The sequence below is a fragment of the Bufo gargarizans genome, chromosome 9 (genome assembly GCF_014858855.1).
Source record: "Bufo gargarizans isolate SCDJY-AF-19 chromosome 9, ASM1485885v1, whole genome shotgun sequence".
Classification (NCBI taxonomy): Eukaryota; Metazoa; Chordata; class Amphibia; order Anura; family Bufonidae; genus Bufo; species Bufo gargarizans.
Genome location: NC_058088.1, coordinates 41,999,437 through 42,287,794, shown reverse-complemented (window position 1 = coordinate 42,287,794; position 288,358 = coordinate 41,999,437). Strand labels below are relative to the sequence as shown.

At 45.9% G+C, this 288,358-nt stretch overlaps 3 protein-coding genes and 1 long non-coding RNA gene across 13 annotated transcripts; 2 read left to right on the top strand and 2 right to left on the bottom strand.

Moving 5' to 3' along the window:
* The first annotated feature begins 56,967 nt into the window (after nucleotides 1-56,967).
* On the top strand, nucleotides 56,968-177,540 carry MAP7D3 (MAP7 domain containing 3). 9 transcript variants are annotated; one of them, XM_044306212.1, is made up of 21 exons: nucleotides 56,968-57,063; nucleotides 81,270-81,368; nucleotides 81,450-81,530; nucleotides 81,725-81,888; nucleotides 84,744-84,849; nucleotides 113,484-113,579; nucleotides 119,025-119,120; nucleotides 121,208-121,306; nucleotides 124,679-124,777; nucleotides 128,539-128,664; nucleotides 130,751-130,875; nucleotides 142,360-142,487; nucleotides 143,206-143,465; nucleotides 148,651-148,786; nucleotides 150,335-150,515; nucleotides 152,112-152,216; nucleotides 153,368-153,421; nucleotides 156,211-156,268; nucleotides 162,894-163,092; nucleotides 171,970-172,250; nucleotides 175,368-177,540. In XM_044306212.1, the coding sequence occupies exons 1-20, from the start codon at nucleotides 57,018-57,020 to the stop codon at nucleotides 172,226-172,228; spliced, it is 2,517 nt and encodes an 838-aa protein (XP_044162147.1). In that variant the 5' UTR covers nucleotides 56,968-57,017; the 3' UTR covers nucleotides 172,229-172,250; nucleotides 175,368-177,540. The 9 variants fall into 9 exon arrangements, with proteins under 9 accessions (XP_044162147.1, XP_044162146.1, XP_044162148.1 ...); XM_044306211.1 differs by having other exon boundaries at nucleotides 130,727-130,875; XM_044306213.1 differs by lacking the exon at nucleotides 113,484-113,579 and having other exon boundaries at nucleotides 130,727-130,875.
* On the top strand, nucleotides 86,543-91,507 carry LOC122946519 (lamina-associated polypeptide 2-like). 2 transcript variants are annotated; one of them, XM_044306209.1, is made up of 2 exons: nucleotides 86,543-86,936; nucleotides 87,016-91,507. In XM_044306209.1, the coding sequence occupies exon 2, from the start codon at nucleotides 88,345-88,347 to the stop codon at nucleotides 91,207-91,209; it is 2,865 nt and encodes a 954-aa protein (XP_044162144.1). In that variant the 5' UTR covers nucleotides 86,543-86,936; nucleotides 87,016-88,344; the 3' UTR covers nucleotides 91,210-91,507. The 2 variants fall into 2 exon arrangements, with proteins under 2 accessions (XP_044162144.1, XP_044162145.1); XM_044306210.1 differs by having other exon boundaries at nucleotides 87,016-89,133.
* Nucleotides 177,541-181,426: 3,886 nt separating the features above from the next.
* Nucleotides 181,427-200,500, bottom strand: FHL1 (four and a half LIM domains 1). The gene is made up of 6 exons (XM_044305166.1): nucleotides 200,351-200,500; nucleotides 190,837-191,018; nucleotides 187,586-187,760; nucleotides 183,880-184,049; nucleotides 183,400-183,586; nucleotides 181,427-181,826 (listed from the first exon to the last, which is right to left on the bottom strand). The coding sequence occupies exons 1-6, from the start codon at nucleotides 200,370-200,372 to the stop codon at nucleotides 181,672-181,674; spliced, it is 891 nt and encodes a 296-aa protein (XP_044161101.1). The 5' UTR covers nucleotides 200,373-200,500; the 3' UTR covers nucleotides 181,427-181,671.
* A 49,367-nt stretch (nucleotides 200,501-249,867) lies between these two features.
* On the bottom strand, nucleotides 249,868-285,398 carry LOC122945942. The gene is made up of 4 exons (XR_006391188.1): nucleotides 285,220-285,398; nucleotides 262,730-262,831; nucleotides 258,042-258,246; nucleotides 249,868-250,295 (listed from the first exon to the last, which is right to left on the bottom strand). It is a non-coding gene; the product is annotated as an uncharacterized LOC122945942 (long non-coding RNA).
* Between the last annotated feature and the right edge of the window lie 2,960 nt (nucleotides 285,399-288,358).

The following is a 288,358-nucleotide window of genomic DNA, read 5'->3' as shown; positions in this document are numbered from 1 at the left end:
GTGAAGGGGCACATATCTGGTCATAGCTACTGTGAGGGGCGCATATCTGGTATAACTACTGTGAGGGGCACATATCTGGCATAGCTACTGTGAAGGGACACATATCTGGGCATAGCTACTGTGAAGGGACACATATCTGGGCATAACTACTGTGAGGGGCACATATCTGGTATAACTACTGTGAAGGGCACATATCTGGTATAACTACTGTGAGGGGCACATATCTGGCATAGCTACTGTGAAGGGACACATATCTGGGCATAGCTACTGTGAGGGGCACATATCTGGTATAACTACTGTGAGGGGCACATATCTGTGCATAACTACTGTGAAGGGGCACATATCTGACATAGCTACTGTGAGGGGCACATATCTGGTATAACTACTGTGAGGGGCACATATCTGGGCATAGCTACTGTGAGGGGCACATATCTGGGCATAGCTACTGTGAAAGGGGGCACATATCTGGGCATAGGTGCTGTGAAGGGGGCATAGTGTGGGCGTTACTACTATGTGCTGGCCTTGGGAGGAGTTAGAGGCGTGACCTAGTATGAAAAAAATATATTAGTATTTTTTATTTTGCACGTATATATTTATATCTGTGTGGGTATTTTTTTTTTTGGGGGGGGGGCCCAGGTACATACTTTGCACAGGGGTCCTCTGCTGTCTGTGTCCGCCCCTGATGCTGCACTTCGCTTTGTAGTCTGACTCTAAGTTTTGCCAGGGAACTTTCCTTCTGGCTCCTGAGGCTTCAAGCTTTGGCCTCCATGGCCAGCAGAGCTTAAGGTGCTCTGGCTGGCGTGGGCATGTCCAGCAGAGACGTGCCTCTGCACACCTTTCCCCTAGCTGGGGTAAACTAGACTAGCTCTAACTGGTCCCCAACCTTCCTGCAGAAAACAGGGCTGACCCACTCCCCTACAGAGGGGGGGTTAGAATGGAATGGTAAGTTCCAGGAGGACCTGGAAAGACATACATAAGATGACATTATATTAGCACATTAGAGGGAGTAGCAGGGTGCAGTAGTGGTAACACCACTCTGGGGTGTTACACATGCGCCGAAAATGTCACTGGGCTTGGCACATGCCCAATGAAACAGTTGAGGCTGTCTTTTTTCTAAAGTGAATAACCCTAATTTTCATAATCTATCTGGGTCCTGTACTCCACTCATTCCACTTCTTACTTTAGTTGTCTTTTTTTGAACCCTCTCTGGCTCTGCTATGTCTGTCTTGTTCACAGGAGTCCAGAATTGTACATGGTAGTCCATGTGTGGTCTGACTAGTGATGTAACGGGGTGCTGAAGGCGCACTCGGTCTCCCAGTAGCCGCCAGACCTGCTGCTTAGCTTCGGGAGCGAGGATCTGTGTTTGACCTCGTTCCCAGGGCGGCTTTGCTAGCTGGGAGGCTTCCTGCTCCTAGGTCTGCCTTGAGCGCCAAGCTGATCACTCGGTGCTCGACTGGTCGGTCTGTCGGTCATGTGACGCTGGCTACGTCACATGACCCTCACTCCCCACTATAAATACAGACAGCCTGCTGGCCACAGGTTGCCTGTTAATTTAGGTTCCTGGCAGTTGTTGGATACCTGTGTACTTACCTGATCCTGTTCCCTGACGATCCTTTGCCTGCTCCTCCTGTACTGCGCATCCTTCCTGGTATATTGACCTCGGCTTCCACCTGACTATTCTTTGCGGACTCCTTTGGTACTTCTCGACTCTCCTGGTATTTATGACCCCGGCTTCTCCTGACCTTTCTTTGCTTATCCCTCTGTACTGCGTTGTCCTCTTTGTTTTGACCCGGTCCGTTCACTATCCGTTATTTGTCTTGTCTGTCCTTCCCGCACGTATCCTAAGTTAGGGACTGCCGTCCAGTTGTCCCCTGTCATTAGGACTCGTGATGCAAGTAGGCAGGGCCAGGGGTGAGGGTGGAGCGCAGTGGTCACTATTCTCCCCCCTGTGTGTGTGTGTACGTGACCGTTACAAGTGATTTGTAAAGTGGCAGGACTATGTTATCTTTTTCCTGGCAGAAGCTTTTCCATGTCAGTGTTACCATTTAGTGTTTTACCATTTAGTATGTACTGGTGACTTGCATTATTCCTTCCCATGTGAATAACCTTACATCTGTCAGTGTTAAACCTCATCTGCTATTTCTCTGCCCAAGCCTCCAATCTATCTAGATCCCTCTGTAGCAGTATACTGCCCTCTATAGTGTGTGTGTGTGTATGTGTGTGTGTGTATTTTTTTTCATGACTATGAAAATTGTAGATTCACACTGAAGGCATCAAAACTATGAATTAACACATGTGGAATTATATACATAACAAAAAAGTGTGAAACAACTGAAAATATGTCATATTCTAGGTTCTTCAAAGTAGCCACCTTTTGCTTTGATTACTGCTTTGCACACTCTTGGCATTCTCTTGATGAGCTTCAATAGGTAGTCACCTGAAATGGTCTTCCAACAGTCTTGAAGGAGTTCCCAGAGATGCTTAGCACTTGTTGTCCCTTTTGCCTTCACTCTGCGGTCCAGCTCACCCCAAACCATCTCGATTGGGTTCAGGTCCGGTGACTGTGGAGGCCAGGTCATCTGGCGAAGCACCCCATCACTCTCCTTCATGGTCAAATAGCCCTTTCACATCCTGGAGGTGTGTTTGGGGTCATTGTCCTGTTGAAAAATAAATGATGGTCCAACTAAACGCAAACCGGATGGAATAGCATGCCGCTGCAAGATGCTGTGGTAGCCATGCTGGTTCAGTATGCCTTCAATTTTGAATAAATCTCCCCAACAGTGTCACCAGCAAAGCACCCCCACACCATCACACCTCCTCCTCCATGCTTCACGGTGGGAACCAGGCATGTAGAGTCCATCCGTTCAACTTTTCTGCGTCGCACAAAGACACGGTGGTTGGAACCAAAGATCTCAAATTTTGACTCATCAGACCAAAGCACAGATTTCCACTGGTCTAATGTCCATTCCTTGTGTTCTTTAGCCCAAACAAGTCTCTTCTGCTTGTTGCCTGTCCTTAGCAGTGGTTTCCTAGCAGATATTCTACCATGAAGGCCTGATTCAAACAGTCTCCTCTTAACAGTTGTTCTAGAGATGTGTCTGCTGCTAGAACTCTGTGTGGCATTGACCTGGTCTCTAATCTGAGCTGCTGTTAACCTGCGATTTCTGAGGCTGGAGACTCGGATGAACTTATCCTCTGCAGCAGAGGTGACTTTTGGTCTTCCTTTCTTGGAGCGGTCCGCATGTGAGCCAGTTTCTTTGTAGTGCTTGATGGTTTTTGTGACTGCACTTGGGGACACTTTCAAAGTTTTCCCATTTTTTCGGACTGACTGACCTTCATTTCTTAAAGTAATGATGGCCACTCGTTTTTCTTTACTTAGCTGCTTTTTTCTTGCCATAATACAAATTCTAACAGTATTAAGTAGGACTATCAGCTGTGTATTCACCTGACTTCTCCACAACGCAACTGATGGTCCCAACCCCATTTATAAGGCAAGAAATCCCACTTATTAAACCTGACAGGGCACACCTGTGAAGTGAAAACCATTTCAGGTGACTACCTCTTGAAGCTCATCAAGAGAATGCCAAGAGTGTGCAAAGCAGTAATCAAAGCAAAAGGTGGCTACTTTGAAGAACCTAGAATATTACATATTTTCAGTTGTTTCACTTTTTTTGTTATGTACAGGTCCTTCTAAAAAAATTAGCATATTGTGATAAAGTTAATTATTTTCTGTAATGTACTGATAAACATTAGACTTCCATATATTTTAGATTCATTACACACCAACTGAAGTAGTTCAAGCCTTTTATTGTTTTAATATTGATGATTTTGGCATACAGCTCATGAAAACCCAAATTTCCTATCTAAAAAAATTAGCATATTTCATCCGACCAATAAAAGAAAAGTGTTTTTAATACAAAAAAAAGTCAACCTTCAAATAATTATGTTCAGTTATGCACTCAATACTTGGTCGGGAATCCTTTTGCAGAAATGACTGCTTCACTGCGGCGTGGCATGGAGGCAATCAGCCTGTGGCACTGCTGAGGTGTTATGGAGGCCCAGGAGGCTTCGATAGCGGCCTTAAGCTCATCCAGAGTGTTGGGTCTTGCGTCTCTCAACTTTCTCTTCCCAATATCCCACAGATTCTCTATGGGGTTCAGGTCAGGAGAGTTGGCAGGCCAATTGAGCACAGTAATACCATGGTCAGTAAACCATTTACCAGTGGTTTTGGCACTGTGAGCAGGTGCCAGGTCGTGCTGAAAAATGAAATCTTCATCTCCATAAAGCTTTTCAGCAGATGGAAGCATGAAGTGCTCCCAAATCTCCTGATAGCTAGCTGCATTGACCCTGCCCTTGATAAAACACAGTGGACCAACACCAGCAGCTGACATGGCACCCCAGACCATCACTGACTGTGTGTACTTGACACTGGACTTCAGGCATTTTGGCATTTCCCTCTCCCCAGTCTTCCTCCAGACTCTGGCACCTTGATTTCTGAATGACATGCAAAATTTGCTTTCATCCGAAAAAAGTACTTTGGACCACTGAGCAACAGTCCAGTGCTGCTTCTCTGTAGCCCAGGTCAGGCGCTTCTGCTGCTGTTTCTGGTTCAAAAGTGGCTTGACCTGGGGAATGCGGCACCTGTAGCCCATTTCCTGCACACGCCTGTACACGGTGGCTCTGGATGTTTCTACTCCAGACTCAGTCTACTGCTTCCGCAGGTCCCCCAAGGTCTGGAATCGGTCCTTCTCCACAATCTTCCTCAGGGTCCGGTCACCTCTTCTCGTTGTGCAGCGTTTTCTGCCACACTTTTTCCTTCCCACAGACTTCCCACTGAGGTGCCTTGATACAGCACTCTGGGAACAGCCTATTCGTTCAGAAATTTCTTTCTGTGTCTTACCCTCTTGCTTGAGGGTGTCAATGATGGCCTTCTGGACAGCAGTCAGGTCGGCAGTCTTACCCATGATTGCGGTTTTGAGTAATGAACCACGCTGGGAGTTTTTAAAAGCCTCAGGAATCTTTTGCAGGTGTTTAGAGTTAATTAGTTGATTCAGATGATTAGGTTAATAGCTCGTTTAGAGAACCTTTTCATGATATGCTAATTTTTTGAGATAGGAATTTTGGGTTTTCATGAGCTGTATGCCAAAATCATCAATATTAAAACAATAAAAGGCTTGAACTACTTCAGTTGGTGTGTAATGAATCTAAAATATATGAAAGTCTAATGTTTATCAGTACATTGCAGAAAATAATGAACTTCATCACAATATGCTAATTTTTTGAGAAGGACCTGTATATAATTCCACATGTGTTAATTTATAGTTTTGATGCCTTCAGTGTGAATCTACAATTTTCATAGTCATGAAAATAAAGAAAACTCTTTGAATGAGAAGGTGTGTCCAAACTTTTGGTCTGTACTGTGTATATATATATATATATATATATATATATATATATATATATAAAAATATTACAGTATGCTGGCCTCTGTAGTATATATTGTGACAGAGAGGGGTTGTGTCTGGCAAGGCAGGTATTTTCCTCCCAGCATGTGCGGCTGGGCTGGTTTCCAGCCAGGTGAGGTCAAATACCGGACAGGCGTTTAAATGCCTGGCTGTCCTTAAATAGGCAACTGGGCTCAGCAGAGATGTCTCTATTTTTGGGATCTCAGGCTTGGTGCCGTGCTGGAGGGCTGTGAGCCGCATGCTATGGTCAAGAACTCTTTGAGGCAAAAGTGTCACATGGTGTGAATTACCACCAACACTGCAAGGTGACTGTTTGTTTGAATATGTCTGCTTGTTTTGTCACTTGTCTAAAGTGTGCATAAAAAACGGAACTGTTTGATCCAAAGAACTTGTTGTTGCCTCTATACTGCGTCCGCTAATCCTGTCTACAACAGCGAAACCCCACAATTGGTGGAGGATGCGGCAGGAGCAGTGAAGCTGGTGTGAATGGCAATATTTTTGGCTTCTGCATTTTTCAGGCACGGTTGTATGTCGTACATTAAACCAGCTGTATTACAACCAGTGACCCACGACAAAATGGAAGCTGTTGTGAAGGCCCTCTGCAGCAGCGAGAGACAAACCTGCAGCAACACGATGCTAATAAGCAGCAGCAAGAGACTAATCAGTTGCTGCTACAACACGTGATGGCTTTGCAGACAGCAGGAGCAACCCTGAGCGTCCACAATGCCCAGTAAGCAATCAGTCCTAAGATGACCCCCGCAGAGGACATCAAAACCTACCTGGCAATTTATGAGAAAGTGGCCATCAGAGAAAAGCTACCCTATGACCAGTGGGCTGAGGTCGTCGCTCCATTCCTGGCATTTGATTCCCGGCGGGTGTATTTTTACTTGCCGGACGATCAAGCGGCCGACTACCAGAAAGTCAAGGTGAGATTCTGGCAAGACTGGGGGTAAATGTGTTGGTCCGGGCCCAGCGGGTGCATCAGTGGGGCTTCAACCCGGCTGAGCCTGCAAGACCCCAGTATTATAACTTACTTCACCTCTTGCAAAAATAGCTGCAGCCTGACGTGCTGAGTCCCACTGCTATGCTCGATCGTATGTTAGCCGATATGTTCTGGAGGGCTTTTGTATACCCTCTCCAGCACTGGATAGGTCAGGTGTTTCCTGGTAATGCCCTTGAGATGGTGGAACAATATATAGAAATCCACAGCACTCGCCAGTTAGAAGAAAAAATCAGGTTACTTTATTTGTACCAGCAGCATATAGACAGCAACGTTTCGACCATCTCTTGTCTTTCTCAAGTAATGAAATCACACAACATACTGTGTCTTAAATAGTAAATTAGTGGGCATAGGCGTGCGCACAGGGTGTGCCGGGTGTGCCTGGGCACACCCTAATCACACCTCCGTGCTCCAGCCTCCTGCACTGCCGCCTGCCGCAGCTGCCTCTTGAGCTCCGGCAGCCCCACACAGCCACAATGACATCAGACTGCTCCCGTGCTCCGTGTCCCAGCGGCCGGCCGCATAACGTCACTCACTCCGTCACGCGCCTGCTCCGCCTGCTTCATTAATAAAGTGGGAGGAGCAGCCGTGTGCAGCGCGACGGAGTGAGTGACGTCACGTTACGCTGCCGCTGGCCTAGTTTGAATCTTTGAGAGCATGCCCAGTGCCCAGTGATTGTGGAATACTAGCTGAAGTCTCCCAGTAAGTAGTACAAGTTTACAACATTTTACATAAGACCCCGGCGGCCTCCACCCCCTGTTGGGGGTCACTGTCAGGGACACTGTTATGGGGGGGGAATATCTGTGGATGATGACACATATATAGCACAAGATGCTGCTATATATGTGTCATCCACAGATCCCCCCCCTCCGGCCCCACATAACAGTGTCATCCACAGATCCCCCGCCCCCCGCATCTGTGTCAGATTCCACACACATACCCCCATAACAGTGCCATCCACAGATATCCTCTTAATAGACTGTTAAGGGGATATCTGTGGTCTGTGGATAACACTGTTATGGGGGCATCGGTGTGGAATATGACACTGTTATGCTCCCATAACAGTGCGTCATCCACAGATGCCCCCATAACAGTGCGTCATCCACAGATGCCCCCATAACAGTGCGTCACCCACAGATGCCCCCATAACAGTGCGTCATCCACAGATGCCCCCATAACAGTGCGTCATCCACAGATGCCCCCATAACAGTGCGTCACCCACAGATGCCCCCATAACAGTGCGTCACCCACAGATGCCCCCATAACAGTGCGTCACCCACAAATGCCCCCATAACAGTGCGTCACCCACAGATGCCCCCATAACAGTGCGTCACCCACAGATGCCCCCATAACAGTGCGTCACCCACAGATGCCCCCATAACAGTGCGTCACCCACAGATGCCCCCATAACAGTGCGTCACCCACAGATGCCCCCATAACAGTGCGTCACCCACAGATGCCCCCATAACAGTGCGTCACCCACAGATGCCCCCATAACTGCGTCACCCACAGATGCCCCCATAACAGTGCGTCACCCACAGATGCCCCCATAACAGTGCGTCATCCACAGATGCCCCCATAACAGTGCGCCTGCGCACTGAGGAGAGACAGAAAGGAGGGTAAGAATCCACGGAAGCAAGCAGAGGATGGCACAGCAGACGACTAATTAGCTTCTTTTGTAAGTAAATTGTTTTATTATAAATGTAGTTTAATGTCTGTTTTTGTCTTTAATTATATTCTGGCTTTTGCTTAAAGGGACAGTAAAAAATGTTGTTGTTTTTCTTAGCTATGTATGATGCTTTTTGATAAATAAATGTAACTGTAGTGGTGCTGTAATGTGGACCCCAGGCCTCTCTGATGTCCTGCAGGCTAGGCTGGCACTGTGGAAGCATACAGTTGGCCAGGCAGCAGAAAGACTCTGGGGCTGTCATTGTGTGCTCTGGAACTTCTCCCTTCACAGCCACTGCTATCTCTCTCTCGTACAGTGCAGACTCTACAGGAGGCATTCCCTTTGCTCTCTGTCCTAATAGAAGTCTATGGGAATCAAAACGGATCCATCTGGTTCCTGTTATGCAAGACGGAAAGTGCTGCCGACAGGGGACCCAGACGGATCGGTTTCCGTTTTGCATTCCATCTGGCCATTCCGTTATATTCCGTTTGAAACGGAACCTATAACAGAATGGCATAACGCAGATGTGAACCCACACTTAGGCCCCTTGCAGACGAGCGTGTCCGGATAAGGTCCGGATGCGTTGCGGCAAACCCGTGCGAGTAGGTACCCAATTGCAGTCAGTTTGTATGTGGTACCCAGACCCGAACTTCTTCAAAGAAGTTCAGGTTTGGGTTCGGTGTTGTGTAGATTGTATTATTTCCCCTTATAACATGGCTTAATACATGGCTTAATACAAAATGCATAGTACAATAGGGCTGGAGGGGTTAAAAAAAAAAATTGGAACTCACCTTAATCAACTTGTTCGCGCAGCCGGCATCTCTTCTGTCTTCTTCTTTGAGGAATAGGACCTTTGATGACGTCACTGCGTTTATCACATGGTCCGTCACATGATCTTTTACCATGGTGATGGATCATGTGACAGACCATGTGATGAGCGATTTTCACACAGCCTCATTCACTTCTATGAGGCCTGCGTCGCGTGAAAAAGGCAGAATATAGAATATGCTGCGATTTTCACGCAACGCACAAGTGATACGTGATAATCACCGCTCCTGTGCACAGCCCCATAGAAATGAATGGGTCCGGATTCAGTGCGGGTTCACGTCACGCATTACACCCACGCGGAAAACCCGCTTGTGTGAAAGGGGCCTTAGGAATAGCTTGTTTCTGAATACTGAAGCGTACCGAGGAAGAAAGGAAAACTCTTGAAAGCTTGTCTTTTAAGTATTAGGTTAGTACAACTTATATTTATGAAGTGGATGTCCCGTGTGTAAAGATACAATTAATCTAGTGACACCATACTTATGTCTCCTATTTCTTTACATAATATAAAGGAGTGTACTTACTGGTAGGATGTTCACACCCCCTATAGTAGGGAGAGGTATATACACACCCACTAATTTACTATTTAAGGCACAGTATATTGTGTGATTTCATTGCTTGAGAAAGACCAGAGATGGTTGAAACATCGCTGTCTATATGCTGCTGTCTATATGCTGCTGGTGTACTTACTGGTAGGAGTCCATGTGAAATCCAGCGCTGTACTCGTGTCGAGTGCGCACCAAAAATCCGGCATACTGTATGTCCAACTGCGCGTGTGCCGAATCCCCCGCTCCCAGAGGGGAGGGATTCTACGGCAGCCAATTAAAAAAGGGGGTGCCTGTGATGTCCGGTCTTGCCGACGGGAGGAATAAGCAGACCCAAGTAAATGGGGAAAAGCCTCCCGCACCAATCTGGAGTACAGGCGCCGACGACGTCTATGCTTGTTGAGGAGGGGGGGTGATCCCAAAAGAACTTGGTAGAAGGGTCTCATGACAGTGTCCCCCCGACCACTTATTGTTCCAATGGCTGTCAGAGGGGTTGTGTCTCGTACCCTCAACATTCATCCTTATTGTATTCAGGCCAATATTGTAAAGAACTTACCCCTGTTGTTCGGGAGTAGCTGCTGGATATTTACAGTAGGAGTAATAGAGACCTTGGCTTAAACGGAGTCTGTGTAGGCGCAGTTGGAGGAGTCGTCGGGTGGAGGGAGAGTTAAAATCAATAATTTCACATGGAGTACCACCTGCAGTACAAAACGAAAAGAGAGACATTTGTGATATAGATAAAAACAACACAACAATAAGCTATTGTTGGGCATACTTGCCGGATTGGCGCCACAGCGTTAGTGGTCGCTGTGCAGCGCCGCGCCAATTTTAGAGTAGAACCCACTCGTAGAGGCAACCTTGGTGTGGTGAGTGGGCTCATGCCTTTTGATTAAAATGTACACTAATGCCTCATTCAGCATGTAGCACAGGAGGCAGTACACATGCGCTATTTATTTAGCACTGTTTTCTGCAAAAGTAGCAGGGATGAGATCAAAGCATAGCAGCTGGAAGTGCGATTTATTTTATTTTTTATAAATATACTATACTTATGTTACAATAATATGTAGCAAGGCCACATATAGGAGGCATAATGGACGCAACCGGGGAATAAGTCACTACAGAAAGATGCCTAAATTTAAGTTTCTATTGAGTCCTTTTGGTTCCAATGTGTCAAGTTTGTGGATCCATTTGAGTTCAAGTTTTTTAAGGAAAGTCTCTTGGTCCCCTCCCCTTCGAAGTTGCGGGATCCCATCAATTATTATTATTATTATTTATTAAAGCGCCATTCATTCCATAGCGCTGTACATACAAATGACCTGAAACCTCAGTTTGGAAAAATTTGGAAAAATGTTCCGGGACCAATAGTTCCAGAACGGATTAGCAAATTTTTGACTGGGTGAGTCATTTTGACTTCCTGTGTGGTCTCACCCACATATAGTAGTCTACAAGGGCATTGTAAGATGTAAATAACAAATGAGGAATTACATGTGTATAGTTGTTTAATGTGGTACCTAGTACCTGTCCGAGGGTGAACAAACGAATTGCCCTTTATCATGCTGTTACAGTGGCAACAACCCAAGCATGGGAAGCTGCCTGTTCTTTTACTCAGCGTGTGGTAAAGGAGTCTGCATGGACTAGCCTATCCCGTAGATTAGTACTCCTCTTATAGTGGGCGATTCTGAAACTCAGGAATTTTTGGATAAGCTTGGGTCAGTAATTTTCAATTTTTTTTAATGATCGTCGAAACCTTATTACTGAGGGGAGTGTATTTAGAGACAAATGGGATTTGTTCTTTACGTTTCTCTTTTCTAATGAGTAGGGTTGAGGGAACCCGAACTGTAAAGTTCAGGTTCGTAGCAAACTTTAGGATTTTTGGAACCCAAACTTTTCAGTTTGGGTTCAAGTTTGGTGTTCAGCGAGTTAATAGCGCTTTTTGAAAGGCTGCAGAGCAGCCAATCAACAAGCGTTTAACTCATGTGTCCTTAGAAGCCATTGTAACATCCCAGAGTTATGTTACGAAACTCTTTTACCCCGCTACAACCCGTTAAGTGTATTTATACGGTCATCTAATATGATTTTATCTAATATTCTCACAAATATGCATTCTAAGCCTTGTAAATGTAAATTGCTGTAATTTCTATGTTCACCAGCAGGTGGCAGCAATGCGTTAGCAGGGACTTAGACAGTTTAGTGTTTCTAGACTGGAATAGTTGATTGCAGTTTAGCTCCCCCTTCTTTGAGCAGAGTGGGCTCGCCCATGTCCTGCCTCATGGGTGGGGAAGGAAGTTAGTGTTAGTGTGCCAGCCACCCCTGATTGGGAAAGGCTGTACTTGTAGGAGCTCCCAGTTCTAGGGATACAAGCCAGTATCTTGTCTCGGCTGAGACAAAAGATCTTCATTCCCAGCCTTAGCCTTTCAGCCTCAGCTGGTAGAAGCAAGCAGCCATCTCCAGTATTCCAGAAAGAAGCATACCCTGTGAGTACCGTCCAGAGACCAGGAGAAACCAAATTCCTCCTCAGCTAGTCAGTCCCCAATACAGCAGAAGATAGTAAGCGCAGAAGATATAAATTCCTGCCACATTACAGAGTCACATGCAGATGTCCTTTTCCCGCAAAGAGCTCCAGGCACATGATAGAGCAGAAGCCAGATTCCTGCCACACATTGCCAATACCTGCTGGGACCCAAGACTATTGCTGTATCTCACTTGGATTAAAGTTGCAACAAGTAAAGACCAGTTTGAACTTTACCAAAGGTCTGGATCTCAATTATTGTTGCAAATCCCTCAATTACTCCTACTAGTAACACACTAATTTTATTGCAAGTGAGCCAGGATCCAGGAGTCCAGACGTACCAAGGTAGGAGACAATGTTGACTCCATTGCTATTACCACACAGAGACATTACACCACTCTGGCATTCCTAACCTGGTACATGAGTTACAACACCTTAAAGGGCCCTGCTACAGTACTCTGCGCACGCTGCATATGGCGTCACAAACAAAACTATAGACTTTTATATCCATATCCTGACCCACTGCATAATTTGGCATCTGTGTAACCGTACCATGGTCATGCTGATTGCATAAGTGGTGTCACGAAAAGGATACAAACTGAATTGTGTGCCTTAACAGGATCGAGCTTTGTGCCAACAGGATCGAGCTGTGCCAACAGGATCGAATTGTGTGCCAAAAGAACCGGATCCAATTGTGTGCTTAACTGGATCAAGTTGCCTGTGTCCCAGTACTGCAAGATTGTGCAAAAACCCTGAAAATTAACTATATTGCCTTGTTACTGTGCCAGAAAGTGCTAAAACGTGCGCTCCAGCACGTTTTAGCAAAATGGCCCTGCTTCATGCCCAGAAGCGGGAAAACTCAGGAATGCCCTCTCAAGAGCGCAAAAATGTCGAATACGCCCCCCTAGAAGCGGGAAATCTAAAGCCTGCCCACCAAGAACTTTGCATTGTGAGCCAAGGGAGTGAAGGTCTCCTCCCTCTGGGCTCCACCCTCACTTCCTGAAAGCCCCCCGACAGTGGAGCCAAGGAAGATGGCGCTCCCTTCACCAAGATGGAACCAGATGGTTATTGGAGGAGAGCCCGTATACGAAGATCACCCACCAGAGATTCAAGTCTCTCAGCTTGTAAAGAGAGCTGGCCCCTGTGCATTCAAAGTGTCCCCAGAGCCAGCGCATGCCGCAACCAGGGAAGATACAGCCGCCGCTGACCCAGCTGAGAAGAAGACGTGACTCCAGGCCAGGCCTCAGAGGCAGTGGATGCCTCCGCCGTTACTGCTGACAGCGTCGAAGACGAAACGTGCCCCCAAGACGGCCGCTGATGCTGAGCCTGCTCCCGCGGAGGACGCCATTGACGCAGCTGCCCAGGCTTTGGACCAGCCTGCACCGCGGACGGCACCTGAAGCTCCAGATGACCACCAGGAGGCACCGGAACTGGCCGCCCGGCCGCGACACCAGGTAGGAGCAGACGCGTTCCCTGATGCCCAGGCCCGGTTCGTCGCTGCCCCTGCACCGCTCCCTGTGGGTCCCGATACCCAAAATAGGCCCAGGCCTACTCCGCTAAGGACAACTACTGGTGCGGCGGAGGTGGCCAGAACTTCCACTCCGCCGCCCAGAACCAACACCGCCAGAGCGGGACGCTTGAACTCGGAGGATCATCATTCCCAGCCTGAGCCTTTCAGCCTCAGCTGGTAGAAGCAAGCAGCCACCTCCAGTATTCCAGGAAGAAGCATACCCTGTGAGCACAACTAAGAGTCCCGTCCAGAGACCAAGAGAAGCCAAATTCCTCCTCAGCTAGTCAGTCCCCAATACAGCAGAAGATAGTAAGCGCAGAAGATATAAATTCCTGCCACATTACAGAGCCACAAGCAGATGTCCTTTTCCTGCAACGAGCTCCAGGCACATGATAGAGCGGAAGCCAGATTCCTGCCACACATTGCCAATACCTGCTGGGACCCAAGACTATTGCTGTATCTCGCTTGGATTAAAGCTGCAACAAGTAAAGACCAGTTTGAACTTTACCAAAGGTCTGGATCTCAATTATTGTTGCAAATCCCTCAATTACTCCTACTAGTAACACTGATTTTATTGCAAGTGAGCCAGGATCCAGGAGTCCAGCCGTACCAAGGTAGGAGACAACATTGACACTATTGCTATTACCACACAGACATTACACCACTCTGGCATTCCTAATCTGGTACGTGAGTTACAACACCTTGAAGGGCCCTGCGACAGTACCCTGCGCACGCTGCATATGGCGTCACAAACAAAACTATAGACTTTTATACCCATATCCTGACCCACTGCATAATTTGGCATCCGTTTAACCGTACCATGGTCCTAGGTGGGCGTCGGCGGCCATTTTGTGCAAGTATATGTGCATTTGTGACAGTCAAATACAAGGTCTAAATACTGCAGTTATATTCTGGGTTTAAAAAAACACCCATTTTTTGCAAGACCCCATATCTGGGGCATTTGCTGCATTTCTGACAGTCCAATACAAGCGTTAGATACTGCTGTTATATTCTGGTTTTAAAAAAACACCCATTTTGGGCAAGATAATACATTTGCGGCCTTTGTTCCATTTGTGACAGTCAAATACAAACTTTAAATACTGCAGTTATATTCTGGTTTAAAATAAAAAATACAAATGTTTTGCAGGACCCTTTATCTGGGGCCTTTGCTGCATTTGTCACAGTCAAATACTAGCGTTAGATACTGCTGTTATATTCTGGTTTTAAAAAAAAACACCCATTTTGTGCAAGACACTACATTTGGGACCTTTGCTGCATTTGTCACAGTCAAATACAACCAGTCAATACTGCAGTTACATTGTTAACGTTAAAAAAAATTGTGACCGTGAAGTAATTGCAAAAAATTCGCCTGTCACACTGTAGTGTGACCTCAAGAAATGTTTCCTCTTTATGACACCAGCACTGCCTTACTCTCAGTGAACTTAATTGTTGACTATTGGCGGTTACATTGTAGCCTGACATAAACCATCTGTTAGTTTGGTGGGTGAACGCAAATAATGAGGAGAGCGTCAAATAAGGGACGTGCTGGTGGTGGAGCTCCTGTTGCAGGGAGAGGACGTGGTTGATCTGTGCCAGCTACACGCACAAGTGAAACACCTTCCTCAGGTGCAAATAGGCTACAGAACCTTCAGCGTTATTTAGTAGGGCCGAATGCAGCTCTACGAATGGTGAGGCCAGAACAAGTACAGGCGATAGAAGATTGGATAGCTGACAGTGCCTCCAGTTCCTTCACATTGTCTCCCACCCAGTCTCCTGCTAAAAGATCAGAGTTGGCACCTGCAGCCCATGTACAACAGTCCTTCACCTCACCCCCTTGCAAATCAGTCATGGAGCAGTCTCTTCTGCTTTTTGATGACTCTGCCCTGCCCCAGAAGTGGAAGAGATTGAGTGCACCGATGCCCAACCACTTATGTTTCAGGATGAGTACATGGGAGGACCACCGCAGCACGTCTTGGATGATGACGAAACACAGATGCCAACTGCTGTGGCTTTCTGCAGCGTGCAGACCGACAAGGAGGCCAGGGGTGAAGACTGGGTGGAAGATGATGTGGAGGACGATGAGGTCCTCGACCCCGCATGGAATCAAGGTCATGCGAGTGACCTGTCTAGTTTGACGGAAGAGGCGGTGGTCGCACAGAGGCACCAGCACAGCAAAAGATGGAGCAGGGTGCAAAAGTGTCTGTTACATTCTCAGGTGACATTTTACCATTTTTGCCGTATGCAAACCACTGCTCTGCATAGGTGACGGGGGACTTAATTTTTGTAAAATCGTCTGTTCAATTGGTAGGTGACATGAACACAGTTTTGCCGTGAATAAATCCCTGCTCTGCATAGGTGACAGGGACCGAAAATTTTTAAAAGTCGTCTGTACCATTGGTGGGTGACATTACCCCTTTTTGACTATGAAAAACCCCTGCTCTACATAGGTGACAGGGACTTAAATTTCTAAAATTCGTCTTTAATTGATGCGCGCCTCCTCCTTTAATTCGATCCTTCCGCTTTAACAACTTGTCCCACATTTCCGCTCGATCACATTTCATCCATTGACCTCCCTTGAATGTGATATTCTCGCGCTCCGGAGTGGAACCCTTATTCGCTGCTAACCATGATCAACATGGTAGGCGAAGAAAAGAACATCAAAAGTTGATGGAGAAGATATCCAATTGGATCGTGGACGATCAGGCAGAAGTTATCTAGAGTCAACAAAGCAGCAGCAGGGCCTCTCCTGTCTAACATTTCCAAATCCAAAATACCACAGTGACATTCCCTATAATTTTTTATTAATCATTCCAATAACAGGGCATCTTAAGAGTCCTGTATTATTTATTGTCACTACCTCCCCGAGTCGGGAGTGGGTAATTGCTGTGCGCCCCCTCCTTTTATTCGATCCTTCCGCTTTGATAACTTCTCCCACATTTCCGCTCGATCACATTTCCTCCATTGACATCCCTTGGATGTGGTCTCCCTTTCTCACGCTACCTCTCCGGCCTGGAACCCTGATTCCCCCGTTACCCGTGATCACCATGGTAGGCGCATAAAAGAACATCGAAAGTTGATAGATAAGATATCCAATTGGATAGTGGACATCACAGGGACGTGCGACATGGTGGAGCAGTATGTGTGCACACACCTACATGTACTGACTGATGGGTCTGCCCCCTTCAACTTCTGGGTCTCCAAATTGGGCACATGGCCTGAGTTTGCCCTTTACGCCTTGGAGGTGCTGGCCTGCCTGGCAGCCAGTGTATTGTTTGAACGTTTGTTTAACACGGCTGGAGGGGGTTATTACAGGTTATATTTCCCAATGTTTTGGGGTCTACCCAAATATAAACAAAAAAATAATAATGATAAAATAAAATTAAAAACAAAAACAATTATTGGTTACCTCCTCCTCCTCCACCGCCGCTTCTACCTACACCGCCTCCTCAACCTCCTACTCCATATGGACCTTGTCCTCCTAGATCAAGATTATCATTTTTTAATTTTACATATTTTATGTTATTTTAAGTCATTTCCCTATCCACATTTGTTTGCAGAGCACTTGCCATGCTCTTAACCACATTTTGCTGCCATTTGCAGCCCTCTAGCCCTTTTTTTTTTTAGAGCCATTTTAGTGCTCAAAAATTCGGGACCCTATTGACTTCAATAGGGTTCGGGGTCAAGTTCGGGTCCCGAACTCAAACTTTTTAGTGAAGTTCGGCCGAACCCGAACATCCAGGTGTCCGCTCAACTCTTCTAATGAGCCCTTGTTTGGTCATATTTTGAGCTTTATCCTCATGTCTTTTTACCAATTGTGGGGGATACCCTCTTTCCGTGAATATCTGGGTCATTTCTTCTAATCTAGTTTGAATATTTTGTTCTTCGCTTACTATCCTCCTAACTCATAGGAACTGACTGTAAGGTAGTGATTAGACCATCCCACGTGCATTTGCACTGTCAAATTGGAGGAAATTATTCCTATCTGTTGTTTTTCTGAATAGGTCAGTGTGCAGACAATTACCTTCCGTGTAGATCAACACATCCAAAAATTGTAGTTTATCAGTTGAGTAAACTTTGGTAAACTGAAGTTCCTGATGAATCCTATTGAGGTAGTCATTCAATTCCTGCAATTGTTGGACCGTTCCTGTCCAAATTAAAAAAAATATCATCTAAATATCTCATCCAGCCCCTCACAAATTGTAAGAAGCCGGATGGATATACATAAAGAACTTCAAACAATGCCATGTATATGTTTGCGTAGGCTGGGACCACATTGGAACCCATTGCAGTCCCTCTGCATTGGACATAGAACTCCTCTTTGAATAAAAAGTAGTTGCAGGTACGGTAAGTGCGACTTCCAGGAGTGACAAAATGACTTGTATCCTCTGTGGTGTGTAATGAGAGCTGTTTAGTCTATGGCTACTTTCACACTCGTGTTTGGTGCGGATCCGTCACGGATCTGCACAAACACATCCGTTCAGATAATACAACCGCATGTATCCGTTCAGAACGCATCCGTTTGTATTATCTTTAACATAGCCAAAACGGATCCGTCTTGAACACTATTGAAAGTCAATGGGGGACAGATCAGTTTTCTATTGTGCCATATTGTGTCAGTGAAAACGAATCCCTCCCCATTGACTTGCATTGTGTGCCAGGACGGATCCGTTTGGCTCGGTTTCGTCAGACGGACACCAAAATGCTGGAGGCAGAGCAGAGCCAAAATGAGCCAAACTGATGCATTTTGAGCAGATCCTTATCCATTCAGAATGCATTAAGGGCAAAACTGATCCACTTTGGACCGCTTGTGAGAGCCCTGAACGGATCTCACAAACGGAAACCAAAATGCCAGTGTGAAAGTAGCCTATGTTGTACCGCCTCTAAGCCCTTGTGGTGCTCTATACTGCTGTACAGGCTTACTACGTCAAACGAGACTAGTAGATTGCCATCTGTAAAGTCAAGTTCTTCCAGTTTGAGTAGAAAGTGGGAGGTATCCCTGACAAAAGAAGTGGCCGAGGTGGAAAATTCTTGCAGGATTTTATCAAGGAAGACAGCTATTGGGGAGAAGATGGAATTAATCCCTGATACATTAGGGCGTCCCAGCGGGTTATCCCTATTTTTGTGGATTTTTGGTAAGATGTAAAGGACTGGCGTGATAGGATTTGTCGCAATGAGGTAATCATGGAGGGAATTTTCTATGATGTCATCAGCATATGCGTCATCGAAAAGTAGTTTAATTCTACGTGTGATTCCAAATGTAGGATCATGGTCGACCTGGTGGTATACCGATGTATCATTAAGCTGTCGTATGACTTCCTGTTCATATTTGGCAGTATCCATAATTATGGCGCCCCCCCTTATCAGCCGGTTTTATGGTGATATCCTTCATGCAACTTAACTGTTCTAGGGTCTCCTTCAGGGGCGGACATACTGCCTGTGCAGCTGGTGCGGCTGCACAGGGGCCCAGAGCAGGAGGGGGCCCCTTCTTACCCACAGCAGGGGGAGATGAGCGCTTCCATTGTTGAAGCTCTCATCTCTATTCATCTGTATCAATGTCCTTAGGACAGCGATACGGATGGATGCTGCGGCGGGGCAGGGCAGAGTAGTCTCTCTTCCCCAGTCCTCTCATAGGTTGCAGGCCTAGTGCCTGTAGACTATCAGAGGATGGCGCAGGCGGCGCAATGAGGTTATCACGCCTCCTGAGCCGTACAGCGCAGGCCACAGTCCAGAAGGGGCCTGCATTGCATCGCTGAAAGCGGCAAGTAGGTGGGTATGTGAAATTATTATTTTCTATTTACATTTCACTAGGGGCCCTATCTGGCACTCATAGGGGAATCTACTGGGGGCCCTATCTTATGTACTGGCACACATGGGGGCACTATGGAGGAGGAGCACTATGAGGACCCTATTTTAAATACTGACACACATGGGGGACTATGGAGGGGGGGGAGTACTATTGGGGCCCTATTTTATATACTGGCACACACAGGCTTGGACTGGCCCACAGGGGTACAGGGGAATCCCCCGGTGGGCCCCTGAGCAAGGTGGGCCCCTAGTCTCCCACCCCCTGCACAAGTGGCACATAACACATTCGATTTACTGCACTACATACATATATTCAATGTACAGCTCCTCAACCAGCTTATGTTCATATAAAAAACATGTTAGATTATTTATTATATTTGAATGTATCCGTACGGTGGGCCCCAAAATAAATTTTACTGGTGGGCCCTAGGTACCCCAGTCTGACACTGGGCACACATGGGGGTCACTATATAGGGGGAGGAGCACTATAGGGGGCACTATTTTAAATACTGACACACATGGGGACACTATGGGGGGAGTACTATCGGGGCCCTATTTTATATACTGGCACATATGGGGGCACAATGGAGGGGGAGGAGCACTATGGGGACCTTATGTCATATACTGGCACACATGGGGGGCACTATGGAGAAGGGGGGAGAGGAGCACTATGGGGGCAGCTTCTGGGTCTCTATCTTATATATTGGCAGACATGGGGGCACTATGGAGGGAGGGTAGCACTATGGGGGACCTATGTTATATGCTAACACAAATGGGGGGCACTATGGAGAAGGGGGAGCACTATGGGGGCATCTACTGGTGACCCTATCTTATATACTGGCACACAGTATGGGGGCATTTTATACTAGCACATGGTCAGGCACCATGGGGCCAAGGGGAGGCGCACGATATAGGAGTATTTTATACTGGCACAAATTATAGGGCACTATGGGGACCTTGGCTCAACTGGGGGCACTAACAGTTTTTTGGGGCAAACAGTAGGGGGCATTGACACACATTATGAGGGTACTATCGGGACATTGACTCTGCAGGCACTAAGAGGAGGTATTTTTTATACTGCCACACAACAGGGCACTTTTATGTACTGGCGCACATTATAAGTGGGCATTTTTCTACTGTTACACATTATAAAGAGAATTATTACTACTGGGGGCATTATGGTGGGCTTTATTACAGTTGAGGGACTATGAGGAACTTGAATACTAGTATGAGCACTATGGGAGCATTATTACTTCTGGGACACAGTGGGGACATTACTACTGTAGGGGCACTATTACTACTACGTGTTGTCAGGTAGATAATTATTTCTATTGGTGGGATTTTGGGGAGCACTGTTACTTTGGTGGCCACCCTGGCACGGTATCAGCTTAGCACACTTATTTTTGGGGAACATTATGTTTACAGTCAGGGACACTGTTTCCTGAGCGCAGTTATTTTTTAGGACACCGTGTGCCAATAATTATTTAAGGGGAACTATCTGTGTGTAACTTGTGTAGAGAGCACAGCGGGCACAGTATTAGAGGGGTGTTGATTAGGTGGGAAGATGATGGATAACTAGGAAACTAAGATGTCTGTCTGTCAAACCCTTCAGAGAGAAGAGATGACTGAAAGAAATCATCATGGCGGTGTGGTCTGAAAGGAGAAGATGAGGACAGAGAACATCTACATCAAATAAGACATCCCTGGATGTAAGAGGTATGTGGACCTGTATTAGGCTACCTTCCCATCTGAGTTAGTGATTCTGGCAAGCTCTTCCAGCAGAGAACAGCCTGCCGGAATGCTCCAGCATTGCTGAATGCAGACAGAATGTCTGCCGGCCACATTAACTATAATGGGGTCTGGCAGAGATCGTCCACAATCTGGCCAAAATGCAGAGAATCAGCGGGACACAAACCGCTGCATGCCTGAGTTTGTGTCCGGCCAATTCCATGCATTCTCTGCCGGATCAGGTGGCCGGAGCGTAGTGCTACATGTGTGAAAGTAGTCTTACCCTGTATGTTTTGTATTGCTATAAGTAATGTTAGGACGGAATAGGTTATGTTGAGATTTTGGCTTGGGGGGGGGGGGGGGGGCAAGGCACATTCTTTGCACAGGGGCCCTCTGCTGTCTGTGTCCGCCCCTGCTCTCCCTCTCTATTTTTGTGAGATTTTGATCTAAATTTTAACTGTAGGGTTTGTTCCTTTAGTTTGTCAATGTCCTTCCGCACTATATACTGTACCTCACATATTACACTACTGTATATACTATATACCTGTACACACTACATAAATGATACTGCGTACCTCACATATCAGTACACTGCTGTATATACTATATACCTGTACACACTGCATATATTATACCCTGTACCTCACATATTACACTACTGTATATACTATATACCTGTACACATTGCATATATTATACCCTGTACCTCACATATCAGTACACTGCTGTATATACTATATACCTGTACACACTGCATATATTATACCCTGTACCTCACATATCAGTACACTGCTGTATATACTATATACCTGTACACACTGCATATATTATACCCTGTACCTCACATATTACACTACTGTATATACTATATACCTGTACACACTGCATCTATTATACCCTGTACCTCACATATCAGAACACTAGGGAATATACTATATACCTGTACACACTGCATATATTATACCGCGTACCTCACATAACTGTACACTGCTGTATACAGTATACTATACATCTGTACACACTGCATCTATTATAGCTCTTTTGTGTGCCAGGGCTGCTTTGGGATCCCAATCCGGCCTTGATGGCATAAATTATAAAACACAGCAGCAAGAATAGTTCATGGAACAATGGGGGAGGTCTGGAATGGGTAGTGGGAGGGGCTATAAAAGGGAAATGGGGGCCCAATTTAGATTCTTCCTATGGGGCCCAGTGATTGTTATGTACGCCCCTGGCTGCTGGTTCAAATAAAGTAACCAGATTTTTTCATCTAACTGACGAGTGCTGCGGATTTCTATATATTGCTCCTTGACGGGACCCCTAGCCAGGATCTCCATCCGCGGGCACCACCTATTCATCATTTTTCTTTTATTGGTACATATCCCCAAATTAGGACCTGGAGTGCTGCTTATCCTATATTGTTTTTCTATGTGGCTTATAAGCGGGCACACAGAGTAATGGACTATATTATTTCATTGAAATAACGTATTGAAAACATATTCTAAATGGTGGCAGCTGGTAGCTCTGTCTACACTTCCAGGCCTTGCTGCCAGAGATGCTGCATTCTGCTGTTGCGGACGCTGGCAGAGGAATTTCCACCCACAGAGAAACAGTTGCGAGTACCAATCCTACAGCGTATGCAAGAAGAGGGCGGTGTGAAGATGTGTTGGTCACTTCGGAGGAACCCCTTGACTACTGGGTGTGCAAAATTCATCAAAGGACCACGGCACTCTGTAAATATTTTAGTTGCTTATTTTATTTCATATCTTTCTTATATAAATATTTCTTTTGTATATCCATCCAAAAGTAATAGCCACTGGCCAACGTTTCGGTCTAAACATAGACCTTGTTCACGGCCTTAGTTCTGTGGAGTAGGGAGTAAAGTGGGTCAAGCCTGGGTGTGCAGGCTTGACCTGGGGCCAGAGCTGGCACAATTTGCCATAGAAGTCTTGGCTTGCCCCTTGTCGAGTGTCCTGTCCGAAAGGACGTTCAGCGCAGCAGGGGGGGATCGTGACCGATAAGCGCACTCGCCTAGCTCACGACAGTGTGGACTACCTCACATTTCTAAAAATTAATGAGGCATGGATCTCAGAGGATTTCAACACCTGTGACAACCTTGTTTAATTGAATTTCCTCATGACAGCCAACAAATATCCGCCACCACCCAGAACAAATAATGGTCCCTGTCTTAGGTAAATACAGCAGCATAAAAGGCCTTTTCTGTCCGGTAAATGGATGTTTGGGACCTCGGAGGAATTCAACACCTGTGATGACCACGTGTTATCGAATTTCAACTATTATCATTTTTTTTTTTTTCAAGAGGGGAGATTTTGCCATGTTTTTATCCCAATTTAATATTTTTTGTTCTTCTAAACATATGTATGTGACATCTATTTGTACTGGCCTGCAGTAAAAATTGATATCTAATGACCTTCTAATATACCTCCAGCCACTTAATTACTGGTTCTTTTCTGTCCGGTGAATGCCTAATGTTTGGGGCCTGTACTACACTGGCCTGCAGTCAAATTGATATTGAATGGCCGTCAAATATACCTCCAGCCTCGGAGGAATTCAACACCTGTTGACGACGACCACGTGTTATCGAATTTCAACTATTATCATTTGGTTTTATTTCAAGAGGGGGTATTTCGTTAGCCATGTTTTTAATCGAATTATAATTATATATTTTATGTTCTTTTAAACATATGTATTTGACATGTATTTGTACTGACCTGCAGTAAAATTGATATCCAATGACCGTCTAATATACCTCCAGCCACATAATCACTTGATGTTCTCTGTCATATGAATGCCTAATTTTTGGGGCCTGTACTCCCATGGCCTAAAATAAAAATTTTCTAGGCTCCAGCAGGCCACATTTTTGACAGTTTCTCTTTAAGATGCATAAAAATGGCCCCTGATTAAATTACATATATTTTTGGGGAATTTTTGCCATTGATCCCCCTCTGGTATGTCACTGTCCCTGTTGTGGGACGATTTGTGCACTTGTAAGTATTTGGTGGCTGCAATAATGACCTGAAGGTTTTTCAGGTTCGCTGGCCATTAAAGTGAATGGGGCCTGCCGCAAACTTGCGGTTCATGAACATTTGATCACGTTCGCGAATCGTCCCGGCCGATGTTCATCCATCACTAATACCAAGTTCATCTGTTACCAGGTAAGTAAGAGTGATTACACACACCGGTTGCACATGCATATAAAGGGTGGGTCATGACACCATGTCCTCCTTATTTGCATCTGCAAATAAGGTTTGCTCATAAGATGACAGATCACTGCTGAGATTCCCAAAAAGTGGAGACTGTAGGCAGGAAGGATCCAGACAATAATTTGTGAACAGAATACATTTTATTTTTGGTGAAGAAACACAATATAGAAGATGCTGTGTGACTGTTGTGTAGTATTAGTAATGGCCTCATCGTCCTGCTGTATATTGGGCTCCGGTGTCTTCACCATCATTTGTAGTTGATAAGGGTATTTGGATCCACAATGGACGGAGCTGTATACAGACATTGGGGGACAATGGGTTCATAGATTGCTGCTTTTAGGTTGCGACATGTGTTAGCGCTCTCAGCTACAAGTGACACCAAACTGGAGCAGATGATATAGCCGTAATATTATACTTATAGCAATCAGCTGTCTTGCCAAACTGTATTTATACCAAAGCAACAGAATTCATACATTTTCCACCTGCCTTCCCACCAATAGGTGTTAGTAACAAAGTGTCTCAGTGGGTAAATGCTGTATAAATAATGCAGACTTATGGAAGACAGTGCAGTGTTTTTCCAATATGCGACAATAATATGTAAAAATTCTTAATGTAAAGTATAAATGTGCCCCCAGCAGGAGAATGATGCCGTGTCAGGTAGAGAAGCAGCGAGATCATTGCTATGAAAGGGGCTGACGTACAAGTGTGGATGGTTCCTCATTTAGTATGGGTGTATAAAACAATCACCAGAAAGCTATATTTCGCTATGTCCACACGACATTGGAAATCAGATGGGGGGATTCTTTCTCTCTTCTGTATTAGCCCTTGGTCTTGGATGTAGCAGGATGGAGGAATGATACGCAGACTTATCTACCCCAGAGGCAGCGGCGTTCACATCCAGGGGCTCATCACTCCACAGTTCTGTTCTCCAGGACATCAGAAGGCTCTGACTGTGGTGGGATGTACGGTGTGTGGCTTCAGAGCTTCTTGGATACTTGTGGACCTGTGGACAGAGGAGCAGGTTACATGGAGGAGACATAGAGGGGATTTATCACACCCTGTACTCCAGAACTCTGGCTTCACATAGGCGTTCAGTGACTTTATGGGCTTACGTAGCATTTGTATACTACTCGCTCCAGTTTTGAAAAGTGGGTGGGAAAGTGTCAGGTAGGATAATGAGTTTCGCTACAGATTTATCACTATTCATCTTTTTTTAAATGTCACAAAATAAGCCACAAGATCACCCCAGTAGAGGGCTGGTGCAGAAAACCCAGAGTAGCATTTCTAGACAGAAGTGTTAGGTTTAAAGATGCACCAAATTTAACAAATAACATACACCGCATGATAAATTTAGTGCAAAGTACGCCACCGCAGACTCCAGCAAAACTGACTTCAAATATTCCCCTCATGATAAATTCCCCCATAGCGCTTATACAAAATCCTAGAAATGTTTTACAGGTTTTACGTTTCTGGAGTAATCACAAGAATTCACATAGATCCCTATAAATGTGTCTGTAAACATCACCATAAGGGTATATAGTTTTATATATTGTCAATGAGACATAAATGTATCCTAAGAGCTATGGGTTTGTTTCCGTATGTCCCATTCATAGCAATAAAGGGTAAAATCAAACATGCGGCCATTCTTCCCAATGAAATGGAGACTAGGACCTCATTAGTGTTTGGAATTATTAGGGAACTTCCTGCAGGAGCCGGGATGATCAGGTGCAGGTGAGTAGGTTTTTGTTTTTAATCACTATGCCTGACTGACCAGCCCCAGCTTTGTTTCAGGGTCTAGACAACCCCTTTAGAACATATAGCAGGTAGATGCCTGGACAAAGTGACCCACATGGGCTTTTCCAAGAATACAACTAGAACTACTAGAACTATTACAGTATATATATATTGGTGTAGTCAGACATAAATCCTTCCCAAATTCCTCATACCTTATCAGTTGGCTTCTCTGGCTACGATGCAGGATGCTGTAGGTAGTGTCCCATCTTCACAGTGCGTAATATTCCTCCTCCATGCAATTAGTTGGTAAATCTCTTCAACTGGAGCTTTAAGGCTTGTAAGTCTTTAGTTGGTAGATACTTAGTCAGCATTGCTTCCAGTCTGGGGTGTTCAGCTAACATGCCCAGGATATTCCTGCCATACATCCTGGCTTGTTGGCATCTATCCTGCACAGCTTTGGCTACAGCTGGTATTGCCCTATCTGTGATGCCCTTTCTTCCAGACAGGAAAAACTCTGGGCCCATTCTATCCACCAGACCTGCAAGATGTTTCACTGTGGTGGATCTCACCATGGTGTTCTTGTGGCAGAGTCCTCCTTCTATCAGGGCTGTGAGAGCGTGGCCAGGACTGACATTCTCCACCATTGATGTTAGAGAGCTGTTCACTGCCTCCCGGATAAAGGAGCTGGAATTCCCGGACTTGTGTAATAACACACTGACTGTCTGCTGGAGGTTGTAGTCCATGTGTGTCTGCACTGTAGAGAACATTGTATCCAAGCATTTAATAGCTGCAAGTGACACAGTTGATCTTAGGTTGGTCACTTCTTTTATTACAGCGATCCTCAGTTCTCGTATGGATGGTAGCGCAGCTTCAGTATGGCAGGATATCAGGGAGACGATGGTATCAATCCCTTGGATCTTTTTTTCCCAGTCCTCTTTTTCCAGCAGGCTCAGGGCCTCAGCAGCCACCGTATTGGGCTGGTGCAGTTCCTTTAGGTTTTTATTGGGGGTAGCTTTCTCGGTTTTTATTGCATGATGACTCGATGATGTTCTTATAGGTGGTAATGCTGATGTCTTTGTCTTGGGTGCAGGAGGTTTATCATGCTGGTCCCTTGGATGTAGCTGGGAATTCTTATACTGCACCGTATCCACAGATGTTATTTTTGGCAACGGTCTTGATGGATATGCCTGGCAAGAATTCTCCTCGTATATCTTTTTCTTGAGGGAGTCCAGGGTCTTTGTCGCTGCTGCCAAATAATTATGTATTTGGTCAAGGTCTTTAGTGACTTCTTTTGCGGTGGCTCCTTTTGGCCATCTAGGTGATTCCGATGTCATTGGAATCTTCCATCCTGATGTTCTTCCATAGTCACTAGATAATGGGTGTCTCTCAGGGTTTCTCAGTTGAGTATTACTGGTCAGTCTGGCCAGCACTCTCTGAGCCGCCATGTCCCTGTGTTCAGTGTAGTTGTCACCTAGGCGGTATTTAGATGGTAATGGCTTTGTGCCATTCCGGTTGGAAAATATTTCTAAGAGGTCAAACTCTGAGCTAGATGTTTCTGAGCTATAGTCAAATGAGTCTGACTCCCACATCTTCCAAAATGCCAAAAAATTCTCTAAAACACTCGATGCGCTCGCCAATATCACTGCTGCTCCCTAGAAAGAAAGTCAACAATCTACAGAACACTGAGTGAGCCAGGTTCTAACCCAATCTTCTCACAATGCCGCGGTTATGACATCAGCACCACGTGTAGAATGCTCAACTTAAAGGGCCACTGACTCCAAAATAGAGGAATATATTTAATATGGTTCACACAGAAATGCACATGACTCCCTGTGTGTTGGCTTAAAATGCTTGAAATTGTAATTTAATGTATTATGATTAAAGTCTCAATTTATTTGCACAAAGGCTATTGATAACTGTAATTAACCGTTTCAGATAGACAGAGGTCGAAATATCCTAATATTATTCTGTTATTGTTACTTTACTATTAAATATTCAGGGAACTAGGACACAATTATTGTATGATTATTTAGTTGGCTTTTAGTCTTTATATTGACCCCTGTAGGGATTATATATATATTAGAGAACAACATGCGATTTCCTAAATGTCAAAGTCCCTGCGTAGTTTTATTTCAAATTATGAAAACAGGAGTTGTATTTTAAAGGGAGCCTTTCACCTAAAATCACCATTATAGAACACTAACATCAGGATCTCCATTACATTCCCCATATTAGAATGCTACCTTCCATATTGCTGTCCATCGCAAATTTCCTCAGAAAAACACTTTTATTCAATATGTTAATTAGCTTCTATAAGTGCCATGGGGCGGCGTTCATGCAGCCGGTGCCCAGGCCCTCGGTGCTTTTCATACGAAACCCCTCCCCTTTCACCCCTTTCAAATCCAGCGCTAGTGCGGTTCAACAGATTTGCTGCGCCCGCGCACTTAATTTCCCATTATGGGCAGAGGCGCAAGAGCGTTTAATGCGCATGTGCCGGCCCGTACATCCGGATCTAGCCGGCCTTGTGCCTCTGCCCATAATGGGGAATGAAGTGCGCAGGCGCGGCAAATCTGTTGAACGTCGCTGGCGCTGGATTTCTCACTAAGAGGAGGACGTAATCAGAAGAACCTAGGGCGGGCCAGAGGGGTGAAAAGAGAGGGGTTTCGTATAAAAAGCAACAAGGGGCCTGGGCACCGGAAGCATGAACGCCACCCCCTGGGCATCTTGAGAAGCGAATTAACATTGAATAAAAGTGTTTTTCTGAGAAAATCTGCGATGGACAGCAATATGGAAGGTAGCATTCTAATATGGGGAATGTAATGGAGATCCTGATGTTAGTGTTCTATAATGGTGATTTTAGGTGAAAGACTCCCTTTATTTCATGAGTTACATATATTCTGAAAAATAACACTGATCAAAACAATTTCAGATACCTTCCAATTATGGGTGTTCATCTTGAACCTGGTGCTAATTTCCATAAAGGGAATCTGTCATCCGGATAATCCATATTGAATCAAACGTATGTCCTCACAGCACTGCAGACCTACTTTCCATAGGTTTTCTTTTTCCTTGGAGCTCGCTTTATATCTTCATAAAAATCTTTTATTCTTATGCTAATGAGGCATTAAGGTGCCCTGAGGGACATTATTTTCCTTCAAAGGTGCACAGGAACGCCCTCCATCGAATGCCCAGGTCTCCCCCCTACAGAGCCCAAGCACGCCTCTCTCTCCACTCATACACTACGCCCCCAGCTTTGCCATTGGCTTCACGCTCTCCCGGCTACATCGCTAGTAGCCGATAACCTTGGCCACCCTTTCCCTTCAGCATCACCAACAGGCGCAGTGCCAAACAGTTTCAGCACCTGCGCTCTTCCAGTTTAACTGAGGACATCAACCTCAACTGTTTCATTGGGCATGTGCAAGTGTAGGAAATGCCAAGTGGTATGTTGCGGCCTAAAATGTCTCTTTATGTGTGTCACAGTGCTGGACCCCAGGCTTTGACTCCCAAGCAATAAATAGAGGGAATAATTGAGCAATAAAAGAGTAACTTGAGTCCAGACCTTGAGATGAAGTTCAATGGCAGCTTTACTTGAATAAACGTTTCTCCAAAACGGTTTACAGGCTTTGTCTTGGTTCCAGCAGGCTTTAGCAATAAAACTGGCAGGCAAACTCCACTCTGCTTTATCTGTTTCTCTCTGACCCTGCTGTACTGACAGGCTGGCTGTATAACTCAGCTTATTCTGTATGCTGCACTTCGCTTTGTAGTATGACTCTAGGTTTTGCCAGGGTACTTTCCTTCTTGCTCCTGAAGCTTCAAGCTTTGGCCTCCATGCCAGCAGAGCTTAAAAGATAACGTCATATTTTATTTGATTTTTTTTCTAAAGTGTACGGCAAGTGATGAGTAACAATTTAGCAAAAGACTTTATTTAGCCAAAACGTTTATTTTTGGTAGAAAACTGGGACTGAAATGTCCCTTAGCAGCACTTTTCAAAAGAGCGTTGCTAAGGGCCATCCGTCTCCTATTAGAAAAGGGAAGACGGGCTGTGCAGACGCTGTGCTTCTGCCTCCTGTGCTTCCCTGGGAGATAGAAGGCTGGGCACAGGAGTCTTAGGAGTTAAAATTACATTTATATTCCCCATTTCTATTCAATCTAATGCTCCGTTACATTCACTGACCTGCTATCCCTGTGATAATAATTCATGAAGCAGCAGCCGGAAGTAGAAGCACTGTACTCGTATTTATGTTGGCGGGGATGTGGCAATAGAGGCACATTGTATCACATTTTATGGTCTTGTCCGAGGCTGCAAGATATTTGGAAGGCTACATTCTCTTTTGCCTCGGATCTACTGGGTTTTCAGCTCCCGCCATCCCCCTCACTGGCCCTTTTATGGATTGACTTGGCTGGGATACCATGCGAGAGGAGGGTGGTACTGGGACACCTTTTTCTTTCAACCAAATTGGCCATAGTTAAAAATTGGAAATCACAGTACGTTCCTTGCCTAACGGAGGTTATCCGAAGACTAAATTCTACTTATATATATGAGCGGGTGTTGGCGGGAGCTGACGACGCGGCTGTGAGATTCGAGAGGGAATGGAGCATGTGGAGAGCTTCACCGCTCTCTGCACCATCTCCTGTTTGATATACTTAAGTACAATTGATCTGTATAGTTAAGGCTCTGTATACGAGTCTATATTTGATAAAACTATGCCTACACAAATGTACCCCAACGACTGCACTGTATGTTTGTCTGTATTGTTACTTATTTCTGTTGTTTTGTACTTTAATGTAGTATGTATATTGGCTACTAGTGTTGCTAATGTGATTATGTATGGTGCTAACCATGTAGCCATCTGTGTTTTGTGTTGTGTTTTTTTTTTTTTCTTCTTAAGAACAACAATGTATGTCCTTTTTAAAATCAATAAAAAAGTATAAATTGTAGAAGCACTGTGCGCAGTGAGCCGGCGGCTGCTTCATGAATTATTATCACAGGGATCGCAGGTCAGTGAATGTAACTACTACTGTATATGTGGGTGAGACCACACAGGAGGTCAAAAAGAGACTCACCCAGCACAAGTCACAAATTCGCCAATCCATTCTGGAACTACCAGTCCTGGAACATTTTTCCAAATTTGGACACAATATCTCACAACTGAGGTTTCAGATCATTGATGGGATCCCGCAACTTCGAAGAGGAGGGGACCGAGAGACTCTCCTTAAAAAACTTGAACTCAAATGGATCCACAAACTGGACACATTGGAACCTAAAGGACTCAATAGAGACTTCAATTTAAGCATTTTTCTGTAGTGACTTATTCCCCGGTGGCGTCCATCATGCTTCCTATATGTTGCCTTGCTATGTAGTATTGTAACATAAGTATAGTGCCCAACAATAGCTTATTGTTGTGTTGTTTTTATCTATATTACAAATGTCTCTCTTTTCGTTTTGTACTGCAGGTGGTACTCCATGTGAAACCATTGATTTTAACTCTCCATCCACCAGACGACTCCTCCAACTGCGCCTACACAGGCTCCGTTTCAGCCAAGACCTCTATTACTCCTACTGTAAATATCCAGCAGCTACTCCGGAACAACAGGGGTAAGTTCTTTACAATATTGCCTGAATACAATAAGGATGAATGTATGACAGCCATTGGAACAATAAGTGGTCGGGGGACACTGTCATGAAACCCTTCTACCCCTTTACAATGTGAATTTGCTAAAGGAATTCTGCAGTTCGCACTGTTTATACATGGGGAATGTATGAATGGTGGCTTTGACCCCTTCTTTGGGGACTGATGGCCAACTGACCGTTGACCATGTCCCCGTAGGGGCCACAGCTTAGTATGGGGTTTCATTTGAGTACCCCTCCACATACTTAGGCCAGTTATCAAATTTAACCCCACACCCGTTTTTTGCTGCTGGATTCATCTAATGTCTGAGTTGCTGCGTAGGGGACGTGATCCAAGTTCTTTTGGGATCGCCTCTCCTCCTCACCAACAATAGATGTCATTGGCGCCTGTACTCCGGATTGGTGCTGCGGGCAGGAGGCTTTTCCCATTTTCTTGGGTCAGCTTCCTCCCCTCGGAAACACCGGACGTCACATGTGTTTTTTTTTTTTTTTTTATCGGCTGCCATAGGATCCCTCCCCTCTGGGAGCGGGGGATTCGGCACGCGCGCAGTTGGACATACAGTACGTCGGATTTTTGGCGCGCACTCAACGCACAAGTACAGCGCAGGATTTCACATGGACTCCTACCAGTAAGTACACCAGCAGCATATAGACAGCAGTATATAGACAGCGACATTTCAACCATCTCTGGTCTTTCTCAAGCAATGAAATCACACAACATACTGTGCCTTAAATAGTAAATTAGTGGGTGTGTATATACCTCTCCCTACTATAGGGGGTGTGAACATCCTACCAGTAAGTACACTCCTTTATATTATGTAAAGAAATAGGAGACACTAGATTAATTGTATCTTTACACAAGGGACATCCACTTCATATATAAGTATAAGTTATATATAAGTTATATGTGATGTTCACACCCCCTATAGTAGGGAGAGGTATATACACACCCACTAATTTACTATTTAAGACACAGTATGTTGTGTGATTTTATTGCTTGAGAAAGACAAGAGATGGTCGAAACTTCGCTGTCTACAGTATATGGTGCTGGTACAAATAAAGTAAGCACATTTTTTCATCTAACTGACGAGTGCTGCGGATTTCTATATATTGCTGCTTGACGGGACCCCTATCCAGGATCTCCATCCGCGGGCACCACCTATTCATGGTTTTTCTTTTATTGGTACATATCCCTAAATTGGGACCTGGAGTGCTGCTTATCCTATATTGTTTTGGATCTGGTGGAACGCTATGAAGCTACCAGGAATCTAAAGGAGGGCTCTGTCGGGAGGTGGGTCAGCATTCCCTGGAAATCTCCACCCCAGGCACGGAGATTTGAGCCGGTGAAACCCGCTCGGGATGTACCCACGGGGGACCTGGCTCCCATAGTCTGCTGGCGGTGTCAGGAGCCTGGCCATGTAAGGGTTGACTGTCCCCATTGGGTTGAGCCCATGAACACTAATTATGGCTACCGTCATTCGCTATATGCCAGGAGGCATATACAACAGGTACCCCAGAGTCTTTAGATCACTTGTGCCAGGTGGAAGTGGGAGACACTCCGGCAGAGGCTCTGCTGGACTCAGGGATTCTGGTGACCCTAGTAAGGGCTACCCTGGTGTGGTCCACTGTGTATACTGTCCGAAAAGTCGGGGTGATGTGCATCCACGGAGACTTAAAAGATTACCCCACTGTGCTGGTGTCTCTAACCACGGTGGCCGGTAGATGGACCCACGGGGTGGCTGTTGCCACAAATCTACTATACGAACTTCCCGGGCTTCCCAGCACTGTGGCCTGCTATGAGAGTGACTAATACCCATGACACAGGGGTAACCCTAGCAGAGTGGCCTGTCTCAGGGGGAGAACCCTGGGAATCTGAGACCAAAGGGCCAGCGGTAGGGGTGGCCGCCACTTCGGTGGAAGATGGGGAGACAACCCCGCTAAGTGTGATGGTGGGAGACGTGGAGGACTTGCCGCCGGGTCCTGAATTGGATAGAGGAGTACAGTGGGGAACAGGTGTTTCAGCGCTCAGAGTATTCGTATAGCGGCCTCCGGGGCTTGTGATGCTACTGCCTGTGTGTGTGGCATCAGTCTGAAGGAGTTGGCAGTCGGGTGGGTGCTGTCTTTCAATGGAACCAGGATAAAAATATATTATTTTACAGAAGATGACAAATCAGTATGGCAGAAGACAAACACAATGCAAGGAACGTTGTACTGAAGTAATAACAGTGAAGAGCATGAAAGTTGCTGCACTGCTTATAATTACTATGTGGAAAATGTCTCACAATTTTTCTGGCTCTCCAGGGATGGTGTGATTGTACATTCACATTGCCAGCTCTATTTTAACGTGCATCTGGTATTCTGATTACAAGTTATTATCTGGATATAATTCACTATAGTCCCTCACCAGGGGTGTACACAGATCTCATAGGACTCCGTAATAAGACTTAGTATGAGGCCCTCTGCCCCACCAGGTTTCCTAGCATGTGTGCATCAAATAATACCAGGCAATGCAGATTACAATGTCAAACGTTTCTGATGAATTTATGATTTTATTTTTATTAACCTCTTACGGACACAGGGCGTACCTGTACGCCCTGATGTCCAAGTCCTTAAGGACACAGGGCGTACAGGTATGCCCTGTGTATTTCCGATCACCGATGCGGGCGGTGATCGGAATGGTGTGCCTGCTGAAATCATTAAGGAGGCTCCCTGTGACAATGCCGATGGGGATCCTGTGACGGCGATCGCTGCTAACCGCAGGTCAATTCAGACCTGCAGTTTGCAGCGTTTCCGGGTTATTCGGGTCTCTGGTGACCCGGAATAGGAATAGGAGGGTGATCAGTGATGTAGATCCTGTGAGGTGGCAGTGACGGAGGGTGAGGATGAGGATAGTCTGTGATTGGCTGAAGGGACTGACCTGGAGATAACGTCCTGGAGCTCCGCTCTCCCCGCCCACAGACTTCTGTGTGAGCAAGGAGAGAGGAGCCCTGTGTCTGTCCCTCTGCATCCCACACGATCTGTCGCCATCCGTGGCCCCTGAGATCCCATAAAGTGCCATCTGGCATATAAACATTTAGGGAGAGCTTTAGGTTAGGCAGGGATAGTGACAGGGGCGTAGTTAGAAATGCATGGGGCCCATAGCAAAAAAATTTCAGCCCCCCCATTTCCCACTTCTACATATCTATCGGGCCTCCCACTACCCCTTCCAGAGCTCCCACCCGAACACCGTTCCTAGTTCTCCCACCGCCATGAGCTGCGCCGGAGCTCCGCCCCCATTCCCATTATAGTCAATGGGGACGGAGAAGCGGTCCAGCTGAGCAGCCTGCCGGATCCGTCCTGCCGCAAGTGTAAAAGTACCCTTATTCTGTCATATAAGAAGGGGGGGAGAAACCCCAGAACTAGAGTGTGCCCCCCAAAAGAAGGAAGGGGCGCCCTCCTTATCACTGCTGGCATCTCTTTTTAACTTCAGATCATCAGACTGTCACTTACTAATTACAGCACACACCCCTGTAGTGTCCACCATCAGACAGGGGAGGGAAGAAACCCCAGTTGGGGGGCACACTCTAGTTCTGGGGTTTCTTCCCTCCCCTGTCTGATGGTGGACACTACAGAGGTGTTTGTGCTGTAAATTTGTAATTAGTGAGAGTCTGATGATCTGAATTCTGAAGTTAAAAAGAGCTGCCTGCATACCTGCAATGATAAGGAGGGCGCGGGGGCACCTGCCCCCTTGCTTCTCTTGGGGGCCCCAAGAGAAGGAAGGGGGCAGGGGCCCCCACACCCTCCTTCACTTCAGGTCTGCAGGCAGCTCTTTTTAACTTCAGAATTCAGATCATTATCAAGTTCAACATCATCACGATACTGTACTGATCTTTATAATCTTCTGAACCTTAGTTCTAAGTTCTCACAATTTTTTTTACTTAATCACTTACTTTTAGACTGAGGCAGACTGGCACAGTCAGAACAGAAGCAGGGCAGCTGTCACAGCAGGCACTTGGCAGCCGCAGGCACAGAGGCAGGACTGGAGACAGTGGCGTGGAGACCACTGACCAGTTGAGGAGGAGGGAGCAGACTGGAGAAGGGTCAGACTCGGACCGGTCACCGGTCCCACCACAGCGCAGGCAGGCTATGCTGAGGCACAGGCTGGCAGCAGTGAGACTGACACTCTCAGTCAGTCTCAGACACTGCTGCGGCGGGAATCGAGGCCACTCCCTCCTAGACTCCAGGACCAGGTATAGTACACACCCCCGTGACCCCAGCCCAACCCCCTCCACCGCGGCCTCTCATCTGCTGCTCGGCCCCGTCGTGCCCTCACTGACTTGCTCTCTCCTGACTCCTTCTCCCCGTCCCCAGCCGGGCCGCCCACGGACGGGCCGGCAAGTGGATGTAAAAGAAAAATGTATCAACAGGCCCGGGCGGGCCCCGAGTGGCGTAGGGGCCCATAGCCACTGCTATGGTTGCTATGGCGATCCCTACGCCACTGGATAGTGAAAAAAAATGACAAAACCCTGTCCCCCCAGGGGTGCAGCAGCTTGCCCCCCCCCCCCCACACACATATTTTGGGGCACAAGCGCTTTTTTTTTTCTTTTTTTAGGTGCGCTGACTGTGGCCGGCACTCTTAGACGTAAAAGAGCGTCCGGCCACTGTTAGCGCATCGCCCACCCCACCGCTGATCAGCTTGGTACCGCTGATCAGTTAGTTTTTGGAGTGTGAGCAACTTTTTCTGTTAGGTTAGAGTAGGGTATACATAAAAACACACCATCCCCCCCCCACACACACACACACTAAATAAAGTTTTACACACACACGCACTCCCCTTTAGCGTTCTAAGATGGCCCGCCAGATGTTCTCGGCCGAGGAGGCATACGCCCAGCTGCTCTCCGACTCCGAGAGCCCCAGTAAGGACGAGGATGACCCCACTTTTCTGTTGTCATCCTCGTTCTTCTCATCATCTAGTGATGATGATAAGCCCCTAAGGCGGCGGAGACAGGAGCCTCCCATGCCAGGGACCCTGTGGCCCACACTAGGATGATCAGCCCTGGGGCTCGTACTAGTTTTCTGGCCCACCAGGCAAGTCCACCTGAGCCCCCTACCAGTGAACTTGCCTGGAGTACCCCAGAGGATTTTGAGCCCGTGATTCCTGACTTTGTTGGCCAACTAGAAATCCAGATTCGCACAGTGGGCTTCACTGAATATGACTTTTTTAGTTTTTTTTCTCATTGACCACTTTGTGAATCTGATGGCGGAGCAAACAAACTTGTTCGCCCAACAGTTTATTGCTCAACACCCGGGCTCCTTTTTGGCTAGGCCCGGTGGCTGGACTCCGGTCAGTGCAGCCGAGATGAGGACGTTTTGGGGCCTTGTGCTGCACATGGGCCTAGTCAAAAATCCCAGTGTCAGGCAGTACTGGAGTGGGGACGTCCTCTACCAGACCCCACTTTACTGTATGACCATGACACGTTGCCGTTTTGAGGCCATTCGGAAATGCCTGCATTATGAAGATAATGCAGCATGTCCCCCCCCCCCCCCCCCCCGAGGTGATCCTGCCTATGACCACCTGTACAATCAGGCCGGTCATCAATCACTTTGGGGCCAAATTTTGGGAGCCCTATGTACCTGGAAGGGAGGTCGCTGTTGACGAGCCTCTCATTGCTTCCAAGGGCAGACTCAGTTTCCGCCAGTACATTCCCACTAAGCGGGCGAGGTATGGCGTGAAGCTGTACAAACTTTGTGAGAGTACCTCAGGGTACACTTACAAGTTTCGCGTGTACGACGACTCTGGGTGTTAGCGGGAAACTTGTGTGGGACCTTATCCACCCACTGCTAGATAAGGGTTACCACCTGTACGTGGATAACTTTTATACTAGTATCCCCTTGTTCCACTCCCTCGCCGCCAGATCCACATCCGCTTGTGGGACCGTGCGGAAAAGTCAACGAGGCCTCCCTACCCAGCCCCTCCAGGTACCTATCCCCAGGGGTGAGACCCGTGCCCTTACCAGTGGAAACCTGTTGCTGGTCAGATATTAGGACAAGAGGGATGTCCTTGTACTGTCCACAATTCACAGTAACGGCATCACCCCTGTCCTTGTGCAAGGTACCGCGGCACCGGTCCTCAAGCACAATTGTATCGTGGACTACATTCGTTATATGGGAGGAGTTGATCTTTCTGATCAAGTCCTCAAGCCATATAACGCCATGCGCAAAACCTGGGCATGGTACAACAAAGTTGTGGTCTACTTGGTGCAGGTTGCCTTGTACAACTCTTTTGTGCTGTACAGGAGCGCTGGCAACACAGGGAAATTCCTCCAGTTCTATGAGGCAGTCCTCAAGGCCCTGATATTTTCTGACCGGGAATAAGCAGGCTGGAGTACCTCAGGAAATGGAGGCGTCCAGATCGTCCCTGGCCAACACTTTCCAGGTGTGGTCCCCCATACTGGAAAGAAGGGACAAACCCCAAAAAAGTGCAGAATGTGTAACAGGAGGGGGAAACGGAAGGACACCACCACTCAGTGTGACACGTGCCCCGATCATCCGGGCCTCTGCATTGACGGTCGCTTCAGGGAGTACCACACTTCCATGGAGTACTAAATTTATAATCTCCTTCCCCCATTTTAATTTATTTGTCCACAGTCTTCACAGGAATAGCTGCAAAGTGGAGGAGAAAATTCAAAATCTCCTTTTTTTACACTAACGTGTTCTTGTAGCCCCTTTTATTTCATTTTTACAAGGAGTAATAGGAGAAAAAGCAACCCAAAATTCATAGCCCAATTTCACCTCATATGTGGATGTAAAATGATCTGCAGGTGAACTACACGGCTCAGAAGAGAAGGCGCGGCATTGGGATTTTGGTTGTCCAAAATCCCAATGGCACTCCTTCTCTTCTGAGCCGTGTAGTTCACCCGCAGAGCACTTTATGTCCACATATGGGGTATTTCCTTACTCGGCAGAAATGTGGCTACAAATTTTGGTGCGCTTTTTCTCCTATTACCCCTTGTAAAAATGAAAAATTTGGGGTAACACCAGCAATTTAGTGTAAAAAAATCTAATTTTTCATTTAGACGTCCAACTCATTTTGACGTCCAACAACATTGCGCCAAACACCTGTGGGGTGTTGTGTACCTTGAGGGGTCTAGTTTCCTAAATGGTGTGCCATGTGGGGGTTTCTTGCTGTTTTGGCACCATGGGGGCTTCCTAAATGTGATATGCCCCCAAAAAACATTTCAGCAAAATTCCCTGTCCAAAACCCCAATGGCACTCATTCTCTTCTGAGCCGTGTAGTTCACCCGCAGATCACTCTACATCCACATATGAAGTATTTTCTGACTCGGGAGATATTGTGCTATGAGTTTTGTGGCGCTTTTTCTCCTATTACCCCTTTTAAAAATGAAATTTTCTCAAAAAAGTGTATTTTTAACTTTTTCTGGCAAAATTGTTAAAATATAATTACATTTCTATACAAGTTTGTGTCAGAATTTATTGTGCTACATGTCTTTGATAAAAAAAAGAATCCAATAAGTGTATATTTATTGGTTTGCGCAAAAGCTATAGCGTTTACAAACTATGGTACAAAAATGTGAATTTCCGCATTTTGAAGCAGCTCTGACATTCTGAGCACCTGTCATGGTTCTTGAGGTGCTAGAATGCCAGGATAATATAAATACCCCCCAAATGACCCCATTTTTGAAATAAGACACCCCAAAGTATTCGCGGAGGGGCATGGTGAGTTCATGTATGATTTAATTTTTTTCACAAGTTAGCGGAAGATGACACTTTCTTAGGAAAAAAAATGTTTCCATTTCTGCTAACTTCTGGCAAAAAAAATAAAAATCTCCCACGGACTTACTATGCCCCTCAGTGAATACCTTGGGGTGTCTACTTTCCGAAATGGGGTCATTTGTGGGGTGTGTTTACTGTTCTGGCATTTTGGGCGGGGCTAAATTGTGAGCAACCCTGTAAAGCCTAAAGGTACTCGTTGGACTTTCAGCCCCTTTACTATCTACGCTGCAAAAAAGTGTCACACATGTGGTATCGCCGTACTCAGAAGAAGTAGGGCAATGTGTTTTAGGGTGTATTTTTACATATACCCATGCTGGGTAAGAGAAATATCTCTGTAAATTGACCACTTTGTATAAAAAAATGAAAAAAGTTGTTATTTACAGAGATATTTCTCACACACAGTATGGGTATATGTAAAAATACACCCCAAAACACATTGCCCTACTTCTTCTGAGTACGGCGATACCACATGTGTGACACTTTTTTGCAGCCTAGGTGCGCAAAGGGGCCCAAATTCCAATGAGTACCTTTAGGATTTCACAGGGCATTTTTACGCATTTGGATTCCAAACTACTTCTCACGCTTTAGGGCCCCTAAAATGCCAGGGCAGTATAAATACCCCACAAGTGACCCCATTTTGGAAAAAAGACAACCCAAGGTATTCTGTGAGGGGCATGGCGAGTTCATAGAATTTTTTTTTTTTTGGCACAAGTTAGCGGAAAATGATTTTTTAATTATTATTTTTTTCTTACAAATTCTCATATTCCACTAACTTGTGACAAAAAATAAAATTTTACATGAACTCGCCATGCCCCTCACGGAATACCTTGGGGTGTCTTCTTTCCAAAATGGGGTCACATGTGGGGTATTTATACTGCCCTGGCATTTTAGGGGCCCTAAAGCTTGAGAAGAAGTCTTGAATCATTTACAGAGATATTTCTCTCACACCTAGCATGGGTATATGTAAAAATACACCCCAAAACACATTGCACTGCTTCTTCTGAGTATGGAGATACCACATGTGTGACATTTTTTTGCAGCCTAGGTGCGCAAAGGGGCCCAAATTCCAATAAGTACCTTTAGGATTTCACAGGGCATTTTTTACGCATTTGGATTCCAAACTACTTCTCACGCTTTAGGGCCCCTAAAATGCCAGGGCAGTATAAAAACCCCACAAGTGACCCCATTTTGGAAAGAAGACACCTCAAGGTATTTTGTGAGGGGCATGGCGAGTTCATGTAAAATTTTATTTTTTGTCACAAGTTAGTGGAATATGAGACCTTGTAAGAGAAAAAAAATAAAAAATAAACATTTTCCGCTAACTTCTGGCAAAAAAAATATATTCTAGGAACTCGCCATTCCCCTCATGGAATACCTTGGGGTGTCTTCTTTGCAAAATGGGGTAACTTGTAGGGTATTTATACTGCCCTGGCATTTTAGGGGCCCTAAAGCGTGAGAAGTAGTTTGGAATCCAAATGCGTAAAAAAGAATGCCCTGTGAAATCCTAAAGGTACTCATTGGAATTTGGGCCCCTTTGCGCACCTAGGCTGCAAAAAAGTGTCACACATGTGGTATCGCCGTACTCAGAAGAAGTAGGGCAATGTGTTTTGGGGTGTATTTTTACATATACCCATACGGTGTGTGAGAAATATCTCTGTAAATGACAACTTTAAAAAAAAATTATACAAAATTGTCAATTTACAGAGATATTTCTCTCACCCAGCATGGGTATATGTAAAAATACACCCCAAAACACATTGCCCTACTTCTCCTGAGTACGGTGATACCACATGTGTGACACTTTTTTTGCAGCCAAGATGCGCAAAGGGGCCCAAATTCCAATGAGTACCTTTAGGATTTCACAGGGCATTTTTACGCATTTGGATTCTGTGAGGGGTTTGGTGAGTTCATGTAAGATTTTATTTTTTGTCACAAGTTAGTGGAATATGAGACTTTGTAAGAAAAAAATAAATAATAATTTCCGCTAACATGTGCCAAAAAAAAAAAAAAATCTATGAACTCGCCATGCCCCTCAAAAGTGATCTTTATAGCGCCGCAGTGATTTTACGGTGTTTTTGCAGTGATCAGAAAAAAAAATTCGGTCACTGCGGTGGGGCGGACTGAACGCAAGTGTGCACACAAGATCAGGCCTGATCGGGCGAACACTGCGTTTTTTGTAGAGCCTATAGAACATGTCCTATTGGAAAGAAAAGGCATTTTCTATATAGTTCTGGCAATGTGCGGATCCGCAAAATGCGGAAAGCACATTGCCGGTGTCCGTGTTTTGCGGATCTGTGGATCGTGTGAATGGAGCCTTACAGGGGGATGATCAATGACAGGGGGGTGATCAGGGAGTCTATATGGGGTGATCAGGGGTTAAAGGGGACATTCCTCCATTTTCACCCAGGCAGCCCCCCTGACAGGAGCATCGGAGCAGTTCATGCTCCGATGCTCTCCTTTGCCCTGCGCTAAATTGCACAGGGCAAAGGCATTTTTCTGAGTTCCGGTGACGTACCGGGGCTCTCTATGGGGCTGACAGGAACCCCGGTGACGTCACCGGCACTGATGGGCGGGATTTGGCTCTGCCCTAGCCAGTAAAACGGCTAGGGCAGAGCTAAAGCCCGCCCCTCAGAGCCGGTGACGTCACCGAACACACTGCTGGGCGGAAGTTACCGCCCGGCAGTGTGTTATTGAAAACACAAGAGCCCGTGCCCTGCGCGATCTAGCGCAGGGCACTGGAGCGCATCGGAGCATGAGATGCTCCGATGCTAGGCTCAGGGGGGCTGCCGGGGTGAAAATAAGGGTATGTCCGGGTTCAGCTCTGAACCCGGACAACCCCTTTAATAAGGGGTTAATAAGTGACAGGGGGGTGTAGTGTAGTGGTGCTTGGTGCTACTTACAGAGCTGCCTGTGTCCTCTGGTGGTCGATCAAAGCCAAAGGGACCACCAGAGGACCAGGTAGCAGGTATATCAGACGCTGTTAACAAAACAGCGTCTAATATACCTTTTTTGAGTTAAAAAACTCAAAACGCATCTACAGCCTGCCAGCGAATGATCACTGCTGGCAGGCTGTAGATCAACTTCTCAGCTGCGCGTTGCTGTGAACACGCAGGCGCGAAATCTCGGCTCTCGCGAGATGACGCGTAGATGCGTGAAGGAGGAATAACCCGGCCGCCCGCAGGACGCATCCCTGGTTGGGAGGTGGTTAAGGTGAAAAGGAGTCTGGCCCTTAAGGGGTTAAGTGCAAGAAATTTTAAGTGCAAGTTTCCCCATACCTCACCGACTTTATCCAACTTCTATGTCAGAAAAAGTGGAACAGGTGCTTCATGTTTTTCAATTAATTTAACCAGACAACTTAAATGCACTTACAAAGCTGCTCCCAGTTTCACAGTATATTTTATAAAGCCACCACTAGGGGGCGCTCAGTGCATAGAAATAAATTCCGTTATCATTGACTTCAGTGGAAGCTGTAAATAATCTCTTTGCACTGAGGTCCTCCATTGTGCAGCTGATGAAAAATGTGCTGAACGGTGAAAGCAGATCAGAGCTGTGCTCCCCCCCCCGTCCGCCGTCCGCCGTCCGCCCCCAGGCCACATAAGAATTGCAAGGTCTGTCTATATGGTAGGTACTACACTGTGTCTCTCAGTACAACCCCTTTTCAAATTACAGCCAACTCAGCAATCAGCTGATCATTAAAGATAGTGGTGTATAACATTGTGCATTTCAGAAACATGCATAGGGAGTCTGCTGTGGTAGTGAAACAATACTGTGAGTCAGTATGACACGCAGATGACAGACGTCACTCTTAGAATCACTGCACACTTCTCTTATTTGGTCAGTTACGGGGCCCAAACTGCCCAAATAACTCGTGTGAACTCAGCCTTACAGGTCAATGTTAGCGTCAGCTGATTCCATGTTGATTTCTACAGAACCTGTCTGTTACACGCTGAAACAAGTAGAGCCCCCCTGACAGAGTGGAGAGGGTGTCAGCAGTAAGTTTTGACGTCATTGTTTATTTTGCCCTTCTCATTCGCCATAAGAACAACCCCAAAAAAATCGGATCCTGTCTTTGGAGCATCCCCCTTCAAACGGTCAGCATTTGCTCAGTAACCATCAGTATTGCTAAGGCCAAAAAAACAGGAGTGGATCCAAAACAGAGATGATACGTGAATGGAATGTTTGCATGTCTTTTGTGCTTTGTACCCACAGCATCACTACTTGCCCGCCTACCGGAGGAAGCAACGGATCCTCCAGATCTTGGCTGGGCAGTAGCTGCTGACTCTCCTCTAGAATCTCGTCCTCGCTGAAAAGTGGAGCCGAGCTGACGGCATACAATACTTCTCGAGCTTAGGGAACAGAAAATGACAGAGGAAGGTTGAGGACAGGTGGGGGCACAGAGCTTGTTCCCGGGCCATGCCAACTAAGGGTCATGTCAGACGAACCCACAACTCCTGGCTAGGGGGGGTGTGATGCCTGCTCCAGAAATATTTTGGCCACTGCCCGTTCCCTTAGAAGGGCCTGTCACCTGTCTGTCCGACATACTGTAAAAAACATTAATTAAAAGAAATTGCAAGGGAAAAAGAGCAATACTATCAGACTGTAATTTTACCCCGGAAGCAAGACTTATTGGGCATACTTTTATATATTTAAAATGACCACACCCCAAAACTGGTTGTATCAGACCGCACTTTCACCCCAAAAGCAAGGATTAATGGAAGTACTTTTATATATAAAATAAACACATCCCAAATTTGTTGTATGACTGAAAATTCACCCCAAAAGCAAGGATGAATGGCAGTACTTTTATATATTTAAAATGACCACACCCCAAAACTGGTTGCATCAGACAGCAACCTAAAATCTCTAGTAATAGATCACTTTTAGTAACCCCAATTAGTGCAGCAAGGTGTAATAGAATCGCTCCTATTACCCAGGCTTTACACTCTCATATCGGTCCCTGATTTCTCCCTACAGTGTGGATAATGCTGGAGACCGGGCATAAGAAGGGTTTTTATAGGGCATCACAGGGGCTGGCTATCTGCTGATTGGCTGTCTGCACGGCATTGTGGGTGATCCCTCATTCCCGGGCTTCTTACTTACACTTTGTAACATGTGCAGCTGCCAATGTAGAAAACATGTGATTTGTTACCACGAAGTGCGAGGAAATTCAACTTCAGGACGTTTCAACTTTTTCCTGAAATTCGGAACAAATTCCACTTCGCCAACTTCAATTCGCTCATCTCTACTGATTATCCCAATTTTTTACAAAAACACCCAGTGGTCAGCTATTCTCAAAGGCCATACAATGCCCTTGCAAACTCATTGCAGGGGAAACGTAGTAATAGAGTGCCTGTTTGACAGCAACTCTTAGCTCTGGCTGACACAGAAGGTAGGTCCTCAAGGATGGAACATCCTTCTACAGCAGTCATACACCCTGATAGGGCATTAGACATCCCTTCGTGGTTTTAATATACCGTATTTTTCACTTTATAAGACACACTTTTTACCCCCAAAAGTGGGATGAAAATTGCAATACGTCTCATAAAGCGAATGTTGCCATTTTTACTCTGGTGACGCTGATACATCGCCGGCCACTATGCTGTACAGCACAGCCTGCGATGTATCAGTGGGGAGGGAGGAGGGGCTGGAGGCCGGCAACGGGCCCCGCACAGCAATCTTCATATGTAAAGTGTAGTCATGTAATCCTAATTAAAGTAGAGCAATCCTCTGCAGAAGTACTTACTATCAAACTACTGTAGCAGACAGGCCGGTCGGCAGCGTAATGTCACTCGCTCCGTCACGCGCCTGCTCCTCCTGCTTCATTAATAAAGTGGAAGGAGTGAGTGACGTTACGCTGCCGGACGGACGGCCTGCTACAGTAGTTTGATAGTAAGTACTACAGAAGATTGCGATACTTTAACAAAGCTCCCATGACTACACTTTACATATAAAGACTGCTGTGAGCGGGACCCGGTGTAATAGAGTACAGTGACTGGACCAGGACCCGCCGTGAATCCAACAGCAGTTACCGGCCTCCATGCCCTGTATTGGGGGTCACTATTTACACAGGGACACTGTTATGGGGGGGATCTGTGGATGACACATATATAGCAGCGTCATCCACAGATCCCCCCCATAACAGAGTCATCCACAGATCCCCTCCATAACAGCGTCATCCACAGATCCCCCCATAACAGTGCCATCCACAGATCCCCCATAACAGTATCATCCACAGATCTCCCCCATAACAGAGTCATCCACAGATCCCCTCCATAACAGCGTCATCCACAGATCCCCTATAACAGTGTCATCCACAGATCCCCCTATAACAGTGTCATCCACAGATCCCCCTATAACAGTGTCATCCACAGATCCCCCTATAACAGTGTCATCCACAGATCCCCCATAACAGTCTTATCCACAGATCCCCCCATAACAGTGTCATCCACAGATCCCCATAACAGTGTGTCATCCACAGATCCCCATAACAGTGTGTCATCCACAGATCCCCTCCATAACAGTTTCATCCAGAGATCCCCCATAATAGTGTCATCCACAGACCACCATTAGTTCAAAACCCACCAAAAGCACTCCTTTTGGTTAAAAAAATTTTTTTCTTATTTTCCTCCTCAAAAACCTAGGTGCGTCTTATAAACCGATAAATATGGTATGTATCATGAAACAAATGCAACCTCTTGAAGATTGGCGCTGCAGAAGAACATGTTGGAGGCTCTAGAAATTCTTTAGGTTGTCCCTTCTTTAGAGATATCATGGCTCTTGTAGTGATCATAGGGCATTGAATAAGATGTGAAGAATATCCCCAGACGCTGTATTACTGGACGACCGGCACACCAGCCTCCACTGCAGACACGTCTTCTCCTGATCGCACTGATATTTTACAATAATACAGAGATAAGATGATGGCGCTCTCTCTATCTTTACCACAAACTGTGAATATGGCCTAAAGAAGAACTCCAGGCAGAGATCAGTGGGGGCCCCATATTGGAAATCCCTTCCTGTGCTCTGCCTGGATCACTGACTTCTGTGTTACTGTTTATAATAGGAAACTGCTGAGATTCCCAAAAAGTGGAGACTGTAGGCAGGAAGGATCCAGACAATAATTAGTGAACAGAAAATGTTTTATTTTTGGTGAAGAAACACAATATAACAAATGCTGTGTGACTGCTGTGTAGTATTAGCTATGGCCTCATTGTCCTGCTGTATATTGGGCTCCTGTGTCTTCACCATCAGTTCTAGGTGATAAGAGTATTAAGATCCTCAATTAACGGAGCTGTATACAGACATTGGGGGACAATGGGTTCCGAGATCGCTGCTTTGAAGATGTAGCATGTGTTAGTGTAATGACCCAGAGTGGGCATTACCACCTGCTTTGTAGCCGCACTATCCTGGTTGATGCATCCTGGGTCATCTCTGATATTTAAAGGGTTTCTGTCATCAGAAAAATCGTTATGTATCTGGCTGACATTAGCGATGTACTAATGCCAGCAGAACATAACTGTAGGATTTTTAACTCCCTGCTTGCCGCTGTTCTCTTAAAATAAAGACTTTTATAACATGCTAATGAGCTGCAGCAACGCCCCACTAGCACCTAGACGCCCATGTCCAGTTGGTTGACGTCCTAGTTCTCCTCTGTGCCCGTAAAATCCTGCGCCTGCACCGTCCCGTTTAGTATTCGGCACAGGCGCAGTGAATGAAGGACGCTCTCCTGCTGCCAGCTTCACTCACTGCACCTGCGCTGAATACTAAACGGGACTGCGCAGGCTCAGGATTTTACGGGCACAGAGGAGAACTAGGACATCAATCAACTGGACATGGGCGTGCCAAAGGGTGAGAATTTGGAGCCTCTAGGGGCTGCAGCAACGCCCCTCTAGCACCTAGAGGAACATTAGCATATTATAAAAGTATTTATTTTGAGGGAACGGCGGCAGGCAGGGAGTTAAAAATCCTACAGTTATGTTAGATACATAATGATTTTTCTGATAACAGAAACCCTTTGTCATTTCCTGCAATGTGTGTATATGGATTTCCTTATAAACCAAATGTTAACATGTAATGTGCCTGGTTCACCAGCAAGTGGCAGCAACATTGGCAGTGTGTTAGTTTCCCTGGAGAGGAACCTTCTAGTTCCCTTCCAGCCCTCGCTAGAGAGGAGGAAGTTAGTTAGTTAGTGTGCAGTCTAACCTACTCTCCTCAGGGAGAGGTTGTGTGTTGGTTAGCAGAGTGCTGCCTGCGCTGCTAGGCCCCGAGGCCCAGCCTCTGAAGTCTACATTGTTGCTTGTCACCTCCTGGGCTTGCATTGCCTTCATCCAAGCTGAAGCTAGAGCTTGAGGTACTCAAAGCCAGGACAAGAAGTTTCTACAGTCGTGGCCAAAAGTTTTGAGAATTACATAAATATTGGAAATTGGAAAAGTTGCTGCTTAAGTTTTTATAATAGCAATTTGCATATACTCCAGAATGTTATGAAGAGTGATCAGATGAATTGCATAGTCCTTCTTTGCCATGAAAATTAACTTAATCCCAAAAAAAACTTTCCACTGCATTTCATTGCTGTCATTAAAGGACCTGCTGAGATCATTTCAGTAATCGTCTTGTTAACTCAGGTGAGAATGTTGACACGCACAAGGCTGGAGATCATTATGTCAGGCTGATTGGGTTAAAATGGCAGACTTGACCTGTTAAAAGGAGGGTGATGCTTGAAATCATTGTTCTTCCATTGTTAACCATGGTGACCTGCAAAGAAACGCGTGCAGCCATCATTGCGTTGCATAAAAATGGCTTCACAGGCAAGGATATTGTGGCTACTAAGATTGCACCTCAATCAACAATTTATAGGATCATCAAGAACTTCAAGGAAAGAGGTTCAATTCTTGTTAAGACGGCTTCAGGGCGTCCAAGAAAGTCTAGCAAGCACCAGAATCGTCTCCTAAAGAGGATTCAGCTGCGGGATCGGAGTGCCACCAGTGCAGAGCTTGCTCAGGAATGGCAGCAGGCAGGTGTGAGCGCATCTGCACGCACAGTGAGGCGAAGACTTTTGGAAGATGGCCTGGTGTCAAGAGGGGCAGCAAAGAAGCCACTTCTCTCCAAAAAAAACATCAGGGACAGATTGATCTTCTGCAGAAAATATGGTGAATGGACTGCTGAGGACTGGGGCAAAGTCATATTCTCCGATGAAGCCTCTTTCCGATTGTTTGGGGCATCAGGAAAAAGGCTTGTCCGGAGAAGAAAAGGTGAGCGCTACCATCAGTCCTGTGTCATGCCAAGAGTAAAGCATCCTGAGACCATTCATGTGTGGGGTTGCTTCTCATACAAGGGAGTGGGCTTACTCACAATTTTGCCCAAAAACACAGCCATGAATAAAGAATGGCACCAAAACACCCTCCAACAGCAACTTCTTCCAACAATCCAACAACAGTTTGGTGAAGAACAATGCATTTTCCAGCACGATGGAGCACCGTGCCATAAGGCAAAAGTGATAACTAAGTGGCTCGGGGACCAAAACATTGACATTTTGGGTCCATGGCCTGGAAACTCCACAGATCTTAATCCCATTGAGAACTTGTAGTCAATCCTCAAGAGGCGGGTGGACAAACAAAAACCCACTAATTCTGACAAACTCCAAGAAGTGATTATGAAAGAATGGGTTGCTATCAGTCAGGAATTGGCCCAGAAGTTGATTGAGAGCATGCCCAGTCAAATTGCAGAGGACCTGAAAAAGAAGGGCCAACACTGCAAATACTGACTCTTTGCATAAATGTCATGTAATTGTCGATAAAAGCCTTTGTAACGTATGAAGTGCGTGTAATTATATTTCACTACATCACAGAAACAACTGAAACAAAGATCTAAAAGCAGTTTAGCAGCAAACTTTGTGAAAACTAATATTTGTGTCATTCTCAAAACTTTTTGCCATGACTGTAGGATTGCAGATAAAGATAAAGTAAGGCTAGTTTCACACTAACGGCAGGGGAGACCGGCAGGCTGTTCCGGCGGGTGAACAGCCTGTCGGATCCGTCCTGCCGCTAGTTCACGTGTGCCCCCGAACTGCTGCTCCGTCCCCCTTGACTATAATGGGAGCGGGGATGGAGTCCCGGTGGCAGCACGGCAGTGCACGCCGAGAGGCGGCCGGACTAAAAGTACTGCATGTCGTAGTTTTAGTCCGGCTGCCTCTCGCCGTGCTGCCACTAGTACTATTATAGTCAATGGGGACGAAGCTGCAGTCCAGGGGCACACGTGAACTAGCGGCAGGACGGATCCGACAGGCTATTTACCCGCCAGAACAGCCTGCCGGACTCCCCTGCCGCTAGTGTAAAAACTAGCCTAAGAAACAGACTACAGACAGCTAACCTAAGATCCAGCAGAAGAGGAAAAGTTCCTATTTACTCCAGCTAGCATAGCAGAGCTGAGATTGTTGTAGAGAAGTGTTTGCCTGCCATTTAAGCCAATACCTGCTGATGACCAAGATAAAGTTTGGAAAAATGTTTGGAGAACCGTTTATGCCAAGTAAAGCTGTGTTCAACGTTACTACAAGTCTGGACTCCATGTATTATACTTATTCATAATCCAAGTTCAACTACCCTTTTTGCACTGCTTTGGACCATTTCACGTCTGGGATCCAAGGCTATCCAGGTAGGAGCCCCGTGACACGTGCCACAACATCTGCAGAGACATTATAGGCCACTCTACACCACTCTGGCAATCCTACCCTGGGTACCAACTCTACCATCTACAAAGGGGACTCCATGTCCTCGTTGCTTAACTGCAACTGGCGTCACATTTACTTGCAACTGGTATATCACAACAGTAGAAATTATTTGTTCCAATAGCGTTTGTCACTCTGTGTAGATGCGGTAACGCAGCAAAATCGCAAACAAATGCTGCACTACCTAAATGCACTATATAGAAAGTATATTATTTGTATATATCACCCCTGCTTCAATCAATTTTTTTAGGGGGGCAACTAATAAATCACACAAGTCAGGGCCGGTTCTAGGTGAAATAGGGCCCTGGGGCGGAAAACAATAAGGCCCCCCCCCCCTCCACATGACACTTGCTGACCAGGGCTGGCTAGTACACTGGCACGGGTGAGATGGTGCCTGGGATGGATCCGATCCAGTTTAATCAACCAACCTACCAGACTGGGATGGATCCCGATCCAGTTTAATCAACCAACCAGTTACTGGTAGGTTGGTTGATTAAACTGGATCGGATCCATCCCAGGCACCATCTCACCCATCCCAGTGCCAGTATACTAGCCCGCCCTGGTTCTGTTTGGACAGTTGGACTGGAGAAATGTGCATTGGGGGGGGGGGGTGCCAGTTACTGGTAGGTTAGTTGATTAAACTGGGTCGGGTCCATCCCAGACACCATCTCACCCGTCCCAGTGCCAGTATACTAGCCCGCCCTGGTTCTGTTTGGACAGTTGGACTGGAGAAATGTGCATGGGGAGGGGGAGGGTGCCAGTTTCTGGTAGGTTGGTTGATTAAACTGGGTCGGATCCATCCCAGGCACCATCTTACCCGTCCCAGTGCCAGTATACTAGCCCCGCCCGCCCTGGTTCTGTTTGGACAGTTGGACTGGAGAAATGTGCATTTGGGGGGGGGGGGGGCAGTTACTGGTAGTACCAGTAACTGCCCCCCTTCCCCCCAAATGCACATTTCTCCAGTCCAACTGACTCCAAACACAAACAGAACCAGGGCCGCAGGGCGGGCTAGTAGTACACTGGGACGGAGCGGACGGGTGAAATGGTGCCTGGGACTAAGTAAGTCAGTGAGTGGGAAACTGGGAATGGATGGATGGATGGATCATGGATCCGATCCAGTTTAATTAACAACAAAACAATATAACCAATGAGCCTACCAGACAGAGACAGTAACTGTAACTGGTCTCTGATGACTGACTTCTGTAGACTGGACTTAGATTCTTGGAAGAAGTTGGAACTTCAGTGGAAGTTTGGAACTTGGCTGGGGGCTGGCTGCCTTCTGACTGTGGGCTGCGGGCCTTCCCTGGCACTGCTGGCAGAGTCAGACTGGGCTGTGGCTGGCTGGCTGCCAATGGCGCTTGCTTTGCTTGTTCCTTCAATCCAAGTTCTCTGCTCTGGACGTGCCTGCCTTGCCTGTGTCGTGCATGCCGCTGCTCTAGTCTTGAATCTCTTACAGAGACAAGGAGCGCAGCGCAGGCACAGCGGCTGCCGGCGCCCGGCGGGGGGCCCCTCCACTCAAAACTCCAGCCCCATTTTAATTACATTACAGCGGCGCGGTGCCGTCTCCAGACAGGACCGTGGGGCCACCCGGCGCCACACAGGCACACAATAGAATTATAGATATAGTAGTAGTTGCGGCCGGGCCGGCGCTGGGGGCCCCTAAGGAGTCGGGGGCCCGGGGGCAATTGCCCCACTTGCCTCTATGGTAGCGCCGTCCCTGACACCAGTAGAAATTATTTGTTCCAATAGCGTTTGTCACTCTGTGTAGATGAAGTAACGCATCAAAACCGCAAACAAATGCTGCACTATCCAAATGCACTATATAGAAAGTATATTATTGGTATATAAAACCCCTGCTACAATCAGTTATTTTTGGGGGCAACTGGTAAATCACACCAGTAGAAATTTGTTCTAATAGTGTTTGTCACTCTGTGTAGATGAAGTAACGCAGCAAAACCGCAAACAAATGCTGCACTACCTAAATGCACTATATAGAAAGTATATTATTGGTATATAACACCCCTGCTTCAATCAATTTTTTTGGGGGGCAACTGGTAAATCACACCAGTAGAAATTATTGGTTCCAATAGTGTTTGTCACTCTGTGTAGATGCTGTAACGCAGCAAAACCGCGAACAAATGCTGCACTTCCTAAATGCACTATATAGAAAGTATATTATTGGTATATAACACCCTGCTTCAATCACATTTTTTGGGGGGGCAACTGGTAAATCACACCAGTAGAAATTATTGGTTCCAATAGTGTTTGGCACTCTGTGTAGATGCGGTAAAACAGCAAAACCGCAAACAAATGCTGCACAATACAAATGCACTATATAGAAAGTATATTATTGGTATATAACACCCCTGCTACAATCACATTTTTTGGGGGGGCAACTGGTAAATCACACCAGTAGAAATTATTTGTTCCAATAGCATTTGGCACTCTGTGTAGATGCGGTAAAACAGTAAAACCGCAAACAAATGCTGCACTACCTAAATACACTAAATAAAAAGTATTTTATTGGTATATAACACCCCTGTTTCAATAAAAAATTTTGGGGGGGAACTGGTAAATCACACCAGTAGAAATTATTGGTTCCAATAGTGTTTGTCACTCTGTGTAGATAAAGTAACGCAGCAAAACCGCAAACAAATGCTGCACTACCCAAATGCACTATATAGAAAGTATATTATTGGTATATAACACCCCTGCTTGAATAAGTCTTTATTTTTTTTTTGGGGGGGGGGGGGCAACTGGTAAATCACACCAGTAGAAATTATTGGTTCCAATAGTGTTTGTCACTCTGTGTAGATGCGGTAACGCAGCAAAACCGCAAACATGCTGCACTACCTAAATGCACTATATAGAAAGTATATATATTTTTTTTAACAATTCTTTATTTATTTTAGACAGAGTAATTGGCATTTACACTGTACCATTAATAATTATGCATGGAAAAATTAATATCCAAAAATATCCAAAAATACATTGTCATCAATCTTATGAAAATGTTTTACACTTGGAGATTTTTCTTGTATACAAAATCCAATGCAAATGCACACTCACAGATTTTATATAGAAAGTATATTATTGGTATATATCACCCCTGCTTCAATCTGTTCTTTTTGGGGCAACTGGTAAATCACACCAGTAGAAATTATTGGTTCCAATAGCGTTTGTCACTCTGTGTAGATGCTGTAACGCAGTAAAAACCGCAGACAAATTCTGCACTTCCTAAATGCACTATATAGAAAGTATATTATTGGTATATAACACCCCTGCATCAATAAGTCTTTTTTGGGGGGAAGCTGGTAAATCACACCATAAGAAATGATTTGTTCCAATAGCGTTTGTCACTCTGTGTAGATGCGGTAACACAGCAAAACCGCAGACAAATGCTGCACTACCTAAATTCACTATATATAAAGTATATTATTGGTATATATCACCCCTGCTTCAATCAAATTTTTTTTGGGGGGGCAACTGGTAAATCACACCAGTAGAAATTATTGGTTCCAATAGCGTTTGTCACTCTGTGTAGATGCGGTAATGCAGCAAAACTGCAAACCAATGCTGAACTACCCAAATGCACTATATAGAATGTATATTATTGGTATATAACACCCCTGCTGCAATCAGTTATTTTTGGGGGCAACTGGTAAATCACACCAGTAGAAATGATTTGGTCCAATAGCGTTTGTCACTCTGTGTATATGCGGTAACGCAGCAGAACCGCACACAACTGCTGCACAATACAAATGCACTATAATATACTTTCTATGTTAGAAAGTATATTATAAGTATATCACAGCCCTCAGTATGTCACACCTATCGATAGCACTCCTATACCAGTCCATAAAAGGACTTTTGTGGCCCTTTTAGTTAGCGTTTGGTGTCCCTAACAGTCTGTCCCTGCTCCACACAGCAACCTCTTCCTACACTGGCAAAAGACTGAATGTAAAATGTCTGCCAGCTAGGTTTTTTTTTTAGTCGGTGGGGGTATGTCCATGTGCTGAAACGTCTCAATTGGCTGTTCTGTACCACCTGATGGATGTGTCATGGGTCAAAGTTCTTCATAATGTAAAATAATATGGCAGGTGCGAATATTGCCATATGTTCGGCGAATCGCGAACGCGCTGGGCGAACCACAAAGCCATCTCTAGTGTTTGTTAGGAGTAGATTTTAGTTTTTTTTATTGCATGAGATGACTTGATGATGTTCTTATAGGTGGAAATGCTGATGTCTTTGTCTTGTCTTATACTGCACCGTATTCACAGATGTTATTTTTGGCAACGGTTTTGATGGATATTCCTGGCAAGAATTCTCCTCGTAGATCTTTTTCTTGAGGGAGTCCAGGGTCTTTGTCGCTGCTGCCAAATAATTATGTATTTGGTCAAGGTCTTTCGTGACTTCTTTTGCGGTGGCTCCTTTTGGCCATCTAGGTGATTCCGATGTCATTGGAATATTCCATCCTGATGTTCTTCCATAGTCATTAGATGATGGGAGTCTCTCAGGGTTTCCCAGCTGAGTACTTCTGATCAGTCTGGCCAGCACTCTCTGAGCCGCCATGTCCCTGTGTTCAGTGTAGTTGTCACCTAGGCGGTATTTAGATGGTAATGTTGGCTTCATGCCATACTGATTGGAAAATATTTCTGAGAGGTCAGACTCTGAGCTAGATCTTTCTGAGCTATAGTTAAGTGAGTCTGACTCCCACATCTTTCAAAATGCCAAAAAATTCTCCTAATCACTCGATGCGATCGCCAATATCACTACTGCTCTCTAGAAAGAAAGTCCAGCAATCTACAGAACACTGAGTGAGCCAGGTTCTAACCCAATCTTCTCACAATGCCGCGGTTATGACATCAGCACCACGTGTGGAATATTCAACTTAAAGGGCCACTGACTCCAATATAGAGGAATATATTTAATATGGTTCCCTCAGAAATGCACATAACTCAATGTGTGTTGGCTTAAATGTTTCAGTTTTTAACTTAATGTCTTTACACAGTTTCACATTTTCACATTTTATTTGCACAAAGGCTATTGTTACCTGATATCAACCATTTCATATAGACAGAGGTTGAAATATCCTAATATTATCGTAATGTAATTACTTTACTATTTAATATTTAGCGAACTGGGGCACAATTATTGTATGATTACTTAGATGGGTGAATTTTTGGGAATGAACCTAAAATGTACTTTAACCTTTACAGGTGAACTTAATTAACACCTATCTTAAATGTGGGCCACAAACACCACTACTGGTAGCAGCCAGAGTCTTATAGACATTTATAATTGATGTTGCAGGCAACATTATTCACCTGAAGAAGGGGAAGTGGTCGCCGAAACGCATAGTGATTCTGCAATAAACATTTGAAGATTCTCCATTTGCACCTGGTTGGCTCTTTGCACCGAGGGATGTTTCTTCCTTTCACCATGTCCTCATAGATTGTAGGCTCTTGTGAACAGGGCCCTCACTCCTCTTGTGTCACCCCTGTCTCCTCATAGATTGTAAGCTCTTCTGAACAGGGCCCTCACTCCTCTTGTGTCACCTCTATCTCCTCATAGAATGTAAGCTCTTCTGAACAGGGCCCTCACTCCTCTTGTGTCACCTCTATCTCCTCATAGATTGTAAGCTCTTGTGGGCATGGCCCTCGCTCCTCTTGTGTCCCCTCTATTTCCTCATAGAATGTAAGCTCTTGTGAGAAGTCCCCTTACTCCTCTGGTGTCACCTCTGTCTCCTCATAGATTGTAAGCTCTTGTGAGCAGGACCATCACTCCTCTTGTGTCACCTCTGTCTCCTCATAGATTGTAAGCTCTTGTGAACAGGGCCCTCGCTCCTCTGGTGTCACCTCTGTCTCCTCATATATTGTAAGCTCTTGTGAGCAGGACCCTCACTCCTCTTGTGTCACCTCTACCTCCTCATAGATTGTAGGCTCTTGTGAACAGGGCCCTCGCTCCTCTGGTGTCACCTCTATCTAGTCATAGATTGTAAGCTCTTGTGGGCATGGCCCTTGCTCCTCTTGTGTCCCCTCTATCTCCTCATAGAATGTAAGCTCTTGTGAGAAGTCCCCTTACTCCTCTGGTGTCACCTCTGTCTCCTCATAGATTGTAAGCTCTTGTGAGCAGGACCATCACTCCTCTTGTGTCACCTCTGTCTCCTCATAGATTGTAAGCTCTTGTGAGCAGGGCCCTCACTCCTCTGGTGTCACCTCTGTCTCTTCCTTATAGTGTTTGGTGGCACTAGTTGCATTCCTGTGAACCTGAGGGAACTTGGTTCATATGACATTGACTACAGGCTACTCTGCTTACGACTACCTGTAGTTTCAGCCCGCCTAATGTATTGAACATGGATACTGACCAATATAAATAAGAAATATTTGAGATTTTTCTTAGAGTTGTCTCATATGATGTATTGGAGCAAGTATAACGTGCGGGGCAGATTTTCCATGCAGTTGGCATCACTATCAATGAAGTAGTGAATCTGTCATGAAAAATGTACAAAAAAAAAAAACAGGGGTGTAAGGCTGTCACCAAGCATGATGCCAGGACAGCAGAGAGCTTCTCTACATTACAGCTTCTTTGTATTAATAGCATTACAGTTTATTGCAATTGAGTTTTTTATGTAAATAAGCGGCTGACAGAGGAATAAGCCTTCAGCTATTTCTCTTATAAGAGCGGTTCTGTCACATCCTCCCAGGTAAAAGACTTCCTGGAACTTGTAGTCCCCCCAGACCGTAGCTGGGCTACTACAACCCAATCACAGACTTCTCCCTAGCAACAGCAGCAGCAACAACAGGCGCCGTGCGTGATACCCTGGGGCGCATGCGCAGCCCGGGGCGGACTGCAAGAGAGCGGCAACACCGGGGAAGGGGAAGATGGCGGACGGCAGCGGTAAACTGAAGGGGCTGCGGGATCAGATGGGTAAGAGACGGCAGCCCGTTACTGGAGGGCGTGTGGGGGCCTGTGTAGGGCGCCGGAGAGGGAGATAGGGCGGCAGGAGGAGAGGGGAGCCGCTTTGGTGGGCTGGAGTCTCAGGAAGGACGTGGCCTGTCATGGAGGGAGCGCTCAGGAGGGGCTGCCCTGGCCTGTTCCCCCGGGGGTCGTGTCCCACACACAGCCCCTTGCTCCTCTCTGTGCCCCGAGGCAGGAGAACTGATTGGAGCTGTGCAGCTGCTGTGAACTACAAGTCCCAGCATGCCCTGCACCAGCTGTGGAGCCCAGTGCCCATCTTCTGCTTTATCACGCCTGGTGCATTGTGGGACTGTACAGTGCTACTGCTCAATGCCAGGCTGATGTCCTACATAGAAAAGTAAGCCAAACTTTGAACCAATCATAAGTGCTGCTTCTGGATAGACACGCCCCTTTCACCAATCTACGCTGTACGTTTCGGACATCGTAATAATCCCTATTACGGATAGATATAACCCACATTGCCATACAGACCAAGACCAAGCCGTTCTGGCGATTTCCCCCCCCCCCCCCCAGCGTGGCTGGACCTACCGATGGAATCCTATATACCTGAATTTTGGCTCTTTTGCTCCCCCGCCATTGCTGCACGTCACTGGTCTCCCCACGTACTCATCCGGTTTGACATGAGACACGTGGCCGCAGCAGTGGCATGTCCCCCATGTGTCATGTGACGCATGGAGCACACGTGGCCACATGACCCGTGTCAACCTGGATGTTGACACAATGAGACCTGAGATCTTCAGAGGCGGCGGTGGAGCAAAAAAGCCGAAACCCAGTGGTAGGGATCAGCTAATCGCGACTCCCGCCGCAGGTCCAGCCAGGGTCTTTAGGTGGTTTTCTGGGAATATTTAACTATTAAATGGGTTCAGCAGTAGTAAAACATGGCTACTTTTTTCCAAAAACAGCGCCACCCCTGTCCTCGGGTACTTTGTGATATTGCAGCCCGGCCCCGTTCACGTCAATGGAGTTGAGCTCCAGTACCCGACACAAGCCGCGGACGGGAGTGGCGTTCATTCTGGAAGAAAGCAGCCATGTTTTTCTGATAATGGACAACCCCTTTAAGTGAAGCCCCTAGCCTGCATTGCCAAATGATATTCATACTTACCTGCCCCCTGTTCCCCCATTGTCCAGCCGGGGCATAGGTCACATGGGCTGCTTCAGCCAATGATTGGCTGACGTGTCCCTTAGCGCCATCTAGGAGCTGCCATAGATCCTGGCATTTTTACTGGCCTGCAATGGTCACACACCCTTCAAATTGCCTTCTTTTTAGGCCTCATGCACACGACCGTTCCGTTTTTTTGCCGTCTGCAAATTGCAGATCCGCAAAACACGGAAGCCGACTGTGTGCCTTCCGCAATTTGCGGGCCATTGTAGAAATGCATATTCTTGTCCGCAAAACGGACCAGAATAGGACATGTTATATATTTTTTGTAGGGCCACGGAACGGAGCAACGAATGCGGACAGCGCACGGAGTGCTGTCCGCATCTTTTCCGGCCCTATTGAAGTGAATGGGTCCACACCCGAGCCGCAAAAACTGCGGTTCGGATGCGGACCAGAACAACGGTCGTGTGCATGAGGCCTTACAAAGGGGATGATGTCTCTGTGCAAGAAGAGGCTTGTGCCAAAATGGGTGACTTTTTGCCGCCCCTTTTCCGGCGCAGGGGAGGTAGTAGTCTCTCCCCATTGACTGTATGTAACAGCGGGTTTAGAAGGGCATCACAATGGATAAAAGCAGTTAGTGGTGACAAATGTGCCTTTCAGACATCTAGAAAGTTGTCTCCTGTCATCCAGCTTTCCCAGGAGCAGATAGGGAAGAGCTGGTAAGTCAGGGGCCTTCCTGTTGTTTCTCCTGAGGCGCCTGATCTGTTTGCAGATCGTCAGCTCCGGGGCAGTCATATGAGCGCACACCAGGGACCCGACCGCTGACGTCTCTGCAGCTTCCTCCCATAGCTGGGAAGTACAGCTCTGCAGGCAGGCCGGCCGGCTTCCTGCCCATCACCCTGTGCAGCACAAATGTGACATTCATTACATTTCCGGGGCTTTTATGGGCTTCCTATGCCACGCATTACTGCTCCAGCACTTCCTCCGTGGGTGACAGCGTTTCCAGGCTCCATGTATATTAGTGAATGACCAGAGCTGCCGCTTAGACTCTGCGCACACTGGTCCTTCTTATTATGATGGATGCCATAGATCCCGAAGGCTACTGTTGCCTCTCTTTATTTTAGAGCAGGTTCTGATGTCCGCAGAATTACTGGAAATCCGCTGCAAACTGTGCACGTGTTAGGCTACTTTCACACTCCCGTTTTGGGTGGATCTGTCATGGATCTGCAAAAACTTATCCATTACAATAATACAACCGCATGCATCCGTCATGAACGGATCCGTTTATGTTATCTGTAACATAGCCAAGACGGATCCGTCATGAACTCCATTGAAAGTCAGTGGGAGACGGATCCGTTTTCTATTGTGCCAGATTGTCAGTGATCCATTTGGCTCAGTTTCGTCAGACGGACACCAAAACGCTGCAGACAGCGGAATGGAGACTGATCGGAGGCAAACTGATGCGTTCTGAGCGGATCCTCAGAATGCACTAGGGCAGAACTGATCCGTTTTGGACCACCTGTGAGAGCCCTGAGCGGATCTCCCAAACGGAAAGCCGAAACGCCAGTGTGAAAGTAGCCTTAGACGGTTTTGCAGCGATTGGCCGCAGATCGGAGGCCTCGTTTCTGAGAATCCCCAGTCCGATCAGGTCCCTCCCCAGTCCGATCAGGTCCCTCTCCCCGGCGGCGAGCCAAGAATTCTTCACCTTCCCCACATATTTTAAGAAATTCTTTGCATTTCAGACAATTAAAACGACACGTTCCATTCATAAGTTTATCATCATGAAGGGCCCTTTAGGGGTATTCCTAGCTTGGACATTGTGGGCATATCGCTAGGACATGGCCCCCGATGTCTGATAGGTGCAGGTCCCACCTCTGTGACCTGCGCCTAGCCTTAGGACAGAGACTGCAAAGTACCGGAAGGCGCACCCCTCATGTGTGGCCACACTCCATTCAGTTCTATGAGACAGCCAAAAATAGTCCCATTGATGTAAATGGAAGCGCCCCGCTCCCTTCTCTTCTATGAGGCGTATGGAAATGTCCGAGCCAGCGCGTAGAAATGATAGAAATGATTGGAGGGCAGCCGTGCGTGTGCGGTGCGCCCTCCGGCACTTTGTAAGACCCGCACCTATCAGACATTGGGGCCATATTCTATCGCTATGCCCCCAATGTTCAAGATGGGAATAAGTGTAAGTCACTGCGGTTTTCATACAGAAACCGTCTCGAGCTGACTTGTCAGTTCTTGACGCAGATTTCAAATCCACATGGAAAAATTAAAATCCAGACGGAGTGGATTTCAGCACGGAATTGATGTCTGCGTCAGGATAACGCCGTGTGAACGTACCCTGGTGGTTGCTGTTGGTCCATGTCCGTTTTTTTTTCTCATCCATATTCCATGTGCACTGCTAGGGGAATTTCAGAGCATCTCCTACCAATGGTCAGTGAAAAGCAGTGACGGAACGCGGATGGCATGATGTTCTGTCAGTGGTTTTCACAGACCCATATGCTTCAATGGTCATGTTTGGTTCGCACCACAGACCAAAAGTATCAGATGTCCCTATTGTTCTTCCTCTAAACCACGGTCATTGGGAAAGACAAAGCTTTGTGAACGAACACAAGGATACGTGTGCTGACCACAGAGGATGGGACAGGAGGAAGGCCTCTGATGCAGCAGTGCCGGACATGTGTGGCTCCTCGGTTGTGTAACTACCTCTATCTGAAGGTGTTGCTCATTAGCCCTTTTCTTGGGAAGCACAGTAACAGTTATCAGCCATGGAAGGAAAGTTTTTATATTTTGCATTAACGTTTTTTTCTAAAACTAATGCTGGATTTACACTGCCCAGCCTAACAGACCGTTACCGGGAAGGATCTGTCTCTTCCCAATAATTGCCTGCTCGTCATGGTGGCTGTAGTATAAGGCAGGGGGGGCTCAACCTTTTCTGGCTGCGGGCCATATTGTCAGACCGAGCCAATCCCGAGGGCTCAAAATAGTACTTAAAGGGTTTTTACCAACTGAAATATTTATGGCGTATCGAGCATGTGTACCATCAATGTCTGGTCACATCTCCAGGGGAATAGACTGTATTTTCATGTGACGTCTGTTACCAAGTGGTTGGGGGTCGCTCACAATAGTATGGAGGACAAAGGGGCGGCAGAAAGCTTAGTTATTTGCGGAAATAGCTGCGGATCTGCAGTCACGGAATTTCTTGCAGCAAGTCCGCAGTTGAATGTAATACATGATATGGATTTGTTGTGGAAATTAAGCAAAAACCACAGCAAATTGTTCAGCTGGATTCACTTGAGAAAGGCCACCTTCACCCAGTGAGGCCTTGTTCACATTTCCGTTTTTCACTGACGTGTGCTGTCCGCTTTCTCTGTTGATTTTAAATGTGTCTGTTCACATTTCAGAATTTTGTTTACTGACTGTGGGTCAAAATCACAGGGACATGCACTACTTTGATCCGTGATGCGGACCAAGCGCGCCCATAGATGTCTATGGGTCCATAAAAGTAATTGACGCACATCTGTGTTGCGTCCCTTTTTCACTGAAGACTGATAGGAAATACATTTTCAGCTGAGCAACGGATGACACACGGATGGTAAAAACAGACACAGACCAACCACAGATCCTTCACGGACATCTTCATAGATGAAACATGTACACTTTTTTTTCACGGACGTAACACTGACGCGGTAATGTCTACGAGGTCTCCGTGTTTGGTCAGTGATTTCTATCAGTTAGGCCTCATGCACACAAACTTTTTGATTTATTTTATATTTTCCTTTTACGTTCCGTATACGGAACCATTCATTTCAATGGATCCGCAAAAATAAAACGGAAAGTACTCCGTATGCTTTCCGTTTCCGTATTAGTTTTTCCGTTCTGTTTAAAGATAGATGTTATCCATGTCCTATTATTGTCTGCATAACGGAGAAGGATAGTACTGTTCTATCCGGGGCTAGCTGTTCCGTTCTGCAAAAAATGGAATGCACAATGACATCATCCATATTTTTTGCAGATCCGTTTTTTTGCGGTTCACAAAATACTGAAAAAGCCATACGGTCGTGTGCAAGAGGCCTAAATTATTGTGAGCCAAAACCCAGGTGCGGGTCTAAACACAGAACAGGAAAAAATCTTCCCATTAGGCCACCTGCACACGAATATGTGCGCCCCGTGGTCGTCCTGCGGCCCGCAAAATGCACGTACACTGTCCGTGGGGCAGCAGATCGCGGACCAATTCACTTTAATGGGTCTGCGATCCGGCCATTCCGCAAAAAGATAGAACATGTCCTATCATTTTGCGGAACAGAAGTACGAGATGAAACCCCACGGAAGCACTCCGTTCTATGCTTCTGTTCTGCACCATTCCGCATCTCCAGATTTGTGGACCCATTGAAGTAAATGGGTCCCCATCCGTGATGCGGAATGCAAACGGAACGGTGCCTGTGTATCGCGGATCCGCAAATGCGTTTCACAATACAGCAACGGGACACCTACGGTCGTGTGCAGGAGGCTTTATACCTTATCTCTGTGTGGAATTCACTACTGGTTTTGACAATCACTGATCAAACACTGACTGTGAAACCAGCCTTGGGGCGCATGCGCATGGCCATAAGTGTTTTGCGGTCCACAAATCGCGGATCTCCAAAACACGGATCCCGGCCGAATGCGAGGCACCGTTTTTTTTTTCTTAACTTCTGTAAAAATGTCCTATCCTCGTCGGATGAATGGGTCCACATCTGACTGGGTCCACAACTATGGCTGTGTGCATGAGGCCGTACTGTAGGAGCGGTGTCGGCTCTCCACATCTCCTTAGCACATGTGAGGACAGACTGACCTTATAGCAGGGACAGGGCTTTATCAAATACAGCTAGTGCTTCATGTCTCCTAATGTCTGTATGTTGTTTCATCTCAGCCAAGAAGTTGCTCTGCTTTATCGTCTTTGTACAGGTTGGCTGTAACCAGAGGTCGCGCTACATTTTTTCTGGAAGAGTTAAAATACTCCTCTTACCATTTTTGAGGAGTATTTTTAGCCGATGAGGAGTACGAAAGTTACAGTAATTCAAATAGTTAATACGAAGGCCTACGTAACGTTAAGGGGTTGCTATTTATGCAGGGAAACCATTACTAGTATCTAGAACGATCGTCTATGCATGAATAGCAAATTTAGACAATTAAAAATTTAGCTGACATCATATACTAAACATAAGACCACTGCCACCTAAACAGTGCCACCAGTTTTTGCTGGTATAGACGCGAACAGTAGACTCCTTATTACAGTCATTCCTCCAACGCCTAAAGCTGAGGACGCGGTTACATGAGAGCTTCCCCCTCTGCAGTGGTCTCAGATTGTAGTTCACTGCTTTTTGATAGAAAATGGACGTACGGCTATTGAAAACTATTAACTGCCTGAATAAGGTACGTTAAAAACAACTTTATTGTGTTTTTTTATTTTTAAAAAATCGGTTCTCCACCAAATCTGGCGATCAGGCTAGTAGTGTGAACTGGTGTATAAAGGATATTTATAAATACTTCCTCTTCAACTCACACAAGAGTGAGTAGAGGAGAAAGTATTTATAAATATCCTTTATACACCAGTTCACACTACTAGCCTGATCGCCAGATTTGGTGGAGAACGTGTTTTTTTTTATATAAAAGAACACCATAAAGTTGGTTTTTAACGTACCTTATTCAGTCAGTTAATAGTGGTCTCAGATTGGATGCTAATGCTACGTAGTCTTAGGGTGGCACAGAGAGCTCTGCAGGGTCAGGTTGGCACAGTATAAGGGTATGTAGGCTTAGGGTGGCACAGAGAGCTCTGCAGGGTCAGGTTGGCACAGTATGAGGCTATGTAGGCTTAGGGTGGCACAGAGAGCTCTGCAGGGTCAGGTTGGCACAGTATGAGGCTATGTAGGCTTAGGGTGGCACAGAGATCTCTGCAGGGTCAGGTTGGCACAGTATGAGGCTATGTAGGCTTAGGGTGGCACAGAGAGCTCTGCAGGGTCAGGTTGGCACAGTATGAGGCTATGTAGGCTTAGGGTGGCACAGAGCTCTGCAGGGTCGGTGGTAGGCTTAGGGTAGCGCAGTGTGAAAATGTACTGTATGTAGTGCACATAGTGGGATGTAGTGTGATGTACTGTATATACTGTTATAGTGTACATAGTGATACAGTATACGGTATATAGTGTGATAGTGTCCTGGACTATAGTGCACATTGTTTCATTGTGTACGGTATATAGTGGGACAGTGATGCTTTTCCTTGGCCACTACTGTCTGTGTGTGAACTCGACCCTAACGCTCATGCAGCCTCCTGTTCCATGGTGCTTGCAGCCTCCTCTCTTCTCCCCTGTTATCTCCAGGACTTGCATTGGCAATGAGAGTAGGGGTATCTGTAAGTCAGTCATGCTGTGACATCTGTATATCAGCCAGGAGACTTGTGCGGAACTTGTGCAAGGATTTTGCGGAACAGGTGCGGACTAGGGCTGCAAGGAGTACTCGGTTAAATCAAGTAATTTGACACAAAAAAATCCTCAATGCAAATTTTTTGCATTTAAGGATTCGTTTGTGTCACGTGACCTTGGAGCGGGAGTGAAGCGCTTGCTATTACTCCCGCTCCCTGGTCTCCCGCTGTCCCGCAATGTGCTCGGAATACTCACCTTTCCAGCAGAGGCCCTCTGGACACTCCACAGCACGTACATGGTCCCGCGCTGCACTGACTTTGACGTACGCTGTGACCTGACACGCTGTGTGACTTCAGGCCCAGAGCAGCGCGGAGCGATGGAGTGTCGGCGGCGCCCCTGCTGGAAACGTAAGGCTCCATTCACACGTCCGTGGTCTGTTGCAGACCTGCAAATTGCGGATCCGCAACACACCCGCCCGGCACCCCTATAGAAATGCCTATTCTTGTCCGCAGCTGCGGACAAAAATAGGACATGTTCTTTCTTTTGCGGAACGGATGCGGACCCATTTGCGGACGTGTGAATGGAGCCTTAGTCTGACAGCCACTTCCCACGCAGCTAATTACAGACTGTGTAATCACGTATCAGGCCCCTTTAATTGCTCTCAGGAGGTCAAGCGTGTAAACAGCATCCAAACCCCAATAAGACAGGCCGGTGATCGCACACAGGCTGAATATAGGAAGATGGCAGAACAGCCAAGACAGACACTGGCACCCACTCCTCCACTGTAACTCTGCGCTTTACATATGGCCCCAACATTTACTGCTGTACCTCAGCAGATACAGCTTAAGGTGCGGGAGAGGGGAGAAGTCCTCCTGCAACCTGCAGAAGACATTATATCACCTCATATACAGTAGGGCTGAAACCATTCATCGATGTAATCACATGACCACGGAGCGCGAGTGAAGAGAAGCCTCTTACTTACCGCTCCGTGGCCTCCCAACTCTGCACCGCAATGAACAGCTGGTCCTATAACTACGTCATAGGCCGCTGTGGTAAACCAAAATGGCCGCCGTCCTGCCAAACCTGACTGAACAGCAGACCGTGAGCAGAGCCTGCTCGTCACCTGACCCTTACGAGTCGCCATGGAGACCGGATCATACACTTCCGGCAGTTCCTATAGCAACCGGTAACGATTTTTCTGGTTTCCGGTCGTGTATTTCTACTGGAACCAGAGACTATAGGCGGGTGGAGAGGCGAGTGACTGTTTCATCCTGCGGGATCGGCACTCAGCATGGCCGCTGTGTGCTAGGCACCACATGCACTTCTGTCCCAGCGTCCTCTATCACTTACTGTATGGGCTCCATATGGTGGTCTGACCGAAGACCCCACCCATGTCTCTGATATAGGTATCAGAGCTCTCCACTCTAATGGGGTCTCCCTCTCTGTGACATCCATGTCTTCTTATGGACAGAGGCTGATCTGAGAGGAGGACCCCTTTTATAGGGTATTCTGGTAAGAAGTTATTACCTATCCACAGGACAGGGCATTACTATGAGATCAGAGTGGGTCTGAGTGCTGGGGACCCCACTGGTCACAAGAATGGGGGGCCCCCATACCCTGGAATGAATGGAGGGCTGGTCAAGCATGCACACTGTCGCGCCATTCATTTTCTATGGGACTGTCAGAGATTGCTGAGTACCACGCCGGCTATATCTGACAGTCCTATAAAGATGAATGGAGCTGCAGTGTGCATGCTTGACAACCACTGTATTCATTTTGGGGGTATAGACCCCTCCCCCCCCCAATTCTTGTGATCAGAGGAGCTGAAGGGGCTGCAACACTGATTCATGCTGCACCCGTCAGTGTTTCCCTGCATAGTGGTGCCCCAGCCATCCGCCATGCAGGGAACTGCAGCACATCTTTTTCAAGTGAACAGGGCAGTGCTGCTGGGGGCAACACTGTCAGGGTATGTGCACACGGGATTCATACTTGCCTGCAGTCTTATGCGCTGTCTCCACTTTCCGGTCCCTGCACTGTTTACATTGGGCTGTGCATGGACATGGTCACGGTCACATGCAGTGACTGGCTTCAGCCGTGATGTGGTCACAAGCAGCACGTCGGCACTGAAGCTACTCAATGGCAGGAGCGGTGCATGTGACCAGGCCCACGCACAGCCTGATTTAAAGGGAACCTGTCACCGGGATTTTGGGTATAGAGCTGAGGACATGGGTTGCTAGATGGCCGCTAGCACATCCGCAATACCCAGTCCCCATAGCTCTGTGTGCTTTTATTGTGTAAAAAAACCGATTTGATACATATGCAAATGAACCTGAGATGAGTCAGAGCTTGAAAATATGACTCTTCTCCTCTGGTCACACAAGATATGACTCTTATGTTAATTTGCATAAAAGGCAGGAAGTACAAAAATGCATAATCCTTATTGAATTCGTCTGCAAATGAAATTAAAAGTGTAATTTATATGTTATGGGTAACACAATGAACATTTAGAAACGCTCAGTGAGGCTAGCATAATAGAGGTGACAGGTTCCCTTTAAGGCAGGTAAGTATGACTCTTCTATTTCAGTAGGCGGACGGCAAGCACTTCCTAAAAAAATAGTAGAGTGGTGCGGCAGGGAATCGTCGGCTCCCCGCCATTGGTAGGCGAGATACAATGACGTAATCATGCCCGCTTTCCTGAGCCCAGACTGGAGCAGACGTGCTCCGCTCTGTTCAATGGGGGAACATTGGGTGGGTGAGTATTCAAATTGGAGGCAGTAAGGGGCATCACCATTACAGTCAATGGGCATCCAGCTCTGTCAGATGCAGCCAGTGAACTCCGGCAGTCTGTTCCTCCACCGGAACAGACTGACAGTTCGTCACATAGCCTTAGATACAGCCTGCTGGAGTATACCGATACAACCAGCTATATGCTCTCATTGACTATAATGTGGTCCAAGGCCATCTGGCCATGTTCCGGCATACTTGCTGGGTATCGTCCAAAGCTTTTTTTATTTTTTTTTTTTTTTATTTTTATTTTTTTCCCCCTTTCCTTGTCCGGCTAAAACCAAGCTTGAATACTATAACAAGGCCGGACCCCATTACAGTCAATGGCTGCAGCAGCCGGCAGATAATCCAGCTATTCCCGATATGGTACATGCCGGCTGGCTGTTGCAGCTGTGAAATAAGCCTTATGTGTGTGCAATTATTTGCATTACCACTGTAAGAAATAAATATATTGTGTTTATAAAGCAATACGTTAGTTTAAGAAGGTTTTTCTTATTAGATTACTCGAATTAATTGTAAAAAAAAAAATAAGTGATAGAATACGCGATTACTAAAATAATCGTTTACTGCAGCCCTAATATAGAATAAGGCCTCATGCACACGACCGTTGTGGGCATCCGTGGCCGTTGTTCAGTTTGCCGTGATTTTCTGCGGACCCATTGACTTTCAATGGGTCAGTTGAAAACTCAGAAAATGCACCGTTGTTCAGCGGCCGTGATCTGTGTTTCCTGTCTGTCAAAAAAATATGACCTGTCCTATTTTTTTTGACTGACAACGGTTCACGGACCCATTCAAGTCAAAGGGTCAGTGAAAAAACACAGATGCACACAAGATTGTCATCCGTGTCCGTAGGCTTCTTTCATACAGACGAAGATCCATCTGCATAAAAGATTTTTCAGAGCTGAGTTTTCACTTAGAATATACTGTCGGATCTGAGTTTTCACTAACACAGAGGCGTTCCCATAGTGATGGGGACGCTTCAAGTTAGAATATACTACGAACTGTGTACATGACTGCCCCCTGCTGCCTGGCAGCATCTGATCTCTTACAGGGGGCTGTGATCAGCACAATTAACCCCTCAGGGGCCAGACCCTCCTCCCTGCCCAGTTTTAATTTCATTGGCAGCCAGTGCGGCCCCCCCCTCCCTCTACTGTATTAATTTCATTGGTGGCCAGTGTGCGGCCTCCCCCCGGCCCCCCCTCCCTCCCTCTATTGTATTAATTTCATTGGTGGCCAGTGTGCGCCCCCCCCCCTCCCCCCTCTATTGTATTAATTTCATTGTGGCCAGTGTGCGGCCCCCCCCCCCTCTATTGTATTAATTTCATTGGTGGCCAGTGTGCGGCCTCCCCCCGGCCCCCCCTCCCTCCCTCTATTGTATTAATTTCATTGGTGGCCAGGGTGCGCCCCCCCTCCCCCCTCTATTGTATTAATTTCATTGGTGGCCAGTGTGCGGCCCCCCCCCCTCCCTCTATTGTATTAATTTCATTGGTGGCCAGTGTGCGGCCTCCCCCCGGCCCCCCCTCCCTCCCTCTATTGTATTAATTTCATTGGTGGCCAGTGTGCGGCGCCCCCCCCCCCCCCTCCCTCTATTGTATTAATTTCATTGGTGGCCAGTGTGCGGCCACCCCCCGGCCCCCCCTCCCTCTATTGTATTGATTTCATTGGTGGCCAGTGTGCGGAACAATTGGACACGGATCACGGAACTACGGAACCCGTTTTTGCGGACCGCAAAAAAAAAAAAAACGGTCGTGTGCATGAGGCCTAATGCATACCTCCTGTATACTGCAGGAAACATTATATCACCCCTATAGAGTAACATTTACTGCCTGTCCCCCCGAAAAGTTGCCACCAAAAAATAAATAAAAAGGTCACACACAATATTTTGTTGGACCGCCTTTAGCTTTGATTACTGCATGCATTCGCTGTGGCATTGTTTCGATAAGCTTCTGCAATGTCACAAGATTTATTTCCATCCAGTGTTGCATTCATTTTACACAAGATCTTGCATTAATGATGGTAGAGTCTGACTGCTGCGCAAAGCCTTCTCCAGCTCATCCCAAGGATTCTCAATAGGGTTAAGGTCTGGACTCTGTGGTGGCCAATCCATGTGTGACAATGATGTCTCAAGCTCCCTGAACCACTGTTTCACAATTTGAGCCCGATGAATCCTGGCATTGTCATCTTGGAATATGCCCGTGCCATCAGGGAAGAAAAAATCCACTGATGGAATAACCTGGTCATTCAGTATGTTCAGGTATCCGCTGACCTTATTCTTGGAGCACATACTGTTACTGAACCTAGACCTGACCAACTGCAGCAACCCCAGATCATAGCACTGCCCACACAGGCTTGTACAGTAGGCACTAGGCATGACGGGTGCATCACTTCATCTGCCTCTCTCTCTCTGGAACAGGGTAAATCTGGACTCCTCAGACCACAGGACCTTCTTCCTATGCTCCAGAGTCCAGTCTTTATGCTCCCTAGCAAATTGAAGCCTTTTTTTCTGGTTTGCCTCGCTGATTAGTGGTTTTCTTACGGCTACACAGCTGTTCAGTACCAATCCCTTGAGTTCCCTTCGCATTGTGCGTGTGGAAATGCTCTTACTTTCACTATTAAACATAGCCCTGAGTTCTACTGGTTTTTCTTCGATTTGATTTCACCAAACGTTTAAGTCAGGCATGTCCAAACTGCGGCCCTCCAGCTTACAGCTATTAGGGCATGCTGGGAGTTGTAGGGCTGGAGGGCCACAGTTTGGACATGCCTGGTTTAAGTGATCGCCGATCACGATCATTCAGGATTTTTTTCCCGCGACTTTTCTTCCTCGAATACGATGGGTCCCCACTATCCTTCCAGTTTTTAATAATGCGTTGGACAGTTCTTAACCAATTTTAGTAGTTTCTGCAATCTCCTTAGATGTTTTCTCTGCTTGATACAGGCCATCGATTTGACCCTTCTCAAACAGACTAACATCTTTTCCACGATGAAGAGATGTGTCTTTCGACATGGTAGTTTAAGAAGTGAGAAGCAACTCATTGCACCAGTTGGGGTTAAATAACTTATTGCCAGCTGAAAGATAATCGCCCATGCAGTTATTATCAAATAGGAGGCTCATAAGTATTTTCTTAGTTAAATCCAGATGGTGACAGACAGACAGTGTATACCTCCTGTAACCTGCAGAAGACATTATATCACCCCTATAGCGTAACAACTGGGGGAACGGAACTGATGCACTTGGGATGATCGCACTGGGAGAACGAAGGGTGTTGGGCGCTGATGGCAGGGGGTCTGAGTTTTTATAAAGGAAAACAGTCTATTAATTCATTTTTTCTTATTAAACTACTCGATTAATCGTAGAATACTCAATTGCTAAAATAATCGTTTACTGCAGCCCTAGTGCGGACCCGTTCATTTCAATGAGGCCGTAAAAGATGCGAACAGCACACCATGTTCTGTCTCCATCCGTAGTTCTGTTCCACGGCCCCGCCCAAAGAAATAGAGCATGTCCTATTTTTGTCCGCAATTGCGAACAAGAATAGACATTTTCTATGATCGCGGTGGCATGTGCGGTCTGCAAATTGCCGAACGCACATGGGTCGGTATCTGTGCTTTGCGGATCTGCAATTTGCACATCCGTAAAACACTATGGTCGTCTGAATGTAGCCTAAGGGCCCATTCAGATGACCGTAGCGCTTTGCGGATCCGCCAACTGTGGATCTACAAAACACGGATACCAGCCCCGTGCGTTCCGCAATTTGTGGACTGCACATGGCAGCAACCATTAATAGAAAATGCCTATTCTTGTCCGCACGGACAATAATAGGACAAGCCCTATCTTTTCTGCGTAGCGGTGGAACGGAACCCCAGATGTGGACAGCACACTGAGTGCTGTCCACATCTTTTGTGGCCCCGTTGAAATGAATGGGTCCGCACGGATGCGGACTCTTTAATGCAGCCGTCTGAATGAGCCCTTAGGCTACATGCACACGACCGTGCCGTTTTTAGCGGTTCCGCAAAAAAACGGAAGCTGCCCGTGTGCCTTCCGCAATTTACGGAACGGGCGGTCCATTGTAGAAATGCCTATTCTTGTCCGCAAAACTGACAAGAATAGGACATGTTCTATTTTTTTTTTTTTTTTGCGAGGCCATGGAGCGGTGCAACGGATGCGGACCCAAACAACGGCCGTATGCATGAGGTCTTAGGCTGAGTTCACACTTCAGTGTTCAGTCAGTGAATTCAGTGATTTTGAGCCAAAACCAGGTGCGGCTCTAAACACAGAACAGGAGCAGAGCTTTCCCTTCTACCTTATGTCTGAGTAGCCTCCAGTACTGGTTTTGGCTTACAATCACTGATCAAACACTGAAGTGTAAACATGGCAAATGTACTGTAGCTTTGCATACATCTGATTTCACACAGCTTTTTTTTTTTAATTAAATTTTCTATGAATTAATGTTATATGTCTAGAGGTCGTCTTCCCTTTAAGCCAGGGATGCCCAGCCTGCGACCCTCCAGCTATTGCAAAACTACCACTCCCAGAATGCCTGCACAGCTATTGGGGCATGCGGAGAGTTGTAGGGCCGCAGGTTGAGCGTCCCTGCTATAAGCCTGCCTTCCAGGGGAGAACATCTCCGTACATACAGTGCCTATGTATGACTGCACGTGGCCCTTCAGGCTCCTTGTATGTGCTGTGGTCGTGGGTCTGTTTTCAGTGATGTCTATGAAAGTTAATTTAGTTTCTAGGTACCGGTAGCTCAGATTGTATTACCGACTCCAGGAAAGGTCTGATGGCTTCTAACGCATGGGGCGTTGTCAGAGGGCTGGACACATCACAGGAGCCAGGAAGCCAATGTGCTGCCTGGAAACGTCATGAACGCGGGCAACTTTTTGAAATGTTTTGTAGTGAATGAAAGTTATTAATGTGAGGCTGCCTCCTGGAGTGGAACGTCTTCAGTAATATGTCTCCCGGGTGCGATGGCTAACCTCCGGCACTCCAGCTGTTGTACAAGTACAACTCCCAAGATGCATCAGGATGTCTTCAGTTCCGGAACGGAACGTTTTTTGGCCGGAGAAAATACCGCAGCATGCTGCACTTTTTGCTCCGGCCAAAAATCCGGAACACTATTGAAAGGCATTGATCCGGATCCGGCCTTAAGCTAAACATCGTTTCGGCGCATTGCCGGATCCGACGTTTAGCTTTTTCTGAATGGTTACCATGGCTGCCGGGACGCTAAAGTCCTGGCAGCCATGGTAAAGTGTAGCGGGGAGCGGGGGAGCAGCATACTTACCATCCGTGCGGCTCCCGGGGCGCTCCAGAGTGACGTCAGGGCGCCCCAAGCGCATGGATCACGTAATCGCATGGGGCGCTCTGACGTCATTCTGGAGCGCCCCGGGAGCCGCACAGACTGTAAGTATACCGCTCCCCCGCTCCTACTATGGCAACCAGGACTTTAATAGCGTCCTGGCTGCCATAGTAACACTGAAAGCATTTTGAAGACTGATCCGTCTTCAAATCCTTTCAGTTCACTTGCGTTTTTCCGGATCCGGCGTGTAATTCCGGCAAGTGGAGTACACGCCGGATCCGGACAACGCAAGTGTGAAAGAGGCCTAACAGATATACGGACTTGCGGAAACGGAATGCACACGGAGTAACGAATGGTTCTGCATACGGTCCACAAACAAAAACGGAACGGACAGGGAAAGAAAATACGTTTGTGTGCATGAGTGGCAACCAGTAATTGACTTCCTGCATTAACCCATTCATTACCATTACCATTCAACTAACATTTAACAGATTTTCCAGTTGTATTCCCTGTATGAAGACTGTAAGGTTGTGGTGGCGTCCCACTTGCTGATGGTTGTAATTGGATATTAGTCCAGTGTTTTTCTGTAGAGCAGGAGGGTACAAGGACCCACAGCACCTATCGCAACACAACCTCTCCCAAAAAGTACAAAAGTGTATAAATGTCTGTCTTTTTGCTGTAGTATGTATTAGGCTACATTCTCAACGACCGTATGTGTTTTGCGGTCTGCAAATTGCAGATCCGCAAAAAAACGGATTACATCCGTATGCCATTTGTGTGTTTTTTTTTTTTTTTTTGTTTTTTTGCGGATCCATTGTAACAAGAATAGGAATTTTTTTTTTTTTTGCTGGGGCTACGGAACGGACATACTGATGCGGAATGAATGGGTCTGCATCCTATCCGCAAAAAAAACGGAACGGACACGGAAACCAAATACGTTCATGTGCATGAGGCCTCACACATATGTCAGCTAAATATAACTCGTGCAGATACAGATGGAATGAGGTTTGCGCCCTGAAGTGCTTCATTCCTTTGTTTCCTATCAGGCCGGACGGGATGCTGATTACCTGTTCACTGTTACATTCACAGCTCAGCAATGTGCAGAATGTATACCCTTAAAGGGATTCTAATATTTATTTATTTTTTGTGGTTAAACAATTTGTTTGCGTAACGCATTCATAGGAAACATTTTTTTTTAAAGAATTTGTGCCAGTTTATCTTTTTAATTTTGGCCGTAATATATTATTGAAAATTACAAAATCTGTCGTACTGTAGCACTGAGAGTCTTGTATAGATATGGAACCCATTGTCATCTGAGGGGAAGATGTTATCTGCTAGTATAATAGTAGATTAGTGGAATGGGGATAAAACGGCTTGATAGGCCTAGATAAAGAGGCCCACAGAAGCGCATTGAACTTGTCCGTGTGTTGCTCCTGTGAAGGGTCTGACTGAGAACACCAAGCAAACTTGTTTGCTGAGCTAACAATCCAATAAAAGGAGGAAGTTAAGAGCCCGACAGGAAGTAGAATACGTGGCTACGTGACTTCAGAAATAACATCCAGAAAACAAGCCACCGAGTTTTTTTTTTTTATTAAATGGAATATAACAGGCAGCTAATGTTGATGGTAGTGTTTCTTAGTTCTCCATTGTGTACACGGCTGCTGTATACACTGGGATTTTTTTCATTAGACTCCTAGTTTGTACCTTCAGTTCTTACGGTTTACCTTGGGGAAGCCAATTATCCTGACAATGGCCGTTTCCATGGTGAAATGTCCTTTCCTTCTGATTGCATAGTAACTAGTAGAAATAGACCATTGCAAATAACGTCTTGAGAGATTTGACTGCAGCAACAGTTCTCATAATCACAAAGTGTTCAGATCATCGTGTAAAAAAACTTGAAAAAAAATGTGCATTAAATTCATATATTTCCCCGGCCCTTGGTTCTCATTTTCAACCTCAACCTCTTGACTTTATAAAAATTTATAGGAAATATATTTGCAGGAATTTTATATATATCCTATTCCTACAGTGGAAATGAATGCAGTAAGTTCTTTCCCCGTCCCAACCCCTCTGGGGATCTATATCTTTTCTTACCCCCCCCCCCCCCTCTCTGCCATTATTGTCTATTAGCTACCGAGTTTAAAGGGATTGTTCATATAGGTCAACAATATCTGATCGGTGGGGGTCCAACTCCCAGCATCCCCCCCCCCTCCCCCCGATGACCTGTTTGAAGAGGAGGATGTGCTCCTTCCATTCAAGCGAATGGAGCCAGCTCTTGTAATTACCCTGCGCCTCTGAGACGGCACAGTGTAATCTTGAAGGAGTAGTGCTTGTAGGAGCGCCGCCTCCTCTTAAAACGGATGTTTGGGGGGGGGGGGGGGGGGGAGTCATCAATATGTACTGGCTGCACAACCCCTTTAAGGCAAGGCTACAAGCGACATGAGTCTCAGAAGTTGCCCTACATTTTTTTATAATGATAGTCTATGGTGTCGCACTGTGACATGCAACATACCGCGACACCACAGACCATCATTACAATAAATGTTGCCCGACATTTGCACAACACTTGCCGCAATGTAGTTGTCCACTTTTTGTCAAGCGACTCATGGCCGTGTAGCCCTAACGTGGTGGCTTATCCTCAGAGTAGACCATCACTAGCTGATCGGCAGGGGTCTGACACCCTGCACTCCCGCCGATCAGCTGTTCGGCATCAGCTCCAGTGCTGGAAGCTCTTTGTGGCGCTGCTCCCATTGACATTAGTATGTGGCTAGTTTTAAAAATCGACATATAGTGGAAAAATATTTACGGCAGTGAGAGCATGCTTCTAATTGTTGTACATTTACTGCAGATTTCATCCTAAAATCCACTTAAACATTCATATGTAACACATGAGGTTTTTTGACGCAGATCTGCTGTACAGTGTGTGGACTCGACCTTAAAGGGAACCTGTCATCAACTTTATGCTGCCCATACTAACGGCAGTATAAAGTACAGACAGGTGAGTTGATTTCAGTGGTCAGTCATTTATAAGTTCAAACTAAGTGGTTGCCGAGAACAAACATCACAATCATTGCAGACTGGGCCTGGAAAAGAGTCACGGCCACCTGAGAAGAGTCCTGGTTATTCATGAAGTCCTGCTCTCCTGCCACCTGCTGATGGCTGTCCGTCTTCTACCTAGTTTTCTCCCTTTCTCTCTAGGAGAGAACTGCCAACCATCAGCAGATGGGCGAGGAGAGCAGGAGATTAGGAATAACCAGGACTCTTCTCAGGTAGATTTGACTCTTTTCAAGACCTGGGCTGTAATCATTATGATGCTGGTTCTCAGCAACCACTTACTTTTAGCTCCTGAGGGACACACCGCTGAGATCAGCATTTCTGTCACTAATTTATGCTGCTCTCAGTGAGGGGTGACAGGTTCCCTTCAATTATTGTCATTATTATTAACCTGAATTTTAAATAAATTCTGTACTTTCGATGTTGTTTCCTAGTATATAAAACCTTTCCATAAACATTTAGAAATCCATCTAGTGGTCCCATGTTATGTGTGAAAGAAACGCAGCTTTGAGGGTATATAGCGACCTTGTTCATGGCTCCGCAGATGGGAGTCGCTGTTTATAAGGGGCTCTTTGTGGATATTCTGCAGACTCTTGTCATTCGCTTTCACAGACTAAATGGTCCTCTTATTTGTAAAGCTCATCCCAGCAGTATAAGAAGATATTATTCTGATAGGAAGGGTACCGTGTCATGGGATGAAAAAGGAGTTCCTTCATTAGCAGCTGAAAATGGCTGATGGTATAGCTATGGTATGCCTAATACATTCTATCTTTATATAACCAGTTCCAGGCTGTGAAAAGACACATTGTGGATCCCGATTAACTTTTACCCATTAGTGACAACAGATGCGGCTTTTTACAGTGGTCAATAAGGGGACTTCAGGCTAGGTCACCGCCTTCATACAGCAATCTAAATGTTGCGTGGTGGTCCCGGCCAGGACCTCAGAAGCCTCCAGTGTCAGATGTTTATTCCCTTAGAGGCCACGTCTATAGTCTGAAAAAGATCAGTGTTTTTTTCCGTGCAAAATTCTTTTTATAAAAAATAAATGTAGAAAAGGAAGCGATACATAATAGGACTAGGTAGGTACCGACACATCTGTAATGACCCAAACGATACAATTGTAGCATTGTTTATTGTCCATTTGCTTTCCAAGAAATTGAATAAGATATATACCAAAATGCTGCCAATGATGAGATGGATGCCATGATATTACAAGCTATACCATCAGCCAGTGAAAACTACAACTAGACAAATGTTATGGCTTTCAAAATATCAGAATATGACCACACAAAAACTTTTAAAATACTATGCAAAAATAATAAAGCTTGAAAAAACTGTAATTGTTTTGAGAAAGAAATTAGCATGTTAGTTAACCCAAGTGTGAACACCCAAAGGAAAAAAAATTAAAATGCCAATGTTTTGAGGGGTTGTGCATTGGCTAAATATTGATGACCTACCTACAGAATAGGTCATCAATATCAGATTGATGGGGGTTCCACTCCTGGCCCCCCTGCCGTTCAGCTGGACGTCCAGGGATCTGATATTGATGATTTATCCTGAGGTCATCCATATTTACCCAGGGCTCAACTTGTATAAATTTGCTTGGTCATTAGAGCTCCAGGTAGGCTAGTGACTAGGAGCTTAATACACATGTTGTCTGACTTTTAGGCCATTCGTGCACAAATTGAAAGATGAGCCTTAGACCCCATTTACCCAACGGGTAGTATGTGTCGGGTAAAAAAATCCTAAAGGGGCTGCAGCCTTTCATAGTGTGTTTTCTTCCTTCTAGTGATTATGTTCAAACCCTCATCGTCATCAAGTGATGGCATATCCTAGGGGAGTGGTGGCGAACCTATGGTGCCAGGGCCAGAGGCGGCACCCAGAGCCCTCTCTGTGGGCACCCATGCCTTTGAAGAAGTCTATGGTGCACCAATATGCCTTAGACTTTTCCTGCCATTAATCTGCGCAGGGCGCACTATGACCGGCACAGACAGAGCCCTGAATGCAGGCAGGCTATTATAGCTATATGATAAAGTACATGGAAGATATACTATACTGGACTGTAGTATTCAGGTTCGATTGCCATGTTGCCACTTTGCGATACATATGTTGGTTTTGGCTTTACCGTTTGGGCACTCATTCTGTAAAAGGTTCGCCATCACTGTCCTAGGGTTTATATATTGACTGAATCTACATGACGAGGCATTATATTACATGGATTCTGACTCGCAGCTCTTTATCGAAGCTGGCTGTTGGATGCAGTGACAATCTGTTATCAGACACAGCCCTATTTATTCCTGCATCTGATGACTGTACAGTGGGTGATGTAATGACTACAAGTCAGGAGATCAGGGCAAACGTTGCACTATTGGGTAATAACAGAGATTTCATGTCTGAAGATTGCAGAATTGTGAATACACCTCCTGCACATAGATGAAGAGACTAAAGATCTCTTTCTGGTTGCCTAACATGGCCACTAGAGGGAGCTTTAAAATGTATAGATTTAGTAAGTTCTGTTTAAAGTAAAGTCTGTCACCAACTTGACACTTTTTAAACGGCTTATATAGCTCTGTGGGACCCAAATACATGTCACTGATGTCACCTTTGATTAGTTTGTGAGAGTCTCCAAAGCACCAAAAACAGTTATACAAATGAGCGGCAAGTGCCCAGGGGCGATAACTTTGCTGCAAGTGGCCAGGGGTGCTCCCGGTGCCTGTGCACTGCATACCACTCTGCCTCTGTCCATAGTGGGCATTATACTGCACCTGCCTGGGCCCAGTGGTGAGGTGCGCAGTACGTTTTTTGGTGTTTTGGAGACTCACAAACTTATGAATGGTGACATCAGTGTCCCACAGAGGTATATAAGTAGTTTAAAACGTGTAAAATTGGTGACATACTCCCTTTAAAGCGGTTTCCCATATTGATGGCCCATGGTCATGAATATCTGATCGGCAGAGGTCCGGCTCACCGATGAAGCTGTTTGAAGAGACTACAGGGACTGAGCAGCCGTAATTACCCTGCACAGCCGCTGCAGTGTTGGCGGCGAGCAGGTAAACAGTGAAGAGAACGCAGCTCTCGTGGAAGAGCTGTGGTCTCTCTGGATCGGACCCCCACTGATCTGATATTGATGACCTATCCTGAGGATAGGTAATCAATATGGAAAACCGAACAACCCTTTAAGGGGTTTTCAAAGACTTTTATATTGACCTATCCTAAGAATAGGTCATCAATATGTGATGGTTGGGGTCGTACTCCACCTCTACCAGTGAGCTCCAATAGCGCCGATGGTAATAGGCATTGGAGCTACAGATCTCCGTCCGGTGTGTGGTGGCTGTACCTGGTTATTGCAGCACGGTGCCCAATTAAAGTCATCAGTAAGCAGGTTCTGTAAAATCCTTTTAATTCTAAGCAAAGGACTTAGGGGGTCGTTTATCAAACTGGTGTAAAGTAGAACTGGCTTCGTTGCCCATTGCAACCATTCAGATTCCTCTTTTCATTTTCTAAAGCACCTGTGAAAAATGAAAGGTGGAATCTGATTAGTTGCTATGCTCAACTAAGGCAGTTCTACTTTGCACCAGTTTGATAAATGACCCCTTAGGCCCCTTGCAGATGAGCGTGTCCAGATTATGTCCCGATGCATGGCGGATGCGTTAAGTGAAAACCGAGCAATTTCGCAAACAAAGCCATTCAGTTTTGTTTGCGATCGCGTTCAGTTTTTATCGTGCGGGTGCAATGTGATTTACTGGGTTTTGCATGCGTGTTATAAAGAAAACGGAATGTTTGCAAACAACATCTCTTAGCAACCATCTGTGAAAATCGCATCGCATCCGCACTTGCTTGCGGATGTGATGCGATTTTCATGCAGCCCCATTCACTTCTATAGGGCCAGCAACGCAAAAGTGATGCATAAAAAAGTGATGCAACGCAAAAGTGATCCATAAAAACCACCGCTCATGTGCACAGACCCATTTAAATGAATGTATAATAACGAACGCCAGCTTCTGCTCGGACCTCCGGGGCACGGATGGTGCAGGACTGCACTCCCACAGCGATAAATGTAAGCGATTTCCAGCCACTGGTATTGGTAAAATCCATTCAATTTTATTTCTTCTCCAGTAAAAGCAGTTACAAAAAATAAATACTAAACAGGCCTCACATCTCTCTGCATTTAATGGAGAAGAAATAAAATTGAATGGATTTTACCAATACTGGTGGCTGGAAATCGCTTACATTTATCGCATTTCAATGAATGGGTCTGTATTCCGTGCGGGCGCAATGCGTTCGCATCACACATTGCACCCGTGCCGAATTCTTGCCCATGTAAAAGGGGCCTTAGGCGAGTTTTCCGCACGGGTGCAATGCGTGAGGTGAACACATTGCACCCGCACTGAATCTGGACCCATTCATTTCTATGGGACTGTGCACATAAGGGGTGATTTTCACGCATCACTTGTGCGTTGCGTGAAAATAGCAGTATGCTCTATATTGTGCGTTTTTCATGCAGCGCAGGCCCCATAGAAGTGAATGGGGCTGCGTGAAAATTGCAAGCATCCGCAAGCGGTGCGATTTTTCACGCATGGTTTCTAGGTGACGATCGGGTTGGGGACCCGATCATTATTATTTTCCCTTATAATATGGTTATATGGGAAAATAATAGCATTCTTAATACAGAATGCTAAGTAAATTTGGGACGGAGGGGTGAAAAAAAAAAATAATTAAACTCTCCTCATCCACTTGTTCTTTCTGCCCGGCTTGTCTTCTTTCTTCTTCTTTGAGGACCTGGAAGGAAAAGGACCTTTGGTGACATAACTGCGCTCATCACATGGTCCATCACTATGGGAATGGATCATGTGATGGACCATGTGATGAGCGCAGTGACGTCACCAAAGGTCCTTTTCCTCCCAGGTCCTCAAAGAAGAAGAAAGAAGACGAGCTGAGCCGCGCAAACAAGTGGATGAGGTGAGTTTATTTTTTATTTATTTTTTAACCCCTTCATCCCTAATTTACTTAGGATTCTGTATTAAGAATGCTATTATTTTCCCTTATAACCATGTTATAAGGGAAAATATTAAAATCTACAGAATACCAAACCCGAACTTCTGTGAAGTTTGGGTCTGGGTACCACATTACATTTTTTCTCACGCGCGTGCAAAATGCATGGCACTTGCGCGGAAAAAACCGCAACGCAATCGCATACAATACTCACCCCAGTCGCAGGCAAAATCGCATAAATTTCCCGCGACGCACCCGCATCCTATCCGGCCCCTTACACGCGACGCCTGTGTGAAAGAGGCCTTAGAGTTGTATATTAATAAAAAAAAAAAAAAGCTTTAAAGATGTTCAAAAATGAGTTGTCGCGGAGTGTTAAGCCTAAGAGAGACATTCCTCCGGGGTAATTCTAGCATTTTTGTTTGGCCAGTACTGCTGTATTTTTACTGTAATAACGTTTCATTACCACACCTGTACTTGGTATTTTGTTCCTTTAATATTACAATTGTGTTTATTTATTTTCTTATACAGTCGCAGCAGCACAAGCAATGGCTGATGAGCGCAGAAGCCAAACAGGAAGCAGCCCCGTCCCCGTGCCTTCCTCAGTCAGCGTGAAGACGGCTAAGCCAGGTAATCTTCATTTCCTGTGACAGGTTTGCGAGGCTTTGCCGTTGTGCAGCAAAGTGATCAGTCAGGTCTGTCTTTTTATAGTAATTGACGGCTCAGCTCTAAGAACAGATGAGAGGCAAAGATTAGCTCGGGAACGCAGAGAAGAGAGAGAGAGGCTGAACGGTAAGCTTTACGCCTTTGTTACTTGTAATGCATTAGCTTGGTAATACGCTGGAGATTACATCCTACGTCCTCTGCTGCAGGTAGCCTCTTATTTCTCAGTTACATCCCTTTTAGCGGAACTTAAATGATTTCATCTCATTTACAAGCAACTGCCCTGTATCTGTAGCGCTAAACAGTCATGTTTTACACTGCAGCTGCCAAAGAGAAAGAATTACTTGAAAAAGAAAAAAAGGCAAAGCTTCAGTATGAGAAGCAAATGGAGGAGAAGCAGAAGAAACTGGAGGAGCAGAAGCTGAAGGATGAGCAGAAGAGAGTCGCAGCAGAAGAAAAAAGAAAGCAGAGATTACTGGAAGACAAGGTTGTGTTCCTGGCATATGTGCATACAATAAGTAAACTATCCATCCTACGACGTGCTGCTGTATTACCATGTATTTTGCATATGAACATTTGAACATGAAAATTAGCAATAGTGCGCACTAAGGGCCAATTTACAGTTGGTCATAATTTTTCATACACCTTTTTCATAAAAAATCTGTTTTTCACAATTCTCGACACTTAATCCTAGCACACATTCCCTCTCTACAGTCAGGATTACTACTGTATTTCAAGAATGTGAAACGGAATCATTCCAGAGACAATGATTTATTTCCTCTCATTTCTTTTATAGCATTCCCAGTGGCTCGGAAGTTTACATACACAAGTTTAGTGTTTGGTAACATTGTCATTAAACTGTCTGACTTGGGTCAAACATTTTTGACAGCCTTCCACAAGTTGCTGGAATTTTGGCCCATTCCTGCTGACAGAACTGGTGTAACGGAGTCAGTTTTGTAGGCCTCCTGGTTCGTACAGGCTTTTTCAGTTCAGACAATGCTACCAAATACTAACCTTATATATCTAAACTTAAAGGGGTATTCAGGTTGTTACAAGCTATTAGATTGGCGGGGGTCCAACCGCTGGGACCCCCACTTATCATGAGGAAGGGCCCTTTGCCATCTGCAGCCCCCCTGAAATGAACGGAACAGCCAGTTGGGTGGACTTAGCTGAGTGCTGTACTCGGCTGTCTCCAGAACTCCTATAGAAATGAATAGGGCGGCCAAGTGCATGTGTGACTGGCCCCCGTTCTCGTGATTGGTTGGGCCCCCATTGTAGGACCCCCACTGATCTACAGCATAGGGGATAACATTTTAACAACCGGAATAGCCCTTTAAGAGACACTGGGAATGTGATGAAAAAAATAAAAGCTATATTAAATCATTGTCTCTGGTATTATTCTGACGGTTCAAATTCTTGATATAACTGTAGTGATTATAACTGACCTAAAAGAGGGATGTGTACTAGGATTAAATACCCAGAACTGTTAAAAACTTGAGTTGTAGTGAATGTGGTTCAGGTCTATGCAAGCCTATGACTTTAAGGCCTCTTTCAGACGGGTGTTGCGGGAAAACGCGTGATTTTTCAGCGCGAGTGCAAAACATTGTAATGCGTTTTGCACTCGCGTGATAAAAATCGTGCATGTTTGGTACCCGAACTTCTTCACAGAAGTTCGGGCTTTGGATCGGTGTTCTGTAGATTGTGTATTATTTTCCCTTATAACATGTTTTTTTTTTTTTGTTGTTTTTTTTTTAACCCCTCCAGTGCTATTTTACTAAGCAGTCTGTATTCAGAATGCTTAGTAAAGTAGTGCTGGAGGGGTTAAAAATAAAATAAAAATTATTTAACTCACCTTAGTCCACTTGATCGCGAAGCCGGCATCTCCTTCTGTCTTCATCTTAGCTGTGTGGAGGAACAGGACCTGTGGTGACGTCACTCCGGTCATCACATGATCCATCACCATGGTAAAAGATCATGTGACGGACCATGTGATGACCGGAGTGACGTGACCACAGGTCCTTTGACTGTAATCAGCAAAGAAAGAGGCAGGAGAGATGCCGGCTACGCGAGCAAGTGGATTAAGGTGAGTTAAATAATTTTTATTTCTTTTTTTAACCCCTCCAGCGCTATTTTACTATGCATTCTGTATTCAGAATGTTATTATTTTCCCTTATAACTATGTTATAAGGGAAAATAATAATGATCGGGTCTCCATCCCGATCGTCTCCTAGCAACCGTGCGTGAATATCACACCGCATCCGCACTTGCTTGCGGATGCTTGCGATTTTTACGCAACCCCATTCATTTCTATGGGGCCTGTGTTACATGAAAAACGCACAAAATAGAGCATGCTGCGATTTTCACACAACGCATAAGTAATGCGTGAAAATCACCGCTCATGTGAACAGCCCCATAGAAATGAATGGGTCGGGATTCAGTGCGGGTGCAATGCGTTCAACTCGCGCATCGCATCTGCGCGGAATACTCGCCCATGTGAAAGGGGCCTAACTCTACATGGGCAGGTTATAGAGCTAATTATCGGGAAAGATAAGAATGGTCGTTCCCAATAATTAGGCCTGTGTAAATGTGCTGCCGGTTGAGCAAGCACTCTATTGTTGGGTGATACACTTGTTTATGCGGCACATAAAATCTTGTCGGTAGCTCATTGCCCTATAATGATCATAGCAACCATTGTGACCATGGTGCCCGTATTTCGGATCACAAATTGTGGCTGTGTGAACTCCATGCTGCGGATGCGGACTCTTTGACTTAAATTGGTCAGCGATCCTCAAAATACAGCAAAAGAGGAAGCTTACGGAAATGCTCAGAAACGCTTCCGTGGGCTTTCAGACCAATGCTTCCACACCACAAAAGATAGGACATGTCCTATCTTTTGCCTTATTTGGCAGATCACAGACCCCTTCAAGTTAGGATTACGCAATCCGGGATTCACATGGCTTGATGCCCATGCATTGCAGTCCGCAACACGGGCACGGCGAGCATGCGGTTGTGTGAATGAGCCCTAAATGCAGCTGAACAAGCGAGGATTGGTAACCAACGGTTCATTAAAGACTCAGAGCGAAGAATTTGCACTTTGTTCTAATATTGTGTTCACATTGTGAAAATTGCAGAATAGATGGTTGCTGCCACGAAACCCTCTCTGGAGAGACTACTTACAGACCAAAGGCAAAGAAAACACACAGAAGCTGTGACATAAGTGTTCTCTGGCCTCCTCAACCTCTGCTGGCAGAGAGAACGAATGCCTGAAAGCATTGTGCTTTTTTATGGTTCACTCGGAGCACAATGTGTGACAGCTAAATGAATGTTTGTTTGATTTTTAAGGAACGTCGGGAAGCAAATGTTAGGCGAACTCTTGAGCGCAGCAGTTATCTGGACCAAAGGCAGAAACGATGGTCTTGGGGAGGATCAGCAGAAGAAGACAAACATGGTACTTTTTTATTTTTATCTTTTTATTTTTTTCTTTCCTAATTAAGGTGATGAAATGACATTTCATGCTTTTCTTTTGTTTGTGTTAACTTTTTGGATTTGGTTGCTTTATTGAATGGTTTGGTAGCATTATATCCTTATTCTCCCTATAGCTAATACAGGAATGGCAGGTGAGCAGTTAAAAAAGGACAGCTGTACATGAAGTATTGAGGTTATAGATTAAAAATCTTTAGGAACATAAAGCAATTCCCAAATATACTTCTGTTACTCTAATCTTTCCTTGTACATAATGGAGCAATTCAGGTAACAGGGCAGCGTTAGGCCCTTTCACACGAGCTAGATTTCTGTCCAGGTGCGATGCGTGAAGCAAATGCATAGAATCCGGACTAAAAGCTGGCGCATGCGCGATTCCCTAAATGAGGCTGCTGCGAGGACACCGCGTGGGCCCGGACTTGTGTAACATCGGCGCACTGAGGGAAAAAAAGCAGAGTAAAGGAGTGAATAATTAACAGCGGGGCGGGCTGCGCTCCAAGATAACGGGGAGTGACTGGGCTCCAACGGCCAGAGGGAGAGCCCCTTGGGCACCTTTATGAAGGTAATTAGCAATTAAATAAAAGTGATTTTTATCAAAAATGAAAGGACAGGTGGGTGTAAAACGAGTATATTTTTATTTAGATAAAGGAAACTGATATGATGATATGAACAGCTCTGTATCGAAAATCTGGCTGACAGAATCTCTTTAACCACCTCAGCTCCCCTAGCTTAAAGAGGACCTTTCACTACTCTACAAACGAAAAAGTAACTATACCTGTGGGCAGAGCGGCGCCCAGGGGTCCCCCTGCACTTACTAGTAAGTCTGGGCGCCGCTCCGTTCGCCCGGTATAGGCTCCGGTGTCTGCGCTCCCTCTGACTGTTTTCTTGTAGGAGGCGTGTCCCTTGCTGCACTGCTGGCCAATCGCAGCGCACAGCTCATAGCCTGGCTATGAGCTGTGCGCTGCGATTGGCCAGCAGTGCAGCAAGGGACACGCCTCCTACAAGAAAACAGTCAGAGGGAGCGCAGACACCGGAGCCTATACCGGGCGAACGGAGCGGCGCCCAGACTTACTAGTAAGTGCAGGGGGACCCCTGGGCGCCGCTCTGCCCACAGGTATAGTTACTTTTTCGTTTGTAGAGTAGTGAAAGGTCCTCTTTAAACCCCCTTAATGACCAGACCACTTTTTACACTTCTGCACTACACTACTTTCACCGTTTATTGCTCGGTCATACAACTTACCACCCAAATGAATTTTACCTCCTTTTCTTCTCACTAATAGAGCTTTCATTTGGTGGTATTTAATTGCTGCTGACATTTTTACTTTTTTTGTTATTAATCGAAATTTACAGATTATTTCCAGGACGTCCCTCCATGACAGCACCCATGGAGGTTGTCCTATTGGTCTCTGTAGGGACAGGAAGCTAGAGAGATTAAAAGGCCCCCATCCCTCCCACTCTCCAGTGTTCTTCCTGTCCCTACAGGGATGGGAGCCGAGAGAATCTTTTCCCTGCCCTGGGAATCTATATGGGGCCGAGCCTGGTCGGGGGGGTCTCCCTCTCCTCTTCAGGCTTCGGGGGCCCTAAAAGCTAGCACCTCTCTGGGTAGAGGTCCCCTGGCTTCCCCAGATACCTTGTTTTCTGGCCGCATCGGCGAGGAGCTGAAAGCGGTCGGGAGCGCTGTGTGGTGGCCGCGGTATCAGGGAGCCGAGGCCGCTTCTTCCGGGTTCGGGAGCTCTGGGATCGGCTGCGGCTCCTGCGCTCGGCGCTCCTCCCGTTCGGCGTGCAGCCCATGTGACCGGAAGTGCGGGTCACATGGGCGAAAGAAAGATGGCGGCGCCCAGGGAACGCCGAGCCCGGCGGAATGCACGCAGGGGGGGTCGACTCTGCATGGCATTGAGTCCCCCCCCCACCTGGAAATAAGGAGGCGGAGCCGCGCGGCAACGGGTGGACCAGGTAGGACTTAAATTGAATGTCAGTTTGCTGTCCAGGTGTGGTATGGAGGTCCAGATGTCAGCTATGCAGGACACTAGCGCAGACATCCCTACCCCGAGTCATGTAAGTAAAGTGAGATGTATCCAGGTCCCTCTCCTTTATTCCTTACGCTGGGCTAATGGTCTCTCTCTCTTCCTACCAGGGGGAGAAAGACACCACGGTTAAGTCGCTGGGAGAGCCTAAAAAGAAACCCAGAAGATGTGCGCTATGCTCAAAGAGACTGGGGGAGGCATATATAAAAGCCCTGTGTAGTGACTGCCTAGCAAAGATCCTCAGAGACGAACAATCCTCCCTTCTGGCAGACCTGAGAGTGATTGTGAAAGAGGAGATCCAGGCGGCCAGCTCTAGTGTAGCGCAGAAACCCTGTGCCGTCTCCCCTCCCCCCAAAAGACCCCGTGTGCTCAGGGAGTCGGATTCTGAAGAAGAAGGCTTATACCTTTCAGAAGGGGAAACCTTAAAGGGGGACGACGATCAGGGTTCTTCCCATATGGCCGACGATCAGAGAAGATATCTCTTCTCACAAGAAGATCTAGATCCCCTCCTGTCGGCTGTAAGACAGACTATGGATATAGAGGAAGAGGAGCAGACTCGCTCGATACAGGACGAGATGTTCGGCGGCTTAAAAGCTAGGAAGAAAAAATTGTTCCCGGTGAACGAGAATTTGAAGGACCTAGTCATAGACGAATGGGCTGACGCCGATAAGAGATTGTATATACCGCGGGAATTTAAGAACAGGCTTTTGTTCAACCCGGAGGACACAAAACTGTGGGATGTAGTCCCTAAAGTCGATATCCAGGTGGCGAAGGTGGTAAAAAGAACCACCCTCCCCTTTGAGGACTCAGCCCAGTTAAAGGAGCCAATGGATCGGAAGATCGACGGTTTGCTCAAAAGAGCATGGGAAGTTTCGGCCAATAGCATTAACACCAATATTGCTGCTACGTCCGTGGCCAGATCTCTGTGTCTTTGGGTGAACCAGCTGGAAGAACATCTTAGGCAAGACACCCCTAAGGAAGAGATCCTGGCGTCATTACCCCTATTTAAGATGGCTGCATCCTTTGTAGCAGACGCCTCAGCAGAGTCCATAAGATTTGCAGCAAAAACAGACTCCCTAACCAATACGGCAAGGAGAGCCCTGTGGCTAAAACCCTGGTCGGGGGATATAGCCTCCAAGAATAAACTATGCGCCTTACCCCTTAAAGGTTCTCACCTCTTTGGTCCGGTACTGGATGAGATCCTGGAGAAGACAGCGGACAGAAAGAAGGGGTTTCCGGAGGAAAAAGGAAAGAAACCTTTGCCCTTTCGTAAGACAACCAGCAGCTTCCAGGGCACTCCCAGAGGTAAAGGGAAGACTGGAAGGTGGAGCTACCCCAAAGGGGGAAAAGGTCGAGGTTTCCTTTTTAACCCCAATTCCAAGCCTGAGAAACAATGACGCCAGGCCAGTAGGGGGCAGACTCCAGTTCTTTTGGGAAGAATGGACCAGGATAACCAAAAACCAATACATCCTGGAATCCATCCGAACGGGGTTCAAGATAGAGTTTCGCCTTCCTCCTCCTCATCTATTCCAGACCACAGTCTTTCAATCGACCTCTCTGCAGGACCAGCTCCTGAGGGACATCCAAAAACTTCTGACTTTAGGCGCAATTGTACAAGTCCCTCCTTCAGAGGAGTTCAAAGGTCACTACTCAAAACTCTTCCTCATCACAAAACCAGATGGCTCCAAGAGAACCATCATCAATCTGAAATTTCTGAACAAATGGATAACACATCATCATTTCAAGATGGAATCAATAAAATCGGCAATTCCGTTGATAAGCCCAGGGGCGTTCCTATGCACCCTGGATCTAAAGGACGCATATTATCACGTCCCCATTCACCCTCATTGTCAGCAATATTTGAGGTTCGCAATCAAGAAGGACGGAAGGATTATGCATTTCCAGTTCCAATGTCTCCCGTTTGGAATTTCATCAGCCCCACGCATCTTCACAAAGGTAGTGGCGGAGATAGTTGCCTATCTAAGACAGAGACAGGTAACTATAGTCCCCTACCTAGACGACTTTCTGCTTGTGGCAGACTCAGAGGAGGAGTTAGAGCTTCACAAAGGAAGGACTCTATCTTTACTCACTCGTCTAGGATGGAAAATAAACCTGGAGAAATCGGACCTACAACCAGCAACGCAAAAGAAGTTCCTAGGAACCCTCCTAAATTCCGTGACCCAGTACTCTCTTCTTCCCCAAGACAAGCAGGTCAGCATAAGGGAAAGAATAAGAGCCTTCAAACTAAAGAAAAAACGGACTCTGCGGGAAGCCATGCAGGTCCTAGGACTGATGACCTCATGCATCACAACTGTTCCTTGGGCCCAGTTCCATACAAGAACCCTCCAGGCGGAGGTCCTCGCTTCTTGGGACAAGGACCACAGATCACTAAACACCAAGGTATCTCTTTCAGACGGGGCGGTAAACTCCCTCTCCTGGTGGTTGGTAACAGAAAACCTGTCCCGAGGAGTTGCCTGGAACACGATACCGCTCAAAACATTAACCACGGACGCAAGCAGCCATGGTTGGGGAGCCCACCTAGGGGACCAGTTCTTTCAGGGCAGTTGGTCCGACGCAGACGCCCTAAGATCCTCAAACTACAGGGAATTGAAAGCGGTCTGGGAGTCCCTAAGAGCGGCAGAACATCTCCTCATAGGTCATCATGTCCGAGTGCTATCGGACAACGTAACAACAGTTTGCTACATAAAAAGACAAGGAGGGACGAAGAATCCTCATCTCCAGGACCTAGCGAATCTCATCTTCAGCTGGTCAGAGGAGAAGATCTTGTCCATTTCAGCCACACACCTGAAGGGATCTCTCAATTACACAGCGGACTTTCTCAGCCGACAATTAGTCAGGCCAGGGGAATGGAAGTTGAACCAGGAGGTATTCCAAATGATTTGCCAACAGTGGGGGAGACCTCAAGTGGATTTATTTGCGTCCAGCAGAAATACTCAGCTGGACTATTTCTTCTCGCTAGACCCAAGAGGAGGACCACTGGCGGTGGATGCTCTTTCCCAACCTTGGGATATGAGCCTAGCCTACGCTTTTCCCCCACTTCTCCTCATACCGCTAATCCTGAAGAAATTGAGAGGGTGCTCATCCACGCTGATCTTGGTAGCTCCAGCTTGGCCCAAGAGAGCCTGGTTTTCGGTTCTAAAGACCATGTCCATCAGGGAACCAATAACCCTTCCAAGAAGACAAGACCTACTATCACAAGGTCCTCTGTTTCACCCCAACCTGGACAAACTGAACCTTACAGCGTGGATCCTGAGAGGCAAACCTTAAGGAACAAGGGACTCTCGGACAAGGTAATTTCAACTTTACAGAGCTGCCGCAAACCTATTACAAGAGCAATATACAACAAGATTTGGAAAAAGTTCTCATCCTGGTTGTCACAGAACCAGGCAGATGCCAGATCCCCCACGGTGGGTTGTATTTTAGAGTTCCTTCAGGAGGGGTTTGATGCAGGTCTGAAACCCAGCACACTCAAAGTACAGGTCTCGGCACTCAGCTGTTGTCTCGATACTCCCCTTGCAGATCATAGGTGGATTAGAAGCTTTCTAAAAGCAGCTTCCAGATTGAGGCCCACTTTAAGACAGTCGGTTCCCCCCTGGAGTCTGAACGTAGTTCTAGAAGGATTATGCGATCCTCCGTTTGAGCCGATTGGGCAGATATCCGAAAAATTTCTGTCTCTCAAAGCAGTGTTTCTTCTGGCTATAACCACAGCCCGCAGGATAGGGGAAATCCAAGCCTTGTCAATTAAACAACCTTACTTAAGGATTTTGGATGACCGCATAATCTTGAAGCCAGACCCAGCCTTTCTACCTAAGGTGGTCTCTGCTTTCCATAGAGAACAAGAGCTAACACTCCCTTCATTTTGTTCCCTCCCCAAAAATATACAGGAGGAAAGATTCCAGAGGCTGGACGTTAGAAGAGCAATCCTGGCCTATCTGGACAGAACCAGTTCCTGGAGAAGATCAAGTAATCTGTTCATCCAGTTCGGTGGGAAGAATAGAGGCTTGAAGGCCTCAAAACAGACGCTGGCTCGGTGGATTAAGGACACCATCAGAGAAACATACAGGCTGCAAGAAATAGCCTGCCCCTTAAATCTGAAGGCACATTCCACGAGAGCAATGGCAACTTCCTGGGCCGAAAGGGCCGACGCTACAATTGACCAGATTTGCAAAGCGGCAACCTGGTATAGCTTCCTGACTTTTGCCAAACATTACAGGCTAGACGTTTTGGCCGGACAGGACTTGGCCTTTGGGCGGAAAGTCCTTCAGGCAGTAGTCCCCCCCTAGGAGATTCAGTTGTTAGTTCTCCATGGGTGCTGTCATGGAGGGACGTCCTGGAAATACTGGTTTAGTTTACCGGTAAATCCTTTTCCAGGAGTCCGACATGACAGCACCCTGTACTACCCTCCCCGTTATGCTGGTTCCAGCCTTGTAAGCAGTGTGAATATAACATTGTATTAATAAAGGTGTTGGATCCTATCCGGTGTAGTAATTTGGTAAAACACTGGAGAGTGGGAGGGGTGGGGGCCTTTTAATCTCTCTCGCTTCCTGTCCCTACAGAGACCAATAGGACAACCTCCATGGGTGCTGTCATGTCGGACTCCTGGAAAAGGATTTACCGGTAAACTAAACCAGTATTTTGTTTTGCAAAAAAATGACTTTCACTTTCGGTTGTAAAATTTTTCAAATAAAACTACATTTCTATATAAAATTTTCTCAAAATTTATTGTTCTACATGTCTTTGATAAAAAAAAATGCAATAAGTGTGTATTTATTGGTTTGCGCAAAAGTTATAGCGTTTACAAACTATGGTACAAAAATGTGAATTTCTGCATTTTGAAGCAGCTCTGACTTTCTGAGCACCTGTCATGTTTCCTGAGGTGCTAGAATGCCCAGACAGTAGAAACACCGCACAAATGACCCCATTTCGGAAAGTAGACACCCTAAGGTATTCGCTGATGGGCATAGTGAGTTCATAGAAGTTTTTATTTTTTGTCACAAGTTGGCGGCAAATTATGATTTCTCGCCCAGTTTCCTTGGGGGACACAGAAGACCTTGGGGTATAGCTCATCTCCCTAGGAGGCGTGACACTAAGAAAAAACTGTTAAGCCCCTCCTCCACAGCTATACCCTCAGCCTGGAGAGAAAGGCTGCCAGTTTTTGCTTAGTGTCCAAGGAGGCAAGACACTCCCTGCTCTGCAGGGCTGTTTTCTCCTTGTTTAAATTTTGATTTACTTTTTTCTTTTTCTTTTCTTTTTGTTCCAGACAATCAGGGACAACAGAGTCGCACTAGACCTCTCTGTTTCTCCCGGGGTCGAGCTGCGCCAGTGCCGGTCATCCGCACTGCTGCCTCCCCCACAGAAGGCAAGGTGGACCAGGGCAGCCCAGCTCCCCTGCATCCCGCCAGCGCAAGGGTCGCCCGCACGCCAAGCCCCTCTTCCAGCGTCCTGCCACTACGGTGCCAGTAGCTGAAGGGGCGACCCTGCTGGAACGGACCGAGGGTGAAGACGGCTATGGTGAGAGAGTGGCTTCTCCAGCCCTACGACCCCCTCCCCCCCACCCGGTCTCCTGCGTGACTGACCCCCATACTGGTAGCCTATCCAAGCAGAGTGGCTATTGGGTGGCCCTGCTGGACCTAGGCTGGTCCCTGGGGTGTCGCAAGCGGCAATCTGCTACAGCACTCACCCATTCCCTCTCCTCCCCTCCATAGATCATAGGCTGGCTGCAGGATGGAGGTCCGCGCAACGAGGGGGCGCTCGCCGGTGCGCTGCTCAGGGCGCCGCAAAAATTTAGTCCAGGCTTTGCGGCCCACTGGGCCGCACCATCCGGTGCTCCTTCCCGGGCCCCTGACTCTTCCTGGCCGCGGGGTGCGCTCCCGCGGCCGGCGTTACATGTGCGAGCTATGCTCCAACTAGGCCCGGCCGACCATCGGTCGGCCGGACGCCGCAAATATTGGCCCAGGCATCGCGGCCTGCTGGGCCGCACCTCACGCTCCTCTCGGGTCCCTGATTCTTCCGGCCGCGGGGTGGGCTCCCGCGGCCGGCATTGGCTGGAGCTGTGCTCCAACAGGCCCCGGCCGGCCGTCGGTGCATTCCGCTGCATAGTTTGTTCAGGCTTCGCGGCCTGCTGGCCGCAATTCCGGCGCTCGGGGTGGGCTCCCGCGACCGGTATGGGGGCTCCCGCGGCCGGTATGTGGGCACCCGCGGCCGGCTTAGGCCCGGCCGGTACTTTAAATGCTTGCGGCCCCGGTCAGCCGGGCGCCGCTAAAATTTAAGCCCCGGCTTCACGGCCTACTAGGCCGCAAATTCAGGCCTCTGTGGGGGGGGGGGGGGGGGGGTGGGCGGGAACTCTCCAAGCGCGAATTCTTCCCGCCTGGAGGTTCCCCCGCCCCCAAGAGTTCGCAGCGCCGCCCCCCAGGCCAGATGCCTGTTAACCCTTTGGGTACTGGCCGGCTCCTGATGGGCCTGTACGGCCTGTGCCCCTGTATGGTGGCCCCCCTTTCTGCCTCAGGGAGGCTGTAATATTAATTAAAAAAAATTTTTTATAATTTTGTTTTAAATAACTGGGCTTGTGGGCTGCGCAGGACGCGGCAGCCTCATCATTCGGTATGCTGTCTGTATGCATGCCCCCCTCTCTTAGGCGGTATGTCGCGCTCACCGGCTGCGGCGCTGGCCAGGGCATGTTCCCCCTCCCAGGCGTTTTCTTGCCCTCTCCCGGGATACGGCGCTGGCCAAGTGCATGCAAAAAAAAAAAAAAAAAATTCTGGCCAGAATTCGTCACCCAGTTCTGGTGGCTGCCGGTGCATGGCCCTCCTTCCTAGGCGGAATGCTGCACTCTTTCTGGCTGCGGCCTGGCCTTGTGCATGACCCCCCTTTTCTAGGCGGACTGCTGCACTCTCACCGGATGCGGTGCTGGCCATGTGCACGACCCCCTTCCACAGGCGGGACGTTGCACTCACTGGATTCGCTGCCGGCCATGTGCATGAACCCCTTCATAGGCGGAATACTGCACTCTCACCGGTTACGGTGCTGGCCATGTGCATGAACCCCTTCCATAGGAGGTATACTGCACTCTCCCCGGATACGGTGCCGGCCATGTGCACGTTCCCCTTCCATAGGCGGATCACTGGACTCTCACTGGATTCGCTGCCGGCCATGTGCATGAACCCTTCCATAGGCGGAATACTGCACTCTCACCGGATACGGTGCCAGCCATGTGCGTGTACCCCTCCCATAGGAGGTACACTGCACTCTCCGCGGCTACGGTGCCGGCCATGTGTACGTTCCCCTTCCATAGGCGGAACACTGAACCTCACTGGATCCGTTGCCGGCCATATGCATGACCCCCCCCTTCCGTGGGCGGTGTGCCACACTCTCACTGGATTCGCTGCCGGCCTTGGACATGTCTCCTTTCCTCAGGCGACATACGTACACTCTCACTGACTGTGTTTGTTCTCTCGCCAGTGCGTTGCTGGCCATGTGCATGGCCCCATCCATGGCGGGGTGCTCGCACTCTCACTGGATGCGATGCTGGCCATGTGCATGACCCCCATTTCTGGGCGGAATACTGCACTCGCTGGGTGCGTTGCCGGTCATGAGCATGCCCTCTAACTTGGGGGAATGCTTGCACTCCCATTGGAATCTGTGCTGGTCTTGTGCATGGCCACCCCTTATTCCATGGGCGGCATTTTGCACGCTCACGCGATCCACGGCTGTCCGTGTTTATGCTGTGCTGGACTGGTACACGTCCCCCTTCATTGGCGGAAGTGGTGCACTCTCACGAAATTCGGTGTTGGGTGGTTTTTTGCACAATCACTTACTGATAGAATAACCCTGTGCATGCCCCCTTTCCATAAGTGTACCTTCCTGCGTTCTGCTGGACATGTGCGGCCATGGGCATGGCCCCCTTCTGGGCGGAATATGGTATGTCCTACTTTTCCGAAGTAGGTACTGGCCTTGGTATCCCCCCCTTTTTGGGGCGGGCTTCTGCACTCTTGCCGACTGCAGTGTTGGCCAGGTACATTTCCCCCCTTTTCTGGGCGGACTGCTTGCGTTCCATTGCATGCCGTGCTAGTCTTGTGCATGACTGCCTTTCAGGTTGCACTTTGCACTTCCGTTGGTACGGTTGGACTCTGGCTGATCCTTCGCTGAGTGACTATTTTTTGCAGTGAGCGGACTTTCTGGTGCGCTCTGTCCGTTGTTTGGGCCGGGTATGCCTTCTCCTCCCATGGGTGGGTTGGCCTTCTCACTGCTTACGGGGCTACTCGTACGTATGCCTCCCTTTCTCCTGCGACTTTTTCTCGCCCAGTTTCCTTGGGGGACACAGAAGACCTTGGGTATAGCTCATCTCCCTAGGAGGCGTGACACTAAGAAAAAACTGTTAAGCCCCTCCTCCACAGCTATACCCTCAGCCTGGAGAGAGAGGCTGCCAGTTTTTTGCTTAGTGTCCAAGGAGGCAAGACACTCCCTGCTCTGCAGGGCTGTTTTCTCCTTGTTTAAATTTTGATTTTTACTTTTTTCTTTTTCTTTTCTTTTGTTCCAGACAATCAGGGACAACAGAGTCGCACTAGACCTCTCTGTTTCTCCCGGGGTCGAGCTGCGCCAGTGCCGGTCATCCGCACTGCTGCCTCCCCCACAGAAGGCAAGGTGGACCAGGGCAGCCCAGCTCCCCTGCATCCCGCCAGCGCAAGGGTCGCCCGCACGCCAAGCCCCTCTTCCAGCGTCCTGCCACTACGGTGCCAGTAGCTGAAGGGGCGACCCTGCTGGAACTGACTGAGGGTGAAGACGGCTATGGTGAGAGATTGGCTTCTCCAGCCCTACGTCCCCCACCCCCCACCCCGGTCTCCTGCGTGACTGACCCCCATACTGGTAGCCTATCCAAGCAGAGTGGCTATTAGGTGGCCCTGCTGGACCTAGGCTGGTCCCTGGGGTGTCGCAAGGCGGCAGTCTGCTACAGCACTCACCCATTCCCTCTCCTCCCCTCCATAGATCATAAGCTGGCTGCAGGATGGAGGTCCGCGCAAAGAGGGGGCGCTTGCCGGTGCGCTGCTCAGGGCGCCGCAGAAATTTAGTCCACGCTTCGCGGCCCGCTGGGCCGCACCATCCGGTGCTCCTTCCCGGGCCCCTGACTCTTCCTGGCCGCGGGGTGGGCTCCCGCGGCCGGCGTTACATGTGCGAGCTATGCTCCAACTAGGCCGGCCGACCATCGGTTCGGTCGGCCGGACGCCGCAAATTTTGGCCCAGGCATCGCGGCCTGCTGAGCCGCATCTCACGCTCCTCCGGGTCCCTGATTCTTCCGGCCGCGGGGTGGGCACCCGCGGCCGGCATTGGCTGAAGCTGTGCTCCAACAGGCCCCGGCCGGCCGTCGGTGCATTCCGGCCGGGCGCTGCATTGTTTGTTCAGGCTTTGCGGCCTGCTGGCCGCAATTCCGGCGCTCGGGGTGGGCACCCGCGACCGATATGGGGGCTCCCGCGGCCGGTATGTGGGCACCCGCGGCCGGCTTAGGCCCGGCCGGTACTTCAAATGCTTGCGGCCCCGGTCAGCCGGGCGCCGCTAAAATTTAGGCCCCGGCTTCACGGCCTAATAGGCCGCAAATTCAGGCCTCTGGGGGGGGGGGGGGGCGGGAACTCACCAAGCGCGAATTCTTCCCGCCTGGAGGTTCCCCCGCCCCCAAGAGTTCGCAGCGCCGCCCTCCAGGCCAGATGCCTGTTAACCCTTTGGGTACTGGCCGGCTCCTGATGGGCCTGTACGGCCTGTGCCCCTGTATGGTGGCCCCCCTTTCTGCCTCAGGGAGACTGTGATGTTAAAAATAAATAAATAATAATAATAAATAAAAAAAAAAAAAAAAAAAAAAAAAAAAATATATATATATATATGTGTATATATATATATATAATTTTGTTTTAAATAACTGGACTTGTGGGCTGCGCAGGACGCGGCAGCCTCATCATTCGGTATGCTGTCTGTAGGCATGCCCCCCTCTCTTGGGCGGTATGTCGCGCTCCCCGGCTGCGGCGCTGGCCAGGACATATTCCCCCTCCCGGGCGTTTTCTTGCCCCGGGATACGGCGCTGGTCAAGTGCATGCAAAAAATTTTTCTGGCCAGAATTCGTCACCCAGTTCTGGTGGCTGCAGGTGCATGGCCCTCCTTCCTAGGCGGAATACTGCACTCTCTCTGGCTGCGGCCTGGCCTTGTGCATGACCCCCCTTTTCTAGGCGGACTGCTGCACTCTCACCGGATGCGGTGCTGGCCATGTGCACGACCCCCTTCCACAGGCGGGACGTTGCACTCACTGGATTCGCTGCCGGCCATGTGCATGAACCCTTCCATAGGCGGAATACTGCACTCTCACCGGATACGGTGCCGGCCATGTGCGTGTACCCCTCCCATAGGAGGTACACTGCACTCTCCACGGATACGGTGCCGGCCATGTGCACGTTCCCCTTCCATAGGCGGAACACTGGATTCGCTGCCGGCCATGTGCATGAACCCTTCCATAGGCGGAATACTGCACTCTCACCGGATACGGTGCCGGCCATGTGCGTGTACCCCTCCCATAGGAGGTACACTGCACTCTCCACGGATACGGTGCCGGCCATGTGCACGTTCCCCTTCCATAGGCGGAACACTGGACCTCACTGGATCCGTTGCCGGCCATGTGCATGACCCCCCCCCCCCCCTTCCGTGGGTGGTGTGCCGCACTCTCACTGGATTCGCTGCTGGCCTTGGACATGTCTCCTTTCCTCAGGCGACATACGTACACTCTCACTGACTGTGTTTGTTCTCTCGCCAGTGCGTTGCTGGCCATGTGCATGGCCCCATCCATGGCGGGGTGCTCGCACTCTCACTGGAGGCGATCTGACCATGTGCATGACCCCCATTTCTGGGCGGAATACTGCACTCGCTGGGTGCGTTGCCGGTCATGAGCATGCCCTCTAACTTGGGTGGAATGCTTGCACTCCCATTGGAATCTGTGCTGGTCTTGTGCATGGCCACCCCTTATTCCATGGGCGGCATTTTGCACGCTCACGCGATCCACGGCTGTCCGTGTTTATGCGGTGCTGGACTGGTACACGTCCCCCTTCATTGGCGGAGTGGTGCACTCTCACGAAATTCGGTGTTGGGTGGATTTTTGCACAATCACTTAATGATAGAATAACCCTGTGCATGCCCCCTTTCCCTAAGTGTACCTTCCTGCGTTCTGCTGGACATGTGCGGCCATGGGCATGGCCTCCTTCTGGGCGGAATATGGTATGTCCTACTTTTCCGAAGTTGGTACTGGCCTTGGTATCCCCCCCTTTTTTGGGGCGGGCTTCTGCACTCTTGCCGACTGCAGTGTTGGCCAGGTACATTTCCCCCCTTTTTCTGGGCGGACTGCTTGCGTTCCATTGCATGACGTGATGGTCTTGTGCATGACTGCCTTTCAGGTTGCACTTTGCACTTCCGTTGGTACGGTTGGACTCTGGCTGATCCTTCGCTGAGTGACTATTTTTTGCAGTGAGCGGACTTTCTTGTGCGCTCTGTCCGTTGTTTGGGCCGGGTATGCCTTCTCCTCCCATGGGTGGGTTGGCCTTCTCACTGCTTACGGGGCTACTCGTACGTATGCCTCCCTTTCTCCTGCGACATACTTTTTTTCTCTTGAGATACGATGCTTGCAGCAAGCCTTGCGCTATTTCTCTAAAGAGCTCGTTCTGTCCACCTGTGTGAGCCTAAGGTGGTGTTCAACAAACAGCAAATGAATGCCCACTGTGTTCAAAGGTATATACCTTATATATAAGTAGACGAGCTCTACTTGTTCGCTACTGCACCGAGCTGGGTGGTACTCATTCCTTTCGTTGGCCCTTCCGCCCGGGGTGTGTTCGTGGTCCCTAGATACGTACCCATTCGTCCTCCCGCGGCATTGTTTCCCTGCGTTAGTGGTCACATGGTCGGAAGTGCTGTCTCAGCGTCCCTCGATTTCTGCGTTTTCTCTGGCGGGACTACGGTTCCCTCGCCTACTACCATTTCCTCCTCTTCAGATGTGGTGTGGTATGAGTCCTTCCGGTTGGCGCCCTCTGCGCTTCAGTCTGATCTGTTACCAGGTTCGGGCCGCTCTTCTCGGGAAGGTCACCCAACTTCTCTTGGGTGCTCGCGTACCCAGGTCCGGAGGACCTCCATCTTGGGTTCTTCAGGGTATTCGCCTTCTGCGAGGCGGTGAACCGGGCGTCTCGGTGTAGCGGGGTTCTGCTCTTGAGCTGTCCTATGGCTTTCCTGTTGCCCACCCCTCCTTTCGGTTGGAGGGTGTTATGCCGGCCTCTGTCTCGACTGCCTTTTCTCGCCGGCTCTGTTTGGCTCCCGCTCGGTACAGTTCACTCCGATGTGGCTTCTGTCCCGGCCACGCTTCAGGGGCTGTTCCTTCACTGCCCTCCCCTCTGGGGAGAGCATGGTTGTTCATGTGGATGGTTCCGGTGTTCCTTTTGGCCTCGTACTGTCTCCCTTGTTCACACTGGCTGTACTAGCTGTGTGCCTATTTACCGGGTCTGCCGCGTTCTGTCCTCCAGCTGGGTGCAGATTGCGTTTTTTCCATTCTCGGCAATGGTTCTGCTATGGACTTACCTTCTCGGTAACTTGGGAGGACTACCATTCGGTCAGGATTGTCCTTGGATCTCCCACACCGGGACTGTAGAGCGTCTTCCGTTCTGCCCGTTCTGCCCGTGTTACTGGTCTGCGCCTGATATCGTTGGGTTTTCACCCGCTTGCCCAGGCGACTCTAGCGGGCTCGTTAGTGTTCGCTCCTGGCCGTGTTTCGTCCAGGATCTGTTGTAGGACTTAGGGTTTTTACCTGGGGTTCTGTGGGAAGCTGGGCGTTTTCCCCTCTCTGCCTTTCTTTCTCCATGGTTCTGTCTTTCTCCAGTCCGGACTGGGACTGGGACTGGGACCCTGTTGCTTCAAGTGTCGGCGCTGTCCCTCCTCTTTCAGCGTTCCACGGCCCTCTGGGCCTGTCAAGACCTTCTTCCATGGAGCGGCTCTTGGGTTCCTTTTGTACTGCCCTCCGGTACCGCCCTGGGATCTACATACTGGGTTCTTGGCGCTCCTATCTTTCCTTTGGAGCCGTTACAGTAGTTCTCTCTACTCCTTCTGTCCTGTGCGGTTGTGTTTCCGTAGCCATTGGGTCTTTGACGGGTGCCTGAGTGGCGGTCCTTCTTGTTCCGAGCCTTCTGTCTTTCCCTAGGACAGGGCTGTTCTCCATCCCGTCTCTTCCTTCCTTCTGAAGGTGGCGTTTGTCTTTCAGTTCCGCGAGGCATTCGTCCTCCCCTTCCCGCCCCCGGGAACGGACACTTCACCGTTTGGACGTTGTTTGGGCCTTGCGTTTTTACTTGGAGATCTCCGGCTCTTGTCGACGTTTGGTCTCCTGTGTTTCTAGGAGGTCCGTGCAAGGGTTGCGGCCTCCGGGGTGGCTTTCCTCCGCTTTCTCAGAGTGGCTATTGCTGTGGTTACCGCACCAAGGGCAGGGTTCTGCTTTTGGTGTCGCTGTTCATTTCACCAGAGCGGTCGGTGTCCCCTGGGCCGGAGGCATTGGGCTTCGGCCATGCATTTGTGCAAGGCGGTCTTCCTTGCACACCTTACCGAGTTCTACAGGGTGCATTCTCGGGCTTCAGCGGATGCTGTCTTGGGCTGCCTGGTCTGCAGGCGGCGGTTTCTTGATGCCTTCGGGTGCTTCGCCTTGGTGCTGTGGTCCCTCCCCTCTTGGACTGCTTTTGAACGTCCCAAGGTCTTCTGTGTCCCCCAAGGAAACTGGGCGAGAAAACGAGATTTTTGTATTACTTACCAGTAAAATCTCTTTCTCGCTCTTTCCTTGGGGGACACAGCACCCACCCATTCTTTGTTTTTCTCTGCACGGTTTCCGAGTTGTTTTACCCGTTGGGTAGTTGGCTTGTTGGTTCCACTTTTGGACTTTGCCTTTTTTCACTACTTGGACACGCAACTGGCAGCCTCTCTCTCCAGGCTGAGGGTATAGCTGTGGAGGAGGGGCTTAACAGTTTTTTCTTAGTGTCACGCCTCCTAGGGAGATGAGCTATACCCAAGGTCTTCTGTGTCCCCCAAGGAAAGAGCGAGAAAGAGATTTTACTGGTAAGTAATACAAAAATCTCGTTTTTTCTTTTGAGATACGATGCTTGCAGCAAGCCTTGCACTATTCTCTAAAGAGCTCATTCTGTCCACCTGTGTGAGCCTAAGGTGGTGTTCAACAAACAGCAAATGAATGCCCAATGTGTTCAAAGGTATATACCTTTATATATAAGTAGACAAGCTCTACTTGTTCGCTACTGCACCGAGCTGGGTGGTACTCATTCCTTTCGTTGGCCCTTCCGCCCGGGGTGTGTTCGTGGTCTCTAGACACGTACCCATTCGTCCTCCCACGGCATTGTTTCCCTGCGTTAGTGGTCACATGGTCGAGAGTGCTGTCTGCAGCGTCCCTCGAATTCTGCGTTTTCTCTGGCGGGACTACGGTTCCCTCGCCTACTGCCAATTCCTCCTCTTCAGATGCGGTGTGGTATGAGTCCTTCCGGTTGGCGCCCTCTGCGCTTCAGTCTGATCTGTTACCAGGTTCGGGCCACTCTTCTCGGGAAGGTCACCCAACTTCTCTTGGGTGCTCGCGTACCCAGGTCCGGAGGACCTCCATCTTGGGTTCTTCAGGGTATTCGCCTTCTGCGAGGCGGTGAACCGGGCGTGTCTGTGTAGCGGGGTTCTGCTCGTGAGCTGTCCTATGGCTTCCCTGTTGCCCACCCCTCCTTTCGGTTGGAGGGTGTTATGCCGGCCTCTGTCTCGACTGCCTTTTCTCGCCGGCTCTGTTTGGCTCCCGCTCGGTACAGATCACTCCGATGTGGCTTCTGTCCCGGCCACGCTTCAGAGGCTGTTCCTTCACTGCCCTCCCCTCGGGGAGAGCATGGTTGTTCATGTGGATGGTTCCGGTGTTCCTTTTGGCCTCGTACTGTCTCTCCCTTGTTCACACTGGCTGTACTAGCTGTGTGCCTATTTACCGGGTCTGCCGCGTTCTGTCCTCCAGCTGGGTGCAGATTGCGTTTTTTTTTTTCCATTCTCGGCAATGCTTCTGCTATGGACTTACCTTCTCGGTAACTTGGGAGGACTACCATTCGGTCAGGATTGCCCTTGGATCTCCCACACCGGGACTGTAGAACGTCTTCCGTTCTGGCCGTGTTCCTGGTCTGCGCCTGATCTCGTTGGGTTTTCACCCGCTTGCCCAGGCGACTCTAGCGGGCTCGTTAGTGTTCGCTCCTGGCCGTGTTTCGTCCAGGATCTGTTGTAGGACTTAGGGTTTTACCTGGGGTTCTGTGGGAAGCTGGGCGTTTTCCCCTCTCTGCCTTTCTTTCTCCATGGTTCTGTCTTTCTCCAGTCCGGCCTGGACCTGGGACTGGGACCCTGTTGCTTTAAGTGTCGGCGCTGTCCCTCCTCTTTCAGCGTTCCACGGCCCTCTGGGCCTGTCAAGACCTTCTTCCATGGAGCGGCTCTTGGGGTCCTTTTGTACTGCCCTCCGGTACCGCCCTGGGATCTACATACTGGGTTCTTGGCGCTCCTATCTTTCCTTTGGAGCCGTTACAGTAGTTCTCTCTATTCCTTCTGTCCTGTGCGGTTGTGTTTCCGTAGCCATCGGGTCTCTGACGGTGTCTGGGTGACGGTCCTTCTTGTTCCGAGCCTTCTGTCTTTCCCTAGGACAGGGCTGTTCTCCATCCCGTCTCTTCCTTCCTTCTGAAGGTGGGGTTTGTCTTTTTCAGTTCCGCGAGGCATTCGTCCTCCCCTTCCCGCCCCCGGGAACGGACACTTCACCGTTTGGACGTTGTTTGGGCCTTGCATTTTTACTGGAGATCTCCGGCTCTTGTCGACGTTTGGTCTCTTGTGTTTCTAGGAGGTCCGTGCAAAGGGTTGCGGCCTCCAGGGTGGCTTTCCTCCGCTTCTCAGAGTGGCTATTGATGTGGTTACCGCACCAAGGGCAGGGTTCTGCTTTGGTGTCACTGTTCATTTCACCAGAGCGGTCGGTGTCCCCTGGGCCGGAGGCATTGGGCTTCGGCCATGCATTTGTGCAAGGCGGTCACTGGTCTTCCTTGCACACCTTACCGAGTTCTACAGGGTGCATACTCGGGCTTCAGCGGATGCTGTCTTGGGCTGCCTGGTCTGCAGGCGGCGGTTTCTTGATGCCTTTGGGTGCTTCGCCTTGGTGCTGTAGTCCCTCCCCTCTTGGACTGCTATTGAACGTCCCAAGGTCTTCTGTGTCCCCCAAGGAAACTGGGCGAGAAAACGAGATTTTTGTATAACTTACCAGTAAAATCTCTTTCTCGCTCTTTCCTTGGGGGACACAGCACCCACCCATTCTTTGTTTTTCTCTACACGAGTTTCCGAGTTTGTTTTACCCGTAGGGTAGTTGGCTTGTTAGTTCCACTTCTTGGGCTTTGCCTTTTCTCACTACTTGGACACGCAACTGGCAGCCTTTCTCTCCAGGCTGAGGGTATAGCTGTGGAGGAGGGGCTTAACAGTTTTTTTCTTAGTGTCACGCCTCTTAGGGAGATGAGCTATACCTCGAGGTCTTCTGTGTCCCCCAAGGAAAGAGCGAGAAAGAGATTTTACTGGTAAGTTATACAAAAATCTCGTTTTTTCTTTTTTTTTCTTACAAAGTCTCATATTCCACTAACTTGTGACAAAAAATAAAAACTTCCATGAACTCGCTATGCCCATCACGAAATACCTTGGGGTGTCTTCTTTCCAAAATAGGGTAACTTGTGGGGTATTTATACTGCCCTGGCATTTTAGGGGCCCTAATGCGTGAGAAGTAGTTTGAAATCCAAATGTGTAAAAAATGCCCTGTGAAATACTGAAGGTGCTCTTTAGAATTTGGGCCCCTTTGCCCACCTAGGCTGCATAAAAGTGTCACACATGTGGTATTGCCGTACTCAGGAGCAATTGGGCAATGTGTTTTGGGGTGTATTTTTACATATACCCATGCTGGGTGAGAGAAATATCTCTCTAAAAGTCAACTTTTCCTTTGTATAAAAAAAAAAAAAAAAAAAAAAAAAAAAAGGAAAAGTTGACTTTTAGAGAGATATTTCTCTCACCCAGCATGGGTATATGTAAAAAGACACCCCAAAACACATTGCCCTACTTCTTCTGAGTACGGCGATACCACATGTGTGACGCTTTTTTGCAGCCTAGGTGCACAAAGGGGCCCAAATTCCTTTTAGGAGGGCATTTTTAGACATTTGGATTCCAGACTACTTCTCACGGTTTAGGGCCCCTAAAATGCCAGGGCAGTATAAATACCCCACAAGTGACCCTATTTTGGAAAGAAGACACCCCAAGGTATTTCGTGATGGGCATAGCGAGTTCATGGAAGTTTTTATTTTTTGTCACAAGTTAGTGGAATATGAGACTTTGTAAGAAAGCGGAAAATGCTGATTCTTTTATTTTTTTTTTTCTTACAAAGTCTCATATTCCGCTAACTTGTGACAAAAAATAAAAACTTCTATGAACTCACTATGCCCATCAGCGAATACCTTAGGGTGTCTTCTTTCCAAAATGGGGTCATTTGTGGGGTGTTTGTACTGCCCTGGCATTTGAGGGTCTCTGCAATCATTACATGTATGGCCAGCATTAGGAGTAATGCTACGGGTAATGAGATTTTTTTTTTTTCCGTTCAGCCTCTGGGCTGAAAGAAAAAAATGAACGGCACAGATTTCTTCATTCGCATCGATCAATGTGGATGAAAAAATCTCTGCCCAAAAAAAAAAAAAGGAGGGGAAAGGCGTCTGCCAGGACATAGGAGCTCCGCCCAACATCCATACCCACTTAGCTCGTATGCCCTGGCAAACCCGATTTCTCCATTCACACCAATCGATGTGGATGAATAAATCATTGCCGTTTTTTTTTTTTTATGTACAAAGTGTTTGCCAAAGCATATGAACACCGCCCCTCAGCCCGTATGCCTCGGCAAACGTATCTTTTTTACTGCAGAGGAGAAATCTCGTCTTGCAGCGCCGCATACACAGACTTTTGTGTAATCTGACAGCAGTGCAACGCTTCTGTCAGAATGCACATCAGTGCTAGTGCTGGTTCATCGGTTGGTCCACCTAGAAGGTAAAAAAAAAAAAAAAAAAAAAAAAAAACAGGCCGCAACGCAATAAATTTATTAACATGAACTTTATAATAACATTTGAACAGAACATTAACTTTTATAAACTTTATTGAACTTTTGGAACAGAACATTAACTTTTTTGCTTACCGGTGATTTTTTATTTATTTTTTTCTTTTTTTTTACCTTTTTATAGGACAAACCTCTCCTTCCCCATGGGACAATGTGCAAAGCGCAAATCTCCCAGAGATGTGGCGAAGTACATTATGCACTTTGTCCCAGGTGAAAGGAGAGGTTTGCAGCAGCTCTGTGTGAAAGGGCCCTAAGAGCCCTGTCTGCCTGTCCTGTGTGACGCAATCCCTATGCTAATAGTGTACCTGTGTGTGGTACTTCCGGAAACACTCCCCTAAGCATAGGGCAGGGTGGTCAGGACAGAAATACCGGGTGTCACGCCTTATTCCACTCCTGCTACAGACACAACATCTTTTTCGTGGTGGCGCTTGGGTTGAGGTACCAGCAACGACATTGGGGAAATGTCGCTCACTACACTGGTGGATGGGGCCACGGAACCTCCTGGATACAGGAGGTTCTCGATCTCTTCCTGAAATTTGAGGAACGATCCTGTTCTCCCAGCCTTACTGTAGAGAACAAAACTATTATACAGAGCCAATTGAATTAAATATACAGAAACCTTCTTATACCAGCGTCTGGTGTGGCGGGACACTAAATAAGGAGTTAACATCTGGTCATTGAAGTCCACCCCTCCCATGAGCAAATTATAGTCGTGGACCGAGAGGGGCTTTTCAATGACACTGGTTGCTCGTTCAATTTGTATTGTCGTGTCTGCGTTAATAGAGGAGAGCATGTAAACATCACGCTTGTCTCTCCATTTCACCGCGAGCAGTTCTTCGTTACACAAGGCAGCCCTCTCCCCCCTTGCAAGACGGGTGGGAACGACTAGGTCGCGCGGTGCCACAGCATCCAATCTGTTCTAAAAACAAATGCCTGAAGAGGGGCACACTTGTGTAAAAATTGTCCACATAAAGATACCCCTTGCCAAATAAGGGTGACACCAAGTCCCAGACTGTCTTCCCACTGCTCCCCAGGTAGTCGGTGCAACCGACCAGCTCCAGGGTCTGATCTTTACCCTCATAGACACTAAATTTGTGCGTATAGTAGGGATCGACTGATTATCGGATTTACCGATATTATCGGCCGATATTCAGGATTTTGAACGCTATCGGCATTTATTTTGCCGATATTCCTATAGCGTATGGGGAACACAGATCGCGCTGCTGACAGCGCTCTCCGTGTTCCCCTTAGCAGCACAGGGGAGAAGGAAGCAGTGTCTCCTCCCCCTGTGCTGCTGCTGCCGCCAATGAAAGGACAGGGGACAAGAGGAGGGGAGGAGCTATGGCCACTGCGCCACCAATGAAGCTTAATCTCTCATTTATTCATATACAGGAGGCGGAAGCTGCAGGATCACATAGCCGGCTCCCGACCTCTATGAGCAATAGCTGCGATCTGCGGTAGTTAACCCCTCAGGAGGCCGCGGATCGCAGCTACTGCTCATAGAGGTCGGGAGCCGGCTATGTGATTCTGCAGCCAGCTCCCGCCTCCTGTATATGAATAAATGAGAGAGGGGTTGTCCAAGTTAATTTTTTTTGATGACCTATCCCCAGGATAGGTCATAAATATCAGATCGGCGGGGGTCCGACACCCGGCACCCCCTCCGATCAGCTGTTTGAAGAGAAGGCGTGCACGGTGTCAGCGCTGCCTCCTCTTCACTGTTTACCTTCTAGCCGTTGCATCTGCAGTGGTGAGCAGGTGTAATTACACCCAAGCCATCCCATTCATTTCAATAGGAAGGCTTGGGTGTAATTACTCCTGCTCACCACTGCAGGTGCAACGGCTAGAAGGTAAACAGTGAAGAGGAGGCAGCGCTGACACCGTGCGAGTCTCCTCTTCAAACAGCTGATCGGAGGGGGTGCCGGGTGTCGGACCCCCGCCGATCTGATATTGATGACCTATCCTGGGGATAGGTCATCAATAAATATAACTTGGACAACCCCTTTAATCTTCATTGGTGGCGCAGTGCGCCCCCCCCCCCAACCCCAGTATTAGACATTGGCGGTGCAGTGCGCCTCCCCCCAAGCCCCCCCCAGTATTAAGCATTGGTGGCGCAGTGCGCCCCTCCACAGGATCCCCTCTCCCCTCCTCCTCCGATCAGAGCCCCAGCAGTGTAATGCTGGGGCTCCGATCGGTTACCATGGCAGCCAGGACGCTATTGAAGCCCTGGCTGCCATGGTAAGCTCCATGCTGCTGTGTGCACAAAGCACAGAGCAGCAGGGACAGTGTGAGCTCCTATTCACCCTGATGGATCTCTATCAGGGTGAATAGGACAAGGGTTTTAGTCCCTAAGGGGGCTAAAAGTTAGTGTGTAAAAAAAAAAAAAGTTACAAAAATAAAACACCAAAATATTAAGTATAAATGAAAAAGATTTACAAAAAAAAAAATACACATTAACAATAAACATTAATTTTCAGCAGATTTGTGGGATTTTTTTTTCTTTTTTTTTCCCCAAAAATAAAAATTCCCAGAATATCTGTATAAATTATCGGCCTGAAAGTTCACAAATTATCGGTATCGGCCCTAAAAAATCAATATCGGTCGATCCCTAGCGTATAGCCTGTGGCCCTTTCACAGAACTTTGACCCCATACCGGGCGCGCTTGCTTGGGATGTATTGTTTGAAGCCAAGGCGCCCGGTAAAATGTATAAGGGACTCGTCTACGCAGATGTTTTGCTCAGGGGTATTTAAATCTGCAAATTTGGTGTTAAGGTGGTCTATGAGGGGCCGAATTTTGTGGAGCCGGTCAAAAGCTGGGTGGCCTCTGGGACGAGAGGTGCTGTTGTCACTAAAGTGCAGGAAACGCAGGATGGTCTCAAATCGTGTCCTGGACATGGCAGCAGAGAACATGGGCATGTGATGAATTGGGTTCGTGGACCAATATGACCGCAATTCATGCTTTTTGGTTAGGCCCATGTTGAGGAGAAGGCCCAGAAAAGTTTTAAATTCGGAAACTTGGACGGGTTTCCACTGGAAAGACTGGGCATAAAAGCTTCCCGGGTTGGCGGCTATAAATTGAGTGGCATACCGATTTGTTTCTGCCACGACTAAGTCCAAGAGCTCCGCAGTCAAGAACAGCTCAAAAATCCCCAGTGCCGATCCGATCTGAGCTGTCTCAACCCGAACTCCAGACTGGGCGGTGAAAGGGGGAACTACAGGTGCGGCTGAAGTTGGGGGCTGCCAATCGGGCTTTGCCAGCACCTCAGGGACTCTAGGGGCTCTATGGGCCTGTCTGTGCGGTGGCTGCGACGGGGGAACTACTGCACGTGCCACCGTACCAGCTTCAACTGCCCTTCTGGTGCTCGCCACTTTACCATGTTGTACGGCAGTGCTGGTACTAGGTCCAGGATGGGCTGCGCTGCTGGTGTATGCCTCACCACGTAATCCGACAGCGTCAGCCCCACTCTGCTGCCCTTGAAGTGGATCCTGCGCAACCTGTGGTCTAGCAACACGGGGCCGGGTACGCCTGGTGGTATCAGGGACCTCAACCTCCTCGTCCGAACTTTGAGTCAGTCTGCCACTGCTTTCTACAGGTTCGTATTCTGACCCGCTGGATTCGTCAGATGAGGGTTCCCATTCCTCATCCGACTGGGTCAGAAGCCTGTAGGCCTCTTCAGAAGAATACCCCTTATTTGCCATTTGGTCAACTAAATTTAGGGGTATTCCCTGAGACTACCCAAGAAAAAAAACAGCAAGCCTATCTTACAAATGGGAGGCTAGCGAAGTACCGGAGGCCGCTGCGATTGATAAAAAAAAATATCAAAACTGATTTTTTTTTTTATCGCTGCAGCGCTTGTAAAGTGATTGTGCAGTGATAAAAAAAAAAATGTCACTGGGGCGGGCGTGGGTGAACGCACGTTTGGGCGACCGATCGGGCAAACACTGCATTTTGGGTGGAGGGCGAACTAAGGTGACACCAATACTATTATAAATCTGATTGTGATCAGTTCTGATCACTTACAGATACTATAAAAGTACCAATGCTGATTAGCAATATGCTAATCAGCGAATCAGTGACTACGGTGCGGTGGGCTGGGCGCTAACCGATCGCTAAACTACCTAACAAAGGGGCCTAAACTATCCTAAAACCTAACAGTCAATACTGGTGGGGAAAAAAAGTGACCGTTTACACTGATCACTTTTTTCCCTTTCACTAGTGATTGACAGGGGCAAGAAGGGGTGATCAAGGGGTTAATTGGGGTGATCTGGGGCTAAGTATGTGGTGTCTTGTGTACTTAGTGATCTGTGCTCCTCTTCTGGGACCAACCAACGAAAAGGACCAGCAGAGGAGCACAGAAGCCACTTAACACCTTATATTTATAAATATAAAGTGTTAAATGGCTTTTGATTCATTTTTTTGAAAATCACCAACCGGCCAGCGATGATCATTGGCTGGCAGGGTGGTGACGAAATACTCCTTGAACTTTTGCCGGCCCGCAATGCGCATGCGCACAGATGCGTCGACGAATGTATCGACCGCCTCCGGACCGCGATCCTGGGTTAGGTGGTCCGGAGGCGGTTAAATAGGTCTGTGTACCTAAGCGTTGTTTTTCATGCATCATTTCTGCGTTCAGAAAAAATTGCAGCATGTTCTATATTCTGCGTTTTTCACACAGGTCTGGTTCCATAGAAGTGAATGGGGCTTGCATGAAAAACTAATTGCATCTGGTTGCAATGCGTTTTTCACTGATTGTCATTCTACATTTATTTTATGTGAAAAGTGCATCAAAAACTGATTGCACCCGTGCAGACAAAACTGGCTGAACTTATGTGCAAGACCATATGTTTTCCTGAACAGATCCTGACATAATCAGTATCGCTCGTGTGAAAGAGGCCTTAAAGGGGTTATCTGGGTTGTACCATGATCCTCTGCCATGGCCATTTCTGGGATCACATCCCATATATTGGGCATGTGATCCTATCCTGGCATTAGAACGCGCAGCTCATGTGCGAGTCTAAATCTCTCATTATTGCTGTGGCAAGAGATTTAGACTTGCGCGTGTGATGAGGGTTGTAACCCCAGGCTAGGATCACAAGCCCAAAGTATGACACGTTATCACAGAAGAAGCCGTCGCACGTCACAACCCGGATAACCCCTATAATGCTGCGATATTAAAGGCAGCTGAGAGCAGTGTGCCATCCAACCTGGGTCGGAAGTATCAGAACCAGATATGTTTGGGATTTGCATGTACTCGAAAACCACTAAATGACGGCTACATTTTAGAACATGGGGCAGCAAATTCTAGCACTCTGGCTGTTGCAAACTTACATTCCCCGGAAATCCCGTAGAAGTGAATCGAGCATGCTGGGAGTTGTAGTTTCGCAGTAGCTGGAGTGTCAGAGGCTGCAGACCCCTGGTTTAGAACATTGCTTAATTTTACATTTAGATAGCAAATGAACAGTAAAAAAATGTTACGCAAAAGCGTCTTAGAGCCTTTAAGTCCTGAGTGCGGTCATTAGGACACGTTATATCATGTGTTATGCAGACTACCCTGAGCATGGGAGAATCATTTATGGTAAAGACATGTTGTAGACTTTGAGAAGCAATGTATGTGTTGTGCTGGGAGTAAATATCATCCATACACGTGAATTATCTCATCTTAGAATAATTTTGGTTTCCTCTGTGACATTACGCAGATGCATCATGTGCTTGCGCCACATTCTCTCCTCTTAAATGGACAGGAAACTTATGCTGTCGAGTTGCTTAAGTTTCTTTAATTCAGACTCCAACTTTTTTTTTTTTTTAATCATACCACTTGGATAAGAGAGACAGTGGTCTTCTGGTACTTGACTTACTGTGGTGATTTTCTGCTAATTAATGTATTTAAAGGGAACCTGTCACCAAGGAAATGCCAAGTAATCTGCAGGCAGCATGTCATGGCTCAGGAGGAGCTGAGCAGATTGATATATTTCACTGATAGGACCGTCTCCTTGGCTTCAAAGCCCAGAATGAACAGGAATTTAAAGGGAACCTGTCATCAACGTTATGCTGACGTCACTAAGGGCTAAAGTAGTGACAGAAATGCTGATCTCAGCGGTGTGTCCCTCATGAGCTAAAAGTAAGTGGTTGCTGAGAACCAGCATCATAATCATTGCAGCCCGTGAAAAACGCACAAAGAGGAGCATGCTGCGATTTTCACGCAACGCACAAGTGATGTGTGAAAATCACCGCTCATGCGCACAGCCCCATAGAAATGAATGGGTCCAAATTCAGTGCGGGTGCAATGCGTTCACCTCACGCATTGCACCCGTGTGGAAATCTCGCCTGTGTGAAAGGGGCTTAAGTGGTTGCCAAGAACCAACATCACAATCATTGCAGACTGGGCCTGGAAAAGAGTCCCGGCCACCTGAGAAGAGTCCTGGTTATTCATGACTTCCTGCTCTCCTGCCCACCTGCTGATGACTGGCCGTCTTCTACCTAGTTTTCTCCCTTTCTCTCTAGGAGAGAACTGCCAACCATCAGCAGATGGGCGAGGAGAGCAGGAGATTAGTAATAACCAGGACTCTTCTCAGGTAGATTTGACTCTTTTCAAGGCCTGGGCTGCAATGATTGTGATGTTGGTTCTTGGCAACCACTTAAGCCCCTTTCACACGGGCGAGATTTCCGCGCGGGTGCAATGCGTGAGGTGAACGCATTGCACCCGCACTAAATCCGGACCTATTAATTTCTATGGGGCTGTGCACATGAGCGGTGATTTTCACGCATCACTTGTGCGTTGCGTAAAAATCGCAGCATGCTCCTCTGTGTGTTTTTCACGTAACGCAGGCCCCATAGAAATGAATGGGGTTGCGTAAGAATCACAAGCATCCGCAAGCAAGTACGGATGCGGTGCGATTTTCACGCACGGTTGCTAGGTGGTGATCGGGATGGGGCCCCGATCATTATTATTTTCCCTTATAACATTGTTATAAGGGAAAATAGCATTCTGAATACAGAATGCATAGTACAATAGGGCTGGAGGGGTTAAAAAATATAATAATAATAATAATAATTTAACTCACCTTAATCCACTTGTTTGCGCAGCTGGCATCTCTTCTGTCTTCTTTTGTGAAGAATAAGACCTTTTGATGACGTCACTACGTTCATCACATGGTCCGTCAGATAATACATCACCATAGTAAAGGACCATGTGATGAGCGTAGTGACGTCATCAAAGGTCCTATTCCACACAGACAGAAGAGATGCCGGCTGCGCGAACAAGTGGATTAAGGGGAGTTAAATTATTATTTTATTTATTTTTTAACCCCTCCAGCCCTATTGTACTATGCATTCTGTATTCAGAATGCTATTATTTTCCCTTATAACCATGTTATAAGGGGAAATAATACAATCTACACTACAACTAACCCAAACCTGAACTTCTGTGAAGAAGTTCAGGTCTGGGTACCGCATTCATTTTTTTTATCATGCGTGTGCAAAACGCATTACACCCGCGCGATAAAAACTGAACATCGGAAGGCAATCGCAGTCAAAACTAACTGCAATTGCGTACCAACTCGCGCAGGTTTGCCGCAATGCACCGGAACGCATCCGGACACGCTCGTCTGCAAGGGGCCTCACTTTAACTTTTTTAAATGACTGACCGCTGAAATCAACTCGCCTGTCTCTACTTTATTCTGCTGTTAGTATGGGCAGCACAAAGTTGATGACAGGTTCCCTTTAAATGAATTAAATACAAATTTTACTGAATCTTTCCCATAAAACTACATATCAACCTGCTCCGCTCCTCCTGCTCTATAACACACTTCCTTCAGCTCAGACAAGTGACCGCGACCCATTCAGCAGCTGTGACACGGAGAAACTGCGGTTTGCCAACAGATCTACTAGGCCAAGTTTGTCTTAACAGGAGCTGCTGTTATTAGGGACTCTGTTTGGGGTAATAGAGAGGGGTCCTGAGCATGGGACCATCTCGTCAGCATGTTCTAATGTCTCACAGAAAAGCTTGTCTTTTTATTGAAGGCCTCATTAACTACCGGTGCCGCTTTCATGTAATGCTAAAATGTTCAAATAAAGTGCTGAGCCTTGTATATCAGAACAGTTACCTAATTGCCTAATAGTCCTAAGCACAACAATCGGACTCCATGTTTAATTTTTCAGCATCAAATTTAGGAAGTGAAAATTACCTTTTTGATTTGAGGTCTTTTTTTGCTTGGGACATGATTGTTTTACACATGATTATGCATATTATTACAGCGATAGGTACGGTTCGCATGTCAGACCTGATGACTAATCGTGTTACTAGCGTGGCATGAAAGTTGTTTTTAAGTGATCGTGTTTCATGACCCATTCATAGTTCTGACTGTTTTGTTCTTGCATAGGTGCTTCGGGAAGTAGTTCTCCCAGCCAAGTAGATTTAATAGGCAGAAATGCTTCCACCACAGAGCCACAGCTTGAAGATGAAAGTGGATCTGGCGGTATTTATTCACCTGAGCACTTACTATCCCTTGTATACTAACCTTTCTGGCTACGTTATAACCATTCACTCTTAAAGGTCATCTACTTTTGGACATAAATTCCCATTCACTTGTGTGTAGAGGTTCTCTTTCCACCATGCGGAAATGGGGAAATATTATCCTTACGTAATAGGAAATGTAAGGTGATCGTACACTTTAGTTAGCTGTCTGGCGAGCGACACCAATCCCTCCCTACCAAATATACAAGCATACTTCAGCTGAATGGTGAGAGGGGAGACAGCTGCTGCTAGAGGGGTATCTTTCCTTAGAGAAAGTAGATCAGCCATGTTGAACTGCCCAGTGTTTCTTTCCCCCGACATTTATTATTGGAGTGCTAGTTGGGCGGTCCTGCCAAAATCAGCGGGGTCAGTCATTTGTATGACCAACTTTAAGAACACACCCTAATAATTCAGTATGAAAACCTCTGTCCTTTTACATGCAAAGATATTTTGCTAGTTTTTGGATAGTTTACTGGAGCTTATATCCAGATGTAGCAAAATACAACCCAGCTCTTTCCATTACTGTTCATAGCTTACACAATAAAGACCACCTGTAATCACTGACCAGTTGGTGAAACCGTTGGCTACTGTAAATCAGTGCTGCAAAGTCTGATTATATATCCATATGTGCCGGCAATCTGCAGCCAAAGGACTTTTTATAATATGCAGATTGTCCACTAGGTGCAATTAGGCCGGTGCCAGTGCACCCAGAAGATCTGCTTAGTCTTTTTTGCAAGGATTCCCCCCCACCCCCCACCCCCCCCCACTATTGCTTTTACAGACGGCAGTAAAGAGATGTAGATTGGTCTCCATCCTTTTACTACACATTTTGCCGACCACACTCCCTCAAGACTTTTGGGCCAGACGTGACTCTTCTCAGTGTCTGGCCTGTCTCACAGGGGTGGGGGTGCCGCACTGCAGATGGGGAGCGGATCCTCTGGGTGCAATGCCCTCGTACCTATGGGGGGAATTGGCATATCATGTCAAGGCTTTTTTTGTACAGATCGCCTGCACATATGGAGATACCGGAGATAACATCAGACTCTGCAGACGAGCACCGATCTACAGAGGCCGACCATTTTACCTACTAAGTGATTACAGATGCCCTTTAAAGGGGATGTCCCGGTTGTTTGTAGTTATCCCCTATCCTATTGGATTGATGGGGGTCTTATCACTGGGACCCCTGCCGATCATGAGAACTAGGGCCCAGTGACCGGTCTCTCTGTTCATTTCAGTGGACAGCAGGGGTTACGGGGCCGACATTCTTGTGATTGGTGGGGGTCCTATTGCTGGAACCCCCAACTATCTAATAGTTATCCCCTATCCTGTGGTTAGGGGATTACTTCAAGCAATCGCAATACCCATTTAAAGGACGTGTCTCAGAAAGACCACCCCTTTCTATATATCTTATTAGGGCATGTAGATGTGAGGGGCTGCCCTCTATTAGAAAGAGAGCCTATCAGAAAAGAGGATCTTGTGGACCCAGCCTCCAATTGATTTGCCTTTTACTACATTTCTAACAGATGGCTGGTTGTAGATTACCATTGAAGTTTCTAAATCGGGATCCGTTAGCTTCAGTTCTCCACGTGGTCTCCACTTTAATAATGACTAGACTTATTTCCACTGGTCAGAATGATGAGGGATTGTCCAAAGGTAGAGATCTTTTAAGATATGGCTCCACAACCATTTATGACATGTAGTATTGCATGGAGTCACAGTGGTTTTTACACTGTGGATTAGTGCAAAATGCATGAAATTTTACATCGGTTTTTCTGCTATTTTGATTAAATATTCTGCGAGGAGTTCAAATAAATTGCATTAGAGTACCACAGAACTTCATGGTGGCAAAATGCTGCCTACAACTTTATCATAGATCCATTATTTTGCCCCATAAATCTATCTAATATCCCAATATATCTGTGCCCGTTTATGCGACCCCATACATGGTGCACGATATCCCAGTGAAATTTTCTGTGATTGCATTAATGTGATTATCGCACCCGTTTTCTGGCTGTGGAGCACTGGCTATAAACACTAGAAGCAGCATGCTTGTAATCACTGCAATATATTAACATTTGCTTTTTCTGGCACATACTTATACTTATTAAAGTTAGAGGATTTTGATCATGTCCTTGCTTTTGTGCATGGTTTTAAAGGGGTTTTCCTGAAGTAGCTAGGTCACAATATTTGATTGGTGTAGGTCCAGCTCCCAGAACCGCCACCAGTCAGCGGTTTAAAGAGGCTGTGGCGCTTTGGGGAGCACAGCGCCATTCATTGTTTAGTGGCTGTGCTTAGTATTGCTGCCCAGGCCTATTCATACCTGAATGTGACCAATGAATGTGGTAGCGGTGTCGGGAGTCGGACACCCAGCGATCGGATGCTGAGGGTAAGCATCTATATTCTACTCCTGGAAAACCCCTATAAAATCCCTTTCATTGCCTGCTCCTATGAATTCTTTTAGGTGTTCTGCCAATTGCACTAATTACATTTTGCCATATGTGCATTGAAACAAAGTTTATTTGGGGAAATATGAACATTTTTCAGGTTAAGAATTCCTTGATAAAACTTTCTGAAAGTCTTTGCGGCTATACTCTAGTTCAGGGATCAGCAACCTTTGGCACTCCAGCTGCTGTGAAACTACAACTCCCAGACAGCACTCTTACTTCTTGTAACTCCCATAGAAGTGAAAGGAGGATTCTGGGAGTTGTAGTTTTAAAACAGCTGTAGTGCCGGAGGTGCTGTAGTTGATATCTTATACATCTCTCAATATCTAAATATCCATCAATAATCATTGGGGATCATTTACTAACCAGAAATACGCCCATATTAGGCGTATATCGCCCTTATTGCGGTGCCTAGGTCCTTTGCACAGCAGTCTGGGACTTTTACCCGCTGATGCCAGGTCTAAAAAAGGGGGCATGGCATGGGCGGGGAAGGGGACAAGCAGATAGGCCTATCTCATAGGTGTAGAAAATGGTATAAATGTAAGACAGCTAGGACGCTGTCTTACATTTAGAAGCAGCGGTGGATCCTCCGAAGTTATGTAGGGGCCGGCGCTTCTACGTAACTCTGGCGGATCCACAGCCTGCTATAGGGAATATTAAGACCGGCCTACAAAACGCTAGTCTTAATAAATGACCACAAATATGTTTAATATGTCAACTACTCTCCAGATAGCGCTTGGGATGGTCAACAATGCAATTAAAAGAATGCAGAGGGGCTTCTAAATTATTGCATTTCCAAGACCTGAGAACTTTTCCATTTTTTTTTTTTTTACCTTTTTCTTTCAACTTTTGGCTGGTGAGATGACCATAAACCATTTAAACTTCATTCACCATGTGAGATATAAATATTTTAATAGTTAATAGTATTACAGATTTAACTACGCAAGTTATCTTTATTTTTTTTATGTGATAAATGCAGACTAGCAATTTTTTTTTTTTTTTTACTTAACTGTAAGCAGTTCATTATGCTTCTCAGTGTTATCCAACCAAACCGAGAGGGGGTGATCAGGCAGCAGAGGGTGCACTTTCCCTCTGTGTAACATATCTGGTGAGGGGTTAATTGGTCGGTGTCGTCCCTCAGCGTCTAGTCTTTGGTGGACTGGAAGTGATGATGTCTTTTATCTGTGTTCATGAAACTGCTGCAGCCATTCAGTGACCTGAACAATCAGAGCAACACGTGACTACAGAGGTTCAGCTGCTGGGGACTCTCAGTGCTGGGATGTCAAGAGTTTTTTAGTTTCTTCTTCTTTAAACAGATTTCTGGCAATCAGTAATTTATTAATTATTTTTGGAGCGGGGAGGAATAGGGCTGTCAGTCAATAAGGCCACAGTTAAGTGTAAATACTTTTATTTTAAATGTAAGGCTACTTTCACACTTGCAGCAGAGTGAGCTGGCAAAACGTATGCCAACTGATGGCATTAGTAAGACTGATCAGGATCCTGATCAGTCAAAAAAAAAAAAAAGCATTGAAATGCTGGATCCATCTTTCTGGTGTCATCCGGCATTATTATTATTTTTTTCAGTATGAGCAGACCGGAAGGATCCAGCATTCCAGTATTTTGAATGCCGGATCCGGCATTCAGGCAAGTTTTCAGTTTTTTTTTTTGTTTTTTTTTTGTTTGTTTTTTTTTTGTTTTTTTTTGTTTGTTTTTTTTTTTGCCGGAGATGAAACTGTAGCATGCTGCGGTTTAATCTTTTGCCTGATCAGTCAAAATGACTGAACTGAAGACATCCTGATGCATCCTGAACGGATTGCTCTCCATTCAGAATGCGTGGGGATAAAACTGATCAGTTATTTTCCAGTATTGAGCCCCTGGGACGGAACTCAGCGCCGGAAAAGAATGCCGCTAGTGTGAAAGTACACTAATAGAGTTGATTCTGCTCGAGGGTCGGTTCAATTAAAGGGCGTATACATTTAGAAAAAGGCAAATTTAAATCAGTTTTTTTAATAACTTGTTTTTTTTAAAAAAATTTTTATTTTTTTTGGTGTGAGAAATTGCAATTTTCATACTTGCCGCTAGAGTAGACACAATAGTGACATTCTCATTTTACTTGTCATTTTTGCTGTGTAGACTGGGGCAGAGGGCAGGGGATTAGTGACAGCACTGATCTACTGCTTCTAGTCCTATGGGTTCCATATTTGCAGTTCACAAACCCCTGATGCCATATGTCATACACAGAACCTGGTGACTTGGACACATGACCGGTCTCCATGATCCACCACCTGCAGAACTATTTTTGTTGACAGGTTTTGCTGCCTAGAGATCAGACCTGAGTCAGTGAAGCAGATTATATGTTTGCTGAGCTCCTCTGTCAATTCAGGAAATTAATTTTTTGGTTGGTAAATTGATGGTCAGCGCGTCGGTTACCTTTCGTGATGAACAGCTCTGCATATTTTATAAGTCTGCTGTGTAACTTCGAGAGGGTTTCCACTTGGCCATATATTATCAATTCAGGAGTCAGCTCTGATTACTAGTATATGGTCATTGGTGGAAAGACTCTTCAACACGCACATAAAGGCTAACTCTGGCTTGATTAACACTTAAAGGGAACCTATCACCGGGATTTTGTGTATAGAACTGAGGACATGGGTTGCTAGATGGCAGCTAGCACATCAGCAATACCCGATCAAACGATTTGATACATATGCAAATTAACCTGAGATGAGTCCTGTCCCTGGGATGAGTTCTGTCCCTGACTGATCTCAGGTTAATTTGTGTATGTATCAAATCGGGTTTTTTGACACAATAAAAGCACACAGAGCTATGGGGACTGGATATTGCGGATGTGCTAGCGGCGATCTAGCCGCTCCAGGTAATAGGTTTCCTTTAACAGAAAAATGCTTAACAGACAAAGTTTTGAGATGTATATATGTATTTATGTAATATTTTTTTCATTATAGCAGCAAATGTGCGTTCCACATCAACATCAAACCTAAGGCAGGCCGACGGCAGCATTCACAAGCGCCTGTCATCTTCATCTGCCACCCTTGAAAAAGGTAAATTTGCATGGATGGATTATAAAGCTTTCTTCCACAAAATATTCATTTTTTGTCTAGTTCTGCATTCTCCATCACTTTGGCCTATAATTTTCCTGCAAGCGTTGACTAAAGATCCATTCACATGTGCGCTAAATACTTCCTCTGATGGAGCAGAAGAAAGAAAAATAGCATAATGAAGGCTGTCATTCTGCATTACATTGGGTAAAACATCACTGCTACGTAGGCCCCTAACAGAGCGTCAAACACAGATGTGAATGAAGTGATGCATGCTGATATTTGAAGAGGACCTTTCATGGGTCCAGACATTATGAAATAACTAGCAGGTTATGTAGGGTATAGTGCAGGGATGTAATATCGCTTACTAGTGTGTCTGGGTGCCGCTCCATTCGCCTGCTGTGCCCCTCGTTCACTTTTCCCGCCTGGTATGCTAATGAACAGCATCGGTACAGGGAGGAGGGGACTGCCCTGACCTCAGTGGGCGTCTCCTTCTCCCTGGCTGTAGTGCGGTCTAATCGCAGCGGAGGGAGAAGAAAAAAACTCACCTTCTCCCATTCCATAATGTCTGGATCCATGAAAGGTCCTCTTTAAAAGGCACCTGTCAGTAGATTTGTACCTATGACACTCTCTGACCTGTTACATGTGCACTTGGCAGCTGAAGGCATCTGTGTTGGTTCCATGTTCATATGGATCTGCATTGCTGAGAAAAATGATTTAATATATGTATGTGAACCTCTAGAAGCAACCGGGGTGTTGCCATTGCACCTAGAGGGTCGGCTCTCTCTGCAACTGCCGCTCCCTCTCCACTTTGACAGTGCCAGACAGTGAAAACAATCTGCAAAGGGCGCAGCAGTTGCAGAGAGCGCGGAGCCTCTAGGTGCAATGGCAATGCCCCCGTTGCTCCTAGAGCCTCACTTGCATTTGTTACAACATCATTTTTCTCAGCAATGCGGGCACATATGAACATGGGACCAACACAGATGTCTTCAGCTGCCAAGTGCACATGTAACAGGTCAGCCAGGTTTATAGCTACAAATCTTCTGACAGATGCCCTTTAAAGGGGCATTCCTGTTTCAAGTAATAAAGCTTATAAAAGTGTGTAACATGTAATGGTATAACCTACATTGTATTATTTTTCACAATTTTTATGATCTTCACTTTTATCCATTGAATAGAAACCTTCATTATTCACTTCATGATCTGTCTGGGTGTACGGCTTAGTATAGCGTAGTTGTTAGAGCTCTCTCTTGAATAAGCACTAGACCGGGACAGGCTTTCATTGATTTGAAACAATCTGAGATCCCATTTGGACCTCATCCACGCGGGGCTCGGAGAGACGCCCTACGGAAGCAATCCGTGGGGTTCCGTGCCTCTGTTTTGCACCTTCTGGATTGTGGACCCATTCAAGTGGTGAGCATGCATATTGTGTACCCACTGTTTGCGGCCTGCCTTTGCTATGCCCGTCTTTATATCCCCTGCGCTGACGAAGGATGCACCTAATTTTATGACTCTGCACACCTATAATGAAATCTGTGCCATCTCGGAGCTGCGGTAGTTTTCTTCATTATGCCAGAAAACTGGCGTAAATGCTGATAAATCTGCTGGGGCCCCTTTTTCAGAAAGTGTTGAGAGCAGCATAGAAACACCAATTGCAGCTAAAGTTAGTCTCCTGGTGGACCAGAAGTGATAAGTCACTCGCCTTTTTTTACAATATGTTATATACAGTAAGATATTTAGTAATTTGGCCCCCTATCCCGGTCCATGTGCCAGGGGTGCTGGAGTTTTGCTCCCAGGGACCAAATTACAACACTGCACACGGTAAATGTTACGTAATTGTTCATTATTATTTTTTATAACTGAGAACATTCGGGCGGTTACTAACTGGAAGCCTTTATATTATGTAACTGCTTTGTGTTCTTTCCGGCATTGTGACTTTCATCATTGGTAGTAGCAGTGTACAAAATAATTATTATTGCAGCCCCATTGACCATTTTAACCTTCTTTTTTCTCTTATTATTTAAGCCTATTTTGCAGGTTGTTCTCTTTGGAGTTTGTATTTGGTTGTATTAACCTTGCACATTTTCCAGGTACCAAGCAGAGGAGTTCTTCCTTAAGCAGGCTGAGTAACAAAACTCCTCTAAGTCCACAGCCCTTCTCGCCTAAAGTGTCAAACCCGGAGCAGAAAGGTGCAGCTTGTGACTTACTTGTCTCTCTTTCCTACTGGTTCAGTAGAATCATAATAAATGAAATGCTTCATTATTCACTGAACTGTATCAGTGTGCAAACATTGTATATATTAAAGGGGTTGTCAAGGATTTTGATAGTCACGGCCTAGCCTAAGGATAGACCATCAGTATTGGATTTGTGGGGGTCTGACACTACACACTCCAGTCAATCACCTGTTTTGGGGTAGCTTCAGCAATGATGGACAGATCTGGTTAATGCAGCTCTGCTTCCATTCACTTGAGTGCAGCACTCCACTTACCAGGTGAATGGGACTGTGTAGTTCCTGTGCCGACTTCCACACTGGAGCTATGCGGAAAAACGGATTGATGAAAAAAGATTGGTGGGTGTGCGGGGTGTTGGTGCCCGCCCATGAGATATTGATGGCTTATCCTAAGGATAGGCATTCGGAATTAAAACCTTGGGCAACCTCCTTAAAGGGATTCTGTCACCTCGTTTTAGCTTATAGTGATGGGGACATGCACGGCTAGATCGCCGCTAGCATGTCTGCAATATACCTGTCTTATATCTCTGAGTTGTTTTATTGTGTTTAAAAAAAGATTTTATAGATATGTAAATGAGCCTTGTAAGGTGCCCAAGGTGCTGTACGAACCTTCCTGGTGCCCAGCCATGCCCCCCTGTGAAGGAGCCCAGCACCGCCTGTGTCCTCCGAATCTCCTTTCGTCACAGTTAGATTGCCGTAATCTTGCGATGCACAGTTCCTTCCCTGAGGCTGATGCCAGCACAGGGAAGGAACACTATACGGGCACTGCGCATCGCAAGATTACGGCAATCTAACTGTGAAGAAAGGAGGAGATTCGGAGGACATAGGCGGTGCTGGGCTCCTTCGGAGGACATAGGCCGTGCATGTCTGCATATCTATAAGCTAAAACGAGGTGACAGAATCCCTTTAAAGTATATCCAGTGTATGAATCGTGTGATACCTGGTTGTACATGCATAGTTCTGTACCAAAAAATAGGATATACTTACCTATCATAGATGCTGGTCTTCATGACCTGGCACTGCTCTTTGGAGTGATTGGACAATGCTTATGAATGACATCATCGTCTTTGGTACAGATGAGAGGACTTCTTGCAGTCGCTCAGTACAGTACAGTTCACACCGCTCTCTGGTATTTGCTATTCTTTCATCAACTAGTGAATCGCACAAAATCCAGGCTCAATGGTAACGTGTAATATTAGTATTTCTGCAATACTGACCTTTCATGTTGTACATTTACTGCTTGAGCCGGGGTTTTGTATGATTCCCTGAAGTCTATGAACTGATTGCAGATGCCCAAGACTGTCCTGCCGTCTAATAGTACTTTAGGTGTTGGCACAGTCTGTGAAGGGGTTTTCAGAGGACAGTTGTCCCCCAAAGCAATAATTGGTATGTGTAAGTTACTGTGACTCCTGCCATAATCACAGTAGCACGTTTAACCCCTTGGTGACCAGCCTGTTTTGGGCCTTACTGACCAAGCATTTTTCTTCCTTTTTTTTTCATTGTCGCGCTCCAAGAGCTATACATTTTTTATTTTTCCTTCTTATATAGCTTTATGAGGGCTTGTTTTTTGCGGGACAAGTTGTAGTTTTTAATGGCGCCATTTTGGGGTACACATAACTTTCTGATTAACCTTTTATTAACTCTTTCTGGAAGGGCGATGGGAAAAACAGCAATACTGCCACTGCGTTTTTACATTATAAATTTTACTGCGTTAATTTTTCGGTATAAATAACAGAATATCTTTATTCTCTGGGTCAGTACGATTAGTGATACCAAGTACATATTTTATTTATTAACTTTTTAAGATTTACTACTTTTTTGCAATAAAACCCCTTATTTATTTTTTTAAAAGAAAAAAATGTTTTCACATTGCCGCTTCCTAAGACCCATAACTTTTTTTTTTTTTTCTTTCTATGCAGTTGTGTGAAGGCTTGATTTTTGCGGGACTACTTGTATTTTTCATTGGTTTCATTTTGGAGTAAATGGCGCTTCTTGATCACTTATGTTTTTTCGGTGGCAACTAAGAATAAATTAGCAGAATTTTCTTATCCCTATAATGCATTGCATTTTAATAGCAATGCTATTTTAACATTGACCAGCAGCCTGCTAAAAATTACTGAAGGCTGGTCTGGGGCCTTCATAGACTCCAGGCAGCCTTCACACATATGCGGGGTGCCGATGGGAGACAGAGGGAGTCCGCTCTCTCTGTCACCGCTTTACATGTGGCGGGCGCCATTGCCTGCGGCATGTAAAGTGTTAAATAGCCCAGATCGGCACTCCTGGCGGTCCGGGCAGTTTGAGCAGGGCTGCGGCTCTCATGAGAGCCGGGGACCCGTGCATTGCTAAGACTGAGCCGCCGTAGAAAAGGCCCAGCCTAAGGCCCCTTAGTGACCGCCGTAAAAACACGTATCGGTGGTCACTAAGGGGTTAAGTCACCAGTGGGATGTTCACAGATATAAGCTTTTTGCTCACACTTGCATCATGGCTTTAGTTTATACAGAGCCATGGCAGCTACGTATAACCGACCTGTCTTTGAATGGATCCTGACAAATCCAGTTTTCTTATATTAGGGTCAATCAGGTTTTCTTGATGCTTTGGAATTCCGATTCTCAGAAACCTTCCCTGCTATAATTCATAAAATAAAGTGGCAATGCTACCATTGTCTGCTGTACAGTGAGGCAGGTCCTCTTCAGTTGTGCTGTATGGGGTTGCGCACATAAAGGGACCCACAAATGTATAGCAGCTGATCACATTTACATTGTTTTGCAATTGGTGCCTCCGATTATCCGATGAATTGGGTGAAATTATCCTTTGTGCAGCCACCTAAATTATCGTTTCTGGGCAGCAGATCTTGCTGTCTACACAGTGATCTGCTGCCCAGAAACAGTGCAGCTGTATGAGGACGATCAATCGCTCCTTCTCATACTGTGGAGGAGATCGCTGCAGCATGTAAATGCCCCCACTGAATGAGCAGCCAACTCGCTTTCTTCCCGATAATGGGCTTTTGCTTGGCCAGTCTAAATCCACCTTGAGATGTTAATATTTGAGCCAAAGCTGTTTGTGTCCTGCATGAACAGGCCTCCTGCTCGGCAATCGCTGATAATGCCATACAATACGCTGCACCCTGCCAGTCAGCACGTGTCCATATAATGTGACATTTCTTATACCCATCATACCCTCAGCATTTCAAAATGGGTCCTATTGGCTTCCTGTGAACTTTTATAAGAATACTATGTGGCAGACAATAGCACAATGGAAAGCTTGTTATTAATATGTGTATTTGATGCCTGTTGCAGTTTGATAAGCTTTGTTCTGTTGGTTTAACATTTAGGCGGAACAGGCCAGAAGAGAAGCTCTTCCCTCAGTAGGCTGAGTAGTAAAAAATCACCTCCTGCGCATCTAGAGGGCGCGAAAAAGGAAGAAAAAACAGGTGTCTGATCAATCTGCTTTATGTGTGCTGGGCAGGACTCCATTGTAGTAATCCCTTGCAGTGTATGACGCTGGAGATCCAATCTACTATACACAATGATTAGATCTGGCTGATCATGGACTGAACGTTGTGCATTTCAGTGCATGTTCACACATTAATGTTTTATTTTATTTTTTGCAGTAAACCTAATTGCAGTTCCTATTGATTTCTGTCTTAAAAAAGCATCTGTCAGCAGGATCCATCCGGGGAATCCAGTTCATCCAGTTGTCGGGTCTGATCCTGCTGCTTTCTGTGACACTGTTGTGTAGAACACTGTCTAACAAAGGAGGGCTTCAGTGCCCTACCCCGCTGTGCACCTTAGCTCCTCTACTAGACTGCCAGGGCCAGGCATCATCAGCATCCTCTCCGCTGGCCTCGTAATCCCATGCCTATACTGTACAGTCAGCCATTGGCTCATGCTCAGTACATCGTTGTGTACTGTACCTTGCGTTGTCCGAATCCGGCGTGTACTCCATTTGCCGGAATTACACGCCGGATCCGGAAAACCGCAAGTGAACTGAAAGCATTTGAAGACGGATCTGTCTTCAAAATGTGTTCAGTGTTACTATGGCAGCCAGGACGCTATTAAAGTCCTGGTTGCCATAGTAGGAGCGGGGGAGCGGTATACTTACAGTCCGTGCGGCTCCCGGGGCGCTCCAGAATGACGTCAGAGCGCCCCATGCGCATGGATCACGTGCCATGCGATCACGTCATCCATGCGCGTGGGGCGCCCTGACGTCACTCTGGAGCGCCCCGGGAGCCGCACGGACGGTAAGTATACTGCTCCCCCGCTCCCCACTACACTTTACCATGGCTGCCAGGACTTTAGCGTCTTGGCAGCCATGGTAACCATTCAGAAAAAGCTAAACGTAGGATCCGGCAATGCGCCGAAACGACGTTTAGCTTAAAGGTAACCTGTCACCGGGATTTTCGGGTATAGAGCTGAGGACATGGGCTTCTAGATGGCCGCTAGCACATCCGCAATACCCAGTCCCCATAGCTCTGTGTGCTTTTCTTGTGTATAAAAAACGATTTGATACATATGCAAATTACCCTGAGATGAGTCAGAGCTTGAAAATATGACTCTTCTCTGGTCACACAAGTAAGATATGACTCTTTTATGTTAATTTCAAATCGTTTTTTTTTTTTACACAATAAAAGCACACAGAGCTATGGGGACTGGGTATTGCGCATGTGCTAGCGGCCATCTAGCAACCCATGTCCTTAGCTCTATACCCAAAATCCCGGTGACAGGTTCCCTTTAAGGCCGGATCCGGATTAATGCCTTTCAATGGCCTTGCGGCAAGTGTTCAGGATTTTTGGCCGGAGCAAAAAGCGCAGCATGCTGCGGTATTTTCTCCGGCCAAAAAACGTTCCGGTCCGGAACTGGACATCCTGATGCATCCTGAACGGATTTCTCTCCATTCAGAATGCATTAGGATAAAACTGATCAGGATTCTTCGGGCATAGAGCCCCGACGACTGAACTCTATGCCGGAAGAAAAGAACGCAGGTGTGAAAGGGCCCTTAGCTAGCTCCACTGCACATGAGCTGAGGGTTGAGTGTACGGCGCAGGTGTGGGATTACAGGGCCAGGCAAGAGGACGCTGATGACTCCCCTCCCTGTCAGTCACACAGAGCCAGAAAGTGGAGGAGCTAAGGTGCACTGAGGGGCTAGGGCCTGCCCCTCAGTGCACTGAAGCTTTCATTTGAATAAGATTTAAACAATAGTCTTCCACACAACGGCACAGCAAAGGTATCTTTTTAATAAGCAGGATTAGCCCTTCCAGGCATTATGCCTAGTTTAATAGAGTTGATCCTGCTGACAGATATACATTAAGCTGATGTAGACCTGCAATCTTCTTTAGTTTAGCCTATAGCTGTCCTCGTTGAAATCGGTGAATCTGCTGATCAAAAAGCAAAACATAAATGTAAACCCAGCCAACCCCTATATCCAGGGCAGGCATTTGGAAAGGTAAAGTTAGTTTTCCAGGACTTGCTTATTGATGACCTATCTTTAGGTCATCAACAGCCGTTTTGGTGAGAGTCTGACTCCCTGCACTCAAACCGATCAGCTGTCCTTACTAGTTGCAGCAAAGGAACTACACTACTCCGTCCATTGCACCCATTCATGACTGCAGTAACCAGACATGGACCCCTAGCAATCTGATACTGATGGCCTATTCTAAGGATAGATCATAGGTTATCAGTAGACAAGTCCTGGAAAACCCACTTTACATTTTTTCTGGCCTATCATACATCATCAAAGCCACACACTTAAATTGAAAATAAATTAGAAACTTTTTAAACAAAGAGCTATGTAACACTGTTAAACAAAATTACACATAAGTTTCAGGCAGAATTATAAATACATTGCAGCTTGAAAGTAAATGTCAACTTTTAAATTCATTTTTTTTTTTTATTGCGAAGGTTCCAATTTTTGTATTTATTTATGTATATAGTGTATAGGGCTGAGGTTTACTGATACAGAGCTCCAAATCCTTTGCATAGACATAGATTTAAAAGATATTATTCTGGCTACCTGCAGTCACTACTAGATGGCGCCTTGGAGTTTACTTTAACCTGTTCTACATTGAACTCTGTAATAACACAGTATGCCCATAGCTCCCTCAAGTGGTGGCTACAGTTAGCCAGCAAGTTATCTTTTAAATCGTTTACAGTCAGATTCCTGTATCCTTCATTTACGCTGTTTTACAATAAAGGGGTTGTCCAACCCTGGAGCCGAGAACCCCTGTCCTCTGGACCTGTGCCCCTGGGCATAAAAATGTTTAGTTGCCTGTACACGGTCCCACCACTGCTCCGCTCCCGGCCACTTCTTGTCCCTGCAGGACCAAGAAGCGACTGAGTCCCATGACTGCTGCGGGCAAGCACAGGGCTCGGTGGTCATCTTGGCTTGAACAGTACCACACACCTGTGCGTAACGATCAAGTTGATGTGACCGCTGAGGCCTTTGTTTGGTCACAGTGGTCAGAACATCCAGCCTCTTCCTGGTCCCATAGGGATCGGCAGCGGCCGGGAACAGAGAAGTGAAGAAACCGCGGGCAGGTGAGTCTGCTTTTTTTATTTTTAGGGGCACAGATCCGGGCAATCAGGCTTTTCGGCTCCAAGACTGGACAACCTCTTTAGCCTAAAGGAATGTGTTTAGTCATGTGAAATGACGTGCACGTGTGATGTAACCCAACTAAACAGCCCTGGACATGTCCTAGCAAAACAATGTGCACCCGCGTCTGTGCTGCTTATGAAATGCTTGTGTATGCCGTCTTGTGCTTCCTTTGCCTGGAGCTAATCCTTTGTCCCGTACAGGATGCTAACCAGTCGCTGTTCCTAATATGCAACACGTCTCTTCCTCCTTATCTAACCATTCATAAAGTTTCTGTTTTAGCCTGACCGGAATGATATCTTCTGTCCACTTTAATATTTTCTGTTTTTGAATGCATGTGTAATGGTCCTACAGGTGTTACTACTGACCGTACTACTAAACTACATTTATTTATTGCAGATAAGGTTGAGAAGTGTTTGTGTCCTAACATTATTATTGTGCTTTAATCCTGCCTGCCCGGGCAATGCCCTAAACCTATTTTCCACTTACCTAATTTACCATTCCTCTTGGTACCTTTTTGCTTCTAATGCGGATTCTGCACTTGGTTTTTCTGTGTTGCTCTGTAACTAGTTATAATGAAACCCGTTTCATTTATCCATTTAGCTCACCGCCCCCCGAGCAGTCCCCTGGACAGTAGTTTAATCAATCGCCTCCTCGCCCCCACTCAGTCTTCCTTAGCTAGGAGTAAGAGTGCTGCCACATTGTCAGCCGATGGAAAAGAATTGCCAGGTAACACTAGACGCCACCGGTTGGAGTGGAGTGCTTTACGTCGTGCAGTTACTAAGTCCGTTTGGAAAGCTTGTTCATATAATGTATAGCATCATGGAGTCCTTGGATAGATTTTGCTAAATATCCTTTTAAATGAAGAAATTAGTTAACAAAAGGATCCTGGTGTAGATGCTTTGTGTCATTAAAAGGATTTTGCCATCAAAAATTACCTATTGTGTAAAGTGTTAAATATACTTGTTTAGAATTTTTGGTGATATATACTTTTTTACATGTCACTGACTATTTTTTTTTTTTTTTTTAAATCCTTGCATTTACGTACTAAGCCGGATATTAGACTGACACTCGCTGTTCTTTAGAAATCACTTTTCAGCTATCATCACTGACCGGATTGCAATATAGAGATCTATATTTAACACACATCCCACGATTCACAATTGGTGATGTCACAGCTTTTCTACTCCTTCATCCTTGCACAATGACCTCATCACAAGAGCATGCCTTCATCGCTCTCCCATATAAGTCATTGAGCCCCTTCCAGTCTGCCCTTTCTAGGGTCCACATGTATGCCGTCGAGCATCTCTCTAAATGCTGTTAACAACAGCTCAGGCAAGTTGGCTGCCCCAATATTCGTGCATACAGAGGTGAATAAATAAAAAAAAAGTACAATCAGAAAATAAAACCAGATTAGAAAAAAATGCGTCCCGATCTGATTTTAATTGGAGAAAAATTATATGACACGTTCCCTTTAAAAATAGGTCGTCTAAGCGTCTGCTTTTTCCCCAAAAACAATGCCACTCTCGTCCATGGGCTGGTATTGCCACACAGTCACTTTGAAGAAAGTTGGACTGAGCTGCAACAACAAGCACAGCTTAAAGGGAACCTGTCACCGGGATTTTGTGTATAGAGCTGAGGACATGGGTTGCTAGATCGCTGCTAGCACATCCGCAATACCCAGTCCCCATAGCTCTGTGTGCTTTTATTGTGTCAAAAAACTGATTTGATACATATGCAAATTAACCTGAGATGAGTCCTTTATTGAGATAAGTCAGGGGCAGGACTCATCTCAGGTTAATTTGCATATGTATCAAATCAGTTTTTTGACACAATAAAAGCACACAGAGCTATGGGGACTGGGTATTGCGGATGTGTTAGCGGCGATCTAGCAACCCATGTCCTCAGCTCTATGCACAAAATCCCAGTGACAGGTTCCCTTTAAGGACTCATGCACACGGCAATCTGCAGTCCCCAATGCACGGGCACCATCTGCGCGGCTGCCGCGACGGATCCAGACATATTCAACTTGAATGGGTCCATGATCCGTCCGCGCCGCAAAAAAATAGAACATGTTCTATTTTTATTTATTTTTTTGCGGTGCAGAGGTACAAACAGAAACCCCACGGAAGCACTCCGTAGTGCTTCCGTAGGGTTCCGTGCCTTCGTTCCGCACCGCACCTTCCAGATTGCGGACCCATTCAAGTGAATGGGTCCGCATCTGTGATGTGCGTGCACACGGCCAGTGCGCGCATATTGCGGACCCACTGTTTGCGGGCCACAATACGGGCGCGGCCGAACAGCGGCTGTGTGAATGAGCCCTAAGGACAAGAATGGTGCTGTTTCTGGACCAAAATACTGTCCCTGTTTTTCGCAGACAACCTCCTAAACTAGCCGAAGGGTTACATATAACGAATACTGAAAATATAACAATTGCATTGATTCACGGTCATGGCGTTACATAATGCCCCAATCTACAGCTGGAGTATTCTATCCACCAGCTTTCTTATTTCCAATACAAACAATTTGAGAAAAAATTATGAAAAAAGTGAATACTTAATTAATATCAATCAGTGTAGTTAATCGGGGGCCTTTCTTCCTGGTGCTATTGCTTCTGTTCACTATGTTATGGAGTAGTGGTGTCTGTGTGATCTGCTGCACTGCGCACTACCATTGGTGGGCTTCCCTGCTGTTTCTAACACCCAATCTCTTTCTCTCTCTTTCTCCTTTTCCCCTGTTATGCTCTGCACTTGGCTCTCTGTTTTGTCCCGTCATATTCTTGACTTTATAGAATCTCACCTCTGTCCTCGTTCAGCTTCAGCCACTACCACCAGTACCCCACCCTCCGTCTCTAAAGGTCCCATGCGCAGCCGCAGCATTGACAGAGCGAAGACTCCTAGTACGGCAGCATCGTGTTCTGCCACTTCGGAAGTTAGCCAGGTAGGCAGTGTTGTTTTTCTATTCATAATGCAGCCCCTGTTCTTCAAGTTTTGTTCATGTACACAAGACATTATCGAGATTTAAAGGGAACCGAAACCTTTACCCCTACCCAAAGCACTCAAGGTTCTGTGTGCGACCTGCAGCTTCTGCTTGCGTCGGCTTTGCTTTTGCAGCATGTGGAGTACGGGTCCTTAGAACGTATATAGCATTAGTTCTCTACATGCTGCAAAAGCAAAGCAGAGCCAATGCACTCGGAAGGTGCGGATCGCCCTGAGAAGTGCAGCAGGTGTAGGTACCCTTTTAATCTGAGAACTGGATAGTAGCTGATAATGTAAAAACCTCAATTTAGCTGCAAATATATGAAGAATAAAACTATGGGTGCCTTTTAACAAATTTTTAAAACTGCATTGCTTGTATTTCTACAAATAAAAATGATTTGCTAATGGTTTTTATTAATACAAACTGTATATTATTCAGTTCACAGAGCGTGCTTGATCCAGTTTTGGGCTAAATCCGTCAGACAAGTTCTCTGACGGTGCAGTCTGCAGCCCCGCTCATCTCTCCTGAACCTAATCTAAGTTCAAATACATAGTTTCTATATATTTATTTTTCTACTTTTTTTTTTATGCCAGGATTTAGCTGAGCGCAGTGAGCTCATGGCTGTGCCCGCTCAGTTAAATCCTGTAAAGGCTACTGATGTACCGTGCCAGAATTAAGCCAAGCTTAAGGGGGCACAGGCAGGAGCAGCAATCTGTTCGCTGCAGCCCCCTGTGAAATCCATACACCAGTACAGCGGTGACAGAATAATTATTTTCTCGTGCATGGCATTGGGGGACACAGCACCATGGGTATATGTCCAACTACCACTAGGAGGCACTAGACACAAAAAGTGTTGGCTCCTCCCAGGTGGGCTATACCCTCTCCACAGGCACGAGGCTATTCAGTTTTAGTCTAGTGTCCGTAGGAGGCAGACCTGTCCTGCTTTTTTGCAGGTTCTGCTGTTTATTTTTATTCTTTTTTTCTCTCTTCCGCAGGTCGGTTTTTTTCCACCGTTATACCTGCTGCAGGCTGGGGCTCCATCGTGTTCCACTTTAGTTGCCCCCCCCTGCGGGCGCGTACTTCGGTACCATCGCCGGTCACCCAGTCCCCACGGACTGCATCCGCAGTGGCTTGCCGGCATTCCCACGGTTCCCGTGTTGAGTTTGCCGAAGGGGTGACCGTGCTGCGCCCGAAGACATCGGATGGTGAGTATATCGGATGGTGAGTATACTCCCCTGTCCCTGTGTCCCTGCCCCAGGGTTAGGTTCCCTTCTGTGGCCAGGGGGATGGGATCCACCTTAGCTGGGGGTCCTGGGGAGCCTCTTCGTTCCTCCTAGCCAACCCCCTCCCCCTCCTGGGGGGGTTATATTCATTTTTTTCCTCCCTTCTTTTCCCCCTCGGTTGGTCTTTTCTCTCCTCCCTGGCCACAGTCTCTCCCTGGCTTCCCCGCTACTTTAGTCCCCGGCTTCTGCCGGGACTAGGCCTCATCTTCTATGGCCTGTCCCCGGCTCCCAGGTGCTCTGTTTGCCCTGATCTGCCTATCCCCAGGTGTCGCTTCTCCCCCCCTACCCTACTCACCTATTTTTATGGTTCGGTGGGCCCTCTGTCGGCCGCGGTTCGCCCCGCCCCCCTTGCTCCATTCCCGGCCACCTCATAAATCGAGGCCCCGGCTTTTGGGCCTGCTAGGCCGCAATCTTCCCGGCCCCTCCCCCTTGCTTCCCGGGCTTTTCTGAGCCCCGCCCGGCCCTCGGGAGGAGCTATCTCCTCACCCTTTCCTGGGCTAACATGTTTTTTCTGTTGGAGGGGGTGGTTAACCCCTCGATTGCTTCATGTCCCCTGCAGCCCTACTGACCACCTCTTTTTTGGGGAACAGCTGCTGCTGCACCTCTTTGGGGAACACTGCGTCCGGGTCAGGATAGACAGCCTCTGCTGGCTGCTTTTTGAGCATCTCTTCTCCCAACAGCTCCTCGGTCGCCACGTGTTTTCACGTGCGTCCGCTGTCTACAGTGGCTGCCATGTGGTCATCCTGTCCCTGCTGGTGTGCAGTACCTCTTCCCAGATCCCATTGTTTTCCCTGAACAATCTTTTTGTGTAGGTTCCCCATGAATGGGTCCCTCCGTGTCAATGCCATGGGAACCTTGGCCGACTCTCCCTGGCAGTGTCGCTGGAACGCTACCAACCCAAATTGCGGCCACCTCTGCCCTCCCAGGGTCCTCCCTGCAGATGGGGCATGCTCAGTTAGGGGTACCTGCACCCGGGTTCGGCGAGGGGTAGCTCACAGTACACCCTCTGGTGGTCTCAACGGGGTCCCACCCCTCCTCGGCATCCTCGGATCCCCCCCCAGGACAGGCCTGAGGCTGGTGACGAATCCTTCCTGTCACCCCATCCGTTGCCTCTGGGGACACCTCTGCACCGATTCCCTCGGAACAGAGCATCAGGCGGTCTTCCTCCATATAGAAGCCCTCTGGGAGGTCAAGACTACGTGCACGGAGGAACCTCTCCTACCTAAACAGGGTTGGTATCCCCTCTAGTGGATTTTCGGATGGTGCTCCCCTGACCGCACAGGTATTCAACCGCACAGGTAAGGCAGCCGTCCCCGTGTTTAGCATACTGAGTCACCTACCCGGTGTCTGATACGTACGCCTTCTCCTTAACAGGGGGGTTCCTGCACCACTGCCATAGGCTGTCCCTGACAAGCCTTCCTGGTTCCCCTATACCAGGGGCTATCCTCTACACATTTGAGAGTGTTTCCGTGGGGTTCCCATCCTGGTGTTGGTGTTCGTCACTCTACCTCATTACAGGGAGTTCCTGTTCTGGGCAAGCGGTTAGCTCGGCTATCGCCTCCTGTAGGTTGGTGAGTTCAGAGCAATTGTACAGCCGCCTTGCCCCTTTTCTTAGGTAGTGTACCTACAGGAGCCATTACTCCTGGCTGGCTCTATGGTGTTCCATACAGCACTATTTCTCCCTTCCGGGGGAGATATACAGGCCGCTTCAATTGCCGTTGCAATTGCACCTGTCTGTTCCCAGCCACTTTGCTCCTGTCATAGGTGGAGTACCTACACCATCTCCTGATGCTGTAGCCGATTCCCCTGGCTTGGCGCTATGGTGTTCCATGCGACACTATTTCTCCCTTCCTGGCGAGATATACAGGCTGCCTTTAATTGCCGCTGCAATTGCGCCTGTCTGTTCCCAGCCAATTTGCTTCCTTCACAGGTAGAGTACCTACGCCATCACCGGTGCTGTAGCCGATACCTCTGGCGGGCTCTGTTGTGTTCCATGCGGCAACATTTCTCCCTACGGGCGGAATATAGAGGCCACTTTCAATTGCCGTAGAATTGCCCCTGTCCGGTTCAGTTACCTGTCTGTTCCCTGCCGCCTTGATCCCTTAACAGGTGGAGTACCTGAGCCATCTCCGGATGCGGTAGCCGTTCCTCCTGTCCGGCTTTATGGTGTTCCATGTGGCATTTTCTCTCCTTACAGGACGAGATATTGAGGCCTCCTCCTATTGCCGTGGCCATTGCACCTACCTCATCATAGTGTGCACCAAACGGCCATCTTACTCCCTTCATGGGTAGAGTCCCTGAACCGTCTCCGATGCTGCAGCCGTTCAACCTGTCTGGCTTCTAGGGTGTGCTATGCGGCCCTGTTTCTGTTGCCATTGCACCTACCTGATTGTGGTGTGCACCTGTCTTGTTCTTTGTGGTACCGTGCGGCCCTACTGGGTTCCATTGTTAACGCGGTTGCTGTTGCACCTCTCTGGGTCTAGGGTGCACCATGCGGCCACATTGCTTCGATCTTAAATGTAGTTCCTCTAACACAGCCATATTTCTACTTTACAGGTTGTGTACCTGTACCCTCCGTATGCTGTCTCATTCCCAGATGCTGTGGCTATGTTTCCACTCTCCTTAGTTGGCAACATGCAGCCACTTTGCCCATATTTTAGGCGTGTGTTTGTAGTACCCCAAGCGCTGGGCCCTGTGGTGCGGTCTGTAGCTCAGACAGTTTCTGTATCACTGGGTGTTTTCTGCCCACAGGGTTCTAATCTGTGCTGCGGATGTTGGTTCCATCCATTTGGTTCTTCCATACATCTGCCACTCCTTTACTGTCGCGCTCATTGGTCTCCTTCTACCTCTCAAGGCACTGTCTGCACCAGGCCCCCTTCGTTCAGCGTGTGCATGGTTTCCATGTCTGGCAGGTGTGGGCCAGCCCAACCCCCACCTTGTCGGTCTACTGCTACTTCTGGTAGCTCCAGTATATGACTGATCTGTCTGATCCGGCGGGTGGTCCTCATTCAACCACGCTCCCTACTCCGTGGCCAGGTGGTTGTTGGCCTTCGTGCTGTAGTTGCTCTTGCCTTCTCTTTACGGTACTACGGTATGCTGTGCTCCGCGTTACCCCATGTTATAGGGGAGTACTCGCGTTGTTTCCTAATTGCTGAGCGGCCCATTCCTGGTGAAGTACAAGGATCTCCACTGGATCTTCTACCTTGTTTGGACACGTAGCTGGTGGCATCGGCCGCGGCTGCGGTATTCTGTCATCGCTGGATGTCCGCCACACGGAATCCTTCTGGGTCCACGGCTTTTATCATTGCTGGACGTCCTCCCTGATGGGTCAAGGACAGGACCTCTGAGCGCCACACACACCTGTCTGAATTTTCAGCTGATTGCTCTGGTATCGGACAGGGCCCCGTAGTTCCTTTTGGGTCCAGGTGTTTTCGGTATTCCCTTGTATTTTCTGCTTAGTTGTGCTACATGGCGGAGGGGCAGTCCTCCTGGACCTTGCCGTCGTCTGCACCTGTCTGGTGCTTTCTCCCCCCTGGAAGTTTTCTGTATGCCGGTCGCAGCTGGTTTCTACATTTCTATGTAGGCTACCCCGGTTTTTTTTTTTTTTTTCATGGCGACTTCTGCATTCCTTATGCATATGGATGTCTGTCGTTTTGTGGTACATCCCGAGCTGCTGTACTTGCCCTCTCTGGGACAATGTTTAAGGTTTGCTGGTCAATATTCTTGGTACGGCTAGTTGTCCATGGCCAATGCCCCTTCCCCTATGGTGGTTTCTTTTCGCCTTTCCTGGATATTCTGGCTTGCGTTGTCTTCTGGTGGTTCAGCTTCTGGTTCCTTGTGAGCCCATACTGGGTACTCCTTCTGGAGTCCCTGTCCCTGTTCATTTGAGGTCCTCTTGGGATTTGTGTCTCTTTTTCCAGCCTCCCACGTCAAGTACCTGGTATTGAGTGGTTTAGTGCTGCGGTTTGCAGTTCCACCGTATGGTCTCCTTCGGGAGGGACCTCCTCCTGTTGTAGGACCTTTCCTCTTTAGGTTTTTTGGAGTGCTCTCCTTCTACTCCCATGTCTCTCAGTCCAGTGTGTCCTGCCGAGGTTGCCTGGCCTGTATCTGGCTTCTTTTTTCCATGATACTTCACATGCCCAGTGTTTCCTCTGGTCTTACGCTTCACGGTGATATCTTGTTTTCGGAGGCTTGCGCCTCGTCTCCTGTTTTTGGGGACGCAGGAGCTATCGTTCTTTTCCTGGTTTTTTACCTACAACCCCCTCCTTCTCCAGGGTTGGCGGTTTCCTCTAGCAGCCTTGGGTTTTCACCTTTACATGGGGCGCTTAGCTTCTTTCCTGGCCTTGCGGTGAGGGGAGTCCCCTCCCTTCACATGTGAGCCTTGCTATGGCTCCCCCACTCGTTTGGTTTTCAGTGCTTCCCTGTTTCTTTTCTCCCCTGGCCTTTCAGGGGATGGCCACAGGTTTTTTTGGGTCTGGAACAATGTAGAGCGTTGGGTAGTTTCACCACGCGGTGCTGTCCTAATTTTTTCTCCAGCCCTTGGCTGCGCTCTGTTTCCTTTTGCCACCTTCTTGCATTTGGGATTTTCTTCCAGTCATTTGTCCTGGGGTGCTGGCAGTCTTCCCTGCTTCTTCTGAGGTTTCTTCCTTGTTATGGAACCTCTTGCCCATCGTGTTTTTTCCCGTTGGGTCACATGGTTCTCCTGCACCTGTATGCCCAACCGGTGGCGCGTCTCTTCTTTTCCCTCCCTCAGGGACTGCTTTGGGACGTCCCATGGTGCTGTGTCCCCCAATGCCATGCACGAGAAAATTGGATTTTTTGTACTCACCGTAAAATCCTTTTCTCGTAGTAGGCATTGGGGGACACAGCACCATGGGTATATGTCCAACTACCACTAGGAGGCACTAGACACAAAAAGTGTTGGCTCCTCCCAGGTGGGCTATACCCTCTCCACAGGCACGAGGCTATTCAGTTTGTACCAAAAGCAGTAGGAGAGAGAAGAAAAGCAAGGAACCAACAACTCCCGTACCGGGAAAGATCAAGAGACCAGCCCGGAGAAGCGGAAGAAAAAACATAGGGAGGGATCTGTGTCCCCCAATGCCTACTACGAGAAAAGGATTTTACGGTGAGTACAAAAAATCCAATTTTAAGGCACAATATAACCCAGGACTTTGGGTCCCTATTTGAGTAGGAAAACAGTGTAATTGATTAATAAAGTATAGTATAAAAATCAGTTTTGGGCTATTTAGAACATTTTAAAAGAAAGTTCTAAAAAAAAGTTTAGTTACTCTTAAAGTACAAAATGCCTATAGCCTTTTGAAGGTATTTTTCGGGAGTTCAATATTGCCGACCTATCCTCAGGATCCTCCCTGGACCCCCAGCGATCAGCTGTTTAAAGAGGTTGCAAGCCTTCAGAGAGTGCTTGGGCATCCCCACAGCATACTATGCACATTGGATAGCGGCTATTCTTGGTATAGCAGCTCGGGCCCACTAACTAGAAATGGGACTGAGCTGCCAATAGGCAATGTGACTGATGACCATTCACTGGCCTAGGAAAAGGCTCATCGAATCAGCCTCTTAAAACGGCTAATTGGCCGGGACGCCAGGAGTCGGTCCACCACCAAATTCCACCTTTCATTTTCCAAAGGAGCTGTGAAAGGTGAAATCTGATTGTTTTCTATGGGCAACTAAGCCAGTTTTCCCTTACATCAGTTTAAAAAAATGTCTTCTTTTGTGCGCTACATTCAGAACAGTTTCAGAAGTTGTACTCCTATTTTATTAATCTAATACATTTTCTCGTGAATGGCATTGGGGGACACAGCACCATGGGTATATGCCCAGCTGCCACTAGGAGGCTGACACTAGAAAGTAAAAGTGTTGGTTCCACCCAGATGGGCTATACCCTCTGCACAGACACTAAACTAACCAGTTTTAGTCTAGTGTTTGTAGGAGGCAGACATGACCTGCTCTGTTTTTATCGCAGGTCTTGCTGCTTTTTTTCCCCGCAGGCTTCTGTCTGCTGCAGGATGGGGCTTCATCGTCGACTCCACTTTAGTAGCCCCCCTGCGGGCGTGTACTATTGTACCTCGCCGGTCACCCAGTCCCCCATTACTGCATCCGCAGTGGCATGCCGACAATCCCACCGCAGGGGTGACCGGCCTTCCCTTCTACTTTAGTCCCCAGTCCCCGACTTCTGCTGGGACTACACTGCATCTTTTCTGGCCTGTCCTTGGGTCCCAGATGCTCCTTTTGCCCCGTTTTTCCCCTCCCTGGTCGTCGCTTCCTCTCAGGAGCTCCGTCCGCCTCCTCCTTCTTTTTTTACCGTAGGGTTTCCTGCGGTTCCTACCCGCAGATGGCGCACCTTTTCCATCCGCTTTATTAATTGAGGCCCCGGCTTTTACCTGGCCTAGACCGCATCCTCTCCTGCCCCCTCCTTGCTTCCCGGGCTTTTTTCTTGGCCCCTCCCTGCTTCTCTCGGCTCTTGGGAGGGGTCTTCTCCCCTCCTATCCTAGTCAAGTGCTGGCTTTTGCCCTGGAGGCGGACTTTACATTTCTTCTGCTTTTGGGCCTCCATTTTGCCAGCACTTGTGGAGATCTCCCTGCTCTCTTCTGCGTCTGCTGAAGCAACTCTTCGTAGACACAGGACCTGGCTGGCTACTTTTCAATTTTTTTCAGGCTCCCACTCATCCCTCATGTCCTCTACCAGAGAAGACTCCTGTTCCCAGCCCCCCCCCCCCCCCTCGAGTCCGCCATGTACTTTGCGTGCACCCGTTGCAATAAGAAGTTGCCATGCGGTCAGCCTGACCCTGTTTGTGCGCAGTGCCTTGCCCCCAGGCCCCCTCAGGACGCCCTTACCACCCGCTCTGTTCCTTACCACCCGCTCTGTTTCGATCCCTCCTGAATGGGCCTCTTCCTTGTCCCAAGCCATAGGGGACCTTACCCGTCTCTCCCAATCCATTGTGTAGTCGCTGGACCGCTTGCCTGCCCATCTTTGCGCCCCTCCCCCCAGGGACCCCTCAGGGGAAGGAAGGGGCACGCCCAGGTCCCACAAACGACCTCGGCTTGTCTAAACTATGTCCTGCCCTATGCTTACTATGTGATCTGTCCCTCCTCAGGTAGATCTATAGGTGGCCCGTCTTGCTAAAGCCACCACACTTCCTTTGGCCGATGCGGCTTCCTTGTTTGATCCGTCGGACAAGAAGATAGACTCCTTGTTCAAGTCTGCGTTCGTGGCAGTGGGTTCTGCTATACGTCCCTCCTTTGCTGCGTCTTAGGTGGTAAAGGCCTGCGTGGTCTAGGCCAAGCAGCTTGTCCGGTCCTTGCCCCCAGATTCTACTCAGGGGGAGCTCCATCTCCTTGCCTCTCATCTTCTCCAGGCATTGTGGTATCTGTGATGTTTTTCTGGAGTTGGGCGGCTTCTAACTCTGTGGCCATCCGCCGCGCGGCCTGGCTTCGTGGTTGGGCGGCGGATGCCGCCTCCAAAAAGGAGCTCCTATCTCTCCCCTTCCTGGGTGGTAGGCTTTTTGGGAAGCGCTTGGAGGAGCTCATTTCTGAGGCCACGGGTGGGAAAAGTTCTCTCCTGCCCCAGAACCATCCCCGCCGTCCTAGCTCTACTTTACGATAACAGCGTTTTCGCTCCTTTCAGAACTCCTCCTCCCGTCTGGACAAAAAGATTGTTTGTCCTTCCTCCCTAATAGAGATGAGCGAACCTCTGTTTTAAGTTCGGCGTCTAAAGTTCGGGTTTGGATTAGCGGAGAATCCCGATCTGGAACCGGATATGGATTCCGACTTCCGTTGTGGTCCGTGGTAGCGGAATCAATAATGGCCGATTATTGATTCCGCTACCACGGACCACAACGGAAGTCGGAATCCATATCCGGTTCCAGATCGGGATTCTCCGCTAATCCAAACCCGAACTTTAGACGCCGAACTTAAAACAGAAGTTCGCTCATCTCTACTCCTTAAGCCTTTCAAACCCCAGTCTGCAAAGCCATCATCTGCATGGCTGTTTTCTCCCGCTCAAGTCGTTTCCTCGAGGGGGGCGAGGGGGTCGTTTTGCTCTCCTTTCAGGATCACTGGAGCGTAAGCGTGGACGACACCTGGGTTCTGGAGGTAGTTTCCTCCAGATGCGTGTATGCGTGTTCTGGGCCGGATGGTTGCCGCCTTCAAGGCAATTCCTAACGCCCAATTTCACACCCAGTCCCTTCATCTCTCTATTCTGGTGATCACCAATGCCAGGCTGGGGGGCTGCCTTCGGGTCTCTCACAGCCCAGGGTCAGTGGTCGATACAGGAGAGCTCCCTGCAGATCAATATCCTGGAGCTCAGGGCCATTTACCTAGCTCTCTCCTGTTGGACTCCCCTCCTCCACGGTCATTCTGTCCGGATTCAGATGGACAAATCCACTGCCGTGGCTTATTTTAACCACCAGGGGAGCACCAGAAGTGTGGCAGTCCTGAAGCAAGCCCCTCGTATTCTGCGGTGGGCAGAGGGACATGTTCCCACTTTCTCCGCTGTCCACATCGGAGTCGACAATTGGACAGCTGACTTCCTCAATCGCCAACGTCTCGACCCGGGCAAGTGGTCTCTCCATCCAGAGGTTTTTCAACAGCTCTGTCAGCGTTGGGGAATCCCAGACGTGGATCTTTTCGCCTTCCATCTGAATCACAAATTTCCGCTTTTCGTCGCCAGGTCTCGGGATTCTCAGGCTCTTGCGGTAGACGCCTTGGTGCTCCCGTGGTCCCAATTCAGTCTCCTGTACCTCTTCCCTCCCCCTTCTGCTTCTTCCTCGGGTACTCAAACGCCTCAAATTGGCTCGCGCCACGGCCATATTGGTGGCTCCGAACTGGCCCCGCAGGGCATGGTATGCAGATCTTGTTTTCCTGCTCGCCGATGCTCCATGGCGGCTACCACTGCATCCCGACCTCCTTTTTGCAAGGTCCGCTGTTCCACCAGAGTTTACCTCGGCTTCATTTAACGACATGGCTGTTGAAGCTGCAGTCCTGAGGTTCACCCAAACTATGCTTCATGCATATAAACCCCCAGTCGGCCAGGATTTACCATCGTATCTGGAAGGCTTATTTTGCCTGGTGTGAATCTGGCGAGGTTAACCCTCTCCTTTTTTCCGTCCCTAGGATTCTTGCCTTTCTTCAGGCAGGCCTTGAGAAAGGTCTCCTCCTGACCTCCCTCAAAGGCCAGATCTCAGCCTTGTCTGTTCTTTTCCAAACGCCCTTGGCTTCTCGTTCCCAAGTAAAAACCTTCCTTCAGGGGGTGGGCTCATCGCATCCATCCATTCCATTCTCCAGTGGAACCATGGGATTTGAATCTGGTCTTAGATGCCCTTCAGTCCTCACCCTTCGAGCCCTTGCAGGAGATCTCCCTATCCTGCGTCTCTTTTAAGGTTGCCTTTCTAGTTAGGATTACCTCCATTCGCAGAGTCTCTCAGCCTCCAAAGTTACCTTCTCCCGTTGGATTCGGTCGGCTGTCAAGGAAGCCTATGTGGCGAAGGGTCGTGATTCCCCTTTCCGGTTAACTGCTCACTCCACTAGGGCGGATGGGGCATCCTGGGCGGTCTGGCATCTGGCCTATGCCTCCCAGGTCTGCAAGGCCGCCACCTGGGCCTCAGTTCACACCTTCTCCAGGTTTTATCACATCAAGTGGCTGTGCGCTAGGTTTTTCCCATGGCTGTTTCTTCCCACCCTCTGGGACTGCTTTGGGACGTCCCATGGTGCTGCCAACCCCCCCCCCCCCCCCCCCCAATGCGATTCACAAGAAAAATGGATTTTTGTACTTACCGTAAAATCCTTTTCTCGTTGGATGCATTGGGGGACACATATCCCACCCCTGTTGTTTTTTCTCTTCGTTAGGTTACCGGGTTTCCTGGAACTCTTTGATACTTTGATATTGGTCCTCTTTCTGGTTTAGGACACATTGGCTTCACTTTTCGCTCTAGATTTTGGTGCTCCTTCTGCTTTAGTACCAACTGGTTAGTTTAGTGTCTGTGCAGAGGGTATAGTCTATCTGGATGAAGCCAACACTTTTCCTTTCTAGTGTTAGCCTCCTAGTGGCAGCTGGGCAAATACCCATGGTGCTGTGTCCCTCAATGCATCCAACGAGAAAAGGATTTTACAGTAAGTACAAAAATACATTTATTTATGTTTCACAGAAGTCAGGCCTCGACAAGCCTTTACCGTCTGTGGGGAAACGGCCACCCTCTCCTTCTGTAACTTCACGGCGAAGATCTCCTTCCCCTGCAGGCGTAACAAAGCAGGCTCCATCACCAACGCTAGAAAAGTACGTGACTGTTGGTCAACGCCTCTCTTTTGATGCCGAGTTACATCTCCAGTTACAGTTTTCTGCAAAGTTAGAACTGTAAGGCTACTTTCACACCAGCGTTTTTGCTGCATCCATCATGGATCAGCAAAAACGCTTACATCATAATAATACAACTGTCTGCATCTGTTATGAACGGATCCGGTTGTATTATGTCTAAAATAGCCAAGACTGATCTGTCTCTAAAACCATTGTAAGTCAATGGTAAGTCTCAGACACAAAAGAAAACAGATCCGCCACTTACATTGTGTGTTATGATGGATCCGTCTTGCTCCGCACCACATCGCGGACAAAAAAAAACGCTGCTTGCAGCGTTATTCTGTCCGCAATGGGGACACAACCTAATGGAACGAAATGCATTCTGTTTCGTTCAGTTCAGTTTTGTCCCCATTGACAATAAATGGGGCCAAACAGAAGCGTTTTGCCCCGCTATTGAAATCCTATGACGGATCTAAATAGTGGAAAGGTAAAGCGCAGATGTGAAAGTAGCCTAATCATGATATTTTTATGGTACCAACGTAAAATGAAAGGGTCCAATGAGCAAGTACGATTTTGGTCATGAGGCTGTTAGCAATAATTTCCTGTAGACCACATATATAAATGTATTTTTTATTGTATACATTGCATAGGGATTAATGTAACCGCTTTCTACACTTTCTTCTCTGTAATGAAATTCTAGAAGGAACAGTAGTTCTATAACACAACGGACCCGTCCGCCATCTCCAAGTTTAACGAAGCAGAGACCTCCTTCACCAACTGTGACTCAAAAGCCAGCTCCAATCCAGCGTCCATTGCTCACACCATCTGTCTTGAGCACTACCAAAAAGACTGCTGAACCAGAGACTAAACCAAAGGAGAAATGTACAGATATGACGAGCTCTGAACCCAAAACGCCACAGACCTCAGAGAAAGAAGCAGCAAGTTCAAAGACCAAAGATGGTAACTTTTTTTTTTTTTTTTTTTTTAAATCTTTTCGGTCTCTTGATACATTAAAAAGCGTTGTCTGAGAAATTAAAATCATAGATGTTGCCAGAGTCCTCGAAGAGCACTTGCTGGTACTTTGCTTTCTTCTAATCGCCAGATTTTCCATGAAGTCATTTTCACTTTTTGTTAATGAAAATACACCCATTTTAAATATACCAATGTTGAAGAGAGTCGGTTCACAGATATTCTGTGGATGACTTTATCTAGGACCTTTTTACATCTCCTTCTCTGTCTCGGTTAATGTTTGTCTTCTCCATGAAGTAACAGAACTGGAGCATTTTCTGTCGTAACTCTGTGTCCTTTTATTACCACTAGAGATGTATTAATAAATTGACAGCTGGCTGTTGCGATTCCCTTTTCTTTAAAGGGGTGTGTCCCTACACAGTTGGCATTGATTGGACAGTGTGTGCAAGGGCATACCCCCAACTGGTAACACCCAGTTGTCAATTTAGTCATACACAACACAAAGTTCTAAGAAAAGATGATCTGGAATTGTTAGAGTTTGGGGAATACAATAATTAAAACAGACATGTCAGGAGAGATGGCAGGTCCTCTATGAAGCACAAGCCTGTCCATAGAATCGTGTCAGCATTTGCAGTTTTTGAGATAGTGGCTTTGTTGGCTGCATTGACATAGAAGAACATGTGCAAAGGTAGATTAACCCTCTTCTAACCCTGTAACTCAAGCAGTTTATAAGTGTGCCGCAACTTCCTGAGCCTGCCAAATGTGTAATATTGTGCTGTCTGGATTAGGGTTGTCACAATACCTAAATTCTGATTCCATTTCAATACCATAAAAAAGTATTGCGATACTCGATACCATGCGGGGGAAAAAAAACGCCAAAAAAGCCACCTGCAATACATATTTTATGGAACGTCCGGCCCATAATAGAACAGTCCTTTCCTATTTTTTGGGGGGAGGAGGTGACAAAAAAATGACAAATCGTGCATTTTTTTTTTTTTTATTTAACCACCTCCGGACCGCCTAACGCAGATGTGCGGTCCGGAGGTGGCAGCCCTGCGCAGAGTCACGCATATATGCGTCATCTCGCGAGGGCCGGGATTTCCTGTGAACGCGCGCACACAGGCGCGCGCGCTCACAGGAACGGAAGGTAAGCGAGTGGATCTCCAGCCTGCCAGCGGCGATCGCTCGCTGGCAGGCTGGAGATCCGAATTTTTTAACCCCTAACAGGTATATTAGACGCTGTTTTTATAACAGCGTCTAATATACCTCCTACCTGGTCCTCTGGTGGTCCCTTTTGTTAGGATCGACCACCAGAGGACACAGGTAGGTCAGTAAAGTCGCATCAAACACTACACTACACTACACTACACCCCCCCCCCCCCCGTCACTTATTAACCCTTTATGAACCCCTGATCACCCCATATAAACTCCCTGATCACCCCCCTGTCATTGATCCCCCCCTGTCAGGCTCCGTTCAGATGTCCGTATGATTTTTACGGATCCACGGATACATGGATCGGATCCGCAAAACACATGCGGACGTCTGAATGGAGCCTTACAGGGGGGTGATCAATGACAGGCGGGTGATCACCCATATACACTCCCTGATCACCCCCTGTCATTGATAACCCCCCTGTCATTGATAACCCCCCTGTAAGGCTCCATTCAGACGTCCACATGTGTTTTGTGGATCCGATCCATGTATCCATGGATCCGTAAAAATCATGCGGACGTCTGAATGGAGCCTTACAGGGGGGGGGATCAGTGACAGGGGGGTGATCAGGGAGTCTATATGGGTGATCACCCCCCTGTCATTGATCACCCCCCTGTCATTGATCACCCCCCTGTCATTGATCACCCCCCTGTCATTGATCACCCCCCTGTCATTGATCACCCCCCTGTCATTGATCACTCCCCTGTCATTGATCACCCCCCTGTCATTGATCACCCCCCTGGTAAGGCTCCATTCAGACATTTTTTTTGGCACAAGTTAGCGGAAATTTTTTGTTTGTTTTTGTTTTTTCTTACAAAGTCTCATATTCCACTAACTTGTGTCAAAAAATAAAATCTCCCATGAACTCACTATACCCCTCACGGAATCCAAATGCGTAAACATTTTTAGACATTTATATTCCAGACTTCTTCTCGCGCTTTAGGGCCCCTAAAAAGCCAGGGCAGTATAAATACCCCACATGTGACCCCATTTCGAAAAGAAGACACCCCAAGGTATTCGCTGAGGGGCATATTGAGTCCATGAAAGATTGAAATTTGTGTCCTAAGTTAGCGGAAAGTGAGACTTTGTGAGAAAAAAACAAAAAAAATCAATATCCGCTAACTTATGCAAAAAAAATAACAAATTTCTAGGAACTCGCCAGGCCCCTCATTGAATACCTTGGGGTGTCTTCTTTCTAAAGTGGGGTCACATGTGGGGTATTTATACTGCCCTGGCTTTTTAGGGGCCCGAAAGTGTGAGAAGAAGTCTGGGATCCAAATGTCTAAAAATGCCCTCCTAAAAGGAATTTGGGCCCCTTTGCGCATCTAGGCTGCAAAAAAGTGTCACACATGTGGTATCGCCGTACTCAGGAGAAGTTGGGCAATGTGTTTTGGGGTGTCATTTTACATATACCCATGCTGGGTGAGATAAATATCTTGGTCAAATGCCAACTTTGTATAAAAAAAAATGGGAAAAGTTATCTTTTGCCAAGATATTTCTCTCACCCAGCATGGTTATATGTAAAATGGCACCCCAAAACACATTCCCCAACTTCTCCTGAGTACGGCGATACCAGATGTGTGACACTTTTTTGCAGCCAAGGTGGGCAAAGGGGCACATATTTCAAAGTGCACCTTTCGGATTTCACAGGCCATTTTTTACAGATTTTGATTGCAAGGTACTTCTTACACATTTGGGCCCCTAAATTGCCAGGGCAGTATAACTACGCCACAAGTGACCCCATTTTGGAAAGAAGACACCCCAAGGTATTCCGTGAGGGGCACGGCGAGTTCCTAGAATTTTTTATTTTTTGTCACAAGTTAGCGGAAAATGATGATTTTTCTTTTTTTTTCTTTTTTCCTTACAAAGTCTCATATTCCACTAACTTGCGACAAAAAATAAAAAATTCTAGGAACTCGCCGTGGATGTCGTTTTTTTGCAAAATTTTACAGCTGAAAGTGAAAAATGTCATTTTTCTGCAAAAAAATCGTTACATTTCGATTAATAACAAAAAAAGTAAAAATGTCAGCAGCAATAAAATACCACCAAATGAAAGCTCTATTAGTGAGAAGAAAAGGAGGTAAAATTCATTTGGGTGGTAAGTTGCATGACCGAGCGATAAACGGTGAAAGTAGTGTAGTGCCGAAGTGTAAAAAGTGCTCTGGTCATGAAGGGGGTTTTAGCTAGCGGGGCTGAAGTGGTTAAATAATTTTCTTTTTTCTGGTAATAGATTTCTATCAGGGTGAATAGGACCTTACACTATCCCTGCTGCCCTGTGCTTTGTGCACACAGCAGCAGGGAGCTTACCATAGCAGCCATAGAAGGCTTCAGCAGCATCCTGGCTGCCATGGTAACCGGTCGGAGCCCCACGATTTCACTGCTGAAGCTCAGTTCGGAAGCTGCCACAGCCACCAATGAATATAATACTGGAGTGTGGGGGGCGTACCTTGCCACCAATGCATGTGATTAACCCTTAAATAAAAATGTAGACTGCGGGTGCTAGCCTTTTCACATACCCGGCTCCCAGCCTCTGTGACGGGGCGATCCACGTCAATTAACCCCTTAGGTGCATCGCCATGCCCTGTCATAGAGGCTAGGTATGTGATACGGCGGGCACCCGCAGCCTACATTTGTATTTAAGGGTTAATCGTATGCATTGGTGGCGCAGTGGCCTCCCCCTCGGTATTATAATCATGTTATTTATACACATGGTTGGCAGCGGCAGCTTTACAGCTGCTCCCTTCCCTCTCTTTTCATTTGTGGCAGCGGCATCCGCGTCACAGTGGGGAGGGAGGGACTCTGGTGCGCGCAGAGGGCGGCACATGCCATGTTCTCTAACAGATACTAGGCTGTGCAGGAAATCGGCAAATCCCAGTAACTTATCGATCTGGGTTCAAATGTATCGATTGGGTATCGATAGTTTGATACCCGGTGCAACCCTAGTCTGGATAACTGAGAACTCTACGTGTTACAATATGAAGGAAAACCTTGCACTAGGTTTTTCTATATGAGCCACAAAGTGCAAATAAGAGAGGAAGGTTAGAATGGAAATAGTAGGAAATAGATTGCAATTAAACTCCTTTATCTAGTCCTAAATGCATGGTCTCTGGATAGTGAAGGTCATCTTCCTACATGCCAAGGCACAACTTGACTTCTGATTATGTAACTAGTTTTATTTTAATGGGATGTTGGGATCTCCCAGTTAGAGCACATAAAAAATAAATATACAAAAAATATCTTGAAAGGACCAACACGGATTACGGTCGCCCTTAGATTTATTTCTGGAGAGTTGATTCTCTGTCACGTTTTTACATACTATGTACTTGATGAAATATTAAGTTAAGTAAATAAGTTATATTCCAATAATACTTTGCGTTTAGGCTGAATCTCTTTAGTTGTAGGATTATTGTGTTGTATGGAGAAATCCTAGCTTTTACAAATATATTTTTGCGCTTTTTTTCATATGATCCGCGCTGCTCCCCTCTATATTTCCACACTGCACAACCAGTAAATAAAGTGTTTTGTATATGAATTTCCTCACAGTACTTCCCCATATAGAAATATCTATTTTTTGGAGAGAAATCCAGTCTACCAGGAAGGTGGTGTAGTGGAGGACACTGAGATGTACACCGGCGGCAACTGGTTCTGTTAATAAGGAGGAGAATATTTGTGCGCAGTGTGGAAATAGAGAAGGGGGAGTGCAGATCATATAAAAAAAAGTTTTACAGTTTGGGAAACTGACTGACCCTTTAAGGATCCAGCAGTGCACAGGAACAAAATACAGATAAGGGCAAAAAACACTTTTTAATAATTTCGCTATATTATAGTATTATGCACTTTTGTATGTTAGTAATACAGTACACAAAAAAATAATGGGAGCATAGGTTGGTTGTCGTCATTTGTATGCTACTTGTTAAAGCATATTAACAAATATATGTGTGGTTTTTTTTTTTAATTCCCTAGAATCCAGTAACAAGACTATTTCAGGAAGCACCACTCCTGAAGAAGCTGCTAAAATATTAGCTCAAAACCGTCGCCTTGCAAGGGAGCAAAGGGAGCGTGAGGAGCAAGAGCGAATTCAAAGACAAGAAGAAGAAAGGTAATAGTTTATTTTTGTCTTTAATTTTCAATCTACTGCAAATTCAATTGAAAACAGTGGAAACACATAGGCTTACGGTACTTTCACACTTGCGGCAGAGGATTCCGGCAGGCAGTTCCGTCGCCGGAACTGCCTGCCAGATCCCACAACCAGATGCAAACGCATGGGTCTTTGCATGCCGGAACACTTAATGCACTAATACACTTCAATGTAAATGAATGCCGGATCTGGCATTCCGGCAAGTGTTCAAGCTATGATAACCGGGTGCACGGCATCCGGCAGTCCATGCACCTGAACTGAAATCTATGCCAGCCCCCGGCTGCAGTGTATTTCAGTATTCTTTGCCAGAAAACTGGCGTAGAAGATGATAAATGTAGGGTGGCCACTGGCCCCGCCCCTCCATGCCCTCGATACGCGTTAAGTGGAGAAGCCGCAAAACTTTTTGAGGAAGTGCTATTAAAAAAAGTAGCAAACATGCAGTTTGTGACTCTTTCATGGCACAAAAGTGATGTATTTTAATGATAACTGTAGCGCGAGGTCTGCACATATGTGACATCACTGAGAAGCTTTCACTAAATGTCATCCACTGTCTTTCACTGTAAATCCTCCTGCAAACGCACTGTGGCATCCACTACATACAGGCGCCATAACTCCAGCAGCTGCACATATGTTCCTAGCTGGAGACAGTGGACACAATGTCACGTGTTTGTATAGTATCTAGAGTGTGACTGACTTAATTTATTCTTTGAGTTCTTTGTTCGGTGCTATTAGCCAAATGGCAATATTATGCCTTGCCTTTCTGACTAATAGTACATTGGACCCGTCACCATTATATACTGCCCTTTAAATGGGTTCTCAGAGACAGATAATAATGACCTATCCTTAGTATAGTTTATCTATATCAGATCAGCTGGAGTCTGACTCACAGCATCCCCAATAATCAGCGGTAGCTGCAGTAGTCCCAGCTTCTGAAATAGCCAGCGTACCTACACAGCTTTATCCACTGTAGTAAATGTTGCTGGTTACTGCTGCGCTGCACCCATTCAGTCCTGGAGAAGCCCTTTAAACAGGCAGTGTAGTAGGATGACAGATACTCCTTAAAGGGGTTTTCCTAGGCTTGTATACTGATGAACTATCCTCTGAATAGGTCATTAGTATCTGATAGGTGGGATTCTGACACCCGGGATCCCCGCGATCAGCTGTTTGAGATGGCATCGGCACTCACAGTAGCAGAGGATAGGTCATCCGTATATAAGTCTCAGAAAACCTTTTTAAGATTAGACGGATGAAAGAGTTCAAGTGGGTCGGGTTAGAGAGAAAAATTCTGATTTGACAATGATTATGAACCAAAACCAGGAGTGCAGACTACACCGAGATACAGCATAATGGAAAGATTTACTCATGTTCTGTGTTTTTGACCCGCACCTGGTTTGATGGAAATAACTGATCAAACACTGACTGTGTGAAAGCGGGCTAAGTCAGAGGATCAAGTCTTTATCATGAGCACTGTGCAGAGCCGCACTGACTTGATTTAACAACATGTGACAGGATAAAACAGGAAGAAATGGCTCGTAAAGCAGAAGAGGAGAGACTAAGACTAGAAGAAGAGACAAAACTATTGGAGGAGAAGCGAAGGCTGGAAAGAGAGGAGGAACAAAGACTAGCTGAAGAGGAAAAGATACGCAGAGACCAAGAAGAACAGGAGCGACTGGTAGAACTTCAGCAACAGGTATGTAAACTGTGTGCGAGTGTTTTTTTTACTAAACCTAATGTATTTAAAGGGGGTTTCTTCTTCTATGTAAATCTTAATCACGCAAAACATAGGGGAACATTTACAAAGAGCGGCATTTTAAACGCTGGTCTTAATAAAGCCCCATAACTCGCGGAGCATCCGCCGAAGTTATGAATAGGCGCAGGCCCCTCCATAACTTTGGCCTAGCCAGCGACGGTTCTAAATGTAATTTCTTCAATGCTGCTTTATTCTCTCATACAATACAGAATATAATCAGGATGCGTTTCGGCCCCTCCAAGCTTTTGGTTGATAAAGGCTTGGATGGGCCGAAACGCGTCCTGATTTTATTCTGTATTATATGAGAGAATAAAGAAGCATTAAAGAATATACATGTGCTGCCAGATTTTCCTTTTGCTATATACTGAAGTTTTCCGTAGCCACGCACCTGGGATTGAGTGCTGAGCTATCTGCGCTGGTAGTTCTAAACGTAAGACAGCTGTCTTACATTTAGACCATTTTCTACGTCTAAGGGTCCATTCACACGTCTGATAATTTCTGTGCGCACAAACTCTCGAATTACTTGGTGAATGATCAAAACACAGTGCATTTACACCGCCAGATAATTGCTAACAAGCATTCCTATCAACACTAGTTAGCAATTATCTGACAACTCTCTTAATATGTCAGCACATCCTATATGTTTGCTACACTGGGCTTTGGTAAAATGTATCCGCTGCTCACAGACTATTGTCTAAACTGGATAGAATTGTAGCAAACTCTATAATTGGCAGTCTTGAAAATGGTGAGAAATGTATACACTATGTTAGAAAGTTGCAGAATGGTTTATTATATGGGGATTAATCTTAAAGGGGTGCTCCGGGATTTGTATATTGATGGACTGTTTTCAGTATACCGTAGGTCATCAGTATGAGATCAGCGGGGATCCAACTCCTGCCAGCCAAGCCGATCAGCTGTTTCAGAAAGCCGCTGCGCTCGCCTGAGATTCTCCTTGCAGCTTACCAAGCAACACGCCGTCCATTGAATAGCGGCCGTGCATGGTATCGCAGCTCAGCCCCATTTACTTGACTGGAACGGAGCTGCACCTAAGCCATGTGACCGGTGAACGCAATGTCACTGGCTTAGGAAAAGACTGCAGCACTTACACAGCACCACAGCCTCTTCAAACAGCTGATCGGAGAAGGGGAGTAGTGGGTGTGGGAGGATAGACAATCAAAATGCCAGAAAACTTGTAATAAAACACATTAACACACTTTTACCTCTAATAGAAATGATGGTATATTACTGGGATATGCCATCAGCTACTCATCAATGAAGGAGTAGCATTGCTGCTCCTTTACAGATTTTCTCTGTGCAGAATGGGGCTGTGTTGCGGTTCCCTGCACTATGGGTGGACAGTAGTGCCACTGTGCAGGGAGCGAGCCAAAGGGATCTCTACTGTCATGAACAAGGAGGGTCCGAGGGGTCAGACTTATAACTATTATAATGGTGGAGCATACCCTAGTGCTATGGCACAACAGCATTATATATGATGGTATAACTTTGTCAATATCATTTGCTATCTCTTTGTTTAAGAGAGAAGAAGCAGAAGCCAAAGCTCTTGAAGAAGCTGAGAAACAAAAGCAAGAACGGGAAAAAATCATGCAACAAAATATGCAGGAAAGACTGCAGAGGAAAAAGGTATGAAATATGAGGACACTAAATGTTACTTCATAACCCAGTGAGCACCAGAGAAATATCTAGCTGTGCGGTAGCCAAAGACCAACAGGTTTTATTACGTAACTTTAGTGAACTTTTTATCTTAACCCCTTCACATCTGCCATACGTTTGACATAATGTTGCAAGAGGAGTATGGAACAGGCTCAGGAGCTGAGCCAACTGCAGTAGGTTCTATTGGTATAATATAGCTTACACTTGGCTGCAGTTACCAATATTGGAGATAACTTCAATCCAGGTAATTTAACCGCTGAGATGCCGTAGTCAATAGCGACCGCGGCATCTGAGTGGTTAGTTAGAGGGAGAGGACTCCCTGTGACCTACGAAACCCTTCCTCCCCACATCAAAATTGCTGGGTGCCAATCGGTTGTCAGGACAGACTGAAGCTTTGTGAACGCACCCAGGCCTGACAATGTAATCTTCCTATTACACCCTTGGAAGATGTCAAAACCCTTCTAAATAAAACTAAAGAATGTTTTTAAAAAATAAAAAGTGTTAAAAATTTAAATCACCTCAATTTTACATGTAAAAGTAAACAATAATAAAAAAAAAACTTAATTGATATCACTGTATCCGTGGTGAAAGGAAAATAATTAAATTGACCAAGTATCTGGTTTTTGGTAATCTCATTCCCTGAAATAAAATATTCAGTAAAAAGAGATTAAAATGGTACCAATAAAAGCTGCAGGTCTCCCTGCAAAAAACAGCTCTGTAGAGCGAAATATAAAAAAGTGTGTCACAAAGCAAACAAAAAATTGGGATTATGTGTTTGGTTTTTTTCATGCAGATTTCCCCTTTCCCCTAGCTTTACAGTATATGATAAATGAAATGGTGTAATTAAAAAATTCTATGTAATCTGAAAGTGAAAATGTTATAGCTTTTAGAAGGTGCGGAGGGAAAATGAAAATAGTTTACGGCTTCGGGGGTTAAACATTAGAATTTTAGAAGCTGGTTTGACAGAATTTGTCAGCTTTTCTCTCTGATATATATTGCTTTACAAATGTTCATACATATGACTATACTAAATGTAGTGATCTGATTAGAAAAGAGCACTGGTCAGATCAGGAAAAGCTGTTGTGCATGGCCGTCTCATTTCAGTGTCCTATGTTTTATAGAGAATTGAAGAAATAATGAAGAGAACTAGAAAGAACGAGCAGAATGATGTTAAGGTAGGTGAATGTATCTGCAAGTAATTTTATGTAACTAGGGACTGTACAAATGATGTCGCCCAACTTATATTTACAGCAGATTTCTTTTATCTAGTATAAAATGTTCTTTAATAGCGACATCTCCATTCTGCCCCCCAATGATAAGCTGTTGTCATTGAGGGCAAATGTAGTATTATTGCTCCTAGTGAACCCAGTGGGTGATGATGCACAATGGTGAAATCAGGTCCTCCAGAGCTCTGCACTGGCTTATAAAGTGGAGTCCTGCTTAGTTGATCCGTCTCTGTAATGACTATAATCCCATTAAACACATAATTATTACATCCTGGTATTTGTACAGGGTTTCTGTGGTTTACATTGCTAGTTTTCAAATACCATGTTAGGGAATTCTTAGTGATTAGAGAGGCGTTCTCCACTGATAAATGATGGTAGTTAAAAGGATCGGCTACAGAAAGTATCTGTCATTTAGAAGGACTTTGGGTACTTTCACACTTGCGTTGTGAAGTTCCGGCAGGCAGTTCTGGAAATCCGTGTGCAAACGGATAGCATTGATAGGCGGATCCGTCTAACAAATGCATTGAAACACCGGATCCGTCTGTGTCATACGGAAAAACTGATATTTTTTTTGCATTTTTAAAGGTCTGCGCAGACAGGAAAACAGGATCCGTTTTGCCGAAACACTTGGTGCCGAATTGAAATTCATTAATGCCAGATCCGGCATTCCGGAATTTTGGACGGAGAAAATACTGCAGCATTCTGCAGTATTTTCTCCGGCCAAATACCGTACAGTGACTGAACTGAAGACATCCTGATGCATACTGAACGGATTGTTCTCCATTCAGAATGCATTAGGATAAAACTCCCCCAAGGACGGAACTCATACCGGAAAAGAATAACTCTAGTGTGAAAGTACCCTTACCTGTGCTTTACAGAAACGATCTAGTGGGCTGAGTTATGCTATTTTAGTAACAGTGCAGTGCACATACAAATTGCATAATATAATGTGGTCTCAAAAAACAGGAAATGCTTAACCCCGTATGCAGCTGTGCATTTATAACCGGGGGAGCAAATCCTGCACATGTGGTTCATTGCTAATGGCGATCCCCAACAAGGAATGCGTACAATGGAGGATGCCCGAAGCGGACCACAATTGCCACATAGATATCCTACACCAGATAACAAAATGTGTGGCTGTAATTGACTATATAAAATAAACATTTGGAGAATAGGTGCACTACTATGGTGGATGCAATCAACAAAATCGGACTTAACCCTCACACTGATGTTAAAATGAGACTTTAGCCAATATATCCTTATATGAAGGACATACCGGAGCCCACGCACCACGTCAAGGTCTCTCAGGTGGCACAGGACCTAACGCTAACCTACCTGTGCCATATGAGCAGTACAAGGGGCCAGTGGGCGAATTACAGAAGCGTAAGGTCAGACTCACAGCAAACAGCTCCCAGTTGCCTCCAGTGTGAAACCACACATGCAATGGGAGGAGGCTGTGAGTCCCACCCAGAGCTGACTGATATGATGCAGGCCTCACAATGCTGCCTATAGATCTTTAGTCAGCTCTGGGTGGGACTCGCAGCCTCCTCCCTTTGCATGTGTGTTTTTACACTGGAGGCCACTGGGAGCTGTTTGCTGTGAGTCGGACCTTACGCTTCTGTAATTCGCCCACTGGCCCCTGGTACTGCCCATATGGCACAGGTAGGTTAGCGTTAGGTCCCGTGCCACCTAAGAGACCTTGACGTGGTGCGCGGGCTCCGGTATGTCCTTCATATAAGGATATATTGGCTAAAGTCTCATTTTAACATCAGTGTGAGAGTTTAGTCAGATTTTGTTGATTTGCATCCACCACAGTAGTGCACCTATTCTTCTAAATGTTTATTTAACAGTGCAGTGCAGCCTGTTTGGCTCTTTCCATAGTTTTGACCACCTGATGTCTTTGGAGAGATCATTGATCTCAACTCACAGGACACCCTGTGAGCAGTGTATCTTCAAGGGGGCCTTCTAACAAAACGGGATTGTTCAGAGCTTGCAAAAACGGATTAATATTAAAGCAGTTGTCCACTTTTTTTATATTGATAAACCCCCGCTGATCTGATATTGATGAACTATCCTGAGGGTAGGTCGACTTATTGTTTACCTGCTCGCCATCGCAACTGCAGCGGTGAGCAGATGTAATTACAACTAAGCCGTCCCATTCACTTTAATGAGACGTCTCCTTCCCGTTCATGTGAATCAGAAGTAGCCGTCCCATTAAAGTGAGTGGCATGGTGAAATTGTAATTACACCTGCTCACCCATGCGGTGGCGACGGCGATGAAGTAAACAGTGTAGATAAGGGTCCATTCACGCGTTCTCTATCTTTTTTGTGGGGCCATGGAACGGAAGTGCGGATGCTGACAGCACACTGTGTGCTGTCCGCATCTTTTGTGGCCCCAATGAAATGAATGGGTCCGCGCCCATTCCGCAAAATCCATTTATGCACACGTGTTAATGGACCCTAAGGCTGTGTTCGTACAGGTGCTGCTTTCTGTTCAAACAGCTGATCAGTGGGGGTGACGAGAGCCGCTCCCATCCCTCCCCCGCTGATCTGATATTGATGACCTATCGTGAGGCTAGGTCATCAGTATAAATAAAGCTGACAACCCCTTTTAATGCTGCAGCACAGATAACAAAAATAAGCCTGAATTGTTTTTGTAGTTGCCTATGTAAAGAATGAAAACTTAAACTTTATCAATATGCAAAGCAAATATATTGTTGCTTCTCTTTGTATGGAAGAGCGAAGACAGATCTGAAGACGATGAGGACACCTGCGATGTAGAGAATAATCAACAAGGTTGGTCAAGCTAGTGTCTGGCACATCAGGTCAATTTTAGTTGCTTTTTGGAGTAGGTGAACATCAGTTGCTGGTGGGTTGTATCGGGAGTAAATCCTGTACCCTCCGTGTATACATGCACTGGAGCGATAGATCTTGATGACAGTGAAGAAAGTAAGGGTCATTTTACAATTTTCTACATTTGTAAAAGCAAAACACGTTAGCACAATGTAATTCCTGTGTCAAAAATGACCCATACGTCAGCCAGCCATAACATTAAAACTGAATAAGATTGGACCTTGTGACTAGTAGTGAGACAAAATCGTTAAAAAAAAAAAAAAAAAGTCATCTTGGGCGATAATTGCCTTATTTCCACTAGTCTGACTTTGTAAAAGAATTATATGTATTCCATTTTATTAAAATCCAATGAGCCCTGCACTATCTGTGACTTAAAACACAGCGCAAAACAATGTCTGTTTGATATGTTGTCCCTATGTACAGGTGAAACTCGAAAAATTTAAATATTGTGCAAAAGTTCATTTATTTCAATAATGCAACTTAAAATTAGAATTTTGTGAAAAGGTTCAATATTCTAGGCTCAAAGTGTCGCACTCTAGTCAGCTAATTAATCCATATCCCCTGAGCAAAGGGGACCTGAAAACTATGACTTTGGGGTTTCATAAGCTATAAGCCATAATCATCCAAATTATAACAAATAAAGGCTTGAAATATCTCGCTTTGCATGTAATGAGTCTATCTCATATGTTAGCCCTTAGGGGCAGCATTATCTCCATTCCCAGAAGCATGAAGCAGGGCCCCATTCTTAAAGAGGTATTCCAGGTATATGTTTCCCCTGCCAGGCCCTGCTACTTACTAATGTACTTGCACTACTTTTTCTTTCCCTCTATGGAGATTGGGATAGTGGTCCACTGCACCCTCTGTGGAGACTGAATTTCCTCTGACATCATGACCAGGCCTCCCATGATGCCCTCCTTAAGAATCCACGGCCGAATGGTCATGATGTCCGATCCATGTGACCTTGGAATGGGCTGGTTGACACGCTCAATTCCCATGCAAGATAGGCGGAGTCCACTGTCATATCGAAGCTGCGTGGGTGGAGACAGCAAGGGGATGATGGGTGGTGTAGTGGGCAGATTTTTCAGCCCAGGGAAGGGTGTAATAGGCATGTACATTTCTGGCTGATCTTGCCGCGCGCAGCAGTAAGTGTTGTGGCTGCAGCTCATCTACGCCCACAACCCAGAAGTTTGGGTTGTAAATAGTGGTGCGCAGAAGGAGCACAACCCCTTTAAGACAGATGTGGAACCAGCACTTGTTGGACATTACTGGTATTTCATGTGCTTTTTTCCATTGGGGGACACAGACCATGGGTATAGCTTGAGGTATTAGTAGGAGGGACACTATGCAAATGAAAGAGCTCCTCCTCCTCGGGCTATACCCCCTGACTCCACCAGGAGAAGCTCAGTCTTTGCTTAGTGTCTGGTGAAGGAGATTGACACTCTCTGATTCTACTCCTTTTTGTTATTTTTATTCTAGATGGGGACACAGGTCGGCATGGCGCCTTCCTGGTCCCCCGTGGAGTGCCCGCCGCCGTCTTTGGGACGTTGCCTGGCTGCCTCCATTTCCCCCCAAGAAGATAAGTGGATCCGGGCTCGACCTGTTAGCTCCGGCATCCCACCAGCCTTCTTAACCCCCGCTTCACTGTGTTCGGCACTGGGGGACATGTTTTCAGGAATCACAGGGAGTGGAGCGCGCGATTTTTTCGCGCTTCTATGACGCGGCCGGGGGGCGGAGCCTAGCGCTTCGCTCCGGCGGCTTCCTCCGTCTGCTACAAAGGTTCCCACGCTCCTATCCGCTTCTCTCTGAACAGCAACACCTTTTCTTTTTTCATGTGCAGCACCATACTGGTCCACAAAGGTATGTGTGGTATGGCATCTTAACTCTATTCAATCTGCTTCTCTCTGAACAGCTGTGTATGTGTGTGTATAAATGCCTTGCTTCTGATGTGAACGATCTCTAGTTCGATTCCCAGAAGACACTTTTAAGGTTTCTTTTCTCTAACTAACTGCAACTGTAGATTCTTGCATAGTTGTTATCATGCCTAAGCCAAGTCACCTTCTCAGGCTCCAATGGGGTCCTGTTAGACCACTGGTGTTTGTGCCTCCTGCCCTGGCCCTGGACAGGATCTCCTTCCTGCCCAACCCAGCTCCTCAGGCAAGCTGGTATCTCAGTGATAAGGCTGTTGCCCCAGTCCAGGCTTTCTGAGTTCAAACCACTTTCAGCCTTTTTTAAAAAAAAAAAAAAAAAGTGGGAAAAATGTTTATTTCTGTCCCAGCAGAGCTGGCGGTACCCGTTTGGGCATCTGCCAGGTCCTGTGCGACGGCTGATTTGGCCTTAGTCGCCAAGGCAGCCATGTCCTTTTTGGACCCTATGGCAGTTGCCAATCCAGTGGCCCCTACCACTCCGTCTCCCCGCAGTGGTTCCCGCTGAGGTCGCCTGACTAATAAGAGGCAGCGTGAGCGGTAGCATCCATCTTGGATGACTCCGTTTTCCCCCCTCGTCTAGAGGTGTGTTCAGACGACTCTCCCTCCCCCTAAGGAGCGCAGGTCTGAAGGGGGATTGTCCGGCTCGGACGAGGTCATGGAGCGGGTCCCTCCGCCTAAGCTCCCCACGTTTGGCGGACTTAGTAGCGGCTGTCCGTGACACCTGTAATCTCCAAGGGGATTCTCCTCTACGCGGGAGTTCCCCCCTTTTTTGTTTTCTGTCCAAGAAGCCATAGGTTGCCGCATTTTTTCCTATCTATGAGGAATTTCCGCGGTCATATCCAGAACCTGGGACAGGATCATCCTTTTACGACTGAGCAGTGTGGAGGGCTGGTCTTCTCCCCTAGGGTGGATCCCCCAGTGTCCAGGATCACGGCCTTCCCTGTCCTTACCGGCTCCTCTCTGCAGGACGTTCTGGACAGGCGCCTAGATTCTCTCTCAAGAGCCATTTATCTCCGGCGGGCACGTTAGGTCAGTGTTCTCCCCAAGTGTGGTTGCAGCGCCACCACCTGAACCTGGCGGCACATGATGCGTCTACTGACACACCGGATTTGGTTCTCAAGGTGTCTGTCTTCCAAATTCCTTTGCGAGGCTTCCATGGACATTGATTCCCTCTTTACCCGCATTGCAGCCCTCTCGGTCATTCTGCACAGAGAGGTTGGGTTGATAGTGTGGGACGCTGACGCTTCTCCAAGTGTCCCCTTACTAACCTCCCCTTTGAGGGTTCCAGGTTTTTTAGGGCTCAGCTGGATGAGTTCTTCTCTACCGCTATCTGGGGGCAAGAACTCTTACATTCCACACTAACGTCCTTTTCGAACCGGGTCCTCCGGTTCCAGTACCAGTCCTTTCACTGCCCCGCCGCTGGGGGGGGCTACAGGACTCCCGCAGGAACCTCCCCCCTTCAAACCCCAGCCGTCATGGTGTCCAAGGATGCAGTCGGCCTCCCTGCTACTTCCACAGGTTTGGAGGGCTCATGTTCAGAAACGCCTGGGCTCTAAGAATTGTAACGTCGGGTTACAAGATAGTTTGCCATCCAGAGATCCGAGGCGCGGAACGGATCCCCCGGAACGCTGGATGTAGTTTCTTCCCTTCTGGAGCAGGGGTATTATTACCCCGGTTTCTCCAGAGGAACAGGGCACGGGTTTCTTTTCAGACCTGTTCATCGTTCCAAGGAAGGAGGAGGGGTCGGTGCGTCCGACCCTGGATCCGAAGCTGCTAAAATTTCTCCGGATAAGGAGGTTTCAATTGGTATCCCTCCGATCCGTTATTGTTTCTCTTCTTCAGGGTAATTCCTCGCGTCCGTAGACTTCCAGGACGCCTGTCCGGATGGCCCGATCACAGAATCTCACAACGATTCCTGCGCTTGCCATGGGTGGCCGACTCTATGTATTTTTGTCGCCCTCCCTTTTGGATTAGCGACTGCCCCTAGGGTCTGTACCATGATCCTAGCGCCTTTGATGGCTCTTCTTCGCACCAAGGACATTTCTTGGCGTCCGGATCACTGTTCAAATGAAACAGCTCGGATGGTTGATCGACTTCCACGATCCTTCTCCTCCCGTCCCTGAAGCTCTCCTTCTGGGGATATTTTTGGATGCCTTGACCGAGAGATTTTTTTCTTTCAGACTACTAGGTCTTCTGGATCCAAATGGCGGTGTCGCACCTTCTGCGCTCCCTGTGTCTCTCCTTTCGGGGGTACCTGCGGGTCCTCGGTCTTGTGGTGGCCTCTTCTGAGGCCGTACCATATGTCCAGTTTTTTCTCACACTCTGTCGCCGCGACAGGAGATCTTTCCCTCTGGGACGAGACCTCTCGTGGTCTGTACGCTTACATCTGCAGGTGGTGCGTTCTGTTCAGCCATCAAGGTGGGACCGCAGCCGGACAGTGATGCGGGAAGTAAAAAAATAAAAATAAATAAGATTCTGCTGTGGGCAGAGTCGCACGTTCCGGTGTGGCCAGCAGTATTCATTCAGGGAATAGGCATCTGGGCTGCGGACTTTCTAAGTCAAAACAAGGTGGAGCCAGGCGAGGGTCTCTGCATCCGGGTGTCTGCGATGACGTGCGGGCAGGTGGTGCCGTCCGGATGTGGATCTGATGTCGTCATAGGTTCAACAACAAGCTCCCAGGTCTCCGGCTCGCGCCCGAGGTCCGAAGGCGTATGGGGTGGACGCACTGGTGTCTCCGTGGCAAGTCTTCAGCCTCCTCTATGTCTTCCTTCCGCTTCTCTTCTGTCGAGGGGTCTACGCAAGATTGCGGTGGATGGGATTCCGACCGTCCTCATCACCCCAGAGTGGCCTAACCGCGCATGGTTCTCGGACGTGGCTCGGATGCTGGCGGATGCCCCATGGCTTCTTCCCGACAGGGAGGTTCTACTGTCTCGGGGTCCTCTCTTCCTCCGGAGTCTACGGTCTCTTCGTTTAACGGCGTGGCTGTTGAAACCGCCATCCTGAAGAAGAGGGGATTCTCGGATTCGGTGGTTAGAATCATGATCAGGGAAAGCCGGCTTCCTTCCGGTTTACTATCGTACCTAGTAGGCCTTCATGACTTTTTGTGAGAACTCGGGGTTCCCTCCCCTTCGCTTTTCCATCCCGATGGTGCTGTCTTTTCTTCAGTCCGGACTTGAGATGGGACTGTCGCTGAGTTCCCTGAAAGGTCAGGTTTCGGCGCTGCCGTCCTTTTTTCAAGGGTCCCTTGCTCTTATGGGTCCTGTGAAGGTTTTTCTTCAGAGAGTGGCACATTCGGTTCCCGTATGTTCCCCTTTTGCCTCCTTGAGATCTCAATTTGGTCCTGCGCGCTCTGCAGACGGCCCCCTTCGAACCTCTGAGAGAGGTCTCCCTGACCTTTCTCACCTGGAGAGTGGTCTTCCTTGTGGCCACATCTCCCATCAGACGGGTGTCGGAGCTGGCCGCTCTTTCCCGCCAGGAGCCCCTTTCTAGTTTTTCTCCAGGATACGGTTGTGTTCCGTCCGGTTCCCTCCTTTTTGCCCGAGGTGGTCTCTTCTTTCCACCTTTAGCAAGGATCTTGTCCTGCCCTCCTTTTGCCCTTCTCCGGCAAACTCCAGGGAACGCGCTCTACACTCCCTGGCTGTCGTCCGGGCCTTGGAAGTGTATCTCACGGCTACCGCTTACGTCCGCAGTTCTGATTCCTCCTTGTGGTTCCTGAGGGACCTCGTAGGGGTCTGGCGGCCTCCAAGGTCACTGTGGCGCGATGGATCCGCTCTGCTGTTGTCGCGCTCGTGTTAGGGTTCCCCCGGCACGAAATGCCGCTCACGCCACTAGGGTGGTGAAGGCTTCCTGGGCAAGGCGCAATCGTGCCTCTGCGTCTAAGCTGCGTAAGGCGACCACCTGGTCGTCCTTACGTTCCTTTACGAAGTTTTATCAGCTGCATCCCTGATGCTGTCTTTGACCGCAGGGTTTTACAGGCTGTGGTTCCTGTTTGACCGTTGGACGTTCCTCCTGGCGGTGCTGAGATTTTTTTCCCACCCCATGGACTACTTTAGGACGTCCCATGGTCTGTGTCCCCCAATGGAAAAAAGCACGATAAAAGGAGATTTTTGTGAAACTCACCTGTAAAATCTTTTTCTCGTCTCTTCCATTGGGGGACACAGCTCCCACCCATTTGGTCTGTTGCAGGAGGGGTCTTCAATTCAGTTTTTGCTTATGGTTGGACCTTATGGCTTGGTCCTATGGTTTCCATAATTTTTTTCTTGCTCCTTCTCCTACTGCTTGTGCAACGCCTGAGTTCCTCCTGGTGGAGTCGGGGGGGGGGGGGGGGGGGTATAGCCCGAGGAGGAGGAGCTCTTTCATTTGCATAGTGTCCCTCCTACTAATACCTCAAGCTATACCTATGGTCTGTGTCCCCCAATGGAAAAGATGAGAAAAAGATTTTACAGGTGAGTTTCACAAAAATCTCCTTATTCTGTGGGTATTCCGTAAATGTCCAGGTGGGACAACCCTTTTAACCATAGGCAAAGTATCACTATCCATGTTAGAATGGAAATCCATTAGAGCCAGAAGCCAACAGTGAGATTCCAGGAGGTCTGTCTTGTACATGTTTCATTATAGTCTATTCTCTGGTACTTGTCTTTTAGGATCGGTCAGTGAAGATGACCTTTGTGAGGATGCGGATACACCCTGCGAAATGGGAGAAGAAACAGCTTCTCAGGATTTGTTGTCCCAGAAAGCTGCACTGGTGGAAAAAGAGGAATTATTTATTAATGGCGACCAGCCAGACACTGTGGAGAAGATTAATGGACACTCATCAGACACTGCACCCCCACTAGAGTCCAGGTCAGTGGAGATGTGTACATACTGAAACCTGTTAACATTGTAATAGGGTTATTACCAGAGGACCTGCGCCTCTCCAGAATGGGGGCAACCAGCTGACACATCCAAATAGGGAATGGATAAAGATGGGGCCTTGCATGTACACTGCTCGCTTTCCATATATTTATATGAGAATTACGGATGCGTTTGAGACCTACACCTATCTGATGTGTATGGCCATTAATGTCACTAATGGGAAACAACCCCTTAACTCCTTCCCGACACATGACGGAATAGTACGTCATGGAGGCAGGTGACTTGCTGCATTTTGACGTTCTATTACGTCATTGTGATCGGGCGGGCTTCAGAGCAGTCCCTGATAACTGGACCCCTGCTGTATCCGCCGGTATCACTGTAAAAGCCGATGCCGACGGATTAACCCCTTCTATGCCGCGGTCAACGCTGACCGCGGCATAGAAAGTGTTTGTGGCAGGTGTGGGAACACATCGGGTCCCCACTCTTCTGTGGCGGGGACCCGATGGGTGAGACTTAGCCCGATGCCTTGCACAGCATCGGGACCTGCCTTCTACGGGTGCCCAGGAGACCCAGCCTCAGGCCCCATCTCCTAGGCAACCTGTTAGTGTATTACTCAGTGTAATACACTAAAAGGCAATGCATTACAATACAGATGTAGTGTAATGCATTGCAGAGTGGCTCAGACCCCCAAAAGTTGAAGTCTCAGAGTGGGACAGAAATAAAGTTTAAAAAAAAGTGGAAAAAAGTGTTTTTAATAAAAAATTTAAATAAAGTTTCAAGTAAACAAAGAAAAAAACGCCCCTTGGCGTGAAGTCTCTACAATGGGGTAATTTATGGGTGATTTCTACTATGTAAGGCTACTTTCACACTGGCGGTTTGGCTTTCCGTTTGTGAGATCTGTTCAGGATCTCACAAGCGGTCCAAAGCTGATTAGTTTTTCCCTAATGCATTCTGAATGGAAAAGAATCCGCTCAAAATGCATCAGTTTGGCTCTGTTCCGTCTCCATTTTGTTTTGTAGGCGGACACCAAAACGGCGTCCGTCTGACGAAACTGAGCCAAACGGATCCGTTCTGACACGCAATGTAAGTCAATGGAGACGGATCCGTTTTCACTGACAATCTGGCACGATAGAAAACGGATCCGTCCTCCATTGACTTTCAATAGAGTTCATGACAGATCCGTCTTGGCTATGTTAAAGATAATACAAACGGATCCGTTCTGAACGGATGCAGACGTTTGTATTATCTGTACGGATCCGTCTGTGCAGATCCATGATGGACCCGCACCAAATGCGAGTGTGAAAATAGCCTAAGCCTAACAAAGTGACTTCAGTGGGTTTTGGAAATTTTCTTAAAAATTTTAAAGATTGCTTCTAAAATTCTAAGCCTTCTAACATCTTAAAAAAATGACGTTTACAATATGATGCCAACATAAAGTAGACATATGGAGAATGTTAAGTAATAACTATTTTATGAGGTATCCCTTTCTGTTTTAAAAGCAGAGAACTAGAAATTTTGAAAATTGCTAATTATATTTTTTTTATAAATTTGGGATCTTTTCATAAATAAAGGTGAAATATATTGACTTAAATTTATGACTGTCATGAAGTACAATGTGTGATGAGAAAACAATCTCTGAATGGCTTAGATAAGTAAAGGCGTCCCAAAGTTATTACTACATAAAGTGACACATGTCAGATTTGCAAAACATGGCCTGGGCAGGAGGGTAAAAAATGGCCCTGGGTAGAAGGGGTTAAACCTTTCCAAGTTTCACTTTTATAACAATGATATACATAGACAACAATACAGCATACCTGTGCAGATGAGATGAATAAAAATAACATTAGTAGACGCAAAGTTCTTGCTGCTCCCGAGCTGTATTCCTCCAGTATCTGCACCAACATTCTCCTATTCTAACATTATCCAAACCTTTTCTAAAAGAATGTCTGAAGGAGATTTATTTGACCCCTGTGTATGGACAACATCATTCCTGCGATATGTGTTTCTATACGAAGCTATCCCCCCTTCTGAAGCTGGAATGTCGCTTGGTAAAGACCCATGTTTTGTAGGGATGCTGATGTCCATGCTTGTTTCCTGAAGACTTCATTTAATGGGTGAGAGCCAACCCGCTGGGACATACGGAGTATGTGACTATTTAGGTGATGACAGTGCTAATCCATTTCAGAAATATATTCTTGCCGTTTATCGAAAAGCATTGTGGAAATGCTGAGTAAACTTTCCCTCAAAATTAGAGAAGGCTAGACTGCAGGATTCTGCAGAGCAGATCTGGCTATCATACAGTGCTTATAAAATATAAAAGTATGCTGATGACTGTATCTTCATTTCTCGCCCATATTCATTGGGGGACACAGGAACCGTGGGTATAGCTATGTCCTCTAGGAGGCGTTGACACTAGTAAAAGCTGTTATCCCCTCCCCTGGCAGCTATACCCCCTCCAGTCTGGAGAGAGAGAGCTTCAGTTTTAGCTTAGTGTCTGCAGAAGGCAAGACCTCCCTGCCTTATGCAGGGCGGCTTACTTAGCAGATTCTTTCTTTTTTATTTTTCCTTTTTCCCTTTTAGGTTTGGGAAACAGTCGCCCAGCCTCTCTGTTATCCCGGGGAGCGAGGCCGGTGTCTGAGTCCCTCACCGCTCTACCTCCCCACAGAAGCAAAAGGAGGACCAGGGCAGCCCAGCTCCCCTGCTTCCTGCCAGCCAAGGGGTCACCTAGATCTGCCAAGAAGAAGACCCTCCCGCCATGCCAGACACCTGCCACTCCGGTGCCAGCATCTCAGGAGGTGACCCTGCTGGAAAAGGTGACCTTGCGGGTCCACTTAGGGAGGGTGAAGAGAAGAGGATGAAGATGAGGTGAGTACACGGGACTAGGTAAGTATGGTTAACCCTCTCCCCCCAACCTCCCTCTCTCCATTGGCAGCATTGTTTTTAAGGTCTGTAGGGTTAATAGGCATTGGGCCCCACTTATAATAGCCCAGGACTCCTAAGGACAGGCTCCCTCACTCCCCCTCGGTGCCAATGGTTCTAGGCACATAGGGGGTTAATTCTATGTTCCCCGGCTACTAGCCAGGACCCCTCAGGATAGGCTCCCTCATCCCCCTCTGTGCATTTCCATGTCCCCCGCCTCACATCAGGCGGCCGAACAGGCAGGGAGGGGAGCGGATGATTTTCCCGATATCCGACGCCATGATTCGCCCTTTTCGGAAGCAGGCACCATGCGCCGCTCCGAAAAGGGTTAATGCCAGCGAGCTGCCGCGAGGCTTACTGTCATGGGGCCGCGGAGTGTAGTTCGGCCAGGCGCCGCAAAGGTTTGAGCCCCGTTTTTTCACTGGGTCGTTCGGTTTATAATTGGTTTACAGGTGTCCCGAAGGGGGGGCGGTTCCCTCCAGCCCTGTGTTTTTCTCCTGGCCCACTGGGCAGGCTCTCCCAGCCAGTTTGTGCATCTGTCAACCTCTGCCGATCATCTATCCTCCGGCCGACCGGCAGGGCTTCCTGGTCGGCCGCGCATCACACCACTTGAACCCAGCTTTGTGGCATGCATAGGCCGCAAAATTCCTCCCCGGATATGGAAGGGGGGGGAGGGGGCAGAGTACTGGCGCGAATTCTCCCGCCTAAAATGTCCCCTGCCCTCAGCAGCCCGGTGAGTCACCGCCCCTGGTCTTTTTACCCCTTCCTGGCCGGCCACTTCTGTTAGGCCAGTACCGGGTTTAGAAATGCAGCATTTAAGCCCTTCCTGCCTCTTATCCAGCCTTATCACTGCTGGTAGCTCTGTGGTTATGCCTTACACCATGTCTAGGGTGTCTGTGTTCAAAAACCCCTTTCAGACTCTAAAAAAAAAAAAATTTGTAACATTAACCATGCGGTACCAGACTGGGTCTGTGCTCCTTTCCGGACACAGGAGGAGCAGCTGTTGGGTTGATATCTCTCCACCAGTGCAATACGGTAAAGGACCCCTGAAGGTTCCCAACTGCCCTCTGGGGCTGTTTAGTTGATAATCCTTCACCTGCGCAATCTATCGGAGGACCTCTGACAGTTCACAATCCACCCTCCTGGGTCGTTTGGTTCATAATTCTACATCGGCGCATTCCAATGGAGGACCTCTGGATGTCCCACTCCACCCTCCGGGGTCGCTTGGTTGATAATTCTCCACTTGCGCACTCTAATGAAGCACCTCTGCAACTTCCCAATCCACCCTCCATGGTCGTTTGGTTGATAATGCACCGCCTGCGCAATCCGATGGATGGGCCTCTAGAAGTTCCAATTCCATCCTCCGGGTAGTTCGGTTGATAAGTCCCCGCCTGCGCAGTCCGCAACTGCCGGGGGCGAGATTCTGAGGGGTAGACCTACGCGCAAGCGGGCCACAGCAGGACATCTTTTCTCCTTGAATATCTCCGTACCCCCACCCTTCCTCCCTGGGTCACACTCAGACACACCCTCCCTCCCAGGAGAGGGTCCGTCCGAGGGGGAAAATCACTGACATGAATCCGAAGCAATCTCCAAGATTGCGTCTACGGTATCCAGCAGCACTTGTCGTATGCATTACCCCCTTCCTTAGGCGGAGTAATTGCACTACTACTGGATATAGTACTTGCCTTTATACATTTTCCACTGCCATTGGTGGACTAAGTACAATAACACTGGTTTCAGTGCTGGACGTATATTTTCCCCCTTCTGTAGGTGGCGAAATGCCATCTCCGCTGGGTTCAGTACCTGCCGTATACATTACCCCCTTCCATAGGTGGCGTGATGACATTGTCACTGGTTACAATGTGTGCTATATGCATTACCCCCTTACATAGGTGCAATAATTGCACTCCCACGGGGTACAGGACTCGCCATATTAACTAGTTCCCGCCGTGGGCATTAATCCCCCTTCATAGGTGGAGTATTTTCCCCACCACTGGCTTAAGTACTTGCCGTATGCACCACCTTCCATAGGTAGGGTAATTGCACTACCAGTCTCGACTGTCGCGCTATCCCTTTACATAGGCGGAGTGTTGCACATCAACGTGCTTCCTGTTGCATTACCCTCTTCCACAAGTGATCCACTAGCGGGGGAATGATTAAACATCTTAAGATGCCTTAGCTTATTCGAAGTGGGACGTAGCAACAGTTGGTACCCGCGGGTGCCCGGTACTCCTTATCTAGTGGTATGGTATATGGGTGCTGAGTGGATACGGTGGCTATTCCACATTGCACCCTTCTTTCCTTGGTTCTGGTTTTGGGCATGATTATATCATCTTCTGCCTTCTCAGGGGGTTACCTAGCATCACTTATGTGTCCTTTGGGACCCCCCATCTTCATGAGCCTCCTCTGTTCCAGTGGGTCATGATATTGTCCGCATCAATACGTAGTGCATACACCATTGCACATATATGGCACGTACGTTCCAGCGAATCGAGTGTTTCACTGACTCTGTATTCTCTATCCACCACTCCTCCTTCTCTGGGAAGGTGGTTATGCTGGCACTCTGGTTTAGCTACTACAGCGTGTTCTCCTCCACAGGTGCAGCTTTTACGCTAATTCTAGAGTTCGTAGTCGCTGCAGTGGGGCGTCCCCCTCTGGTAGGGGTCCTACCCTGGTGCTAGCTTTGGCAGTTGCTCCTGTTCAGCGCCCTTCCAGGTAGAGTTTTACGGTAGCTCTACTTCACTGGAGCGGTATGGTACATGGCTTCTACGGACAGTCTCAGCCTCCGCCTCAGTTTTGCGTGCTGACGGGCAAGCGCTGGCTACTGCTGGGGGAGTGGTATTTGCGTTACCACTACATACTAGGGTTCTTATTGCACAGCTCCTTCGTCAGGTGTTGGACTCTTCTAGCACTGCATTCGTGGCCTCTATGGGTGGCCCCTCCTCTTCTGCGGTATTGGGCTAGCAATACAGTGTGACCCCCCCCCCCCCCCTTCCTGGCTTCCTCCTCAGGCGGAGTTTTTGCACGGCCACTATATACTTGGCTACTTCTGTGCCAGTCTCAGATGGGGAATGGGCTTAGACCTAGCCTATTCTTCTCCTTCTGTCTTTTTCCTCCTCTGGCTCATGATTCATAGCCAACCCGCAAGCCTTGGTAGCTTCTGCGTTACTACCTTCCCTCATCTGCATTGCACAGGGCATTCGTTCGGTGGCCGTCCATTTCCAGACATGCTCTAGTCCCGACTGGTGGACTGTGTCGATCCTTCCCACTACACAAAAGCTTCCCTCCTTCTCTCCAGAGCAAGAGATCCGGAAGCATGCGGCATGGACCTCCTGATATCCCCTTGTCAGGAGTTCTCCCTACTTACTTGTTCCCCCTTTCCCACTCCTACCGGGGTTCTACGGAAGATCTAGATGGAGGGTATTTTGACGATCCTAGCCTCCGGATTGGCCCGTACCCCGACCTCGTTCTCCTCCTAGGAGACATCCCTTGGTCACTGCCACTCAGACAACCTTCATTCTCAAGGACCGGTCTTCCATCAATTATTTAAGGTCTCTCGTTTGACTGTGTGGCTATTGAAACTGCCATTCTGACGCGAAGAGGGTTTTCGGCAGTCGTCATCCACACTATGATTCAGGCCAGGAAGCCTGCATCGCCCAGGATCTATTATAGGACCAGGAGGTCCTTCCTGGGCTTCTCTGAAAGCCGGGACATTCCCACATTCTGTTTTTCTCTCCCCACGGTCCTGTTGTTTCTACAATCAGGTTTGGACCTTGGGTTACCCTTAGTTCCTTGAAGGGTCAGGTGTCGGCGCTTCTGTCCTGGGAGACACCGCTTTCCAGCGTCCCCTGGGCCATATAACCTTCCTTCAGGTAGTAGTCCATACCGTTCTTCCATACCGTCATCCTCTACCGCCTTGGGATCTGAATATAGTCTTCTCAGCGCTCCAGACTTCTCCTTTGAGCCCTTGCAGGAGATCTCACTCCGACTCCTTCCCTCACTGTCTCTCTCCTTCACACCCTAAATGGAAAGGAGTTGTGCCATTTGGATGTTGTCAGGGCTCTGAAGATTATTAGCAGCCTTCAGTTCCTTCCGACGTACGGACTCTTATTTTTTTTTTTTGTCATTCTGGAAGGTGCTTGCAAGGGATTGGCAGCCTCCAAGGTGGCAATCGCACGTTGGATTCGGGCTGCAATTGCAGAGGCACACCACTCCCAGGGCCGGGTCCTGCCCTTAGGTGTTACTGCTCACTCCACCAGAGCAGTGGGCGCATCTTCGGCTCGGAGGAATCGTGCTTCGGTTGCACAGTTGTTAAGGCGGCTACTTGGTCCTCCTTAGGCACATTCACAAATTCTACCAGGTGCATACTTGTGCATCGGCGGACGCTGCCTTAGGCCGCATGGTCTTGCAGGTGGCAGTTTCTTTCATGCCTGCCGGGACGCTTGCTTCCATAGGTCTGTGGTTTCCTTTCCCCCTGTGGACTGCTTTTGGAAGTCCCATGGTTCCTGTGTCCCCCAATGAATATGGGCAAGAAAAGGAGATTTTTGTAAAACTTATCAGTAAAATCTCTTTCTCGCTCTTCATTGGGGGGACACAGCACCCACCCAGTATGGTTGTTCGACCACAGTTGTGGCGATTGCTGGTTAGAACCCTGCTATGGTTCCTTGACATTGTTGGTGTTCCACGTTTTTTCGTTGGTTAACTTGTCTCTCCTACTGCGTGTACACAAACTGAAGCTCTCTCTCCAAGCTGGAGGGGGTATAGCTGCCAGGGGAGGAGCTAACAGCTTTTACTAATGTCAACGCCTCCTAGAGGACATAGCTATACCCACGGTTCCTGTGTCCCTAATGAAGAGCGATAGAGAGAGATTTTACTGGTACGTTTTACAAAAATCTCCTTTTTTGGCTTCAGTCGGTTCTGCTTCAGCTAGTTGGTGATTTGACTGTTCCCTTCCCTGCAGAAAACAGTGTAAAACAGCTGGCTGATCTTGAATATGGTATATCTCTATCTCTATTTGCTACATTTTCCTTACTGTCCCTTTTACACAGGCAGAGGACCGTGGCATTTATTGGGAATGGGCATTTGTCTGAATGCTTATTCCCAATAATTGCCCTGTGTAAAGGTTCAGCTGTTTTATATCTCCTATGCGGCACAGAAAATCATTTGCGGTCTCTCCCTCTGTAAGCCTGGATGTGCTGCCCACAAACAATGACTTTGTATGGGACAAGCAATCGTATCATTCAGTTCATTCCTAATAATTGCCTGTGCATCAGACATGTGTAAAAGGGCCTAAGCCGCTTTCAGACCAGTGAGTGTCACGCTCCGGACTCGCAGCGCAGCACCCGGCCTGAACTTCCAGCGCAGCCGGGGTCCCATAGCATTATATTGATTTATGATGCTATGTAACCCTTAGAGGTCTAGAATGTATTGGATAACTGACATAATGCTGTCAGTGTTATCCAATACTTTTCAGAACTGCAAGGGTTACATAGCATCATAAATCAATATAATGCTATGGGACCCCGGCCGCGCTGGAAGTTCAGGCCAGGTGCTGTGCTGCGAGTCCGGAGTCCCTCGCTGGTCTGAAAGCGGCCTTAAATGTGTATTCTACGATTTTAATATTGTTGGTCTATTCTCAGTAGAGTTCATCCATATCTAACCAGTGGGGTTCAGACACCCTACACTCCTGCTAATCAGCTGTTCCTACTAGCGCCAGAACTACACAGCTATGTCCACTGTAACATTGAAGGAAATGGCGGAGGCGCTGCAGTAACCGCCTCCATTCACTGCGCAGTGGATTGAGCTGTATAGTTATGGCATCGGAGTTACCTGGGTACAGCTGATCAGCCGTAGTGTCGCGGGTCAGACCCCCACCTAGGAAAAGAATTGTGAGCAACTGGTGTAGAGTTTTCTCATGCCTGATATATCCATATCATCCCATTCCAGTCAAGCAACAGAGGACAAAGCTGTAGTGAGCCAAGATGAAATGCATCTTAATGACGATAACACTTGTGATACCGTACCAAAGCTGAATGGAAAACCTGCAACGTGGACATTTGAGGAAATAATTGACTTGGGAATCCATTCCAAGCCTAGCAATTTGTCTGATTCCATTGCTATGGATGGCTGTGATCAGGGCCTCATCGAAGCTGCTACAATTCCCCCAAAGTTAGCTTTTGAAGAAGGACAAATGAATTCTTTGTAGGCAACCATTGGGACTGCTGCAGGTACGTTTTTTTTTAACTAGATTATACAATACAGCAAATAAGGATACATATACATGGAGTCATTTTAGTAATGAATCTGCATTACATGTGGTAAGAAATGAAGGCTGGCGGCCACAAGGTTATGGTGTTTTAGAGATTTGTTAATGTGAGGATTCCCCAGTATTTGTTTAAAATTTGAACTGGCATAGCTGTCATGGATTTATTAACTGAATCTATATTACTAGTGTGAACAGAGCCCCAATTTCATACTACATCTTGGTAGGGTTGGAGCCCAGTTTCTGTGAAGCTAATATGTAGTTTAAAAATGGGAATTGCAGATGGGCTTATCCTCCAGGTTAGTGTTGAGTGAGACGAGCTACGGATGCTTCATCTGAAGTCGCTTCGTTCAAAACTTCAGAATAATATTGTATGGAGATCCGTCTCCGTACATTGTCTCCATACATTCTTAGAATGTATGGGCCCTGATGAGTCAAAGTAAGTTATTCGCGAAGTCAACCCCTTAACGCCCAGCGCCGTACATGTACGGTGCGCTGATAGGTCAGGTGCAGGAGCTGGTCCGGCAGTCACTCTTAGCCAGACCCCTGCTGTATGCGCCGGCATCTGTGAAAACACCAATGCCGGCGCATTAACCTTTGATGTGCCGCAGTCAGCGCCGACCGTAGCACGTGTGATGTCCTTGCGTGGATCAGAGCAGCTATTGAGTCCCCGCGCTGCTGTGACGGGGACCCGATGGCAGGGAAGGCAGCCTGATGCCTTCCATGACAGCCTGTGAGATCCAGTCCCCTGGATCTCACAAGCAAGCAGGCTGAAGTGTATTACAGTGTGTAATACACTTACAGCCAATGCATCACAATACAGAAGTATTGTAAAGGGGATCAAACCCCCAAAAGTTGAAGTTTTCCAAAATGGGACAAAAAAGAAAGTGAAAAAAGTAAAAAATAAAAGTTTTACAAAAATATTAAAAGTTTCAAGTAAAAAAAGCGTCCTTTTTCCCCAAAATAAAGTAAAAAAAAAAAAGAAAAATAGGGAAAAAAAGAAAAGTAAACATATTAGATATCACCGCGTCCGTATCGACCGCTCTATCAAAAATATCACATGACCTAACCCCTCAGGTGAACAACGTCAAAAAAATAAAAATAAAAACTGCTACTTTTAGTGATGTCACTTTACATCACTAAAAGTGCAACACCAAGCGATCAGAAATATGTATGCCCCCCCCCCCCCCCCAAATCATACCAATCTAAAAGTCACCTCATCCCCACAAAAAATGAGCCTCTACCTAAGACAATCTCCGAAAAAATAAATACTATGGCTCTCAGACTATGGAGACACTAAAACAACATGATTTTTTGTTTCAAAAATGCTTTTATTGTGTTAAATGTATTAAAAAAATTGAAAAAAGTATACATATTAGATATTGCCACGTCCGAAACGACCTGCTCTATAAAACTACCACATGACCAAACCCCATCGTAAAAAAATAAAATAAAACTGTCAAGCCATTTTTTGTCACCTTCTTCACAAAAAGTGTAATACAAAGCGATCAAAAAGTCATATGCACCCCAAAATAGTGCCAAACAAACCATCATCTCATCCCGCAAAAATGATACCGTACCTAAGACAATCGCCAAAAAAAAACTATGGCTCTCAGATTATGGAGACATTAAAACATGATTTTTTATTTATTTATTTTTAAATGATATTGTTGTGTAAAACTTAAATAAATAAATAAAGTAGACCTAGTAGGTATTGCCTTGTCCTGAACGACCTGCTGTATAAAAAGACCACATTACCTAACCCCTCAGGTGAACACCGTCAAAACATTTAATAAAAACTGTGCTAAAAACATTTTTGTCACCTTACATCACTAAAAGTGGAACACCAAGCGATCAAAAAGGCATATTCCCCCCCCCCCCCAAAATGGTACCAATCTAACCGTCACCTCATCCCGCAAAAAATGAGCCCTTAAGGCAATTGCCCTAAAAATAAAAAAAACGATGGCTCTCTGGCTATGGAGACCCTAAATATCATTGTGTAAAACTTGCATAAATAAAAAAAAGTATACATATTAGGTATCTATTATGTAAGCCACACCAAGTGACTTCAGACCTGAACTGGTCGTTTAAAAAGTGGGATTTGGGAAATATAAAGTAATAACTATTTTTGGAGTTATTACGATCTGTTATAAAAGTAGAGAAATTTACATTTGGAAATTTGTAAAACCACTTTAAAACTTTGAAAACAAGCGCGGCTTTGGTTCCGACTGGTACCTCGTAACTGAAGCCAAGTTCAGTTTTAAGTTTAAGGGCCCATTCACACGTCCGTAAGCAAATTGCGGATCCGGCAATGTGCATTCCGCAATTTGTGGATCGCACATCGCCGGCACTATAATAGAAAATGCCTAATCTTGCCATTGCGGACAAGAATAGGACATGTTCTATCTATTTTTTTGCGGAAACGGAAGTGCGGATCCGCAAATGCGGATGCAGACTGCACATTCTGGCCCCATTGAAAAATTAATGGACCCATTTTGCGGACGTGTGAATGGACCCTAGGGGTTCACATAATTTTGCGGAATGGGTGTGACCTATTTATTTTCCAATGGGGCTGCAAAAGACCCGCATGCTGTCCGCATTCACACTTTTTTTGTTCCGTGGCCCCGCAAAAAAAATAAAACGTGTCCTAATCTTGTCCGCAGCCACAGACAAGAAAAAGCATTTCTATCATAGTGCCGCTGTCCATGTGCGGTCCGCAAAATGCGAAACGCACATGGCCGGTGTCAGTGTTTTGTGGTTCCGCAATTTGCGGACGTGTGAATGGACCCTTAAAGTGGTTTTCCTCTTTAAAAATCAAGTATCAAAGTTATTCACGCAAGACTTCGCAAATAAGTTACTTCGGCTCATCGGAGCCCATACATTCTAATATTGTACGGAGACGGATCTCCATACAGTATTATTCTGAAGATTTGAACGTTCAGCACTAGTCCAGGTAAATGTAGAAAGCTAGACATTTCTCTGCAGAGCTGCTCTTAATACAATATGGAAGTCTTGTTACTGCACCTCATTGTCATTTATACTTTATGTTTAGACCATGACCGTTATCTTCTTCTGTCCCCAGAGACGTGACGTCTGCGCAGCTCTCCTCCTGTTATTGCACTTCGCTCTCCAGTATTTTTAATAAAGCGCTGAAGCCTTGTTGTTAAAAGCTGCTACTTCAACATATTACTTAGAGATGCAAAAATCATCCAGCAAGAGAAGAAAGGAAGGCCGTACATTGTCACTTCTTTAGGGCGTCCACGTTGGGCAGTTACACAGGGTCTCGGACATGGTAGTCCTTCTCACATTGGCAGGACTCTTCCTCCTTCATGCAGTAACTTATTGTAGTCTCGTTAATGTCCTTTTAATGTCTTTAGGTTTTCTGTACTAGCACTTACAATGGTAATGCTACAGCTAACCCTCGTAGAGCTGAAATCTGTTACACTTTCAGCGTCGTATTGGGTGCTGTCATGAATTCTGCCATCACTTGATAAGTTTGTTATTACAGATGTCATTGTTTAATAGTGTTCACGAAGGCTATATTCGCACGACTGTGAAAACCGGATGTCACATGACCATTTTGAGAACAATGGTAGTCTATGGGTTTATTTACATAAACCATGAATAACGGCCGTCAGAGTATAGACATGTCCTGTTTTATCAGTTTTCACACCGGACTGACAGTCCCCATACAAGTGAAGGGGACTGTTTTTTTAATGGACGTTTCTCAGAAAGTCATCAGTGGAAAAAAAAAACTGCAAAGCGGTTTTTAACAGCTGTCGTCGTCCCCCCCCCCCCCCCACACTGATGCCTTTCTGATAAACCTGTCATCATGTGAATGTAGCCTAATTTGGGTGAGGCTCTTCTGCACAGATCTGTGTTTGTGGTTAAAGGAGTCGTCCCTGATCAGAAGGAAAAAAATAAACCTTTTTTTCTTTTTCCTCTAAAAGCACGCCATTCTTTTCCATGTGTCAGTTCATTTTTACATGACTGAAGATGATCAGACACATTCCATGGACAGGAGGGCCACTTAGTATAAAAAAAAAAGTAGACTCCTTTTTCTAATTCCATACAACACCTTTAAATCCTAACATTTGGGTGTCGTAGAGGCTGTAGTGATGTCCGGATGCATGGATGGGCGTCTTTCTAGAATAACGGTTTGGTTCACAATATGAAATAACGGTTTGGTTCACAATATGTTTGCCACTGTGTAAAAGCGACGGGACTCCTACTGGTTTTCCGTGACTTTGTACTTGTCATGATTTTTTTTAAAAACATTTCATTTTTTATTTTATTTTTTTCTCCATTCTGAATGGATGTTACATTTGTAAGTATTATTTTATTGTGTACATAAACAGCAGTATTAGACAACTTACTTGATTACTTTGAGGTTTCTGTTGGTATTTTACAGTGGTTTTGTTGTGAGCGCTGCAAACCCCGATCTGTTGATGGGACTTTCCATGTAGCAAGCCTATACATTTCAGACTACCTGGCTGAACATTAGACATATCATTAGCGTTAGGTGTGACTGCGCCACTGATTCAGTCAGTGCTTCATACACGGTGACGCTGGTTGGGTAGCAGACTATGGGGGTATGTAACTTACTAGTATAAGGTCAGGTGGGATCGTATCTGTTTCCCGGTTGTGCAACGATTAAGATTTATCAGTCCTCAAATAACTTAAGCTACTTGATTAGGTAAAGGTGCTCCAGAGCCAGGTAGTTAATATTGCCTGTATTTATCGATGCACGTTTAATACATGAATTGCAAACCTAGTGAGGCGGGTTAAGGATGCCCCTGCCCTAGAGCTGTGCACAGGCCTCCAAATGAATGTAGCAGGTCTCAGGGTGATTTGTACTCAAAACCATTACCTGTGTTTAACAAAGGAGGCAGGAATGTAGCATTGGCTTCAGGTTTACCTCCTCCGTACTCATGATGCAGGCAGACGCTTTCTAGAATCCTTCTGTCAGTTTTAAAGGGACCCTGCGATCTACTTTATCCTGCCCGCATGAGGGGCTGCAAAAAGTAGTGACCGAGGCGCTGATTTCAGTGGTCTGTCACTTACACAGTAAGCGATGCACAACCACAGAACGTTAGAATACTTTCAGCACCTGCCAGAGAAGAGTCCGGCTTATTCATGAGCTCCAGTGATGGCCAGTTCGCTGTTTTCGCCCGCGGACACATGCGGGCTGCTATCTTAACTCACAAGTCCGGCGATGCACAGGTAAGCCCTTACCTGTGCCTGTGCCGGGAGCTGGTCTGAAACAAATGCAGTCACCGGGAGCAGGCAGTTCAGAGAACAGCCTGATGAAGGCCCCCGGCGGCTGCTCCTCGGAACTGCCTGCTCCCGGTCACCACATTTGTTTCAGACCGGCTTGCGCACAGGACTTACCTGTGCATCGCTGTACTTGTGAGTTAAGATGGCAGCCCGCATGTGTTCGTGGGCGAACATGGCAAACTGGCCATCACTGATGAGCTCCTGCCGATTAGGCCCCATGCATGCTTCTGTATTCGGCCCATGTCGCATCTGCAAGTATAGTACATGTTCTACCTTTTAGCGGAACGGACAAACAGATGCGGAAAGCACACAGATCACCCATGTGCTTTCCGCATCCATGTGTCTATTCCGCAAAAAGATAGACTATGTAGACTCGGGGTACTTTCACACTTGTGGTGTTTGATTCCGGCAGGTAGTTCAGTTGCCCATCATCCCCTCTACACCTGAAACTTGGCGTTAAAAAGTCGGAGGCGCGACTTTTTAAAAAATTGTCGCTTCTGCCACTTTTTGCTGTCCTTGTCCACTTTTCTGGAAGGGGGCATTGACAGTTCTCTGCTAGGAAAAGGCTGTCGCGGTCCTAGTAGGAGCTTAGGATAAAGCTTTGGCAGTGCGTGAGTCTTCTCCAGGATTGATGCAGTAAGTGCGGGCAGGATGATGTTGATGGCAGGTGAGGACATTTCCGTGGGAAAACTGTGAGGAATCTGAAATTCCCAGCCAGTGCCCTCAGTCTTTTTATAGCAGCCTGTATTCTGCCTATGGCACAGCAGGCTGTGTCTGCCGACGGGGAATGTCCAGGAGATGTGAGTTCCCTACATTTCCCGGGTCTGTTATTGAAACGCTATTCTGTGTAACGAGGGCTTTCCCTTAAAGGTCCACGGGACGTCATAGAGAGACAATATTTCAGCCAATGACAAGTGTCAAGGTGGCGGCAAGTGGTTTTCACAGATGAAGGTCTCTCATTGGCTGGAAAATTTATCAGAAATGCGTTAACTTTGTCATCGCCTTCATTATCTGTATGTAACAGGCAAACCTTGGAGGAGCCAATGAGTTTGTGGACTCGTCATAGTTGGTTTTGGATGAAATGTCTGGCCATGAGGGGAATGCTTTCATCTGCTATAATCCCCTTTAGTCTTAATCTCGTCATCGGCCTCCGCTTGTTAGCAATCGTTCAGACAGAGCAGTGCCTTAGGTAAACTATATATAATTGTATTTTTGTATAAACACTGTTAAATTCTAGCAGAGACAATCTAACCAGTAAAATGCTTAGTTTTTGTGTACCTGTTACTTGTTAATTCCCTAGTTCCAGCTACTTGTGTAAATATATGTGCACTGTTAAATAAACTTTACAATGGATAAAGCGGCATTTCTTGTATTACTCAACTGTGTTTTATGCCATCGTGGACATCTGGGAGCAACTGCAAGTGCAACTCGTGAAACTGCACATGTATAGGGAAAAAGTAAGATCTGCAACAGCACCACACCTGTCAACTGGTTACCTGTGGTATTGCAGCGGTCTGCCGAAAAGGTGGTGATGAAGTCACTAAAACGGGGCCTGGATGTATTTCTTTTAGAGATGGGTCATTGATCCAGATATTGATTTGGATTGGAGTCGGGAAGGAATTTATTAGGGTCCATTCACACGTCCGCAAAAGGGTTCGCACCCGTTCCGCAATTTTGTGGAACGGGTGCGGACCCATTCATTCTCTATGGGCCCGGACGTGAAGCGGAGAGCACACTATGTGCTCTCCGCTTCCGCATTTGCGGAGTGCGGCCCTGAACTTCCGGGTTTCGGCCCCGAACTTCCGGTCCGCAGCTTCGCAAAATATAGAACATGTCCTATTCTTGTCTGCAGCTACGGACAAAAATAGGCATTTCTATAGGGGGTGCCGGCCGGGTGTATTGCGGATCCGCAACACACCACGGACGTGTGAATAGACTCTTATTCCCTGAGATTGAAGAAAAGTGTCTGAACTAGACGGAGGTGTCTTTTTTATTTCTTCAGTCACAAACTGTGACTGTTAGAACTCATTCCTCCTGAATATTTATGAAAAGTTGACAATTGAGCATTACCAGTTCCCCTTGTCAAAGGGGTGTGTCCCTGTCCACTGACAATAATTGGACAGTGTCGTGGTGTGCAGGGACATGCCCCCACCCAGTTATTAGTTTATTTCTACATTTAGGGCTCATGCACTCTGCCCGCAAACAGCAAGTCCGCAATATGAGGGCAGCGGCCATGTGCACCCCGCATCACAGATGCGGACCCATTCACCCATGTTCTATTTATTTTATTTTATTTTTTTGCGGTGCGGACGGATCACGGACCCATTCAAGTTGATCCGTCGCAGCAGCCGCACGGATGGTCAACATGCATTGCGGGTTGCAAATTGCGGTTCCCAATGCATGGAACGGACGAACGAATGAGCCCTTAGGACCATTAACAGAGGTCTAAGAAAATATGGACTAGAATTATTTCACAAAAAGTAAAACTTTCACTAAAATAGACATGGCAAGAGAGCTGGGAGATGCTTTTTAGCATGGCGCGGTCTGCTGGGAGTTGTGGTTTCACCACAGCCATAGAGCCGCAAGTTGGAGACCATTGCTTTAAAGCATTTATTTAGCACAGTTTATATGGAATGCAAACTTCATTAACAAGAGACTATGCAGGAAAAAGACACGGATGGAGGTTTTATTGTGTTTGTTCATACATATGTGTCCATAGCAGGCATGCTGGAGTATGAGATGTATGGCCAGAGCGGTTGCAATCATCATATATTTAGATGTATACTTATTCTACAGGTTTATTTGCCATCAAAGCTTCTGCTCTGCCGTACTGAGCGGGTTATGTTGCTATCAATATAAAGTGTTCATACGTTTATAGATCAGTAGTCTGCGGCCTCTGGTTCTCCAGATGTTGTTAAAAGGGGTTGTCAAGGATTGAAGAGAAAAAAAAAAAAATCTTTATTTTCCCAAAACGGCAGCACTCTTGTCCGTGGGCTCTGCCTGGTATTGCAGTTAACCCCCAGTCACCTGAATAAGGAGCTGTATTACCAGACGCACCATGGTCAAGGCCGGGACCATTTCCCTGATTGAAAACTATTTTTTTTCACATTTATTTTTTCTAACCCCAGACAACTCCCTTAAAGGATAACTGTCGTATTTTTATTATATATTTTTTCTTGAGTATTGGATTGTGAGGATTAATATCTCCTTGGTGGCCCTATTTCAACTTTTCACTGTGTATTCAATTACCCCTTAATGCCACATTTTTGTTCCCTGTACTGCCTATTTTACCTGTGCTTAAAATCAGGTTGCTAGGCAGGTCCGTCTATCTGTTGAAGGACGCAGAAGCGCAGCGTGCAGGGTCAGATTACAGACAGCCAGGGACTGTAAGTAAATGATTAAAGCTAGGTCCTCCCCAGCAGCTGATAACAGTGCCTGGGCTGTGTGCACTTCTCCCTGTCCCTGCGCTTGGCAGACACTCCCTCACTCAGCAGACTGGGACAATGCAGAGCTGGAGCAGTGCAGACCAGGGAAGGGAGATCTGCCGTCTGCTCAGTGTATAAATGAAAGCAACATGTGGTAAGAGGACCCCTTTGTGCTGCAGGAGATTAACCCTTTAGGGGGGGAGGGCTCTGGTTACTGACACTTTGGGGGGCTATTGTTACTGGCTAGTGAGGGCAGGCGGGATTAGCCTCAGGGTGAGGGCAGTGGCGGCTATCTTAACTGAATAGTGAGATTTCAGTTTTATGCAGACTGGTTGCTAAGGGCTGAATCTTATTAAATATGGGGTAAGTCAGTCTAATAGTAACTGATTCTGGAATATCATGTTATTAGTTACTACATATATGAAAATTGAAATTAGGGTCTAAATGTGACTGTTATCCTTTAATGGCCAAATATCCGGTTATGTTGGGATTTTGTAGTTTCTCAACAGCTGGAGAGCCACAAGGAGCACAAAACATTTTAACATATATTTGTTTAAAGGAAGCTAGAACAGATTCGGCATGCATATAGTTCTTCTTTCATAAAGAGATCATTGAACAAGGCCAAATGTCATGCATAGTAACGCTTAACTAAATCATTTCAATCAGTATCTCCGGAGTGCCCTCTTAGACTTTCTTGGCACAGTCGGGACAGTAGATCTGCTCGTTATGACGTACAAAACGCTTGTTAGCCAAGGACAGGGAGCACTTCTTACAAGTGAAGCAATACTCATGCCAAGAGTGCCCTTCATAATTCACCACGTTGGATCCCTTTCCGAATCCTGTGAAAGGAGAGAGTTCTGTTAGCAGGAGATTCTGTAGGTGATCAATGCATAGTATTCGTGCCGGACTTTACTGAGGAGTGACTGGTGCTCTTGTCACTAGCGGCAGAATATAAAGGCAATACTGCTGCTGATTTACTATATAGACATTGAATGTAAAATCTAACATTTTTCTTTGTCCTATGTACAGAAAGATTTCTAGTTCCTACCTGGAAACTGTCAACAAGTAGACCACACACTGCAGCAAACCGTTGCTCTGCAAAAATGACTTGTCACCTCTCCTGACATGTCTGTTTAGTGCTTGCATTCCCCATGTAATAACCATTCTGGAACATCCATGGTTATGGTATGTTGTGCCGTTCCTCTATTATTCCTTGTGGGTGTCCCTGCACAGTCTGACACTATCATGGCTGCCAGCGTCAGACTGTGCAGGGAACTCTCCCTAAACGCTCATGCACACAACCATATGTGTTTTGCAGTCTGTAAAAAATACGGATGACGTCTGGGTTACATCCCTATTGCATCAGTTTTTTTGCGGATCCCTTGTAACAATGCCTATCCTTGTCTGCAAAACGGACAAGAATAGGACATGTTCTGTCGTTTTTGCCGGGCTACGGGACAGACATATGGATGCGGTGTGCTGTCAGCATTTTTTTGCGGACCCGTTGAAATTAAAGGGTTCACATCCAATTCACAAGAAAAATGGAACACGGAAACAAAATACAATTGTTTGCATAAGCCCTAGGGCCTCATGCACACGGCCGTTGTTTTGGTACGCATCCTAGCCGCAGTTTTGGCAGCTCGGATGCGGACTCATTCACTTCAATGGGGCCGCAAAAGATGCGGACAGCACTCCATGGTCCGCAAAAAAAAAACTGTCCTATTCTTGTCCACGTTTTGCGGACAAGAATAGGCAGTTATATTAAAGGCTGTCCGTACTGTTCCGCAAAAAACACAGCGGTTGTGTGCATGAGGCCTAAGACAGACTGGTCACTGCTGCAATCATTTATCTCATACTGGTTTATTATGGAGTTCAATTTATAGTCTCTATGCACTACGCTCTTCTACTTCCCTGACATGGCCGTTTTGCTATATACTTCTACTCTCACTCGACTTATACGACAGTAATTCTGGATCATCTTGTCTTAGAACTCTGCTGAATACATTTTCTAGGAGGAACAACAGAGGGATGTTATATCAAATTGACAACTGGGCCGTTACCATTCCTCTTGTCGTTGGGGGTGTGTCCCTTTGCAGTCTGGTAGTACTGATTGGTCAGCGTGTAGGGACACACCCCCAACTGATAGTGCCTTGTTTTCAATGTAGGATAAATAGCGGAACGGCACATCTTCTGATCAGACGATTGAAGGAGCGAGGGCACTCTCAGGAGCGCTGCAGCCTGTTTAGTGTGTCTGCACGCAGTCTCCATAGGAGTAGCGGTGCAGGCTGATTACAGCTTCATCCTGTTCTCTTGAATATAGGCGGCCATTTTTCTGAAGCAAACATTCCTTTAGGTCAGCAGCAGCATCTCCATGTACCCGATACATACGTGACGCGCTCGTGCAGTCAGTACCTGTTATAGGGTTGTTACAGCCGGAACACTTCTTGGCCACAAACGTCTTGTAGCAATCCACACAATAGTAGTGATCCTCAACAGCGGTGAAGCGCTGGCCGGCGAGCTTTTTGTGGCAAGTTTCACACACAAAGCAGTCGCCATGCCATGGCTGATCCTGATAGGTTATCCCTCCAGATGTTATCGGCTGGAAAAGAAAGCGCATACTGTTAGGACACAGAGTGATGGGTCGTCATGTCCTTAGAACGATGGGTTGCGGTATATCTTTTGGACAACTGTTGAAATTGTATGACTCCATACGGCGCCACTCGTCATCATGGCTAATGTCTGGTATTGCAGGTCGCCAAATTACCTGGATGGGATTGAGCTGCAATACTAGATACAACCCAGGAACACGTGTGGCGCTGTTTCAGGAGGAGAAAAATAAGCGGCCCCGTTTTCTAATCTTCTGCAAGTTGACTGACAAGTATGAACACTTACGTTCTTACACTTTACACAGTTTTTAGCAAACTTTTGCTCATGGCAGTTGACACAAAAGATGTCTGCTCCTTTGGGGAAGAAGCTTCCTGCCCCTATGACCTGCTTGCAGTTGCTGCATTTAAAGCAGTCCTCGTGCCAGGCAGTTCCCTTATATTCCACATTGCGACCACCTGCAACAAAAAGAAGCAAATGTAAGTACTTTTATATGCAAAGAGGCACCTCTCAGAGAAAGAACTGTCTCGCTAGTGCCGCCTATTGGAAGAGTCAATGTCCAACTTTACAAAAAGCCTTGGAACATGACAAGAGAAAATAGCCAAGCCAAATATCTATCAACAGAGTAGGATTCTTGCCGAATGAGATGTCTTAAAGGGACACTGACAGGCCCAAAAAGCATATTTAGGGGTATATATGACAGTATAGGTCTTATAAAGTGTATTAGAATCATCTAAGTATCCCCCCTGTCCACCTCATAAATACAGTAATATAAAGTTTTATAACCTGCTTTCCTGGTGTTCAATCTGCCCAAGGGGCGGTGCTTCATATCAACTTGCGCCCAGCCAGCCTCGCCACAACTGCCGTTTGAAGCGCCGCCCAGCTCATCAATATTCACTGAGCTGGGCGGCTACTCTGAAGCGCTGTACTAGTGTCCCCGGCCATCTTCAGCGCATGCGCCCGGCACCCTCACTGGCCGGGATCGCATCGCGCGTCTGCTTTATGCGCATGCGGGGCGCTGCTGTGCCGGGCGCATGCGCATAAAGCAGACGCGCGATGCGATCCTGGGCAGTGAGGGTGCCGGGCGCATGCGCTGAAGATGGCCGGGGACACTAGTACAGCGCTTCAGAGTAGCCGCCCAGCTCAGTGAATATTGATGAGCTGGGCGGCGCTTCAAACGGCAGCTGTGGCGAGGCTGGCTGGGCGCAAGTTGATATGAAGCTCCGCCCCTTGGGCAGATTGAACACCAGGAAAGCAGGTTATAAAACTTTATATTACTGTATTTATGAGGTGGACAGGGGGGATACTTAGATGATTCTAATACACTTTATAAGACCTATACTGTCATATATACCCCTAAATATGCTTTTTGGGCCTGTCAGTGTCCCTTTAATGTCGCTTGTACAGCAGGCGATTGCCGTGGAGGAACGTTTCCTTCCTGTCAGTCGCCTGCTCGTCAGTGGAGGAGACCGCTGCCTTTACATGTACAGTATGGGGAGGAGTGATCGCTAATGCCATTGCTCGTCGCCATACAGAATCCATGTTTGCCGGCAGCAGAGCGCCATTAGACAGAACAATCTGCTGCCGGCAAAAACGATTTTTGTGTCTGCACAAATAATCTATTACCCGATTAACGAGCGTTGTGCTTGTTCATCAGGTAATTAGTGGCAGTTTTACACTGACAGATAATTGCTAAGGAGCGTTTCTATGAATGCGCGTTAGCGATTATCTGGCGGATTCTTGGCCCATGTAAAGGGCCCTTTAGACACAGATCAGGGAAATACTGGCCATTAGTGTTGAGCGACGCACACTTTAGATCAGAGTCTTTGTTTGAATGCTGTCCCGAGATCCATCTTCATATGTATGGGCTTCGCGGAGGTAAAATTCTTTATGTCCGAAGTCTCATAAGACTTTGTTAAATAACTTCAGACTTCGATTATTCAACTTGAAAAGATTAAAACTGGCATCCCAAGTCGGGTTCAGTACCCAGGTGCCAGCCGGTACAGGAGTCAACTTCTGATCCCAAATTTAAAGTGGTTTTCAAGTTGAATAATCAAAGTCTTCGGACATAAATTTCAACTCTGCGAATCCCATACATTTGAATGCTGTATGGAGACGGGACTCGGTACAGTATTCAAACTAAGTTTTGAATATGGCGATTTCAGATCTATGATCCAAAGCGCTCTTCGCTCATCACTACTGGCTATTCTTAAATGGGTGATCCGTTTAATATTGATGATCTATCCTCAGGATTGGTCAGCAATATCAGACCAGTGGGGGTCCGGCACCCGGTACCCCTGCCAAATAGTTGTCAGAAGAGACTGGTGCTCCGTGAGTACCGTACATTGGTCACCTACAGTAGTTGCAGCTCAGCCCCATATGCGGCAATCTGATATTGATGACCTATCCTGAGGATAGGTCATAAGTATCAGAAACGGATAACCCCTTTTCAGGAAAGTCAGTACTTTCCTTAAAGAACATCATAACGTATATGCAGATTTTTATTAACTTTTGTTACGGGTTGACCTGCTTACAGATAAACGTGTTACGTAGCTGTATAATTATGGGCAGAGGTGTAACTTAAAGAGGACCTGTCACCGCTCCTGACATGCCCATTATAATAGCTTCATGCAATAACAATGCTGCGGCATCTAGTCTTATGGCTCTATGATGTGCCAATTCTTCATTTATAACGGCTAGCAGTCTGCAGTAAGGGCTCTTTCACACGAGCGTGTGCAGCGTGGAAATCACACCGTGTGTTAGTGTGAGCCTCCGTTCAGGACACTGCTCGTCTTGCAGGAGCACAGGGCATTATACTGATTTATAATGCTGTGTGCCTCTGCTTGACCTTCTGTAGCAATAAGGTCATGCAGAGACACACAGCATTATAAATCAGTATAATGCCCTGCGCTCCTGCAAGGGGAGTAGTGTTCAGAACAGAGGATCATGCTTACCCACGAGACTTGATTTCCAGACACACACGCTCGTGTGAAAGAGTCCCAAGGGTACACAGGGGTGTTAAAGGGGGCGTATTGCTAGGATATGCCCCAATATCTGATAGGAAGGATCTTCTATCTTCATTCAACAGGACCTGCGCTGACGTCACTACGTGGTGAGCGTGATTACGTCATCAAAGGTCCTTTTGCAGGTACTCAAAGAAGAAGAAAGAAGACTATGCAGTCTGTGCGATCAAGTGGATGAGGTGAGTAAATTTTGTTTAATTTTTTTTAACCCCTGAAGCAACATTTTAGTAAGCTGTATTAAGAATGCGATTATTTTCCCTTATAACCATGTTATAAGGGGAAATAATAACATCTACACAACACCGACCCCAAACCCGAACTTCAGTGAAGAAGTCCGGGTTCGGGTCTGGGTACCACATTCAGTTTTTTATCACACGCGTGCCAAACGCATTGCACCCGCGGACTAAAAACTGAACAACGCCATCGCAATCAAAACTGACTGAAATTGTGAGCGCGCTCGCGCGGGTTTCCCGCAATGCACCCAGGACGCATCCAGAGCAAATCCGGGACGCCCGTCTGAAAGAGGCCTAACTGTTCTTGTATATTCATGAATCAGGAGGGACTGGATTAACTGTGCTAAAGTTGAATTGTTACATTGCAAGGGGACTGTAAATAGTACAACGTGATTGTGGTCACCAGTAGAGCCACTGTAGCTACTATGGAATAGACCTTTTAAATATTTGGATACGTAAATACACACAGTATGAACAGGCTGATACGGGTGAAGGTTGTGTTTCCACGTTCATTTATTTATTTTAAGCCAAAGCCAGTAGTCGATTTAAAAAGATGAGAAAGCCCAGTCCTCGCTTTATAATCTATTCCTGGCTTTAGCTTCAAAAACTGCATGAAAAAAACTGAAAATGGAAATCCAGCGTGACCCACTGGGACATTAATGGTGATGGGTCCAACCAGTGTTCAGGGGAGAGATGTATTATTCTGAATAAGAATATCGGTTGTCCTATTGCATTTACCTGGCTCGATCAGCTTGTGGCATCCATTGCAGCGCAGGGCGTCCTCTCTGGTGGTGCACCTAGCACACATAATTTTATTGTCCTTGAAAATAAATTGCTCATTGGCCAGAGGATGGTAGCATTTGGCACAGCGGAAGCAACTATCATGCCAGTAACGGTTCTTATAATGCAGCTCCTACAAATGAGCAGAATTTTTTTAATGTAAAAAATGAAAATCAGACCTGATATAGTACATGACCATCTCTAACAAAGCTAGAACCAGCCCGGTATCTCCCATGGATCCAGATATCTCCACATTCATTTCTTCAATTGTTCTGCTAGATTTATTTCAGGCTGGCAGCTCAGGGGACGTGTCCTTTGTGCTGCAGCTCAGGGGACGTGTCCTTTGTGCTGCAGCTCTCTCCCTGTAACTGTCACAGCTTCTAACAGAAGGTGGCAGTTGAAGATTTATAGTGAGCATGTGCAACCACCTCAGGGAGGACGGTGAAATAAGGAATAGAACAAACAGCAGGTGGCACTATACAGATAAAGCTTAGTAGCCAAACAAACTTTTTAATTACATGCAATTACAAAAATATTCAGGTGCTGGTTTGAAAAATGTAGAATATCTTTCATGCCACAGCCCCTTTAAAGAGGACCTTTCATGGGTCCAGACATTATGAACTAACTAGCAGCTTATGTAGGGCATAGGTACAGGGAGGAGAGTGCTCCGTTTCTCAATGGGCGTCCCCTTCTCCCTAGCGCTGTCCAATCGCAGCAGAGAGCGTCACAGCCAGGGAGAAAAAAAACAACTCGCCTTCTCCCTGGCTGTGACGCTCTCCGCTGCGATTGGACAGCGCTAGGGAGAAGGGGACGCCCATTGAGTAACAGGACCGTCTCCTCCTCCCTGTACCGATGCTATGCATTAGCATACCAAGCAGGAAAAGTAAACGGGGGGCACAGCGGGAAAATCTTATGTTTTAGGTCAGAGGTAGGCATCCTCCGGCACTCCAGCTGTTGTGAAACTACAACTCCCAGCATTCATACTTGCTCTGCTCTTCTAAGAACTTACATAGAAATAAATGGAGCATGCTGGGAATTGTAGTTTCACAACAGCTGGAGTGCCGAAGGTTGCTGATCCCTGTAGAGAAATGTGATATCTAATCATTTGGCAATCCCTTTAAATGATAGAATTATGGATGGTTGCAGCCACCACCAGGGGGAGCTAATTGCAAAAATGGAACTCATCGATTAAACAGTATGCAAGTGCCTGTCTGTGGAACTCTATCAGAGGAGACGGCACTGTCTGCAATAAAAATATGGAGGAAAATAAATCCACACAGAAAGCTGGACTGTAAAATGACGAGAGGATAAACAGTGGATATTCACTTTAAAGTTTAGGTTCAAATTCAAAAATGGCTGTTACCAAAATGGCTTTACCAGCTGTTCATACCAACTCATTTGTAATATTCAGGTATTGGCCTTCAAGCTTTGCTTGTCTCTTGTTCCTGGGCTTTGGACTAAACAAATCTGGTTCTCCTCAGCAGTTAGATGATGTAGTCTGGCCTTCCCTTAAAGGGATATGCCCATCTCAGGAGTTACGGAAACCGCGTACTAGTCATGCTACGCTGTTAGCGTTGCTCCTATTAACTTCCATCGGAGTTGTGGAAACTGTGTACCACAGCCGGCTCCTCTGCCGCTAACAAGGATTAGGGTATGGGTACACAGTGATTTTGGGTGCGACCACCAGGGTCGATTTAAGTGCACCATAGGCCTGGTGCTGTCTACGGAACCTGCATCCCCTCCTTCCGTGTGCTGCCCAATGGTTCTTCTGTTTCTGTAGAGGCCGCGGTCCTCTGTGAGCGCTTATGCCTCTTCCTAGCCCAGTAATGTCACATTCATCGGTCAAGTGACCATTGTGCAGCTCCGTCCTATACAAGTGAATGGGGCTGAGCTGCAATACCATGCACAGGCGCTATGTGCTTGGTAAGGAGGGAGTCTCTGTCTCCTCAAACAGCTGATTGGCAGAGGTGCCAAGAGTCGGACCCCCACCAGCCTCAAAGAATAGGCCATCAGTATGTAAATCCCGGAGCACTCCTTTGCCTTATGTTATCTCTGGTGTTACATAGGACTGCAGGCAACATCTACTGCTTTATTTGTACTCGGAGAGCTATCACAGTGTTATCTGGGGTGTAACATAGGACTGCAGGTACCATCTACTGCTTTAGGTGTACTTGAAGAGCTATCACTGTGTTATCTGGGGTGTTACATAGGACTGCAAGTATCATCTACCAGATTATTGGCACTCAGAGTCTCCATCAAATGGGAAGTAGAACGCCACATGCAACAGATCCCCTACAAGTATAAACCACAACACAGGTGTGAACAGAGCTTGATGCACAAATGCTGTATCTATGGTTTAGGTTTAAATTGTTCTTTACCATTAGTTTTACTCTTTGATTTTTATTTATTTATTACTGGACTGCAAATGATATGAACTTAAAATCTGATGGAACCTAGTCCCTGCGGATAACGCACTCGTTTCTGGAGAAACCGTAGAATTAATTCCAAGATAACTTAATAAACTGCAGTCTATGAACAGAAAACGTAATTCTTTCTTTCCAGTTTTTTTATTTTTATGGTTACTTTACACCAAGCATGCTCAACCTGTGACTCACCAGCTGTTGCAAAACTACAACTCCCAGCATACTCAGACAGACTACAGCTATAGTTTTACAGCAGGGCATGGTGGGAGTTGTAGTTTTACCACACTGGAGGGCCGCAGAATGAGCATCCCTGCTTTACGCCAATTGACCTTTTCCTATATGGTTTTCAACTGATAATTTCAACACTAGGTGGCAGTATTTAATCACTGGGAAAAAAGAATAATCAAAACCAAGCAGGGGCTGCAGCGTGTGTACCATGTTTGGGACTGGCCAGACATTTGCAGTGAAAACTCCTCAATGTGACATTTTACAACTTTTGTAAGAACTTTTAAGTATAGAACTGACACTGATATAACTCTGTCCGAGGCCTTGTTCACATAGGGCAGTTTTGAAAATGAGCATGCCTCTAAAACTGCACCGTGTGAACGAGAACTTGTGAACAACCCCAAAATGGAGACATACATTAGGTTGGGGATCCAATGCCAACACTGAAGTGCCTTTCCCCTGTATACTTCTCCAAGCTGACATAGAGGCATGACTATTGGCACTATATATACAAGACTTAGCCACTGGCATCACATTTAACCCCTTCCTTCCCATTCTAACCTTGGAATCCACTCCAATGGGTTTCCGGCACTCAGCGCAGGTGTTGGCGCAGATTTTCTCAAAGCACTTTACACAGCATTTGTTGGCATCCTTCTCCACATACTTTTTCCCTTGAAGAGGAGCTCTGCAGTAGTGGCAGTCCAGGCGGTCGGACATTGTACCCACACTGTAGTGCCGCGGACCTATGAAAACAATGGAAATTGAGGGAGTTAAAAGGAAGCGGTCAGCATCTTTAAGATATATACGCATATAGTATCTTATGTAGGGATGAGCGAACTTCTGATTTCAAGTTCAACATACAAGGTTCGGGTTGTCTAAGACAGTGTTTCCCAACCAGTGTGCCTCCAGCTGTTGCAAAACTACAACTCCCAGCATGCCCGCACAGCCAAAGGCTGGGAAACACTGGTCTAAGAATTCCATTATGGATTCCGCTACCCTGGACCATAAGCTGAATCCCAACCTTGTATGCCGAACTTGAAAACAGAAGTTTGCTCAACACTAATCTTATGTCATCTCAGAAGTTCTGCACTGCCCTTCCTTTAGTTGACCAATAAGATATTACTGTGCATGCTCCCGCCTCCTCAGGTCACTGCGCGCCACGAAAATAAAGTTCTGTGGGCGTTTCTGAGGCGGAGCTCAAAAAAATGACTCTTCTCACGGCAAAAAAGTATGATTTGACTCTTTTAGCGTAATTTGCATACAGCAAGGGAAATACTCAAAGGATTAATATTTAATTATTTGGACTGTGAGTTATATATGTTACTGGAAAAGCAACACACGTTAAGACAGGCTCAGGTAGACACATAAAATATAGGCGGCAGGTACAACATAATCAATTCATGGTAGTAGGACCCCTGCGTGACTTCTGCATCCCCTATAATTATGCCGTGTGTGCACATTTACACATCAGGAAATAATGTATCTATAATCATACAGCAACTACATATTCCATACCTTTCATCCATTCGGAGCACACCCTCTGGTTACAAATGAATGTATACAAGACTCCTTAGACAAGGTCCTATGGGTATCGTGATTAGGTTCAGTAGAACTGCATTGGCTTGGGTCTTGCAACCATGTTACAGCTATCTGACACTGGGCTTTAGCATTCTCACTAAATTCATTAAACGTACTTTCACTAGCAAATCTCATAAACCCATATTTTATTCCCACTAGATCATTGAAAATGTATCAGATGTCAAAAGTGAGACAAAGTCTCTCAGATGTTGGGCAGAGGTTCACCAATCTACAAAAAACTGCATCTAAAAATTGTGAAACAAATTTCAGAAAAATGTTCAACGTAAAATTGCAAAGAACTTTAATATCCCACCATCTACGGTACATAATATCATCAAAAGATTTATAGAATCTGGAGAAATCCATGTGTGCAAGGGACAAGGCCGATGGTCAGTATTAGATGCTAGGGATCTACAGGCCCTCGGGCAGCACTGCATTAAAACCAGACATGATGATTCTGCACTGGAAATTACTGCATGGGCTCAGGAAGGCTTCCAGAAATCATTGTGAACACAGTATACCGTGCAATCCAGAAATGCTAATTAAATCTGCACCATGCAAAGAAGCCATATGTCAGCACAATTCAGAAACACCACTGTCTTTTCTGGGCTAAAGCTCATTTAAAATGGAATGAGGCAAAGGTCAGATCAATCAAAATTTTTCATTTTTTGGGGGAAACCACAAACCTGGTGTGCTGCTGATTCAAGAGGAGAGGGACCATTCAGGTTGTCAGCGCACAGTTCAAAAGCCTCCATCTCTGATGGTGCGGGGTTGCATTAGTGCCTATGGGGTGGGCAGCTTACATATCTAGTAACTCAGGCTGAATCAACTTGCTGAAAGCTGGAGGCGGGCTGGGCTCAGTGTGGGCTGGAGGCGGGCTGGGCTCAGTGTGGGCTGGCGGCGGGCTGGGCTCAGTGTGGGCTGGCAGCTGGCTGAGTCTAGGGAGCTGACTGAGCTGAGGGTGCTGCTGCTGGACCTGGCTGGCTGGCGAGGGTGGTTTCAACAGTCGGGTGAGTGTCTGAGAGTGACTGAGTATTTGTACACTGCACTGTAGTCTGTAGATAGAGACTGGGCAAGTCTGGCAGTGGCGGCACTCGCTGTCTCTCCACGACCCGCACTCCTCTGTTACCGCCTGTAAAAAACTGAATTGCTACAGCGCTGATGACGTGCTGCCAAGCCCTGCCTCCTGTCGGGGATACCTAAAGTGACCATGTCTGAGCTGGAGGCCGCCGGCTGTCTACTTAACCACAAAAAAGGAGGACTTCTGGCTGTCCGTCCTGGCCTTGAACAGGATGGAGGACCCAAAGTCTAAAAACCTGACTGTCTGGCCTAAAACCAGACTTCTGGCCACCCTAGGTGCACTATGCTCTACTATCCATTTCAGAAAGCTGCAAAACATGGCGAAACCTCCAATATGGTGTCTGAGGGACCTAGCGTAGTGTTGGGACCACCTCAAACCCAGACACTCCATTGTTTAGCCATAATTTCACAAGGGAGATAGAGGACCTTATCATAATACCCATACTTTATCTACGGAGGATCCTTCAGTGACAACAGCAAATCACATAGGATGTGAACATCTGTCACTGGTGCATGATACATGCATGGATGATCATAGGGCACAGACAAATACCAGCAGATATCTTATGGAGAAAGGAATTCAGGTATGAAATGGGAAACTCGTGATCCTCGCTGCAGTCAAAAAGTACTACAGTTCACTGTGTTGGACACAGATGCAGGACACGGTTGTGTGCTGGCGCCTTATACCCCACAAAACGACATATCCGTCTGCCCCGCTCCCCCTGCCTCGTAATATGCTGCCTGCAGACTGGACTACATTTTAATGGTGACCGGTTCCCTTTAGGAAGTCTGGTACAGAAAACACACGAGAGGTTCGCCTTTGGCAGATGTAACTTCATTATTAAAATGTTGCAAATCTGTTCCCAAGACTTAAAGGCCGGTTTCCCATGAATTGGACTTTGATGATCATAGGGACATTATGCTCCATTATCTCTAAACTGGCAAGGGATGAAAAGCCTAAATTATTCAGGGTCCTTGTATCTAAATTTATATTCTGCCCAGTGTATACAGATTAATCATTTCATTATGAAATATTGTCTGATTGCTGTGAGTGAATAGAAACTTGTTAGATGTCTAGAGCTGCTAACACAGTTGCAGTTTATTATAATATATCGGAGAAAGGAAGAAAACAGCAAGAAGTCCATGGCAGGAGAGTGACATTTCTGCTGCTCCTGGTGTGGATCGTGCGCAGAGCATTGTCTACAGCACCCTTCAGCACTCCAACTGCTGTGAAACTACAACTCCCAGCATGCCTGAACAGCCTACAGCTATCAGCCTACAGCGGGGCATTGTGGGAGTTGTAGTTTTACAACAGCTGGAGAGCCGCAGGTTGAGCATGCCTGGTCTACAGCAACCTTCAGCACTCCAACTGCTGTGAAACTACAACTTCCAGCATGCACACTTACTCGGCTGTTCTTGTATCTCCAACAGAAGTGAAAGGGATTCTGGGAGTTGTAGTTTCAGAAGAGCCGGAGGTTGCGGATCCTTGGTCTACACTGACACAGTCTAAGGCCGCTTACACACGGGTGTGATCGGTGATTTCCATCAGTGATTGTGAATGGAAAGATCTGCACCTTTTCTGTGTTTTTGACCCGGTCCTGGTTTTGGCTCACAATACCTGATGGAAATCACTGATCAAACACTGACTGTGTGAAAGTAGCCCGAGGCATCCTTTACATTTCCGTGTCCATTTGATGTCCATGAAAAAAATAATTCTGCGTTTCATCTGTGAAGGATCCGTGTTCGGTCCGTGCATCTGTTTTTTACCCTCTGTGTGTGTCATCCATATTCCATGGACACTCCTCAGCTGAAAATGATCTCCTATCAGTGGTCAGTGAAAAACGGACCTAACAAGTATACCATCTGTGTTGTGTCCGTGATTTTCACAGACCCACGGACGTCAATGGGTGAGTTTTGTCCGCATCACGGAAGTAGAGCATGTCTCCGTGATTTTTTTTAATGACCCACGGTCCGGTAAAAAAAATGCTGATGTGTGAACAAACATTAAAATCCATGGTTGCGTGTGCTGTCTGTGGAAAATGCGGATGGCACACGTCCATTAAAGAAATTACAAGCCCATAAGCCTTGTAAGTAGGACTCTAGATGATCAGTTTCCAGATTCTAAATAATTCCATTTCCTGACAGCAAGTATAGATCTTAAAAACACAACAAGATTACATAACTTTTTAATGTTTTAATTCACAAATGAAGCAAGTTCTATGTTAATGCCCCCATCACAAGAAATAAGACGATGGAACGCCATAGTAAAGTCAGGCACCTCGCAGTTCTCATATCTGTCAAAATAACTTCTGTCATCGGATGCTAAATAAAGTGGGTGAGGGCATGACAAAATGCTGGCAGCGGCACTGAAGAAGGGGTTACAAGATAAAAGTCTGGAGACAGAGTGGATCTGTGACCTTTCCTAATGTCAGCAGCCACCAAACTGGAGATGACTCTCCTAGCGACCTTCTCGTTTTAGATGCAATCTACAGGAATTCATAAGCAAGCCAGGCACGGCTATGGTCATCATCCATTTATACAGACCACTGCAGGGGACGGGATGCATCTGTCCTCAGCCTTCTGGATGCTACTGCAATGCCCTGGAATAAAGGAACTTTGGACTATGGACATTTGTCGACATTTGCCCTTATTGCTACTCTGCAAATCCATCGACTCCCTGCCTTATTGCACTTTGAAGGGTTACCTTGCACTGTGATGTAGGCTGTTGTGTGCACTTAGACTGTTTCATATTGTTGAACTGCATTTATATGTTTATTGTTATATACATTTGTATTGTTATTTGTATTGTGGCTGCACCGCATTGTGGAAAGGGTTAACGCACAGCCTGCAAATGCTGAGAGACTTTATGACTTTCTACCTATTCAAAGTTTTAGAAGGGAAAAAACCAGACACACTGGGTCTTATTTAAACTGTCTAGCAGGAAAACTGTCTTAGTTGCCCATAGCAACCAATCAGAGTTAACCTTTCATTTTTGAAAAAATCAAAGAAGAGCTCTGGTTGGTTGCTTTGGGCATCCAAGACAGTTTTTCTGTTAGACAGTTTTGACAAGTGAGGCCCACTGTCTGGTTTAGCTCTGTTATTTTTGTCTGGAAAAAATGCTTAGTCATTTCCATTGACTTGCATTCATTCTCTATACAAGTCTATGGTAGAGAGAAATTGTAACAATGTTTCTGTTTAGGCTGTGCTTCTCCACCCCTCCCACTAGATCAGGCATCCTCAAACTGCGGCCCTCCAGCTGTTGTAAAACTACAACTCCCACAATGCCCTGCTGTAGGCTGATACCTGTAGGCTGTTCGGGCATGCTGGGAGTTGTAGTTTTGCAACAGCTGGAGGGCCGCAGTTTGAGGATGCCTGTACTAGATGGTTCTAGTTCATCTAAAACTGTGTAGAAGGAGAGCCGTCAGAGCCCTTAGTTGTCTGCAGATAGGGACCAGTACTTAGTAGGAGAGACTCTTCTTCTGGTCACTCCTACCGCTGGGCACTGAGATGGGGATACCGTCACCAGCCCTAGGACCGGGGAACCAGCCAGACTGAGCTACAGACCCAGGCCACCAGACTTTGGTCAGGGAGCCAGCCTTCTTAGAGACAGAGGGGCAGCTAGCTCAGGCCTTTCCTAAGCACAAAACCTTTTTCTGCCAGGGAGGAGACTGGAGAAACCAGCTCAATGCACTGGCTATATTGTTTTGCACTTGAATTCCTCCAGTAGAGAAGCACGCTGGTTTACTGCAGACCCTGACTCTCTGGACTTATTTCTCATTGGGGCGCACCACGCCTTTACTATCCCATCCAGAGAGCAGAGACATGTGGTGACACCTCAACGGTGTCCAGGGGACCCAGTGTAGCCTTGGGGTGACCCCAAACCCTGCCACTGCACTACCACACAAGGATTTTGGTCACCGGCAATATCAAGTTCCTAGGGCAGGAGTAGGCAACCTCCGACACTCCAGCTGTTGTGAAACTACAACTCCCAGCATACATTCTTCCTCTGCTCTTCTCATAACTCTCACAGAAATGAATGGAGCATGCTGAGAATTGTAGTTTCACAACAGCTGGAGTGCTGCAGGTTACTGATCCCTGTCCTAGAGTATAGACACATGGTCGTGTTTCTTGATGCAGTATTGAAAGCCAAAATCAGGAGTGAATTAAAAAAAGAGAAGTAGTATATGTCCTTTATAATTTCTATCCTTTTATATGAAAACATTCTCTATATCCAGAAACCAAAAGCAGATACAACCCTAATATATCTCACAGCTAAAACTGTGTCAGGTCCAGGCCATTATCTGTGAGATAGACAGCCAGGACTTTCGTATGATACATTGTAGCAAACTATCAGGAAAGGCCGGGTGTTGCTGGTATATTTTGCTAACAGTAGCAAACATTCAATCTGTTTGGGGTTTTATTAGTTTACAGTACCTTTTGTATGAAGGGAAGCAAGCAATATGAACTTTCTTAAATGGACCTCCAGAGTATTATATAAATCAGCAGATATATAACTTGCAAGTGTAAGGAACTAAAACACAAGGAGGGAATTCATTATGCAACTTGCACCAGTTTTCCTGCAAATCTTGCTGCTGATTTTGAACAAATATTTGCAGCTCCTCCAGTTTTATGCAGTTTTATGCTGTTCTTGTCACTTGTCAAAAAATAGGCAGACATAGCAATAAGGCGCAGACGTCCTGTGGCCAGACAGAGCTAGCAGATGGGCTGGGGCTGGGGTATAACTCTGGTTTGGTAACTGGTTGCATTCCCCATGCTATAACAATTCTGGAGTATCTATTCTTATAAGTGTATGTTATGCTGTTCCGCTATTATTCCTGCAAAATATTATGAATAAAGGTACAACTGGGTGTTACCAGTTGAGTGGGAGGTGTCCCTGTGCACAGTGTGACACTGGCAGCATTGATAGGACAATATCAAACTGCACAGGGACCCCCCCCCCCCCCCAAGCTGGTAACACCCAGTTATACCTTTATTTATAAACTTTTAGCAAGAATAACAGAGGAATGGCACAACATAGAGTCATAAGGATAGAGACTCCAGAATTCTCATTTCATGTGGAATAGAAATATTTACTAAAAGAGACATATCTGGAAAGGTAAAGGGCCCTTTCTAAAAGGGCATTTATCTTGTAGAGAAAGTTAATAAAAGGCACTTACTAATGTATTGTGATTGTCCATATTGCCTCCTTCGCTGGATTCATTATTCCATCACATTATACACTGCTTATTTGGAGGGGGTTAGGAACACCCTGCAGTCCAGCAGCGGTGGTCATGTTTGCACACTATAGGAAAAAGCACCGGCCTATGCACACTCCCGCGGTCCTATAGTGTGCAAGCACGGCCACTGCTGCTGGATTGCAGGGGGATCAATATTAAGTGCAATGTTCTTAGGCTTCCTGATGGCTATGAGGGAGAAACCTACCATACGGCTTTGCAGTATTATCTATCTAATATCTATCATATCTAGTATATAGCAATATCTAATATTTATGTAGCGACCAATCCAATATATATCTGTCTAATATCTAATATCTATCATTTAATCGATCGATCTATCTATTATATCTAGTATATAGCAAGATCTAATATCTATCATTTAATCAATCGATCTATCTATCTATCGTATATATAATCTACGGCTTATATTTGTGCTCACTCCAAATGTACTTTGCATATGAACCTGGAGCATTATAAATGGTAATCCAGGGTGCAGGATAAATGATATTCCTACGCAGGGAAGTGGCTGCTCGGACGATAAGGCTCCCGCTATGGCCGTGGTTTTCAGCTGTTTACAGCCCTGACAACAGTTGCCAATCATCTAACATTCTTACACGGTACAGTAATGGACGTGGAGTCTCTGCTCTCATTTGTCCTCTGGAATAGCTGGCGGCCTGTGTAATTATCAGACAGGGAGCAGAGGTGTCATTCGGGAGTACTTTTACTATGTAGATGTGCTCGCGGTAATACAGACTAGGTCGGCAGTTACTGTAATGAAAGACGATACAGTCCTTACCATGTGAAGCAATCAACATTCATGTGTTAATCACATTGTATCCTTAGCTCTTCACACAGAATCTATTGATTTACAAGGCCTCATTAAGCACTTGCTCACATCTGTCTTGGAGGCTTCAGGGTCTCAGATTCCATCAAAAAGACCAGAAAAAAAAAAAAAGTCCTGCATGTAGGACTTTTCTGTCCGGTAAAATAAATCAGGATACTGAATGGAAACTGAATGTCCTGTGAGCTCCGGTGCTGAAAACAAACATAGTGGGAAGTAAGGGAAAGGACGTCACAGCAGTGCAGTGCTGGCAGATTCCACAAAAGGGAGATGCCCCTGCTTCTGAGAGAAATGCATCTAACTGTGCAGCTGAATAGGGGAATATTTAGGCTGAAAAATACACTATTCCTTCACAGTTATGTTGTACAAAGATGCACAACCATTATGCAAACTTTTTTTTATTTTTTATTTTTTATTTAGGTAGGCTTTAAATTTCACCACTAGCTTGCCACAATGTATAAGTTCTAGGCTATGTATTTAACTCACAAAACACCGCCTAGACTGGATCCACTTGTATCCACTTCTCAGCTGACAGCAGTACTAGTTATGTGCCAGTTTGCAGTCTGTGAATCTAATCAAGTGTCCTCATTCACTGACAGAAAACAAATACCTTGAAAATGGCGAGGAGCGGAAACAAAGTATATTACAAAGCTCTATTAACTTAAAACTGAAAAATTCCTTGAACTGCTCCCTGATACGGACCAGGGCATTGTCAGTGGATGAAGGTTTCCATATACAGGATAAGTCATAGATGCAGACACTTTATTTTGCACATTTATCTCACGGCTTCAGCACAAACAACCTAATCTCCAGATGATTCCATGCTGACATCAAGCACAAACTATGCTCAGTTCTTCCAATTTAACTCCATTATGGAAACCTACTGTAATGCATCCAGCGTTCTCATCGCACTTTGCTTGATGTTTAAAACCCACTATTTGGTTTACGTATAAGAGAAACGTACAAAAAAACATAAAATCGTAGCAAATAATTCTAAAAATCAAAGACCATCAAAAACATTGAAATTGCAAAATGATTTTGTATGGAACAAATCTGTTATAACTGCAGCACAGATAAATGACTGAACTTTCTCTAACCATTCAAAGTTTACTTAGTTCCTCGTATACACTACAGAACTCTTATAGAAGTGCATCTGCTAACCATAAACATGAAGGTTAGAAGACGCATTCCACTGAAGCAAACAGCTGAATAAAGCAATTAATATAGGAAACACACCAGCCACTAGTCACGTAAAACTAAAAGAAAAATGCAAGAAGCAAAAGCAGCTTTGACGGGTCCTAGAACGGCTTCTGATAGCAAAAAAGTACCATTTATTTACCTGAGTGTCTTTCGAAAGCCATTGTAACAAGTGGTCACTCTGACAATTGTCCCTTCCTAAGCAGATACAGCCTCCTGTTTGATAACATACATTTACAGCAGCTATTAATAAGGAGCCACAAGCACATGTTCACACCCCTCTCTGGGGATTTCATGTTTAATCCTCCCTCAAAAGCAAGACCATTTTTGGTTATCTTTTGGGAGAAGAATAGGGTCCAAAAAAAAAAAAGTGGACACATAAAATGCCCACACAACTACTCCAATTTCTAAATTAGCATCCAAGCCGATAGAAGCCCTTCCCCTTAATGAAACCCAATATCCCACTCATGGATCAAAGAGAAGATCTGCCTGGTTCATCAATGGAAACTATAAGTCTGTCTACACCTACAGCCTTCCTCCTCACAAAAAGTTATCCACTGGCTAGGGGATAATAGTTGTTATAACCCCCACAGATCATGAAAAGCGGGGGTCCTGTGTCTCCCCATACAAATGTAGCAATGGAAGAACATGAACGATGCTGCTCCATTCATCTCTATGGTAAACATGAGAACTTACAGTTATCTCCTCCAACCTCCTCTGCAGAGACCTCAACAAGCTGCTTTACCGCCAGACTTTAATCTAAGCAGCATCAGCATATTTGACTAACATTAATTCAAGCTACTTTTCTTCTTTTCCATGTTATTGCTAGTTTCAAAGTCACAAATGCGTGGAAGCTTTCATACTGAGACCTATGGCACCATGAGATGGTCAAGAGGGCACACAATGTGGATGAACCCCAATCCACTGTGGGCAATGCATCCGTAAGATTACCTTGTCCAATACTGGAGTGTAGTTAACCATACCACGTCTACACATGATGGAGTCTAGTCTGAGCCCTAGGGAGTGTATATAGCTATACAATTACTTCAGCCACATAATATTTACTCATCTTCACTTACTTTACGTGCTTTTTATAGGGGTTCTGCCACCAAATACTATTTCAATATAATTCAGCATGAAAAACGAGTTACTTGTTCCAAAGATATTCTCTTTAATGGTGCCCCATGGTATTTTATCTGTATAGTAATGTGCACGTCCACCTACTGAGGTGGTCACACACGCTCAGTTCCATCCTTCAAATGCCACCAGCCAGATCTACTGTTAGACGGGGTTCACATCCGTGTTGTGCACTCCGGCACTGTAAGGGTGGGTTCACGTCACGTTTTATGCTTCCGTTTGATGTATATGTATGGTATCAGCCTGAGGCATCCGATTAACATATACTTTTTTTGCACACGTAAAAAGGATGGGAAAAACGTGATGTGAACCCCCTCTTATCCGGTCACTGTATCCGCTGTACATGCCGGCTTTCAGCTAGACAAAGAATGCTACACGCAACACTTTTTGTCGGGCCGGAAGTCGGCATATATGCTGGAAAGTGGCTGGATTACCGCCGGATTCCACTAGAGTGAATGGGGATCTGGCGGCTATGCCATATACGGTGAACTCCGGCAGTCTGTTCCTCCACTGTAATAGATTGCTGGAGTCCACAGTGCAGATATGAACCCAGCCTTAGAAGCTGTGAGAGTTACAGGAAGAGCTGAGAGAGAGAGCTGCAGCATAAAGGACACACCCCAAGAGCTGCCATCCTAAAGAGAACCTAGCAGAGCAATGAATGGGGAGATCTCTGGATCCATGAGAGGTACAGGGCTGGTTCTAGCTTTGTTAGGAGAATATTGTCATGGACTATATGAGGTCTGATTGTCTACATCAACCATGGCATAACCCCTTTAAGCAGGACTCAAGTCCTGTATAGTCTATACGTACTAATGGTGCTTCCAGTATAAGTAGGGCTGTAGGTAGGGCAGGGCTGGTAGACATATACAGAGATGGTGGATGCCAACCAGTCGCTTTATTAGAGCCCCAAGATGACTGTACTCCTCTGGAATGATATCACTTGTGGAACCACAGGAGCCTTCTTTATTTAAACGCTCACCAAATATTCGTAATGTTTCTAATATTCCAATTGTGGAAGGAATTCACCATGGAAATGTGCAATTCGTGAAATACTATAGTGGATGGCACTACAAGAGCTCCAACATGATGACATTCTCAGTAAAGAAGACAGCGGAGCAGGTGCTGCTCTGACAACAGTCCCCACAGTCCTTATTATCCATACTAATTAGTATGAAGACGTTGTGGTCTACATGGGACATCACAGACAGACCATCATATAGCCCCTAGCCGAAAGGTATGCTGTACCCCAAGAGCAACATCACTGCTGTACTACTGCCATCAGGCGAAGATGCCAAAGCAGTGGTTTAGCCCGTCTGTAGATTTACTGGCAGCAATGCTCAGCCTGTCCGTGGGCCAGGAAAATCATCTCCTGTAGCCAGCTGAGTTGGAAATGTGTGTGGGAGTAAAGGTTAGTAGTGGTGACAGAAAGGTTAAAGGGCTTGTGCCCAGTTTAGAAGCTGCCCCTATCCACAGGATAGGAGATAACTCACTGATCCCTAGGGGTCTGAATGCTGGGACCCCCTCCAATCCTGAGAATTATGGTCCCATTCCCCCGATCTGATGGAGCGGCAGGTCAGACATTCGCACTACCACTCCAATCATTCTCTATGGGACCGCCGGAAGTAGCCGAGCGCTGTACTCTGCTATCTCCAGTGGTCCCACAGAGAATTAATAGAGCGGCTGGGCAAATGCCTACCCTGCCGCTCCATCAGATCCGGGGAACGGGACCCCCATTATTGGGATTGGTGGGGATCCTAGTGCCCACCACCTGCTGCCACATAACCTGAGATGGATTTGTGCAAAATAGTATTGTTCTGGTCTTCTTGAATAAACCCAGCTTGTGTTAATCACTGAGGAAAGGGGGTTAATCTATAATGCCAAGTTCACACTTCGTTTTTTTGGTCAGTTATTGTGAACCAAAACCAGGTGTGGGTCAAAAACACAGAACAGGTGCAGATCTTTCCATTATACCTAGCTTCACTACTGGTTTTGGCTCACAATCACTGATCAAATAACTGAAGTGTGAACTTGGCCTACACATATGATATAATAAAATGTACATAAGCCGTGACATATGAACGTCATGAAATTCTGATTGTGATGATGTGTCCTATCACACTTTGTTTGTTTTTTTGTTAATGTTTTTAAAATGTTTCCTACAACCACAACATGAACACCTGGACTTGATAGTCCTATTTACTTGGCGCAATATAAATAGCAGTGTGTAATCCGCAGCCAGGGTAGAGTATGATGTGCATGCAGCGAGCAGTGTGTAAGATATTCAGGATAGGGTCTGGCAGAGTTCAGGCGTAAATGCCAGTTCTATTGAAGAGCAGTGAGTCAGCATCCTGACATTAAACTGTCCTGCACGGAAGATAACATAAGCCAAGGCTCTGCACCGGAGATGTCTGCAGCAGCTATGTCTGACGCCAGTACAATATATCAAGCCATCATGATTATTGTGCTGGAGAGGATTTCCTACCCAAGCCGAAACAACAGGCAGTGCAGTCATTTTGGTTGTCACTTTTGAATTATCTTTTAGAAAACTAAAGGCAAATTTAATATAATTGTTTTTATTGCCCTAAATGAATACATATATTCAGCCCTGACAGTATGCAGTAAATACACAATTGGAACTTGGGACACGCAGAGGCATAGCTTGAAGTTCCCATCTACAATGTAAAATGTTTAAAAGGGCCATGTGACTATTACTCATCATTTATAATGATGGTTTTCTCATAAGGGGTGTTTTGCGCAAACATCTCATAGATCTAAGTGTAACTGCAAACTATGCACACCCAGGGGGATATGTGTCAGAAACAGCGACGTTCCAGCGCATAGCTGTTTCAAAATGGTTGTCAGCCAAGATCGGCCTAAAACAGTGAGTCTGGATGCCAATCAGGTTCCTAGCTTCCCGTCCAATCCGACAGTTAGGCGGGGGTTTAAGTCAGGTACTTACTGCTTGTCAGTGCCTGTGATTCTTTGATTCCTGGCTCCTGTTTTTTACTTGTGTCCAGAACAGTGCTGCATTTCTGTTGGACCTTTCTATGTATTGACAGTGGCTTATTTAAGGATTTTCTACGTGTCTACAGAACAGTTTCCTACCGAATATCCTGACTTTGACTCCTATGCCTGCTTCTGGATTAATCCCATGTCTCCTGATTCAGTTTCTACTGATTCTCCTTGACTTGCTTCTGGTTTAACCCCTTGTCTAATGATTAGGCATTCACTGATTCTACTGGCTTTGATTCCTCGACTTGTTTCTGAACTTGTCTATTGTTTTGACTTCTACTAACTCTCCTGGCTGTGACTCTGGCTTATTCTAATCTTTCGCTGCTCCTTGGCACCTGATAGGTGTGATACCTGTCAGCTCTCACCTCTTTTCTGCTGCCTTACTGCCTTACTCCACGGATGTAACCTGGGTCCCTAGCAGGCGAATACAACCAGCCCTGTGGTAGGCTCTGGTCAGCACCTAGGGGTAGTGACGTAGTAAAGTGGTAAAGGAAGATAGGTGGTAGAGTTAGGCTACTTTCAAACTTGCGGCAGAGTGACCCGGCAAGCAGTTCAGTCGCCAGAACTGCCTGCCGGATCCGGCAAAACGTATGCTAACTGATGGCATTTGTAAGACTGATCAGAATCCTGATCAGTCTGAAAAATGCCTAATCAGTCAGAAAAATGCATTGAATTTCTGGTGTCATCCGGTAAAACGGGATCCGGCATTTATTTTTCTCACCTCTGTATTCATAACAATATGTTTGATGACTACACTGAAGGAAAGTCAGTAATAGTTTGCAGTGGAAATGTTCCACACTATGTAAAAAAATTTAAAAAGTGAAATATGTTTTCTGTTGCATTTTACAAGTAAGATCAGAAACAGTTTGCTCTCTTCTCTAGACCATGCTCCTCACCGTTCTACTCTTTATTCAGAAGCTGGCTTTTATTGACAGAATCAGTTGAAGTAATGACTTTTTGCATATTGGGAGCATTTAGCAGAAAAATATTCGAATGACTCAATTTACTGGTCCAGAAATGTGTCGGCATTACTACCACTCAGCACTTGTTTCAAATACCCCAAATCCATAAAATAATATTTGGATAGTGTAAGGTCTACTTACAACATAAACATATTAGATGAGATTGTGAAAGGAGAGGTTATATTTGGAAAGGATTTGACTTGTGCTGTCAAACTGCCAACGCACAAAGAACAATGTTTGTTTTGTATTGGTGGACCTGGTTACGTAGGGGATAAAGGGTTAAGCAAGCAGCAACCATGGAAAGTCGATGGCACCAAAACACGCATTAACCTGGGGAAGTATGAAATTAAGGACTGATCAAGGGTTTGTTCAGATTTCATCTTGTTTCAGGTTTTAGAGATGTTCCTTGAATGGAAAGAGCTAAAAAGTCTCAGTTCACGCGTTTCAGTTCACCCTCTGCAAATATTTCAATGAACACTTTAGCACCAGAAACCAGCTATCATACTCCACAGTGGAATACATGAGGAGCAAGTAGGGATGGTGATGATAGACCAACTTATACAGCATGCTCTGTAGTGAGTGGCGGTGGCACCTGTTGTGCTGCTGAGTGGCAGCCACCCATGAGCTAGTGTCTAACACAAAGCTCACGGAAAAAACATATTCATCATGGAATCTAAAGGACAACATAATCGCAGCGGAATCTAAAAAAATCCACCAGGTAATGACACAAGTTACCCCAGCCCCTTTAGTATTTGTGTTCTCCTGATATATGTGTTTAAGTAAATATTTGCATTTCCCATAAAATATCTAGTCTGGAGTACCTTTTAGGGTACTTTCACACTTGCGGCAGAGAGATCGGGCAAGCAGTTCCGTCGCCGGAGCTGCCTGCCGGATCAGGCAAAACGTATGCAAACTGATGGCATTAGTAAGACTGATCAGGATCCTGATCATTCTTAAAAATGCCTGATCAGTCGAAAAAATGCATTGAAATGCCGGATCCGTCTTTCCGGTGTCATCTGGCAAAACGGATCTGGCATTTATTTTTTTTCTCCTTTTTTTCAGTCTGCGCATGCACAAACCGGAAGGACGGATCTGGTATTCCGGTATTTCCTATGGGAAAAAATGCCGGATCCGGCATTTGGTTTTATTTTTTGCCTGATCAGTCAAAACGACTGAACTGAAGACATCCTGATTACTCTCCATTCAGAATGCATAGGGATAAAACTGATCAGTTCTTTTCCGGTATAGAGCCCCTGTGACGGAACTCTATGCCAGAAAAGAATAACGCTAGTGTGAAAGTAGCCTAAATTAACTCTTTTCTGTTCCTCTGTTTCTCCTCCTGGATACGTATAGCTAAATTGACAACTGGGTGTTACCATTCACCTTGTTGGTCAGGCATATTCCTACCCAATCTACCACTGTCCAATCATTGTTGACAATGTCAGACTGTATAGGGTATAACAAGGGGAATGGTAATGCCCGGTTGGCAATTTATTCATCCATTTTGAGAGGGCATAACACAGTTCTTGGAAAAGAGGCTTCCATATTGGTATATTATGAGGATAATGACTATATTTACGTAAAATTGAAAAACAATAAGTTTCTACATCTTCCCCATGGTGCTGAATGCTATGCAGTAAATTACAAGACACAGCCATCTATTATCCCAATGCAGGTAGCTTAGGTAGGGTACAGACCAGCCCTGTATGGAGACTTACTGGTAGTGATCCATGGTATGGAGACTTTTTGTTAATGCTCCATGGGGAAACAATATGCAAAGAGGTATCTTCCAAGCCAGCCAGAATCCTACTCAGTACTGATGAGGAGCAAGCATCCCGAAACAGTTGTCTACGGATGGATATTTGGCTTGGTTATTTTCCCTTGTCAAATCCCAAAGCTTGCTAAAAAGTTGGATTTCGACACATGGGGGGCCACTTCCACAAGGTGGCACTAGTGAGATGGTTCTCTTTCTTTGGGAGATATCTATTTGCCGAATGCAGGTAAATTTGGTGGCTGATGTCATCACAGATGAAGCTTGTTCCACACATCTGTAAAGCATTTGCCATTGTTTGGAAGCAATGTGACATTTCGCTAGGCGTGGAGTCTACCCGGTTTATTTGATGCCCCAATAAAAGGATTTGTAATCAATTTAGGAACATTTTCTTTTACTTTACTTGTAAGACACATTAAAAGCTCACTATAACCAAATAAGGGGTTTTATTCTCTTCTCCAACTCTCCGTCCAACAATGAATCAACTTTGTTTAGTTTTATTTTCTTTAAGTAATTTTTTTTTCTTAGTTGCCAAGATTCTCAAGAAACACTCCTCATTCTTGTAGATACTGCAGATATTTACAGGGAGGGAGATGCCATTTAATTTTTCATGTCACTATTTATATTTAAAAAATAATCCCAAAACCTTACAATTTTTTTGCACTGGCCACGAGACCTAAAATATGTCAAGACTTCCAGTTCTTTGAGAGCAGCGACATGGGCCACAGACACAATGGACAGGAGAGGACCTCATTGACTTCTATGGGAGAGTTTTCTAGGCACGCTCTGTGACCTGTGCAGGGATCAGGAGGGAGCAGATAAGCTGTGAAATCCCCTATTGTGGTTTTCTATACATGGCTGATATCTGTCAGTGTAATTCTGCCTGGGATGACCTCTGAAAATGTACCTGTACAGGACAGGAACTCTCAACATATTACAAGGCCGAGTGGCCAGTGTGAAAATTTTAGATTTATTTTTTTTTAAATATAGAGAAAATGACAAAAATGATGTAATGGGTCATTTTCTAAGGATACATTCCCTTTAAGTAAATTGGCCCTCTATTATACCTCTGATTTTATAGGTATGGCTAGAGATGAATGATCTGATTCTAAACAAATTTGTTGTAAACTTTCCAAAAACGTTGGTTTCCAACTAATCTAAATTTATTTGTATTCGTCCAGCACAAATCACACAAAATGGTGGCCAAAATCAGAAGACAGAGCACATGGTATCTGCCACCAAACCAAAAAGGGGTAATTTTTGGACCATATTTAGATTTTTTTTTAAGTCAGCACTGTGTTATTACAGTCTTTTGTTACCACCGGCTATCATCCATATACAGTATATGTTACTGTAACTTTGACATGCTGTCTTAGTGTTAAAGAGCTTGAAAGGGGATGGATACAGTCCTCACAGACGTCAGAGTGTCATATACAACTCTGAATGTAAACAAGCATGTTCTCCACAAAAATTCATAACTTTTAGTTATACAAAAATTACCATGTATAGAATCCAGCCCCTTCGTAAAGGCAGACTGCATGGCTAACATTTGTGAAAGAATGGCTTGTTCTAAAGAGCTCATTGAAATGCAGCATAGTACTGTAATAGGATGCCATTGTGAAATGTCTTCCCTCCTAGACATTCCACTATCAGCTGTGTCTGGTATTATTGCACGGTGGAAGTATTTAGGAACCACAGAAATTCAGCCATGAAGTGGAGACCACATAAAGTTACAGAGCGTGGTCACTGAGTGCTAAGGCTTATAGTGCATAAAAGTCTTCAATACACTGCGGCCTCCATGCGGAGTACCAAACCTCTTCAGGCATTAACATCAGCACAAAACCTGTGTGCTAGGAGCTTCATGGCATGGGTTTCCATGGCCGAGCAGCTGCATAGAAGCCTGACATCACCAAGCAGGTAGTGGAAACATGTCCTGAGTGATGGATCACACTTCTCTATCTGGTAGTCAGAAGGACAAGTCTGGGTTTGGTGAGTGTCAGGAAATGATACCTGTCTGACTGCATTGAGCCAACTGTAAAGTTTGGTGCAGGAGGGATAATGCTATAGGGGTTGTTTCTGACGGGTTGGCCTAGGCCCCTTAGTTCCAATGAAGGGAAAGCTTAATGTTTACGAATGCCAAGACATTTTGGACAATTGTATGCTTTTAACTTTGTGGGAACAGTTTGGAGAAGGCCTTTTTCTATTCCAGCATGACTGTGCTCCAGTACACAAAGCAAGGTCCATAAAGACATGGTTGGGTGAGTTTGTTGTGGAAGAATATGGCTGGCTGCACAGACCCCTGACCCTCAAACCCTTCCAACACCTTTGAGACAAACTAGAACGGAGATTAAGAGCCAGGCCATCTTGTCTAACATCAGCGTCTGACTTCACAAATGGTCTTCTGGACAAATGGTCTCCCACGGACACAATCCAAAATCTTGTAGAAAGCCTTCCCAGAAGAGTGGAAGGTGTTTTAGCTATAAAGGAGGGACCAAATCCATATTAATGCCTATGGATTTGGTATAGGATGTCATAAAAGCTTGTGAGAGATAGGTTTTATTTCTCTATATATATATATTTAATGTGAACATTCTGTAGTACACATTAAGGAGCCAATAGTCTTTTCTCAAGGATCCCCCTTTTGTGATGTCTTGTCTGCTATTTAAGTGAATATAACTTGAATAAACGCAAAAACACAAATGCAATCGCACTCTGCAACCAGCACTCTGCCCTACCTTTATGCTGGATGTTGAATGAGGCATTAGTGTACATTTTGGCCAAAGCGTAATAAGCCACTCACGTCAAGGTTGCCTTCATGAGTGGTCCCTAACACTAGTTCCTACCTGTTATGGGCCATGACAGCCACACAAAGTCCAGGGAGTGCAGGTACAGCATGCACGCCAGGCACACTCTGCTTTTAACCCCGTCCGGTGCCATTACAGCTTTCATCGGATCCAGGGATGCAAGTACCAACATGCATGCTGAGCCCACTATATACTTCTCCTGGAGCCAAATGGCCACTGGTAGGCGCTATGAAAGCAGACTCAGTTTTATACTGACTTTAAAACCAGCCTCCAGGGCAGACTAACTGGTCAGGTGTGCATGACTGCATGGAGATCGCCACACCTCCAATATATACTACAAAGAAAAAAATGTGGGGGGTTCAGTCAGCACAACCCTGTATGCAGGTGCACATTGATATGGTGAAATACAGATACAAACGCAAAAACACAAATGCAATCGCACTCTGCAACCAGCACTCTGCCCTGCCTCTATGCTGGATGTTGAATGAGCTTGAATAAAGCTCTCTCTTGTTCTGGTTCAGGGGGATGAGAAGATGCTTTTATGAAACCAACTTGTGTGTCTGGTCTCATTATGAAAGCAGTATGGAGCACTTATACTTCTAATTGATTTGGCACCACACAGATGAGAATCGCATGAATTGCGATAACAATTTGGCATCCCTGGGTGGGCAGACAGCTTGCGTAACTTCCGATTCAAATGCCACGATAGCGACTTAAACGGAACCATCAGACGAAATCACACACTTGTGAGGTAAGAAAGCTTTATTTCTTACGAGTCTCTTCTGAAACTTCAGATTTTGTGGGTTCTCAAGAGTTGAATTGGTGTTATCGCGATAGAAGGGTTCAAATTATAGCTGATCTGTCCTTTAGAATGAAAGAACCCATTTGAATATTCCTTCTTTGTGTGGTAGGACATGCTGGAACTACGCGGGAATTGATAGACAGCTGATAGCTTAATATCCGTGACGTAGAATTGGATCCCAGTGAGATTGTATTCCCTAATCGGAAAAATCTAAATTATGTAGTTTTCAGTTCCCCTAATCGGAAGAATCTAGATAATATATTTTTGAGTTCCCCTAATTGGATGAATTTTTGTTTTAGTTTTTTTGTGGCTTCCCAATTAGGAAGTATCTAGGTTAAAAAATGCTGTGGTTTCCCGTTTAGGAAGGATAAATAGTAATGTGTGTACCCTAATCAGGTTAGATAGCAGCCGCATATCTTTAAAACTGTGTGTTCCGTAGGATAAGTATCGATTGGATATCTTTAAGACTATATTGGACCCTGAAGGGTTGATAATGGCTGCATATCTTTAGGACTGTGTGTCCCTATTAGGAAGAATATTAGTACATTTTAACAAAGAAAATGGGTAATTCTAATGTCACAGGAGAAAATGGTGAGATGTTAACAGAGGCTCAGCTAATGCAAGAAAGAGAGGAAAATATTTCAGTTAAGTTGAAAGCATTTTGCGATACTGTGTAGCAGAGATATCCGGTATTATCCAGAAATACGCAGTATTATGTAAGAGTCCCCCCTAGAGGCTGAATATCGAAACTGCATAAGAAGGGAAAGTTTCAGTTATTAAGTTAAAATCGCTCATGCGTGCAATTGGTATGCCAGAAACCGGTAGATTAAATTAAAGTTTGTGGATAAGTGTATTTCAGGAAAAGGAATGTTCATTAAAGGGTAATAGTCTGGTGCAAGCTGAGGTATAGTGGAAATTGTCAATGGAAGTGACTGATTAGAAAGTTGAAGGAAGTTGAGAAAAATGGTCAGTATTTCTATTGCAAAATGGAGGATTTGAATCCTATAGAGAACAAAAGAAATAACTGATAGTTTGCCATGTGGCACTACACAAAGAAAATGAGAATCGCATGAATTGCGATAACAAGCTCCTGTAGGTATAAAGTGTAGGTGTCCCAATATCTTTGTCCGTATCGTATTATGTATTTACTAAGATAGACATGACAGTGGTGGTGGTGAAAGTCCTTCTTAGGCCTCTTGCACACGAACGTTGTGTGCCTGTGGCTGTATTGCGGCCCGCATATGGAGGGTCTGCAATACACGGGCACCGGCCCGTGTGCACTCCGCATCACAGATACGGACCCATTCACTTAAATGGCTCCTCAATCACGGAGATGAGGAGCGGAAGTACGGATTGGAACCGCACAGAAGCACTACTGCTTCCGTGGTGTTTCTGTCCATGCCTCCGCATCGCAAAAAAATAGAACTTGTTCTATTTTTTTGCGGTGTGGACGAATCACGGACCCATTTAAGTTCAATGGGTCTCGATCCATCCCGGCCGCCGTACGTACATTGCTCGTGCATTGGGGACCGCAAATTGCAGTCCCTGATGCACGGAACAGATGCACATCAAGAGGCCTTAATTGCACTACAAAAATATAAAGGTAACATCTCATTAACATGCGAATTGTGATATTTTAGGTAGCTCAATTTTATAGTCTACATAGCTCGGGAAATATACTATGACAACAACCATGGAAATAGATATCATTAACCAGTCACCGTGATGAAAATACAGACCTAAAAGATCATCTGTTAAGGTCAAGGGCTCTTGTCTGCCTCCTTGATTAAGTGCTCTTGGCATTAAGCGTTAGATGCAACATAAGACAAAACACTTGAAGCAGGATCAGCAAGTGATCTAATGGGTAAGTGGCATGATCCCAACAGTCCCCTGATAACAGATGTCAGGATTTCCACATATCCAATCCTATGTTCCTCTTGGAGGTACCCCTGGTGGCAGATTTTCACCCTCTTCCCACTGAAATAAACATGCACGCTTAGATGAGCTGAGCGTTCATGTCTATGGGGAGGTAAGATTGTGATTAGAGATGAGCGAATTTCATATTTTTCAATTTGTTTACTGGTAAAAGAAGAATAGCGTTATGGATTCCGTTACCACGGACCATAGCGCAATTTTATGACGGAATGCCTTTAGAGGAATTTCGTTATTTATTCTGTCTTAATAGAATCTATAAGTTACATAACGGATCCATCCTGTTTCTGTTATGCAGGGGAGGACTCACCTGTATAACGGAAACGGGACGGATCCGTTATGCAGCCCATAGACTTCCATTATGACGGAATGAATAAAGGAATGCCTCTAAAGGCATTTCGTCATGCATTCTGTCATAGAATTGCGTTATGGTCCGTGGTAAGGGAATCCATAGCGCAATTCTGCTTTCACCAGTAAACAAATCGCAAACGAATTTCATAAGCGGAAATTCGCTCATTTCTAATTGTGATCACTTACTGACCTCAATCACCTCTACTACTTCATTAGCTGTGAGCGGTTTGGCCTGGTGGCTTCTTTGGGTCTGCTCTACATATCCAACCCTGCTATCCTGGGTGCAATCTAAGTCATCATCTGTCTCTTGTGTTGTGCTGGAACTTCTCAGCTACATCACAAAGCAATGGCTAAACTCTATCCTGGTTCTGCATCTACCGCAATGCTGTTTGTAATGTGTTAATTAAGATTTGCTATAAATATCCAGCTTGTTCTCCATTCAAGTCCTGAGCAGCTGTGTACATTTCACATCTGGTCCTTTGCTGTTGTGATTTGCCTCAAGCCACCTTGTTCCAAGATTTTTTCTATTTCCAAGCTATTCCTGGAATTTGTTGTACTACCTGACTATCCATTACTACCCTCATGCCTGGTCCCTTGGTTATTATGCCATTTGATTCCAGAACTGCTCTCCTGATGATAACTCTTGGCTATGTTCTAGACCATGTCTTGAAGTTGTCTACGCTTCAGCTCTAGTGCCTACACCCCAGCGTCTGGTGTCCATTTCCTGGTTCCAGTTCACGTTTGTGTCCTGTGCTTCAAATCTGTGCCCCTGAGCTCTACTTCTAGATTCTGCTACTACACAGTTACAAACATAAAGGGGTTATTCGGGAAAATATATTGTTGACTGGTCTTCCTCTAAGCCAGTGACGTCACTGTACATCGGTCACATGGCCTAGTTGCAGCTTAGCACCATTCAAGTCAATGAGACTGAGCTGCAATACCAAGCACTGCCACTATACTATGTACGATGCTGTGCTTGGAAAGCTGCCTGGAGCCCACAGAGGCTCTCTGAAACAGCTGAACGGTGGGACTTCCAAATGGTTCAACTCTGCCACTGCACCGTTACAAACTCAACTCTGCCTCTGCACCGTTACAAACTGAACTCTGCCTCTGCACAGTTACAAACTCAACTCTGCCTCTGCACAGTTACAAACTCATCTCTGCCTCTGCACAGTTACAAGCTCAACTCTGCCACTGCACCGTTACAAACTCAACTCTGCCTCTGCACAGTTACAAACTCAACTCTGCCTCTGCACAGTTACAAACTCATCTCTGCCTCTGCACAGTTACAAGCTCAACTCTGCCACTGCACCGTTACAAACTCAACTCTGCCTCTGCACAGTTACAAACTCAACTCTGCCTCTGCACAGTTACAAACTCATCTCTGCCTCTGCACAGTTACAAGCTCAACTCTGCCTCTGCAAAATTACAAACTCAACTCTGCCTCTGCACAGTTACAAACTCATCTCTGCCTCTGCACAGTTACAAACTCATCTCTGCCTCTGCACAGTTACAAGCTCAACTCTGCCTCTGCAAAATTACAAACTCAACTCTACCACTGCACAGTTGCAAACCCAACCCTGTTGCTCCCCAGTTATGAACTCAACTCTGTTGTTTCCCAGTTATGGACTCAACTCTGCTGCTCCACAGTGTAGTTGGCTCTGCTCAGCCTTCCCTATTTGGGAACCGTCTGGTTGTCTGTTTCTATCAGCGTTTCTGTTTCTGTTTTGTTACCACTGCTGCGCTCGGCTGCCAAGTGCTTGCAGCCCAAGGATCCACATACAAGTCTTTATCCTGAGACCTGCCTGCTATATTCCTCTATCATCTGCTTGATGCCAATAAAGTAATGTAGCAATGGCAGTCAGCTGAGGGAGCATTTGGGCGCACGCCATCTCCTGTGTATTGGCCAGCCTTAGCAATCCCAGCTGCTTCTGCCTAACTACCTCTCCACAATAAAAGAAATCAAACATTAACAATTTAGAATAACATTTGGATATTTTTATTCATCTATTTGGAAATTAGCTTAAAGTTCTTTAAACCAGATTCCAAGCAAAGCGATCTTAATCATAACATGTACATGTTAAGATTAAGATTGCCAGGAGATCGAAACGCGCCATTTGTGCTCCCTACCATTACCTGTGACCTTGTAATGTTCTAAATAAAGAAGGAGATTTTACTTCTTATTCCGGTGGAGCTGCATGGCTTTCTGTTTTTGTTCTATTACCTACACTTGCTGGAGTGGAATCCGGGCACCTGGGGCATCTCTTGGCTGGATAGCTGGTGAATATACCACTTCATCTGTTTCAGAGTATCCCCATCTCAGTACCTTCTTCTGGCCACTTGTGTGGTCTGCCAGAGTCTCTCCTACTAAACACTGGCCCCTATATGCAGACAACTACGGACAGTTTCTTACTGATCCAGAACCTTCTAGTGGGAGTGGAGAAGCTGAAGAAGCACAGCCTAACAGAAACAATATTGCAGGTCAAAGCTGCCATAGACTTGTATTGGGCCCTGATACAAGTCAATGGGAATGACCAAGTAGTTTTCAGTTATAAATAGTCTGACAGAGCTAAACCAGACGGTCAAAAGTTTGCTATGCCTGGCTCTTCCCTCCAAAATTAAGCTCTGCATAGTCCCTTATGACTGCAGTGTAAAATTACTAATCTTCTCAGTGCAGAGGCTGGAAATTCCCAAAGTCTCTTACTGTGATCTTACCATGCATTAACCCTGCATTTGCACTGAGTTATTCGACAATTCAGTGCAAATACAGTGCAAATGAACAGGATATGTCGTATAAAATGCAATTCAGTGGTAGAAGGTGCAAACAGTGACATAAATCACAGTGCAAGTTAAACCTTTAAGGTGCAAGTGAGTTGATGGTTTTGCACAGCAGCAGTGGGGAAAAATGTCCACAAATATCCATAGTCCAAAGTACCCTTACTCCAGGGCACTACTTCTACTTATGTACGGTCATGTTGAGCTGAAGGCCGCATCTTATAGAGCAGGAGGAGCCGAGCAAAATAATGTAAAATTTTATGGGAAAATATTTATTATCTATAATTTGCAGGCAGCATGTTATGGAGCAGGAGCAACTGAGCAGATTGATATATAGTTTTATGGTAAAATTTTAAATATAACGTGTAATTTATTCATTTATAATCCTGCTCATTCTTCGCTGTGAAGTCCAGGAGGCGGTCCTATCAGTGATTGACAGCCTTCCCTCTATGACTGTGTATACAGAGATAGCTGTCAATCACTGATAGGACAGCCTCCTGCACTTCACAGCGAAGAATGAGCAGGATTATAAAGGAATAAATTATACTGAATATTTTCGCATAAAACTATATATCCATGTGCTCAGCATCTCCTGCTCTATAACACGCCGCCTGCAGATTATTTCACATTTTCATGGTGACAGGCTCCCTTTAAGTTGACATCTATATTGTAGTCTGTTGACCAAAGGTCTCTCAGAATTTCATTTACAAACTGGAGAATCTTAATGCATTATTCCATGATTTTCATGTGTTTTTTTTGTTTAATCTGCTGGTGGTTTGGTACAGAACGATGTGATGGTTTTAAAAACGGTAAAGAAAGCACGCTGTTTCTTCGCCCAAAAGTGTCCAACATACGAAGAAAATAATCATTGTTACACTCATCTCTGGTGTCAGTAGCCTTACAGACAGTTGTAATCTTTATTAAAGGACTTGTCTGGCTTGGAAAGCTGCGCACCATCCGCAGGACGGGAGCTACAGGTCATGGATAGGAAAAGAGTGACCCCGGCCGGAATCTTACCCTATATAAAAATGGCCCTAGTAAGCCCCTAGGCCCCTGACTTCCAGGTGATCACTATATAGATCTATGTGTTTTTGACTCATTATAAAAGTATATTATAATTATATCGCACCCCTCTGTGTATCACACCTATACTAGTGCTTAACCACCTCAGCCCCTCCTAGCCTAAATCCCCTTAATGACCAGACCACTTTTTACACTTCTGCACTACACTACTTTCACCGTTTATTGCTCGGTCGTGCAACTTACCACCTTTCCAAATGAATTTTACCTCCTTTTCTTCTCACAAATAGAGCTTTCTTTTGGTGGTATTTGATTGCTGCTGACATTTTTCGTTTTTCTGATATTAATAAAAATATTCCGCAATTTTCTAAAAAAAAGTGTATTTTTAACTTTTTCAGGTAAAATTGTTCAAATATAATTACATTTCTATACAAGTTTGTGTCAGAATTTATTGTGCTACATGTCTTAGATTAAAAAAAAATCCAATAAGTGTATATTTATTGGTTTGCGCAAAAGTTATAGGGCCAGATATATCATTAGGCAAAGTCACTTTTGTGGAGTGGAAAAGTCGCAAAAAAGTCCCAAAGGCTAAAACTGCGCACAAATTTGCGACTTTTTTCTGCTCTGCACTATGCTCGCCAGTTTTCTGAAAGTGGGCGTGTTTTCGTATGTAAATGAATCTCTAGACAGATTTACTATTGGGACTTTTTTTAAAAGTCGCAAAAAAGTCGCAAAAAAGTCGCAACTTCACTCCAGTGAGGACCATGCTTATCTTATGAGACTTTTTAATAGAACATGCGACTTTTTCATAAAAACGTGCGACTTTTGTAAAGCTGCTTACTGACGGATAAACTTCTACCGTCAAACCACATTTATTACAGTCTTAAAGGGGCGATCATAAATCTGACTTGGCTAAAACTGACTTTAGCCATATGTGAAAGTGGAGTGAGCTGTCATGATAAATCTGGCCCATAGCGTTTACAAACTATGGTACAAAAATGTGAATTTCCGCATTTTGAAGCAGCTCTGACTTTCTGAGCACCTGTCATGATTCTTGAGGTGCTAGAATGCCAGGACAGTATAAATACCCCCCAAATGACCCCATTTTAGAAAGAAGACACCACAAAGTATTCGCAGAGGCGCATGGTGAGTTCATGTACAATTTAATTTTTTTTTCACAAGTTAGCGGAAAATGACACTTTCTGAGAAAAAAAAATATATATAAAGTTTCCATTTCTGCTAACTTTTGGCAAAAAAATAAATAAAAATCTCCCACGGACTCACTGTGCCCCTCAGTAAATACCTTGGGGTGTCTACTTTCCGAAATGGGGTCATTTGTGGGGTGTGTTTACTGTTCTGGCATTTTGGGCGGGGCATTTTTTGCAGCTTTTACCACCTAGGCTGCAAAAAAGTGTCACACATCTGGTATCGCCGTACTCAGGAGAAGTAGGGCAATGTGTTTTGGGGTGTATTTTTACATATACCCATGCTGGGTGAGAGAAATATCTCTGTAAATTGACAACTTTGTATAAAAAAATGTAAAAAGTTGTCATTTACAGAGATATTTCTCTCACCTAGCATGGGTATATGTAAAAATACACCCCAAAACACATTGCCCTACTTCTCCTGAGTACGGCGATACCACATGTGTGACACTTTTTTGCAGCCAAGATGCGCAAAGGGGCCCAAATTCCAATGAGTACCTTTAGGATTTCACAGGGCATTTGGATTCCGTGAGGGGTATGGTGAGTTCATGTAAGATTTTATTTTTTGGGACAAGAAAGAATGATAATTCTGTCACTGCGGTGGGGCGGACTGAACGCAAGTGTGCGCACAAGATCAGGCCTGATCGGGCGAACACTGCGTTTTTTGTAGAGCCTATAGAACATGTCCTATTCTTGTCCCCAATTGCGGACAAGAAAATGCATTTTCTATATAGTTCTGGCAATGTGCGGATCCGCAAAATGCAGAAAGCACATTGCCAGTGTCCGTGTTTTGTGGATCCGCGGATCCGCAAAACATATACGGACGTCTGAATGGATCTTACAGGGGGTGATCAATGACAGGGGGGTGATCAGGGAGTCTATATGGGGTGATCAGGGGTTAATAAGGGGTTAATAAGTGACGGGAGGGGTAGTGTAGTGTGGTGTTTGGTGCTACTTACAGAGCTGCCTGTGTCCTCTGGTGGTCGATCCAAGCAAAAGGGACCACCAGAGGACCAGGTAGCAGGTATATTAGACGCTGTTATCAAAACAGCATCTAATATACCTGTTAGGGGTTAAAAAACGATCGCCGCTGGCAGGCTGTAGATCAACTTCTCAGCTGCGCGTTGCTGTGAACGCGCGTGCATGCGTTCATGCGAAATCCGGCCTCTCGTGAGATGACGCGTAGATGCGTCAAGGAGGAATAACCCGGCCGCCCGCAGGACGCATCCCTGCGTTAGGCAGTCGGGAGGTGGGGAAAATGACTTTTGTGGCCCTATTAGCTAGCTTTTGGTGTCCCTAACAGTCTGTCCCTGCTCCACACAGCAACCTCTCCCTACACTGGCAAAACACTGAATGTAAAATGGCGGCCAGATCAGGTTTATTTATAAGGTAGGGGGTATGTCCATGTGCTGAAATGCCTCAATTGGCTGTCCTGTACCACCTGATGGATGTGTCATGGGTCAAAGTTCTTAATAATGTAAAAGAATATGGCGGGCGCAAAGATCGCCATATGTTCGCATGTTCGGCGAATCGCGAACACGCAAAGTTCGCCGCGAAACGACCGCCGGGCGAACCGCAAGGCCATCTCTATGCTCAATAAGGATTTTAAAGGTCATCAGTCAGCAGATTTGTACCTATGATACTGGCTGACCTGTTACATGTGCACTTGGCAGATGAAAACATCTGTGTTGGTCCCAGGTTCATATGTGCCCGCAAATGATGTTTTAATATATGCAAATGAGCCTCTAGGAGCAACGAGGGCGTTTCCATTACACCTAGAGGCTCTGCTCTCTGCCACACTCTCCGCTTTGATTGACAGGACCAAGTGTGATCATGTTTACATTGCCTGGTTGTTTACATTGCCTGGTTCTGTCAAAGTGCAGGGGACGCGGCAGTTGCAGAGAGAGCGGGGACTCTAGGTGTAATGGCAACGCCCCCGTTGCTCCTAGAGGCTAATTTGCATATATTAAACCTTCATTTTTCTCAGTAATACAGGCACATATGAACATGGGACCAACACAGATGCCTTCAGCTGCCAAGTGCACATGTAACAGGTCCGTCAGTGTCATAGGTACAAATCTGCTGACAGATGCCCTTTAAGAAAATGACTGTGGAAAATCAGCCATTTTCAGACGTCCCATAGGAGTGAATGGAGAGTACGCTGCTCAAGTGCAGTCTGCTGTCCGTTCACTTAAGGGCTGGGACCTGCACCTATCTGCCATTTTTAGGGTTACCCGTATACATTCTAAAGACAACGAATGGCCATTCCGCAATGCGTCTTCTTCACTGCCGTTTATCAGGAGGGCTGCGCTTATCACAGTGACCTTCTCATTATCTGGAAGGATTAACTGGAAAACTCTGCACTGTTATACAAGTGAGGTCATGGCTTATTTCTGCTCCAGTGAGTGATCTTCATCCACAAGCCTGAATCATAATCTAAACTCCACTCACATACCAGGTTCTTTAAATAAGTCATGAGTGGCGATATTCACTATGTATATTCACTATCAGAGGTAGCGTCCACCGCACGTATACATTTGGAGGGTATTTTTGGATGAGGATTAAGTATATAGATAGCAATTAGTTAACAAGGTCGAGCCGCTCTTCCTGCTTGTACAATAAGTAGCCGTTCCTGCTATAAATGTGCGATCAATGTTTGGCGCAATATGAAATCTAAGTGGTGCGTGTAAAATTCACATTTTTATTTTGCTCATTAAGACCTGATCCTCATCAACAAATGAACATCCATGTAGTCTAAAAAACACATGAATACTTGTACTGAGTGTTTAAAGCCCACAAGCATCATGGTCACAGCGACCTGGGTACGAATCCGATGTTTCCCTTTGAGGTGGGGGGCGGGGGGCAGAGTTTTTAACCATGCTTGAGTTTTTACAAATATTGCAGGAAACCGTACTCACGGAAATGACTCAGTGTGTATTCCGTGTCCGTATGTCAGCAAAAAAGAAATAGAACTTGTCCCATTATTGTCCGCATTACGGACAAGGATAGGACAGGTCTATTAGCGGCAAAACGTAGAATGCGCGCAGTCAGTGTCCGTGTTTTGACGATCCGTAATTTGCACATGTCGTGTGCATGAGCCCTAACAAAGCTAGTACCAGCCCTGTACCTCACATGGATCCAAAGTTCTGCCCATTCATTGTCCCAGTTGTTCTGCTAGATTCTCTTCAGGCTGGCCCCTCAGGGGGACGTGTCCTTTCTGCTGCAGCTCTCTTCCTGTAACAGAACCTATGGCTGATGGCAGAAGATTTAACTGAGCACGTTCGACCAGCTCAGTGAGATGGACAAAAAAATAAGGAAAAGAACAAACAGCAGGTGGCGCTATACAGATATATTTTATTAAATAACTCACTGGCTATAAAAGTTTTTTTAATGACATACAATTACAAAAGTATCCAGATCCAGGTGTTTGAAAAATTTAGACTATGTTTCTTGACACAACCCCTTTAAAGGGAACCTGTCACATTGATCATATGGTCTGATCTGTAGGCCATATGTATAGAGGAGATGAGCAGAATGATATATACAGGGAGTGCAGAATTATTAGGCAAGTTGTATTTTTGAGGATTAATTTTATTATTGAACAACAACCATGTTCTCAATGAACCCAAAAAACTCATTAATATCAAAGCTGAATATTTTTGGAAGTAGTTTTTAGTTTGTTTTTAGTTTTAGCTATTTTAGGGGGATATCTGTGTGTGCAGGTGACTATTACTGTGCATAATTATTAGGCAACTTAAAAAAAACAAATATATACCCATTTCAATTATTTATTTTTACCAGTGAAACCAATATAACATCTCAACATTCACAAATATACATTTCTGACATTCAAAAACAAACAAAACAAATCAGTGACCAATATAGCCACCTTTCTTTGCAAGGACACTCAAAAGCCTGCCATCCATGGATTCTGTCAGTGTTTTGATCTGTTCACCATCAACATTGCGTGCAGCAGCAACCACAGCCTCCCAGACACTGTTCAGAGAGGTGTACTGTTTTCCCTCCTTGTAAATCTCACATTTGATGATGGACCACAGGTTCTCAATGGGGTTCAGATCAGGTGAACAAGGAGGCCATGTCATTAGATTTTCTTCTTTTATACCCTTTCTTGCTAGCCACGCTGTGGAGTACTTGGACACGTGTGATGGAGAATTGTCCTGCATGAAAATCATGTTTTTCTTGAAGGATGCAGACTTCTTCCTGTACCACTGCTTGAAGAAGGTGTCTTCCAGAAACTGGCAGTAGGACTGGGAGTTGAGCTTGACTCCATCCTCAACCCGAAAAGGCCCCACAAGCTCATCTTTGATGATACCAGCCCAAACCAGTACTCCACCTCCACCTTGCTGGCGTCTGAGTCGGACTGGAGCTCTCTGCCCTTTACCAATCCAGCCACGGGCCCATCCATCTGGCCCATCAAGACTCACTCTCATTTCATCAGTCCATAAAACCTTAGAAAAATCAGTCTTGAGATATTTCTTGGCCCAGTCTTGACGTTTCAGCTTGTGTGTCTTGTTCAGTGGTGGTCGTCTTTCAGCCTTTCTTACCTTGGCCATGTCTCTGAGTATTGCACACCTTGTGCTTTTGGGCACTCCAGTGATGTTGCAGCTCTGAAATATGGCCAAACTGGTGGCAAGTGGCATCTTGGCAGCTGCACGCTTGACTTTTCTCAGTTCATGGGCAGTTATTTTGCGCCTTGGTTTTTCCACACGCTTCTTGCGACCCTGTTGACTATTTTGAATGAAACGCTTGATTGTTCGATGATCACGCTTCAGAAGCTTTGCAATTTTAAGAGTGCTGCATCCCTCTGCAAGATATCTCACTGTTTTTGACTTTTTTGAGCCTGTCAAGTCCTTCTTTTGACCCATTTTGCCAAAGGAAAGGAAATTGCCTAATAATTATGCACACCTGATATAGGGTGTTGATGTCATTAGACCACACCCCTTCTCATTACAGAGATGCACATCACCTAATATGCTTAATTGGTAGTAGGCTTTCGAGCCTATACAGCTTGGAGTAAGACAACATGCATAAAGAGGATGATGTGGTCAAAATACTCATTTGCCTAATAATTCTGCACTCCCTGTAGCTTTGTGGGAAAAGATTCAGTAAATCTTGTACTGTATTCATTGAAATTTCTGCCCTCTCTTTTTAGAGTCAAGGGGGCGGTCTTATTAGTGACTGACAGCCTTCCCTCTATGACTGGTCATACACAGATAGCGGTACATCACTAATAGGACTGTCACAAGCACCCCGGGTCCAGCACGAGCTCTGGTCACCTACGCTTCTGGTTCCTGCTGGATCGGAAGTATGACATGTCGTGTACGTGAGCGTCACCACTGCCTGTCAATCGGTGGGCTCAGCGGTGGCCTGTACAGGAATGGAACATGACTGTAGAGAAGATTGACTGGTAAGCAGCGCTGACACACATGTAGACAGGGACGGACTGGGAACTTAAAGTGGCCCTGGAAGAAATACTAAAAGTGGCCCCGTTTTGTAGTTGGGTCCAAATTGATGGAAGGCAGGACCAGCAATACCATATTGTGGCACATTATATCACCCCAACACAGGGGTGGACTGACAACTCATGGGGCCCCCGTGCAATAGGAGATTATGGGGCCCCTGTGTCCCCACCCACCCTCGAGCCCCACCCACATCACCTACACTTGGTACAGAATTTCTCTTCACTATGTTCAAAATGCACTGATTAGGGGAGGGGGATCTGTGGATGGCACTGATTAGGGGAGGGGGATCTGTGGAAGTCACTGTTTAGGGGGGAGATCTGTGGATGGCACTGTTTAGGGGAGGGGGATCTGTGGATGGCACTGTTTTAAGGGAGTCGGATCTGTGGAAGTCACTGTTTAGGGGGGGAGATCTGTGGATGGCACTGTTTAGGGGAGGGGGATCTGTGGATGGCACTGTTTAGGGGAGGAGGATCTGTGGATGGCACTGTTTAGGGGAGGGGGATCTGTGGATGGCACTGTTTAGGGGAGGGGGATCTGTGGATGGCACTGTTTAGGGGGGGATCTGTGGAGGGCACATAGGAAGGAGTGGGGTTTAGAGAGGAAGGGGTTTGGCCTTGAAAGGAAGGGGTGGGTCAAATTTATATTAGGGGGGCCCAAGTTTAGTCTCGCCTAGTGCAGCACAAAACCAAGATACACCACTGATTCTAGCAATCATCTGGCGGTAAATGGGCACTTCAGCAGACCATCCCATCAATAACTGGTGCACAATCCTTTGAATCCAGGGGTGATAGGAGACATGAGGAGGTGGACTCCTTCCTGTAGGCTTGTGGGTGCACCTGTCACCCCCTGCCAAGTTCAGCAGATGCCCTATGCACAATATACAGGGGATCTGTGCACAGAGCGGAAATCATGAGGCTACATATACCAGGCAGGTCCAGCAATGAGGTCATCAAATACTGCAAGGCTACCACAAGAACACTGGGGGGGGGGGGGTAAAGCAGGGGCAGTGACTGGGTCACACAGGCCAACCATTGCCCCCATAGTAATGAATCACAGTGGGTCACCGTGCAGCCCGCGAGTCGCTCAGCTCAGTACCCATTGTAGGGACGCCTCCCCGGACATATCTGCTGCTGCACCTTCACAGCCAGTCCAGCCCGCGGCGCACAGCGATGAGAAAGGTAAATACGAGCGTCCCAGAAGCAGTGGCGGGGACCGGGGGGTACCCTTTGCATACACTTCCCTGCCCACTGCTGCAGCCACCACCAATTCCTTGTATTTCCCATGTAAGCCTTTGGAAAGAATGAAAGGCAGGCTATGATTGGCTGGCAGCTGGGATGTGACGGTTGGTTGGAAGATGCTGGCAGGGGGCTTTTTGTTTGGATAAGTTGGATAGATTATTCACTATGGATGCGGGCTACCTGTCGCAAATGGCGACAAGACTAAAAAGTCTTGTTGCCATCTGCAAATTTTAAGGCGCATTGGCGACCAACGGTCGCCATCTGGAGCACTGCGGGGCCCCCTAGTAGCCCCGGGCCCTTGGTCTATGCCCAAGTGCCCAAATGGTCAGTCCGCCCCTGCAACAGAGCCCAATACCACAGTCCATCACAAAATACTGCCGCCAGCAGCACAAAATACATCCCCAAAAACCTCGACTGGCGGCCGTGAGGAGGGTTCAGGCGGCCCCCCGGACATCAGCTCACCCAGAAATTTTCCTGTAAGGTCTATGACCAAACCGCCCCTGCATGTAGAAGATACATCACATTTCCAGTCTAGCACGGACTCGAAACGGTGGAGAAGGGAGCATTGTTTTTAACCCTACCCCGGCCACCTGACCATGGATTCCCGTTCTAAGATCACGTCCATGTTGCACGACATTTTTGTGGCCTCATTGACATCAAGTATAGCATAGCCAAGTATAGGACGGAGATCAGCGGTGTGCTTTCCGCATCCGTAGTCTGTTCTGCAAAAACATAGAATATGTCCACAAAATGTGGACCGCGGACCCGTTGAATTCAATGGGTGTGCAAAAAAATTGGACCACAAAACAGACATGGTCGACTTCCGGTTCCGGCGGACTTCCGGTTCCGGCGCCAGCATGGTGGGACGCGGCTAACCTCGGCTCCGTTCAGTCAAAACCTCAAGTGGCTAAATCCCCCCTACAGACCGGATAAAGTTCGGGACAATCGACATCGCTAATACAGCGAAAGTATATGGATCGCTATATCCTAAATATGGGGGCGAAGAGCAAAGCTAAAGGTATAAAGAAGCCTTTGAAAACGGCAGCGCGGGAAAGCGAGGGGGAGGAGGAAGACGCGCCCGAGTCTGTGCAGCAGGAAATAATGACAGACTGCTCAGAATCAGTTGAGGTGGCTCTCAAAGGAGAGGAAACAGGCATTGACTATATAAAGTTGGCGATAGAAGTGGCTAACAGAATACTACCTGATCTGCAAGAGTCACTAGCTAACACTGTAGGACACACACTACAGTCCTTACAAGCCACAGTAGCGGAACATGGCTCGAGGCTAGATAATGCTGAGACCCGCATACAAATTCTGGAGGAGTCTTGCTCTGATCTACGCACGCTGCTGGAGAAGGCAGAAAGAGAAACGGCAGCCATTAGAATGAAAGCTGACGATCTGGAAAATCGCTCACGGAGGAGCAACCTCCGCATAGTGGGACTAAAAGAAACTATACCGGCTCATGATTTGATTACAATATGTGAGCAAGAGATACCACGGGCACTGGGTCTTGAAACTGCATGCAAGGTGGAAAGAGCACACCGTATAGGCCCTGACCTGAGACAAGGCACTGGTCGTAATTTAAAAGCTGCTTCAAATATACAGCAAAGACCAAGACCAGTCATAGTGAAGTATCTCGACTTCACTGACAAGACTGCCATACTGCGACAATACAAAAGGCAGGGATCTACATTGGAAATCCGTGGCTCGAAGGTACTGATATTTGGGGACTACTCCGTGGAGGTACAAAAAAAGAGGAGAGAATTTTCGGGCATTTGCTCTGAGCTTTATGAGAGGCATACTAGATTTGCACTATTGTACCCAGCACTCCTCAAAATATTTCACTCGGATGGCTCATCATCTACTTATACTTCAGCGGAAGAGGCAAGAGATCAACTGGGCCTACAACACCTACCGTTAGGGCCTCCAGGGTAGATACCGACCAGTCAGAGAAGTCAGCTACATCTGCGGAGACCGGAGAAGAGATGAATGCGTCGCGCAGGGACATTAACAGTGAACCACGGAAATGGCCTGAGCGCTGAAGGCGGTAACTGTGCAAGAAAAGGTTATGTTCAGAATGTTATAACAGAACATTTAGTTTAAATAAGTTTCGATATAACAATTGAGGGATTGACTGACCATGTTGGAAAAAGGAGAAGTCAATAGAGAAAAAGAGGAGAGATATGTTAATATGTATTGGCATAAGAGTTAGTGGGAATATAATTCTAGGCAGGTTGCCATGGAAACTGTTTGGGGCGGGAAGGGTTTGTTTATTGTATGTCTGGATGCATGCTCAAATAATTAGGCCACATCTTTTCATGCGGGGATAGTATAATGAGAGTCATATCATGGAATGTGAAGGGACTTCGTTCTCCTGCCAAAAGGAACATGATTTTGAAACACCTGCAAAAATGTAGAGCAGATATTGCACTACTTCAGGAAACTCATTTAGGCGCAGAAGACTTCTTTCGCATGGAGAAGATGTGGGTAGGGAAAGCAGTAGGGTCCAAATCAGTAAACCGTAAAGGTGGGACATTAGTATTGTTGCATAAGAAATTGCAGGCTGACATATTGACACATGTGACAGATGAGGAAGGCAGATGGCAATTTATGACTATAAAATTATCTGTAGGAGAGATAGGGTTAATAATATTTATGGCCCTAACGGAGAGAATAAGAAGTTCTTTGAGGAGATAAGCACACGACTAACCACCCTGCAACAACGAAATCTTATAGTGGGGGGAGACATGAACACAGTGTTAGAGAGTAGGGAAGATCGCAGACCGGTTAGGTCAAAGAAGAAGATGGTGGGGAAGAGAAATAGTGTTGGAATGTCTGATGCAGGGATCATGACCTCATGGATCCTTGGCGAGAAGCTAATCCTGAAGGGAGAGAATACACTTTTTACTCGGCTCCTAATGATTCATGGTCTCGTATCGATTATCTGTTGGTGTCGACTTCCATGTTCTATAAGATCGAAAACCCGAGAATTCTAGATATGGTCATATCAGATCATGCCCCAATACAGTTAGACCTCAAAGAGCAAACACAAAAAGGATCTGATTACATATGGAGGTTCCCAGCCTTCCTGGGAGAGAAGGATAGCTTCAGGGATTTATTGCGGGGGTGGCACATGGAATTTCAGGAGGATAATGCCCAACATAGCGGTGATCCAAATTTATTATGGGATACGGAAAAGGCAGTACTTCGGGGTAAAATTATGACGTATGTACATGCATTAAAGGCGAAAACAAAAAAAAAGTTAGGGGAAATGACTAATAATCTTAGAAAGGCTTATTCTGAATTTCTTCAGTGCCCATCGGAACAAGCCAAATTGGAATGGTGTGCAGGAAAAAAAAAACTTTGAGCTGTGGTACACGAGATGGGAGGTGATGTATAGCTCACAGAAGGACTCTAAATTATTTAAGTTTGGCAATAAATCTGGGAAGTTACTAGCGAGATTGTCTAAAGGTCCAAGGAGTCAGCTGAATTTTCCGACGTTGTTAGATGAGCAGGGCAAGAATCAGAGTAAGCCTGAGAAGGTCCTAGAAATCTTTAGGCAATATTATATGAAATTGTACTCAGCAGGGTCTGATTGCCCAATCATCCCTAATCCATTATCTAGATAAGGCGAACATACCAAAACTCCAGGACAGGCAGCTCCTTGAACTTAACAAGCCAATCTCTGTGGAAGAAGTATCCAGAACAATCAAAAATCTGCCAGTATGGGAAAGCACCAGGCCCAGATGGGTATACTGGTGAATTTTATAAATTATTAAAAGATGATATAGTGAAACTGCTAGCAGACAGCTTTAATAGAGTCTTGGAAGGAAAAGTCACAAAACTATCTAATAATACGGCATATATACGTCTATTGCCGAAACCTGGGAAAGATCTGCTTTTGCCATCTTCCTACAGGCCCATATCTTTAATTAATGTGGATCACAAACTATTTTCCAAAATAATGGCTGATAGACTGGCTGAGGAGTTACCAAATCTAATTGGACCGTCTCAGGTGGGGTTTGTAAAAGGCAGGTCTGCAGTGTTCAATATGAGACGGGTGCTGGCTGTCCTGGATTATGTTAATAGAAAGCCGCAACTGGGTGAGTCGCCTGCACTTCTCACAATAGATGCTGAAAAGGCTTTCGATAGTGTGAATTGGGGGTGGTTGGCGCAGGTATTAGATACAATGAACATCAAAGGGGCCTTTAGAACCTATATAACAACCTTATACACGGACCCTAAGGCACAAATAGTACTGCCAGGTTTCCTTTCTCAATCCTTCCCGTTATTAAAGGGGACAAGGCAGGGATGTCCCCTGTCACCATTGTTATTTAACATAGCAGTTAGAGCCGTTAGCTAGATACTTGGAAAAATCAGAAGTTTTTGAGGGTATAAAAGTAGGCTCGAGAGAGGTAAAGATGTCACTTTTTGCCGATGATGTAATTCTATTCCTAGCAAGTCCCTCTAAAGATATTCACCAAGTATTTAAAGTAATTGAAGATTTTGGGAAGAACTCGGGTTTTAAAGCTAACATTGATAAGTGTGAACTATTGTATATTGGCAACGCCTCCTCAAAGAAATATCTAACAACGCAAAATTGTCCGGCAATGGTGGCAAAGAAGCATATTAAATATCTGGGTATCAAAATTGGGCCCTCACCTCACTCTTTATATAATCTTAATTATATACCGTTGATGAAACAGATTAAACAAGAACTAGAGAAATGGCAGTCATTACCCTTGACGTTACTAGGTAGGTGTCATCTGATAAAAATGGTTAGTGTCCCCAAATTATTCTATCCAATGCAAACATTACCCATCTTAATTAGGCATAGGGATATACAAGAATTAAACAAGGCATTTTCGCAATTTATATGGGCTAAAAAGAGAGCGAGGATAGCCCTACGGAAATTATATTTACCAGTAGAAAAGGGAGGAGTCCGGTTTCCGGATCTTAGAAAATATAATTTAGCCAGTCTCTTTAGACATTGTAGGGATTGGATGGCAAAAACATCCTATTATTCGAATGTTTCACTGGAAAGAGAACTAGCTCAGGGATGGGACTTGGGAGCACTTATGCACTCACACCTAGCTTCAAGACCAGTTGATATTAAAAGCTCAATAATATTGAGGGATACTATTATTGCTTGGAAAGAAGTGAGAAAACTGTACAGCTTATCCTTTAAATCCTCCAAATATATGTATCTATGGTCTCATCCAGAATTTGAAGCAGGAAACAATAATAAGTTATTTCAACAGTGGAAACAAAAGGGGATAACAACTCTACAGCATCTGTTGCATGATCAAGAGCAAAGGTACCTCACATTGCCGGAACTAAAGGAAAAATATAGTCTCCTTGGAGGTCAGGAGTTACAATTTTACCAAATGATGCACTTCTGTAAGTCCAGATTAAAACAAGTGGCATCGGAATGTAAAATAAATGGTTTTGATGCTTTACTCAAACAAATAGGCAATAAGTGGTCATTATCTGACATATATAAGCAACTTAGGGACAGTGAAAATGATAAAACGGCTGCAGCTATTGGTGGAGGGTGGGGTAAACTATTAGTAAATCAGGGATGGAGAGAAAGAATAATGATGGGGTGGATTAGGACAAGGAAAGCAGTAGTAGTGTGAGAAATGGAGGGAAACCCAGCTGAAGCTAATGCATAGGGCAATATATGCTTTCAACATGAATAATTCAAGGAATAGTGAGACCTGGATAAATAGGTGTCCAAAATGCAGCCTCCAAAAGGCAGATCTGGACCATGGGATGTGGCTTTGCCCCAAGACACGACAGTATTGGGAATGGCTGTTGTCATGGATCAAAGACACCTGGCATATTGAGCTGCCATGTGAGCCAGAAGTTGTTTTATTTCATGTGTTTCCAGAAACAGTTCAAGTGCCTAAACTAATAGATGGGGTATTGCTGGTAGCATTAAAATGTTTATTGCAAAAATGGCTGGACCCACGAATTCCTACAAAGATGGAGTTCTATAGCTTAATGCGATATTTCATGTTAATGGATCAATTAGACGCAGAAACGAATAAAGACAAAAGCTCGACGTCCTTTTTAAACAAATGGTCAAAGTTTATTGCAAAGCATTTGTCAGTGGAGGAAACGCGAGAGCTCATGAATAACTTTAAGCACACTGAGTGGTATTTACAAAAAGACATTAGGGGTACCCTGGGTAAACTGAAAGTTCCCTAATTAGACAGAATGGAGTATACTACTTTTAAGTGGAGATAATATTGATAGGAGGTAGGAGGTGCATCCAGACGAGTTGAGGGTTGGGGGGAGGGAGGGAGGGAAGGGTATATGTATGTCTATGCATTTTTGTGACTATACAGCGGAATGTATTTCTCTAGGCATCATTTGTTATCTGAATCTAATGCTTCGCATCTTGTCATTGTATGTGATGTATGTGAAAAGTATGCGCATATATGTGTATGGAGAAATTTTATTTTATATGTTCACTATATGTGAAAAGGAATAAAAAGTTTTTGACAAAACAGACATGGTCCTGTGCATGAGCCCTAAAAGGAGCAGAGGAGTCTGCCATCCGTTTTATCTACTGCAGTCACTTGTTGTGTGTCCTTAGTGCAAACATCATCCATTGCTAAGAACACAGACATCCTGGCCGTGTGCGGTCCAAATGTCCACCCGCTAGTCCTAGAAGAACAATCAGTGCCGTCTGCTGCAAATCATAGCCTGACGCATTGCTGTTTCCAGGAGGGAGGCAGACACAGCTCTCATTTATAGGCTCCGCTCTGGTTAATTGCTTAATGGCTGGAAATTTTGGATCATGTTAAAAAAATTATAATAATCTAATTTCTAAATATGATACAGTTTATTAAAGCAAGTTCTAGGGCAACACAAAGACAAAATGTCACAAGCCAGAAGAGGTGCATTTTAGAAGAAAAATCTGATATTTCGTAATGCAAAATGAAATCTCTCCAAACGGCACGTCTCAGATTAAAGCAATCCCCAAGGCTCCCGAGCACTAAAACTCATTTGCAGCAGTCACCAGAGAATCTCTCTCTCACTGGTGGATTCGTTATCTATATAATCATTGCTGAACCAGAAATCCACTTTCCGTGCACTAACGTCCTGCTGTGTGCAAAATCTAAAGAGGCAGAGCTGCCTGTGGGAGGGGCTGACAGCAGGCTGAACCAATCATGAGACAAGAGGCGTGTCTCCGACTACCTCCGACTCCCTGTTGGCGCTGTAGTTAAGCTGTAGTCACAGATCACATCTCTGTTCCATTGGAGCTGAGCTAAAAAGCAGCCAAACAGCAAGAACCGTGGGAAATAGGGAGCAGGTAATCATCCCCTGTAGGTAGTGTCTTACATATTCGTTTTGAGATCCTGACTGCACAGTCTCTTTAAAGGGGATTTCCGAGACTTGTATACTGACCAGAGGATAGGTCATTAGTAATTATGAGCAAACAAGAACTTTAGAGGTTTGGGTTTCAGGTAGTGTAGGAATTCCGGTATGGATTCTGATATAACGGAATTCTTAGACTGAATGCAAAACGGAAGCCTTTAAGAAGCATTCCGTTTTGATCCGTCATAATAAAAGTCTATTGCCAAAAATAACGGATCCGTTTTGCTTCAGTCTATGAATTCTGTTGTATCCATAACGGAATTCCTACACAACCCGAACATCAAACCCGAACCTGTAAAGTTCAGTTTAACTCATCTGTAGTCATCAGTATTTGATTAGTGGGGGAGCGATACCCAGGACCCCTGTCAATCAGCTGTTTGAAAGGGCATCAATGCTCACTGTAGCGCCGCGGCCTTCTCTCTGCTCACGAAGCACAGCACCTTACATTGTATAGCGGCTGTCTTTGGTATTGCGCTCATCCCCATTCACTTCAATTGGCCATGTGACTGATGAACGTGACATTACATGGTCTAGGGAAAGTTGCGCGAAGGCCATAGAGTTACTTCAAGCATCAGTGCCTCCTCAAACAGCTGGTCGGAGGGGGTCCCGGGTGTCGGATCCCCACCGATCAGATACTGATGACCTATCCAGAGGATAGGTCAACAGTATAAAAGTCTTGGAAAACCCCTTTAAATTGAACATCCATTAGGGAAGTATCATCTCTCTTTTTGTTTCCCCTTCTATGCCACATGAGAGAAAAAAGTTGTACTTACCTAACGATTGTATTTCCAGTGCTCAGGATTGGCGGCCATCTTTCCCTGTAGCATGTTTTACCAGCTCGTATGTGACACCAAATGTGACTACAGAGACTAATTGCAAGATATTGAGACTGTCCTGCTGAACACTTATTTTGGGAACCATTACTGCATGGGGATACGGTTTGAGCCCATACCCTGATCCATAAGACCGCGTTGTGGCTGGAATACATGCAGAATCCTTCCGTGTGTGTGAACTGCGCAGGAGTAACAAGATCAGAAGCATCGGTCTGACTATTGGCATAAAACCCTTCCCAACAGTCTTCAGTGAGAATGGCGGGGCACAAAACTGCAGGAAAAGTGTGAACTGATTCTTGTATGGAAGGGTTAAAGCCGCTGCTGTAACCTTATTCACTACCACCCCCTGCTGGATATATGCTGTCATTGACAAAATGCATTCCAAGCACAGAGTGACGGCACATATGGCAGCACATACCTGCTGAGAAACCATCAGCGCTTTGATGGCTAGGGCCACAGTGACTACAATGACAGCATCACATTGTGAACTCACAAGTGTTCAACTCCTATTACATGTGTCAGATGTGCTGGACATGACTTTTCTACTATTACATTTACATTTTCTCTAGATGCCAACCTAGAACAGGGCATTTGTCATCAGATTTGTACCTATGAAACTGGCTGACCTGCTACTTGGCAGCTGAAGGCAAACATCATCAAGCCTGGACCTGACTTCCCCTAAAATCAATGAAAGTGCAGAAAGTGCAGCAGTTTCAGAGAAAACAGAGCCTCTAGGTGTAATGGTAACGCCCCCATTGCTCCTAGAGGCTCATTTTCATATATTAAAACATAATTTTTCTTAGCAATGCGGGCACATATGAACATGGGACCAACACAGATGCCTTCAGCTGCCGAGCGCACATGTAACAGGTCAGCCAGTGTCATAGGTACAAAACTGCTGACAGATCCCCTTTAAAGGGGTTGTACAGCATTGGAAAAACGTGACTGCTTACTTCCAGGAAAAGTCCATCTGTCCACGGGCCGTGTCTAGGATTATAGGTCTGCTTTACTGACTGAAGTAAATGTGGCTGAGCTGCAATACCACACAGAACCTGAAGACAGGTGTGGAGCTATACAACCTTTTTAAATGTGTTATCCAGCTTTTTAAAGAAATCCTCCCCCCTCCACCCAACCTGGATAGAGGGAAGCATACTTATCTGTTCCCCACCCTATGACCAAGTGATGTGCCACTTGCGGGACATATGACTGCTGCAGTGGCAAACGCGACCCCCATCTGTGCCGGACGTTTTTAAGCAGGGACCGTTGTGTGGAGAACACAATGGTGGACTGAAGGAACCAAACGGCAGGGAGCAAGTAAGTATGCCCCCACTTAACAAGTTGGGGAGGACCCTTTTAAGGTTGGCAATTTTATCTCATCAAAGCTGCTGACTGCATGTAACTGAAATGGATAATTCTATCCAATAATATAAAGTTATAGTGAAAACAGATAGAGCAATTATTTTACAAACTATGTAATGACATAAACTCATGTCATCTGATTTTAACGTACGCAGCACAGATAGCAGCTATACGGGCTGGGAATGACTCAATAAGGTCCTGGTAGATTGTCACAGGTATCTGGAGCCATGCTGCCTGCAGTGCGTCCCACAGCTGCCACGGGGTGCGTGGGGAGGATCCATAGCGCAAACATGACGATCAAGGTGGTCCAACAGATGGTCATTTGGATTCAAGTCTGGAGAATTATGTCCCATTGTCTTGCTGGAAGATCCCATCCCATAGCCCCCTGGTTCATTCTGTTGGTGAGCTGCTCCACTGTATAGTGCCATTTCACAGAGAAGTGTCATAAATTATTATGATCTCCAGAAAGTGATGAAGTAATGCCCCCTCCCCCTTCAGACACTAGGAAGAGCCTTATCTGTGTGTGTATAGTGTTAGTATCCTGTCATACTATCCAGTACAATACAGCTTTATCAAACCTCCAACCCTCTGCTGACTCTGTCCTAGTCTACACAGCAAAGCTGACAAGTGAGCTGCAGAAAACAGTGTCAGCCTATTGTGGCTGCTCCTGTTTCCATGCTTTTATATGGATATGTAATAAATGTAATAAAAACTTTAGTTAAATAGTGCGGAACTTTCTGATTATACGTTCCCTTTATGATATGTTAGAAATGTACCTCAGACACTTGTGCTTCAAACAGAAATGGTCAGAGTTTTACTGCACCGCTCATATTTGTTTGGAAAAACACATGTCCTCACATCAGTGGCTGGTGTCCAGCTGCTATCCTGAGATCTATTGGAATGGGTGTATGCAAACATGCATTCTGTCCAAATAGCCGAGACCTCAGGAGCGCTTGTGCAGCCATCTGGTTAAAATTCCTTCCCAAGCAAATGTAATCTAAATGGAACACGGCGAGGTGCCTTTTCCTGCCACAGAGCCCCTGCCAAAAATTTGTCAGCTTTCAGTGGTTTTCCTCCCCTCCGCTCCGCGCCCCCCCCCCCCCCACCACCAAGTCAGAATTTTTACAAGTAGTTAAACCTTGACGAAATATCACCCGACAAACACGCCAGGCCTAATTTGGTAAAGAAAAATACGGAACAAGGCGCAAGAAGCTTTTTCCATTCTCAAGAACGTCCCTTACATTGTGTTTCTCTGATACAATCAGGCACTCCAGGTCCCCGGCCTCTCCCTCTGTCCACCCCCTTCATACTTCCAGAAAAATAAAGGCAGGCAGCCATCTTCCCTGGAGAGTAGAATGTGTTACTAAGCAACAGCCCAAACACATTCATGTTAAAAAAAAAAAAAGGCAATTAAAGAGCATCTGTCAGCAGTTTTGTACCTATGACACTGGCTAACCTGTTACATGTGCACTTGGCAGCTGGAGGCATCCGTGTTGGCCCCATGTTCATATGTGTCCTCATTGCTGAGAAAAATTATGTTTTAATATGTGCAAATGAGCCTCTAGGAGCAACGGGGGCGTTACCATTACACCTAGAGGCTCCGCTCTCTCTGCAACTGCTGCACCCTCTACATTTTGATTGACAGAGCCAGGCAGTGTAAATGTGATCACGCATGCCTGGCCATATCAATTCAAGTGGAGAGGACGTGGTAGTTGCAGAGAAAGCTGAGCCTCTAGGTGTAAAGGTGTAAAGAGAAAAAATAAGCTTTACTATATGCAAATGAGCCTTTAGGAGCAATGGGGGCCATTGCTCCTAAAGGCTCATTTGCATATAGTAAAACTTATTTTTTCTCGGCAATGCGGGAATATATGAACATGGGACCAACACAGATGCCTTCAGCTGCCAAGCGCACATGGAACAGGTCCCCTTTTATTAGGGACATTATTATTTAGGTAACTTGCATACATGTAGCTATTTCAATCATTAAAGGGCTTGCCTCATGAATAAATGCCTTTTTAAATAGAAGCTAGCCTAGTGATGAGCCTCTGCCCTCGCTCATCCCCAGTATTCAGCTGTTACACCAGAGAAAGACTCCCAGGCTATAGGTTATTACATTACATGATGGCCATCCAAATAAGTGGCCAACTGTGGAAGACATATGGGGCCAGATTTATCATGACTGACAGCCAGGGGCGTAGCTATAGGCTCATTGGCCCTGGTGCAAGAATTCAATTTGGGCCCCCCCCCCCCACCCTCAATACCATTTCCTAACACCACCAGACCCCTGCACGCCCACCGTGCCCATATTGCTGATGATATAGCTGCCGCTTGTGCTGGAATCAGTCTATTGCCGAATGCACACGGCCGTGAACGGTCCGTGGTATCCCGGCCTGGATTGCTGCTGACAGCAGGAGCGCACTGACGCCGTGCGCTTCATGCTGCCACTGTACTTCAGTAATACACTCGTATAGATCATACGAGTGTATTACTGTAGTACAGTGGCGGCATAAAGCGCACGGCGTCATAGCAACCAATGACGCCGTGCGCTCCTGCTGTCATCAGGAATCCAGGCCGGGATACCACGGACCGCTCACGGCCGTGTGCATTCGGCCTATATGTATCATTCTGCAACATGGGAGGTACATAGTTCTTAATTTTCCTTCACTTATCCTTTCAGTTTGCTTCATCATATGCCAGCAGGGCTATTAACATCGCCGCCAAGCCCGCCATTATTGCTCACACAGGGCTGGTCAGCACTGGAAATATGGGATTGCAAGTGCAACACCTATGGGAGCAGTGACTGTCACCATATTGCTGTGAGTGACTGATGATATAGCTGCCGCTTGTGCTTGAATCAGTCACTCACAGCAATATGGTGACAGTCACTGCACCCATAGGTGTTGCAGTTGCAATCCCATATTTCCAGTGCTGACCAGCCCTGTGTGAGCAATAATGGCGGGCTTGGCGGCGATGTTAATAACCCTGCTGGCAAATGATAAAGCAGTGATGATCATGATATAGCTGCCGCTTGTGCTATGAATGTGATGGTCTATGGGCCATAGACTATCACATGATTCATAGGACTCTGCTGTGACATCTACCAGTACTTGTAGGGTAGCAGTAGTGGGTCCTCTTACTTGCAGAGCTCATTTGCAGCTGCACATGTGGCTAGAACGGTGCTAGTAAGAGGACGCACTACTGCTATCCTATGTGATGGTAGTGTTCTCTAGCTACTAGCAAGCACCCAACTGCCAGAGCAGAGACTGTCTCCGAGTCTCTGCTAGTCACGTCGCCACGGCCGCCCTCACCTCACTCACTCGGGCGGCACGCAGCTTCTCCTCCGCCGCTCCACTTCCGGACAACAGTACTGCCAGATGGGACGACTCCCTCTACTGGCTGAGCCTGCTCCTGCACGGCTGCACGCACGGCTCTGGCTCTGCCTCCGCCCCCCCCCTGTGAAGTTAGCCGCCGGATATTCTGTACTGTGTAAATCAGGGGCCACTGCCAGGGCTTCACTCCGTCTCTCCTGGGGGGCCCCGTGGGCCCCCCTGACTTAGGGGCCCGGTCGCAATTGCGACCGCTGCGACCCCTATAGCTACGCCACTGCTGACAGCTCACTCCACTTTCACATATGGCTAAAGTCAGTTTTAGCCAAGACAGATTTATGACCGGCCCTTTAAGACTGTAATAAATGTGGTTTGACGGTGGCAGTTTATTCGTCAATAAGCAGCTTTACAAAAGTCGCACATCTTTACGAAAAAGTCGCACGTTTTTATGAAAAAGTCGCATGTTCTATTAAAAAGTCTCATAAGATAAGCATGGTCCTCACTGGAGTGAAATTGCGACTTTTTTGCGACTTTTTAAATAGTCCCAATAGTAAATCTGTCTAGAGATTCATTTACATAAGAAAACACGCCCACTTTCAGAAAACTGGTGAGCATAGTGCAGAGCAGAAAAAAGTGCAAATGTGTGCGCAGTTTTAGCGTTTGGGAATTTTTGGGGGACTTTTTCACTCCATTATTCTGACCTGAGCTAATGATAAATCCGGCCCATGGTCTGTCAGTGTAGGAACTGATCTTACATTGTGGCTCTGAGTTCTGCTTTCATCAGACATCCCCTTAAAAGGGACATTACATAAAAATATATTTATAACATATTAACCTATAGGTGACTATTCTATGTTTTGTTTTTGTTTTAAAAAAAAAAAAATAGGTAGGAGGTTTTCAGGATATATATATTTTTAGAGGCACTCTATGTTTTCTACCCCTTTAACTTTCTCATTTGTTTGGACTTTGAGCATAGTAAACTGCCTCGCCTGACTTTCTCAGTCAGACCATCACTGTGGCCAGAGGTAAGGGGGATGGGGGACTCAATTAGAGCGTCATTGTCACGTTCGAGTGTGGGAAGGAAACACCACACTGAGCATAGGAGGGAAAGGGTGAAGGAATAAGGTTTGGAAACTAGGGAAATGAGATGGACACCATCTAGTAAAACCCTAATCAAAGTCCTGACTAACTACTAGTATGAACAGACCCCGGAGGTAGGTGAGTTCATACACAGGAATACCTAATGTCCTAACTTACCCTATAGGACCCTGGTACTAATGTCAGGACTGAGACAACCTGTTCCTCCAAAAGGAAGGACCAACAGAAGTCTCCCTCAGGCCTTAATACAAATGACAGAGAAATGCAATACACAAAATAACCCAAACAAAATACAAAAGGGAAAGAAAACACTTAACTTGGCTATGGCAGCACCAGGAACTCAGCTGAGATCCACACACCAGCTATCCAAAACTCCAACAGAAGCTTTGAACCGCATAGCATAGTGGGAGAAACAGCAATAAATAGAGAAGGTTAAATGACCCCAATAGCCACGCCTGGGGAAAGAATGTGTGGTAAGCACCAGAAACAACACAGACGTCATTTGATCCAAACGGAAAACATGTCAGGCCAAACCACGTGTTGCCAGTCTCACTGATCTCGTGCCACCTGTCGCGGAAACCTCAGTGACAGTCATGCACTACACTGATATGTACAGTGCTCTTCTGAGGGCATTTTTATCTAGGCCTATCCGAACAAGGAAACAACAAAGCTGTCTTACTGTCATCCAAAACTCTACATGCACTATTATACTAGCAGATATGTTTTCCTCACTGCAGCCGTAAACAAAACAATGGATTACTCATCTATATAGGAGTTCTCTCTCTCTCTCTCTCTCTCTCTCTCTCACTCTGTGCTGACTGTAACAGAAGAACAACATGTTGTATTTCATTTTCAGTGGTATAGTACTTCCAAAATGAAAAGAAAAAGACAGCCATGACTTCTTAAAAAAAATAAAAGTGTTTTCTATGAATATTGGGGTAGATTTATCAAAACTAGTGTAAAGGAAACCTGGCTTAGTTGTCCATATCAACCAATCAGATTCCACCTTTCATTTTCCTGAGGTCCTTTGTAAAATGAAAGTCAATTTTCCTTTAAACCAGTTTTTATGAATCTTCCCCACTGAGTTCAAAAAAAGACCCCCTTTCAGATGGAAGTGTCCCTTTAATGACACAGTGTATGCCATATCAATTTTTGGAGAGGAAAGAGAAGTAAATGCAATATAATAGTAATGTACAGTGCTGTCTTGGCAATTCTAGAATCTGAAATCGCTGTCAACTCTACAGCCATTGAGATACTGTCACCACATAGTCTGTAGTCTACTGGCAAATTGCAGGAATCAGAAGATGTACCTTGGAGAACCTACACAACATTATCATGGGCCACGTGACATTTTGATATATTGGATTCTCAATGGCTGTGAAACAGTTAATGATTACAAAGATGAAATAGTCGTCTAGGTAAATACGTAGATCTCAGGATGATGTCACTCAGGAATGCTAACATAAGCTGAACAGTGTCTATGTTTTCATGAATCACAAGGAGTTAGTTGAAAAATGTTCGAATCCATATTTGGTTAGAGTCTAACCTAAAGTATGAGCTTTTTATGGGGTGAGGCTGTAAAAGGTCTTGACCTGGTGCCAAATCCAGGTCTGAATGATTTTACAATGACATAAACTGTTTCCCTGAGCTCGTCAGCTACCATGAACACCTAATGATTTGGAAGAAGCTGAAAAGAGAAAAAAAATAAACATTTCAAAAATAAAATAAATGTTTTTTCTCTAATGTTGAGCTGTGAGCGTTGTGTGCTATGAGCTCCCTCTAGTGGCAGTTGCCGGCAGCTGAAATACTATTATTTAACTCTGTATAAGACAAATAGAGCTCTGAGTTCCATAAACATTTATGGTGCAGTTTAGCTGTGGGTTATACTTATGCAGCAAGCCTCTGAAGAGACACTGAAGAGGATGGGAGTGGAGGGGTCGTGGTCCCTCAGGCTGTTGCTCCGTGGGGATTGTTGCAATGTAATGCTACTTCCAGGTACTTGTGGATATAGGTATTCATTGATTTTAGCCTGGATGTTAACTAGGTGATGGGTGCCGTAGTCCCTCACCTGCAGCAGTGTGTGCAAAGTTGTGATTTTGCTGATCTCTCTGCTGTCTTTGTACGCTGCAGCTTCTTGGAAAGCAGCATCTTGACTGTGATAATCTCTCTGGAGGAGATCTCACAGGTGAATTAGATACAGTCCCTTGGAGCAGGAGCTCTAGCAAGTGCTTCCTATCTCTTCTCTGTCTGGACTCAAACTCTCTCTCCTGGCAGGAATTAGGACCAGTCCATTCCTACCAGACCCTGTTCCTGCCAACCATTGCCAATTGTACCTTCTCTGCTGGAAAGAACGGTCTATACACATAATGTATGGAGTGACGCAAAAATGGGGAACGGCCATATCGCTGACCTGTCATTTAACCCCTCAGATGCTGCGTTCAATGCCGATTGCGGCATCTGAGAGTCACATTCAGCCTATCAGAGGGTTAATCAGGGGTTAAAATAAAAATATATATATATATTCTCACCTCATCCATTTGGTCGCAGTGAGACCGTCGTGGCCATCTTGATTGAATAAAACGCACCAATTCAGGCGCACACTGACGTGATGACATCAGTGCGTGCCCCAATTGGGGCATTGGGTGGGTGCGGTGGCATCATCACTGTCTATGGAGGTGTCCCAACTTTCCACTAACAACAGATGTTGAGGGAATGTTGGATTTAGCACGACCAACACTATGTTCCCAAGAGATAAGCCACTGCCAGAGGTGTCTGGTAGCTACTTATTCCTGTCTCCCTAGTGAGAATACATGCACGCCCAGCTGAGCCAAGCATGCATGTCTATGGGGTGTTGCGAGGAAAATCTGTCAGTCAAACGAGTGTTCTAGTGACAGCTATCTCAGGGGTATGGTCATTTTAGGTTGTGCTAGTTCTGCCTCAATCCCCTATCACACCCCCTCTCCCCCTACACCCTCACTAGGTATTCTCATGGCCTCTTATATACAAATATCCTGTTTAATGACCAAGAGCCATATGCAGCACTATATCCCTAGACCAGGCATCCTCAAACTGTGGCCCTCCAGCTGTTGTAAAACTACAACTCCCACAATGCCCTGCTGTAGGCTGATACCTATAGGCTGTTCGGGCATGCTGGGAGTTGTAGTTTTGCAACAGCTGGAGGGCCGCAGTTTGAGGATGCCTGCCCTAGACATTTCATTCAAATACCGAAGGAATGGACATTTTGCTTTGAGTTTGAATTCCCCCAGTGGAGTGATTTTGCAACTTTTCAAACCACTTTTCAATACTGGGGGTGGGTGGGGAGTGACACGAATTTTGGGGGAAAATTGGACTTTTCTATGTACCATTTTGATGCATTCCCCCATAATTTTCGATTTTAATAAAAAGATCTATCCTCATCCCAAGGCCATCAATATAACAATTCCAAAAAACCCTTTAATTTGCAGGGAATGTTAAACCCTATTACAACTGTCAATTCAAATACAGGTCTTCAGGGCGGCGGCCAAGTTACCAGCACAATATTATCTATGAGGATAAGGAACGAGTGAAACCATGAATCACTTCACTAGAGCAATAGTAATACATTACCAGAGAGGAGTACTGGGAGAACTAAGTACTGCTGTGAATACACACCTAGCCCTCCAGTCCTCACCAAGCAGCCGCACAAAAATACAATAAAACCATGGGGGGAGATTTAGCAAACTGGTGTAAAGTAGAATTGGCTTAGTTGCCCATAGCAACCAATCAGATTCCACCTTTCATTTTTCACAGCTCTTTTGGAAAATGAAAGGTGGAATCTGATTGGTAGCCATGGGCAACTAAGCCAGTTCTACTTTACACCAGTTTTATAAATCTCCCCCCATATCTATCAGAAAGCTATGTTAGGCTTCATGTTGCATTGACTTCAATGGACAATGGTCTGCATTTTGTGGCCAAGTGCAGGAAATGTTCTACCTTTTTGCGGAACGGATATACGGACGCGAAAAGCACACAGATCATCCCTGTGCTTTTTGCATCTGTATGTCCATTCCACAAAAAGGTAGAATATGGCCGCAAAATGTGGACCCATTGAAAAACCTAGAATATGTCCGCAAAATGCAGGCAGCACACAGATCTCATCTGTATTTCGAGGATTTGCGGTTTGCAGACAGCAAAATAGACACAGTCGCATGCATGATATTTGTATAAAAAGGTGACATTTACAATAAGGGCCGGTTTAGTCATGAGCAGACTCTGATTTCTGTCATAACCATGTCCCAAAGAGATTCCAAATAATGGGATTTCCATAACGGAGTCCTCCTACGTAAAGGCGTTCACTAGCTGTGCAGCTGCAAACACACCCATAGCTCTAGAAGGAAACCCCCTCCGAAATGTCCTCTACAGATGGAATGGCTTTATGCTTCTTCTATCTGTAAGCATCTGCTGGGAGAAGATTATGTCAGCCAGAAGCCAGAGGGTCAGATTTCCTAGGGATAGGACGCCTCCAATTTGCTTCTGGTGGAGACCCTATTGAAGGCGGAACCCCTCCTAAATCCACAGTAATGTGCTCATTATACTCAGTGGTATCCAGGAGGCTCCCCCCACCTGCTTAATGTGTGACTAGTTTTGGTGTGGCAGCGCCGAGGCCTAGACACTGGAGAAGTGCATATCATGCAGGTGAGATGAGCGCTCTGACGGGGCCCGGCATTAGGTACAGTGAAAATTCCGGACCCTCAGTTTTTTTTCCTGGGCCGCTTTAAGCTCCCAGTCTGGCCTTGGAGGTATCAGTAATTCTGTCACTTTATGGCTGCCATATATATCTGGATACTATACCCCTTATTACTAATTCTAACACCACGTAGATGTCACAAAGAAGTCTGCAAGAAACCCAAGTGACATCAAAAGATTCTTAAAGTGGTTTTCTCAGATTTTTAATTAATGGCCTGTCCTTATGAGAGAGACCTAATCAGACTTTATTGTTTACAGGCACAGCGCCATACATCCAAGTGTGGCTCTGCCTGGTACTGCACTTCAGCCCAGTCATACAGTATATTGATTGGTTGGATAGGCCGACCCTTAAAAGCCCCAGAAAACCTCTTTAATAGTGTTCTGTTTTTTAGGGGGGTCTTTATTCCTTATTATACACAAGTTTTCACCTGCAGAACCTCTTTAAAAAGTGATGGGGTATTTTTATGTCAATGAATGAATGTGTGCACTGGTGGGCCTAAACCTATACCCTTCATGTCTTAAAGAGGATCTTTGTCATCTGGGTATGTGTTAAAAGGAATGTCTAGTGCACTCTCTTATTGTCCCACCAGAGGAGATGACCACCCTGTGTGTAGACCTCACATATGCACGTACAATTTGAAGTAATTTAGGCCATCATTGCATATGCAGGACTTCTTAACAGGCCATCTGGTGGTTATAGGTTCTGAACTTCAGAGGTCTGCTCTAAATGAACCTGCTAGACTCAGGTGCTCTGTTCTATAAGGGGTCCATTATTGTGTTAGTGCTTTGGCCCACCGGTGGATCCACTGGTACTCTGGTGAGACAGTCCGACCCTGGCTGCTGGTAATCAACTTTTATAAAAGAGGTTCTGTAGCAGTAGACACAGAAGAAACTCTTTGACACAGCAGCAGCTGGTGTGTATATTTCCACAGCTGCTGCAGAACCTCTTTGAGATTTTTTTTTTATATAAAAAAGCCTTATATACTTTGCAGCAATGGCACCAATGAAAGAGGATTTTATGTCATTCATGGTCTTTGACAGACATGATAGCAGAAAAGGATGTAAAGGGTTACAAAAGGGTAGGAGTAACGAAAAGGGGAGCTCAGGACGCCAGATTGTTCGGCAGTAATATGTCGGTTTGTCAAAATGTCTGTGGAGGTGTGCTCACAGGTTTTCACAATACTACTTCTAAAATCACAACGCTGATCTTGGTAGGACTTTCTGCCCACGAGTACATAAAGGAGCTTTCACTGACTGCCAGCCAAAATTGTGCAAAAGTTTGTTTAGAGCAATTATAAGAGAAAAAAAATCCCTGTGGTTGTTTAATATGTTGGCTCCAATACAGTACTCCTACAGTATGAAAAAAACAAAAACCGCTATTACCTCTACCAGATACATTTACTGCTCAGGACAAATGGTTTTATGATGTGATACCTCAATCAAGCCAAATGTGATAACTCATTAAAAATACAGTTCTTAGAGTGTATGTGCAATGGGCGTCTCCCCCCCAGGGCCCTACTATAACGCGACCCAGGTGTAGGAATGCAGAGTGGTGTAGTGCAGCCTATTTGTTTCTTTATGTGTGTGACGGTGCTCCTACCTGGATACAGCTGGACCCCAGGCTTTGGCTCCTAAGCAAAAAATAGGGGGAATAATTGCGGGGTTTGAAGAAATAACTTGAGTCCAGACCTTGAGATGAAGTTCAATGGCAGCTTTACTTTGAATAAACGTTTCTTCAAACAGTTTACAGGCTTTGTCTTGGTTCCAGCAGGCTTTAGCATTAAACTGGCAGGCAAACTCAATTCTGCTATATCTTACTCTCACTCTGCTGTATTGACAAGCTGACTTGGTGTCTTTGTTTCCTCTTTATGCTGCACTTCACTAGTGTAGTCGGACTTATGTTCAGCCAAAAAGTAGAATCCTGGCAGCTCCAACATGGAGTCTCAACCAGAACAAACTAGAACTGCCCCGCCTCCTTCTGGTAACAAGCAGGACTTGCCCACTTCTGACCAAAGGGGGGAGAATGGAATGGTGAGTTCCATTCTATTTATAGCTCTGCCGAGTTTGCTGCCACCCGCTGGTGAACCAGGCACATTACATGAACAGTCACATAACATTATAAATGCACAGTGTTGAGGGACCTGGAAAAAAATATATAAGAGACATACAGGTTAGACCATAAAAGATATAAGCAAGGGTGTTACATATGTACTGTAGATTTAAATCTGACCCTTCAAATGAATGTTTTGTCAGGCTGTGCATACGCATTGGTTTTGGTTTTGATGCGGTTTTGCTCCCAAACCATGCAGTGTCACAGTTACTGGTTATTCTATTTTGCCAATTCCAGATGTTTGAACTTGCTGTGGTGCCCTATAGAGCCAATAACTAGCCGCAGTGGTCATCCTGTCATCCATGCCTGTACGTCACTGGGTCACATGCTTCACAGGTGACAGCTGACTGCTGCTGCCAGTTTTTGGCTGCAGCAGTCACATGGTGCCCATCAACAGGATGTTGATGCCAGAGACAGCAGTTAAAGCCAGGGAGCAATGGAGTCAGAACCTAGCGGCAGGGACGAGGTACAGTAAGTATGAACCCCACCGTGGGTTGGTCCCTCTCTGAGGCCTTCGATATCCCCTTTAAAGGAGTTTCCCAAGATTTTGATACTGATGACCTATCCTCACTTCAATGGGGCTGAGTGCGATACCAAGCACAGCCAATATATGTATGGCGCTGTGCTTGGTGAGCACAGAGAAGGCCACGGCACTCATAAGAGCGCCGGTGCCTTCTCAAACAGCTGATTGGTAGGGGTCCTGGGTGTCGGACCCCCACAGATCAGATACTGATGACCTATCCTGAGGATAGGCCATCAGTATCAAAATCTCCCCAAAAAACTTTGTTTCATTGCTGGGTGCTGGATTCCTTCCTGTTCCTTATTATGCTAAAATTCTCCTCTTCCATACCAGTGCCATCATACTGTCAGCCCCAGTGTCCTTAAAAAACAGCTGGGGATTCCGGGCCAACCAGCTATATACCCAGGAGGGACCACTGAAGGGAAACTACAGTATTACGTTGTGGTCTTCCACAGGGGATCTCTGTTTTGACTCCCATATATGATGTCCATATGCCATGGCTGGATGTCACTAATACAAGAGACTCAGTTAATGGGTCAAAGGGACAGTGAGAAATTAGTTTGCAAGGTGTTAACAGCACACTGAAAAAGATTTCATGTCTACGGACAGCTTTAGATTCTGGTTCTTTTTCAGTTTTTTTGGCGCTGCTTTTATGATGCAATGTTTTATTGTGACATCACCACAGAACCTAGTCTATAGATACCCAAAAAAAAATTATCGTGTCCGCTATTGTTTGATTTACTCATGATGACATCACAGTTAAACACATGTACATAAAAAGTCCGGACCGCGCGTATCATAAATATAAGGTATAAAACAGGTTTTTTTCTTCTTCCTCCCTTCAAAAAGTTACCAAGGTCTGCAGATCTCCTACTAATGGATATCCTGCAACTTACAAAGAAAAACAATAGGGTAGATCCGTATGTTTGTTCTGCCCTGTGATGCACAGGTTGTACTTACACGGCATTTTTGCGGACTGGTGATTAAGTATATTCTTTAAGGCTGGGTTCACACCAGAGCGTTTTACAGCACGTTCCTACGCGCTGTAAAACGCTCAACAAGGAGAAACCAATGCTTCCCTATGGGAATGGTTCTCACCTGGGCGTTTTACAGCGCGTACGATCGCGCTGTAAAACGCCCGACGCCCCAAGAAGTACATGAGCTTCTTTGGGGCGTCTTGTCGCGCGTTCCCGTACATAGACTTTCGGGAACGCGCGACAATGGGCGTTCGCTTGTCTCTGTATGCGCGATTGCAAACGCCCGTACAATCGTGCTCCATCGCGAACGCTCAGGTGTGAACCCAGCGTTACAGTTAAACACAGCCTATATATACATAATTAATTGCTTATTCATGAGGGTCGTTGTTGTGACATCACAATAGAATACAGCCTATAAATGCACACTCGTCTCTAAGGCCGATGCATTGCATCTTAAGACACCAAGTGATCTCTCAGTGCTACACATTGGCTGCAGGAGGCACTTGCAAAATTTTCCAACGAAATATAGGGGCACATTTATTAAGATGGGCGTTTTAGATGCCGGTCTTAATAAGGCCCAGCACTGGCGGTGGATCCTCTACATAACGCCGGCCTCTACATAACTTCGGCGGATACACCGCCGCTTCTAAATGTAAGCGAGCTTCCTTGCTGTCTAGCATTTAGACCATTTTCTATGCCTAAAACAGGTGTAGAAAATGGTAAATGAAACAGGCCTACCGGCAGTCCCCCTTGCCCGCCCATACCACGTCCACTTTTTTAGACCTGGCATGAGTGGGGAAAACTCACACACTGCGACGCCATCTGTGCTAGAAATATGTCTAATATAGGCGTATTTCTGTTTAATAAATGACCCCCATAACCTTCACACATTTTTGTCATACTGTTCACAGGGTAGTCCAGAGAGAACTGTGACTATTAACACACTAATCATTACTTTAGCTTTTATAATAATCATCTGGATTTATAGAAGAAATCTTAAGGCCCTTTTATATGGGCCGACAATTGGGGTGATTATTAGAAAAAGTGTATCTAGGAAAGGTGGCGCTGATCACAGAATGAACATTCATCATGTGAAAGCATCACTGAAAGGGACTCCGTCAGCAAATTTGTAGCTCCGCCATTGCTCTTAGAGGCTCATTTGCATATATTAAAACATCATTTTTCTCAGCAATGAGGGCACATATAAACATGGGACCAACACAGATGCCTTCAGCTGCCAAGTACACATGTAACAGGTCAGCCAGTGTCATAGGTACAAAACTGCTGACAGATGCCCTTTAAATCATTGTTTCTGGGCAGCAGACCATTCTGTATAAACGGGGATCTGCTGCAAGAAAAAATGATTCTCTATGGGCACTAGCAATCACAGTAGCAGTCACTCGTCCCCATACAGAGGGATTGATTAATGCATGAAAATCCAGCTCTCACCTTCTCTGATGAGCAGGCAATTATCAGGAACAAACGGTTCATTCCCAATAACTTCATACTGTCTTGGCCCAAGTAAAGGGACCTTTAGAAAGTAAGGGTCCTATTCGCCAGGAAGATATTATTTCATTAACGAGCAGTGATTAAAGATTTAGTAAGTTGTTTGGGTTGAAAGACATTCATTAGTTTTTCGCTGTTTGCTGCAATCGCTGCTCGTTCACCCCTGCAGCGTTTCCACTGCTAACGACTGGCAGATTTCTGATTAGACGAGGGGATTTAGTGGCGGCTAAGGATAATCTGTCAGGTTTGTCTGAACCGCAGAAAGCGTTTGACCGCTGTATGCTATCACATGCGACAATTTCTGAAATTAGAACTCTAAGGCCTCTTTCACACGGGCGTCATGTTTTTTGCCCGGATAAGAGGCGGGTGCGTTGCGGGAAAATGCACGATTTTTCCGCGCGAGTGCAAAACATTGTCATGCGTTTTGCACTCGCGTGAGAAAAATCGCGCATGTTTGGTACCCAAACCCGAACTTCTTCACAGAAGTTCGGGCTTGGGATTGATGTTCTGAAGATTGTATTATTTTCCCTTATAACATGGTTATAAGGGAAAATAATAGCATTCTGAATACAGAATGCTTAGTATAATAGTGCTGGAAGGGTTAAAAATAATAAAAAAGTTAACTCACCTTCTCCTCTTGTTCGCGTAGATGCCGGTCTGTTCTTTAGCTGTGGACTGAATGACCTGTGGTGACGTCAGATCACATGCTCCAATCACATGGTACATCACCATGGTGATGGAGCATGTGATCTGACGTCATCAAAGGTCCTTTAGCCCACAGCTAAAGAACAGACCGGGATCTACGCGAACAAGAGGAGAAGGTGAGTTAACTTTTTTATTATTTTTAACCCTTCCAGCACTATTATACTAAGCATTCTGTATTCAGAATGCTATTATTTTCCCTTATAACCATGTTATAAGGGAAAATAATACAGTGAATAGACTGTCACCTAGAACCCATGCGTGAAAATCGCACCGCATCCGCACTTGCTTGCGGATGCATGCGATTTTCACGCAACCCCATTCATTTCTATAGGGCCTGCGTTACGTGAAAAACGCACAAAGAGGAGCATGCTGCGATTTTCACGCAACGCATAAGTGATGCGTGAAAATCACCGCTCGTGTGCACAGCCCCATAGAAATGAATGGGTCAGGATTCAGTGCGGGTGCAATGCGTTCACCGCACGCATCGCACCCGCACGGAAAACTCGCCCGTGTGAAAGGGGCCCCAGGCTTTGGCTCCTAAGCAAAAAATAGGGGGAATAATTGCGGGGTTTGAAGAAATAACTTGAGTCCAGACCTTGAGATGAAGTTCAATGGCAGCTTTACTTTGAATAAACGTTTCTTCAAACAGTTTACAGGCTTTGTCTTGGTTCCAGCAGGCTTTAGCATTAAACTGGCAGGCAAACTCAATTCTGCTATATCTTACTCTCACTCTGCTGTATTGACAAGCTGACTTGGTGTCTTTGTTTCCTCTTTATGCTGCACTTCACTAGTGTAGTCGGACTTATGTTCAGCCAAAAAGTAGAATCCTGGCAGCTCCAACATGGAGTCTCAACCAGAACAAACTAGAACTGCCCCGCCTCCTTCTGGTAACAAGCAGGACTTGCCCACTTCTGACCAAAGGGGGGAGAATGGAATGGTGAGTTCCATTCTATTTATAGCTCTGCCGAGTTTGCTGCCACCCGCTGGTGAACCAGGCACATTACATGAACAGTCACATAACATTATAAATGCACAGTGTTGAGGGACCTGGAAAAAAATATATAAGAGACATACAGGTTAGACCATAAAAGATATAAGCAAGGGTGTTACATATGTACTGTAGATTTAAATCTGACCCTTCAAATGAATGTTTTGTCAGGCTGTGCATACGCATTGGTTTTGGTTTTGATGCGGTTTTGCTCCCAAGCCATGCAGTGTCACAGTTACTGGTTATTCTATTTTGCCAATTCCAGATGTTTGAACTTGCTGTGGTGCCCTATAGAGCCAATAACTAGCCGCAGTGGTCATCCTGTCATCCATGCCTGTACGTCACTGGGTCACATGCTTCACAGGTGACAGCTGACTGCTGCTGCCAGTTTTTGGCTGCAGCAGTCACATGGTGCCCATCAACAGGATGTTGATGCCAGAGACAGCAGTTAAAGCCAGGGAGCAATGGAGTCAGAACCTAGCGGCAGGGACGAGGTACAGTAAGTATGAACCCCACCGTGGGTTGGTCCCTCTCTGAGGCCTTCGATATCCCCTTTAAAGGAGTTTCCCAAGATTTTGATACTGATGACCTATCCTCACTTCAATGGGGCTGAGTGCGATACCAAGCACAGCCAATATATGTATGGCGCTGTGCTTGGTGAGCACAGAGAAGGCCACGACACTCATAAGAGCGCCGGTGCCTTCTCAAACAGCTGATTGGTAGGGGTCCTGGGTGTCGGACCCCCACAGATCAGATACTGATGACCTATCCTGAGGATAGGCCATCAGTATCAAAATCTCCCCAAAAAACTTTGTTTCATTGCTGGGTGCTGGATTCCTTCCTGTTCCTTATTATGCTAAAATTCTCCTCTTCCATACCAGTGCCATCATACTGTCAGCCCCAGTGTCCTTAAAAAACAGCTGGGGATTCCGGGCCAACCAGCTATATACCCAGGAGGGACCACTGAAGGGAAACTACAGTATTACGTTGTGGTCTTCCACATGGGATCTCTGTTTTGACTCCCATATATGATGTCCATATGCCATGGCTGGATGTCACTAATACAAGAGACTCAGTTAATGGGTCAAAGGGACAGTGAGAAATTAGTTTGCAAGGTGTTAACAGCACACTGAAAAAGATTTCATGTCTACGGACAGCTTTAGATTCTGGTTCTTTTTCAGTTTTTTTGGCGCTGCTTTTATGATGCAATGTTTTATTGTGACATCACCACAGATCTTAGTCTATAGATACCCCAAAAATTTTTATCGTGTCCGCTATTGTTTGATTTACTCATGATGACATCACAGTTAAACACATGTACATAAAAAGTCCGGACCGCGCGTATCATAAATATAAGGTATAAAACAGGGTTTTTTTCTTCTTCCTCCCTTCAAAAAGTTACCAAGGTCTGCAGATCTCCTACTAATGGATATCCTGCAACTTACAAAGAAAAACAATAGGGTAGATCCGTATGTTTGTTCTGCCCTGTGATGCACAGGTTGTACTTACACGGCATTTTTGCGGACTGGTGATTAAGTATATTCTTTAAGGCTGGGTTCACACCAGAGCGTTTTACAGCACGTTCCTACGCGCTGTAAAACGCTCAACAAGGAGAAACCAATGCTTCCCTATGGGAATGGTTCTCACCTGGGCGTTTTACAGCGCGTACGATCGCGCTGTAAAACGCCCGACGCCCCAAGAAGTACATGAGCTTCTTTGGGGCGTCTTGTCGCGCGTTACCGTACATAGACTTTCGGGAACGCGCGACAATGGGCGTTCGCTTGTCTCTGTATGCGCGATTGCAAACGCCCGTACAATCGTGCTCCATCGCGAATACTCAGGTGTGAACCCAGCGTTACAGTTAAACACAGCCTATATATACATAATTAATTGCTTATTCATGAGGGTCGTTGTTGTGACATCACAATAGAATACAGCCTATAAATGCACACTCGTCTCTAAGGCCGATGCATTGCATCTTAAGACACCAAGTGATCTCTCAGTGCTACACATTGGCTGCAGGAGGCACTTGCAAAATTTTCCAACGAAATATAGGGGCACATTTATTAAGATGGGCGTTTTAGATGCCGGTCTTAATAAGGCCCAGCACTGGCGGTGGATCCTCTACATAACGCCGGCCTCTACATAACTTCGGCGGATACACCGCCGCTTCTAAATGTAAGCGAGCTTCCTTGCTGTCTAGCATTTAGACCATTTTCTATGCCTAAAACAGGTGTAGAAAATGGTAAATGAAACAGGCCTACCGGCAGTCCCCCTTGCCCGCCCATACCACGTCCACTTTTTTAGACCTGGCATGAGTGGGGAAAACTCACACATTGCGACGCCATCTGTGCTAGAAATATGTCTAATATAGGCGTATTTCTGTTTAATAAATGACCCCCATAACCTTCACACATTTTTGTCATACTGTTCACAGGGTAGTCCAGAGAGAACTGTGACTATTAACACACTAATCATTACTTTAGCTTTTATAATAATCATCTGGATTTATAGAAGAAATCTTAAGGCCCTTTTATATGGGCCGACAATTGGGGTGATTATTAGAAAAAGTGTATCTAGGAAAGGTGGCGCTGATCACAGAATGAACATTCATCATGTGAAAGCATCACTGAAAGGGACTCCGTCAGCAAATTTGTAGCTCCGCCATTGCTCTTAGAGGCTCATTTGCATATATTAAAACATCATTTTTCTCAGCAATGAGGGCACATATAAACATGGGACCAACACAGATGCCTTCAGCTGCCAAGTACACATGTAACAGGTCAGCCAGTGTCATAGGTACAAAACTGCTGACAGATGCCCTTTAAATCATTGTTTCTGGGCAGCAGACCATTCTGTATAAACGGGGATCTGCTGCAAGAAAAAATGATTCTCTATGGGCACTAGCAATCACAGTAGCAGTCACTCGTCCCCATACAGAGGGATTGATTAATGCATGAAAATCCAGCTCTCACCTTCTCTGATGAGCAGGCAATTATCAGGAACAAACGGTTCATTCCCAATAACTTCATACTGTCTTGGCCCAAGTAAAGGGACCTTTAGAAAGTAAGGGTCCTATTCGCCAGGAAGATATTATTTCATTAACGAGCAGTGATTAAAGATTTAGTAAGTTGTTTGGGTTGAAAGACATTCATTAGTTTTTCGCTGTTTGCTGCAATCGCTGCTCGTTCACCCCTGCAGCGTTTCCACTGCTAACGACTGGCAGATTTCTGATTAGACGAGGGGATTTAGTGGCGGCTAAGGATAATCTGTCAGGTTTGTCTGAACCGCAGAAAGCGTTTGACCGCTGTATGCTATCACATGCGACAATTTCTGAAATTAGAACTCTAAGGCCTCTTTCACACGGGCGTCATGTTTTTTGCCCGGATAAGAGGCGGGTGCGTTGCGGGAAAATGCGCGATTTTTCCGCGCGAGTGCAAAACATTGTCATGCGTTTTGCACTCGCGTGAGAAAAATCGCGCATGTTTGGTACCCAAACCCGAACTTCTTCACAGAAGTTCGGGCTTGGGATTGATGTTCTGAAGATTGTATTATTTTCCCTTATAACATGGTTATAAGGGAAAATAATAGCATTCTGAATACAGAATGCTTAGTATAATAGTGCTGGAAGGGTTAAAAATAATAAAAAAGTTAACTCACCTTCTCCTCTTGTTCGCGTAGATGCCGGTCTGTTCTTTAGCTGTGGACTGAATGACCTGTGGTGACGTCAGATCACATGCTCCAATCACATGGTACATCACCATGGTGATGGAGCATGTGATCTGACGTCATCAAAGGTCCTTTAGCCCACAGCTAAAGAACAGACCGGGATCTACGCGAACAAGAGGAGAAGGTGAGTTAACTTTTTTATTATTTTTAACCCTTCCAGCACTATTATACTAAGCATTCTGTATTCAGAATGCTATTATTTTCCCTTATAACCATGTTATAAGGGAAAATAATACAGTGAATAGACTGTCACCTAGAACCCATGCGTGAAAATCGCACCGCATCCGCACTTGCTTGCGGATGCATGCGATTTTCACGCAACCCCATTCATTTCTATAGGGCCTGCGTTATGTGAAAAACGCACAAAGAGGAGCATGCTGCGATTTTCACGCAACGCATAAGTGATGCGTGAAAATCACCGCTCGTGTGCACAGCCCCATAGAAATGAATGGGTCAGGATTCAGTGCGGGTGCAATGCGTTCACCGCACGCATCGCACCCGCACGGAAAACTCGCCCGTGTGAAAGGGGCCTAAGGCCCCTTTCACACGAGCGTGACTGATTAGGTCCGGATGCGTTCAGTGAAACTCGCACCATTTTGCAAGCAAGTTCAGTCAGTTTTGTCCGCAATTGTGTTCAGTTGTTCAGTTTTTTTCTGCAATGCGTTTTGATGCGTTTTTCACGCGCGTGATAAAAAACTGAAGGTTTACAAACAACATCTCCTAGCGACCATCAGTGAAAAACGCATCGCATCCGCACTTGCTTCCGGAGATGCAATGCGTTTTTCACTGAAGCCCCATTCACTTCTATGTGGCCAGGGCTGTGTGAAAAACGCACAATATAGAGCAACGCAAAACTGATGCATGAAAAAAAAACGCTCATGTACACAGACCGATTGAAATGAATGGGTCAGGATTCAGTGCGGGTGTTACGCGTTTACGTCGTGCATTGCATCAACGCGGAAAACTCGCTCGGGTAAAAGGGGCCTTATACCAGAATTCACTCCGTCTAATAGCTCCTTAAGATATACAAATTTGTACAGTCGATGGTAAATAGGCTAAAAGATAAGGTCGCTAAGGCGGCAGCACCCTTCAGCCTGTTATATGGCCACTGGCTGGTGATGACGTGCACAGTATTGTGCGGGTTTATCAACAGTTGAACAGCAGCTGATATGTTTATGCAGCGAACATTCATGGTCTCTCCGTACCTCCCAACTTTTGAAAAGCCCAAAGACAGACAGTAGCATGCCATGGCAGTTACATTACACTAAGGCATTAGGCAGATAATCCTTAAGATCAATGCTAACACGCGTTCTTAGTAAAGCTGGTTAGCGATGATCTGGCAGTGTAATACTGCCGCCGATTACCTGATGAACGCTCCGACGTCACAGAGTTGAAGCTCCATAATCTTGCGCATGCGCGAGTACGCAGCATGTCAGTGCCGGCATGGTGTTCCTTCCCTGTGCTGACATCAGCCTCAGGGAACGAACTGCGCAATGCTCGAGATTACGGCGCTTCAACTCTGTGATGTCGGGGGAGCGAGGAGGAGATTCGGAGGATGCGGGGGCGGTGCTGGGCTCCTTCACAGTGGGCGTGGCTGGGCTCCTTCACAGTGGGCCGTGCTGGGCTCCTTCACAGTGGGCGTGGCTGGGCGCCGTTTTTTTTTTTTTTCTACTGAATAAAAGCACTCAGAGCTATGGGCAATGTATATTGTGGACGTGCTAGTGGCGATCTAGCAGCGCATGTCCTCAGCTCTCTAGGCTCAAACTAGCGGACAGAATCCCTTTAACATTTCATAAACCTGTATGAATGAGAGCATCACTTTAATAGCCATTCCCCAATAAAGCGTTTCTAGAAGAGTGCCGCCACAAGCTGCGGCTGCGTTTTACAACAACATACCTGCATTTATGCTGCATTTCCTTCCAGCAAAGGGGGGGGGGAAAGCTAATCACAGACAGCAAAACTGAATTGCATTAATCAAAAAATAGATGTACATGAAGGTAATTTAAAGGGGTTCTCTGGGCTTTTAATATTGCTGCCCTATCCTCAGGATAGGTCATCAGTATCAGATCCGCGGGGGTCCGGCACGTCTATGGCAAAGCAGCAGCAAGAAGATAGAGACGGGAGACAGCATGTGTCAGATCTGATATTGATTACCTATGCCGAGGATAGGTCATCAATACTAAAAGTTCGGAGAACCCTTTTAAGTCTGCTGTGTGTTTTCCCTTTGCTGGAAGAAAACACATCGTAAATGCAGGCATGTTATTGGAAAAACAGCTTGTGGTTTTTTTATGCATCTTTATTTATTTTTTGCTGCACCCAAAGCACCAAGACCAGACAGGTGTGGCAGCACCTATGAAGAGCTTCTGTATGGCTGGGATTACACACGCGTTTTAGTTGCATTTTGAGCCATCGGAGGTTTTACTACTACATTACAAGCTGAGGAGTTTGCAGGGTTTACAAGAGATAAAATCACAATCACCATCTGCACAAAAAATTGCAGCTGGTACCGCAGCGGTAGGTTTTTCCAATGCAGTTTTGACAACGGCTCCAAAAAAAAAAAAAAAAACTCTGCAAAAACGTCTTGTGTAAATCCAGCCTTAAAAGACATTATTAATTTTAAGCAGCAAGTACAAGACCAGCCTGACAATTATCAGTAATCAAAGTGTGTCACCCGAGGCTTAGCGACAGACGTAATAGCCCCCAGGGGTGTTGTCACACTTAGCTGCCACACAGTGCGCCACGGCCACGATGCTGCCAGGAGGCCTGTCCAGGCAGATTGCTAATGAAAGAAGTGGTACCAAACTGCAAGGACCAGTAATCAGTGCAGGTCTGTCGCTCGCGTCCACTTCTCCGCCACTGCTCGGGTGCTATGGACGACACCATCCTTACAATTACTTAAAGTAGATTTATATATTTTATCCAGCCCAGCTAGGAAGTGGACACAATGGTATCCAGTCTCTGTTAGGCTCTGTTCGCACCAGGGCTGTTGTTCTGCCTCCTCATAGGAGCCGAACAATGAAAATGACGGCATTGAGGGATCAGTCACATGACACTAACGGCACCGAAAGGATCACATTTAGGGCTCATGCACACGACCGTGCCGTTTTTTGCAGTCCGCAAAAAACGGATGCCGTCCGTGTGCCTTTTGCAATTTGTGGAACGGAACAGGAGGCCCATTATAGAAAGGCCTATTCTTGTCCGCAAAATGGACAAGAATAGGACATGCCTCATAATTTTTGCAGACCCATTGAAATAAATGATTCCGTATATGGACCGTATACGGAATCAAAATACGGAACACAAAAAACGTTTGTGTGCATGAGCCCTTACCGTCGTGAAGTCCATCAGCTTGCCAACCTGGTGTCCATCAAATTATGATGAGGATGATGATGGTGAGGATGATGATGAGAGGGGCAACCATTAAAAATCTTTCCCAAGACACTGGCACCTGTGCACTTTAGAGATCAGTTTTCGGCCATCATTATCAATATAACAGGACGGGAGCAATTTTTTTCATCATTCACCGGCCATTAGAAAGCTTTGGGCAAATAAATTTTTTATTTTTGCAAACTCAACAAAATAATTCACTAAACATAACTGATAACCCAGAATAAAGAATATAACATCCAATAACTCATAGATTGTAAGCTCTTGCGAGCAGGGTCCTCATTCCTCTTGTTCTAATTATTGACTTGTCTGTTGCTATGGTATTTATGACTGTTTATACATGAACCCCTGATCTGTAAAGCGCTGCGGTATATGTTGGCGCTATATAAATAAAGATTATTATTCTATTATTATAATAATTACTTTTCAATTCACTGGAATGTAGATCTGCGCTGGAGCGCGAGTGTAAAGGGTTAACAATTCACCTACTAAAGACTGTCTCTGATGCAGATGATTGTTGCCTACATTTGCTCAAAAAGTTTTGTGCTCAAGAATTCATTTTAAACGCAATAAGGATACTGATGGGTGGCTTGTTATGCAGGGCAGGGCAGTCTTTGGACACTTAAAGGGTTAACATTTTCTGCATAGCGTTTAGTCCAATTCAGAAAAAAAAGGAAAGAGAAACTTACTGTGTGCTGTCCGCTCCACGGAGAGAAATGAAGTGAGTGACAGGCAAGCTGCGTTACTGTATGACAGAGTAATCAGCATCATCACCGCCCCCTGTTGGAAAATGGTGGGAACTGTAACAACAGCTGCATTCTTCCTCTGTCCGGATGGGAAGACTCAGTATTACTATGCATCCTTGAAGAGTAAGAGTGGCGGAAACCCTTGTTACTGATGATAAAAAAAAAAGGAAATTTATTATATAATCCTTTCACAAATATTAGCAATTTGTATGCATTAACCCCTTAGTGACCAGCGAGTTTTGGACCTTAGGGACCAAGCAATTATTATTTTTGTTAATTTTTTTTTTCTACTTGCATTCCAAGAGCTATAGTTTGTTTTTTTCCGTCTAGGTAGCATATGAGGGCTTGTTTTTTGTGAGACATGTTGTCTTTAATGGTACCATTATGGCGTACATATAACTTACTACTTTCACACTTGCGGTAGCCTTTTCCAGCAGGCTGTTCTGGCGGGGGAACAGCCTGCCAGATCTGTGGTACCGTTAGTCCACTGTGCCGCCGGAAATCCCCATTCACTATAATAGGGGGCGGGCGAGTGGTCTGACCGCAGCGCGGCAAACAAGCCGAGAGTTGGCCGGACAAAAACGACAACATGCTGCGTTTTTTGTCCAGCCGCCTCTCGGCTCGTTTGCCGTGCTGCAGCTGTACCTCTGGCCTGCCCCCATTATATTGAATTGGGCCGGGGGGGACTAGTGGTAGCACGGATCCAGCAGGCTGTCACCCACCACCACAGCCTGCTGGAAAGGGCTACCACAAGTGTGAAAGTAGCCTAACTTATAGTAACTCTTTCGGGGGGGGGGGGGGGGGGTGGATTCTGCACTGTGCCTTTTGCAGCATAAAAATTTAGCTTTACGATCTGGGTCAGGACGATTATAGAGATACCAAATGCCGTACATATTGGTTTTTTGAGCTTTACTACTATTGCACAATAAAACCCCCTTTTTTTTTGAAAAAAAAAGAAAATGTTTTTGCATCAGCACATCCCAAGACACATAACTTTTTAAATTTTTCTTCTCTGGAACTCTGTGACTAAGAGCCGGCTGGCTCGAAACATGTCGGTCTGACCAGGGACATGGAGGGACCTCGTTCACTGCACCGTGTGTAGGTTTGGAATATTCAATAAAGAACATGTAAGATTGTATCTCCTTCCTGTTGGAAATCTGTTTATTTGAATTAACTCTGTGAGAACTTGATTTTTGCGGAAGGACTTTTTTTTATGGAGTTCACCATGCAGAATAAATGACACAATTGTGTAGTGCAGGTTGTTGCAGAAGCAGAGATACCAAATATGTGGAGGGGATTTTATTTTTGCAATGTTTCCATTGAAAAGCATTTTTTTCAATGGAAAAAGGTGTATTTTTTATGTCCTAAAACTTCATTTAACTTTTATTTTTACCACTTAATAGTCCCACAAGGGGACTAGTAGGTGACAGGAAATGTTTTGATCACTTCTATAATACACTGTACTACTTATGTAGTACAGTGTACTATATACTGTCAGTAGGATACTGACAGCACTATCATTAACCCCCAGCTGTGCGGGGAGCCGATGTCTGAGAGAGGGAGCCCCCACCCTTAACCACTTAGATGCTGCATTCGTTATTAACCGCAGCATCTAAGGAGTTAAACGGCCCAGATCGATGACTCTACACGGAAGACCTGTGCAGCGCTTAGACTAGGCCACCATAAAAACGCAGCTGCCCAACCTAAGGCTCATTGATGACCGCCATAAAAATGTGCATTGCAGTCACTAACGGGTTGAAGAAAGTAACATTATTAATAAAATATGTATAGTTGTCCTCAATTCAAAATTATTCTTGATTGTTAGAAGTCCTTTCCCAGAACCCTTAGGTCTCAGGACTAAAGCTGAAGACTGCAGTAAGGACTGTTATCAGGACAGTATAAGCAGTACTGCTGTTAGGGGCCCAAACTCGCCTGCGGGCTGCCACCTACCTGCTTCCCACCGGTCACCATATAGGAGTTAACCTCAACAAGCAATGAGGTGCAAACCTGGATCTCAACATGATGCCTTTCTGTTCACATATGTGTTAATGTTCACCCCCCCCCCCCCCCCATTCCCATTTCTCCCTTCCACATGGACCCAGTAAATACAAATTGAGCCGTTTTTATCTTGAATCTGATAATTAGCTGCGGTGTGATATGATGTCACAAAAGCCATAGAAAGCCATTTAAAAAAATCAAGTAAAAGTTTTTAATATTAATGGCCTATTCTCTATAGGCTGAAACTGTGAACCAAAGTAAAATACTGCATGAATATAATAGAATTTTTTAACAAGGGAAACCTTAAAGTGGCTGTTCACCTTCGGCATTCCTTTCTGTTTGACCCTCATGGTGCTGGATCTGCAGAGGGAAGCATACTTACCTTCTGACCGCTGCTGGGTTACGGGTCCTTTGGTCCCCTGGTTCTTGTTTGATGGGGGTCACGTGGCCACTGCAGCCAATGACTGGCCACAGCAGTAGCATAGGTAGTGAGAAAACCGCAGGAGCCAGAACCCAGTGGCGGGGAGCAGATAGGTATGCATCCCTCTGCAGGTCCAGAAACGTGGAAGAATGAGCGGAGGGGTCTGGCAAAAAGGCCCCTGAAGGTTATCAGCCCCTTTAATCAGGTACGGCTCTGTTACACATCAAGGTCAGGTACTACGTTCAGATAAGAATATGTGAACAGCACACATATTTAGCTGTATAGGTTTACCAGGGCAACTGACTTGGGTGCACGTTAGGTGGCGTTCAGACATGGAGCCATACAAAAAAAACAACGTATACATTTATTTTTTTCATTTTGTTTTTATTGTATTGAAGTTCATTTAGGAATATAGTGTAAGCCGTGTACCAGGGTGGGCTCCCCAGGATACAGTGAAGTCACGAACGAGGAAAACAACCCCACCACCAGAATTTTACTTAAACATGGTAATGAACACAACCACAAATGCTGGGAACACACAATAAATTTACATACACCGAGCCCGAAGGCTGAGACCCTTGTGCTGCACAGTATGGCGCCCTCCGATGAATGCAGGAGGAAAGCATGGTAATTTACCTACTGGCGGGCATGACTAAACCGCCACACCTTACCTGTTATTACCCTAAAAAACAAGGCCAACTGTATGGGTGTGTGGTGCGGGCTAGCCTGCGGTGCAGCACAACAGCTTACAATCTTACAGAGCTCTACAGAATTCCCCCTCCCATAACTGGTCTTGTAGCACGTGCCTGAGTATTCCTTCTGAGCAAAACGCCAGCCTGGCTTGAGTTTGTGGGACGTTTATCACCTTTCCAGTGTGAAATGTCACTTTAAGGCCTCATGCCACACGACAGTATTTTTTCACGGTCCGCAAAAACGGGGTCCGTAGGTCCGTGATCCGTGACCGTTTTTTCGTCCGTGGGTCTTCCTTGTTTTTTGGAGGATCCACGGACATGAAAAATGAAAAAAAAATCTAAGTCAAGTTTGCCATTGAAATGATAGGAAAAAACGGACACGGATCACGGACACGGATGACAATCTTGTGTGCATCCGTGATTTTCACGGACGCATTGACTTGAATGGGTCCGTGAACCGTTGGCCGTGAAAAAAATAGGACAGGTCATATTTTTTTCACGGCCAGGAAAAACGGATCACTGATGCGGCTGCCAAACGGTGCAGTTTCCTGTTTTTTCCACTGACCCATTGAAAGTCAATGGGTCCGCCAAAAAAAAACAGGAAAACGGCACAACGGCCACGGATGCACACAACGGTCGTGTGCATGAGGCCTAAGTTATGGAGTCCTTGCAATGAACAGTAGTAACACTTGTGGCCTGACACAAACAGAGACTCTATCTAACTAACTACAGGCCTGGTCTCAGTCTCTAGGCGCCAACACTGTGATGAGGTGCGTGCACGATCTTACCGACCTGGGTCTGCTCTGCCTCCTTCGAACAGAACAAATGCCTCTCCAACAAGCATGCAGTGCCGCAGTGTATGTAGCTTTGCTCCTCAGCCCTCATCAGCGTTTCTGGAAGCAATCCTTGTTCCTCTGGACAGGATCAGGATCTTGGACACAATCAGCTTCACTTAGCTGCCACTCTGGTCACCGAGGTAGGCTCCCACACCTGGATGCCGTCGGATCCTCTGCTCACACTGTTCCTCAGTCTCAGCTCCCTCTAAGATGGCTTCTCTCTTTCTCTTCCTCTCCAGGCTCTGTGTAACCCCACCTCTCATGAATATGGACATATATGCAGTCTGTAGCTGTGTTTAGGAAACAGCGACATCTTGTGGCCAAATAGCAGAATGTCAATCCAGATCATTTAATTTAATCTACACAAACAGTGTTCAGACAAGGAGAGCTGTTTCCCCATGTCACAATAGAAAACATAATAAAAAATATAATCCGGTGCACTGCGCTTTAAGATACAGAGAAAGGATCCCAACACGAAACCTGCCCCCTGTTTACGTTATTCTCCCGTCGAGTACTTTCAGAATAACGTCATGCTCCTCTGGATTTAATGAGATTCTGTCACTGCTGTTTTGGATTAACATACTCAACACAACTAGAATTCCCTTTTATTTCCTGCCCTTGTTTATACAAAGAGGAAGCAAGTTACATAATGTATCGAACAATATTTGATAAATGAGACCCTACCTGACAAAAGCACATTCCACCAGAAGAATAAGATTGTGTGCACACAGGAGATGACCCGAGCCACGGGGAAATGGAGTCTGAAGTATTTGGCTGCAACTCCACCTAAAATACAAATGGTAGCAAATTCCTTAGTGTAATTTACATGTTAACCAAGGTCTGCTGCACTGTATGTACATTAAATGTGCACTATGATACCTGCGGCCTTCAGAGGAATTCCATGAAAAAAAGCTTTAAAGGTGTATAGTCACCTTTAAAAAAAATGGACTTTTAGGACCAAATCCCCTAAATAGTCATAAAGGTTAAATTATAAAATGCTGGCTACCTGTAGGGGAAGTTTAATTGCTCACCATATGCTTAGTTATTGCATAGGTCAGTGGTGGCAAACCTGTGGCACTCAGAGCCCTCTCTGTGGGCACCCACACCCTGGAAAAAGTCTATGGTGTACCAATATGCCCGACATTCATCAGCGCAGGGCACACTATGAACGGCACAAGCAGTACATTGAATGCAGGCAGGCTATTATCGCTAAATGATAAAGTACGTGGATGATATACAGTTGTGTTCAAAATAATAGCAGTGTGTTTAAAAAAGTGAATAAAGCTCAGAATCCTCCTAATAGCTTTTCTTTCCATACACACAAATGCATTGGGAACACTACACATTCTATTCCAGATCAAAACATGAATAAAAATATATCAAATTTGTGTTGTTCCTGAATATTAGTGAATATTAGACTGTTCAAAAAAATAGCAGTGTTTGTATTCTTCTTTACAAACTGAAACATTCACTGTATAAACTGAAAAATGTTTGAAGATTTTGCTTTCCTTTGAATCACTAATATTTAGTTGTATAACCGCTGTTTCTGAAATCTGCTGTACATCTGTGTTGTACCCGACAATGGAGTCAACCACCTTCTGGCCCTGTGAACAGGTACTTCAGCCCAGGATGATTGGACTACATTCCACAGTTCTTCTCTATTTCTTGGTTTTGCCTCAGAAACTGCATTTTTGATGTCACCCCACAGGTTTTCTATTGAATTAAGATCCGGGGATTGGGCTGGCCACTCCATAACGTCAATCTTGTTGGTCTGGAACCAACATGTTGCACGTTTACTGGTGTGTTTGTGGTCGTTGTCTTGTTGGAACACCCATTTCAAGGCCATTTCCGCTTCAGCATAAGGTGGCATGACCTCTTCCAGTATTCTGATGTATTCACACTGATCCATGATCCCTGGTCTGCGATAAATAGGCCCAACACCGTAGTATGAGAACATCCCCATATCATGATGCAGGCGCCACCATGCTTCACTGTCTTCACAGTGTATTGCGGCTTGGATTCAGTGTTTGGGGGTCATCTGACAAACTGAATCCGACCACTAGACCCAAAAAGAACAATCTTACTTTTATCAGTCCACAAAATGTCTCTTTAGGCCGTCCATGTGCTCTCTGGCAAATTGTAACCTCTTCAGCACATGCCTTTTTTTTCAGCAGTAGGACTTTGCGGGGGCTTCTTGCAGATAGCTTGGCTTCACATAGGCGTCTTCCTATTGTAACAGTACTCACAGGCAGGGGCGTACATAGAAATCATGGGGCCCCATAGCAAAACTCAGAATTGGGCCCCCCTCCCCCTCCACCCCCTTGCAATAAAAAATTGAATTATTGTAGCTGATCCGTTGGGGTGTGGGGTTTAATCTGATATTGATGAGAGAAAAAAGCTTGTGAAATGTTTTTTTGTCTTTTTTTTTACTGTTAATAAAATTGTATTTGTATTTTCTTTGGTGCACCCCCCAATACTTAAAAAAAATTGTAGCCCCTCGCAGTAGTATTGCCCTCATTGCACAACCTTCACAGTAGTTTTGTACAGATGTGTGCCCCCTCAAAGTAGTTATGCCCACATTGTGCCCTCTCTGTGCCCCTTTCACAGTTGTAATGCCCTCGTTGTGCCCCCTTCACAGTAATAATCTTCATTGTGCCCCCTTCATAGTAATAATCCCCATTGTGCCCCCTTCATAGTAATAATCCCCACTGTGCCCCCTTTATAGTAATAATCCCGATTGTGCCCTCTTCATAGTAATAATGCCCACTGTGCCCCGTTCATAGTAATAATCCCCATTGTGCCTCCTTTATAGTAATAAGGCCCACTGTGCCCCCTTCACAGTAATAATGCCTTCTGTGCCCCCTTCATTGTAGTAATGCACTCTGGCTCTGTGCACCCTCCATAGTAGAAATGCCCATTGTGTCCCCTTAACATTAGTAATGCCCTCTGTTCCCCCTCCATAGTAGTAATGCCCTCTGTGCCCCTCCATAGTAATAAAGCCTTCTTTGCCCCCTCCATAGTAATAAAGCCCTCTGTGCCCCCTCCATAGTAATAAGGCCCTCTGTGCCCCCTCCATAGTAATAAAGCCCTCTGTCCCCCCTCCATAGTAATAAAGCCCTCTTTGCCCCCTCTGTATTAAAAAAAAAAAAAAAAACACAGTACCTACTCACCTTGTCCCCAGGGCCGTCTTTAATATTGATTGGACCCTGGGCAAAAATTTACTTGGGCCCCCTGGATCCCGCCTTCCCACACCTTAGCAGGCAATCAAGCCCTCCATCACAACACACACACAAACAATCCACACATCTGGTAGAGTACAGTCAATGACTGTAAATACTTTCAGTTCTGCAGACTCCAGCGGCTCAGGATCAGAGCTCTAAGCAGCTGGGCTCAGGAGACCAGGGCTCGGCTCACCCTAGTGTTACAGTGCACCCCATCACCCCACAGTATGCAGTATAGCACCCTGTAGTATACAGCACCACACAGTATGCAGTATAGCACCCCACACTATACAGTACCCCACAGTATATAGTAGAGCGGTATAGCAGCCCACAGTATACAGCACCCCACAGTATACAACACCTCACAGTATACAGCACTCCAAACTATACACGATACAGCCCCCCACACTATACAGCACAGCAGTATAGTACTCCACACTATACAGCACTCACAGTATACAGACCCCCACAGTATACAGTACAGCAGTATAGTACTCCACAATATACAGCCCCCCACAATATACAGGCCCCCACAGTATACAGGCCCCACACAGTATACAGCCCCCCCCACACTATACAGGCCCCCCACACTATACAGGCCCTCCCACACTATACAGCCCCCCACAGTATACAGGCCCCCCACACTATACAGGCCCCAACACAGTATACAGCCCCCACAGTATACAGGCCCCCCACAGTATACAGCCCCCCTCCACAGTATACAGCCCCCCACAGTATACAGCCCCCCCCCCACAGTATACAGGCCCCCCACAGTATACAGACCCCCAGTATACAGCCCCCACACAGTATACAGCCCCCCACACAGTATACAGCCCACCACACAGTATACAGCCCCCTTCACAGTATACAGCCCCCCACAGTATACAGACCCCCACACAGTATACAGCACCCCACTATACAGTAGTTTACAGTATATTAACATAACAGCTCCTGTCACCTTTTTCTGATGTAATCTTCACACAAAAAAGCTCCACAGTTAATATTGCTAGGTTACTGGTCACATGGTGATGATGTCATCTAAGGTCCTAGATCACATTCACAGCTCTAACACAGTACGATGCATGGACACAGTGTCGGCAGGCATGGCATGGCAGCACCCCCTGTGTAGCTGACAGCCTGACACCCGGGGCAGTGGCTAGCAGGGCTCAAGAGGCAGCTGCCTTGGGCCCCCCAGGAGCAACTGGGCCCGGGGCAGCTGCCCCTTTTGCCCCTTGGTAAAGACGGCCCTGCTTGTCCCGTTCCTGAAGCTCACATGCCTCTTTTCCCAGCAGGCACAGATCGCCCTGCAGCACTGTGTGGGCGGAGCTTATGCAGATTTCTGGGCTACAGGCTCCGCCCACACATGCTGGCAGTGCGATCTGTGTCTTCAGGCTGAATGGTGGAGCGGGGAGAAGTCTTCCTACTTGACCATTCAGAGCGCCGCCAGCCTGAAGGAGGGGAGGAGTGCGGGGAACTGAGCGGTGAGTGACAGGACCACAGCTTCCAGCGCTCCAGCAATGAGCGCTTCCATCTGTATTGATGGAAGTGCTCATTGCTTCTGGCACCCCCCTGAGAGCCGGCACCTGGGGCGGACCTCCCCCCTTAAACTGGCAGGGGGCTTCAGGAGGAGTACTCAGGAGGGCTGTCATTTATCTGTCCAGCATCTGTATGTGGCGTGTATTCAGGTCAGAAAGGGGGCGGGGCCATTCAACCTGGCCGGGCCCCATAGCAACTGCGTGGTCTGCCGCTATTGACGGCACGCTACTGCTCACAGGTATCTTTAGACCTTCTTTGATCTTCCTGGAGCTGATTGTTGGCTGAGTCTTTGCCATTTTGGCTATTCTTCTATGCATTCGAATGGTAGTTTTTCGGTTTTGGTTGCCATTTTAAAGCATTTGCGATCATTTTAGCTGAGCAGCCTATCATTTTCTGCACTTCTTTATATGTTTTCCCCTCTCCAATCAACTTTTTAATCAAGGTACGCTGTTCTTCTGAACAATGTCTGGAACGACTCCTGTTCCTCAGAATTTCTGAGAAAAATGCACTGTAACCAGATGTACATTTGCTGCCTTCCTTCCTTAAATAAGGATAATAATTGCCACCTGTTTTTCAAAAAATGAATGACCGCACTAATTGAACTCCACACTGCTATTATTTTGAACATGTCCCTTTCAATTAGTGATTCAATTACACAGAATCAGCAGCATGCATGTCTGTTGGGTCTGTTGGATTTCTATTACTACACCTGCTAGTAAATTATTTGCCATGTAGAAATATCATTTCTACTAAAAACAATGATTAATCAGGTTAGTGATGTCTGACTGCTATTATTTTGAACACAACTGTGCTATATTAGATTGTTGTATTCAGGGTAAATTGCCGTGTTGGCACTTTTGCTATAAATATGTGGGTTTTGGGTTACAGTTTAGGCACTCATTCTGTAAAAGGTTTGCCATCACTAGTATGGGTCAATGTAAAAACAGTATGCATTAAAGGGCATTCGGCGCATGCGCAGTGGAAATGTCTGAGCAGGGAGCGGTCAGACATTGACTGCGCCTGCGCCGAATGCAGAGACGAACGGCGCAGGCGTGAGATTTCAGACGCCAGAAGCAGGGGGAGGATCGAATTCACTAGGAGATGGGCGGGCTGGAGCGACGAGCTGGGCGGCAGTTTATGAAGGTAGACGGAGCCTCTAGGTGCTGAAAAGACGCCCGCATAGCACCTAGAGGCTCATTTGCATAAATATAAAAGTGCTTTTTTAAACCAAACGGCCGAACAGAAGAATATAACACTTAGCTTGTATTGTACATCAGACACTAGCGGATCGCTAGTGTCTGAAAATGAAATGTGTGCAAAGCAAGTGGTAGAAACCCTTTAATATCCTAATCCCCCTCTAGTGGTGACCACAATTTTATCCTTTACCCTTTAACTCAATGTCTAGGTGATTTGGAACTCTATATAGAACGAAAAACATTATATAAATATATTTAGATATATATTTGAGTTGCAGTTGGTTTGCACCTGTGGTGAATAAAAGCAGGTCCACCACCCTTTGCCACATTTGGAGTTGCTGCCTCTTTTTTGAAAAGTGAATATATTTTTTATTATTTAGACTAAAAATCCAAAATGGTATTTGAGGTGGACATTCTCTGCAAAGGCTTTCTGTAATTACTGTGTGACATGTTTGTACAGTACTGTACTGTACATCTAGATAGGACAGGCTCATAACTGACCACCAGGGTGCCATAGGATCTTTTGATGGGCCCTGGCACAGTACAACAATTAGCCCAGAGTACTGCAGAGGAAAATCCCATTTGATGCTGACGGTGTCAATTCTATTCCACTAGAATCTAATTTGTATGGGTTAATTCATAAACAGATCTTATTGAATAGTGATGTCCTGACTTAGCAACATTATCATCATCATAAAGAGGCATAAAAGAATAGGCAATCTGCTACTACCTTGTGTGTCCATAGAAACACATGGATACCAAACAAGACATTACTTGTTTGCACCCTCTGAAGCAACAGGTGTGTTATGTTGACTATAGATATAATATAAATATATAATGTTTGCCAATCATCTCAGTAAGGTTCTTAAGTCCCTGAATAAAGAAAAGGGTCACGTGTTTACTAGCTGCTCAAAAAAAAAAGGCCATCAGGTTCTAGGGGAGGCAAGAGATCGTCATCTAAAAGGTTCAGTAGACCTTCTTATGCCCCTGAAAAGATTTATAACGATAGACCAGGAGGTGAAAAGAATTCTTCTTCCACCAACCTCAAGAATGAATTTTGATTCCGGGCCTTAGACTGCAGCATTTTCCCAACCTAGCAGGAATCCACAACAGGTCTATGGATCCAAAGAACTATTTGTTCAGGTTACTGTCTAGAGTTTGCCAATACTCCAACATCACTATTCATGATAAACTCGAAAAAGAAACATAAGGTTTCTATTCTACTGAATTAGTTCTTCAAAAAGGTGCTCTATAAATTGTGCCACTTAACTTCCAAAGACAGGGTTTCTATTCACATGCATTTACCATACACAAGCCAGACAACAAATGGTGACTTATTATAGACCTCAATCCTCAGATTGGTAGTGGCAATTCAAGAGAGGCATTTCATAGCAAAACTATCTAAAGGGTGCCTGCTTACACATGTCTATCCACAAAGATCCAAGAAAGTTCTTGTGATATATAGTTTGTGAGGATAAGTGGGTTTCAGTGTCACTGTTGCTGGTTGTACCTGTATTGTGGTGACAAAAATAAAGACCGGGATTTTTCACTACGTCCTTCTGGTGCCGGAGCCTTTTTCTACTTGTGTAAAGTTCTTGTGAGCTGTACATACCAAGAATGGTCTTGTTCCCTTCCTACAGTTTAGCCAGAGACGGCTGCCTTTCTCTGGACCAGGGATATCTTCATAATACCCTATCTTTACGACTGTTTCATCAAAGAGGCCTCAAGGGAGATGCTGATGGACCACATCTATCTAGCCAAAAGTTGCCTTTATAACCAAGGATTTCTAATACATTTTCAGAAGTCAGAGTTCTCTCCTGTGACATCCCTGAAGTTTCTAGGCATTCTCCTGGATTTAAGGGCTATTAGACTTTTCTTGCTAAAGACAGAAAGCGTATAATAATCTTGCCTAACAAGGTTAAATCCACTGACATCCATGAGATCTTTCATGAAGACTTAACCCTAACCTTTTCAATAGATGCAATCCCCTGGGCAGAAGCCCACCTCACACCATCACATGCTTTTTCTCTCAAAGCTTGGGACAAGGATCTCCGTCAAGTCCTCCTTCAGGCTACCATGAGAGGGGATCTGAGGTGGTAGCCGCCAGACAACAAACTATCCCAGGGGAAGTCCTCTGCCCCCCATTGTCAGTTATTACTGACCAACGATGTCTCAACCAGCTAGGGTGTGGTGTTGCAGGATCAATGGGTCCAGGGAACATGGCCCCAAGGAAAGAGGAGGTTATTAAAAATGTATGGCTGGGCATCCTTTATTTTCAGGATCTCCTACTCAATGTCCCTATCATATCTTTACCTCAACAAATGGGGGTGGGAGGGGGAGTGCCATTTTGGAAATGGAGTGCACCCTGATCATGCAATGGTTAGAGAAGCATGTCACCAATATATCTGCCAGACACATAAGGTGAATAGACAACTCCTCAGCAGATCTTCTGAACAGGCAATCTGTCCTTCTGGAAGAATGGAAGTTCATTTCAGAGGCTTTTCATGCCTTCATAAAAAAAAAAATGGGGCCTACCTGGAGAACTTTTTCATGCCTTCAATCAAATAAAATGGGGCCAAACTGGAGAACTTCTGATCTCTCAGGATGGACCAGCCGCTTGGATGCCTTCTATTACAGCATTTTAGACAAGAGTATTGGCATCTACCTCTCATAAAAGATCTTCTACAGAATGTATAATTTGACGGAGCCTTCTCCACAACCACCAGAAGGCACAGAGATCGAGAGGTTAAGAATAGTTATTTTGAGATTACTGAAATAAGATGTATCTACTCATCTGCCCTTCCATAGTCCAATCACTAATAAAGTGTAAGAGAGAACATGGAGAATGAACTCCGACTGAAGTAAAATGAGGAATAAGATGTCTGAGAATGCTGACCATCCTGATGTCTTATTGTTTCTTCAGCAGGGATTTGAGGCTGGCCCTGAGATCAGCGCACTTTGTGTACCTTTGATAGTAGTATATGCCTTTAATTTGATGGACTTTAATTTTCTGAATGACATCAGACACCGTCACCTGGGCAACCAAAGTAAACATTGTGTTGCAGAATAAATATTCAGGACGGTTAACTGTTCTGGGATGAGAATGAAGGACAATCAAAACATAAATAAACTGCTATAGCTACAGTAATGGTTATATGCTAAATATTCTAAAGTTGTTGTTTTTTTTTTTAAACAATGAAAAGCCTATAATTCTTGACATTTATAAAGCACTATTTTACTATGTATATCAATATTCAAATTAAAGGGAACCTGACATCTTGGGTATGCAAATTGCCCTTAGTACCTTATTCATGTGCTTATGGAGATCTGGAATTAGTTCCTCTTCCGTTATTTTAGTTAGTAAATGCGCTGAAAATGAATTTTTGATCTTCCTCCCACTGTATGGAAATAAGTCCATTCAAGTCAAGGAGGACGGTGTTTTACTCTTCCAAGTCACTGTTTCCTCATCTTTGAAGCCTGATTGACGGAGCCTGCGTGAGACCTAATGAAAGCCGTGGATGATGTTCCCTGCCTGATGGAACATCAATCAAGATCAGGGGGCAGACTGGCCATAGACCCTACAGGGAAATTTCCAGGTGGGCTGATGCCCTCCTCACGGGTACATAACAATCCAATGTTCTCAGCATTAATTAATGCTAGGAGCATCAAGTACTTATGAACCTGGCCAGCGGCTGCAGGTGCCCTCCTGAATTCAACTGTATCGAGGACGTCAGTATCATGTGCTGCACTCTGATATTTGATTCTGCTGAGGCAGCATTTTGTGCTGCACTGTGGTATTTGGTTCTGCAGGGGCGGTATCTTGTGCTGCACTATGATGTTGCCACCCCTCCTACTTCTGCTACCCCTGTCTACTTTTGTTGCCGCTGCCTACTTCTGTTGCCTGCCTTCAGTCAATCCGAATCCGCCTACAACATGGGGCCATTTTTAGCTTTTTTTTTTTACCAGGGCCACTTTGAGTTCCCAGTCTGCACATGATCAAGATGAAGGAGGCGAACAGGGAAACTTGACTCGGAGAAGTAAAACACAGACCTTCTTGATTTGAACTGACTTATTTCAATATGGCAGGAATGAGTTTAAAAGTGCATTTTCAGCACATTTACTAGTTAAAATACTGCAACAAGAACTAAATCCAAACTTCCATAAGCGCATAAATAAGGTAAAATTGCCTATCCGAGATATCAGGTTCCCTTTAAAACATCAGAAACACGAATGGGTAATTTCATATTCTCTATTTAACCCAGGGTCTGCAATGTTTGTATCCAGTACCTCTTCTGGGGTATTGCACAAACTCAATACTTGGTATTTCAATTGGGAGATTGTATGTCTCTGGAAATGATGAAGAATGAGGAGAAGCAAGTTAATTCTACATATCGTAGATTTATGTTTTATTATGCGGCTTCTTGCATGTTCGATCCTTTACCAAACATACAAGAGACCAGTGATGGCCAGTTTGCCGTGTTCGCGGGCGAACACGGCAAACTGGCCATCACAACAAGTGACCACAAGGGCATTTGATATAGATGACATTTGTAGACTCCATATAAAGGAAACGTCCTGGTGGGCCAATGCCTCGTAGACCGTCTTAGTCTTCCTACACAAAGATGTGATGCATACAGCATTAACTAAGGCTGGGAGCATCAGGTACCTATGTAACCAGCTGGTGGCTGTAGGTGCCCTCCTGAATTCAAGCATATCGCCATCCTGAGGACAGCAGTACAGTTAAATTCTGTTGTAGGACATGGGAGCTGATGGCTCCTTGTCTCACGGTTCATCCTCATAGACAACAGGCCAAAAGCTTGCAACTCTGTAGAATGGCGCAGGCAGTCGCAAAGCGATGACATCATAGCAACCATATGCGTAGGTCTAGGTGGCTGTGATGACATCACGACCACATATGCCAGGGTGCAGACATCTATGTAGTCAAACTCACCTGTTAGCCTCATTCTACTTTGTCAGTATGTTCACAGCGATACCACATTTATATATATATATATTTTTTTTTTTTTCCTAATACTTAAAGGAGTTATCCTGGAAAAGATAATGATGAGTTATCCTCAGGACAGGTCATCATTTTCACATCAACAGGGGTCCGAGTCCAGGCATCCCCGCCGTTCAGCTGTTTCAGGGAGTCACTGCGCACACCGAAGCTCTGGCGAGCGATGTGGGCTCCTTGCAGCTTTCCAAACACAGCGCCATACAGTGGCAGTGCTGGGTATTGCAGCTCAGCCTTATTGACTTGAATAGGGCTGAGCTGCAAATAAGCCGTGTGACCGATGTACAGTAATGTCACTGGCCTAGGAAGAGGCTGAGGCGCTGAAGGCCTCTTCTAGTGATCGGCGGGGGGTCCCGGGTGTCAGAACCCTGCATATCTGATATTTATGACTTATCCTCGGGATAGGTCATAAGTATCTTTTCCTGGATAACCCCTTTAAAAATAAATAAACAAAGGATTTGTTTTTTGCACCAAGATATTCTTCGCCGTGTCCTTTGTTTAGTAATCTCTAGTGAGAAATAAATGATACCCACTCATTAGAAGTGCTGGTTGCACTTTCAATCTCTTTATTTCTTTTTATATTTCTTGGCTTTCATGCCTCTTTTTTCTTGAGAACGCTGAGCTGATTTCTACCCCATACTGCGCAAAATTTCCGGGGTCATGCCCCCTTACTCATGCATGACATGTGATCATTAGAATTAATTACCATTGCAGCCAATGGTACCTTTAATACGTTCCTTTGGAGCGCTGCCACAAGCAGGGCTCCATAGGAACTATTGCTGTGGTAGCCTTGGATCCTTCAGAGGGACCACAATGAACAAATGGCTCCCCCAATCACTGCACACACAATTGAGCACAGCATCTGAGGGGTTAAATATCTGTGATTGGCATTATCGCCGATCACAGACATTAGCCCTGGGTATCTGATGTTTGAAACAGCAGAAACCCAGTGGCTATGGCACCCGATGCGCTTTGCAATTTTTAAAGAATGGAATTCCACCGTACATGTAGAATTTTTTTATATGGTCACTTGAGAAGCATACAACAGTATTACATGGGGCATTACAGTATTACCGTTCTATTATTGTGACAGTCCCCCTATTCCAATCAGTAGGAGTCAATATAATAAGATGCTGCAACACAGGATATTAGGAATTTATTACTGCAGTGGACCAACGCTGTACAGAGAAAAGACAGCACTGCGCTGGGTGAGCTCTGCTTGATATCTCTTTTATAGAGTGGGAGGGACAGCCATTTATACTGCCTAGTGTAGGCGAAATTTGCAATTCATGGGATCATCCTGTACATCTTGATACTCTTCATATTATTGCTCATTGTCCTGAATTTCTGATTGTCTTACATCTTTCGCAACCTCTACATTTTTCAAAATGGATAAACCTGAATTCCATTCCGCCGCCTCAATGTCACCGCTTATCCCAGCTAATAGCACCCAAGCCTTGTCTTTGAAACCTCACACATTCATTTGCAAAATACTTACATTTTTACACATTCGTCTTAAAGGGTTATCTCATGACTGTTGTGAAAAATTTAAATCAGACAACATATAGTACATGACAATCTCTTTCTAATAAAGCTAGAACCAGCCCTGTACCTCACAGGGATCCAGAGATCTCCCCGATCATTGCTCTGCTAGATTTATATCAAGCTGGCAGCTTAAGGGGAGTGTGCTATCTGATGCAGCTCAGGAGGCGTGTCCATGCTCTTCCTATCACAGCTCAGGGGGAGTGTCTTTTCTGCTGCAGCTCTCCCTTTCACAATTCAGGAGGCAGTTGAAGGATGAAACTGAGCATGAGCGACCATCTAAGTGAGCAGGTCAAAGAAATAAGAAGAAAAATAAACAGCAGGTGGCGCTATACAGATACAGTTTTTCGAATAACTCAGCAGCTATGCAAAAATTTTAATTACATGCAACTACAAAAGTATTCAGATCCAGGTGCTGGTTTGAAAACTGCAAAATATTTTTCGTGGGAAAACACCTTTAAAAGGAGTCTGTCACCACCTCTTTCGATTTTAAACTGTTCCTGGTGCCCTGTAAAATTATTTTCCATATCTTCTTTGCCACTCATCACAAAAATGCTTGTGCATGGACTCATTATACCCTGGCTTGCAGCACCCTTTTCTGCAGCCTACCAAACTGTACTATGGAGGAGCCAGGGGTGCACCTAGCTTTTCTGCTGCCTAAGGCGAAGACCGAAATGGTGCCCCACCTTCCCCTCTCTTGCCCCTACCCGGTGCTGCCTTAGGCGATTGCCTCACCTGGCCTCATTGGGGGTGCACCCCTGGGGGGAGCGAATCAATTCTGCATCTGTGAGGGACTGTTTCTCTACAGTTGATTCCCCACCCAGCCGATAGATTTACAAGACCACACAAATTCGTTGATAGACTGCTCATGCGCTGCTACTTGCAGTAACGGCGCATACACAAGATTGTTAGAGACCATGAGATGTGGGAACGCTCCCTAACAAAGTGTAAGATTCGTTCAATTGAACAAATTGAATCATACAAATCGATTCGCTCATCCCTAACCTGCATCACTCCAGTCTTTCCATAGCTCTGCTACACCGCACACCTGCATTTTACAGTTCCTCCATTGGCCACACAAAGACTAGCCTTCAAAATGGTTAAATTAACATGCAAAGGAAATGATGTCCGAAAGTTTATTGGTTACTATGGGCAACAATGGGTAGATTTTGGAAGCTCCCGCTCCATATAATGGTTAATTATTCACACATACTAAGCACTTCCGTAATTAGCATCCTGCATTTCACATTACATCAGTCTAAAAGTATCGAGAAAATATTTCTCCAAATAAGAACATGTCTCTTCATAAATCCCTCCCAAGATTTCATCAGAATTTACTTTGTGTTATAACAAAATTTGGAACTGTTAAAGAGACGGAATGAGACGTTTGGCCGATGCCCAAGCAGGAGCAAGCAATGCGGCAGTGGAGATGTGATCAAAGGTTTCACTGTGCTGTAGCTGCCGCTCATCACAAAGCAAGCATGATTAGGATATTTAACACAGAAGATTTGCCAAACTCAGGAGAGCGTTGCTATAGTCTAATGTGGAGGCCTGTTATATGAATAACCATGGCGTGGGTATAGAGAAGACTTCCATTCACTGGAGAAGCAGCTGCAGATACATTATCTACAGAGGAAGGGTCCATATAAAATGTGCTCCCTCTCAGCTGGTCCCATCTGGATATTGCTCTACTCTAAGGCCTCATGCACATGACCTTCATTTTCACTGACCCATTCATTTCTATGGGGCAATGCACACATCCATGCTTTTTGTGGATCCATGCGACCGTTCCACAAATTCTAGAACATGTCCTATTCTTGTCCATATTGTGGATAAGAATTGTCCTTTCTATCGATGACAGTGAAAAAAATGAGGAGCTGTTGTTTGTGGACTGAAATACGGACATGGCTGTGTGCATGAAGCCTAAGACCCCTTTCACGCTGGCGAGAACTCTGCGCGGGTGCAATGCGTGAGATGAAAGCATGGCACCCGCACTAAATCCGGACCCATTCACTTCAATGGGGCTGTGCAGATGAGCAGTGATTTTCACGCATCACTTGTGCGTTGCGTGAAAATCGCAGCATGTTCTATATTCAGCATTTTTTTACGCAACGCAGGCTCCATAGAAATGAATGGGTCTGCATGAAAATCGCAAGTATCCGCAAGGAAGTGCGGATGCAGTGCGATTTTCACGCATGGTTGCTAGGAGATGATGGGGATGAGCAATCCCATTAAAGTCTAATCGCTGTATTATTTTCCCTTATAACATGGTCATAAAGGAAAATAATAGCATTCTTATTACAGAATACTTACTAAAATGTACTTTAAGGGGTTAAAAAAATAACTTAAAAAATTAACTCACCTCATCCATTTGTTCACGCAGCCGGCATCGTCTTATTTCTTCATATTTCAGGACCTGCTAAAGGACCTTTGATGACGTAATCGCGCTCACCACATAGTGAGCGCGGCGACGTCAGCGCAGGTGCTGCTGAATGAAGATAGAAGATCCTTAATAAATAAATAATAAAATGAATAGAACACCTAACCCAAACCCGAATATCAGTGAAGAAGTCCGGGTTCGGGTCTGGGTACCACATTCAGTTTTTTATCACGCGGGTGCAAAACACATTGCACTCAAAACTGACTGCAATTGCGTGCCTACTCGCGTGTTTTTTCTCGCAATGCACACGCAACGCATCCGGAGCAAATCAGGGACGCCTGTGTGAAAGAGGCCTAACTGATGACCTGCAGCAACTTTAGCTGAAACTTCCAGAAATTATCTTCATCGGGGTAGATTGGCCATAGACCTTACAGGGAAATTTAATGGTGGGCCAGTGCCCAGGGGGGCCACCTGGGCCCTCCTTACGGCCGGCCACTGGATGTTTTTTTTTTTATTCTGGCAGTTTTTTGTGATGGAATGTGGTATTTAGCTCTGTTCGGGTGGTATAATGACCACAATATGGTATTGTTGGCCTGCCTTCCATCAATTTGGACCCAACTACAAAACGGGGCCATTTTTTGTATTTTTCCCAGGGCCTCTTTTAATTCCCAGACCGCTCCTGCCCTTCATGATCGGCTCATTTGGTTCGAGATTATAAGGAAAGCAAAAGGATCACAGAGTTCCTTTAAGTGATTCTCATACACTGACAGCAGCAAGATATAGGCATTCATAAAGCTATATGTTCAGTCCTAAATTTCTGATGGCAAGCCTGGCCCATACACATCAGGCCAAGCAGTGCAATGGACAATGTAAGGGTGGTGTCACACACGGCCAAAGCCAGATGTGGGTTGCATGGGAATTAGAAATACAGTATATCGCTACTTCCTGCTGGACCACTTTTGGCTTTGGCTCAAAAAACTGCATCAAAAACTGCCCCAAAAAAGCTGTGTGTGACACCACCCTAAGGGGGACACCACTGAGTAGCAAGTATGGCTCCCCACTCGGGTGGAAGAAAAGCAGTTGGATAAAGGTGTGATGTGAACAAAGCTGTTTATTGGTCTCACGTGACTTGGTGGTTACAGCAAGGGACAACAGGGATCTCAAATGAAGCAACTAGAACATGGTTACAGTCCTTCATTCAAGGCACAGACTTAGGCCACAACTGTTTGCAGTCTAGGAAGCATGGCCCATGTGTTGGATGCATCTCCTGGACCGATGGCAGCTCCTTTGATACAAACTCACTGCATCATAGTCTTGTATGATTCAGTTACTTTCCATCTGACCACAGGTCTATTGCACTGTGGTCACATCATCATCATCTGAGTACAGTACAATAGAGCCACAGTCAGAAAGGAACTTACTGTGCAGCAAGAGCCGGAGCAGAGGATGGGAGTGGTAGTGGCTCTAACCATAGGATGAGTCACCGTGGTTTCCCTCCATTGCATTGCCCCCTAGGTCTGATGCAGTGAGAGGAGGGGGCACCTTTTCTTCCCTAGAGGTACACTCTGTAGTTTGGGCTCCTGCCTAATGGTAGTTTGGGGTGGTACTGATGTTAAGTTATAAGGGTGTCTAGCAGGAGGTGTTTTCGTGCAAAATCAAATGTAGTGCAAAATGGGAGTTGTAGTACATCCAACAAAAACAAAACACAGTATCATCTGTACACACAGTGCAGCTCCTTTCCCAGATAGTAATATATGACTTTTGGCAACGCTGGAAGTTATGGCCCTCTTTATGCACTTGCTAAAGTCTCTTTCAGGAGAATCTATGACTGGTGACTGCATTCTTTCAGCAATGTCTGCAATTTGCACAGTGGAGTGCAGGTCCAATTGACTACAATTGATCAAATCGTGTCCAAGTGTACAGGGTGTCTTAACTTGTTATCCCTACATGGCAACAGTCTAAATAGCTGTAAAATCAGGTTACCATACTGATTCACTCATTTGGCCATGCAGATTCTCTGTCTTAATTTTTATTTTTTTATTTTTTCTCCAAGAACATGCAGAGAACTGTGAGTCTCTGAAACTAGAGGTTTTTGACCTGGGGAGAGGAGCACATAGTCCCTGCTTCCTCCTTCTTTAAGCTCTCCCTCAAACTCTCTAGAGCAGGGATCAGAACTCCAGAGCTGTTGTGAAACTACAACTCCCTGCATACATACTTATGTGGCTATTTTTGTAACTGCCATAGAAGTGAAAGAAGGATTCTTGGAGTTGTAATCCCAGAACAGCTGGAGTCCCGGAGGTTGCTGATCCCAGCTCTAGAACTAGGGTGGCCAAGAAATGCTTGAAAAAGGCTCTAAGCCGAAACATGGCATCTGGAATAAAGCTTCACTTGAGGACGTGTTGTCTCCATCTATTTTTCTTCCATGGCTGCCTGTGAGGTCATCAATACTCATGTCCGTCATGGTCTCAACACATACAGGGAGCTTCACCCACCGTATTGCACACAATATGGCAAAAATTACACAGCATCACAATATGGTGTAGAAAATACGCATGGAAGTTACATGGCACACTCAAATCTGGGGAGACATAATAGCATGCAATGAACATAACTGCAACGGGCCAATGGTAGAGAATAGCAACAGGTTTAACTCTAAGGCCAGTTTCACATGAGCATGTCCAGTCTGGGAAACATGCTCCTCGTGACTGCTGCATTTCACGGACTGAACACTGCTCTTCTGATCGAACTCACAGCATCAACATGATTTATGACTGTGAATTCCTGCCTGACCATGGGTGTACTGTACTCACACATGGTCTGACTGACCCACCTGAGTACCAGAGGATCCCCGGTGAGCCCAGTCTATGAAGCCATAATTGGCCCTAAAAGTCAGAGAGGAAAATTGGTGCTGCCTTTTGAACTATCTACTTGAGTCTATGTCTCAGGTTTGGAATCAATTAGACTTTATCAATGATATAAGGCCATGTTGGGCCCGGGTGTAATTTCCTCTGGTCGGCTGAAAGAACCCCAGTCCAACGCTGTGCTAACAATGTTGTGAGTACAGTATAGTAGACCCACAGTCTAGCAGAAACTCACAGTAGGGCTTATTTTAGTAATAGAGTATTCTACCGATTATTTTTACGATTAATCGAGTACTCTAATAAGAAAAAAATAATTAATAGACTGTTTTCCTTTATAAAAAAACTCATCAAACCCCCCTGCCATCAGTCTTCAACACCCTTCGTTCCCCCCAGTGCCATCAGCTCCACTCCCCCAGTGCCATCAGCTCTCCCCCACCCCAGTGCCATCAGCTCTCGCCCACCCCAGTGCCATCAGCTACACTCCCCCAGTGCCATCAGATGCCATGTCCGCCACTCCTCCAGTGCCATCTGCTACTCCATACCATCCATTGCCATGTCCCCCTCCCCCAGTGCCTCCATGCCATCCATTGCCATGTCCCCCCCTGTAGTCACCGACAGGGGTCACCCCACCGCTCCCCAGTAGTCACTGCACAGGGGTCACCCCACCGCTCCCCAGTAGTCACTGCACAGGGGTCACTCCACTGCTTCCCTGCAGTCACAGTAGTAGTATCACAGTGTTGGCATTCAGGAGCCTTGGAGAGCCTAGTGCTGCTGCCACCCAGCTTTCCCAGGCACAGATCTCTATGGGCAGCAGGCTTCCTACCGGTGTCTATGGCGGAGCAGATCCTGGCCATTGCCTCCTGGTGCGCCTCAGCCTCCAGCAGCTTGGCGATATCCCGATGCTGCCAGCTCTTCCCAAGCACACACTTGTCGGCCAGCTGCCTGAGCTGCACACAGGTCCGGCGGGGCAGGTGCCCCATGTCCCCCTGGCACAGCCGGCAGTGCTTCCTGGGCTCTCCCCTCAAACAGTTTGTGTGCCCGCACAGCACAGTGAACATGTCCGGCAGGAAGCCGCCATAGCCCGGGCACTGCAGCACACCTGCAGCTTCCTCCCGCACCACAACCGAGCCCCGATACTGCCGCAACAGACACTCCAGCAGAGGCCAAGGAGCGGTGAGTGAGAGGCTTCACTTCAGTCACGCTCCATGGTCACGTGATTCACACGAATCCTCGATGCAGGGAAATTGCACTGAGGATTCTTTTAACTTCATTACATCAAGTAATGGTTGCAGCCCTAACTCACAGTATCATAAGTTATCATGATGCTGTGAGTTCGGGACAGAGGAGCCGTATTCAGTCCGGTAAATAATACAAAAGACAGTTTTCCGGACCCAAAGCGCTCATGTGAAGCTGGCCTAAAGGATAGGTTTCTTTGTAAGAAGCTTTGAACGTCAGTGGTTGCTTTCTGCTCCACTGAAAGCTTTATGCCTCATTCACATGTCAGTGTTTGGTCAGTGATTTCCATCAGTAATTTAGAGCAAAAATCAGGTGTTGCTCTAAACACAGAACAGGTGCAGATCTTTCCCTTATACCATATGTCTGTGGAGGCTCCAGTCCTGGTTTTGGCTCACAATCACTGATGGAAATCACTGACCAAACACTGATGTGTGAATGAGGCTTTAGTCATCATCTGATCCCCTTATACTCACCTCACTGGGCAGCATGGTATCATTAGTCTCAGCTTAGGGAGGGGGGCCGATTGTGGTCCCAGTCCTCATCTAGACCCCGTGAAGAAGTGTGGATCTGTAAGAAAGTCTTATGGAGTACTGAACCACAAAGTTCCAAGCAGCTGTCAGTGTAATTTGTCTCCTTCCAGGTCCATCTAAACCAGGGCTGCTCAACCTGCGGCCCTCCAGCTGTTGCAAAACTACAACTCCCAGCATGCCCTATTAGCTGTAGGTTTAGGCCAGCTTCACATGGGCGCATTGGGTACGGAAAACTGTCTTTTGTATGATGGCCTCATTTACCGGACTGAACACTGCTCCTCTGTCCCGAACGTACAGCATCTGTCATCATAACTTATGATGCTGTGAGTTCCTGCCGGACTGAGGGTCTACTGTACTGTACTCACAACATTGTTAGTACAGCGTTGGACTGGAGTTCCTTGAGCCGACCAGAGGAAATGACAGCTTGGGCATTCCTGGTCTAGACAATTCTTGTGATTTTATGAGGAACATAAACAAGCAGAGAAATGGAGGATGAGGAACCTACAACTAGATAAATGGCAGCCATAGGAATCCCCTGTAGGGCCAATGAGATAATATACTGCCATACATTCAGGAGATGCCTGCTCTGTACTGCAGATATCAGTGGAGAATCCACATTGTAGAATGACTGCAGCAAACACAAACCAGATGTGCACCTGAAGACACAGAGATGTTTAGGAGTTATTTTAGCCAGGATTTCTGCATTTTATATTCAGCGTCACTCTGCGGCATGGAACAAATCAGCAACAAAAAAATGTCTTGATTTTGAAGGGGCTGACCAATCCAGACATCCAGGGCATATCGCTAGGATATGCCATCATTGTCAGATAGTGGTTGGTCTCAGAGGTGAGGCCTGCACCTATCTCCAGCACTGGGCTTCCAAAGTGAAGGAAAGCACATTGTCATATCCAAGCGAATGCGCTCAGCTGTTTTTGGAAGTGCCATAGCGGTGAATGGAGAATGCACCGCGCAGGTGTGGCCACCGCTCCATTCAATATCATGAGACTGACAGAAGTAGCCGAGCTAGCTATTGACAGTGTCCGCTGTCTGTTTACTTCATGAGCCCCATTCCGGAGAAAGGAACGGGGCCACCTATCTGATATTGATAGTAGATCCTTGCGCCATAGTTTTTTTTGCACATAATGGGTCAGAGTTATCAAAACTGCTGCTAAGGAAAGTGACTCTGTTGCCAATAGCAACCAATAAGCTTGATCCTTTCATTCTGCAAAGGAGCTCTGAAAAATCAAAGATGGAATTTGATTTGCTGCTGTCAGCAACTGATTCACTTTCCTTAGCAGTAGTTTTGATAAATCTCCCTCATATTGTTCTACCACTCGTGTTTCCTTCATTATGTTTTTCCCCTATAGAGAAGATGTGGACAAAATGCCTAAAAAAAACACCCAGAGCTCCAGCATGCTGAGGTTTTTTAGTTTTTTTTTTTTGCAGAAAGACAAAAAACGCCACATAATGCAAAAAAATAATTAAATTGTAGTAGCAACAAAAAACAAAAACACACACCTGGGTGTACTGCATTTCTCACATCCCATAGACCTTCAGTTAACATCAAGCGCAAAAAAAAACAGGTGACAAATCCCCCCCCCCCCCCCCCCCATCCCACACACACTAAAAGCACAAAGATCAAAAAATACACTACCACCCCCACAACTGGAAAACTTTAGGTTGCAAACAACTAATGTAGACCCTTAGAATTAGAATCTGCATGGCTAAGCATAAGGAGGCAGTAAGGTAACCTGCAACTACAGCCATTCAGACCGTACTGCTGTGAGACACACTATTAGGATACCCTTCACACTTGGCCACATCCTGGCCTGAAGTGTCTTCTAAACAGTGGACACTACAGCCATTTTTGCAAGAGTATTGTTGCCAGCCATACATTCTATTGAGAGAGACTAGCAAGATAGAGAGGTAAGAGGGCCATAGCTCCCATCCTTGCCTAAATCAATACATCACTATCTGGAAGAGAATTGCATTGCATACAGTTGGAACTGGGTGTTGACCCCCACTGATCACACACTGATGACCTGTTAGCAAATAGGGGGAATAATCGAGGGATTTGAAGAAATAAATTGAGTCCAGACCTTGTGATGAATTTTAATAACAGCTTTACTTTGCATAAACGTTTCTCCAACAGTTTCCCAGCAGGTGTTAGCATTAACTCAGGCAAACAAACTCAACACTGCTACATCTGTTGCTCTCTGGCTCTGCTGTTCTGACAAGCTTACTGTATAACTTTGCTTCTTTCTTTATGCTGCAACTTCTCTCTGTAGTCTGACTCTAGATTAATACCATGGAATCTATACCTCCCTGCGACAGAGGCTTCGGGCATTGGCCTCTGTGTCCAGCAGAGCTGAAGGTGCTCTAGCTGGCTTAGGCAGGACGTGTCCAGCAGGGACGTAGACCTGCTTCCTTCCCCAAGCCAGGGGTACTCTCCACTGACCTCTAACTAACTAAACTCCTCCTTAGAAGGAGAGAAGAGAACGGAAAGAAGGTTCCATCCTCTTCAAATGTAGCTCTGCCATGCTTGCTACCACCTTCTGGTGAACCAGGTACATTACATGAACAATAACAGTTGCATAGAAATAGCAATGCACATTGTATAGGACCTGCAATAAATGCATAAGATGACACTGTGTTAGCCCATAGGAGACAGTAGCGGGGTGTGGAGTGGTAATGGCACTCTGGGTCATTACAGGAGCAGATTATAGCACTACTGTGAGGCAAAAATCTGTGCGAGATCTGTGCAGATTAAACAGTCTACAGATGAGCCAAATTTATCAAATTGGCTCCTGCTGGATATACACTTGGTGCATCTTTAGGGACCTTCATCATGCCACCTAAAAATGTGGTGAAAAAGGTAGGTTCCCACAGAGGATTATGCACAGGCAAGACATGCAGCATATTCCACATCACAAACTACCATGGTTTCTGCAGCAGTTTTTCACTTTGAATTTTGCAAACCAGCTCACGGTTTAGCCCTACTGAATGGAAATAGACACATTTTGCGGTTTCTGGGGTGCATTCGTCCAGAGACTGCACCAAAAATGGACATGTCTTGGTGTGAAGACAGTGGGAGGCGGACATTGCACGGCCTCCACCAGAATTTTTGTGCATGTACACCAGTTTTTGGAAACAAATAAAGCCATAATTCTAGCACTTTAGGGCAGTCAATTTCTCCTAATATCGTTGGCCTTCATCCTAACCATAGCTAGCAAGCCCCACACCTGATAAGTGTAGTTAGTCTTTTGATGTGCCCATCATTTCACTGCGTAGAGGAAGTTTGAGATTTCTAAACATGCCCTCAGTCCACATACAGTCCAGCAGTAAAGTCATCTTCTTAGATGTAGCCTTTAGAAACTTTCGGACTACAAACCAGGGCATAGATATAAGAGCTGCCATGGCTTGGAATCAAGATGCTGCTGGCCTTCTAACATGGTAATTATTTATAAATTTTATTGTTTTTCTGGCAAACCTTGTGAAATTTGAGAAATACAGTAATAAAGAAAGGCGAGCTATACCGAGCCTGCAAAGATGATTCACCAGCTCATCAGGCAATGGTATGACCCTACATAGACTTTATCTGGCAACACTCATATAAACTGCTTACAGAGGTGTCTCCCGAAAGGAACATTTTACTTACAAGAATCGGCTTTAGTGCGAAATATGCTGAACCCAGGGAGGATCCAGTGGAATGAAAGCTTAAATCCATGTGGTCAGATTCTCCAAACACTTGTGGAAGGAAGACCTTGTGAACTGTTTGGAAAGGACAGACGGGATTAACATATCTGGGAGCTTGACAGATGATTCCAAACTTCTGCTCTCAAGAGATTGCAACACAACTGGAGCAAGATATTGTCTCTTAAGCTGTGTGCTATCATCATATCGCAACTATGGATCTACAAAAAAAAGGAGTTCCTTTTCCTAAAATATGTTTTTGTAGTGCAGAAGAGACAAAGTTATAAGGAATGATACAGTACTACACTATATTTATTGTCTGGGCATAAAGACATTGGAACACGAGGGAAGGGTTGTTCACTTGGGTCCACCCAATCTCTGTTAGCTGGAATTGAGAGCCCCAAAGTAAGAAAAGCTCTGAGGGAATCAGCAGGGAAATTAAATTGTCAGAAAATGCTTCCAATTGTGGTTTCAGCTGAAGAACGGGTTGTGTTGGTGAGGTTAAAGTCCTCATACACCTTAGATAGCTGGTTCGACCAACAGCTATTCCTATTAATTACCCTTCAGACATGAACAATGTCTTTTGAAAGTCTTAATACACTTTCATTTTGGGGTATTAAATAGATTTTTATTGAGTTCTTTTGCAATAAGAGAAACAGCAACAGTACAAACAAGTAAAGCAGGCGTGCTAAGACCTTGATCAGAGATAAATGCTTACATACAGTATAATATAACTACAACAGTATAATATAACTACAGCAAGATGGTTGTGCCATAAAATACATGGGTATGCAAAGATGCGTAAATATATCACGGTTGTAAGGACATACACTTATGCACATAAATATACAAGGAGCAGTTACAGGATATAGTGAGGTAGAGCAGTGGCGTAATGGCTGGAAAGCCAAGGAATCCATTGATTGTGAACCTTAACCCTGGTGGACAGAGTGGGAGAAAAAAAACATCTCACAGTGCATACAGTCAGGTCCATAAATATTGGGACATTGACACAATTGTAACATTTTTGTCTCTCTACACCACCACAATGGATTTGAAATGAAACGAACAAGATGTGCTTTAACTGCAGACTGTCAGCTTTAATTTGAGAATATTTACATCCAAATCAGGTGAACGGTGTAGGAATTACAACAGATTGCATATGTGCCTCTTACTTGTTAAGGAACCAAAAGTAATGGGACAATTGGTTTCTCAGTTGTTCCATGGCCAGGTGTGTGTTATTCCCTCATTATCCCAATTACAATGAGCAGATAAAAAGGTCCAGAGTTCATTTCCAGTCTGCTATTTGCATTTGGAATCTGTTGCTGTCAACTGTCAAGATGAGATCCAAAGAGCTGTCACTATCAGTGAAGCAAGCCATCATGAGGCTGAAAAAACACAACAAACCCATCAGAGAGATAGAAAAAACATTAGACGTGGTCAAAACAACTGTTTGAAACATTTTTAAAAAGAAGGAATGCACCGGTGAGCTCAGCAACACCAAAAGACCCGGAAGACCACGGAAAACAACTGTGGTGGATGACCGAAGAATTCTTTCCCTGGTGAAGAAAACACCCTTCACAACAGTTGGCCAGATCAAGAACACTCTCCAGGAGGTAGGTGTATGTGTGTCAAAATCAACAATCAAGAGAAGACTTCACCAGAGTGAATTCAGAGGGTTCACCACAAGATGTAAACCGTTGGTGAGCCTCAAAAACAGGAAGGTCAGATTGGAGTTTGCCAAACGACATCTAAAAAAGCCTTCACAGTTCTGGAACAACATCCTATGGACAGATGAGACCAAGATCAACTTGTACCAGAGTGATGGGAAGAGAAGAGTATGGAGAAGGAAAGGAACTGCTCATGATCCTAAGCATACCACCTCATCAGTGAAGCATGGTGGTGGTAGTGTCATGGTGTGGGCATGTATGGCTGCCAATGGAACTGGTTCTCTTGTATTTATTGATGATGTGACTGCTGACAAAAGCAGCAGGATAAATTCTGAAGTGTTTCGGGCAATATTATCTGCTCATATTCAGCCAAATGCTTCAGAACTCATTGGACGCCGCTTCACAGTGCAGATGGACAATGACCCAAAGCATACTGCAAAAGCAACTAAAGAGTTGTTTTAAGGGAAAGAAGTAGAATGTTATGCAATGGCCAAGTCAATCACCTGACCTGAATCCGATTGAGCATGCATTTCACTTGCTGAAGACAAAACTAAAGAGAAAATGCCCCAAGAACAAGCAGGAACTAAAGACAGTTGCAGTAGAGGCCTGGCAGAGCATCACCAGGGATGAAACCCAGCGTCTGGTGATGTCTATGCGTTCGAGACTTCAGGCTGTAATTGACTGCAAAGGATTTGCAACCAAGTATTAAATAGTGAAAGCGGCAGAGGCCAGAAGAAGCGCAAGGTGCGCGAAACAGCCGTCAGCCAGCTGATCACTCAGCAAATACACGCACATGTCCGCCCCAGCCTGCTAAACTTTGTATTCGACTTCATACCAATAAAGATACAACTTGCAACATTTGGGTGAGTGCTGCTATCATTTTCCTTCTACTTACTGCATGATTATTGTGGATCTTCTGTCGATAGCTGAGCACCACTGAATAAATGTCGATAAACTAAGCCGCACAGTTCCCTGTCTCTGAGAGCGCTGGACGGATCGGCAGTGCCGCCTCGTACCTCTACATATCCTGATTAAAAAGTGAAAGTTAGATTTAAGATTATTATTCTGTCCCATTACTTTTGGTCCCTTAACAAGTGGGAGGCACAGATGCAAACTGTTGTAATTCCTACACCGTTCACCTGATTTGGATGTAAATACCCTCAAATTAAAGCTGACAGTCTGCGGTTAAAGCACATCTTGTTCGTTTGTGGTGGTGTATAGAGCCAAAAATTTTAGAATTGTATCGATGTCCCAATATTTATGGACCTGGCTGTAAGTTAGTTGACCGATTGCACAACTTCAGCAACTGAAGGGCTTTGTGCCAGCTTCCACTGACGAGCGATAATGTTACGAGCTGCGCGTCTGTAATGACATCTTTGATAAGGTCAGTAATTTCAGACCAAAAATTGCTGACTAAAGAACATGACCACCACATAT

Coding starts and splice junctions, on each gene's coding strand:
- LOC122946519 (XM_044306209.1), top strand. CDS start 88,345: ATGGACCAGGATAACCAAAAACCAATACATCCTGGAATCCATCCGAAC.
- FHL1 (XM_044305166.1), bottom strand. CDS start 200,372: ATGGCTTTCGAAAGACACTCAG. Junction 183,587..183,879: donor ACTGTGTAAAGTGTAAGAAC/GTAAGTGTTCAT, acceptor TTTCTTTTCCAG/CCGATAACATCTGGAGGGAT. Junction 181,827..183,399: donor CTGTAACAACCCTATAACAG/GTACTGACTGCA, acceptor CTCCTTTCACAG/GATTCGGAAAGGGATCCAAC.
- MAP7D3 (XM_044306211.1), top strand. CDS start 57,018: ATGGCGGACGGCAGCGGTAAACTGAAGGGGCTGCGGGATCAGATGG. Junction 119,121..121,207: donor ATCTGCCACCCTTGAAAAAG/GTAAATTTGCAT, acceptor CACATTTTCCAG/GTACCAAGCAGAGGAGTTCT. Junction 124,778..128,538: donor GAAAAAGGAAGAAAAAACAG/GTGTCTGATCAA, acceptor TTATCCATTTAG/CTCACCGCCCCCCGAGCAGT.